The 288,358-nt window shown below is 36.2% G+C and overlaps 1 protein-coding gene and 1 pseudogene across 7 annotated transcripts, besides 7 other annotated features; both read right to left on the minus strand.

Moving 5' to 3' along the window:
* Nucleotides 1–10,242: 10,242 nt before the first annotated feature.
* PDGFC (platelet derived growth factor C) lies at nucleotides 10,243–221,588 on the minus strand. Of its 7 annotated transcripts, XM_047415969.1 has the most exons (8): nucleotides 220,295–220,387; nucleotides 217,360–217,534; nucleotides 111,218–111,278; nucleotides 100,010–100,205; nucleotides 60,626–60,806; nucleotides 22,475–22,682; nucleotides 17,562–17,779; nucleotides 10,243–12,995 (listed from the first exon to the last, which is right to left on the minus strand). In XM_047415969.1, exons 2-8 carry the CDS (start codon nucleotides 217,381–217,383, stop codon nucleotides 12,879–12,881), a joined length of 1,005 nt encoding a protein of 334 aa, XP_047271925.1. In that variant the 5' UTR covers nucleotides 217,384–217,534; nucleotides 220,295–220,387; the 3' UTR covers nucleotides 10,243–12,878. The 7 variants fall into 7 exon arrangements, 6 of the variants coding, with proteins under 6 accessions (XP_047271925.1, XP_047271926.1, XP_047271928.1 ...); NR_036641.2 differs by lacking the exons at nucleotides 217,360–217,534; nucleotides 220,295–220,387 and adding an exon at nucleotides 220,575–221,588; XM_047415970.1 differs by lacking the exon at nucleotides 217,360–217,534.
* Nucleotides 21,027–21,528: an enhancer, noted in NCBI's record as "NANOG hESC enhancer chr4:157692390-157692891 (GRCh37/hg19 assembly coordinates)". NCBI's record gives its function as "activates a minimal SCP1, AML or CMV promoter by ChIP-STARR-seq in primed H9 embryonic stem cells {active_cell/tissue: H9 hESC(primed)}" and the evidence as "EXISTENCE:reporter gene assay evidence [ECO:0000049][PMID:30033119]".
* Nucleotides 21,186–21,480: an enhancer, noted in NCBI's record as "tiled region #10686; HepG2 Activating DNase matched - State 6:EnhF". NCBI's record gives its function as "activates a minimal TATA promoter and a strong SV40 promoter by Sharpr-MPRA in HepG2 cells {active_cell/tissue: HepG2}" and the evidence as "EXISTENCE:reporter gene assay evidence [ECO:0000049][PMID:27701403]".
* Nucleotides 44,681–44,850: an enhancer, noted in NCBI's record as "experimental_75074 CRE fragment used in MPRA reporter constructs". NCBI's record gives its function as "activates a minimal promoter by MPRAs in K562 erythroleukemia cells, with activity observed for the non-introgressed 4:157716129 variant allele {active_cell/tissue: K562}" and the evidence as "EXISTENCE:reporter gene assay evidence [ECO:0000049][PMID:34662402]".
* Nucleotides 47,229–47,729: an enhancer, noted in NCBI's record as "H3K4me1 hESC enhancer chr4:157718592-157719092 (GRCh37/hg19 assembly coordinates)". NCBI's record gives its function as "activates a minimal SCP1, AML or CMV promoter by ChIP-STARR-seq in naive H9 embryonic stem cells {active_cell/tissue: H9 hESC(naive)}" and the evidence as "EXISTENCE:reporter gene assay evidence [ECO:0000049][PMID:30033119]".
* Nucleotides 221,375–221,875: an enhancer, noted in NCBI's record as "H3K4me1 hESC enhancer chr4:157892738-157893238 (GRCh37/hg19 assembly coordinates)". NCBI's record gives its function as "activates a minimal SCP1, AML or CMV promoter by ChIP-STARR-seq in primed H9 embryonic stem cells {active_cell/tissue: H9 hESC(primed)}" and the evidence as "EXISTENCE:reporter gene assay evidence [ECO:0000049][PMID:30033119]".
* RPPH1-3P (ribonuclease P RNA component H1, 3 pseudogene) lies at nucleotides 236,161–236,482 on the minus strand (annotated as a pseudogene).
* Nucleotides 248,296–249,076: an enhancer, noted in NCBI's record as "H3K27ac hESC enhancer chr4:157919659-157920439 (GRCh37/hg19 assembly coordinates)". NCBI's record gives its function as "activates a minimal SCP1, AML or CMV promoter by ChIP-STARR-seq in primed H9 embryonic stem cells {active_cell/tissue: H9 hESC(primed)}" and the evidence as "EXISTENCE:reporter gene assay evidence [ECO:0000049][PMID:30033119]".
* Nucleotides 249,077–249,856: an enhancer, noted in NCBI's record as "H3K27ac hESC enhancer chr4:157920440-157921219 (GRCh37/hg19 assembly coordinates)". NCBI's record gives its function as "activates a minimal SCP1, AML or CMV promoter by ChIP-STARR-seq in primed H9 embryonic stem cells {active_cell/tissue: H9 hESC(primed)}" and the evidence as "EXISTENCE:reporter gene assay evidence [ECO:0000049][PMID:30033119]".

The raw sequence follows: 288,358 nt of genomic DNA on the forward strand, positions 1-288,358 counted from the left end.
TAGATCAGCTAATGTAAGTGTAGGCTGCTTTAACAGGATCACTATGTCTACATCAAAGGAGGTTCTATTTTCAGTGTTCTTTGTAACTTGCAAACCAATTTTAAGATAAGTGGGGAACACATAGAACACAATAATCAAACCACAGTATCTGAATTCTGGTTACAAGCACTAGTAAGCTTTACTTGTGGAAAATAAAACATGGGAAGAATTTGGAAGTTGTTTTTTTATTTGAAGTAGATAGTCTTAATTGTTAAAAAGGTTAGGACCTAGTCTCATAAATGAAAGTTCTAGGGAGGCTGATTTGTTGTTTGTGGGTTGTCCAACAGAATCCCAGCCCAATGAATAATGTCTTCTCTCTCTGCAAAGGGTTTCAAACAAAGCTTTAAATTTAAGTACTGGAAGAAATCTCTGAGATTACCTGGTTCAAACTACTTACAGATCTAACAGATGAAGAGGAGAGTTGGAGGCAGAATGTATGTTGCACTCAGATTATGTTGTGAAACTAGTTACTGCATTGAAGACTTGATGACCTAAAAGGTAATTTTAACTCTATTGCTTACACTCATAAATTGGAGAAATTATGTACATTTCTACAGACAAATTTGATGGTCAACTCATTAAGCAAACAAAAAGGGAAATTTAGTTTTTTGTGGGGAGGGGCATGGGAAGGAGGGTTTCTGAAAAATATCAGGAATTTGCATCTATAATTACATCAAAACACTATGGAGGCATTTAACCACGGTTACACACGATTAAGTCACTGTAAATTATCTCATTGACCAATTGAAAAAATTAAAGGCCTGAGAAAAGTAATTTGGATATTTATTTCTACATGTATCAATTCAAAATTAATTGAGCAGTTACTAGGTGTGAAATCTTAGACTGCTTTTTGAGCATGGTGTGATGAATTTACTTCTATGGGATGACTGATGTCCTAGGGCTGCCCATAAAATTTGAGGAAGAGAAGAGCTGGGCTGAAAGTTTGAAGCCATTCCTTGTCAAAGTATTTAAGTGTCTTTGAACCAAAAGTTGATCAGCTGTAACTACAGGGTGGTGAGGTGGCTCATTCATGACTTTATGCAACCCTCATCATGCCTGATGGAAATAGCAATCGTCTGTGGATAAAGGGTAGAGGGTTTCATGACCTGTTTTGATCCCAGGGTTTGGCTGCACACCTAGGACAGAGGTTTTCCTAAGTAGATATTGGGAAGCACCTTTAATACAGCTCCAAACTAAAAATGAAGCTTGCTTTTACAGAAGGAGGACATAGGCTTTGTTTACTCAGGGAACCTTATAGCTAAATTTAAAAGCAGATGTATGTCTGTGCAAAATAGCTTGCCTTCTCCCATAAATAGAAACCGAATATGAACCTCATACTTTTCTTCAAATGTTTTTAACAGCATTGTGTGTGATGTTGACCAATTATTCAGTCATGTCACATTCCCACTTCCTGAGTGAATCACCAGCTGCAAAAATTAAGATGAAAAACTTTCCACAAAAGAAATCATTATGAAGTATTTAAGCATCTTTGGATAAAAGACAGTTTAAAAAACAAATCACTGTGATTTATGACCATGCCAGTTAAGATTGCAATAAGACTTATGTCTTGCTAACAACAATTTGTGTGCTTTTATTTCACAATGATGACAAAATATATTGTCAAAACAGATAAACTTTATGTAATACAGTAAGACTTTGATTTAACAAATCATTCACAATAAGCCATCAAAATATATAATGATAATCAAAATTCCTTGGTTGAATTATTGTCTCTTCCAGAACATATATAAAGATACTCAAAGTAAAATTGGTAAGCTTAAGCCTTTTCATGTCATACTTTGTGCTTAAGGTCAGTTTCTTACTTATCACAGTGGAAAAGTACAATAGTCCCTCGAGCTCTAGTTCTTTGATGAGCTAGGCCAGAAGAAGCAGACTCAGTCCTCTTCCTCTTCCCCGCCCCACCACTATTATACTTCAATTGCTGGGAAAATCAAGTTTTCAGATTGCTGCTTTAGGACTGAAAACAAAGCAAATCAAACTCATGTCAATGAATTATTCATGTAATTTCTACTTTCCTTGTAATAGATTTTTTCCTTCAATATATATGACATGGTTTCGTTGTTGATCTATGAACACATTTGAAATTAAGTTTATCAATCTGGAAATTTGGAAGACAACCACTAATATAGGTACTATTATTAAAAAAGTTAAAGGTTAGGATACATTAATTTTACTTGTTGTTCAAATTAAACATGAGACAGCAATAATACATCTTATTTTTCAGATTTTAAAGAAGATTACTCCTCAAAAATTGTCTATTGCTTATTATTATTAAATATATAGACATTTTAGTTATGTTAGAAACCAGGTTATTTCATACAAATTATATTTTATATACATCGCTCTGTCTGAGGATGTCGTTGGAACTGGTTGTCTATTGGTAAGTCCAGGCAGCTACTTCTTAGAATAACTATATAAAAACTGATTTTTGCCCCCTACAATCCCTTGGTTAATATGAACTTGAATAGTATTTAGTGGGCTGTCATGAATTAGACTTACATTGAAGCTGTCATTTAAGGGAGTAATACTGAGATCTTTAAACAGAGTTAAAAGTTGAACTTAGTAAAATATTTACTTATAAGTTGGATTGAAGATCATTACAAAATTTATACTAATTTGATTTTTCCTAAACAGATGAAAAACACTTGTAGACAATGTCTTAAATTTAGCTTAGGAAATTATTGTATTTCCTACCTGAGTTCTGTAGAAGAGCCTATGTCACAAATGAGATTAGGATGATATCCCAATGTTCTCCATGATGGGCAGAATATCCATAATCTTCCTAGTATGAAGTAGCGTTAACAACATTTTTAATTGAATCTATAGCAAGATTGCAATATAGACTGCATATGTTTGTATAGGGTCATATACTATTTAGTTTATAACTATAAAATGAAAATAACATATCTCAATAAAAAATAAGCATTCAAGCAAAAATAAAATTATTGGTAAATTATAACAATTTATGATCTTAAAATGTTTTCTAACATCAGGATATTAGTAGTGAAAAGGAGCTGAATCACAGAAACAAAATTCCAACAAAGAGTTAATTTACTAATAGAATTCAATGAAAGAGACACACTTCATGCTATACATTTTAGAGCATGATCATTTAGGAATGAAGGAGTAGCTTATGCTGATGGTGAGACTTAGGATAAATCTCATTCTAACCTCATAGTCCTGAGATAAAATTCTAAGCATCCTCACTAATACGGCCAAGCTTGAAGAGAAGCAGTTTGAGGAGGTAGTATTCTCTTTTCTCTGTTGCAAGTAGAGGGGAAGAAAACATGGTTTTGGGGGAGATTCAGGTGAAACATGGGTATTGAAAAGTTCAGACTGATGCCCTCAGATGAAAGCGTTGCCTCGACGTCTTCACACTGAGTGGTGAATAAGATCCAAAGCCTGTTTCAGCTGTTCCCTTAGTGCACTGCATGAGGAATGGATACAAGCCTCTACCAGAGTTAAGCCCAGCAATAGATATCTTGACAGAGCTGAGCAGAATTCCTTCATCAAAATGTTGCACTTTCCTCCAGTTGTTCTTAAGCTCCTTTTTCCAAATGAAATAGAAGATTAAGTAGACTGTACCTAATCACTCAATTATAGCTCAGTTTGGCAAATCCGTTTTAGAAAAGTGAAAATGGAATCAAGAATTCACTCTTCCCACATCAGAGTAAATAGTAACCAGTACATAAACTATGAACCATGTAAATAATCAGAAAAAAAATAAAGGCATGAGAATTATGCAAATATCTTATGTTAAGAAAAGGAAGAAGAAAGGAAGGGGGAGAGGAAGGGAGGAGGAAGAGAGAGACAGAAATAGAGAAAGAGAGACACACACAGACAGAGGTAATAAACAAGTTTGGAAAGAGAAATAACCTAAAAAACAGAGGAAATTTTCCCCAAATGCTTCACATTATACAAGTGTTTATTAAGACATAAACATAACTTAAATGTTTACTAAATGTTTTTACTTTTTTATATTAAATGTATATTGTTATTCAATGTTTATTAAATAATAAACAATATAATAAACAAAAATGAAGATAGTTGTTGAAGAGGTAGGCTAAGATGTCAGAGGGCTTAATTTTTGCAGCTTTTTAAAAATTTTATAATTAATTTTTGTGGATACATAGTAGGTTTATATATTTATGTGATACATGAGGTGTTTTTTATAGGCAAACAATGTGTAATAATCACATCACAGATAATGGGCTATTCATCCCCTAAAGCATTTATCCTTTGTGTTACAAACAATCCAGTTACTCTCTTTTAGTTATTTTAAAATGTACAATTAAGTTATTCAAAGGGCTTATTTCCTCTTCTTTCTTAATAGCAAATGAACACATACTGACTGAAATAAAAGCAGGTGCTTAGGAAATAATTCCATGCTTTTAATGTTTTCAATAATTTTTGCAGATTTAGTGATTGTTTAGAAAGTTATATCTCACTTTGATAAAACATTTTCCAAAATGCATGTTTTTCCTGCTTCATTTCAATTTTTTGTTTATAAGTTTCAAGTTTCACTAAAAAATACAATGTCACCCCATGTGACCCCATGTTAAATGAAATAATATCTATTAGTCAATCATTGCCAAATAATGCTGCATAACAACACTCTCAACATTTATTAATGACATGGTTTGGCTGTGTCACCACCCAAAAATTTCATCTTGAATTGTAATCCAAACCATAATCCCCATGTGTTGGGTGAGGGACCTCCTGGGAGGTGATTAGATCTTGGGGGCAGTTCCCCCATGCTGTTTTCATGATAGTGAGTTCTCTTGAGATCTGATGGCTTTATAAGTGTTTCTTCCCCCCTTCACTCTGCACTTTTCTCTCCTGCCACCACGTGACAAGAAAGTGTTTACTTCCCCTTCTGCCATGCTTGTAAGTTTCCTGAGGCCTCCCCAGCCATGCAGAACTGTGAGTCAATTAAACTTCTTTTCTTTATAAATTACCCAGTCTCAGGTATTTCTTTATAGCAGAGTGAGAATTAATATAAGTAGCTTCCAACAAGAAGCGTTAATTTCTCACTGAAGGATCTGTGGATTGTCTGGACTCAGTTGGATTTGCCAACACAGCATGGATTGGATTCAAATCTGCTGCATGTTTTCCCCTGGTGATAGCAGAAGTCAAAGAAATCAAACCCATCTGTGCAAGCACATTTGAAGCCTTAATACACATTACAGGCACTTTTTTCACCTTTTGTTCAAGCAAGACATATGACAAAGACTAAATTCAACAAGTGGGAAAATATACTCCCGTCGCCATTAGGCCGTGGCAAAAGTACAGATGTCAAATATTACTGTATGAGGCAGAACTGAGACCAATGATTCTATCACATCATCCATTTTTTTTTACCTATATTCTTCTATTCATAGAGAGTAGCTTGAAATGACGTACACTGAGGTGACAGAATTTGGGGGATTTTTCTTTTACTTTATTCCTCGTTTGGCGGGAGGGGGAGAAAAACTTTATTTCTTAAATACTACATTATATACAACTATAATTTTTTAAAAGAAAACAGCCTTATTGCGATACAATTCACATATTGAAAAATTCACCCTTTTGAAGTGTATAAATCTTTGGTTTTTAGTATATTCACACTTTTACAACTATTACCACTATCTAATTTCAGAATATTTTCATTACTCTGGGAAAACCTGAGCCCATTAGCAGTCTTTCCCCATTTATCCCCTTTCTGTAGCCCTTGGCAGCACTAACCTAGTTTCTGTGTCTATTGATCTGTTGATGCTGACTATTTCATATAAATGGAATCATAGAATATGAATGGCTTCTTTCACCTAGCATAATGTTTTCTGGGTTGATCCATACTGTAGGGTGTATAAGTACTTCATTCCTTTTAATTACCTAATAATATTCCATTGCTTAGATATACCATACTTTGTTCATCCATTTATCAGTTGACTGATGTTTTGGCAATTTCCATTTTTTGGCTATTGTGAAAAATGTGAAGAATATTTCTGTGCAGAATTTTCAGTTCTCTTGGGTATATGCCTAGGAATGAAATTGCTGAGTCATATTTAGTCTATGTTTAACATTTGTAACAACTGCACATTTCCCAAAGTGGCTGGAACATTTTATAATCTCACCAACAATATACCAGTTCCAATTTCTCCACATCCTCAACAACACTTTCATTTTGTTGTGGTGTCTTTGAAGCACAGATACTTTTAATTCTGATGATATCTTGCTCATCCATTTTTTTTTTTTGTAGTTTGTGCTTTTGGTGTCCTGAGAACCATGGCCTAATACAAAGACACACAAATTTTCTTCTAAATGTAAGGTTTTATCTCTTACATTTAGGTCGTTGATTCATTTTGGGTTAATTTTTACATATGGTATGAGGAAAGGTTCCAATCTTATTCCTTTCCATGTGCATATACTGTTGTCTTCACACCATTTGTCAAAAACACTATTCTTTATCCTTTGAATTTTCTTGTAATTCTTGTCAAAAATCAGTTGACTATACATTTAAGGATCTATTTCTGGATTCTCAGTTCTATTCCATTGATCTCCGTGTCTAACTTTATTAACTTTACCACACTATTTCTGTAGCTTTGTAGTAAGTTTTGAAATCGAGTAGTGTTACTTTGCACTTCTTCGAGATTTTGTTTTGGGAGTCTTGCATTTCCATATGAATATTAGGATCAGCTTTGTCAATTTCTGTAAAAAAGCCAGCTGGAATTGCATGTGGAATTTTAAAAAATCATAGTTATTAATCCGAAAATACATACTCTCTATAGAAATGGTTAAATTCTTCTTTAAATTGCATATAAATTTATATTGGATAAGATTTACTGCAACAGGTTAGCAGTTTTGGAAGAAACTGAATCTGGTATAGGTGGTGTGCAAATGCTTTCTGAGGCAGAGAATAAAGAGATATAATTAGTATTTTAGTAAAGTGAGAGGAAATTATTGAGCTAGGTAAGTGCAGGAACAGTGCCCCACAAAGAGAACACAGTATGTGTTAGCATGGAGATATATGGAGACATCAGTATTTTCAGGAAACTGAGTGTTCACTAGAGTTGTATGTTAGGTTTGATGATGCAAAAATCAATCAGCATTTTTTCAATCAGTCAGGATTATTCATAAGGAAATTCTAAGTCATCAATCATGGATATTTTCATATATTCATATTTTAAATATAGTTTTAAATTCTGACAGTATTTAATCATACTATGGAAAAAGTGTCTAAGATACAAATAATACATAAATGTGTTAATCTCTGTAACTTTAAAAAGAGTTATCTGAGATATCTGTCATGGTACCTGAGATAGGGTTGACAGGAAAGTCATTCACTGGAAAACCAAACACATTCTCAAAGCACCGTTAAACAAAAAGTAACTGTATCACCTTGCACCAAAAGGAGGAAGACTTTTGGCTTGCTCCTTTTAGGGTTAGAGTTAGTCCTTTTGGTAGATGCCCCAACAGTACTAGTAGAATGGACTGTTTACCACTAAAAAACACCCAGTTCCAATCTACTAACTTCATTTTATAGATTAGGTAGCTGAAGTTTAGAGATATCTAGGAACTCTAGAGTTGTTTCATATTCAGTGAAAAACACATTGGTTCATTTGTATATTTACTTACTCATCAATGTAAATTGTTTCTGACCCCCTAATTTGATTAAATTCCTAACTAGGCATTGAGGGAAAGAAGAATGAGATAATTCTTGCTAGCAGTGCAATTAGACTGGGGGTCTAATGAGAAATCAAAATGGGAGCAAGTCATTATAATATGATATGACAATATTTGTAATTGAATATCCTTGGAAGCATAATGGAAATGGTGCCAGTGGGACTGAAGGTAGGAAAGAAAGCTTCACTGAGAAGTCCAGTTGAGCTGAGACTTAAGCAGAAGTGACAGAGATAGGTAAGTGTAGGAACAGCACTCCAACAGTGCTCCAAAGAAAACACAGCATGGGCCAGCACAGAAATTTGAGGGATATTGGTATTTTCAGGAAATCACAAGTATTCATAATATTGAATTGTATTATGTTTAATGGTACAAAATGAGCATAAAATAGCTGTATTATGTTTAATGGTACAAAATGAGCAGAAAATAGTAAACAATGGCATTTTGAAGGATTCTGTCCACGATACAAAGATTAAAGTTTAATCATGTGGAGTTGCATCATAAAATTTCCACCCAAGTGACAATCAGATTTGTCTGAAAGACCCCTCTGTTAGTGGAGTAAAGGATGGATCAGAGGAGAGGGAGAACAGAGACAGGGAGAGGGGGAGTCAAAAAATGGAGCTGTTGCAGGATAAAGGCGGTGAGGCGTGATGAGGGTTTGTATTAGGGCAGGAGCTACAGAAATGGAGAGGGAGAGACAAATACAAGACAGATCAAAAAATCAAAGTCAATGAGACTTCCTGATAGATTACATATGGGGCATGTAGGGAAAACAGTATGTAAAGCAAGTGATCTATTGCAATGGATTAAATGTTTGTGTCCCCGCAAAGTCATATTTGACTAACCCCCAATGGGATGGTATTAAAAGGTGGAATCTTTGGGAGGTAATCAGGTCATGAGGGTGGAGGATTGTGAATGAATAGGATTGTGCCCATACAAAAGGGTCCACAGAGAGTTATCTCACCATCTTTTCCATAAAGTGAGGACATCACAGAGATGACAGTCTGCAATTCAGAAGACAGCCTTCACCAGAACCAGACCATACTGGTACCCTGATGGTGGACTTCCAACATCCAACGGTGAGAAGTAAGTTTCTGTTGTTTAAAAGCTCGCCAGCCTGTAGTATTTTGTTACAGCATCTGAACTAAGAGTTCTGCTGTATTTTCAATTTTCCTTCTCCTTCTTGTGAATGTAAAGGATGTCATAATTTTTAACTGTGTTTATAATGCATAATTGGAACAGTCCGACATATCAGAAGGGAGGCTATCACATTATGCTTTTAGAGATAAGGATATTACCTTAAGTGTAAAACTTGCATTTTCTGCCTTTTCTTAAACCAAATCACAAGCAGAAGTCAATGCACCTGGAGACAGGGATGCACCGAGGGTAACCAAACCATAGTCAATGCACCTGGAGACAGGGATACACCGAGGGTAACCAAACCATAGTCAATGCACCTGGAGACAGGGATGCACCGAGGGTAACCAAACCACGTTCAATGCGCCTGGAGACAGGGATGCACCGAGGGTAACCAAACCACGGTCAATGCACCTGGAGACAGGGATACACCGAGGGTAACCAAACCATAGTCAATGCACCTGGAGACAGGGATGCACCGAGGGTAACCAAACCATGGTCAATGCACCTGGAGACAGGGATGCACCGAGGGACCAAACCACGGTCAATGCACCTGGAGACAGGGATGCACCGAGGGTAACCAAACCACGTTCAATGCGCCTGGAGACAGGGATGCACCGAGGGTAACCAAACCACGGTCAATGCACCTGGAGACAGGGATACACCGAGGGTAACCAAACCATAGTCAATGCACCTGGAGACAGGGATGCACCGAGGGTAACCAAACCATGGTCAATGCACCTGGAGACAGGGATGCACCGAGGGACCAAACCACGGTCAATGCACCTAGAGACAGGGATACACCGAGGGTAACCAAACCATAGTCAATGCACCTGGAGACAGGGATACACCGAGGGTAACCAAACCATAGTCAATGCACCTGGAGACAGGGATGCACCGAGGGTAACCAAACCACGTTCAATGCGCCTGGAGACAGGGATGCACCGAGGGTAACCAAACCACGGTCAATGCACCTGGAGACAGGGATACACCGAGGGTAACCAAACCATAGTCAATGCACCTGGAGACAGGGATGCACCGAGGGTAACCAAACGATGGTCAATGCACCTGGAGACAGGGATGCACCGAGGGACCAAACCACGGTCAATGCACCTGGAGACAGGGATGCACCGAGGGTAACCAAACCACGGTCAATGCACCTGGAGACAGGGATGCACCGAGGGTAACCAAACCATGGTCAATGCACCTGGAGACAGGGATGCACCGAGGGTAACCAAGTCATAGCCAGGATGTTTCTCACAGTGTAGCTTCTCATTACTTTGGTCTTTGCACCTTTACCAAGTGCACATGAGAATTATTAGATGAGGGAGGGAATGTAGAAATGGGATGCAGAAATGAAAAATGTAGACATGAACACCTGCCTCATGACATTTAAGGCTTGCTTTTATTTTAGTAAACATCACTGGGCAAAACAGCCCATGTCTCAAGGACAAAGGCTTGAAACAGATATCATACACAAAACGGTGTGTGGTCAATACAGTCAATACTTACTGTACTTCTCAGAAATTAGGGTCATGTGCTATTTATGTGTGTGTGTGTGTGTGTGTGTGTTTAGTAAAATACACAGGACGATCTATGAGTAAGTGATTATAAAGTGGTTAGTCCTCACATGGTAACCACTCACCGACTGGCAACTGAGGACTGCTACCCTTATGATCTCTTCTGGCTGTCAAGATTTTATAAGTAAACAAAAAATAAATATTAAAAAAGGGAAAATATATTTCGTTCAAAGATGGGAAACAATGGATTAAACACAGTTAAACAGGCTATTTACTAAGACTTAGTAGTCTTTACTATACTAATGAAAGTTGTAAACTGCCAACTACTTACTACGTTGCATATTCCATATATCTAGTTGGCCTCTATATGGATAGGACAAAACCAGGAAAAGGTAAGGAAGTAAGACAGAACACATAGGCTCATTTTGTTTCTTTGTTTTCCACATAGTTGGAGGCAGGGCAGAACTGCAGGTGTCAAAGCACAGGAAAAGGGTGCTTGCCTGAAGAGCAGTCTGAAGACAGAAGGCCCTGGACACTAGACATCTCTGCCAAGTTGAAAGGCTGAGGAAAGGATGCTGAAGATACCAGCCCTGAATAGGAATCTATGTCTGGAACTGAGGAACCATATCTTGAAGTGTGCAATGTACAATAATCCATGCACCAAATCAATTTATGCTCACCCCATTTAGTAGTTGCCAGTGACAATGAAGACATGAGTGGAAACCTGCAAGTTTTTTTCCAGTTTCATACTACCATACCACCTATCACCAAGCATTTCATAAACCATACAACTTTCAAGTCAGGTGAAACTTAAATTACCAGAAATCTGTATTAAGACCAGTAAGAAAAATAAAACCATTGCTCAAAGGCATTGGAAACAAGAGGCAGAGAAGGCTCACAGGTATCTTCCCTTTTTTTGTCTTTTGAATTGACATATGCTTTTGCTAAATGAAAATCATAACAGAAAATTTTATCTTTCATTTTCTCAGAGTCCAAGAAATAAATCTTGAGCACACACACACATAATTTTCTCCCCAAAATAGCCACATTCTTTTATTTGATGATTCAATACATTTTTGATTCAAATAGTCACCACATAACCTAGGCACGATATTAAGCATTTTACAAGCAAAATATTTTACTGATTTTCTTTTAAATTGCCAGAGTACAATAAGTGAACTGGTTAAGAGACATACTTCTGTACATAAAAATATCCATGTATTTATACAAGTGTATGGAACAGAGTTTAAGATAATAAAACCACAACATCACAATAAATAGGATGTGTTCCTACTGCACAGCACAGCACGCTTTATCAGGAAGCTGCCAAGTCTTTTTCAAGGTGCTTTATGTTTTTCTGAGCTAGGCTCAGATTTCCCCAAAAAAGGAATAGGTTAGTAATGGCTGGATCTGAATGTCTACTTTCATAAGTTGCTTTTTATTTTCATCTCCAATAACAGGAATGGAAGATATGATAATTTAATTATTTTCAAAAAGTCTTTGCAACTTACCAATTCTATTCCAATTCAGTTTTTTAAAATGCAGATTAATCTAACTCTAGCACCATACGAGAATGAAATACATGTATTTTTGTCAGAGCAACAATATTTTATATCATCTTTGTTCCTCTGGCTATAACAATTGTGTTTAGAAAAATTTACCAAGCTAAAAATAGTTGATCTAAGTTGTCATAAAAAAGAATATTAAATACCTTTGGTAAAAATAGATATATTTAACAAGATTAGAAAAGCCAACAGTTATAATGTCAAAAGGAGAATATAAAAATGTACACAATGAAACAAATAAACTGACTTATCGATAAAGTGAAGATAAGGCCACTCTTCTTTTCAGGTTTATCTCTTCCAAACCATGAATGTAGTTCTCTTCTTCTAAATGGCAGAAATTTTAATAAGAAATATGAAAAATCCAGTCTGTCCTATCAGCACGACACAAGTTTAATTCATAGCAACATAGTTCCTTTTTAAAAACCAGGTTTGTAGTACATAGAATGTTCTGGTTTACATATGTGAATATGAGCAAAAAAAAAAAAAAAAATCCAGATTTTATACGATTTTAGGCCCAGGACATGGAGCTTTAGAGTTAAGCAAGGCAACGGAATCAGGTGCTCACTTGCACAGTTTTTTTCCTGTACTGACATTACCCTAAGCCGTATCGAAAGAACTGAAATACAGAACCCAGCTAGTGGAATACGTACATGGTAACTCTGAAACTAGCTGGTGATCTATTTAATACAACATTTAATTTTCTTTCCACGATTGAAGACCTTTTCTCCTGTCCTTTAGGCCTCCTCTCAAAAGAGCTGTTGCACAACTCCTAATTCTGTTTGATGTCTCCTCTTTCAGAATGCACTGTAAATCCTGAAGATGAAAGGTCCTTGAAGCAAACAACTGAGATTAAGGATGGAGATAACGCATACGTTCTCTAATAGAATCAGCCACTGCACTGCACAGCTCTGGGCAAGAGCTGCTGGTGGTGATGCGGCTATCCTCCTGTGCTCCCTCTGCACACACAGTCACACTCCTCATGGTGCTCCAGGGCCACGTCGGTGAGTGATTTGTGCAATCCCCTGACACCGGTCTTTGGTCTCAACTGAAGGACCTGAAAGGGAATAAGAGTAAGCCACTTTTAAAAATCAACGAATGTCTATGACTGGCTTTTATAAACAAGTAACGTTTTAGAAAAGAATCTTGGGGCCCAAGAAAGACACATATTTTAATTTTTCCTAGAGCACGCATTATGAAAACACTCTCCCACCAAAAAAAAAAAAAAAAAAAAATCATCATTTCATGAAAGCACAGACATTTTAATGCCAACAATTTGGAAGCATTCTGTCTCTGAATAAGGAACAGTACTTAAATGGAAAGACTCACCACGCAATTGTTATTTTATTTATCTGACTATTTTAGAATTTCACCTTAAGTATTTTGGAACTACCAATATAAAATTCGTTTTTCTGTTTGTCGCTTTCTTTCATTCATTCATTTATTCACACATTTAACAAATATTTATACTTGATGCAATACACTCAAGTGCAGAAATACTGTGGAAAGAAACATGATCACTCCACAGCTGAGTCTGCTCAATTATGCCACTCATTAATTTTCTTGGCTACACTTCAAGTCCTCTATAAACTTGATGAGATGGATTAGATGTACTTCATAGACATCAGCCCCAGTCACAGCTAACTTCCTGCAGCTGGATCCTACTGTGCAGTGAGAAGAGGTTTGGCAATAATAACAATGATGCCTCTATTAAATAAAGTTATCTGCAGTTCAGATTGTCAAGGTTTTAATAAAAATACAGCAAGATTGACACTTATGCTACACATATTTCCTCTTAATACTATGACAAAAAGATGCAGTTGTGTATTCTATAAAATATTAATTAAAGTATTTGGTGTTGCTACCTATTTAAGTGTATTACATTTTATTTCTTATGATAGAAACAATAAAGTTTAGGAAATTGTATTTTGTTTGGATTATGAACAAAGGCCAGAGCACAAAATAATATGAAATTTTCTAGCATCTCTACTTTTTGGATACGACATAGATAACCTCATAAAGCCATTTCTAAAAGCTACCAGTCCTAAAAATGTTCATTAATCCAAAAAGGCACAAGTCAAGTCTTATGACTGTTCTATTTAAAGACTTAAAAGAAAAACAGAGAATGCATACCTCACTGGAGTATGTGGTAATATCAGAGGTTAATTAGCTAACATTTTTTGAATGCTTACTGGGTGCCAGGCACAATAATAACGTTTTTACATACTTTAACTCACAAGAATTCTATGAAGTAATTTACAATTATTACCCCTATTTTACACATGAGTGAACAGAGGCTTAGACAGAGTAAGTGACACAGCCTTTATTTGTACCTAGCCCAGAGATGAATTATTAGAGAGATAGATAATAATTTTATAGACTCAGAATATCACTGCTCATACATTCTATTTATTTAGTAACTTTCTTCCTGAAGAGATAAACTTCAAAGTCTTGTAATAACTATTAGAAATTCTAAACTTTTAAAGTAGTTTTCTCATCTATTTCACAATTCTAAAATAAAAATTACTTTGACTTTATTTCTTTAATGTGAAATTTAACTCAATGGCTACTGAATACTATTTTATGTTAGTACTGATTTATTATTTTTGAAAAATTTAGTGTGTCAGACTAACTACATTTCAGATATTGGCACTATTCCTTATCACAGTCTTGCTGCAAATTGTTTCTGGAATGAGATTGGGTGGGTGGGTAAGATAAATTGCAATATTGGCATAGACAACGTCTTCAATTCCTATGTCCACCTGTATGCATTTTCCCATTCAGCAAGGAAAAAAAAATTACTATGTAAGGTAAAGATTAGAGAGGCCACCATACACGGTCCTAACAGTCAGGCCAGGCTGCAATCCTTGCTTCCTCTAGCATGCATATGCCAAGATGCATTTGCTGAATCAAAGTCTCCTGTCTTTGTCTGCTGATGCTCATGGAGATTTACAAATAGCAGAAGAATCTCTTATGTTCTAGAAACTTAAGTCCTGGATAAGAAATTCTAATGGTGGAGGACACAATTAGTGTTCTTGTTTTTAATTCATTTTGAAAGTTTTGACTTTGGTGGAGAAAAATAGACTTGGAAAATGATCAGCAGGTCCCAGACAATATTAAAGAGGAAAAGGACATAGATTATGCCACCAGAAAAGAAACAGGGCTAATGTTCATCTCAGAAAATTTAGACGGAGAGGTTGAAATTAAAATGATAAGTCCATGAAAAGGAATGTCCAGGGAGAAGCTGAGCCAGAGATTGTGGAAGATAGTAGATAAGACACAGAGAGAACCGGCAAGGAACAAATGCTCATGGACCATTGCTCAACACGTTCAAACAAAATGACCTTGAACTTTTGAGAACCACAGAGCACTGGGAACAGGGATTCAGCACTAGAATCAGGCAACTGAATGCTACAGATTTTTAGGTTTGTCTGTGCAAAACAAACAGACATAATGTAAGAATGTAAGACTATTATTTCATAAAAAATTAAATATGTAAAAATATAAACAAGATGAAAATTATTAAGCCAAGTAAGAACAGAGAAAAAGGAACGAATATTTTACTATTGTCAGAGTATCCTGTAGATCTTTTGGCCAGAATACCTTTCCTGCTTCAGGGCAAAATTCATTAAATCTTTATTGATCATTTACCATAACCAAAGAATAAGACTAGGCACAGTGAAAAAGCAAAGATGAGTGAGAGAGCAGCTAATATATATTAATGGCATGAAAATTGCCAGGCTTAATTCTAAGTGTTTTGTAAATATCAACCCACTAAATCCCCACAATAAAGTATGAGGGTTGGAGACTCACCTTATAGATGAGGAATTTAGGCACGAGGGCTAAGCAATTTGCTCAAAGTCACATGCAAACAAATGTTAGGTTCAAAACTGGGATGTCTAGCTTTGGAGTTTGTGTTCTCAAGCATTACACTGCAATGTGACTTTTGTTTTCCTTAGCTCTCAATTCAATAGAAACAAAGAAAAATAGACAATAATTTTGAAATAGTAAAAGTTCTCTAATAGAGTACCTTTGAAGCCCTACAGATGCACTGAGGATGAATTAGTCATGCTAGGACTGGTAGGACACCAGCATTTCAATGAAGATACAACATCTAAGTTTATACATATATAAGGTTCCTGACTTGCTTTTCTGAAAATTCTTATGTGGAACTTAGAAAAATCATTAAGAAAATATATTTATTTGGCTAAAATGTCTTCCCACAAAGAGATCCAGTGATTGACACAAAAAGTAAGAATCTTATTAATAACATTATCATGCTTCAGTATCTTTTAGTTTTCTTCAATTATTATATCCCATCTCCTCCTCCAGCAGCATCAGGTGCCATACATGTATCAGGAAACCATCCTTCTTGAAAAGTCAACTTTAAATTTTACAAAACCTTTAAATTACACCAATGAAAATCTGCCCTTCTGGCTTCATTTAAAAATTACTCCATGACCTTTACTTTTTTCCACTAAATAAAATAACATGAAATAAATACCTACTTAATAAATAAAATGACTTTTCATATGCATAAAGTGTTCAGTGAAACCCTCATCTGTTAGGTAACCTAAACATGCATGGTTTCCTAAACTACACTTCCTATGACATGATTTTCCTGCCCTTCACCAATATTGTGTTGGCAATTGATAAAGTGGGAAAAAAAGCACTGGATTCGCGAAGACAAGGGACCCTGTTTCCATTCTAGAGCTCGGCTTTCACTTCATTAAGGATTTCACTGAAATCTTGATGCATATGAAAAATCATTTTATTTATTAGTTAGATATTTGTTCTGTATTCTTATTTAATGGAAAAATGAAAGGAAAGGCAGTCATATTGAAATGATGTCAGAAGGGCAGATTTTGACTTGGTCTAATGTTAATGTTTTGTAGAAATTCAAGTTGACTCATCAAGAAGGATGGCTTCCTGATAGAATGATGCTGTATGATGCTGCTGGGGGAGGTGTTGGGATTTAATTGGGAGACTCCATCACTAAGAAAAACATTAAGTGTACAAGTTCTAAGGTTTCCAGGGTTCTAAAAAACAATAATTACTAACATGTCATATTATATTTTCTTTTATTCCAAAGAATAAAGAGATGAAAGGTTAAAACATCCACACAAAGTTTAACATGTTATTTGAAGCAACATGAATAATACAAAGTTTATTATAATTATGAATATGTCATCTTAGGAGTCTCTGTTGTCCCAAGTAGAAAAATAAATATCAAAGCTCTCCTTTCTCCAAAGTAGACAATAATTTATCTCTGAGCTTGTCTTTGAAATATTTTTCCTTCATATTTTGAAAAGTTTAAAAGTTGAAAAACTTTACTCATTTTTTTTTCCCTCAGAAAACACTTTATTTTTGGTATGAGAGGCAAAAACTTCACTGACCACTCATGTTATACTACCAGAGAATATACTTTCTAAATCCCTAATATCTGGAATTTTAATTAAAGGTGCTAATTTTAAAAAACAAAAACATAAACTATTTGTAGACCTCTTTTTTTTCCCCATGAATACTACGTCTTTTTTCCAAACATAAACGCATTTCAGATTCACTGTTTTGTTCTAAGACATAAAATACCCGAAGGAAACCAAAAAGAAAATTGTATACCTACCTCGTGGTATTTTTTAGTAACTTTGCTTGGGACACATTGACATTCATTGCAATTGTGGAGACAACAGGCACAGTTCCCACCACAGCGTTTAACCAGGAGACAACCTGGCCAGAAAATGGTATCGGTTCTCTTTAGTTCTTCCCTTATGGACACTGAGAAGTTACGAGGTGTGCAGCTGTATAATCTTACCTCCTCTGTTAGAAGGTTCAGATCCACCACTATATGGTATAAAAGAAAGCAAAGAAAAATAGATGTTGATGCTTTGAGCCTGAATGTATTTCATTAAGCTCTTTTCATAAAGAAATCTTACGTTATTTCATGAACAATATCCATAACAATATCCGCTCTTATTGTAAGTAGATTTTAGAGATATACAACTACAAATTGGACCTTCTAGTTCATAGCAAACAAAGCTTCATTATGACTTAGCGACCAGTAAAGAGATGCCATTGTGTAATATTAAGAACAGAGCCAACAAAACAGTTGAAAGCTATAAATAGGAAACTTTATACAGACAAAAAAGGCCACACGTTTTAACCTTAGTAAAAAAAAAAAAAATAGACATGGAGAACACAGGAGAGAAGAATAAAATGCAAGATGATGAATGCTTTGATTAAAAAACAAGTATAATTCTTAAAAGGATTTTAGGCTCATACAATTAGTGAAGAACAATTTATTGAAATGTGTCAACAGCTCTTTCTATAATCTCTATGGCAATAACCATCATAAAATATAAAAAAAGCATGAAGAGAACGCACATTTGAAGACAGCTGTGTAGACCATGAGTGAAAAAAAATGACATACTTTATAAGAGCAGAAGTTGTTGGAAGGCAATGCTTCAAATGCATTGAATGATTTCCCATCTTGGAAATTCAGACTAACTAAACTAAACTCCTTCAGATACCTATCCTTCCCCTGCTAATGGGTGGAAGAAATGTTTAATTTATCTAATTTATAACCCCAGCCTCTACTCCTTTAGCAAGTTGGTTAACTATGCTGTTTGTGCTTTATTCTATGAAGAATACCTACTTTTGAGGACCTAACAAAATATTCTTTATTGCAGTAAATCCTCAAAGAACCATTGTTTTTAACTACAAAATGATTCTGCCTCAGGAAAATTATATCGAAATAACATGCCATGTTCAATGTGAATTTATACATATCACATGAATAGTAGGTAATTACTATTAGGATAAAGACTTCTAATATAATTTATTTTCTGCCTTACATCTCTGCCTATTTTTTTCCCCTAGAAATATTCAAATAAAGCAATTCCAATGAGATTGAATACTTTCAGATAACATATATGCCTTCAGGGTTTTTTTCTCCTAATAAAGTTTTTTAAAAATTTAGAAATATTATCTAAAATATAATAAACCTACTTAAATACCTTTCCACTAATATGGATAACACAGACATGAATGAAAAAAAAGAAAGCTATTTTCTGGTTAAAGATGGCTTCAAGTAGAAATAATCACGATGTAATCCAATTTTTTAAATTAAAAGCTAAGTTTTATTAATTTTTAAGTGACAAGGTAAGAATCAAATGCTTATTTTCTTGGATTTGTTATACATGTGATCAGGTGTTTTTAATACTTATATTGTCTTAATTGTCTTTGATAATTTAAGTATTTTAAGAAACGTATTATAAAATTATGCATAGGTAATTGTAAATTAGAAATGTATGTAAACTATATGATAGACTAAAACCTGAGTCAAGTATAGGAAAGCACCAAAGAAATCCCAATTCAATGAGTCCATTTCAACACCTTATTCAGCTAAAAAATTATTTTTCTAACTCAAGGGAAAGTCATTGTTTCATTTGGCTACTGAAAGATTTCTTTTTAATCTGAAAATGATCCTGTGAAGGCAAAGCTTTTAAATATTTAAAGCAAATCCTTCTTTCAAATGCTCTGAATAGGCCAACTTATCCCTAATAAAAGTAATGAGCTCATTATGCTAAATGGTATCACATATTTTACCTGGTTTCATTTTGCTGATCTAATAGTATATGCATACATTCCTCTTTAATTGTTAAAACTATATATGAGCTTATTTGAAGCTTTTCTCTAGTATTTAATGCCTGGGCAAGGAGGAAGAAGACTTAAAATATGCACAAACACAAAATCTGGTTGCCAAAGTCTTCAATGCTTATTTAAGAATTATACTTCTTTAGAATGTGAGTGAAGAAGCTCTCAGCTCTCAAAGCATATTCACCTATGTCAAGTAGTTTTAAATATGCTATTTCATGATAATAGAAAATGAGATTGTATACGTTTCCTTTAAAATGTTTACTTAACCACAATAAAAGGTTAGACAGATTTCCCAAGTGAACTTAGTTGTGATACCTGCTACAATGTGAAAATTTAAACACACTTTTAACTTAGCTTCCACTCATTTATCATGTTTGACACAAAAGTCAAAAGCCCTTTTTACGTACTAGTTAAGCTTGACTTAGAAAATACAGTATTTTTTTGTAGCAGTAGCAAGGTATGAATGAAAACCCTGAACTAGAGGAAGAAAGTGAAAGAAAAAAAAGTAAAGCATTTATGCAGTCCACAGTTTTCTAAAAATATAACTAAGGATTTTAAATTTGGCATTTCATTTTGAAATTTATGCTGCCTACTGCTAAGGCTTCAAACGCATATAAGCTTCATTAAGTTAAGTCATATGTCATACATTCTTGAAACATTGTATAGTACTTTTGGGGGGGGAAGGCAAATAAAGAGAAAAAGGAAAAGAAGAAAGAAAGATAATGTACCAAAGGATACTTTTTGAATAGCTTAACTATAATAATATTAAAGAAGTTTCCCTCTGCCAAATATTTGTAAAAGTTGGTCTTCAGATTTTTTTCCTTTTCATAATTATCTCCTAAGAAAACAAATACAGGTATTAGTTTGTTTTTCTAAAGAATGCAGATTTTGAGCACATCACCAACCAAAATCATTATTTTTAAATGCAAATGTCATTAATATTATACGTTTTGCTACAAAAAACAGTAATATTTTTCTTTGTTAGTTGTTCATTCTTTTAAGATATTCAGTCCAAAGATAGTCTATTACTGTAATGTAATCTGAGGGTGGTCTTTCTAAGATGAATGTGGTAACACTGTGATGTTTATTCTGTGGGAAATCTATTTCAATGTCTAATTAGAAGCTTTTAAAAGTTTGACTCCTTATTCCTTTGTAGAGATACTCTCAGGAGGGGAGTTGGTTTTGTCTATATAGATGTTATCCTACACTTGTATTTTAGTTTATGTAAAGTTCCAAAAATGTACACTGCTTTTCTCACACTTTTTGCATGCTTAAAAAGTTAATAAATTTGGAAAACTGCAAAGGGCTTCAATTTTGAAAGTGTTAAATGAATATCTGAAAGATCTGTTCAGCTTCCGATGCTTTTGAATGCAGGCTAGCCTCTGGCCAAATCTTTGAGCACCAGGCGTACATTTTCAGGCATAAAGCCTTGGCTAGAAGGGAGGTTTTTAGGCTCAAATCCAGAAATCAGCTGTCAAAAAACTAGATCTCAGTTTAGAACCTGATTCACTGCCCCTGCTTCTTACAGATCAACATGATAATCAACTTCAAATTTGCTAACAAGGGCTCTATTCATGGATATTTCAGCTAGTCTTGCAGATCTTCATCTTCCTGTTCCTAAGTGGGAGGGAAGGGAAGTGTTGCTCGTAAGTTATTCATCAAGTTATTCATCAAGATCAAATCTTATAAATATGTAACAGCTTTCAGCATCTGGACAGGACTCAACTGCCCAGGCACTTGAACACTGATTTCAAATATTGCCAAAAGGAAACCACGTCTGTTGGCATAGTGAAATACCAGGGCTGGGCAAGTCTGAACATGACCTGCTGAGATTAAAGCTCATGATCCAAAAAAGCTGCAACTCTTAGAGCAGGAAAGGGCAGGAATCGGGTTTCCTTCTGACAAGGTTTAGAAGAGCAAGTCTGGTGCAATCTGCCCTTGTGAATGGCTCAAATTAACCGAACATTATTCCTTTCATATAAATTCTCTAGGCTGTCACTGCATTCTCCAAAGCAGTCGATTTCACTGTTTCTGACAGACTAAAACAGATATTTTGAGTGCATTGTAATTAAACAGTTATTTCTATACGTTTTCATTTGTGTCTGCTATGGATGCTTTCCAATTCCAATGTTACTAAAAAAATTAGGTAATTTTATAGAAAACTCAGTTAAGATTATTTCCAATTTCTTGGCCATGCAGAATTAGGTTTAATTAACATCACTTTCACTCTTAGAGAAAGATACACCCATATGGGCAAAAGTGATTATTTCAACAGCAAATTTATATAGTTAAAAATTATTATGGTGTGGGTTCTTTTAGGTTCTTGTTTTCTTGCTATGAATCCTGCCTTGAAAACTATGAATTCTATTTTATGTTGGGTCGTTGCCATTTTTCATAGTTCTTAGAATTGTCTAGGCTTAGAAAATGCAAAGTCATATAATACTGACCCATGGGAGATACTGTAGACAAACATTTTTGTAGAGGATCCCCTTTTTCTATCCCTAACCTGGTTTTGCAGCTATGATAATTTCTTTTGAGTCCCAAAATCAACATATTCCAAGTATTAGGTTTGAGTAAGCAGTGATTTTTGTAAAATGCAATGAAGGACTTCATCAAAATGATATTTTTGAAGATAATATATAACTGGAATTTTCAGAAGTATCCCCCTTTCAATTTTCCACACCCACTGGGTTATAACTAAGTTCCTCCTTTTGTATATATTATTATTCAATATATAAATATGCTCAAATGATAAGAAAATGTATTGAATATATCACTGATGAATTTTAAACTCTACCCTTTAGAAGCTGTGGCAGAAGAATCTGAAACATTAGCTGTTAAGAAAATTAAATGAGGTTCTAATCTGAAGAGGGAGCTTACCTCTGGATTTTCTTCCAAAAACAAAAGCCTTGCCAAGAAGTTGCCAAGTTGGCCTATATAGATCTTCTAAGTCCAACTGCCATCTCTCTGGTTCAAGATATCGAATAAGGTCTTCCAAGGTACTAAAGGCAGTTATAGCATTATTAAGCAGGTCCAGTGGCAAAGCTGAAGGGGGTAGCACTGAAGGACTCACAGCTTCTGTGAATTGCTGAAAGTAAAATGAATCCTGTGTTAACTGTTTTAAAAACGACAATGTATTCCTTCTGGACATATGCAAGAAATTATAAAGACTGAGGCTGGAAATATGTGTGAAGGGAAATTGTATTGAATCCAATTAGAAATAACTACTCTGCAAAGACTTCATGAAGATGAACTCTGATAGATTTCCTGTAAAATCAATGAGAAAGACATTAATTTTCATTACCACCAACCGTGAGGGATATGGATATCTTTTGGTCATATAAAAGAATTAAAAATATCTTCATGGTTCAATTACAAACTTAGAATGAAAACTATAATACAGTTTACCAAATTTTCCTTTTCTTTTCCACTTTTCATTTTCCTTAATCTGAAAAATTACCTGGTAGTTATGCAAATTAGTGTCACATAAATTAAAAATGGAATAAGAAATAATTAACCCAAAAGATCTAGAACAAAATAGTTAGAAATCATTTGACATTAAAGAACTTATTAATCAAGATAGAAAATATCTAAATCATAAAAGATCAGCTTAATAAATTGCCTACAATATATTTTTAATATAAAATGCCTAATAAACAAGATTAAGAGATCGGAGGGACACTGGAGAACACACTGACAAACTATGTGACTGTCATAAGATTAGTATCCAGAATATACAAAAATAAAGACAAATGCAATGGAAGAAAAATGGGCATATTACAGATAAAAAGCTTGAATGGTCAATAAACATATGAAAATATGCTGAACTTCATTATCAGAGAAATCCAAAGAGAGATATTATTTCACATACGAAAAAAGGATACTTTTTCACACAGATGAGATGGGCAAGAATTTTAAAAAGGATTACTGAGGATGTGATTAAATTGGAACTCCTCTGCTCTGCCTGCAGAAGTTAGTGTACGTAGGCACAACACTTTAGCTGATGTAACTGATAAGCACTGAATATTCTTTCACTTATGCACATGGAAATATGTTCAATGATTAGAAAGACTGGAAGCAATCTAAATGCCCACATATAGGAAAACACTAACACATCGGCTCTTCCTTTTCATTCTCATTACTTCCATCCTGGGCTCCATACTAAAAACATGTACTATAAATAGCAGCTTCTAACCTTATCTCCTTACCTTTAATCATTTTTCTCTCCTTTTGTTCTATGCTGCATAATCCTGGGTTAATCTACTAAATAAGATATTACTGATCCTATGATGAATTTGGACAAATGCCTATGTGATTTCTCATCTGGAGGATAAAATCCAAATTCCTTACACAGCATTCAGAGCCCTCAAAAACTGACCTCTGCTCACCTTCCACTCTAATCTGCTACTCATCAGAGACATGCATATTTTGTTCCAATCAGTCTAGTCTCTTCACTGACTACTGCACATATAATATCATCTCAGACTTTGTAACTTATGCTAAATCTGTCCCCATACCTGACATGCAAAAACTCTCCCCCCGTTGATCCACATCATAAATCTTTACCATTACAATGACCTTTTCAAAAATCCAATTCATCCATGAAACCTGGCACAACAGGGTCATCACTGTCCCACAGCCCTCTGTGGGCTGCTCTGTGAGCACTTGGCTTGAAGAGCAGAAGCTGCCCAGTAAACTAGGAAAAGGAGCACCTTTCCTCTGGACAGGCACAACCCTCGTGGGGCTCCTGGCTTTGTGGGTGTCCCGCTGCCCACAGGGGAACATTCTTACAGGGTATAATCGGCAGAAATGAACGTGGCAGCCTTGGGCCAACAATGATTTCATCCTTTTTTTTTTTTTTTTTTTAACAAAAGTTTATTGAGTAACTACAGTGTTCCAGGGCCTGTGTGTGCATTATGAGAAAAGCACAGTGGAATGACAATGTCTGGCCTCCTTCCTTGCCTGGATTACTCACATGTACTTTCCAAGTCTCCACTCAGCTGTTACTCCTTTCATCTTTTTGTTTTTTAAATAAGTTTTATTTTGTATATCTGAGGTTTATGACATGATGTTACAGAATAAACAAAGATACGCAAAGATACATGGAAAATGTGTAAGTACATATATATACAGTACAATGGTTACTATTAAAGACTTAATTTCAATAATGTCAAGGATCTGGCTAAAATATTAGGACTAAGATATTTTCTAATTATTTTATGATATTTTTGCTCTACCCATTAGTCTGTTAAACTTTGAGAGTTTATTACCCTAATATGTTTTTATTACCCAGTGTTTTCTATAATTGTCCAAGGAACACAAAATTGCTTTGACAGAACTATGACTGAAAACTCTATTATAGATATAAACATTGATCTAAAAACGGTTTTAATTTTAATTTAGCTAATTAAGCTACTATTGATTAAATTTATGGTGTAAAAAGTTAACGCAAATTTTTGCATATTTCAAAAATATAAGCCTATATATGTATACAAATGTTTTATAAAGTAAAAATTAAGGGGTCAATAATAGTCAAAGAATCAGTATTATTACAAATGGAAAGTTTCAAAATCTGTACAGATAAAATAAGTGGTTGCTAGCAAGTTAATACAAAAAGTATACATTATTTATTAAATTGTCAGGGTGCAGATGTATATTTTAAGCATAAAATATAATTGCTATGTAGGGTAATTTCAATTAGACTGTAATCCAAGAATGATTTGGCTTATTTTGCTTCCAGTCTGTTGGAGACTCTCTGAATAAAGCATTTCTTTTGAAGCAATACAAAGTTCTAACTGAAATTAATATTGCTGAGATGCAGTCCAAAATATTAACACAAAAGAAGGCAAAACAAGATAAGCCTGTAATAATGGGCAAACAAAAGATGCACACCTTAGGTCCAGTGAAGTATCTGCAATCTGCATACCCATCCCTTCAAATGTGAAAGGTTGGGAGAAAAGCATCTTCTGTTACTGTATGTATAGATCAGTTGGTGTTACAAATCTCTAAGCTTCTAAATATTTAAATTAAAATTTGATAAATTTAGAAAGACAACTCTTTCCCCACCACACCCCACACACAGTGGTCCCCACCCAGAAAACAGGAAAGAAGAATGAACATAAGTTCCCAGGATTCAAAGAATCAATCCCTGGACAGAACAGGGGAAGTGGTGCTTCTATTTAAGGGCCTTCTCATGACTGTCCCTCCACCCACTGGTTCAAGAAAGAGCCGAGTTGTTCAGTTTCAAAGTTCTGCTTTTCTAAGTTGTTTAAAGGGACTCTCAGAGAGAAAGGGGGGAGCAATGAAAAAAAGAAGTTACAGAAAAAAAAATGTCTTTGAATTTTTAAGTTTTACTTTTCTCTCTAACAAAGTAACACTGTTCATTACAGACTAATAGCATTTTCTCCCATAATTAGTATCTAGAAAATTCTAACAATACTTTTGATATTTAAAAACACTTATGATTGGGCTGTTAAACTGGTTAGAATATGCAAAATACGCCTTGACTTGGATTTTCACATTTCCTGTTTATGTCTTTTATTCTTCATAAAAATATGATGGTGTACTTTTAAGCTATAGGTTGTGCTAAGACAATTTAGTGGATAGCAATGGACACAAACCGGAAGCAGAGTTTCTTGGTGTTCTGCAATGTAGACAACTAAACCAAAACCCTTATTCAGCCAGAGAAAAGCTTCTGTGTTATCACCTGCAGGGCAGTAATGACAAGCTTGGTGAGGGTGTGGCCCTAGCCTAGACCCTTTTAGGCCTATTACTTTGTAAGGACAGGTTGTCAAAGAGCAGAAAAGCATCTACAATCTATGTGATGAAGTGTCCTGCCAAAGAGTACATTTCTAAGATGTCAGCTCCATGAGATAAGGATCCTATGCAAAATCGGGTCTTTAAAATTCTCTGATGAAAGTTACTCTGAATGACAACATGATAATGAGAGAACTACGATCAGGAGTTAAGGAACTGGACTCTAAATCCCAGAGATACTCACATGTAGGGAAGAGAGTTTGACTAAACTGCATAATCAATCTGTGCCTCAGTTTCCTCCACTACAAAATATGGTAGCTATATTCAATGACCTTCAAGTTTCTTGCCAGCTTTTACATGTAAAAATTCTACTTAATTATCAGATACAAGAGGGTCCAATACAGCTTCAGCAAAATTATCTTGAGAGCTTCAAAAATATAATAAACAACTTAGTAAGTCTATAATGGGACTGAACTCTATTTTTTTTTTCTTTTAACTCTCCTTGTTGTTTTAGCAGATGAGTGAGTTTTGGGAAACACTGCCCTGTGGTACAACTGTGGGATAATTCTACATTTACATATATATATAAAATTTTGAGAGTACATGAAGTTTACCCTGCTCTTTAAGACATCAAATATCCTAGAAAGGCATGTCTGGCTTATAAATAGAAGCAGTATGGTCCTAAAAATCTGAAGGAAACAAGTCCGTGCTTAGAAAACTGATACCAAAAATGTTTAAATGAATATAGACACACGTTGTATTATGGGCTGAATTAGAGTTCACTCAAAATTTCTATTCTACTAAAGTCCTACTCACAGTATCTCAGAATGCCTGTATTTGGAGACAGGGTCTTTAAAGAGATCAGTAAAATAAGGTAACTAGGGTGGACCCTAATCTAACATGATTGGTGTTCTTATAGTAAGAGAACATTTTAACATAGACATAGTAGAGAGGGAAGACCATCTGAAGACACAGGAAGAAAATGAACATCTACAAGTATAGGAGAGAGGTGTCAGAAGAAACCAAACCTACTGACACCCTGATCTCAATTTCTAGCAACCAAAATTTTGAGAAAACAAGTTTCCATTGTTTAAGGCACCACTGTTTAAGTCTGTGGTATTTTGTTAAGGCAGCCCTAGAATGCTAATACATGCCATCAACTTCTCCACTTAACTATTATAGGAGCAAACAAAGGATAATATTACACCATGTCTGTTCAATCATTCAACAAGCATTTATTTAAAAACCTGTAAGGGCTCACACAGGTGCAGTGGCTCACACCTGTAATCCCAGCACTTCCCGAAGCCAAGGCGGGTGGATCACTTGAGGTTTAGAAGTTCAAGACCAGCCTGGCCAACATAGTGAAACCCCATCTCTACTAAAAATACAAAAAATTAGCCAGGCATGTTGGCCACGCTTATAATCCCAGCTACTTGGGAGGCTGAGGGACAAGAATCACTTGAACCCAGGAGGCGGAGGTTGCAATGAGCCAAGACTGGGCCATGGCACTCCAGCCTGGGTGATAAAGTGAGACTCTGCCTCAAAAAATAAAAAATAAAAAAATAAAAAATAAGGCAAATGAACAAAAGTAAAAACCTGTGAGGTGAGCACTATTAACAAAACAAGAGAAAATGCTTGCCTTTGTGAGAAGCCAAGTATACTGCATCATAGAAGAGAGTTTTCTCTTGCCAAAACGAGAATCTGCTATTATGAATCACACAAGTAACCAAACAAGTATCACACAAATCCTGGTGAATGTGGACCAGAAAAAAAGTGAACTTAGTATGTAAGAATTACTGAAAAACAAATATATTTCTATTTTTATTAATGAAAAATAACTGGCAGCCCAGGAGTTCAGACAAAATCATAGCCATAGGAACAAGCTCAAGACAGCAAGTTTGGCTGCAAAAGTTAAGTTTTCTTATTGACTTTTCCACTGTTCTTTTCAAAAATCAGTGTTTTACTGTTTTGTATTTTATTATGGCTACCTTAAATATTTTCTGCACTTGTTAACATCTTTCCCCTTTTTTAGAAAAAAGAAAAGCTGACTTCCTGTTTGGAATAGTACTATCTGAACTACTTATAATTTCACAATCAGTCATTACTTACCTCTAAAAAACCATAGCTTGTCATTTTATTAGGATTTTTGTGGCCAGTGCAATTTTAAAAACACACTTAAAATGAATCTTCCTTGGACAAATACACACATATAAATGTTTACCTTGAGTAGCATAGCAACTGTTGCAAAACTATTAGGGCCTACAAAGATTTATGTTGCAACTTTCCCAGTCAACTGCATATAGTACACTTCAAACTGATAAAGTTTTCAATTCATTCATACCTAACAAAAGGTTAGGAATGCAGATTAGGTTTTATTGTCGGAGTTAAAAATAAAACAATATTATAAAATGATCAGGTGTTTAAGAGAAGACAATAAATGTCCAGCCTTGGGTAACATCACTTCTTAAAGGTGTCTCCAATCTCATTTATGTAATGTCAAACTGATATATTGTACAGAGGTCTTACTTTTAAAGAGCCTAAGCAGCAGACAGGGCATGCAGACACAAATGCCTGCCAGGAACAACTCACGGGAGGTTCTGTAAAGACACAAGAATGTCCTGAAACAATTCATTTAAACACGCTTCTTTGCCTTTCCCTATGTTCTTATCCGAATTCATTCAAAAAGTTATCTGGGTCATGTTTTTAAATTATTTTTAAGCCGGCAATGAAAAGCAAATGCTTGCATTCCTACTCAAGAACAGATGTTTTAATATGGTGTGAGTAATGCAGATTATATATTTAAGTGAGAAATCCTAGGGAAGGTGGCCAATTATATTCACATCAAGGCTTAAAATTGAGGGGTTCTTATTCAAAGAGCATGACAATTGAATAAAACTTGACATATCTATATAACCCATCACAGCAACAGTCCAGTATGAAAAGCGTATGAGCCAGCATTTAAAAGCAATACATTTTAAGGCTCAAACCTGCAACTGGCCTTCAAAGGCCATGAGTTTCATGGTTTCAGAAAAACCCCGGAGAGCAGAAGTCTTCCTGAGAAGAATGGATATATGAAAAAAGAGATGGCTAATTTTGCCCAAAGTGTTGTCTTAAATAAAAGTAATGTTTATTTACTAAGTAGACCTTCTTACCAACTTGATAGATGAAACAACTGCTACGGACTCACTTTTCCCGTCATCATGAAACTGGAGAACCATTACTATCTAACCAGATTTACAAACTAAAACACTGTTACTCTCAACACCTTCTCACCTAAAGCACTGGTGGTCTACAAACTAAAGAAAAAAATTCACCCTAGTGCAAGCACTTTAGATTTGAAGGTCTCCACAGAAGTCAACTCCACCACAGAGCAGGCTCATTGTTGGCTGGTGAGTCAGAGTCAATACACAGTTTCCCACTTCCTAGGTCAAACTGCGGGTTATAAGTAATAATCAATGTGGAAAACTAGAATTCCATGGGATGACTAAATAACATAGTACTAAGAATGCTTTCCACAATGGCATCTGTGGGAAGCCAAAATTAAGGTTTTTTTTTTTTTTTTTTTTTACTAAAATTTGAAAAACAATTCCTCTGAATAAACAATGTGACAGGCCTTAAAAGCTAAAATAACGTCTATCAGTGGCAAGTGTTTGACAACAAAGTATCGCAGGAATTTTTTTCCTAATCTTATATTGAATACTTGTGGATTTGCTTTGTTATAATACTCAAGATAACGCCTAACAGTGATGAACTTCCAATGAAAGAAAATGTAAACTAAGAACTATTGGAAGAAAAACACACCTTCACTGCAAAACATGAAAGAATATATACCTCAAACCCAAAATCTTTGAAGACACTTTCTTACAGAAATTTATCCTACAGTACAATATTTATTCAATGTATCACTCAACCACCATTAAGGGAAATCGTGGAATGTTTTGTGGAAATCTAGCTCAGGAATAGTGGCTATATTGGTAGACATTGTCAATTATATGTTCAATAAGTTAAATAGTTGGATAATACACTCAACTTCATTCTAGCTTTGTATGTGCCTTGAGTGGAAGGCCTTACTTTGGAGTAAGAAATAAGGGTACAGAGTTATTTACTTTAAAATGTCTTGACAGTATAAAAAGAGTGTTAAGTAGCTGAAACTGAGAGGGCAACAGAAAAATCCCCCAGTGAACTGCTTTGAGGGGAAAAATGAGCTAATTCAGGGGAAGCCATTAGAATGTATGCAAAGGTCAGCAATGACCCCCCCACATGGCTGAATCCAATGGTCTGTTTTTTCAGTCTTACTAACTGACCAATCAGTGTGTGAAAGTGGCTTTTCACACACTGTGCTCTGCAGATTTTCTTTTACCTAACAAGATGCTTCTCCTTAGCTCTGAGTGCTGGTTCCTCCTTATCACCTTCTTTTTACATGCTGGAGTGTCCCAAGGATCTCTGCTTGGACCTTTTCTAGTTTCTGTCTACATGCTTCCCCTTGGTGATCTTCTATAGTTTCAAAGCATTGCATATCATTTATACGCGGACTACCAGAAAATTCCTATTTCTTATCAACACATTATTACCATTTCAGTAAATGCCAATTCCGTAATTTGCAGTCGTACTTTGCTCCTCTCTTTTCTGTGCTACACTCCATATCCCACATCAAGTTATCTTGGCTCAATCTTCATACTATGTCTGGAATCTGACCATTTTCCCTACTTCCATTGCTGCCACTTTACAATTCAGGCCAACATGTGAAACAGTCTTCTAACTGGTCTCCCTGTTAAACAATGCCTTTGCCATTGTTGTCTGAATTAAATAACAGAAATTTACACATTCTACAACAAATGGTCAATAGAGTATTAGTAAAAATACCAATTACTTTTCTAGAAAAATATCCTGCTTTTAAATTTCAAACTTAAAAAATGGCCTTTATTTTAAACATTCTATAGATTATTCACAGTGGAACTCAATGGAAGGGCTTTGTACAGATTTCACAAGCCTCGGTTAATGCAGTATGCCTCCTGCAACCTGCCATTCATCCCTCCCAGGTACATTTTATCCTGTCAGAAGGCACTCACTAACTCTCCTACTGCTGACAATGCAAACAGTACTCTCTTCTTCAGGGTAGGGGAGGCATACCTACCAGCCATAGAAAATGGGGCGTTTGTCAAAATTACATGGTGAACACCTCATTTATGTGTGTGTCTGTAGGAACAGGTATTCAAAGGAGGGATGATTCCACCTACCTAGGAAAACTGGTATAAGGATTAAGCAAAATAGCATATTTTAAAAATTTAATAAACAATTCAGCACTATACATATTTAGGGATTATCATACACATTTTTATTATATATTTAATTACCCAAGTTGTACCAAGTTTAGCAAAGATAAATAATTATTTTAAAAAATATAGCTCATGATTGATGTTGGTCTGTGTTACATGGAGTGGCATGACCTCATTAGGCAGCGTTCAATGACATCTCCACCCAACATTCTTTCTAGACTGATGTGGCAAATCAGAGCTTGTCCAACCCTACAAGGAAAATTCTGAAACAGACTTCTTTCTCTTCTAAAACAGATTTATATTCAGTAGTTGTTCTGGAGGGAGAAATGGGCATTACACATCAGCAAATTAATCTTTATGGCTACGAATACCTCTGTGCTAAAGAACTTAAAAAATAAGCATAATGATACCCTTGGCTGCTCACTTATCCTATGTCGGTTTTCTGAATTCATATTCTTTGCCTATAAAATCTTTATATGAAATGAAACCAACAAAAAATCCTATGCAAAATGCAGGATTTCAACTCTGAGGCCCACCATGTCACTGGTATCTTAATTACAGTGTACGGTGTTACATTAAAAGAAACTTCTGTAAAGTAACTAGTTAGCATGCCGTTCCTATTTCAACAATGGAGAAAAATATAAATGATAATTATTTTGTGAAGTGTTTGGGCATTTTTTTTACATTTTTAAATCACTCTGTGACATCCCTATTCTGCCATAAAATCTTTAGTACTCATGCACAGATCTGAACACTTTCAAAAAATAAAAGCATAAACAGTTATATGTTCTTTGGTCATGTTTTTACATGTCGGTCACCACACTAAAATGAGATTGTGTCTCACGGTCAGAATTCTGGGCAGGTCAAAACGATCACCAGGGGCAACAGAGAACATAGAATATTTTTGTGAAAAGTTGGTACGGTCACCTCAAACACACCTGAAAAGGCTTCTTCTATTGATACAAGCAAGATATGGCTCTGAAAACAGGGTTAGATAAAAAGTTAAATCATTCAGTAGACTATATTATACTCCTGTCACGTGCTCACAACAAATGAAGAATATGAATAATATAGCCATTGTGAGGTTCGTATCTCTTGATGGAAAAACCTGTGTCCTTTAGGTAATGACTATAACGGAAGTAAAAACCCAAGTGCTGTGAGTGTGATTAATTCTGCCTAGAGAATTAAGGAGGTGATACAAAGAAGAGATCAAAGTTAATCTAGAGCTTAGAGAATTAGAAAGTAATTATTATATAGATTAGAAGGGAGAAGCACTTTAGATATTTACAAAGAAACTGAGTTGGAAAAAAATGGTGTTGGGTGAAGAAAAAGATGAAGACTGTGACAAAGCATTGCTATTAGGGGGAGAGTAGATGGTGGAAGGTGAGGCTGCAGGAATGAATTGGGGTCTGATTGGGAAGGCTTTGTGTGTGCCATGCTATGGAATCTGGATTTAATCACAAAGCAGTACAAGAGTCAAAAGAGATGTTAAGGAAGGTGGGATACATACAAGTTTAATTTTTCTGGCTTTCTACTTCTATTTTAGGTGAGGAGGTGCCTTGGGTTGGGAGAAGGGGGTGTGCAGACTCTGGTGGGAGCCATGAACAAGGCTTTGGCATCTGAACCTTTGCTCCTGATGTTGCCCTTTGTTAATAATAACTGCTTTTATTGCCTTGTCACATGGCTAATCACTACCCACTAATAAAGACTCAGCTTCTCCAGGAGGCTTCCACTAGTGAGACCTCTCTCTATATATACACGACTACCTCTAAGCTGGTCGACCTTTGTGATCCACCATTCTGTTCATATGTCTAGCACTACATCAAATTGAAATTGTTGTACGTGTCCCTCCTACTTGCCTCGAAGTTCTTTCATGGTGGGGCCAAATCTTGATGTCTTTTGGATATTTTGATCTCCAATAGTATTCAGGATCTGACAGAATATTAATGAAGTGCTAAAAAGAGTATGCTTTATGATCTGATTGATTACCACCATTGAGGAAAACAAATGAAAAGAAGGGTGGCAAAGTACATGACCATGGTAGAACCAACAGGATTGGTAGCTGGTGGGATGGGGAATCAGGGAGAGAAGAGATATGCTTAATTTTAAATGATTCTAGCTTCAGGGAATGCATTAACAGTGACATAACTATGTAATACAGGCAAAATTGGTAAGAAAGAAGGAAAAGTTCAGGTTGGGTCAATTTATAATAAGTGGAGGTGTATTGACACGCATATATCCAGCAGACAACTGCAAACATTTTTGTGGCATTAAATATAGAGGACTCACTTGGAATAGAGAAAGATAATCATTAACATATACAAATGTCAAATGTTAAAGCCATGAGCTAAGAGCACACATGAAAAGAAAAGAGGATAGAAGACAGGAAAATGGGATTTCCCCATACTTAGACCAATGGCCAAGGCACTGGATCAACCAGCACTGGTGTCTCAAAATAGATCAATCTAAGGGTCGGGAAGAGAGCCTGGAGGTCTTAGTGATTTTTCCTCCCAAGGAGAAGAGAGTTTTGAGGAGTAGAAGAGGGAGAATAACATCAAAGTAATGGAAAGATCAACAAGAAAGAGGAGTAAAAGTAGGCCACTGTAGCTATTCCACAGGTGGTGTTCTGTGACCTTAGGAATAGAGAAGTTTCATCGAAGTAAGAAAGGAAGAAAGGGGGCCGTTAAAAAGCAGTGAAATGGAGAAAGCAAGTAGAACTTTTTCATTAAGTTTGGCAGGGAGAAAAAAATAAGAAAGAATCATAGATTTATGAGAAGAAAGATTAGAAAAAAGCTTAATATAATAAGTACAGAAATACGTGTATATTTGCAATTAGAAAAGAAGGCCAATGAATAAAAGAAATCAGAAGACAGAGGAGAGTTAATGTCAATTGTAGATCAAGACGGGGCAAAAATATTTTTCTCATGAACTGTAAAGAAGACTAAAATGTCAAAGTATTTCTGTAAGACAATTCAACAATATTTTCCACAAGCAGTCTTAAAAGTGTCCATTTTTTCAGATCCTGTAATTCCATATTCAGAATTTTTATCTTAAGGAAATAATCAGAAGTATAATCCAAGGATAGTCATTGTAGCATTATTAATAGAGAAAATTAAAAATAAAATTTAAAACAAATGTTCATAATTGGAAGGCTGTTAAATAAATGATTACACTTTATGTATGTACAGTGGTCCATTTTATTCTCAATAATTTTTAGTGTACATGAGAACAATGTAGAAACTTTGATCCCTAACAGCTCAGGGATATGATTGCCACTGTGATATAAACTATAAAGCAAACAGGATGATTCACATTCTGCATAGGCAGAGACTAAGGACACCCAGGCTAAGATCTTACTGTTCTGAATTTTTTTTTGAGACGGAGTCTCACTCTGTCATTCAGGCTGGTGTGTGGAGTACAGTGGCGCAATCTTGGCTCACTGCAACCTCTGCCTCCAGGGTTCAAGGGATTCTTCTGCCTCAGGCTGCCAAGTAGCTGTGATTACAGGGGTCCGCCACCACACCTGGCTAATTTTTGCACTTTGTATTTTGTATTTTTTAAAGATGGGGTTTCACCATGTTGGCCAGGCTAGTCTCGAGCTCCTGACCTCAGGTGATCTGCCAGCCTCAGCCTCCCAAAGTGCTGGGATTACGGATGTGAGCCACTGTGCCCGGCCCTAAGTTTAATAAACTTCTAAAAGTAGATCCATCAGTTCTCAATCTGATATGCAAGGAATCTACTGGGTGCACAACAGTCTGGAAAGGGAGCAGCCAGCATCAGATAAAGGGGTGACTGAACAGCATTGTCAGTACAGGTGAGAGATGACCGACTCTTCAAAGTGTAACATTCATGCAGTTACAAAAGGTAAAATTCTATCAACTAGGATCAACTTACGGGACTATTAAAATAATGCACATTTTTTTCCATGTAGAATCTAATGTCTACATTGGGCAGGGCTAGAATACTCAGGAGGTGCAAAGTCACAGTGAGATTTAATAAAGTTCTAGGTCAGTTGATCAATATCTTCCCACAAAGTTCAAGGTCAATTGAAAAAATATCTTCCTACATTCTTTTCTTTGCCTTGTTCTTTACCCTGCCCCTCTATTCTGTATCGCTTTGCCCTAAGTGTACAATGCTCTGAAATCATCTTTATTTCCCTAAAACTTTCATTGCTTCAGCTGATTTCAGATACGGTACTGTGAAACTAATCACCATTACCCTAATCAACATAATATGATCATTCATAACCACACTAATAGGCTCTTGATTATCTATCTTGTCACCATTTATGTAATATATATTCATTTGCAATAAATACATACTGAGCAACTAATACGAGCCAGACACTCTTCTAGGTGCTGAGGATCAAGCAGTGAACAAAAGAAGTAAATATCTCTGCCTTTATGTAATACATATTCTATTGGAGAAAAACAGACCATGCACAACATAAATAATGCACATACAATGTTAGATGGTAAAGTGTATTGCAGGAAAAAAGTAAAAGCAGGAAGAAGTAAAAAGTAAAGCAGGAAGAAGACAAGAATGACAGGCAAGGCCTCTGTGAGAAGCTGACGTGCAAGCAAAACCTTAAGGAGTTGACGCTTGAAGTCGTGGGGCTATGTGAGGAAGATTATCCCATGAATATGGAATATCAGGGCAAATAATCTGTTTGGAAGTATGTTAGGTAAATTCAACTCAAGGAATGACAAGGAGGGGACGCTGTGGCTGGACCAAAGGTTGGAGATAATAGGACTACAAGGGGACACTGTAGGTCACGGTGAGGATTAGCAATTTACTCTGGGTGACTGGGGAGTAGAGCTGCCAGATAAAACAGAGGATGCCCAGTTACATTTGAATTTCAGATAAACAATAAATAATCTTTTAGTATAAGTATGGCCCCAAAATTATAAAATCATTCATTGTTTAGCTGAAATTCACATATAAAACTAGGCAATCCTGTGTTTTCATTTGTTCACTTTGGCAACTGTAGTTGGGAGCTATTGGAGAGTTTCAAGGAAATGAGTTATATCATCTGCCTTATGTTTAAAAGGATCACACTCACTGCTGTGCTGAAAATAGAATGCAGGAAGGCAATGGTAGCAACAGGGAGGCCACTTAGAAGTAGTTTCAATAATCCAAATGGAAAGATTGAGAGGTGTGTGGGTATTCAAGAGAAGATTCTAGGTTACATGGGCTAGATACATAAATTTGAGATCCAGAGGTTTATGGATATTACTAAAAGTCATGAGACTGGACAAGATTGTCAAATGAATGTTATTAGGAAGAGGTGCCATGGTTATAAAGTGATCTCTATTAAAAAGGGGACTGAATCTAGAAACATTGTCATAATTCCAGTTGAGAGAGAGAGAAGGAGGAACCAGTGAAGAGGACTGAGGAGTGGCCAGAGAGATAGGTGGAAAACAGGGAGAGAGTGCTGATCTGGATACCAGTGTCAAAGTGTTCAGTGAAAAGAAGTGAATAATCAGTTGTGTCAACCACTGATGATAGGTCTGATAAGAGGAGGATTGAGGATTTTCCACTGAATTTAGCAATACGTCATCATGGAGTACCAAGTGCGATTCTGACAAATGATGAGGCAAAAAATATGATGAGCATGAGTTTAGAAGAGAATAAAAAGAGGGCAGTGAATGCAACATAACTGTCGTGAGCAGTTGCTGAGAAGAGAGGAGACAACATGCGTGGTAGCTGGATGACGATGTGGGATCAGGAGAAGCACATATTCCTTTAAAGATGGGAGAAGTAATAGCCTTATTGATGTGCTGAGGGTAATGAACCAATAGAATGGCCAATGGAAAAAAGAAGAAGGAGGAGGAGAGAGAGAGAAGAGTGCAGGAGGCACACTTGAGTGGTCAAGAGATGAATGAGATGGAGTAAGGAAGACAAACAATGTTCGCCTAGGGTCACTGGGAGGAAAGTCAGTTGCTGAGGGCCAGTGAGACATGCAGGTAAGTAGCGTGAGGAAAGTGTTCAGAAGTCCTTTTCTGATTGCTTGTAATCTCCTTGTGACAGAGAAAAAAAATTACCATCTAAGAGTGAGGATGGGAGAAATAATGCCAGAGGCTTGAGGAGAGGGAAAATGTAAGGTAACAGTCTAGGAGAGGAGTAGAGAAGATAGACAAAGAAGATGCCGAATGTCTGGACAGTAGCACTACAGAACATATGACTCTAAAACAGGTCTAGAGAATGACAACAGCATTTCATTCATGGACAACATTCATGGTGTGGGGGCATAATTCTGTGGCTGAGTATTTCCAGAGCGTTCTTAAATCAAGTGTGCTGGCCAATAATCTCGGACAAGGAGTCTCACCGATAAGAAGTCAAACTAAGCAAATGCTGCAGTGATAGGAGAAAAAAAAACACACACAGAACACATTGAGAGCAAAGAAAGACAAATACACAGGAAAGCTGAAGGAAGAATGCCTAGGTGTCCACAGAGAATCTCCAGAACCCCGAAAAGCTACCAAGATCAACGGCAACTTTTGTTACTAAGGCCCTTTAAGAACTTGGCTAAGAGAGATTAAATTCATGAGTCGGTATTTTAGAAATTTTTGAAGACAAGTTGATAAAAGTTTATAATAATTAAAAAGTTAAATTTCAGTATCAGAAACTTAGCAGGGCCAAAAATCCTTACTTGAACTGAGCAATTGGCTGTCTTCACAATGAATTCAATGCTGCTTCTTATTCAATGTGGAAAACTGGTGAAATTCAAATCCGAATTTTAATCATCTTCTAACCAATTAGCCTCAAAGAAAGGGTATTTGGTTCAAAGTATTAGCTTCAAGGGACTTGAAACATTCAGTGTAAGCAGTAGAGTTTCTGAGAAATCAGTTTTAAAGAGGACTATTTAAGTTGGTTAATATGAATGCTCATGCAACAAATACAATGCCGTTTTTAAAACCATTTTTCAGAAATGGTTACTTTAAAAGAATTTATCTTGCTAAATGTCTTCCTTATTCACTGATGCAGAAATATTTTCTGACTTCTGATTATTTTGTGCAAAATATTATGAAAATAATTATATACAAGTACTAGGAAAACTGGTTTTATATGCACTGATCAACTGTGGTTTCAGCTTGTGCTACTGCTATTCATAATTTAGGAAGTGGTTAGTTTGTTCTTGGGTTTTGAGTATAGAATTATATAATTGTTGACACAAGGGTAACCTCTTCCTCTGATATTTAGATCCTGGTATAATCCTGTATCTACTGGACAAAGCAGTTTCTAAGTGAACACTGGAAATACTTTTGTTTTATTGAATCCACTGCTACAATCTGAAAACATTTATTTTCTGTGCTAGCCAGAATGAATGAAGTTGGTAAGATGTGAGGTTTTCCCTCTAATCAAATACGGAGTGCAGACAGAAAAACTTATGATTCTTAAACAGCTGCCTAGAAAAAATACATTTTTCTGGTTTGACAAAATAGTAACATAGAAAATAAAGAGTTAGGCCTATAATTCTTCACTTGAAAACTCTTTGCCTCTGAGAAGGCACATGATGTACAAATTTGTTTATGAAAATACATAAAATTTTACTTAAGATGATAGACTCAGCTAAACAAAAAATAAGCTGTGTGTACGGGGGCATTCAAAGACTGGGTGTAACTACAAAATATTTTATAAATACCAGCCAGAAGTCTATGAACTTTTCTCAAGATCTGCACGTGTGCACACACATGCACACACACACCAACTAGCACTCATCATCTAGCTGCTTTTATTGAAAATCAGGTCACTTGAGAAGTGGCTGACAAAATCGAGAAACTAAAGAAGCTGAGGATATATAATCTGAAGAAGTAAAGACTTTATGAGACATCACTAAAAATTAGAAAGAATACTGGCCGGGTGCAGTGGCTCACACCTGCAATCCCAGCACTTCGGGAGGCCGAGGCAGGCGGATCATGAGGTCAGGAGATCGAGACCATCCTGGCTAACACGGTGAAACCACATCTCTAATAAAAATACAAAAAAGTTAGCCAGGCATGGTGACGGGTGCCTGTAGTTCCAGATACTCAGGAGGCTGAGGCAGGAGAATGGCGTGAACCCGGGAGGCGGAGCTTGCAGTGAGCCGAGATCATGCCACGGTACTCCAGCCTGGATGACAGAGTGAGTCTCCATCTCAAAAAAAAAAAAAAAAAAAAAAGAAAGAATACTTTGAGGAAACATAGTATCATGGCAAGAACATGGAATTTTAAATCAGAAGACCTGGGCACAGGCCCTGGATTCACCATTTATCATTTTATGAGTGTGATCACTGGCCAATTATTTATTTTCTCTGTATTTTAGTGTATGTATCTGTAAGACAGATAATAACACATAAGCTATCTAATTTAATGGGTTGTTTTGCAGCTCAAATAAAATAATGCACATAATTGTATCTTAAAACATAATAAGCATGCATTATTAGCAATGGTGAAGGTCATAAAATTATTGCAAGTAGCTTCAAAGGAAAGATAAGGACCTGTGAGAGGAAGTTGAAAGAAGAAAGATTTTTGTTTAATACAGGAAAGAACTTTCTGAAAACAATATTAGTTAAAAATGGAATGGACTTAAGAGCTAAGAGACAATGAATTCTTATATTTTATGCCATGGTCACAAAGTCATTTTGTTTGGGAGGAAAGGAGATTGTGAATCAGATGGAAGATAAGCAAAAACAATTTAAAGGTTTCTCCAAATGTTGAAACTTTATGAATTTGGATAGAATAAACATGTTTAAATATTAACAACACAAGACAATCTTCCCCCTAAATTGATCATCAGCAAACAATGTATGTCTATTGCAAATTCTATCCATCCCAATTTTTCTCAACAAAAATATTAACCTCAAGATGTGAACTCCAAAACTTATACCAATTATTTATTGAGATTTTTTCATCCTAATTATTCACTAAACATGTTTGTGCATGTGAAATATTCTGTAACATGAAAGGCACAATACAAATTAGGTACAGCTATTGTGATGCCATACTGAGAACGGGGCAAGCCAATAAATTAAGTTCCTCTGGCACAGGGTAGGAACTTGGATGTTTTTTATTACTCCACATGATCTGAATCTTTTTTCCTGCCTGGCTTTTGCATTTTACATCCTACATTGGCATCAATTTCACATCTTGAAGGTGCCAATGATTCCTCAGGCAAACCACCAGGGATTTTTCCTAGGATCAACATTCATATGGAGCTTAGGGCTGCGGCTCTCTGGCTTTGGGCTTCAGGAATTTGGTTTACCACAATACAATGCAAAGCCTGGCATTTTCCCAGCCAGTACTACTTAATGACCTTGTGCTGCTTGCTGTCACAGGAACATTTGTCTCTGCCACCAGAACACCAAGGAAAGATGGATCTATCATCCATTCATTCACTTAAAATTTTAAGAGTGCTTACTATGTCCTAGGTACCCCACTATAAAGTGAAAATACAAAGGTTAAGACAGGCTCTGATCTCAAGACATTTGGATGAATTGCCATCATTCCTGTAAAAGAGTACAATTATTATTGTTGATATCCAGCTTATCGTGTATTTATTACTAACGTGGAAACTCAGAAATGATTATGTTGAGTCTGACATGCTTTAAAATATCCAAGCTCAGAGAACCTCAAAAATAAATTTTCTTTTAATCAAGCATATAGTAACAACAGCTTTAGGACAGTTTAAAAAAAAAAAGAGGAAATAATGTAAAGAATGCACTGAAATGACCTAATAAAGAAGAATTATTTAAGATAAAGCTTGAATTTCAAAGAACTGATTCACACATTAACTGGGGGAATATCTGCTAAATACAAAGCAGTGCAAACATAGATTTTACATATTTAAATTTTAAAACAAAATTATATGTATTTATTTTGTTTCCTACATGTTAACTATTTAGCTTTAATTATTTAGCATCCCACGTACCACACTGAAATTTCCCTAAGAGTAATAAAATACATTAGTTGTGGTAACCTTACAAAGATGCATTACAAAGACAAATCTTAAAACATATTAAAAACATGTCTTCACTGAGTAATACATATGAGTGTGGTAACAGCAATGTTAACACCTTGCCTAGGATTGGCCTGAAAACCTAATCTCCATTTGGCCATGAACTTTCAAATATATTTCGGGAAAGCCTGGAAACTTTGATATATCTAATGAAATCCTCCCGTTTATTATTCAAAGAGATCAACAGGGATATTTAAAAAGCAATTTCACCATGGTTAACATCTGTAAAAAATTTCTGTCAATCCCAAGGTCCAAGGAAAACGCCTAGGATCTTTGTCTGCTTAAAACAAATGTGACCAGTGAACTGAAATTCTTAATGTTCTAAATTCAAAAGTAGCACACTGAATCTGGTGGGTGAGTGGTTAGGAAAGTGATTAAATAAATACTAATATCTATATAATATACAATTTGGATAAAAGTGTAAAAAATACAGGTTCCACTGGAGGTACAATCCAAATATATGAAGGAAAAGACAACTGTCAATATAATTTATTCATAATATGAATTAAACAAGTAGTGTATTGGTGGGACACTTGAGCCAATTTGGAATTGAGTTAGAATGTAAAAGTCACATTCCACAAAAAATCACAGAGCACATTTTTAAAAACAAAAACAAACGTGTCAAGATCAGAAAACAGAAAAGCAGGGAAACAGGTGTGCATACATGAGCAGATAAATATTTTGAAACTCCAGCATCTCACAAGCAAAATGTTTCAATTGAATGACAAGTTATTTCTACCAAAAATACACTATCTTCAGGCAGAAATGCCATTATCTTCAGGCAGAAATGCCATTAATACACAAAGCAAATACCACTAAAGGCCAATTCCACGTAGTGTGCATAGTTCAGGAAGTCTACAGACCTATCTAAACAATGAATAACTGTGGTTTCCAAAACCTTTAATCTGCATTTCCAATTATAATGCAGAGAACAAATTTCACACACCTGCATTTTATAAGCACTACAATGAGACAGCCATCCATAAGTCATCACTCTTGCCTCTTCTTTTGTTTCCCTGAAAACTTAAAGATTTCCAGAGGGTATGAAGGAAACCCTCACCTTCACCTCCGCATATTGCCATTGGCACCAAACAGTTACAGGGGACAGATGGACTCTGGAGTGTTGAATCAGAAACTACTAATTGAACCTGAAATTCCTGTACTAGAGATTGATGAGTTCTTCAAATAAGGGGGAAGCAAACTCAACCACAGGGCATAACTTCAACAAGCTGTCTATTTTAATATCATAGAATACAAGTAGACATTCAATAAATAGTTCCTATCTTCATTAAACAGTAAAATTCTGAAAAGCTATCATCAAGCACAAATTCTTAAAAGGAGTCAAATGTTGATAGAAGACTTTAAAATCTAGATTTTCTAAAGTCCATTTTAGATGTAGCAGGTTATAATGGAAACTATTTTTAATATCAATTTTGGGGACTATAAGAATTAATCTTTACATATTTTAGTGTTATTATACAATCTTTTCCCAGAAAGGGACGTAAAATGACCAAAGAGCATACTCTTTCATGTACAAATGATACATCTTTTATAATCTAAGACTTTTCAAACTCACGTTGTGACATGTTTAGTGGAGTTGTGAAATCAATTTAGTGCATTGTGACCAGCATTCTTGAGAAAAAAAAACAATTTCATATAGTAAGGTTAAGTACTATTTTATAATACATATGAATTATGTGCATATATATATATATATATATATATATATAAAACACTTTAAAATGTTATATGTGTGTGTATACATGATCACACTTTAAAATTTGTCCTTATAGTGGGGTCTTGGGCAAAAAAATTTTTTAAATACCAATCAGGGGGGCAGTGGCCTGGAATCAGAACATGTCAATAAACCTGACCTTAAAACAAAGGTAACACATACTTGTTGACTACCACATGCTAAACACTGGGCTAAGCATTTCATAGTAATCCTCATGATAATATATGGCAGAAATTTTTGTCATTCACATTTTTGGATTAAAAAAAAAAACTGCCCAGGTTTATATAGGTAGATTCATGGTAGGATGGGAATTCAAGCCAAATGTGAAGCACTCAAGGTTATAAGAACACAACACCCTTGCAGTGAGATTCAGTAAAGGATCTTGGTTAAGGTCAGTAACTGAGGAGCTACTAATACCTTAGTAGCATCCAAGGTCTTAGAAGAGTAAGTACTACTGTTAACATGGATGATATAATTTGTATCATAAAACATTGTCCTATTCCAGCACCTTTGACTGCGCACTATGTGTGGATTATGGCAGCTTGTAAGGAAAATAAACCTGAGATAACTTTAAACCGTGTTTCTTCAGCTTGATCTTTTCATAGCCCTGGCGTTGCTGACACACTGGGAAAGCTGAAGCAGCTTAGCTGCTTACAGCTTACACATTCAACCATCTTTCTCCTTAAATCAGGACATGCTCTATATTGGAAGAGCATGGTATATATTAGAAAATAGAATGTGTGATTTTAACTAAGGAGTTGTTTTAACTTACAGAAGAATTTAAAAACAAAAAAGTTTGCCTCTTTCCTAAAGAAGCATTAGAGTAGGGAAATCTGGACAAAATTTTGAAATATTAGCTTTCAAAGTAACACAAACCAAGAAGTAGCTTAAGATAGGGAAGCATTTAAGAAGAGAAAGAAAAATAAGAATGAAAGAGAAGAAGGAAGAAAAAAGAAGGGAGGGAGGAAGGAAGACAGGAAGAAAAGGAAACTCTGCTTTTCCTTTACTTTGGTGAGTAATATTTTTTACAAGACCTTTTGCTTTTTATTAATAAGATAAAAATATCTATTTATATACCTTCATCTGGAATTCTATTAAAGGGTATCATTCTAGTAGAACACTCACTCCTTCAAACTCAAAGAAGCCTGCAACTACATAGAAAAATAGCTTGAAAACTAGTGAAGCTAATTATAGAAAAAAATCATGGAAGAGAACAAAAATATATTAAATATCAACATTTTGTCAAGCATATTACTAGCTACTTGGATATATATATACCAAGACACGTTACCAATCACCTCTCTATTGACCGCATGCATTTAATTTACGATTTTCCAATGACATATCATGCAGTATCAAGATGGAAACAGAACAAAGGACAAAGGACAGCAGCTATTGCCATCGCTGACCTGGTTTAACCACTTCTCCTATGCATGTGAAGCATACTGACTGTTGACACTGACAACTCACTGAACACTACTGCTTACTGGCATCCTTTCTGTTTCCAGCAGTTAAATCTTACACTTACCAAGAGACACTTGTATTTGTTCCCAAAAGTATTTATATCACTAGCACCTGTTGTTTTAATTACTAAGTTATTCAAATATTATGTAACCCAATTAAATATGAGTTATTGCTTCTTTGAAAATTTAGACGAATGCCTTGGAAGGACTCCATATAAAATGAGTTACTATAAAAAACTGCTGTTAAGTCAGGTATGAGAGAGATAACTGTGAAATACAGGAAGGAAAGCCTCATAAAATCATGGAGGATTTCTGAGCTTAGATTGCATTAAAAGGTATCTTTAAGTTTTCAATTTAACTCAAAGAAAACCAAACTGAAAGTCATAATTGAGGCATTGTGGCTATAATTTTTGGAAGAAATACAACACAACTCCAGTTGGCAAATCCCTGTTTAAAAAAAAAGTACAGGCCCTAAATGATGAGTGGTAAAATTAAAATTAAATGTTTACCAATATGTACATAATTTTTATGATTCTCCACCTGAACTACTCAAGTTAACTAATGGTCCAGCTACAAACCCCAAATATGTTCATGAGCAGACTTCCAATGAATTCTAAAATTAAGAAATACTTTGAAAATATCATGTGTTAATGTGGACTGCTTTGAAAACAGTTTAACTTTTACATATTGTATAGTTAAATTTAATATGTAAAACTACCATATAAGATACCTGTTGGAACCAAATTACATAAATTTTGCATGGGAGAGATTTAGCTGCACTACAGTCATCAATCTTTTCTAGAAAAATGAAGGGCTTTTAAAGCAATCAGTTCTGAATCTTGACATCAGTTTAAAGCTGTAGATTATATCTTGAGCTCTTAGTATCCTAAAACTTCATTAATCTCTGTCGTGGAGGCAGCAGAGCCTCATTCATGGATTTATTTATAGTGACTATTTATGTTTCACACGTTTACTCTGAATCCCACATCAAGAGGAGTGATTTGTGGTATTATTTTTGACTTTGTAATCTTTAATCTATGATAGATGTTGTGCTCCAAGCTGCAATGATGGTTCTGCACCACACTGCAGAGTTTTAGATAAAGATTATAAAATCACCTACTTCAGAAAAAAAGTTTTCCTCCTTACCCAAGTTAATATTCTAAAGCCATTTAGTGATACAAAATTATACCCTCCTTCTTGATACTCTTGATTGAGCCATTTTTAAAACTATGCACTAATCAAACATTTTTTAACTTATAAATGATATCTTTTTATATAATATTTTTATTTAGTACCCCCATAGTGTTTTATATTTTTATTTATTCATAATTTCCTATTGAGTTTGGTGAATTGTACCAAGTATCAATGTCTGTTTCCAGGTTGTGGTATACTATTATATATTCATGCAAGATGTTATCCTTGGGGAAAATTAGGCGGACAGTATACAGGACCACTTTGTATTTTTTTTTTTTTTTTTTTTTTTTTACAAAAGGTGTCAATTTACAATTATCTCAAAATAAAACTTAAGTAAGTTCTTTTCAAGCAATATTGGTTGGGAGGCATTGTGCTGTAGTTGAAATTATGGATTTCACTATAATTTTTCCCATTTATTTTCTCTGAACCTCAGCCAAGCTGTATTCTCTGAGTGTACTTCCTTTTAGGCAAAATGGTGATGATTTAGCATAGAGTTACTGAAAAGAATAAATGAGATGACTTACAGCAGGAACCCAATATAATAGTAAGTATTCGAGAAATGATGCATACTATCATTATTACTATGGATAGGCTGTTGGTTTTTTAAATCAACTTAATATAAACTTATAGAAAATTACATATAACTCTAAGTCAAATGAATGCTTACTTTAAGCAAAGTCACAATTTGCTACAACCTTGCAAGACAAAGAAGAAAGTATTAAAAGAAAAATGCCAGGTGTGGTGGCTCACGCCTGTAATCCCAGCACTTTGAGAGGCCGAGCAGAGCGGATCATGAGGTGAGGAGATTGAGACCATCTTGGCTAACACGGTGAAACCCCATCTCTACTAAAAATACGAAAAGATTAGCTAGGAGTGGTGGCGGCTGCCTGTAGTCCCAGCTACTTGGGAGGCTGAGGCAGGAGAATGGCATGAACCTGGGAGGCAGAGCTTACAGTGAGCAGAGATCGCGCCACTGCACTCCACCCTGTGCGACAGAGCGACAATCAGTCTAAAAAAAAAAAAGAAAAAAAAAAGAAAAACTTCAGACAATTAAATTTAACAGAGCTTAATTGAGCAAAAAAATACTTGTGAATTAAGGAGCACACTCACCCCTCGCCCACACCCCACTTCAACCAGAATAGGTTCAGAGCAACTCCAGCACTGTCAGGTGATCTGACAGAATTTAAAGACAGAAAAAGGAAAGTGATACGCAAAAAACAGAAGTGAGGTACAGAAACAGCTGGATTGGTCACAGCTCTGCATTTGAACATGGTTTAAAGTTCCAGGGATGTCAAATCTTTTGGCTTCCCTGTCCCACACTGGAAGAAGAAGAACTTTCTTGGGCCACACATTAAATACAATAAACACCAACGATAGCTGATGAGCTACAATAATGAAATAAAGTAAAATCACAAAAATAAAATCTCATAATGTTTTAAGGAAGTTTCCAAGTTTGTGTTAGACGGCATTGAAAGCCGTCCTGGGCCACATGGGGCCCGCGAGCCATGGGTTGGACAAGCTTGGAGTTGGTCACCTGCGAGCGGTTGAAGTACGGCTGCTGTGATTGGCTGAGACTGGGCTACTCCTTACAAGAGTAGATTACAGTCTGTTTACACATCTAGTTAGGTTACAGTTCATTATGTAAGAAGAAACCTTTAGACCGACATTAAAATACTTGAGGAGACCAGGCGCGGTGCCTCACGCCAGTAATTCTAGCATTTAGGGAGGCCCAGGTGGGTGGATCACTTGAGGTCAGGAATTCGAGACCAGCCCGGCCAACATGGTAAAACCCTGTCTCTACCAAAAATACAAAAAAATTAGCCAGGCATGGTGGCGGGCGCCTGTAATCCCGGCTACTCGGGAGGCTGAGGCAGGAGAATCACTTGAACACGGGAGGCGAAGGTTGCAGTGAGCCGAGATTGCAACACTGCACTCCAGCTTGGGCGACAGAGCGAGACTCCGTCACAAAAACAAAACAAAACAAAACAAAAACAAAACAACAACAACAAAAACCTTAAAGAGGCAGCTTTAGGCTAAACCTCATTTAAGAGAAGTAAAAATCAGATGCAAAGGGCATCACAACAGCAAGGTCTAAGATCACACCAAAAGCCTCTATGACCTTTCAGAGAGTTAAAATCTGCAAATTGCTCAGTGACATGAAATTATGCCATTGCTCTTAATGCCAAATAAAGACTGTAGCAAGGTAGAGGAAACAGTGAATGGCAAGTGAACCTCTTTTACGTAATTGGGAATCCTATTAGAATTCCCCTGACTTTAACACAAAACAAAACACTGTAGGCCTGGGTAGAAGTGAGAGTTCTTCATATTACTTTTATCAGTAATAGGATTAGGATACCACAAAACATCACTCATCATATTCCAAAAAGAAAGGAAAATATTGGTGTCAGAAAGCTTGAGATGGCTTCTCAAGAATCTCATCCAAAGGATGTGTCATATATTTTAATACCTCCTCACTCAGGTATTGAAAGTCAAGTTTTGGCATGCAGTGTTTCTCTGTCTCTCTAACAATTCAGTGCTTGCATATTTCTTTCTCTAAAAAAACTAATTACACTTAATGCTATTTCATTAACTTGTACCCAGCAGAAAAGTGCCCTTTTAAAATTCAACTCTATCAGAATGTTATTCCACTGGAAAAAAAGGCACTTCCTCTTTAGCAATGCTACACAAATTTAAAAACCCAATTTCAGAGGAGGTATTGGAAGCTGCCTGGGCTGATTTGGAGCCTCCTACGTTTATGTCCAATGCCTACCTCAGATTTTATGTTAGAGTCTTAGATAATTGCTACCTCAATGTCTTTCCTATTATTTTCCCATAAAACAAAATTTTTAGTATAAACTTTAGCTTTCTTAAGCAATCTGCCTTGGAAGAACCTAAGATAATTCATGTACTCCTTTAAAGCAAGAGATGACAGCCTTGATCTCTTGCCTGAATAATTACTTGTGGTGAAGAAGCACAAGGAAAGGCATCAGCCAGGTATTTCCATAATGGCTTTTATTCACACTTACACAAAACCTGACTTAACTAGAGTGGTAACATCTATGCAGACACAGGACCTTTGCCCTGGGGCCAAGACACAAAGACATCTTGGAAATTCCCCCCTCAGTTTTCTGAGGCCTTTGGTGGCCTACATGTGGTCACATTGCAAAAAGCCGAAAAAAAAATTGTATTAGTCCTTAGATTTGTGTTTTCTCCTCCAAACTTACTGTAGGAGTGCCTATATTTCAAATACTGTGCACAGATTGCATAATTTCAAACTAAAAATGCTCTGAGTCTTTTGCATACCAGAGTGACACATTCTGAGGTGTTTAATAGAAGACAGCCTATTCACTAGAAATACTTGCTTTCCAATTTTATTCTCCTATTTCTTAGCTAAATTTTAGCCTTACAAGGTTCTATAAGAATACAGTTCTGAAAAATTTGGCACTGACAAGATTGCTAAGATACATCATGGAACTGGGTAATTTTGCTAATATTGATGAAATATGACTGATAAGAAAAATATTGACTGCATTCATATTTTTACTTTTTCTTAGACTCCAGGTGACATTTTTTTAAAAAAGCTTCTTGTTTGGATTTGAATTTTATAGATTACCGTGTGGAGACACTACAGTTTAACCCTCAATATTTATCACCATTGTCACTACTAAAAAAAATTGGTAAATTCTAATTAGTTCACCATTTTTTCAAAGTTACCAAAGTATCCATGACATCATAATCAACAGGAATAGCATACAGGTGTTTTAATAGGAAAACAAAAATGGTCAGAAGAGATCTTAAATTTTTGTTTCTTTCTCAATGATCTTTCTCCTATTTTCCAAACCAGTCAAGAGGCAGTCTGATTTTAAAGAGAACTCTCTTCACTCTATATATGTTGAGTTTTAATCTACAAAATGGTAGTAATATTTCAATATGGGGATTAAATAATATATTTTTTAAAACCACCATAAGGCACACTTATTTTAATCTATGTTCATTCTCTTTTGCCTGACTCAAGTATTTTCAAATTGATACAATTAAGCATTTTCTTTCCAAAAGCTTAAAATATATGAGCCTTTCAAAATTAACATCTTTAGAAATATATAACACTAATCATACTTATCTTTTAGCTTTGTTCTAAGATTATCAGAGGACATAAAAATGGAAAGTTATATACAAAATCAGATTCATGTGATTTCAAAGTAATATTAAGTAAATAAAAATACAATTATATCATCTGAATTAGAGAGATATGTAAAATTTTAAAAGCTCTAGTTTTAATGTTCAAAGCATTTAAATATATTAACAGCATTACTAAAATAGGCAAATTGTTGATTATTTATGAGAATACTGATGAGAGTAGCATTTTCTCAAATGTGTGGATCATATGGTAAGTCATTTGGTGACACTTGCCACGTTATTATGAATGAAGCAGGGTTGGCATCCTAGTGGATACAACTAGACATTACATTAATGTTATAACAGAGTTCAAGACATGCTAAATAGCTCATCAATATTGAAACTGTCTACAAAAATTGTAACTGTGAGAAGATTATGACAGTGAAAGGGCTCTGATTTAATCAACCCTCATCTTGCCTTTAACTTCCAAACTGCCCTTAGTCATTCCTAGACAAAGCTAACTTTGGGAGAAATTTAGTTTACAGCTTAAGTTTTAATACACCTTTCCCCAAACTCAACTGTCACTGTAAAATGAATGAAACACTATGAGGTTAGGAGGATGAGAGAAGCCTGAACTTTGTTAAGGTGTAGAAGTAAAGGATTATGAGCCATTATTCCCAAGGTCAAAATATTTGCAACTTCCCCAGTTACTCTTGCAGATAGCATCACTATTGTAGAACTTAAGATTGGTCTTTTGGATGTCCTTCCAGACGTTTGCATTTCTGATGACCAATAGCTCCACTCAGACTCTTAACAGGTCCTGTGGCCCCCACCCAGAAGCAGAGTCAGGGTAAAAGGACCGATTTCCATGCCCCTATGACTGCATCCATAGCCAGTCAGCAGCACCCATTCCCTTGCCTGCCAAACTATCCTTGAAAAACCCTAGCCTCTGAATTTTGGGGAGGCTGATTTGAGTAATAATAAAGCTCCAGCCTCCTGTTTAGCTGGCTCTATGTGCATTAAACTCTATCTCCATTGCAATTCCCCTGTCTTGATAAATCAGCTGTATCTGGGCACTTGACAAAAAGAGCCCCCTGGAGGGTGACAGTACCAACCTCTACATATGCCTTTCTTGCATATAAAAAGTAAACACAATATTAGGATAATCATGCAAAGCGTCTCCTACTAGGGGTTATTTTATCTGGCATGGGAGGGAAATGGAGAGTTCTTCCTTGGAAGCCATTTATAGAGCATGGCACTTGGCACATACTATGTCCTTAATATACTTCTGCAGTGTTTTGAATATTTTATTAATCAAATATAAAGTCAATCTTTAATATGCACATCAATATATGAATTCCACTAATAAAGAAAGAATGCAAAAATGGTAATTGTGGCTCTGTTCTCTCCTGAAATTATTAATTCTAAAGGTGTCTGTAAAATGCATAATCACTTGTGAAAGGAAAATAAAAACTCAGAACCCCAATTCATTATGCTAAAAGCAAAAAATTAAGCTGAAACCTCAGTCATACAAGACACTGCTTTTCCTTTTGTTCCTAAGTAGACAGCGACAGATAAAAGGTTAAATATCTTCACAGGTAGCTAGCTACTCTATGTTCACCTTATGTTACACAAAAAGCCAAATTAGTGAGCCCGAGACAAATACATAATTGTCTATTTTCCTACCTGCCCCTTTTTTCTTGCAACATGTGGTTACTATATACTCCCTCTTTCCCCTCTAGCCCACCTTTCCCCTTTAAATACTGAAGCCCTCAAATTCATCGTTGGAGAAAGGCATGGGCCACAGACTGTTTTGATGATTCTGTGTTGTTTTCTTCTGGGTATATCGTTAACTTTGGCAACATAAACTTCTAAATTGATTGAGATCAGTCTCACATACTTTTTGGCTTACACCCTTAAGGCCAAAGAAAGTCAGAAAGGAGTCAACAGCAATAAAATTCTGAAAACTAAAAAGGAGTTGGATGTGTCGTCATTGGATTGGTGGGCTTTGCAAAATTTGGCAGGGGCATAGACAAGAAGCAATTAAATATACATAAAGGAACAATAAAAGAATGACTAAAAATCTGTTAATGAAATTGCCAGATACCCCAAATCTGCTTTCCTCTTGGCAGAAGACAGTTCAGATTCGTTCTGTGGAAAACCCAAGCAGAGTTGAGGGTATGGAGAAGGTAGAGTAGAAACATACACACACATACACACACACACACACACACACACACACATATACATTTTACATACACAAAACATATATATTAGATATATACAATGCCAAATATCTCAGTGTTAATCAACTCAGCTCCTAGTTCAGAACATTGGTAACCAGTATTTATACTCTTAGAAAAGAGATGAGAGGAATCAGAGTGTTTTGAAGAAACTGACTAAGCCAGCACGCAGTACAGTGAAGACAATAGTGGGCAAGCCCATCCACAGGCACAGAATGTCCAATCAACTTTTAAGTGGCCAGCTTAAATTCTAGACTTAATCAGAATTCATTTAAGTTTGAGGGTTAATACTTAGAGCATTTTAAGTTATGCAAGGCTGCAAAAATTTTATCTCTGATGCTCCATTTTCTCAGTATATTCATGGAAGTTTTACTCTCTTCGCAAACAAGGAAGTAAATTGAGACACAGGAAGACAAAAGATCCAGCAAACAGAGGATCTAATGCAAGAAAACGTCAAAAGGAATACTCAGGATGATGGCAGAAGGAGACTGCAAGGATGACGGTTTGTGCAGCCATTCTAAAGGGCAAGCAGTCCACATTGGAGCAGGCCAGATGATTGCAGCAAAGATTTCTTGAAGAAGATGAAATTATTAGAAAACCAAATGTGTCTGAGTGTACTGAGAGGAGATTTACACAATCTGAGGAACAGTTTCAGGATGAATCAGTGATGAATATAAAAGCTAAACAAGCCAAAAAATAATTCTAAGGGAAACATAAAAAGAACAGAAACGGAAATGTAGTCATGGTATATAGTTCAAGGCTCAGCTGTGAAAAATGACTACAGAGCCACCATAATGTACACAATGAATTTGGATTTGATATAATCAAGATATAATAGAGGATGGGGTGCTGGGAAATATCTGTATGTGTGGTAAAGGCAGGAGGGTGACAGAAAGTGAAAGATGGCTTTATCTTCCAGTGAGAAATCGATAGGTAATTTGTAAAAGAGTGAAGAAGTAGATATAAAAGCATGTTAAATAGAGTCGTAGAGGTAAATTCAAAAGAGTTATTTCAAAAAATTGGAAGTGCCTGCCTACAAAGGGCAGAAAAATCATTTAGGAAGGGGAAAGTGGTATGAACTGCTATTTTTGTAACAAATGTAAGAGAAATATTTGCCATTTAGAAACAGGTGCAAAATTAACTGACAAAATTAAAATTAAATGTAAAAAATGTATATAGAAAATGAAAGAATATTTCTTGACAACTGGAAATGTCTTATTTTACTAACAGTATCTAACATTGTAGAATGAATGAATATCTATTCCAGAACTGTGCTTCAATGCTGGAACTATGTCATCTGTGAATTACCAAACAAGTTTAGTGTTGAACAGAAAAGGCAGCAGAGGACAATCTTTCATAGTTCTGTGGGTAACAGACACTGACCGTTGACAAAATTGATAGTCTTTAATATAATGCTTGGAAGAGTTGGTACAATAAATACAAGTGCTAGAAACTGAAAGATATCTACCTAATTTTATGGGAAAGTCCCACTCTTTTTGTAACCCTGAAAAATACACATGTATTAAACATGTGTGCAGAGTTTCTAATCTATTCATATAAAATTCATTTGTTTGAATATAAAAAAATTCACCAAAATCTTGAAATAAAAGTAATTGTAAAAATAAATAAATAAACAAATAAATAAATAACTGCTAATGTTGGCAAGTTAAAAAAAAGTAATCGTATTCTGATCAAACTATAGTTTAGAGCAACTGAATCTCCAAGCATATCTGATGAAAACACAGATAATTGAGTATCACCCCAGACCAAGAAAATGAGGATCTCTGACTAATCTGGTAACAAGCATTTTTAATATGCTCTTGAGAGATTTTTATAACACATTTGAGAAAAAATTTATACTGAATAGCTCCTGGACTTTTTGTTTGATTGCTTATTGATTTTTTTCTTTAATCTAAGGGTTATGACATCCCTCTGCTCTCCACATTCCCATCTTCCTTCTCAAAATCTTTCCAAACCACTCAACATGACACTCACATACTGCATTTTTATAGGTATTTTTTTCCTCCAAAACGAGATAAGTTATCAGAGACCAAGGGAGATATTATATACATCTTTGAATCTTCTCAACAAATATCTGATAATTAAGGGATTTAGGGTATTGAATGGGTAGGAATATTGAAGAAAAACTATTTAATTTATAATTTTAACTTGCACCATATTTATTTCTAGAAAACAACTCCTTCCATCAGGTTTAGATGGAAAGAGTTGTGAGGTTGCCATTTTAACTCCAAGCTTTTAAATCTTTGTGGCTTTAGCTATAAAATATGAATCAATCAAACCTCAAGGTTTCAATTAATCTACGATTTTATTTACAACACTCTTATAAAATGACTTACAATAATCTGTCTGCCATTTACCATTCCTACATAGTGCTAATTGCGTTTTTCTTTCTAACTACAAATCATAGCATCTGTGAAATTTTTTCTTAGCAAGAAATTAATTGGAACAAAAGGAATCAGTAGAAATGAAACAGAGACACCATGATCGTCATATGAAAGAGAGCATTGTGCCCATGGAGAAGTGGAATTGAAAAATATATTAAGCAATTCTTAGCCAAGTAAGAGTTTAGTCTCTATAGCAATTATATAATTTCCTAGCTGCAATAAAATACTGTCATCTCAAGACTCCTTGCATAAATATACAAGTATATTGTATATTTTAATAAAAATCTAATCATTCAACAAGTGCTTCAGACTACAGTGTAGATAAATAGTACTTGAAATACCTCTTCCAGTCTCTAAATACAAAAAAATTCTAAGCATCAAATTTTCTCTTAATTCTCGAGGTAAATACAAATCTATTTTTAAGTAAGTTTTCAAATAAATGTCGACTTATTAGAATTGGTTTAACAATAGGGGAATGCAATGCAATAAGTTATGAAAATTTAACATTTTAAAAAATCTTGAGTACATCCCACCACTAATGTTTTTCCTGTAGGATTGGTGTTATTATATTGCTCTAAGTATTTTTATTCCAGGCATGCTGCTTTTTTTCCTAGGAAAGAAAGTGAATTAATATATTTGAAGCCTTGTTTGAGAGTTGGTTGGAGTTTTTCTTAACCTGAACATAAAAGCAAATTTGGCTTTCAGTTAAGACTTTTCTTGACATGATATTAACAGTGAAATAACCTACTGGCATATGTCAGAAGGGATGAAAAAAAATATCCTCCCTCCTCTTTTCCCCCTCTCACTTCAATATTCACTGTGCTGCTTTGTTCACCATATCCTGCATAATTAATAACCACTTTGGCAATCAGTCATGCATTCCTTAATAGCACCTCAGGCATCAAGTGTCCTTCTAACCCCTCCCCACAGAAACCCTACACCCTTCCACAGGGCATGCTGGCCAGTACGCCGTCTGAACTCTGGATAAGTCATTTACAAAATCACCATTAAGAAAAACACACAGTGGGGGTTATAATGTGGCTATAATACTTACATACTATACTATATTATTAATCTTTGTATATAATTTAATAACAAGAATAAACAAGATTCACTTGTATATTCAAACAAGTATCACTGATTATACATAGTTTTTTAAAATGTAAAATCATAGAAGTGATAGAACAAATCAGGCGGCAACTTAAAGGAAGATGAAGTTCACTGAAGTGTTGTGAGTTAAAGTACTCTTCAGTTCATCCACCCCCTGCCCAGCTTATCAGGCAAAGAAAAAGAGGGTAAATATACATTGACTCAATTTGTATGGTGGCTATAACTTCTAATTCTCTTAATATAAACTGATATACTCATTAAATGGAAAAAAGTAAATAAATTATTGTAAACATTATCATTACTTTGGATCAGAAACCTTAGACTAAGAGACTGAAAAATATAATATTCATTAAAACCATTTAAGAAAAATCAGTGGTAATCATTTTTCATAATGTTAACCAAATTGGAGGGAGAATAAGAAAATCTTCAAATCTCACAGACATTAAAAAAACAACAAATAGCACTGTACTCAAGAAGAATAGTTCTAAATATAAGACTAAAATAACTTTAAAAATTCAGATTTAGATTTGTATATTTTACTTAAAAATAGGTATGGTTTAATTGAAGCAGTTTTCTGACCAAAAAATATGCAGTACTTTTTACTTTTAGAACTGAGAAATAAAACTTTTAATAAAGTCTTTTGATTCTGGAGCAAAAGTTATTATTTCAGCCTTTTTAGGTTTCTTATCATTTTAAATAATGGTGCTTATGCTACAGTACACAGAGTAAAACATATATAATCTATTATAAATTACTCCAAAATTAAACAAGAAATTTTCCTTTCTTTCTAAAAGATCTGAAATGTGTTCTGGGCTCTCACCGTGTGTGGCCTCCAAACAGAAACAAGCTTGCACTGTTTTATTTCAGTTTTGCTTCATTTCTTCCCAAACAATCTCTCACTGCTAATCTACCAGGTCTTTTTTTTTTTTCTCTTTTAGCAGAAAGGGAAAAAAATCAAAGACATTAACTCCTTAGGCACAATCATAAAAGTTGAACACTGTATGTATCATTTGGCATCAATTTGCAGAAATTTATTTTTTATTAGTTATTAATGGAGCATGACTGGAGAATAATATTTCTATAAATAATTCTCTAAAATATCATTGAAATGCTGTAATTTTAAAATTATGTAGCAATTCTAGTACTACTGTTTTAAAAAGCTATAACTAGCTATAACCTCAAGTAAATAACATATGCTAAAGTTATTTCTAAAACTAGGTTTAGTTTATAACACCAAATGAAAAAATGGAGAGAGAAATTTTAATTATGTCTTATTGTAAGGTACCTGTGAATCAAGAAAATGATATGGAAATCCCAATATTGTAAAGGAAAGTACTGATATTTATAATAAATATGTAAAATCTTTAAATATTAGAACAGCATCACTTTATTCAAATGAACAAGTCATCTCTTATTTAACTATATGCTCTGTTATTCATAAACTGAGGAAAAAAAGAGTGGGTAAATCATCTTACAAGGGAGAACATAATTTTTAATGGCAACTTGTGTGGCAAAAACTGTTTCTGAAAATTTTAACTAATGTATTAAAACTCTGCCTCTAAGACACATGGTAATCAGAACCAAGGAGTCTTAACTGTTGACCAGAACCCGATATCCATTTATAGTCCCAAAGAAGGCTACAGGGTTATCTCTTTACCTGTGAAATATAAAGAATTTTAAAATAAACTTAACCCATAATTTGTCCTAGAAAAAAATGTGATTAAACTCACTTAAAATTTTTTCTGTATAGTAATGCATGCAAAATATTCATTGGGTTGATTATGAAAAGTAGATAATGTTAACTGTATATACTAATGTTTATAAAATCATTAGTATGCACTCAATTCTTTAACTTCAGTGGATGTCCCACTAATTCCCACTCCTCACTGCCTCCCCTAAAAAGAAAACCAGGGCAATTATTTAGCTAATGCAAGAATGTGTCTTTGGTAATATAGCGTAATATATTAGGACAGCAGAATATCTGGTGTCATTCCTGTGAGTCTACTGCGTTCCGGTTTATGAATTATCTCTGTTGTGTGAGAGGAACAAAGGTGACATATAATAAATAGGAAGGTAGTATAGCTCCCTGTGGGTTTTGGACAACTCTAAGATGAAATGGCTGAATTTCTATGAAATCTTAATGAGCAGCTACAATGTGAATGGCATTGTGCTAGGCACTCCTGACAAACCTCAATGCAGAAAGTTAATTGTCTACTATAAACTAGTAGTTAATATTATTTTTACTATTACAAAGAAATCATTGTGGCCAGTGGAATCTAAAGTGGAATTTTGCAGAGGTAGGTTTCTAATCAATGAGACCGTTGCCTCTGGGGAACAGAGTGTGCTGACATGAAGTTCATCCAGAGCAAAAAGAGAAAAATAAAAGCATCAGAGATGATCCAGGGGCTTGGAGGGACCCTTGCCCCTGAGCAAAGGCCTCAAGAACTTTTAAGTCTGCTGTCCAGGAGGCACACTTTCTTGCTTTAGGCTTTCATTAATCTGTTACACAGATAAGATTGATGGATTGCACCCTGTTAGCAAAGTGTGGGGGGTGGAGGGGGTGCATGGAGGGAGGGGTGTAATTTAGGAGTACACAATGATAATTCAAAACATTCTGCAAGGCTTAACAGCATAACCACTTGTCAAATTCTAACTCATCAGATCTCACCCTTCTGCAGACAGTTTATTAAGAGTAGAATGAATGTGGCTGTAAGTAGAGAGATGAATGGATATATGGAACCAAGACAAAGGACGGCTGAAGAAATGGCAGGTTAATTGTCAACGTAAATTTAAACACAGAAAAAACAAAGCTTGTGAGATTGTAAAATTCATATAATTTCTCCAGAAAGCAATCTTAAAAATGAAAATCACCAACTTACACTTATTAGGCAATGTAGGACACTACCTTCATTCTCTCCTGTTTCTTCCAGTCCAAAAGCCTATTGTTTTCCTAAACATAGTTTAATTACAAGAACTCCTATGCCTTTACTCCCCACATGTCTCCATTATCTACAGCCCAGAATAGGTCAATGTAGTTGCCACACAAAGCCTGGCTCAATAGAGTCCAGGAGAGTTGACAATAGCCCATTGAAGTCCATATTGACAATTTACCAATCATTGTTAAATGATTAAACAATCATTTAAAAATGTGGTCAATTTAATTTCAATAATGGAACCAATGACATACATTTGGCCTAAAGTCTCCCAGATGTGGTGTCTGGTCTCAGTCACAGTAAATCTCTGATAATAGGTCAACCCTGGTGACAGGACTTTTCTTAGCCAAGAGGATGGATGGCACTTTCAATCAACCTTTGGGTTCTTACTTCATCACAAGTCTTATGAATCTGACAACTTTCACACATATACAGTGAATCCTGTATTAGTTAAGCTGGGTGACTGAATTGCATGATCAACTCAGCATTCAAGTATTTATTGAGAGACTATTATGTGCTCAGAACTGAGCTAGCTGCTATAAATACCATACATATACTATGTCTACTATGTATATGTGTAATACATACATATAGTATGCTTTTATCATTACATATTTGATTTAATCCATATAACTCCTTGGGTTATACAACCAGATAATCTATGTAGTCACAAAATCAGAAAAAAAAACCTTCAGTAGTGATATTTATACGTTAGCTTTTGTGTTTTATTCTATAGGAGGACAGTAGATTGCTATTTATACACATTTAAATTAATATAATATAGACAGAAGTTCATTTAAAATATAAATAATATCCTTAATTTAAAGTTTATTTTGTCACATGTTTGGGATGAATAAAACCTTTGCTCTCACAAAGACCTGCTAGTATGTTTTTTACTACAATTAATATATCCCATATTTAAATATTTGAGAAATATTTCACTTTGTGAAAGTGTATCCATGGCCCTCAACGCCACCCTAGCCTAAAAAATATTAAACTCACTAAGTTCTGTGAAACAAGATACTGTAAAAGTATACTAAACAGATTCTTAGTGGCTTTAATCAAGCAAATAATCAGTATTAAACTATTGCCTATTAATAAAAATGTACATCTTTGTCTATCATTAACATTTTTCATTTACAGGTAGAATTGTTACATTTTATTAAATAAATTTAAAAATATTAAAGTATTATATTAAACTTTAAAAAGTTTTGGAAAGGAACAAAGAAAATGGAACAGAATATATACTGGCAAAAAGTATTTCAGAATGGAGTAGAGTTTGGGATATCTTAAATAAGCTACATAATAAAACTGATCAAAATTCACAATTTATAACATACACAATTTATAACATTTATAACATACTTCAGAGATTTCTCCTTTAACTTCAATCATACATGATAAATGATTCTATTATTACTAAATGAATAAATTGTCATTTTCAAAATTCAGTTTGCATTGTATTGCTTCTTTTTAGCTATACCCTTAACCAATACTTAAATTTCCTTTATTTAATCAGTTGTCTAGATAATATTTCATAGACTCCTGAGCAATCAAACAGGGAAATTTCTGCTTAACAATACACATGAATATGATATAAAATGGTAAATACTGATTTCATATTTTCTAATTTGCCTAATGAATTGCTGGCTTGGCATGTAAGAGTTTTTATTTACATAAAAATGAAATCCCAGCTAGGTTTGTTTTCTGATTTTTTTTCTGATTCTCATGTGTAAGAGGAGAAAAATAAAAAGAAACAAAAAGCTGATCCAATTAAATAAGGGGATCTGAAAGTGGTACTTACTGGCATGACAATGTTGTAGTGGATGCAGAACCCTGGTTCAGAAGGAAAATATTCATCAGATACAAATCTTATCCTAATTTGATTTCCTTTAGAAATCTGTTTTCCTGGTACAGTACCAGAACCACACCAGCGCCCTAATATAGTTCCATCACTGGGTTCCTCAACTTCTACAAAATCATACCTGCAAAAAGACAAAGGGAAAGAGACATCATTTCATAATCTGTTATTCTGGCAATTACAAGTTTCATGTCTGTGGGTGCTATGACTCTACGGACCACAGCAGTGAGTTAATCCAAAATTTAACCGGGAACATATAATTAAGAATTCTAAAGAAGAGACACAACTGAAAATGAGGGCCCAGTTGAAGAACTATGAGTCTCTTTGGAGTCCTTAGTTTTTCTGTTTACGAATTCCAAATTCATTAAATAACCATCCTAAAACTTAAACATTTTGTAAGGAGCAACCCTATCTGACATTCGATTCATGAATTATTGAATATAATTTTCATTTGGACATGACAGTGTGACTCCACTCTTAATTCCTATTATTACTGCCCTTTATTTTCTGAGAGTAACTCTTTCATCCTGGCCAGGGGCCTTGGCTCTTTCCTCATCTGTGATGCAAGCTTTCCTAGAGTCACTTCATTGTATACGCATCTTTCGCACTTCACTTGGTACTGTTCTTCCTTTCTGTGACCTTCCTGGGTGTTCTCAGCTCACTGTCATCTTTCTCGTTTTGATAAACACATATTTCTAACTAACCATATATGTGTATAAGTGATCCATCTTCTTAGGCTGTTAATCCTTGAAGAAAGGAACCAGTTCGTACATATTTCTATTTTACATTTCACTATACACAGTATCTTAAACAGAGGAATAAATGATTGTTTTAAACACATGTCAACTTTTGGTTTGGAAGGTTTGGATCAGTGGTGTTCACTGAGACCATTATTGCCCCATGACAGACTGTTTCACAAATCTGTGGGAACATTTTAGGTTGTCTCAATAATTGGGGGTGAGAAGGGAGTGATTGAAATGTAGCAGGCAAGGTCCACGAATGCCCAACAATGGAAAGTTCTGAAAATGAGTATTTGCCCCATGTCCTCCATGCCTTTCAAATATTTCACTGGACATTTCATGCAGGTGCAAATTCTACTACAGTTCATCTAACTATAAACATCATCTTACATCATCTCATGTATAAACGCATATATGTTTTGCACTGTTTTAGTTAAGATAAATTTTAAATAACGTCAACTATAGAGTAAATTGAGGGAATTTTCTGTGTTTTGTTTTAAACTTAACCAAGAGTTACTCACTTGGAAAAACATGTCACTAACAGGAATACTAGATATACCATTTTCATCCCAACTAAAACAAACATATTCTTATTAGTCTATATTTATAGCTGTTACATTCGCAATGAGTCGACTTAAAAGATGCTAACATTTTCCCTTTATTTTTCTAGGGTAATTGTTACTGTTCATTTATATATTGAAACAGATTATTTTAATATAAATTACTTTGCTATTTTAATAGATTTATATAACATGCAGACAATATATTTATTTTTAAAACAATTTCACATGTAAACAGATAACTGCTTCTATGAATTGCATTTCAGAATACTAAGCAGGGCATTGCAAAACTTTTGTTAAAACGAAGTCTGACATGGTTGTAAACCACTGATAGATTTTTTTCAAAATTTTAAATTCAGTAGATACCAGACTACCAAAAATACTACATTTTACGTAACATTAAACATATGAAAGAAAAAGTTGCTGAAAAAAGACAAAGTGTATAATGAAACAATTATACTTATAAATCTGAAGTATCCAAAACTCTCTTAAGGCATGGAACTTAAACTACTTCAGCTTCATTTTCCTCACTGGTAAACTGGGAATAATGCTACCTAACTCAGAGACATTTGAAGAAAGGAAAAATGGGACAGCACATGTGCAGCACCTAAAACATTGTTTGCACAGAGCTGCCACTCAAGAAAGTTTGTCTCCCATCTCTGTCCTGCACCCCTCCAACCTCTGCACACCTACTTTTTAACATAACCTTGGAAGCTTAAAAGCAGTAAATAAGAAAACACAAAGACAAAGAGGAGATATGATTTTGCTATATCACATGAGAAGTCCAGGGTTATAAGTTACATATACATAAGCCAGCCAGTATAACCATTCCAGGAGTTTTAGTGTATGTGTGTGCGGGATGTGGAAGGGTTAGGCAGTGTATGTGTGTGGTTCGGGGATGGTGGGTATAGCAGACCTAAGTAGATATTTCAGATCTATTTGGCAGAAACGTTGATAATCATCATTTTTATCGAATGGTAATTTTTACATCAGGGTTGTCTACACATGAAACAAAGTTTCTATTCATAAGGATCTGTTTGTTCTGTGCTTGGGAGGTGAGCCTGTGTGATGCAGGTTACCACCACTCATTCGACAGGGATTTATGAAACACTGATTTGGCGCAAACTGCTCTGCTAGATTCTCAGGATACAAACACATAACTAAAGCTTTTTTTGGGTTCTGGGTCCATAAAACACATTGGTAAGTGCTCTAATTAGAGTATGTAAGAAATACTGTGGAATAGTAGAAGAAAGAGTGTAATTTTATACAGTGAGATGAAGGTCAGCTTACAAAGGACTTGACACTTGGGCTTTCAGAGTATTGACTGACAAGGGGTGAAAGGGGTGGGGGATGAAAATGCATTCTAGCAAGAAGTACAATACATAAGATGTAAAGAAGAAAGAAAGCGCTAAGCATGGTCCATTGTGAACTGAGGGTGGGAAACAAAAATCAGATGGAGATCATGGTGGACAAATAGATGCAGGTGAGGTCTTGGTATTGCATGGTAATAAGACATTGGATTATTTGGTAGGCCAATGTTGAAAACATGTAGGCACATTCCAATGGGCTCGATGTCTCTTTAAAAAATTTGTCAACGTTTTAAAAAATGGAATTTCATAGAAAACCTGGATGTTCGGCTTTTAAAAAATTGAAGATCTGGTAATAATAAATATCATTAGCTTTGGGTGACTCCACGAGGGCTCATCTCCAGAATTCGTGTCAGCTCCAGCAAAGGAGATATCTTTGCTTACTTTACTGTCTTATCCTGAGCACCTACACCCCAGGCACATAGTAAACGCTGTGTCAGTATTTGGTGAGTGAAGGAATGAATACTTGGCCTTCATAGCAACTGAGGCTGGGACTAAATGAAAAATGCTTCACATGAGGCATGCTCTTTCTAGTTTTTAAAAATCTCTATCTACTTTCTATGATTTAAAAAAAAAATCCAGATTATCTTCATTTACTTATATTTGCTCTTTGGCATCTGAGTTGGCCACCCTTGCACTTAAGAGGCAGAGCCGCTGGAGGCTTCATAGAGGGGAGTAACACAGACAGGTAATCACCACATGTTCGAGGAATTCGAGGAAACAGTAACATTTCAAGTGTGGGTCAATAGAAAAGATCCTTTAACAAAAGCATCCTGAGAAGGAGCAGTCAGGGAAATAAGAGGGAAGCCACTGTGAGGGAAGGTGCAGACGTTAAGGTAACAGAGAAGAGAGAATTTCACCTGAAGCAGGAGTGGTCAATAATGCCAAGTGCCAAAGAAAGATCAAAGAGGTGAAAACTAAAAAGTATCATTGGATTTGGCCAGGATGAAGTCATTTCAATACACTGCTTCAGCAGAACACATTGTGTACAAAATTTTCTTGAGACCATTTTTCAAAATAACCATTTTAATCTTCCTAATAAAAAAAGCATCCTAAAGAGAAAAGAATATTCTCTTCAGGAAGTCTAAAATTAACAACTCAAATAGCTACTTTACTATATATTATTTTCTTTTTATTTCTGTTTAAAAATAAACTACCTCATATGTTATATGATCTGTAACTTCTTTAAAAGTATTTTAAAAAGGGCTTTAACGACACAAAAATATCTAGATTAAAATGTTAACACTTTATTAAGAAACAAAAATATCTTAACTTTTGCCTTCTCTGATTTATGTCGATACAAAATCCACTGTCCTGTAAATAGGAGAAGGGTGATGAGCATATTATTACTTATTTCATGAAGATTTCCAACTGAATTTGATGCCATTTGGAAAATAATCCTTATGAAAATTTCTGGATTTGCAGCGAGACAGCTGGCAACTAATTCTTACATGCTCATGCAAGTCTAGTGCATATATTTATGACAGTGCTTTGAAAAATCTATATAGTTTTGTTCTCCATAAAGTTTAAGTGAAACAAACATCTAATAAGGTACTGTGTTGTCTATAAAACAGTAGAACTTAGCATATGCTACTAATAGTTTCATAATAAATTAGGCATTTCAAGATTTTCTCAGAACTCGTGTCATACAAAAATATATAATTCCAAATTCATGCAATTATTCTACCATTAATTTTTATCGTCACACACAATAACTATTAAGACATCTATGGAATTTAAAGTTATTAATGAAATAATTTTTTACACACACACACACACACACACACACACACACACACACACACACCCCGTTGTCACTTCATTCCATATTTCCTTTCAACTGGTTTGGGAATGCATAGTGAGGATAGAAAAAGAATAATGCATTAAATCAGGTCGTCTGCTTTAACAACTTGATATTTTTCTTATTTTCTGACACAACACCATTTGCAGAATATGGGATTCACAGCAAAGGTTGGTTGGCTGATATATGCTAACATAGCCCAAACATCAAGAAGAGAATGAAGAGAGAAAACAATGATGAAAAATGTATCTGTGGGCCATAGCCAAATGAAAAGAGGATGATAAAACTAAGCAATATTGACACATAAAAGTGAAATCACAAAACACAGTCATCCTTAAATTCAGAAATCTACACATGCCCAGGTGACTGCTCTGGAGACATGGTAATCCTTATAATACACTCTCAGGTATTAATTTCCAATGTGCACAATTGGCCACGTCAGTATTTAAAGGATTTACTAAACCTATTTTATGAGCCAATCAAACATCACTTTCTCATGGCAACATGATACAGAGCATACAGGGCTAAGTGGTTTATAATGATCACTCCCTTTCTCTAACACACCCCTGGGGACCTGTGGAGGATTTACGTTCTTTTATGTTTAACAAACAAGTCTGGTGTTGTAGACAAAATTTTCGTTCTCATGTGGGAATTAGAAAACTGTGAGGCCATGAGGACGTCTTTCTTACTCCTGAGAATTTTAAGGAGTATACCAAAGAAATGAATTCATTAGTAAACATAATTGTCAGACACTCAGCTTCTTTCAGCAAAAATAAACCAAGCCTGCAAAACAGGCTGTTTCTAGTTCATGCTAACTAAAACCCTGTCAATTAAATCTACCCTATGAATTATCAAACCTGTCAGTAGTGTGAAAGAAACCCTGCCAACAAATGAATGTGGATTTTAAAAAGGCCTAGCCCTGCAAATGTCAACTGGAGTCTAAGCTTGTTGAGAAAGGTAATAAAATTAAGAAGATGACAAACATTCTACAGTGTGTATTGGCTTATGCTTTAGTTTAGCAGAATGCAACTGGTACACAAAAATAGAAGTATTAGATTACCACTTCAACAGCAAATTGTTTATCTATGCTTTAAATTATAATAAAAATAATTCAAAAAATAATAATAATTACATTTACTAAGTGATTCCTATGTGACAGACACTGTTTTTTCTTAGGTACTTTTTATATAGTAACTCATTTAATCCTCACAACAATCATAAAAATTAACACTTTTCCTCCATCCAGTCTATTAGTTACAAAATATAGAAAAGATAAGTAACTTGAACAAGGTCACACCAGCAACTAACTGCAAAGCGAAGGCTTCATTCTCACGAGTCAAACCTTAGAGCCCATGCTCTTAAGTGCTAAGCCACATTGCTTATTATATTTAAAATATGCCTATATAATTATATCTGCTTTATTTTAAGGCCTAACTGCAGAGAATTTCTGTATCTCTATTCAGATTGGCCAAAAGGTCTTTTTCAGCGACTGGAGAAATATTAGGGCCATACAGATAAAACTGAATAGTCAATGTGGTAATTTAGGCCTATAAATTTTATAGAGATTTATTTTAATTAATTTGGTAATATTTATTAACAGCCACTCTAAATTCTTTATGAAGAGTTTTAACCCTACTTGGAAATGTGTAAGTAAAACCAATAGGCATGCTTCACAGGACTCACAACACATGAATGGGTAATTCTCATGAAACCATGAAGAGTTCTACTTGTGAGAAATGCTTACAAATGTTATGTGGTGAGAAACTACTCATTTAAAATCATGTTATTACTAAAAAAAAACTACAAATATATAAACCATGAGGTCAACTTACAAAGCTAGAAAAATTAAGCAAATCAAAACAAAATATCAGGTGAAAATTAATAAAGACAAAAGCTGTAAGAGATATAATCAAAATTAAAGTTAAAATTCAGAATTAAAACAAAAAGCTGATTCTCAACAAGGGGTTAGAGAGAGAATAAATCGAGAATTTACAAAATTAGCAATGAGGAAGAAGATATAATCACAAGTAAGACTATATTTTAAAAGTATAAGTATATTTTATGTAACTTTATGCTAATTAAACCTGAAAAATTAGATAAAATGGATGACTAAGAAAATGCAAAGTATCAATATTTACTGGAAAAGTAGAAAAAGTTAAGATACTAATAACTCTAGAAGAAATGAAAAGGACTGTCAAGGATTACTTGGGAGGTCAGGAGAGCATGACTAGCTTGGGCAACATGGAAAGACCCTGTCTCCCTCTCTCTTTTAAGAAAAAAGATGCAGTAACATGGAGTTTCATAGGAGAGTTCTATTTAACTCTAAAAGAACATATCATTCCAATTTTATATGAACAATTTTTAATTTGACCAGCGCAGCTATCCTCCCCATTAAATTTTAAAATGCTAGGCTAGGGCTGGGCGTGGTGGCTCATGCCTGTAATCCCGGCACTTTGGGAGGCCAAGGTGGGCAGATCACCTGAGGTCAGGAGTTCAAGACCAGCCTGGCCTACATGGTGAAACCCCATCTCTACTAAAAGTACAAAAATTAGCCTGGCGTGGTGGCGGATGCCTGTAATCCCAGCTACTCAGGAGGCTGAGGCAGGAGAATTGCTTGAACCCAGGAGGTGGAGGTTGCAGTGAGCCAAGATCACGCCAACGCACTTCAGCCTCGGAGACAAGAGCAATACTCCGTCTTAAAAAAAAAAAAAAATTCTAGGCTAAATCTTGTATCAAAGTTCTTTGAAATGGCAATACTAGATACTAAAAATTAAGCTAATTTCACTCTTAAATAGAATAAAATGCAAAAATTCCCAAGTAAATTGTAATCAAATATAATTTGATTAAAAGATATACACTCAATGCATTTTCTTGCTCTTCACAGATACCGCGTTTTTTACAATTGAAAATTTATGGCAACCCTGTGTGAAAAGCAAGTCTATTGGAACCATTTTTTTCTGACAGCATGTGCTCACTTTGTGTTCCTGGGTCACATTTTGTGTTAACTCAGCAATGGAGCTGTTTTGCCTTCATATCATTTAGTGTCTTCACCGGAGTTGTGCTCATCACTTCCTTCAACTACTTTTCTTTTGCAGTCACAACTTGTCTAACTGGTGCAACATGCCTTCCTCACTAAGTGTCATTCTTTCTAGCTGTTTTTTTTTTTTTTTTTTTTTTGAGACGGAGTCTCGCTCTGTCGCCCAGGCTGGAGTGCAGTGGCGCGATCTTGGCTCACTGCAAGCTCCGCCTCCTGGGTTCACGCCATTCTCCTGCCTCAGCCTCCCGAGTAGCTGGGACTACCAGGCTAATTTTTTGTATTTTTAATAGAGACGGGGTTTCACTGTGTTAGCCAGGATGGTCTCGATCTCCTGACCTCGTGATCCGCCCGCCTGGGCCTCCCAAAGTGCTGGGATTACAGGCTTGAGCCACCGCACCTGGCCCACTCTTTCTAGCTTTTGATTTAAAGTGAGAGACAGTGACTCTTTCACTTGAACTCTTAGAGGCCATTTTAGCGTTAATTGGCCTTGTTCCAATATTCTTGTATCTCAGGGAATAAGGAGGCTCAAGGAGAGGGAGAGGACCTTGCCACATAATAATGAAAAAGTTTGAAATAATTGCTCAAATTAAAAAAATGTGCCACAGCATTCCTAAGCCAAAGCCTAGTCCAGAGCAAGGTCCTAACTCTCTTTAATTCTATGAAGGTTAAGAAGGGTAAGGAAGCTACAGAAGAAAAGTTGGAAGCTAACAGAGGTTGCTTCATGAGGTTGAATGAAGGAAGCCATTTTCATAACATAAAAGTGCAAGGTGAAGCAGCAAGTACTGATGGAGAAGCTGCAGCAGGTTATCCAGAAGATCAACTAAGATAATTGATAAAGGTGGATATGCTAAAAAAAACACCAGATTTTCAGTGTAGATCAAACAGTCTTCTATTGGAAGAAGATGACATCTAGTAATTTGATAGCTAGAGAAGAAAAGTCAATGCCTGGCTTCAAAGTTTCAAAGGACAGGCTGACTCCCTTGTTAGGGGCTAATGCATCTGGTGACTTTACGTTGAAGCTAATGCTCATTTACCATTCCAAAAATGCTAGGGCTCTTAAGAATTATGCTCAGTCTACTCTGCCTATGCTGTATCAATGGAACAACAAAGCCTGGATGATGGCACATTTGTTTACAGCATGGTTTACTAAATATTTTAAACGTACTACTGCTCAGAAAAAAAGATTCTTTCAAAATATTACTGCTCATTTGCAATCCACCTGGTCACCCAAGAGCTCTGATGAAGATGTACGTATAAGGAGATTTACATACAAGGAGATTTATGTTTTCATGCCTGCTAACTCAATATCTATTCTGCAGTCCATGGGCCAAGGAGTAATTCTGAGTTTTAAGTCTTATTATGTAAGAAACATATTTCACAAGGTAATAGCTGCCATGGATAGTAATTCCTCTGGTGAATCTGGGCAGAGTAAACTGAAAATCTTCTGGAAAGGATTCACCATTCTTGATGCCATTAACAATATTCATGATTCATGGGAGGAGGTCAACATATCAACATTAACAGGAGTTTGGAAGAAACTGGTTCCAATCTTCACGGATAAATCTGACAGGTTCAAGACTTTGATGGAGGAAGTAACTGCACAGGTGGTGGAAATAGCAAGAGAACTAGAATTGGAAGTGGAACCTGAACAGGTAACTGAATTGCTGCAATTTCATGATAAACATTGAATGAATGAGGAGTTGCTTCTTATGGATGGGCAAACAAAATGGTTTCTCAAGGTTGAAATTTTTCCTGGTGAAGATGCCATGAACACTGTTGAAATGACAACAAGGGATTTATAATATTCCATAAACTTAGTTGATAGAGCAGCAGCAGGGTCTGAGAGAACTGACCTACAATTGCAAAAGAAGTTCTACTGTGGGTAAAAGGCTAGCAAATAGCACTTAATGCTACAGAGAAATATTTCATGGAAGTAAGAATCAATCAACATGTCAAAGTTCATTGTTGTCTTATTTTAATAAACTGCCACAGCCACTCAAACCTTCAATAAGCACCACCATGATCAGTCAGCAGCCACCACATTGAGGCAGGATGTGAGCAAAAAGATGAGAACTCAAATTTCTGATATAATGCTACTGCATACTTAATAGACTACAGTATTGTGTGAACTTCAGTTTTATAAGTACTGAGAAACCAAAATATTCACGTGATTGTATTGTGATATTTGCTTTATTGCAGTGATCTGGTACCTAACCAACAATATCTCCAAGGTACGCCTGTAATACTTTATGACTGAGTATGGCTTTAGTTCATGAATATGAAGATGAACTAAGAATGACCCTTCAGAATAGTAAGAGGAGAAAAAAAATATATGATCATACTCATAAACACTGAAACAATATAATAAAATCAACAACTTAGATAAAAACTGGGTAAACTGTGAATAGCATAAAATTTCAAATCAAGGTAAAACATTATTCAACAGAAACTAGAGGCAGTATATTGGATCAAATTAAAGGTAATTCTCATTAAAGTTAGAACAAGGATAGGGCTGGCCATTCTCACCATTAGTTTCCAATATTTTGGAAAAAGGCTCTAGCTGTTTTAGTAACAGAATAAGATAAAAAGTTGTAATAGATACAGAAGAAACAAACGATCCTTAGTTAATAATAGATTCCCATGAGAACAGATTGTGGTCGGGTAAGCACAGAGGCTAGAAGAGCCTGGCAATAATTCAGGAGTGGGACAAGATGGCTTGGAGTATATATAGTATGAAAGTTGAGACATCCCAAGGAATGTTGCCTGTTGTATGTGTGTGTGTGTGTGTGTGTGTGTATGTGTGTGTGTGTGTGAATGTGTGTGAGAGAGTGTGAGTATACAATTTTTTTTGAAACCGTCTCACTCTGTCATACAGGCTGGAGTACAGTGGTGCAATTACAGCCCACTGCAGCTTTGATCTCCTGGGCTTAAGCAATTCTTCCTACCTCAGCCTCCCAAGCAGCTGGGACTACAGGTGCGAGGCATCACATCTGAATTTTTTTTTCTTTTTTTTTAACTTTTTGTAGAGATAAGGGTCTCACTATATTGCCCAGGCTGGTTTCAAACTCCTGGGCTCAAGTGATACTCCCACCTCGGCCGCCCAACATGCTGGGGTTACAGATGTGAACCACCACTCTCTACGTATATTTATTTTATTTTATCTTTTCGAGACAGGGTCTTGCTCTGTAGCCCAGGCTGGAGTGCAGTGGTATGATCTTGGCTCACTGCAATCTCTGCCTCCTGGCTTCAAGCGATTCCGGTTCCTCAGCCTCTGGCGTAGCCGGGATTACAGGTGTGCACCACCATGGCCTGGCTAATTTTTTGTATTTTTAGTAGAGACGGGGTTTCTCTATGTTGGCCAGGCTGGTCTTGAGCTCCCGGCCTCAACTGATCCCCCTGCCTTGGCTCCCAAAGTGCTGGGATTATAGGCTTGAGCCACCGTGCCTGGCTGCCAATGTGGATATACTTTTAAGGTAGATTTGACAGAACTTAGTGTGGGGTATGAGAGAATGACAGGGGTCAAAAATGATTCCAAAACTGCTGGCTTTTATAATCTATCTGGAACTAATAAGGGAATTCAGTAAAGGGACTGAATTTAGGACCAATATACAAATATCAAAAATTTTTCTTTAAGACAGAGAAAAACAAAACCTGAATATCAGGGATAAAAATGTCTTTCATAGTGAAATTTAAAAAGTGGCCTGTAATCCCAGCAGTTTGGGAGGCCAAGGCGGGTAGATCACGAGTTCAGGAGATCGAGACCATCCTGGCTAACACGGTGAAACCCCATCTCTACTAAAATTACAAAAAATTAGCCGGGCGTGGTGGTGGGCGCCTGTAGTCCCAGCTACCTGGGAGGCTGAGGCAGGAGAATGGCGTGAACCCGGGAGGCGGAGCTTGCAGTGAGCCGAGATTGCGCCACTGCACTCCAGCCTGGGAGACGGAGTGAAACTGTCTCAAAAAAAAAAAAAAAAAAAAAGTGCATAGTAATAAATTTAACCAATAAAGTGTGAATACTGTATGAGGAAGCACATACAATATTACTGTATGAGGAAGCACATACAATATTACTGAATGACAAAAAGGCATGAATTTATTTTTATCAAAATCACAATAAGGCTTGTAAAATATTCATATACAATAATAAACATAAAAATCAACATGTAATGCATATTATGAACCAGAAACTTCATAAATATCAACTCATCCAGTCTTCAAACACAGCCCCATCTGGTTACTGTTATTATACCCACATTAGACATATGCAGAGATTATGTAACAAGGGAAAACTCATATAGGTAAGGGTAATAGACCTGGAGCAGAAACCTTACTCTAAGCTTCAGAGCTCATATTCTCTTTTATTTATTTATTTATTTTTTTGAGATGGAGTTTTGCTCCTGTTACCCAGGCTGGAGTGCCATGGTGCGATCTCGGCTCACTGCAACCTTGCAACCTTCGCCTCCCAGGTTCAAGCGATTCTCCTGCCTCAGCCTCCCGAGTAGCTGGGATTACAGGCATAGAGATGGGGTTTCTCCGTGTTGGTCAGGCTGGTCTCAAACTCCTGACCTCAGGTGATCTGCCCACCTCAGCCTCCCAAAGTGCTGAGGTTACAGGCTTGAGCCACAGCACCCAGCCCAGAGCTCATATTCTTAACCATTACATGATACTTCTCTAGCTAAACAGGACAGAACAAAGAATCATCCAGTTTAAAATGTCACTACTGGCCAGGGACAGGGTGGCTCATGCCTGTAATCCTAGCACTTTGGGAGACGGAGCTGAGCACATCACCTGTGGTCAGGAGTTCAAGACCCATCTGGACAACATAGCAAGACCCTGTCTCTGAGTTTAAAAATAAAAATAAAATAAAATGTGACTATTCATTATCACTTGTGAAAATTCTAATTTAAACTATCCAGACCCTTATCTGTAAAATGGGGAAAATATTTATTAACTCACAAGACTGTTGTGAAGATTAAACAGAGGGAGAATGTATATAAAGTGTTTAGCATAGTGCCTAGCAATAAGTTACTCAGTAAGTGATAGTTTTGTTTTGTTCTCTTCTTATTATTGCTATTATTGCAACAATACATGCAACCTATGGAAGACTTCACCTCTGTGGCAAAGCAGATCACAAAGCTCCTCATGCAAAGATCACTACTTTAAAAAAAATAATTTTAATTGAAAAATACAATAGTGTGAGTTTATGGGGTACAATGTCATGTTGTGAGCATTGCTGGTGGGAATGTAAACTAGTACAGCCATTGTGCAAAATACTGTGAAGGTTCCTCAAAAAGAGAAAAATAGAAATACCATATGACCCAGCAATACCACTACTCAGTATATATCCACTGCAATCAATATGTCGAAGAGATATCTGCACTTCCTTGTTCATTTCAGCAGTATTCACAGTAACTATGATATTAAAGCAACCTAAGTGTCCATCAACGAATAAATGGATAAGGAAAGTGTAGTATATATAAACATTGGAATACTATACAGCCTTCAGAAAGAAGAAAATGTTTCATTCATGACAACATGAACGGAACAGGACATTATGCAAGGTGCAATAAGCCAGCCACAGAAAGACAAGTACTAAATGATCTCATTTATATGTGAAATCTAAAAAAGTTGCTCTCATAGAAACAGAAATTAGAAAGGTGGTTACCAGAGCCTAGAGGGAGTTGGAATGGATGAGGAAAGAGAAGATGTTGATCAAAGGGTACAAAGTTTTCGTTAGACTGTAGGAATAAGTTTTAGTAACCTATTGCACTACACTGTGAGCAAAGATCACTAATTTCAACTAAAGAGGCTCCAAAACTAGGCTTTTTGCCCTTCTTATCTGTGGGAGTAACTGTCCTGAATTTAACCCGTCTAGAACAATGTAAGCATATATATATATATATATATATATATATATATATATATATATACACACACACACACACACACACATATACACACATATATACACACACATACATACATACACACACATATATATACACACATATATACACACACACATATATATACACGTTTACCATAATTAACACTCCCTTCACTGTAGTAGAAGACAGATTCATCAACAACTAGCAAAAATATTGAGTACTTAATTTTTGTTTCTGCATTTTGTAACCCATAGGATTAAATGCATTCATGTATAAAAAGTGCTCACCTACTTGGCTCAGCATTTCTTTCCTATGACTGATCAGTTCCTGACATAAGTGATTACCTATCTTCAGTCAGCTACTACCTATGTGTAGATAAGCACTTTTACGGAAACATCACCTCATACCATTGTACTATTACTGAAATAATGCCAAGATTTAGGCATCTAATACATCTAATGTTAACTGAGAGATGGCTTCCATGACAAAGGACACTATTCATAGTCCTCTCTCTTCTAGGGACCACCTTCTGTACTCTCCATGAGAGACTTTCTTGTAATTAGTTTTATAAAAACCTCATTAATATTTAGGCCTGCTGGGTGTGATGCCCTGTGGTATGTGGCTGTCTGTAGAGCATATATAGAGTGAGTCACTATTAAATCAGTCATAATTAAGTAACAGTTCATAGACATAATGCCTTAATACATGTGCCAACAACTAAATCACCGCATTATTGAAAGAAATTTGAGAAACTAAATTTAAGAAATAAAATTAACATATCTAGATTTAAGTAAAATTTTTACCTCATGGATTATCATTTTGCCATTTCCCCTTCTACTTTGAACACAGTCGAGGTAGGCAGATGCAGGAAAAGGGTAGGCCCTCCTCAAATGCATTCCAACTACTGAGTTTAGGGTATCTAGGAATATAGAGATGGGAATGTCCACATCAAGGCATACTTAAAGGGCATAAAAATTTAAGGCCAGGCGTGGTGACTCACGTCTGTAATCCCAGTACTTTGGGAAGCCAAGGTGGGCAGACTGCTTAAGCTCAGAAGTTCAAGAATAGCCTGGGAAAGATGGTGAAACCCCGTTTCTACCAAAAAAAAAAAAAAAATTCCCAGGCTGGTGATGCCTGCCTGTAGTACCAGCTACTGGGGAGGCTGAGGTGGGAGGATCACTTGAGAATGGGAGGTCAAGGCTGCAGTGAGCCATGATCTCACCACCACACTATAGACTTTCTGACAGAGCAACACCCTGTCTCCAAATAATAATAATAATAATAATAATAATAATAATAATAATAATAAGAAGAAGAAGAAGAAGAAGAAGAAGAAGAAGAAGAAGAAGAAGAAGAAAAGAAAGAAGGGCTATAAATATATTCTCTCACCTACCCAATGGCAAGAGTGTTCCAGGTATAAGAAACTTGTAGTTTACTCTCTGTCGGAAGGGACCCTATAGGCTGCTCCTTCTTTGATACACTGTTTTCCTCTCAACTAAATTATGTTCTTTGTATAGCTGAACAGTGTTGCCTAAACATATCTATAAAAAGTCAGGAACATGTTAGTATGATTATGCAATTTTCTTTTTTTTTTTTTTCTTGAAGACAGTCTCACTCTGTCATCTAGATTAGAGTGCAGTAGCACAATCATAGTTCATTGCAACCTTTAACTCCTAGCCCCAAGGGATCCTCCTGCCTCAGCCTCCCAAGTAGCTGGGACTACAGGTACACACTACCAGGCCAGGTTAATTTTTCAAATTTTTTTAGAGAAGGGGTCTTTATTGCCTAGGCTGCTGCTCAAACCCTGGGCTCAAGCAATCCTCCCACATTGGCCTCCCAAAGGGCTGGGATTACAGTCATGAGCCACCATATCCAGCTTTGAGTTGGATTTTTTTTTTTTTTTTTTTTTTTTTTTTTTTTTTTGAGATGGAGTTTCACTCTCGTTGCCCAGGCTGGAGTGCAGTGGTGTGATCTCGGCTCACTGCAACCTCTGCCTCCCGGGTTCAAGCGATTCTCCTGCCTCAGCCTCCTGAGTAGCTGTGAGTAGCTGGGATGACAGGCACCTGCCACCTCGCCCAACTAATTTTTGTATTTTTAGTAGAGACAGGGTTTCACCCTGTTAGCCAGGTTGGTCTTGAACTCCTGACCTCAGGTGGTCCATCCAGCTTGGCCTCTCAAAGTGTTGGGGTACAGGAATGAGCCACCATGCCATTGTAATTTTTGGTGACTGTAAAGGAAATTATTTTCTGTTTAAGGTGAAGATGAGTCAAATTTTTATCATTTTACAATTAATCAAGGCATCTTTAAAGGATTTACTATAGGTTAGATTCTTTCAACTTTTATCTGCTCTGTATTATTGCTACATTTGCAAAAGGTGATGGACTTTAGATATGGATTTATAAAAAGCTGAGAGAAACATTTAAGTAGCATGATAATAAAATTTGAAAAGGATTAAAGGCCTATCAAAGCAATACCATGACTTCAACCCTGATTTTAAAAGAAAATATTTAAACAGCTGACCAGCAGCATAAGCCATTTTAATTCTTCATTTATATATACAAATTTAGGTCTTGGTGATGTCCATGAAAATGAAAAATGAGTTTGTTTTAGAACAAACCAAAGTGAAATAAAAATATTGTTCCTTTTAGGATATTAGAGAATTTCAGGTACAGTTCCCAAATATGAGCATTTTTGAAGTATTTTAAGCATTTATGTTTAATGAATATCTATTCTATAATGAAATGGTTTCCTATAAATGCATCTGGAAAAATACTCTCTGAAGCTTAAGAAAAATTCTGTTCATCCAAGATAATTCATTATTCAAAATTTGCCTTTAGTAAGAACAGATTGGCTGGGCACAGTGGCACACGCCTGAAATTCCAGCACTTTGGGAGGCCAAGGTGGGCGGAACACGAGGTCAGGAGATTGAGACCATCCTGGCTAACATGGTGAAACCTCGTCTCTACTAAAAATACAAAAAATTAGCCGGGTGTGGTGGCGGGCACCTGTAGTCCCAGCTACTCGGGAGGCTGAGGCAGGAGAATCGCTTGAATGTGGGAGGCAGAGGTTGCAGTGAGGGGAGATCACGCCACTGCACTCCAGCCTGGGTGACAGAGTGAGACTCCATCTCAAAAAAAAAAAAAATAACAGATTGATACACTTGTACTTCGACAAACGCAAGCAAATGAGCAGAGCATTTCAATGCTGACTGATGACTGATGATTCTAAAGAAGTAGGTGTTCAATATAAAAATGGCTTAGACTTCAGGTTCCTCTTCAGCAAAACAAAAAACTAAATCCAATGGTCCTGTGGACCATTTTTTTAAATCTTAGTTTTTTTTTTCTTGTTTAAGAACAAAATCACATTTAGTTAGATGTGTGCTGTTATGTCAAAAAATATGCAGCTTAGACTACATGCTTACGCAATACCCACATACGTACATACATACACACACATACCCATTACTACATTTGCCAGAAAATTTTATTATTTTCCAAGGTCAATACAGCACTGTTATCACCAAAGACAATAATTTTCTACAAGTAATATCCAATCCATGGCAACCAACTATAAACACCAGTATATGATGAGGTCCTCAAAGATTTGCTATTAGGAAATAAGAAAACACACATGTACACATGGGAGTGTTAAGAGGCAAAGCAAATGCGTGAAACAGTGGAGTCCTGGACTTTGCAAGGCCTCTCCTCCGAACATGCAGGCCAAAGATCAGGAGAAGCTCTCGTCCCATTGAGGCAAATGAAGCTACTTCCGCCGGAAATGTTATATAATATAATACCTCTTTCTCACTCTGTCACTTTCACAAAACTCTTCCAAAGTGCTGACGGGTGAGGGAGCACTCTGGCTCTGGAGATCTCTGACTACTGCAGACCACAAGTGCCTTCTAACAGCACAAAATCCTTTTTCTTATACATTTTGCAGCGCAAATCACACTTTAAAAGGTCACCGTTTAGAACACAAAAGCACACTTTGGGATACACCTGACACATGCCCCATCTCACTCTTCTGATACAGATTATGTCCTTTACTTCTTAACAGATACAGAGCCAATCAGAACAGTTTCAAGAAGTAATGACAGATGAGATCCGGCATCAAGACCGTGCTTAATAAGTGGCAGAGGTTTTAATTATCTAATGAAAACTCCATTAGTGTTCCAGATTTCTAGGAAAGAAATTTACCTCTGTTTTCTAATTTAAGGTACAAGAATGACTCAAAGAGCTATCAGAAATTTTGACTGGTTTTTTGCTTTTTCTCCCTTTTCTTCAGTGACCATTATAAAAATAATGTGTGTATACATATGTATATATGTAATTATGTATATGTGTGTGTATATATATGCATGTATATATAATTGTATTCTGGAAATATAATTAGCATGTGTGTGCTCTTATGGTATATTTAACGTACAGATAGAACAGGTAAAATTCTACTTACATCACTTTCATTTATATATTACTTCCTAAGTAAGCTTGTATATACTTTAAGAATATTCATGACCAATCAATAAAATCAATCACTTGGAATACTGTAAACAACATAAAAATATCCAAAAAAATGCAGACTCCAGAGGCAGAATTAGCTAAAGTGGGTATACACATTTTTTAAAATTAAAGTTTACTTAGCAATTTTAAGAAAATCAATCTTCACTAGAGAATGGGATTCTGTGGAAACTAAACTATTTAATGGAAATTTAGTGAAGTACAGACATTAATATTTTCTGAAACTTCAGATATTGAACAAAAGAAAAATAATTTAACTTCTATTATGAGAAATTTAGAATTTGAGAAATTAGAAATAGAAGTAATCTTATTCCTATCACATGTTAAAAGTAGGAAAACAACTTTCTAACTCTTATGATCTACTAAGATCATCACTCTTATTTCCAATGCCAAGGGGTTTATGGAATATACAGGATTATATTTTTCACAGAAATGGATTGTTGAACGAGGAATTAAGAAGAAAGACAGACTGCCATTTCTCAAGAAGCAAAACAAAACAAATATCTTCACATAAAGGGAAGCAGCATTTCAGATTGTTAGGTGATTTCATCATTGTAATAAGTCCTGCTAAGGCTATTACTTCATATTTTGTAGCATGAAAAGGGAAATAAGAAATTCTAGGCCGAGTGCCCACTTGGCTAAATCTACCATCCTGGGCAATATCCCTAGGCAGAGATTTTTTGGCCCTAGGTTTATTTTACTTTCTTTTTCTCACTTTAAAATTTTCCTCTTGCTCTCTATTTATTTATTGCTTTATCCTGTTAAAATTACCCCTTCAAAGTGCTTTAATATCTAGGATTCCTACCATATCCTTTGATAGTCTCTTGTGTCACCAGAAAATTTGGCAGTTTTTGACAGTTTCAATTATATCACTCACTTCATTTCCTCTTTTGTTACAGATGTTATTTCTTAGATTTTTCTCTCCTTGACAGAAGAGGTAGGATAGCTTTTAAATAAAAGCTATTATTATCTCGTGAGTTATATTCATATATTCAGAATTTTTATCTACCCATTTATTTCACTGAGCCTCAATATCCCTCTCTGCAAACACCAAGGATCAATCGTGCATCACTTCTCAATTTTATTAATCTTATAGACAACAAAAATAAAAATTAAGTACAAGAGTCTCAAACCACTTGGTAGTGTGAGAACCTTCCCACTAGTACTACTTCACTAATTTAATAGAACCAAATAGAAACAGGGCCCATTACTTCAAAAATGTATCTGAAAAGCTGTGTTAATTGTTACACATATAAGCAAAACTGAGGTCCAACAATTGGCCATTTGTAGCAATTTACTTACTCTGATTTCAATTACTAAGTTGAAAAATTATAAGTATTTTTATATAAAGTAGAATTAAAATATGAAAAGTACATATTTAAGTGTCTTAAAATATACAGCAAATACAATTCTAAAAATAAGCTCTTTGAAGACAGGAATTGCATTAAAAAAAAAAAAAACTTCATGTCCTCAGACCTTGTCAACTGTGTGACACTATGGCACTAGCATTATACCATTCCATTTGGTTGATATGAGAACTTACGCACCTCAAACTACAAAGGAAAATAAAAGATAAAGCACTGTGCATCCTTTCCCTGCCCCCACCATGACCTTCAGTTCAGAGATCTGATGAAACACAACTTTCCATTCTCCATGTGGACCTACAGGCAACTGAGTAATTGTGGGCTACTTAGGGCTTTAGTCATTTTGGTCATTTAGTCACTTGTGGACCTCAACCTGGGCGAGACAGTATATTTCACCAGATGGCAAATATGATCACATTTTTTGGTACAGCAACTCCAGCAATAATAGTCCTGTCATAGGTCAAGAACGTACTTTATATCACCAAGTTATGACTAATGGGTTCCAAGCACATACGGTGGTACATTTCATTGGATATTCTTAAAAACTATCTAATGGTGGCTTTCAAAATATCGAGCATGCAATTCTTTAAAACAAAAGATTCCATGCTCAATATTGAAAAATGTGATCAATTAAGTTATTTACTACCAATACTATAACTTTCTCCACTTCACTTGGCCCACTTCCACTTCTCCTTCAGATTTCAGCTAAATATTACTCCTCAGAGATGCCTTCTGTGAGTCCTATAGGCAGAGATTGCAATGTCTTTGCAGCATGGTCCCTACCACACCCATGACTATTTAGAATTATATTTTTTGTATGCCTATCCCTTTACTATTCAATGCTTTCCAGAGGCCAGGGGCCCATCTAATAATCTTTGTATCCCCAATATTTAGCATGGTATTTCCTCCATACATAGAGAGGACTATATGACTGTTGAGTGATGGATGGATAGACAGAGGAGTGAATTCGCACATACATAATAGAGTAACATACATGTTCATACACAAATATGCACAGAGTAGGCAATCGACTAGTCAAAATTACACTTGTGCTGTTGAAATATCCCCATATAACCAATATTTGTACTCTTGAACATTTTTTTCTCTAATTGTGGTTATTCACATTAAATATAAGTATACCTAATTTTCTAAAAATTTAGCTGGGTGCAGTGGTACATGCTGGTATTCCTAGCTAGTTGGGTGGCTGAGGCAGGAGGATCCCTTGAGCCCAAGAGTTTGAGGCCAGCCTAGACAACATAATGAGACCCTGTCTTTTTTTTTTTTTTTTTTTTTTGAGATGGAGCCTTGCTCTATCGCGCAGGCTGGAGTGCAGTGCCATGATCTCGACTCACTGCAACCTCCACCTCCCGAGTTACAGCAATTCTCCTGCCTCAGCCTCCTGAATAGCTGGGACCACAGGGATGTGCCACCACGCCCAGCTAATTTTTGTATTTTTAGTAGAGATGGGGTTTCTTCATGTTGGCCAGGCTGGTCTCCAACTCCTGACCAAGTGATCCATCCACCTCGGCCTCCCAAAGTGCTAGGATTACAGGTGTGAGCTACCACACCCGGCCAACCCTGTCTCTTGAAAAAAGAAAAAAAAATGTAACTGGCTTTTTAAAAACAAGGACACTAGACTGTATTTCGAGTAATAAATTAGATACAATTTTTCAAACCTTATTATAATATCAATCATCCTTCATCTTCTCACATGCTCACTATTCCCACAGTGAGCACTTTGATTTGCTATATACATTTGGCACACTAGTTTATACAGTTTATGCAACTTGCTGGGTTTTAATTCCATGGTCTATTTATTACACACACCCCATCCTATAAACTGTTACTTCAAATAGTTTTCTCTTTTAAAATTTTTTTTCTAGTTTCTCTCTTAATATGGAAATGCCATTATTACTGGTCCTCATTAACTTAATATTAGAAATTATTCCAGTTGTCTCCCATAAGGCATCTATAGCCAATACTCTTTCTTCTCCTCCCTCCATGCACTATTTCTCCACACCACTTCAAGGCTTATCTTCCTTAAAAACAGGCCTCATTTTATCATGCCACCTTCTTTCTTTCTTTCTTTTTTTTTTTTTTTTTTTTGAGATGGAGTCTTGCTCTTGTTGCCCAGGCTGGAGTGCAATGGCACGATCTCGGCTCACCACAATCTCCGCCTCTCGGGTTCAAGCGATTCTCCTGCCTCAGCCTCCTGAGTAGCTGGGATTACAGGCACCCGCCACCATGCCTGGCTAATTTTTGTATTTTTAGTAGAGACAGGGTTTCGCCATGTTGGCCAGGCTGGCCTCGAACTCCTGACCTCGTGATCCACCCGCCTCTGCCTCCCAAAGTGCTGGGATTATAGGTGTCAGCCACCATGCCTGGCCCATGCCATTTTCTTAAAACACAAGTGGTATATAAGCCACATATACCACATTCGAAACCATCAATGGCCGTTATTTTCTTTAACTAACCAGGATTTCTAGCAGTATATGGTTGACCCCTGAACAACGGGCGTTTGAACTGCGTGGGTCCAGTATTATGTGGAATTTTTTCAACCAAACTTGCAAAGTACAGTATTTCAGGAATGCAAAACCCATGTATATACAGGGCCGACTTTTCCAATATGTCGGTCTGCAGGGCCTGCTGCTGGACTATAGTATATGCGGATTTGGGTGTATGTGGGCAGTCCTGCAACCAATCCTCTGACTGGCTGGCCCCTGGGGGACTACTTATACTTTTCAGTTAAATGTAATCCATTTAATTCTGGCTTACGGGTTGGTATTTTGAGAGTTTGGTTCATATGGATCTGTCATTGAGAAACTGATCACTGTTTAATGTACTGTTGAAATCAGATTTTGAGTCATCCCAGCAAAAGGCCACATTCAAGTGGTGAATTTCTGAAGGCAAATATCAACTTTTGAAGTTTCTTGGCAGTGGGCCTGCTGATGGCCTCCACAAGGCTGTACATTTCTGTTCAGACTTCTACCTTTTGCAAATATGTTTTATTCTTCACAACACAGCATTTAATTTAATAAGATTTTGTTTCTTTCTTGTTTCACAAGCATAGATATCTCCGGCTAGTTAAAAGGTTCGCTGAGGCAGAGACTATGTTAATGCTTCTACTGTGTAACTCAGGCTTCTTTAGTAGTGGATATTCAATAAGCACGTATTAAGTCTGTGACTATAGGAAAGTAAATGTTCACATAATCTAACTGCTGCACAATGAAACAGAGAGAATAAACTTTAACTTTGCACCAATCTTAAAATATTTGAGGAACATAAATGCCTGTTTGCAAACAGTTTTGGAATGGAGTTATGTGCTGTAAACCACATACTTTATTGTCAAAATCATCAAATAAGAGTAAATTGTTTATGTGATTAAACTTACATTACTTAATAATTTACACTCTTTAACAAGGTGTTATTTTTATTTAGTTTTATGATGAACAGGAAAGACAGTAACTTTTTCGTTTTGCCTAGCAAATAATTTAACAGCTAATAGAAAAAGTGATAATTTTATTCTTATATAATAGCATATCTTAGAGCAAAGGTGTGAATACTATCTCTACAATTTACTTGCTCTTTAAACTTAGATAATTTTTATATCCTCTTTCAGCCTGTAAGTAAGCTTCCTTGTAAAATAGGGAATAATGATACCTACTCCTTGAAGGACTGCTGTAAAGATTAGAGTTGTGGATAACCAACCTAGTTCAAGGCTTGGCAAATAGTAGGAATCAACATATTGTAGCATTTATTACATAACAACTATTTGCTTGGGTTCTCTACCCAGGATCTCAATAACTTGAGAGCATCAGAAAATGAATGCAGTGCAAATGGCCTGAAACATTGAGAGGTATCTTCTTCCCTCCCTTCTTTCTTCCTTCCTTACTCTCTACTTCCCTCCTTTATTTCATACCTTCTCTTTTTCCTTCTTTGTATATTACACAGAAAACTTGGAATAGAATTTTGGACCTTCATTTTTATCTCTTGGGAAAATCCTCATATTACAGATCTTGAGACATGTAAACAAATATCTGAATCTTGCTAAGTTTTAAAGAGGAGTGTCACAATTTGCAGCATGATATCAAACTATTATAATCACTTTTTTGGATGTTCTTAATCCAGATAAACAGTAGGTAAACTGCTGCAATTTGACATTTTTTTCTCAAAGTACACTAAGATAACATACAATGCAGGCCTCATTTCCACTGAGATTAACCCCAATACCTCAGCAAAAACAGTGCCTACCACAATCCCATGAAATAATTTTAGAAGCAATAAATTATGACTGGTTCCATTTACACAAATATTTTGATATCATGAACTAGCTTGCTTATTCAAAGTGACAGACTGAGATGGAGAGCTACAGATAGAAAGGTCAAGAAGTAGACGATGTTTTTGAAGTTAGTGCATGGGGTTTCTGGTGAGATTTCTGGTGAGAAAGGAGTAGGGGGTTAAATCAGCTGCCATATGGGGAGACGATCTATGTCTCTCAGCAGACAGAAAGAAAAGCTTACTTGAGATTTGAAAATTTATTCAAACATTTTCAAAGTTCTTGAAACAGCTAAGAGGAATAACTGTTTTTGGGGAAAAAAATCTCTGGGCACTGAAGTTTCAAAATGCATTATGGGTAATAGAAAGCCCTTTACTACTTCATAACTGTCAGTAGCATGTTGAATCAAAAGAATAGTGGGTTCCACTGCAATGAGCAATTTTTCATGGTCTTGAGTCATATAGTTAGTCTGAAAATGGCAAAAAAAAAACACAACTGAACAGCTTGATAGATTTTTAAGCAGTAAAATTTTTGCCATATTATATTTAATTTTTAAAAAGATTCTCAAAGCTCAAAAATATGAAAGAATGGGACTAGGTAAAATGTTATATTACTCATTTAGATGAGGTGTGGGATAGGGTCGGAGAGGGCTGCTACAGAAGTGACATTTCCAGAAAATTGATTTTCTTAAACTGATTACAAATAGAGTTTATCAGCAGTTTAAGCATTTACCATTTAAAACTAATGTCATCACTAATCATCAGAGAAATGCAAATGAAAATCATGAGATAATGAAAATCACCTCACATCGGTCAGACTGGCAATTATTAAAAAGCACAAAATAATAGACGCTGCGGAGAAAAGGGAACTCCTATTCAATATTGTTGGGAATGTCAATTAGTTCAGCCAAGCTGAAAATGAATTTTAATCCGAAGGATCATACATAAGTCAACATTTTAAGAAATCTGAATCATATTATTTAAACTTTTATATTTTAAAAGAGCTTTTATAAACATTATATGCTTGGATGAAGGCAAAAAAAAATGTTAGTGTCTCTGTATATTTGTGGATAATCCTGGGAACCAGATCTTCTAGTGCTAGAAGGGATTTGAATCTTCATCTGGAAGTCAACCCCTTTCTTTTAACCCAATAACCCAATCTCACTATATTTTAAGAATAACCCAATCCCATTATATTTTAAAAATCCTATTATATTTTAAGCACACAATGACAAAATAGGCAAAGTAATTTAACCAGGGCCATATTCCTAGTAGTAAGTGATAGAACTGAACTGGAAACATCACACGCCAGTGTTTTTACCAGTCAGTTTAACTCCCTCATGTAAATATGCTGCCAATTTGTCCTACCAAAAAATCTAAGCAATCAGTATGGCACCTGGAGAAAATCTCTTCATTTTCCAAACTAGTAATCCCAATACTTTGTGTACTGAAAAATGCATTCAGGATTTTACCTTGATGCATGAAGAACAATCTTCTCTCCTCAGAGTCTCCTGTGGGATTTTAATTACTGGGAACAGGAACATAAACCTCGGTGTACTGATAACCTAAACATGTTATTGATAAAAATTAATGAAGGTATACAGTATTCTAGGCAAGACCGTATTTCTATATCTACATAAAAAGGAGTATGACATAATCTAGTGCTCTGAACTGGAGTTCACAGAGGACAAGTTTACCCCACAGGAGCAGGAACCTCTGGTCTCCTCCTTCATTTCCCACCTTTGCATGAATATTGGTGAATACAAAGAGGTCTCACCAATTGTTCTTAAGCCAGGGGGTGGGTGATATGAGCATCTGCCATGACCAACATTCAAGTTTCAGTGAATCGGTAGGCAACTCACAACTATGTAAATCCTGCTTTAGAGCATTGCACTAAATTAAGGTAAGGTTTTCCCCTTGATTTAACTTAAAAAAGTTACATTTAAATGAGGATCTTTTCATAAATTTTTCTTTACATATTTTAATCTAATAACTTTCTCCTTGATTTCTAAGAAATAGTCTATATACCAACTGAAAACCCTTATTCTTTTTTCTTTCCAAAAGTTTTGGTTAATGATAATACTTGCCTCTGCCTTCAAAGAATCATCCTCCTGAGACTCACAGTTATGCTGCCTTACCTACAGTAAACACTGACTAGGATATAATATTCATATCATTTCTTCTGCTGAAAATGAAGGTGTAAGTATGACCTACATGAAATTGGGAAGGAAGTCCTTACTTCCATTCTGTACCTTCACATGTGAATCAAATGCAATGAAATTGCTTTACATTTAACTTGGAAGGACTTTGTTAAATGTTAATTTAACCTTTCTTTACTGTATAGGAAAACAATAAATTTTTTTTGTAAAAGATTTTTTTTTAGTCATTGTGACAAAATCCTTAGAGGGGAAATAAAATAACAATGAAAAACAATCAATCAGTCAGTTAGGAATAAATTTTAAGTCAGAATCTGCCTGTATTATAAAAGCCTGAAGAGGTAGCCTATTTAAAGATTGGCTTCTTTAGGAGTGAGGCTGTTCCATAAAGACAGCTGGAACCTGAACAGAATCTAGTACTCCAAGGGTCAAGAATTAACAAGGTCAGGTGAATTTCAGAAAATGTTATTTGAAAGCTCATATAGGAATATGATATTAATATTTCAATACTGGAGGTATATCTAAACAAAACATTGATGAGGTTGAGACAAGAAAGGCCAAAACAGAATTATTACAGTGTATTTTTAAATTTATACAGTTAGAAGTACTTTATTTTTAATAATTAGTGTTCTAGGCTAGGCGTGGTGGCACATGCCTGCAATCCCACCTACTTGGGAGGCTGAGGCAGGAGAATCCCTTGAACCAGGGAGTTGGAGGCTGCAGTGAGCCGAGATTGTGCCACTGCACGGCAGCCTGGTGACAGAGTGAGACTCTGTCTCAGTAATAATAACAATAATGCTAATTTGTGTTCTATTGCCATTGCTTTTTTTTTTCCTGGTAAATGCTACAATAGATAACTAGCTAGCTAGCCAGATAGTAACATGAATATTTCTTTGGTTCTAGAAATTGTTCATATTTAAGCCATTGTGCCAACTGGAAGACTCAAATAAAAGACTGCATCATTATTTCAGTGGTATCAAGGCAATTATGGAAAGTAAGGGCATGACACAAAAAATGGCATTCCAAAATCCCCCAAATGCTCATAGAGCATAAACTCTTCTAATTGATGCAAGGAAGTGATCTTTGTGCAATATCAAACAGACAAGCTAGAGAAAGAAAGCTAGAGAAGAGAGGGAGGTGTTGACAATAGAAGAGGAGAGGATAAGAGGCAGGAAAATAGGTAAAGGGTTAGTGAGACAGTGGTTGAGCCAGACAGGAGGTTGGGAGTTACAGGACACTTTCTTTCTCTACTTGGAATGTTGATTTTGAACATTTCAAAATATAAAACCAAAACATCTCATTAGCCAAGAGCAGAATCCCTTGATCTCAGACTTGGTCAGATCCCCACCCTCTATTTTAAGCCCTCTTGGGAATGATTTTTTTTTTTTAAGTTACAAAAGTAATTGCTACAGAGTCAAAGGACAACAAAGCTATAAATTATGCCACTGGGCTAACTACATTCAAAAGAGTTGCTGGAAAGGGCATTGGCAAAATCTTCACTCTAAAGAGAACTTTATTCTGTGTCCAGAAGTGCGCGTAGTAAAAACAGTAACTAAATTTGAAAGCTGCCTGTCAATGCTTATCTGTCCTAAGCACCAATAGCAGAGATGGTTATTTTTGTACCACCAGCACCTCTTCCTCCTCCTAAAGAAAAAGGAATGTTTTGCTTTCAGGGGCCATTTCTCCACCAATCATAGGACAACAGTTGGCTCTCAGGGTGGGCATGTAACCCAAATCTTGCCAATCAGAGGAACACATATTCCTAGTTCCTGCTATGGCAATTGGCTCACATATGGATACTTGGTCCAAACCAGGCCAATCACAATTCTTCCTAGAGCTTTTGCGGAAAACTTTTTGTCTCTTTCAAAGATCATTTAAGTGCTAAATACCTTGACACTTTCATGACTTTCTCTGCTATCTTATGAGGACAGCCTGATAGAGAATGAAGTCAACTAGTAGAATGCAAATCTATACAGGCAGAGAAAAATCAACAGAGAAATCAACAGAGGCAGAGAAAAATACCAAAAGAGATTTGATGGCATCATTTTAGATACTAAATAAAGTCTATGCCTAAAATCTTCAGTATCATAATCTAAACATTTCCTTTTTTACTAGTTACAATCACTTGCTGATATGATTTGGCTGTGTTCCCACCCAAATATCATCCTGAATTTTAGTTCCCATAATCTCCATATGTTGTGAGAGGGAACAGGTGGAAGGTAATTGAATCACTGGGGCTGTTGGGGTGATCAGACCCAACACCAGGCCATGGGGGCTACAAAGTCCGGAGGAGTCAAAGGAATGAGAAAAGACAAGTTAAGAGATAAAGTGGGACCAGGGGGCCAATGCTAGTATGGAAGCTGCGAAGGCCCTGAGCTCTGGAAGCCCATGCTATTTATTGGTGATCAAACAAAGAAACAGATGGTGAGGATGTGGGGGTTGAAAGGAAGCGGTGTATTAAGCGACTGAGCTAAAGCTGTGACGGTTTAACATTTTCTTTGAAACATATGGCTACTTGAGATAATGGCAGTGCTAGAAGCAAGGAGCCAGCAAGTCTAGACACATTCCAAAGGCCACAAGAGGTTTTAGACCCTGGACCCCAGACATGTTCCAAGACTCTTTTACATTATGTCAGATATGCAAGCCCTGCCTCAGCTTCTCTCCCAACACTCAGCTTTTCTCCCAACATGGGGCAGTTACCCTCATGCTGTTCTTGTGATAGTGAGTTCTCACAAGATCTGATGCTTTTATAAGGGGCTTTTTCCCCTTTTGCTAGGCACTTCTTCCTGCCCCCATGTGAAGAAGGATGTGTTTGCTTCCCCTTCCACCATGATTGTAAGTTTCCTGAGTCCTCCCCAGCCCTGCTGAACTGTGAGCCAATTAAACTTCTTTCCTTTATAAATTACCCAGTCTTGGGCAGTTCTTTACAGCCGCGTGAGAATGGACTAATACAGTAAATTGGTACTGGGAGTAGTGGGGTGCTGCTGTAAAGATACCCAAATATGTGGAACCAATTTCGGAACTGGGTAACAGGCAGAAACTGGAACCATTTGGAGGGATCAGAAGAAGACAGGAAAATATGGGAAAGTTTGAAACTTCCTCGAGACTTGGAGGGCTCAGAAGACAGGAAGATTTGGGAAAGTGTGGAAATTCTTAAAGACTTGTTGAACGGCTTTGACCAAAATGTTGATAGTGATATGCACAATGAGGTCGAGGCAGAGGTGGTCTCAGATGGAGATAAGGAACTTGTTGGGAACTGGATTAAAGGTCACTCTTGCTATACTTTAGGAAAGAGACTGGCGGTTTTTTGCTCCTGCCCTAGAGATGTGTGGAACTTTGAACTTGAGAGAGATTATGTAGAGTATCTGGTGGAAAACATTTCTAAGCAGCAAAGCATTCAAGAGGTGACAGAGCATAAGAGTTTGGAAAATTTGCAGCCTGACAATGCAGTAGAAAAGAAAAACCTACTTTCTGAAGAGAAATTCAAGCCAGCTACAGCAATTTGCATAAGTAACAAGGAGCCAAATGCTAATCACCAAGACAATGGGAAAAATGTCTCCAGGGAATGTCACAGACCTTCGCAGCAGCCCTCCCATCACAGGCATGGAGGCCTAGGAGGGAAAAATGGTTTTATGGGTCAGGCCCAGGGTCTCCATGCTGTGTGCAGCCTAGGGACTTAGTGCCCTGAATCCCAGCAGCTCCAGCCATGGCTAAAAGGGGTAAAGGTACAGCTCAGGCTGTTGCTTTAGAGAGTGTAAGCCCCAAGCCTTGGTAGCTTCTATGTAGTGTTGGTCCTGTGGGTGCACAGAAAACAAGAATTGAGGTTTGGGAATCTCCACTTAGACTTTAGAGGATCTATGGAAACACTGGTATCTCCAGGCAGAAGTCTCCTGCAGGGGTGGAGCCCTCATGGAGAACCTTTGCTAGGGCAATGCAGAAGGGAAATGTGGAGTTGAATCCCCTACAGAAAGTCCCCACTGGGGCACTGCCTAGTGGAGCTGTGAGAAGAGGGCCACTGTCCTCCAGACCCCAGAATTGTAGGTCCATCAACAGCTTGCACTGTGCACCTGGAAAAGCCACAGAAACTCAATGCTAGCCTTTGAGAGCAGCTGAGAGTGGGGCTGTACCCTGCAAAGCCACAGGGGCAGAGCTGCCCAAGGCCATGCGAGTTCACGTCTTGCATCAGCATGATCGGAAAGTGAGACATGGACTCAAAGGGGTTCATTTTGGAACTTTACGATTTGACTGCCCCACGGGATTTTGGACTTACATGTTATATTACATGTTACATGCTATAGCCCCTATGTTTAAGCCAATTTCTCCCATTTGGAATGGGTGTATTTAATCAATGCCTGTACCCCCATTGTATCTAGGAAGTAACTAACTTGCTTTTGATTTTACAGGCTCATAGGCAGAAGGGACTTGCCTTGTCTCAAATGAGACTTTGGACTTGGACTTTTGGGTTAATACTTGAAAGAGTTAAGATTTTGGGGGACTGTTGGAAAGTGATGACTGTGTTTTGAAATGTGAGGACATGAGATTTGGGAGGGGGGCTGGGGAGGAATGATATAATTTGGCTGTGTCCTCACCCAAATCACATCTTGAATTGTAGTTCCCATAATCCCCACACGTCATGGGAGTGACCGGATGGGAGGTAATTGGATCATGGGGGTGGTTGCCCTCATGCTGTTCTCATGATAGTGAGTGGGTTATCACAAGATCTGATGGTTTTATAAGGGGCTTCTCCTTCTTTTGCTCAGCACTTCTCCTTCCTGCTGACATGTGAAGAAGGATGTGTTTGCTTCCCCTTCCACCATGATTGTAAGTTTCCTGAAGCCTCTCCAGCCCTGTGGAACTGAGTAAATTAAACCTTTTTCCTTTACAAATTACCCAGTCTCAGGCAGTTTTTTTTTTTTTTTTTAATTTTTGACAGGATCTAACTCTGTCACCCAGGCTGGAGTGCAGTGGCACAATCTTGGCTCACTGCAACCTCCACCTCCCAGGTTCAAGCAATTCTCCCACTTCAGCCTCCCAAGTAACTGAGATTACAAGCACGTGCCACCATGCCCAGCTCATTTTCTTTTTTTGGTAGAGACAGGGTTTTACCAAACTGGCCAAGCTGGTCTCAATCTCCTGACCTCTGGTGAGCCACCTATCTTGGTCTCCCAAAGTGCTAGGATTACAGGCATGAGCCACCACACCTGGCCTCAGGCAGTTCACTATAGCACCATGAGAATGGACTAATACACTAGCTAACTATCTGTGGTCATTTGATAAAAGAGTCTTAAATTAACACTTCCTTGTATGAATCCCTATATGTTTCAATGTAAGCCTTTACCTATTCAGGAAACTTATTTTATTATGGCATATCTCTAGCAGAATGGTATGATTATTTCTAGATCTGATGCAATATTGGTGTCTCCTCTTCTCAGGTCCCATGTAAAATTTCCCTGTTCAACACGAAGAAAAAAGAGAAAGGCCATCTCTTCTATAACAGAATGGACATTTAACACTCTAAGTTATTCTTTGGTTTGTCTTCAGTATAAATGTTTATAATGTCAATAATATTGAAATTGGTCATTTTGTTTCTCCCACAGCTTGTGCTCTGGGGCAAAAGATAATATATCTTTCAAATAAAAAGCACTGGGACGATTTAAAGGTTTTCTTTGCACACAAGTGCACAGGCAACCCTATTCCCATTCCTACCCAGACCGATAACAAAGAAAAAAGTAGTGGTAATAGAGCAACATGCTTTCTATTAATCCATCAAGCAGAAAAAAAAAAATTAGCCAAGCTCTAAGTCTGAGAAAATATATACCTCTAAAGTTTTGTGTTTGAGAAATAACAAAATATCTCCAACTAAAACATAACAAAATCCCTCCAAGGAGGGATTGCCTTCAATCCCTCCTTCAACATACTCTGCATGCTTCTATCAGCATTCTCTTCCTAAAATATAGACCAGTACATGACCCTGTTCTGCAACAAAACCATTTCTTCTGATAGCCTAAAAAGGGAAGTTCAAATCTCTCAGCTTAGTAGTCAAGGTTCTTCACAATTTGATCCTCTCTACCATTACACACCCACCACTTACCACACCTCCAAGGCATCTCAGGCTCCAGAGAAACACATTGTTCTCAAATTATTTTCTCTATCTCCAGTCTAACACTATTTGTAGTTCTCATTTATCTGTAACCCACCTGTTATTTTATTTTCAGTAACTGTTCGTGAGTGTCCATTAGGTACTAGTCAGCTACTGATGTCTTGCCTATTCTTCAAGGCCCAATATACATTACATTCCCATATATCTCCTCATTATGACTAATCTTTCTATGCTTCAATACTTAGATTACTTCTTATTTAAAGCCACAGCACTGTAGCAGACACTATGTTTGCCTACACAACTACAACACACCCTCCTCTTCTTCCTTAAAGCTTTGGTGATTTGTTTAGGTCACTGGTATGGTTCGAATGTTTGTGTCCTTGCAAAACTCATATGTGAAATCCTAACCCCTAAGGTGATGGTATTTGAAGGTAGGGTATTTGGGAGATGATTAGGTCATGAACGGGATCAGCAGTCTTATAGAAGAGGCCCACAAGAGATCCCTCACCCATTTAACAATGGGAAGACACAGAGAGAAGACAGTCATCTTTGAACCAGGAAGCTGGTCCTCCATCGCCAGATACACAATCTGCTGGTGCCTTGATCTTGGCCTTCCCAGCATCCAGAACTGTGAGAAATAAAATTCTGTGCTTTATAAGCCACCCAGTTTATGGTTTGTTACAGCAGTCCAAACAGGATGAGACAGTAACCACCATGCATGTGCTCCAGCACAGATGGGCTCCTAAAGCAAGTCTTGGGGATATGTAACGAACACTTTAAGCTAATCTGCTTCCCCTTCCCCTTGCCAGCGGCTGAGGTAGGCATACCACAGAAAGGAACCATAGCATCTTCCACAACACCGGGCAACTGTTCTTAGCTGACTTTATAGTAGGGTTCCCACAACATATCTTAAAGAGGTACTGAATTTTTTGTTTGTTTGTTTATCCTGTCTTTTTCCTGCCATCATGAACAAGACTGAAATTGTGAATTACAGTCCAAAACCCAGTTACATATTCTCAGGAGTGGTAGTAACTGTGGTGAGAACCAAAACCAGCTTGGACAATAAGGACCAAAACCACCTACCCTCCCCAGTTCACTGTTTACAGTAACTTATCTATTTTATTGTCTTCAGTAGACTCCAGGAGATTCTTGCCAAGGACAATAACTTTACTGTTCATTATAGGAACTTCCCAAAAGAACTGTTAACTCCTTCAACTGAAGCATCAATAGTTTACTACCTAATACTACTGAACTCCTGTCCTCAAAATCCTTGCCTTGCTATTTCTGCTTCTTCTAAACTATTATATCCTGATTCTTGCCCAGTCCTAATCAAGTCCCCACACTGAAAAATTCATCTTAGACCAAACTCCAAATTAACAAAATCTAGTTTAGCTTTTCTTCCTCCAATTCACTATTAAATCTGTCAATGTAAAATTTTCCATCACCACAGAAAGCAAATAAACTCAGCTCTGTTTTCTCAACATAGTGTCATGGTGTCTTAGAAGCTAGCATTTAGTTAGTTAAATTGTTCTCAGTTATATTATTTGGCATAGGGCAAACATTGATTGGCTTTAGATATTTTTAAGTTCAGTGTGCACTTCTAAAGTAGTCATTCAAAATAGAAATTGATGTACAGTCTAAATTAGTAGAAAAGAAAAATGGAATAAGAAAACAAGCTAAATGAATGCAAGACAGGAAACTGAAGCAACAGAAAATGAGTACAAAAGAAGTAATAGAATAGAATCCAAAATATCCATACAAACAATCCACGTACTAGATTAAATTCCACAGTGAAAATATGAAGATTTCTTTGGAATTTTTTTAATGCTACTCATGTTCCTTTCTAGAGAGACAACTATAACATACACAGACACACATACTAACATGACTGGACACATACAAACAAGGACATAAGAAAGTTGAAAGTAAAAGAATGGAAAGAATGCCGGACAAAAATAACCAAAATTACTTGATTTGCTACATTAACATTAGGCGTAATATACTTCTTGAGGCTAAAACAAAAGATTAGTAACAATAAAGAATATTACATTTCTGAAATTGTATGCATCAACTAACATAATTTTAAATGATATAAAGCTTTCAACAGACCAACAAGGTGAAATTTGCAAATATATGTAACCTCTATTAAAATAATTTAATGCAACTGTCTCAGAAATTGATGTATCACAAAGAAAATATCAGAAAAGATACAGATGCTGTGCACAACTGCAAAAATTGATGTAATAGGAACATAAATACACTACTGCAAAAACATGCATTCTTTGAACAAAGAATATTTGAAAAAACTAAATATCTGAAGCAAATGAAGCAATTATTAAATTTCAAACAACTTAATTCTTTATTCAAAACACAACTTAGAAATCTGTAACTGCATTTTAAAAACTCATATATATATGAAAATTTAAAAATTGCTTCTATATAATCTATGCTTTAAAAGAAGAGAACAATAGATATTGTAAAAATCTTGAACTGGACCGAAAATAAAATACCACATTATCAAAATTGGCAGGGCGCCTCTACACAATATCTATAAAGAAATTATTAAGTTTATATGAACAATTTAAAAATAAAACAATTAAAATAACATTCAACTTCAGAAGTTAGAAAGTACTTCATAACAGAAGAGAACAAAGGACATAATGAATGTAAGAAAATAAATTAAAAATATATATATATACAGAGAGAGAAGCTAGCCATGTGGAGAAAGAGTTGTGCTTTGTGGAAAATTATTCATAATTTCTGCTTTGAATAATTCCCTCCTGGCTATCTAATTCCAATTCTGTCGGAGCTCAGCACCTTTTATTGCCTTTGAACTATTTTACAACTCAGTAAGGTATAAATGATTTATATCAAATAAAAATAATTATTGTCTATAGACATATAAATAAACTATGTCCAGTGGAAGTTTAATGGAGTTCTCTCCCTTACTGTGGAAGAGGCCAATTTTGCCTCCATTTGCACATTTATTTCTATATTCCCAATCTATAATTGTGTCTGTTCTTTGAATTGTTATTAAACTGGTTATAACATCTGATTGACCACTTTATTAGTAAGTTAAATAAAACATTTAATATGTGTTTACTTAATATCTACAGAGAAGTCAAATTTTACCTTTTGAAAACATTATTCTTTAACAGTCATAACAGAGCCAAAATTTGTTTCTTTGAAAGAACAATGAATAAACCAAATCATAGGCAAGACTAAGTGAGGAAACAGAAAAGCAAAGCAAAATGAAGAGGAGGGAGCACAAAACAATATTAGTAATAAAACAAAAGACATAAAGATGCAGCAGAAATTAAAATCTAATAAGGACACATTGTGAAAATACTAATGACAATAAAACTGAAAACTTCAAAAAAATGCCTAGAAAACATAAAATGAATAACTGTCTTTAAAAGTGGACTCATAAATGGATGCTAAAAAAATTGGGTGATAGACTGCCACAGAACAAGATTTGCATGTTTTTGAAGTATATCCCCATAAATCACATTAATTACAATGTGGAAAAACAAAGCACATCCACAACAGAGAAATCTGGTGGATAGTCATCAAACTCATGTCACTGATAATGCAAGAAAGTGACATTATAAGCAATCAGAAATACTTACAAAGAGCATTCTGGCCAATATATTTAAGCAGGACCTAATTATGAAGAAATATGCAGATAAATTAATATTGAGAGATCTAATTATGAAGAAATATTCAGATAAATTAATATTGAGAGACAGTCTGTAGAATGGTCAGGAATTGTTCAAAATTCCTGACCAATGTCATGAAAGGTAAGAAAAGACAAGAAGACTCTTCCAGACTAAAGAAGACGAAAGAGTTACAATAACCAAATGCAATTATAATGTTTTATTAGATCAAAAAGATGAAAAAATGATTAAAAAACATTTGGGGATGATGGGAAACACTGGGTAAGAGTTTCATATTAATGTTAAATTTATTTCACTTGATACTGCTACTAATGTTCGATGGGAAATATCCTTGTTCTTAAACAACACACAGTGGGTACAAAGTGTCATAATGTTGGCAGCTTACTTTTAAATCCAAAAGAAAAGAATAATAAAGATATTTTCCCTAAGGGGAAAATGCCTCTTAGCAAAATAAAAACGAAGGAAAGCACTTCAAATGAAAAAGTAAATTGAAGGAAAACAAAACATAAACCTTCATCAACCATCATACTCAATATTGACATGTTAAGAGCAAATCCTTTAGTCCCAACGGCTGCAGACAGAACAATTTCAGCAAGAAAGTTAATAATGATAGATTTTGCTTATAACACAAATAATAAAATAAATATTATTAATTTTTACTAATATAAATGACAGAAGGAAGAAATGAAAAAAGGAAGGACAGACAAACCTTCTTTGCTGAAGAATTCCAAATAATATATGCATATACCCTTTAGGAGGTGGAGTGTAATCAGTATCTCCTTGAGTGTGGGCTAGAATTAGCTACATACATCCAAATAATAGAATATGAAAGAAAAATATATTACCGTAGCAGAGCAGAAGCCCAGCAGATACCACCATACGTAAGTGATCAAAGCTAACATCATCACTAATAAGTAAGGCTGGTTGTATGTACCTCCTGATATGATAAGGGCATATCACCTATTTGGAATTCTTCCCCAAAACTTATAATCTCAGTGTAAGCATGACAAAACATGTGAACAATCTAAACTGGGGGGACATTCTACAAAATACCTGACCGTACTCTTCAAAACTGTCTAGTCATGAGACACAAGGAAAGAGAAACAGTCAGAGATTCTAGGTGACTAACGAGACATTACAACTAAATGCAATGAGTTTAATCTGAAAAAGATCCTGAAACAGAAAAGGTGACAAACTGGAAAAACTGCTGACATCCAAATAAGACCTGTAGTTTAGTTAATAATACTGTATGAATATTGATTTCTTAGTTATGCAAATATGCCAAAGTATGTAGGATGCTAACATTGGAGGAACCTGGGTTAAAAGTATACAAAACTCTCTGTACTATCTTTACAACATTTTTTATACCTATTTTTATACTAAAAAGCAAAACATCCACAATGCTCCAAAATGGGAATAAAATAAGGTGAGATTTGCTTATCACAAAGCTTCTAGAATGCTACAGCAGTTAAGACAGTGTCATTCATTTAAGAAAAACAAAATTGACCAAAGTAACAGAAGAAACAGAGCAGACTACATATAGAAACCCGATCTGCAAGTCAGCTGACTTTGCATTTCACTGGGGAAAACAATGACTATTCAATAAATGATGCTGGCATACTATTGGATACCCTCCTGAAAAACCTCATACCACCAACATAAATAAATTCCAGATAAATAAAGAAAAATTAAAGGCAAAATTTAAATAGCCAAACAGATCAATACAAAAGGAGCAAAAGACATAAGCAGGCATGATAAAAAGGTAATATGAATGGCTGATAATAAATATAAAAATTTCTCAACCTTATTAGTAATCAGAAAAACAAAATAAAACCAATGATAAGGTACAATTTCACACTTACCCATATTACAATTTTTTAAAAGACAGATCAGAAGTTGGTGAGAATGCTGTGCAACAAAAATTTTTGTATATTGTTGGGAAATGTATAAACTGATAATTTTGAAAAAACAATTTAACTCTACCTAGTAAAGCTGAAAATATAAATGTCTTAAAACACTGAAACCATTGTCAGAAAGTCTCAAAGTTTTATTGCTCTTTTGCACAAGGAGAACTGGAAACAAGTCAAACGTTCCTCAAAGCAGAAGACACAAAAAAGGTTGATTATTTCTATGATGAAATATTATACGTCAAAGACAACAAATGATCTAATAAGCTATCTGCCTCAATATGAACTAATTTTTAAAGCATAATTTTTTTAGTTTTGCTTGTTCTGAAACATATGTTAAATCATAAAAGAAAGCACATGGTATTACTCCATTGATACATATTTCAAAACAGCCAAGGAATTAACTATTTTTGTAAGATCACACATAGAGAAATATGTACTTCTTATGAAATTATAGAGAAAATCAGGAGAATGAGTAACAAAATTTAGGACAATGATTATATTTGCAGTGACAAGAAGGTGTAATCAGGAAGGAATATGGGTAGCTGGTGTCACATGGCTCTCTTGGTGTTAACCTGTGGGAACTGGAACTCTAGGAGAAAGCACAAGAAAGTGCTAATAATACTCCAGTGACTGCTACTTTTGTAATGAAGTCCTTTGTCTCTGACCCAGAAGTCTCCTGTCTTCATTAGCATCCACAAAAGGGATAGGATTACTTACTACTTTGCAAGTAGGGCAAAATCTTACACCCCTTGCAATTTTTGACAAGATTATGTTTATATATAAAAAAAGACAAGAGGTGCAGTACAGCATGATGAAAAACTGCCTAAATAGGTGTTAGGAAAAATGGGTTTAGCATTTGTTTAGGTACCAAATCTGAACGAGATCTAGGGCATCTGCTTTACTCCTCTGGTAGTCTTCTAAAGATAATCAGGGTAGCTTCTAGTTCTCAAAGTCTAAAATTATAGATGTAAGGAAAAACAACAACATGAAATGCACAGTCACAGAAAGAACAAATGTGAAGAATATGTAACTATGTAAGTGCTAAAGATAAAAACTGTGATGACAGCAAGTACAAAGTTTATTTCATTTGTACTGAAATATTTATCTGTAATATACCATGAGATGAAAATTCTCTTTTAACTTGTATATCAAAGAGAAAATAAAAAATCCAGTGAAGTTCAAGTAAAATATTTTCATGTTATACAAATGTCATTGAAGTGAAAAATCTTCAGTAAGACCACCCAACCTTGACAAGTGTATTCATATGGGATTTACAGAGTAATATTTGTGTGACATACAGTAGGTGGTCTTTTGCGTGGGTGAAATACTCCAGCTGACTTTGGTTCATGAATGCTTCTAGGATAATTATGACGAATTCCTACCTGGCAAGGCATAACGTTAGCCTAAATATCTAATGCTGCTTTCTGAACTATATTTCTTCTTTGTGATGTAATATTCAAACTTCTTAGTCCTGTGCATGGGTATGTATCCAGGTAATATGTACCTGTGGATAGAACTTTTTCTTTCAGTAGCTTATCATTTATTTTATTGATTTGGCTATGAGGAAGGTCAAATATAAGATTTTTAGCAGTAACCGCAACTTTGGTTTTCTAGCACAACTACAGTCCTTTATACAGCTTTGTATTCTCTAATCCTTATTTTAAATGGTTTTATTCCATGTATGCTTTTTTACCATAAATTATATTAAATAATTTTAGAAGTAGGTAGAAAACAATGACTTTGTATGCACAATGTGTCTTCCGATTTTAAATGAAGACTTCAAATAAAACATAGCTTCAATAAGGCTGGAAATTTCTTAGATCATCAGAAAAATAAAACAAAAGATGTCATTTAAAATCAGATCATCAAAATTAAGCAATTTGAAAGACTTTTAACAGTTGTTACATTGTTGGGATTTCAAGTATGATCACTTACTTGCATATGTCATCTTCTGGGTCTTCAAGCCCAAATCTTTCATCAAACGTAAGTTGTATCCATACATTTTCCTCTACTGCTACTAATCTCCATACCAAGACCGTATTTCTTGGATAAGTATGAGGAAACCTTGGGCTGTGAATACTTCCATTAGTAGACACAGTAATAATTCTCTCATGCTGAGGATCTTGTACTCCTAAAGCAAAAAACATAGACATAGACATACATTTAGATTTCAAAAATTATAGGTATCAAAGCAAGTGTTTATTATTCACACTTTACCTCAGACAAGTGCTGAGTGTGTTTTATATGATATATGCCAAATACCACTCTTTCCAGAACTGATCCAGAAAAAAGATTATTTTATCATTATTGAATAAAAACCTGTTTCATATTTATACTTGAAGGAACATAGCAAATTACTCTTTTAAGGAATTTAATTACTGAAACGTCAACTACAAACTCTTTTGGAGTCCTAAAATCACAATAAAGCTGAGTTAACATTCAAATTTCTGAGAAGTTATCAAATATGAGACATTTTAGAATAAAAATACACTAGATATAATTCTATTTTAAAAAATACAAATAATGATTTTAATTCTCTAACTTAAAGCTGCAGAGCTACAGTCAACTAATTATTCAAAGATTTGCATTAATTTTATATATGGCAAAATAAGAAGGGTATTAAGATATTTGAAGAAAGTGAAATGTGAGGATAAAAGAGGCAGAAGTGGATAGGTAGAAAAGACTGTTTTCAGCTTTTCTCACTGATCTTTGAAATGTCAATTAGCATACCATACGACACACTATTTACAGCTTCTTACCTCTTTTTATTACCATTGCTTTAGGAATTGAGCTGGCAAAATGTTCTTAATAACAGCTCATTATTTGGACCCATAACTTCTGGGAAAAACAAAAAAGGTATGCAATACAAGTTCAGAGCTTCACGTGAACTGGAATTACTAAATAACCTAAATCTTAAATGACTCTGAAAAGTAAAGCAAGATCAAAATAATGGTCTCAATTTCTTGTTATAAGGGATCTATTAGCAGTACATGAAAATATTAAAATATAAAAAATGTTGCAGCACTTCTCAATGCATGAATACACAAATATGAATTCTAAATCTCCAAGGGCAGAGTATAGTACAAAATGGCTTCCAAGTTTATTAGGCAAGGTACCTTTTCACATTTATGAAATGCTAAAATATACTGTTAATAATATCTCTCCTCCTTTTTATTAAAATGTTGGGGAGAGAATTGAGAGAAAGGGCAAGTTGGCACTGCTGAGAAAGGAAGTATTCCTATACCCAACCAGTTGAGAGTTAATAATGAGACGAAACCCACAATTGATAAGTTATAAAATAAGCAGTCATTGAACCACTCCAAAAAATGTAAGAACTAGGCTAGTTATAGGCTCCAGGCCATAAAAATCCATGTAAGGACCATCGCGGTGGCTCACGCCTGTAATCCCAGCACTTTGGGAGGCCGAGGCGGGTGGATCACGAGGTCAGGAGATCGAGACCACGGTGAAATCCCGTCTCTACTAAAAATACAAAAAATTAGCGGGGTGCAGGGGCGGGCGCCTGTAGTCCCTGCTACTCCGGAGGCTGAGGCAGGAGAATGGTGTGAACCCAGAAGGCGGAGCTTGCAGTGAGGGGAGATCCCGCCACTGCACTCCAGCCTGGGCGACAGAATGAGACTCCATCTCAAAAAAAAAAAAAAAAAAAAAAAAAAATCCGTGTAAGGATGCTAACTTCCAATGAGAAAAACAACAACAACAGCAACAACAACAAAAACTTTTAAATATCCCTTATTGAATTTCTAATACTATTTTATTTTAAAAAAAGTAAAAGCCTTAGACTGGACATTGAACACATGAAGTGATATGCATGGTAGGATATCTGACAATTATATAGTGCAACTTTTATATACTCATAATATCACAACAGTCTTTAGCAATGCCTCATTGGTATTCATAATTTGGAGATATGCTGCACAACACTGAACACTGTATTTGCAGTAACATCATGGAGAGATTACTCTCCAAAATAAGGTAAGTATCATTGTATTCACTGCCTTTTGGATATGTGCCATCAAGCTGTGTAACAGAGTTTACTAAGTCCTATGAAATGACGACATTTCAGATTAAACCCTACATGTTTCTTCTTTCTTCCTTTTGTCTTGGTATTATAGCTTTCTGCCATTTCCTCTTCTTCATTTATTTTACTTCCAGAAACCTAAGTCCCTTTCCACCAACCTATTCTCTGTCTCTCTACTCAATATCTTAAAGTCTGTATCTTCTTTTATCTTCGCACTAGTGATCTCACTTCCTTTATGATAGGTAGAATTCTAAAATGATCTCCAATTGTCCCTCATCCTTTCATAATCCTCTCCTTGAGTGTGTGAAATCTAATGGGATATTACTCCCATGATTAGGTTAGTTGACTTTGAGTTAATCATATTTGGGTGGGTCTAACTTTATCAAGTGAGCCCACAAGATAAACTGGGTCCTTCCTAAACCCAGAGAAATTTCAAAGTGTGAGAGATACTTCAACAGGAGGGTGATTCTTTATTTCTGGCTTTGAAAATGCAGGAAGCCATGTGCCAATGGATGTGGGAAGCCTCTAGAAGCTGAGAACAGTCTAAGGATGACAGCCAGCAAGGAAATGAACAACTCAGTTCTGAAAGATTGAGGACCCTGGTCAGCTTGGAAGCAGACTGTTCTCTACAGCCTCCAGAAAGGAGTCTAGTCTGGTGGACACCTTCATCTGAATCTTCTAAGACCCTGAACAAGAATTCAGTCACGTGGTGCCTGGAATCCTAACTGACAGAACTGAAGTTGATAAAGGATATTTTAAACTGCTAAATTTGTAGAAATTTCTTACATAATATTAGAAAACTAATACACCTTCTATCGCACACAAAGCTGTTTGAATTATGGGTATTTCTTTTTGCTCACAATTGTCAGCACTAATTGCAGTAACTGCAGCTACTTTTCATTTAGTATTTATGTTAATCAAAATATGTTAACATTATTTCACATTAATAAAATACAATTTAAGAATGTTGCTCTAGGAAACTTCCTGAAAGACACAATGTGAAGGGTTGTATATTAGTTAGACTATGACTAAGGTTAAAGGACAACCTGTTTAATCCTAAACTACCCCAAATAATTGTAACGTTTTTATTTATGAGATATAATTAAATAACTGAATGCTACCAATCTTCTCAGTGCTAAAATTTTTCCTCAGCAGTAAGCACCCTATACAGAACATGTTTCCTCTTAATAGATGCTAATATTTGATACTGCTATTGGCTGTAATAATATATATAAAATAATTAACGCCTTTTCTACGCATATTATTTAGCACCAGTGTATCTCCTAAGAATACAGAAGGAACTATAAAGTTAGATGAATTCTCCACATAGACAAATTTTATTAAGAAAATAATGCTCGGCCCAGGCACTGTGGCTCCTGTCTGTAATCCCAGCATTTTGGGAGATCAAGGCAGGTGGATCCCTTAAGCTCAAGAGTTTGAGACCAGCTTGGGCAACATGGTGAAACCTTGTCTCTAGAAAAAATAACAAAAATTAGCTGGACATGGTGGCATGTGCCTTCAGTCCCAGCTACTTGGGAGGCTGAAGTGGAAGGATCGCTTAAGCCCAGGAGGTTGAGGCTGCAGTGAGCTGTGATGGCACCACTGCACTCCAGCCTTGGTGACAGAGCAAGACCTTGCCTCAAAAATAAAAAAGCAAAACATTAAAAAGAAAGTAATAATCATAAACTCTTGAAAAGTAAATTCATTAACTATTTTCAAATATTTCTTTCAAAAATGAGTTTCTCCCTATTGTCCAAAGTTTCTTCCGATAATCTACATATTTCAGAGGTACTTATAGTAATTTATAAAAATAATCCTTCTCATTTTGGCAACTAGTATTCTCAATGAATTATTTTTTCCCATCAGATTTATTAAAACCTAGCATCTACCCTATTTTGCTTCAAAACAAATGCCTTTTATCCAAGGCACTCATTACAAATATAGCAGTGTGTGGCATATAATTGAGAAAACTACATAGCTATTAAAAGATCTGAATTCTATTTTTATATCTTCAGTCATAAAGCGCATGGCTAAAATATATATACTTAAGTTTGTGTTTACATTTTTTCCTTTATAATTCACTATTAAATTGGACTATATTTAAACATAATTTAAAGACTGAAAATCTGGGCCTTATTTGTGGTTAAAAAAAAATTGTAAATTTTCTTTTAAGTTAAATTACTGCTCCCAAAAAATTCACCTTGAAATGCAAGGAGGTTTGCCACCAAACACTTATGATTTGCAGATGACTGTCAAAGTTTTATGTAAATCTCAAGCAACTAGGCCTATAATCAGAAGAAGAAAGAAAAAGAAGCAACAAACATTAAGTTTACCAAATTAAGACACTGTGCTTATATTCTGTTGTTTTAACAGTCATTTTTTTGAACATATAACTTTACTAGTATTTTAGGGATGAGAAAAGTACCCACTTGAGAATATTTTATTGAACATTTGCTTTTCCTATATCCAACAGACAGTATACTCAAATTACCAAACAAAAAAAAAGTTTATAGTCAAATCACTAAAATATTTATCACATGATCCTTGCACACTTAACAAGAATCAATCTTGTATATCTTAGATAACGAGCTTGACATGAAAAATGAAAATATGTATAAATACTACATTTTAAAAATTATAGACAATTTCAGATTACCATACCCAACTCCTCTTAAGGTAGAGGTACTGGAAACTAAAATGAATAAAAAATTTAAAAAAGGAAAAGAAGAGAGACTAATAATGTAAATACTGTAAAACTGTTGACTATATGTGTATATATACAATTCAGTTATATAGAATCACTATATATCTGTAAGTAGTCAGTTTAGCACTTAAAATCAAAGCAATTCTATAATGTTTACCATGCATTACATACTCTTGGTTCCTTTAAAAAAATATTTATTATGGGTGAAAGAAGGTGGTAGTAAGAGAATCATAAAATGCAATTCAAATTATAATCCTTCAAAATGCTACATTATTAATAAAGATAACACTAACGAGGAAGTTTCTGGATAATATGCAACTCCTAAAAATCATCCATGTCTTTATGCTAATGTTTTAAGTTGATTTTAGCAGAAAAGAAATGGTAGATTAAAATTAGGTAGAAAGAAGTAGGTCTTGAATCTTGGTTTAGTTTGGCAGTTGTGGATTCTGCTCCTCTGTTTCATGTAGGCACGACTGTAGCAACATGTCACCAGTAAACAGATCGGCCTCACGGATGTCCTGTGACATTTTGGATGTATTTGCTTGCAAATATGTGTTATTTTCAAACTATGTAAAAATGCATTTCTCTTAGAGTGAGATGCATGTATTCCCCATTCTCACTCTATAAATTGATAATACACACATTCACCCATTTAATTTGTGCTTTGCTATGCTCACTGTTTTTTTCACCTGTGATAATTTTTCTACATCCTAATGTTGCTAGTTTGTGGATATAGCTATTTCTGCATCTGCTTTCAATCTCCTTAATTCTCAACTAACAAAATTCACTTTTAACAACTGTTAGTTAAAATCATTGACATATATACACATATAGTTTCACTGGCTCCATGAGCTGGTGTGTTTTTGCCTAGGAAATGCAGAGTAATTTCATCCTAATCTTATTTGATTCTGTAGAGAGAAGGTATACTTGAGGTCCACAGAGCAAACAAATCTCTCTCCATCAATTGCAAACTATATAGAATTACTCCATTTACATGCTTAATATTTTAAATTCTATTAATATAAAAGTATAATGATGGGCTAGAGGGAAAAGAGACTCTAGTTTCTGCTTTATCATCATTTCCCATATCTTTAAGACAAATAGCACAATAAAACAACAAAGCTAGTGTTGGTTACCTCCAACTATTCCAATTACACAAATAAATATTCACTAAGGAAAAGTAAAAAAAGTGATTGCTATATTCAGTAAACCACGGAACTACTACAATTATTTAGAATATGTCCAGTTGTGGCTCCTGAGCTTATCCCAGAAGACAGTTAATCACTTTATTCCTGAAGTTAAGAAATAACCAAAAATTATATAATGAGAACCTATTATGTTTCAAGTACTTCTACAGGTGCTTAAAAATAAAGTCCTGTCCTCTTCATGCGATAACCTCTAGGGTTGTAATTTGGTTTCATTCCTGGACCAGCTATACTAGTAAACGAGCCAGTTTCAGATGTTACCTCTTTTGGAAGGCAATAGCTGATTCCTGGTGTACACTCCCTTTAGGAGTGAATATTTTAATCATAATTATGGATTCACTTTTCTACCACACTACAATTCCTAGAAGGTCAGCTGTATTTACTGAAGCCCATAACCTGTTCCTGGCACATGGCAGCACCTAATACCTATTGATACTCTAAAGAAACTTGAGATTATACAAACGTGGCAGAAAACAATTTTACATATCACTTCAACAATTCATCCTTCACTCCTGAACTTCCAGACGCTGTATATGATAAAGATAATATGATTTACAATTTATAGACCCTAATAAAGTCCCTTAGTTTACATTTGATGTCTTACTCAAAGTTCATCCGTAATAACCTACAAACATATTTCAGCAGAAAGTGATAGGACTTAGAGTATGCATTATTGAGATCTGCCATTTTCTTAATATACCTACTTATTTTGAAAATAGAACACATTTTATAATGTACCACACCTTGGGAATGCCACAGTTGTAGTCATTATTTTATCTAAACTGTAAAATATGATCTATTTGATAATAAAATCTGTTATTTTAGGCAAGCCACTTGATATCTGAGGGTTTTTTTTTTTTGATAAACTGGAGATAATCACAGGTTGATTTAAAGTTCAAATGAAATGATATTTGTATAAAAGAATTACTAATCAGTATATAAGTAAATGGAAGAACACTGGCCATCATATTCTGTTTAACTCAAATAGAATAAGAGAGAAAATTTACCCACACATACTAGGTTTCCTGATGTCATCAAAAAGAAGACATATGTAAGATATAACACATCATTGGTCATCTGTATAAGCCTTCTGATTTTACGAACATCAAATTGATTAAGCAAGAAGCAGTGATTTTTAGATAGTGATTTCAAATTTCTGATTTACTTCTACAGCTTAATTAAAGAAGGAGGAAAAGGAGCAACTTTGTAGAAATTTTACCATTTCTTTGACTTGATGCTGTCTTTAAAAAACACTTTGAAGTTCTCATGAATCTAATAAGAAGTACAGGAACTCAACCACCAGCCTCTTGTCCATGAGCTTTGGTAAGAAATGGGGGCCTGTGTTCAGGAAGTACACAACAAAGCTTCCACATGCAATGAAGGAATGTTAATATAGCGAGCATCTTCTCATCATCCCTCAACACCACAATGAAGTAGCCACTGAATAAAGGTCGAACTGACCCTAGCCAGAAGTATTCCTAGAAAATCAATATAAGCCCATTCAGATAGGCCAATCAGAGTAAATACAATGGCTTTTTCCGAAAAGTTGGGGACAAGACAATTTCGGGTATGGAAGTGAGATTTCGAACTCCTGCACCCATTTAGCCATCATAATGGATTCTAGCCTAATGAAAAAGTTGATGCACAAAAGTGGGCAGATGTACGGTAGTATTGAAAAATGCAGCTAGATCCGATCTCAAATAACACAATAAAATCACTGCAACTCTAGGTTTCTCAGTGTTGTGAATAAATAAACAACTTTTATTATTAAGCCAATAAGAGTTAGAACTTTCTATACTTACAGCCAAAATAATTATACAGTGAATATATGTTTGGGTTTACCTGGAATAGCCTTATTTAAGTCTGTTATCCTGGTGCGATTATTATTATGCGTGCCACTATTTCTGCCCTTGAAAATATCCCAATTTGCATCATAAAAGACTCAGCAGAGAGGATCTATAAAATTTTTCTGGCACTGAAGCATGTGATATAGAAATGTTAATGATTTGACAACATGGCATTTTTGCCTTAAGGTAATGGTAAAAAATAATCTTATTTTTGTTCTATACAATGGGATATGACGTTTTAAAATGAAGGCTCAATTATGGAAGAAAAATAAGCAATAATCTTCTTACCTATTATGAAATAGGATAAATGGCCAAGTATATACACACAGAATCTCCTCAAAGCCTTTATTACATACCAATTAGTAATGAATATAATTGCATACACACACAATTGCACACCCCACTTAGTGAAACATGTTTGGCAATACTATAAGTTTTTTACTCTGTTAAATTGTACATTAAAGAGACCAAAACCAGAATGTGGAAGAAAAAAAATTAGGAGTAATTCATATTACAAAAGAAGCATTCACCTTAAAGGTTCACTATTGATTTTTTAAATATGTAATCAACTCTCTTATTGAATTAAAATTAGAAAGTTCACATAAAATATTAGGCACTCTAAAATATTTGAAGCAGAATAATACATTTACACCTAATAATACTGTTGTGGCAAAAACTGGCTAACGTGGTTAACCACAAATTCACATTATATATCCTTTAAACAAACAACTTTAAGGAAAATATTTTCAATAAAGAATTTCATCTGTTTTGGAGATTAAGCATCTGTTAATTTTCTACCTGTGTTGGACATATAATTTACAACATTCAGAGCAGAATTTACAAGCAATTTAAAATATGGAAAGTAGCTACCTATTACTTTGTGAGCATACAACATCTAGATAAAGTACTGACATTTTGACAGGAAGATGTTTAAAATTTACCAATGAAAGTAACAACAAAAAGATAACCAAAACAAATTTACTATTTCATAGAAAAAATGCAAATAAGCCCATCAGTTTATGCTTTTAATGAATATTTAAAAGATACTTAAAATTCTCTTTTTAAGCTCTGAATTGAGCAAAACAAATGAATTTTAAAAAATAAGAAAATAGAAACATATTCATTTTAGTCTTACTATATTCAGATTAATATATTAATGCTGAAAATGAGTTTACTGCTTCCTGTTCCATTTAGCATTTTAGCTTCAAAAGTGAATGTATATAATGTATACATGATGAACCTATGATTTTCTTAGGAATGCTAATTGAGGGCAAGAAAAATACTAAATTTGGTCACTTCTATACAAATCATGTCCTTCTATCTTATGTGATTAAATAATGTCAATAAGTGCTAAAGTGTTTACAATTGCATACATGATATTTGAAATTTGGAAGTTATATTTGTAGCAAGATGTTTGGTTTCAGCAGTAATTCCACATAACTCTATCAGGTATAAATAAAGGGCAATTATCCTAGGACATGATTGCCCCTCAAAGGCTAAGTTTAAACAAAATATGCTCGTGAACATCCTATCCATTCAGCCCTGCTAGAAAAATTACCTCCCTACCCCACACTCCCAACCTGTAACAATTTTTGTCAATCTTAAAGTGATGTAAAAATACGAAAAATATAAACATTAGGTTTTTAAAGAAATTAAAACCATAAATTAATAAGAAAGCTTGGATAGTTTGTGGGAAGACGGGTTGCTTAAATTTTATTTCTCAAAGCAAAGACATTTTTAATACCAATGAGAATACCCAATTGTGCTGTTATTCCACCTCAGTGCACATTATTTTTATCATCTAGCTGGCCTATAAAAAAAAAGAGTGAAAAGCTTAAACATGAAGATTTTAAGTATCCTTTATTCTAGAATTGGCTTGACTGTAACAACTAGCAAAATTCTTCAGCAACAGCTAGCTTTATGACAACAGCTTTCAAACTGATCTGAAGATCAAGGGACAGTGGTACTAAAAGAGGAGTTGAGACAGAATGGAATAAATTTGAGAAGACATATGCTTTTATTCAAAATAGAGACTGAACTGACTTTATGAGGCTCACCAAAATTCTGTTAGCAAGGTGAGATTATTCTCTAACACCCCATTATCACTAGTTCCTTCAACATTATTGAAAAATACCTACTTCCTTGTCTTCTGATCTCAGGGCCAACTTTGAAGAGTTATCTGTCAGACTGGACATTGTCAGATGCCACAAGAAGATCTGAGTGTCCTCCTTTATGGCATTTGCACTGTTTATGTGAGTGTAATCCCCTACCCAGCAAATGGACCGGCTGCATTCACGACCTTCGAGCAAGTGAACAGACATGTTGGAATACCATTTCCTTGACAATTCTTTTCCATGAAATCTAATTCTGTAGTTGAAAATTCTCCACTATGTTCCTTATAAATCCATCTATCCCTCTAAAAGAAATGTACCACTATCTAAAGAAAGAAAGCAAAGATATGAACAAACACCTGACACGGGGCGCGGAGGAGAAAACTAATTGGGAAAAAAAAATGCACAAATTATACTTATTTAATTGCAGCAATAGTAATAATACTAATTATCTTGACAAATGTCTTTTACTTCTTTTCTCAAGTGTAGATATGGCTTTTTAAAGAAAGATATGCATAATGCATAATGTAAGACTTAAAATATGAAACTATTTAAAATATATGATTTAAACTTAAAGATCTATTACTGCACAACCACATAAACCCTCAAAGCATTTTTTATAGCAGTTATCATACTGCAACTTTTGATCATAGTGAAAAGTAAACCAAGGAAATTTCAAGATTTTTGAGGGAAAAGCAAAGTATCAATTTTAAAAAGAACTGATGTAATTATTACTGGTCAATTAACAGGAAACTTATTTAGTTCTTTCTGCCCAATTAAAATAATTATAAACAGACAATGAAAAAATATAAGAAACAACAGAATAATAAATTCAACTTTGAGAAACATACTTCTACTCTTTCTAAATGATGGTAATAAAAATAATTTGCCAGGTAAAACTATCTCTAACATGTCAGAGAATATACAGAAGTGGGAATGTAGACATTTTTGCGGTTTAAAGATTATTAGGAGTATGAGTGAAAACAGTAAGAGGGCATTGGAATGACTACATGGAAACTTACTAAGTGCAAAGACAGAAAGTACTCCCATTATGAAAGGAAGGCATTCACATTCACACTTGCTCATGTTGAAGAATCAGATAAGAGTATTGTACTACCTAAACAAATTCTCTTGCTCTAATATGGTTCATTGTATCAAGCTTAATTACATGAAAGTACAACAGTTTCTGATAAGAAAAGCTTAAAAACTCAGAGTAAATAAAAATATACGTTTTGCTTACCTTTTAAATGTTCTTTCTCCTCTTTTCTATGCCAGTCCAGATGCTTGGATATAGTTCCTACCTGCCAGTAGATGGAGATAGTAAAATTGAGTCTTTTGGTGACCTCAAATCCTAATCTAGGTGGTTCAGAATCTTCAATTTCAGATTTTGGAAGTTAAAAAAATTTGAAGGATTGGAAAGACACATAAGCTTGTAAAAATGACTATCTGAGTCAGTCAATGAACTTTTATTCATGGACATTTGTACTAATCTTTAAGGGAGCGGGTCTTGGCTGGCATAGAAAAAAATAAAAGAAAGAGCATTATTTGGAATAAAAGAAAGAGCATTATTTATTCCCTTGACTCTTCATTCTTCCCAGATCTTGCTCATTAACTCAACTAATAGCTATTGAGTATCTACTCAAAATTGCAGGTTACTAGCCAGATACTTTCATATACATTATCTTTTAATGCTTTTAGTAACCCTGCAAAGTAGCAATTATTATCCCTTAATATCTTGTCCCAGAAACTACATATTTAAAAGTTCCATATGGTAAGGTGACTCTTGCTTGCCAAGGTTTTGTAGTCCTCCCGATGGTGAGTTAAAGACTTCTCAGATTTAGGCAGAATAAGTTTCTTCTTGCTATTGATAAAGGGACCTTGAAGTTAGAAATTCATTTGCTAGTGTAAAAATTGGTTTTGTTTTCTTTTGTTTCAAATTAATACAAATCCTCCAATAGCTTTCCAGGAAGAAATTTTAAAAGCAAAGGTGCAACCATTTTATAGAAATAAAATAAATCCTCTGAAATAAAACAGGATTCATGAATAGAGCTGCACAGAAGTGTTTGACAATTGCACACTTAAGATCAAATTAATAGGGAAGAACATTAACATCTGTGACTGCTGATAATGACTTACAGAAATAATAAAATTATTTTCATTTTCAAAGCTAATAGAAAGGCATGAGGTACCTCTTGAAGATGATAAAGAGAATAAACTGAAGAACATTCAAAATTGAACACTGATGAAACTACAAAATAATTCTTCCATTTTCTCAGTTTAGTAAACCCATTGAATTTTAATTCAATGAAATATATCTCTTATCAAAGGCAAAGTCAAAGTTTTAATATTGCTTGTTGCCATGGTCTGTGAGTTGATTTCAACACAACACACTTTCAGAGAATGGACATTACACAAATAATCCAAAAAACACCAATGTTAATTGTTTAAGAGTGATATGATAAAAATAAAACTACTCTATTTTATAGTCACCTTAATCACTTTGCCCAAATGAATACAAACATCTTTATCTCTCTCTCTTTTTTTTTTTTTGGTCACCCAGGCTGAGTGTAGTCTCTGCTCACTGCAACCTCTGCTGCCTGGGTTCAAGCAATTCTCCTGCCTCAACCTCTGTAGTAGCTGGGATTACAGGCACCTGCCACCGCGCCTGGCCAATTTTTGTAGTTTTAGTAGAGACGGGGTATCACCATCTTGGCCAGGCTGGTCTTGAACTCCTGACCTCATGATCCATCCACCTCAGCCTCCCAAAGTACTTGGATTATAGGCCTGAGCCACCACAACCGGCCTATGTATCTCTTTATAGTTCTTACAATGATTTTCCGATTACAAAAAACCTTCTCATACATAAGTTTTTACCAGCTAAAACAACAAATAAAAACTAATTGTATCATGCACACTTAATTATTATGAAAACAGAATTAGTTGTCACAATAAATAAGGGTCATCATATAATATCTTGTCTAAACAATACATTTTTGAGAATAAAAGAGAGTGATGTTATTAATTATGTCAGACAAACAGACATAAACTGTGAATATCCCCAGAAAAACTGGACACTATAATTTTCCTAATGACAACATAAACCTTCAATACAAATCTTTTGAGTCTAAATACTATTTTCTTTCCACTATATTACACTACTCCAGGAAAATTTTCAACCTGGATGTTTGTGTGATTAATTCACAAGTGTATATTTTCCTATTGCCTCTTTATTCAACTCAGCCCACTGAGTGTAACTTTTTCTTTGTTTTCGTAAACTTGGCAATAGCTGTTATATTTACAGTACTTTATCTTAAAATAGGTAAAACAACAAAAACAGTAACAATCCTAATAACTTTAATAACTAATATGATCCAATAACAGTTTTACTGCTTTTCAGTGGGTTATTTGTGGGGTGTTTCTAATATTACCAATGAAGTAAGAGACATCTTTACCAATTATTAATGATTTGCTGGATTCTGGCTTCACTCCACTGCTTGAATCAGTAGGGTTAACATTAATTCTACTTCAGATTATAAATACCGTTCCCGAATTTGATACTCTTAAAAAGTGGTAAATTTCATATTAACTTAGAGAAGACAAGAGATCATTCCAAATGTGTTCACTGATGAGGGTTAAAAATATGAAAAACTGAATCTTCATTAAAGTACACATTTCATATCCCTCACAATGAATTCAATTTTCACACATATATTCATTTAATTATTTGATTACTTAGTTTTTAAAGTATCTGCGCATAATTTAATTAATAAAATCACTTTTTTTGCCAAAGCTTCTGTTTGTTTCTTGTTTTTTTTGTTGTTGTTGTTTTGGTTTGGTTTAGTTCATTTGTTTGTTTTAACTACTGTATCTCCTAACACATAGCACAGTGCCTCACACATAATAGACATTCAATAAATATTTGCTGACTGGCTAAACTGCCTAAGAAAAAAGTTTATATTTCACCTGCAAACATATTTACAAATAAAATTTGGTGGATAAAAAGGGTAATGTAAGGGTTGGTTTCTGAACTACCATTGCTTACTGAAGGCCACTGTGTTAAGAACTGACTGAGATCCCCCATATTCTACAAAAAGACACCAGCAACTGATTACCGTGTCATAAAATCTGTTTCTATGGAATAGAGTTATATTAAATTCATACTTGGAATTAATTCACCATGATATATGAGATCCCTGAAATAAAACTAGCAACTTCAAAAAAGTATCATATACATGAAGAAATTATTTTTTCCTTTCTGAAGTCAAAAGTCAAATATTGTTTTAAAAATAAAATGCCATTTTCTTGGCTTGACTTGGGAAAAACGTGTATACTAATCATTAACAAATTTGATATTTTTCTCTTCACAATTCCCCTCCTCACCACAATTCCAAGATGAAAACTTTTTTTAGATGGCCTTTTTCTGTGCTGGATGTGGGGTTTGAAAGGTAATGTTTAGAACTGATATTCTGGTGTGGTACGGCAGTACAATATAGTAGCACCATTATGATAAAGAGCATGCCAGTAAGGATGACCCAGACAGAAGAATATAATGATGAAGAAAGTTTTGAGACAAAAACAAACCTTAACATGATTTGCTAAATAATGTCTATAATCCTCTGTTCCTTTATAATTGCTCCAATTATAAAACTAGCCTTCAAAATTCCTCAAGTATGTTAAACTTCTGAACCAACTACTTAAAAACCAAAGTTACGTTTGATCCTTTTAAACCAATGGCTTGAGAAAGTTTTGAGAATCTGATGAAAGCTATGGATGGTCAAATCAGAAAATTATATATCTGTACAATCTAAAATTATATACACTCTCAGTGTTCACACAATAGAATATAATTTCAAAATATTCACCAGACCCCAAGAAGCCATCTACAAACCACTTTATCTATGAAATGAAGGTTAAGAACCCTTTCTCCAAAAATAACTTTTTCATCATGAAGCAAAACAATGGATAAATTTTTCACTTTAGGATTAGAAGATACATGTGCACACACACACACACACACACACACACGCAGATACAAACACATACACAAAGTGGTCCAGCATGAACACAGGGGTATCATTTCACATACTTCCAACGTAACTCTATAAAATTAGTTGATATACTGTCAGGAAAAACGCATATCCAATGTCTAATTTAGAACAATCTAGGAATTCTTTATATTACATAATTTTAAAAATTATTAACTTTTCTGGAGAAATTTAAAAAGCTTTTTATCAGAAAATGTATATAGAAAAGAATATAGTAGATAACTCAATTGTACATCCTTAAAAGGATGAATTTACTCCAATAGTTTTTAAGGGAAAATGACAAAAGCTGTTAACAATTTGGGGCCATCTAGAATGAGCCAGAAACTGTTAGTCACTCATGTGAATTATCTTAAAGCTATACTGTAAAAGACACTACCATCACCACTCTACCAATTAGAAAACTTCTAACTAGATTAAGACATTATGAACAAAGAGGAGAAAAAAGTAATAAAAATCGTGAACCCCACCAGGGAGGAAGGTCCAAACCACAGGCATAGATTGATGACAAAGCTGCTTCCTTCTCTGGCAACAGTAAACAGTACCCTTGGGGTGAGTTGTAGCAGAAGTTCATATGTTTTAAAATGAGCAGTGGTTTTCTTGAGCGATGTAGGTGGGTCAGGTAGCATAAAATAGATTTAATTTGATCCTCGTTCTTGTTTTGATTAAGTTAATAGTGCTTCGTTTAACAAAACACCATAAAAAGTTTTCCTCTACTTTTTTTTAAATTTTATTATTATTATACTTTAAGTTTTAGGGTACATGTGCACAACGTGCAGGTTTGTTACATATGTATACATGTGCCATGTTGGTGTGCTGCACCCATTAACGTGTCATTTAGCATTAGGTATATCTCCTAAGGCTATCCCTCTCCACTGCCCCCACCCGAGGACAGTCCCCAGTGTGTGATGTCCCCCTTCCTGTGTCCATGTGTTCTCATTGTTCAATTCCCACCCATGAGTGAGAACATGCAGTGTTTGGTTTTTTGTCCTTGCGATAGTTTGCTGAGAATGATGGTTTCCAGTTTCATCCATGTCCCTACAAAGGACATGAACTCATCATTTTTTATGGCTGCATAGTATTCCATTGTGTGTATGTGCCACATTTTTTTTCTTTTTAACAGCAAAAAAAGCTCATTTGGTCAGACTGAAAAGTAGTAACAAACACAAGGATTGCATATGTTGTATTTTTTAGTTCCTAAGGAACTGTTGAAATGACATAATTAAAATCTTTCACCAGACTTACTTTAACATATCTCTCACCTCTACACAGTTACCATGTGCAGTGGGTGGGGGGACGTGTGTGGGTGTGTGCGTGTGTGTGTGTGTTTATTTAAGATCTATCCTCTTAGCCAATTTCATGCATACACTACATTATTGTAACTATTGCCCCAATTGGTACATTAAGTGTCATTTCATCCTGAAACTTTGTACCATTTGACCAATACCATCAGACCTTCTATTTCATAAAGGATATTAAAGAAAGTTTAAAAAAATAACCAGTACTATCTATATTTAAGTATTATATACACAATCTAATTTTTTGCTTAACATTAATTAAAACAGTTTTTCTTGACAATAGTATTGTAAATAGGTTCTCTCCTGTAATCCATTAGTGAGCACAGTACAGTAAATGCATGGTAAAATGGTATACAGTGAATGCATCTCTAATCTTCCTTGGAGTCAGACTCATATAATGCTCTGGAATCATCATCACGTCTGTACCTGCTACTGAGTGTTGTAAGTGGAATGGAGAAGACAGTTAATAACTGGGATCGCCTTATTTTTCACTTACTCCTTTCCATAAAGAAGTGTAACAATGGAGTACGTTATAAAAAAAGTAGAGTATAATAGGCATCCTTATAAAGGGGTTATACTATAATTTTTTTAATATTTCATTTTAAAATCAGTAATTAAATATGTTAGCATGAATATTAAGCTGAAATTTTTAATAAATCATGTATGGATCATATTCTAAGTAGATCTAGATTTTATAATTACATATAAATATGCAGTCAACAATCAACAAATACTCATTGACAGGGCATACAACCTGCAGCCAGCCTGCTGCATTGAAGCCCCGGCCCTTTGCTCTACACATACCAGTGCAATCTACGTGAACGACAGAGCTCTAGGCAATAATGCCAGGTGATACTTCTTTCTCTTAAACTAAGTGACTTTTAAAAGCATGCAATGTCTTCACATTCACAATCTTTAAGATTTGTTTTTGCTTCAGGAGATGGTGGTAATGGGTGATGGTCATGGTAGTGAAAGGGGTGCGCACAGAGCTATGTTAACATCACCAAAGCCAAGTGTACTTATCTGTCAATTCAAGAGTATTCATGTATCAATTCTCCCACACCCTGTTGTTACCTTAAGAAGAGCGGCAGGTCATCTAGAAAAAGATTAGAGAATTGAAAAATAATCAACACAACCTCATGAGCTTCATATTTTAAGTGACTTATCGCTCCTGCTGTTCACGAACTTGTGATACCACTAGGTTTCATACTGTTTTCATATTAAACAAAGCTCACAAAACTGAAAATATGAAACCCCAAACAAAGGAATTGATCGGAGTGCTAAGAATTTATGTAAGTGTAAAAGAAAAAATGTGGAAGTTAGATTCAAATTTAAAAAGACCAAATCAATTTTTTGTTTGTTTTTTTTGAGACAGAGTCTTGCTCTGTCGCCCGGGCTGTAGTACAGGGCCCAATGTTGGCTCACTGCAACCTCCACTTCTTGGGTTCAAGCGATTCTTGTGCCTCAGCCTCCCCAGTAGCTGGGATTAAAGGTGTGCACCACCACACCCAGCTGGCCTCAAGTGAACCACCTACCTTGGCCTCCCAAAGTGCTGGGAATACAAGTGTGAGCCACCGCACCCAGCCAAGACCAAATCACTTGATTCACTGACAAAAGTAATGTGATAAAAGGAGATTAAATACTTTTTGACAAAAAATGCAGTATATTAAATCCTATGAATGTCACAAATCTGAAAGTTTTAGTGACAATCATACCTGTCACCAAAAATAAAGGCGAGCATTTTGAAACTTCAAATGAAATATTTATGTAATGCAAAATTAATTGTTGAGTCGGAAACTAAATCTTTCACAGGTCACTTTAAAGTCAAAGAAGATTTTAGTGCTGGAAAAATAAATTGTTCTGAAAGAGTCCTGTGTGAACACTACCCATTAAGGATTATCTGTCACCAACATTTAAAACAACAAAGAAAGGCTCAGTACATCTGGTAGAAGATCAACCTAGTGATGCTTTACGATGAACAAAAACATCCTAGGAAAACCCAAAGAGGATATGTAAAAGCAACTCTCCCAAAATTCGAAGCATACTATCTTTTAGTATCACTTAAAACAGCAAGCAATACAGACATTTTCAACTGTTTTCTATTTCAACTGTTTCTATTATAAAACTGTTATAACAGTTTTCTATCAGTGAACCACCTGCTAGTTCTTAATTGACCTTTTAATGGCTATATTTTATTGTGTTACTGGCAGCACTTCTTACTTCCTTTACTATCTTAGATATTCTATAGAACTGTATCCTTTTATACCTGCAGTTGGTTCTTCTTCAAGATTCTATCCTCCGTCTTCTTTCTATAATCATAAATCCTTGGTGTTCTCAAGTACTTTCACAAACACATCCTCTTTAAATCTATAGCAATAGCTCAGAACTCTTTTTCAAACCACAAAATCACATTCCAAAATGTTCCAAACTCAATATATCCTACTGCAAACTCACGATCAGTTTAGGAACTCTAGTTTCTCCTCTACATTAGTTTCTAATTTCAATTAATGGAATCACTATTTCACTGCCAGTAAGCCTCAAAATCTGATAATTTTTTTACTTGAACTTCTGTTGATGAAGAGATCTTCAATTTAATATAATTAGGTTTTAAATAAAAATGACCGGCCAGGTGCGGTGGCTCATGCCTGTAATCCCAGCACTTTGGGAGGCAGAGGCGGGCGGATCACAAGGTCAGGAGATCGAGACCATCCTGGCTAACAGGGTGGTCTAACCTCATCTCTACTAAAAATACAAAAAATTAGCCAGGCATGGTGGCGGGTGCCTGTAGTCCCAGCTACTCCGGAGGCTGAGGCAGGAGAATGGCTTGAACCCAGGAGGTAGAGCTTGCAGTGAGCCCAGATTGCGCCACTGCACTCCAGCCTGGGTGACAGAGCAAGACTCCATCTCAAAAAAAAAAATGATCCTAGCATATGAATAATGCTTATCACATAGCTACTGTTGTTTTTGCAATTGTCTTCAATATGGATTATTTAGCTTTCTCATACAGTAATCCTCCTCTTCTCTAAGAAAACCTCAGTTTTCCAGCCCTTCAACGCAAGAGTTTTGTAATTTTTAATCAATACTTCATTTAATCAATACTACATTTGTGTACCACTGGATATTGAACTAAAATTGAAACAAATTTTCTATAATAAAATGAATACTGATAATTTCATACTTTCTTAAAGAATCAGCTGAGGAAATAAAAATATTCCACCAAATATGCCTATTCGTGTCTTTTTAAATTAAACATTTCAGTGAACAAGATTGAGAATAATACTGGTTCTGATTTGACTTTATTCCTTAAGCATTGTTATGGTTTTTGTCACACACACATACACAAATAAATATTTTAATTTTAATACAGTCAAATTCTGAGTCTTTTGTATCTAATTTAAGAAAATATAACTCTCATAATGTCAAATAGATATTATTGTACATTTAACTCCCAAACTTAAAAAAAAAACCCAGCTTTTTTTTATGGTACATGTATTTTCCCATATTGATGGCTAAGATTCTAAATATCACTTACTGTAAGGTTCAGACTTTCCCCATTCTCTGTTTCATGTATCACAATGAAAATTAAGAAAACTAAGATCATGGTTAGTAGCCAGCAATAAATTAAGAATCCACTTAACCGAAGTGATTCATTTACTTCCCCACTTCATCTCTCTAACATGTCTTCTTCCTTTCAACTCTTTCTATATATTTATAACACTTTAACAAGTTTTTTCTCTTATTAGCTTAATAGGATTTTTTTTCCTCTCCTTCCACCTCTTACCCATGTATTGCCTCCAAAGGAATTTCATCAGAAAATAAATCTTAAAGTGTTTCAAAACAGACAATATTTCATAACATTAGAAAACCACAAGGCTGAAGTGAATTTAAGGAGACATTTTTGTCTTAAGTCTTGAATGAAAAGATGAGGACCTGATATATTATTATCTTCTACTTCATAGAGAGTTTCCTTTATTCTGTTTCTATGGAATTAACTCTTCTCTATAATTCCTGAACAAAGTATTATCCCTGTTGTATTTAAATGGATCTTCTCCTCCTCACTTATAAATAAATTAATATTACGAAGACACTTCCACAAGGCTTATTAATCCAAATTTATTTAATACGAAATACAGGATGAGTGCTTCAAAAGAATGTTCAACCCTAAGCCGTTGATGTATAAACACTACAGAAGATTAAAAATCCTTTTAACACACAGTTATTTCCTAAAAGTAACTAAGTGACTTTCTCACTGATACATGTTCACACAGTTTTCCAAAGTTGAAATCAGTTATAGTGTAATGTATTTGTATACTATGTCTTGCTATAGTTAGAGGATCAAAAAAAGCTATTCTCTGTAAAGCGATTGGAAAGTTTCATTAAAGAAGCTGCACAAAGGAAAACTTAAAGTTTAAAAGAGAGTAAAAAACATTGAATGCTGAGTGGTTCAAAACACTAAAAGTTAATGCAGAGAGAAAATCCTATGGGCAAACAAAATGATTCTTCACAAGCAGGAGCTTTTTATATAGAGTCTGGTGCAGGAAAAACAATGTGAAAAGGAAAAGGCTATAATCCTTCGTATTCCTTCCTATTAACTGCTCAGTTTATAGGAGCAGCTGCAACTTCTATTAGTAGATGCCAAGACAGGGGTTTTAATCAGCTTATAATGGGAAGTGCGCAAGAAACTCCTTGAAAATATTAGCACTAAAACAGAAATGAATGGCAGGAACTGGAACAAAACTAGAGAATTTATAGATAAACAGGCCTAAAAGGGATTAGATTTATTTTTCCCCCCCTGGCAAAGACTGCAGATCGAGAAAACTAGCAATTATAAGGACCCAGTGAGTCTAACCAAAAAATTAAAGCATTATTCTGAGATTTTGATTTCCAAATTTGACTGAAGATAAGAAATGATGCACATACAATCAAAAAGTTAAAATGGGTGAAGAAATACGCCAGGCATAAATGGGTCATGTGTAAAAGACCTTATCTATTATCAATCTCGGCTTATTTTAAAGCCTTCAACAATTTTTGCTCAATATGTACATATTTTTATACATAAACTAAATAGAAAATGTGCCTAAAATATTTTATTTCAAATGCAAATTAGTCGAGACACACCTGGGAATATAATTTATTAAGAAGACTATATTGCTTAGAATATACTATATAAGTACTTTATTGTTGAGCTTAATTAAAAACTATTTTAAAAACATTATTCCAGATTAAATTGAGTCTATGGATGACTTATAAGTGTTACAGGACAGTGTATCATATTTAAGTATTCTTGTAAACAAACATTAGAATCCCAGTCATGTTTTGCACACAGAAAGATAAAAGTGAACCTGAAGATGTATTGACAGCATGCTTATACTTCTGTACTACTGCTTACTAGATAACGCTAAAGGCTATTTCTCAAATAGTTTTCCTAATAAATCTATGGTTTTATTGATTCCCAATAAAGCAATGGCAAATTTTAAGGAAAACAAATTAATAAACTAAAGAGCAAACAACAACAACAAAAGAAAACCTCTTAATAAAAGACTATACACAATGGAAGACGACTAAAACTCTTATTTACCATGATGGATTAAAAATATCAGCTTTGCACACTCTGATTAAACCATGACAGTCACAGCTGTTGTCATTTAGTGTGCTTGCCATTTAATATATGCTAATATAATATACTTAAATGTATGTGTGTATGTGTACATAAGCCCAATTTCAAACAATATGGCAAAGATGTGGATTTCTGAGAAATCCAAGCAATGAAGCTATGGCACAGAAGACAGGCAAACAAGACAAAATCTTCAAATCTAAAAAAAAGTGATTAAGAATTTACTTTTTCTAGCACATACATTAGCAAACATTATTGGTGGTATTGCTTTGATGCACTCCAATTGGAACACACCATTGACTCAAGGCTTCAAAGTGCCAGAGTCTGACTTCTTGCCCAAGGGCCCCGGACCCTTAGTACACACTCCTCTCATCCCATCTGAATGCCTGATGCACATCCTTCAGACTCACACACTTTGCAACTTAAGCTTATAGGCCTTCATGGTTCTTTAATTAAAGTATGTTTTTAAGTTTCATCTCTTTAACTAGATTAGAAATTACTTAAGCTCACAAAATATGTCTTATTATATATTCCAACATTCCATGCTAATTCTGCTGAATAATCTCAAATGACTTGACCTTTGATAAGGAATGCTTCTGTACCAAATAAACATTTAAGTACACAACTGTTCTAGGATTGCTAGGAAATTAAAAATTTATTTGTATCCATAGTCTCTTGTTAAAAGTTTTTACATTGTAAGATTGTCAGCCAGGTGCGATGGCTCATGCCTATAATCCCACCCCTTGGGAGGCCAAGGTGGGAGAATCACTTGAGCCCATGAGTTCAAGACCAGTCTGGGCAACACAGTGAGACCTGATTTCTACTGTAAATAAATAAAATATCTAGGTGTAGTGTTGTACACCTGTAGTCCCAGCTACTCAGGAGACTGAGGGCAGAAGGATCGCCTGAGCCCAGAAATTTTAGGCTGCAGTATGCTGTGACTGCACCACTGCCGGGACTACAGAGAAAGACCCTGTCTCAAACTAAAAACATAAGGAAGAAGAATGCTCATATATAATTCTAAATGTATAATGAGATTACAAAAGACACAAAAGATATATTATTTATTACAAACCCCACTTGCAAGACTAGTGTTTTTCAATTCCTTTTTACTCATCAACTGTAGGAGCTCACTAGGGACAGGTTTCAGGAAGAACAGTTTGAGAACAGTGCCCACCCCTTACTCCCAAATTCCTGAAGTGATAGTGATAGACAATCTCCTTCCAGGTATTTGGTTCCAGAATGATTCTGAACCACTGTTTCTGAAGGTGTGGTAGTTGTACCATTAATTGTTCTTAATATGATTTCAAGCACTACATAAAAGGGCATGTTCTTCATCTTAATAGTTGATAATTAATAAATATTCAGTATACATAAATCGCATTTTGTTTCCACAGACATTTCCTATAACTTCTTTTTGAAATCTATTCATTTAAGAAAAAATTCCTTGCCCAATGTAAGAAAAAATATTTACTGAATAATAGCACAAAAGGATATGGTTTGGTAAAAGTTGTGACACTATGTAATGCAATTTCTTAAATGTAATATAATGGCTCGAAGGTCCATGAACATGGCACCAGGGCTAATGTGTTCATTGTTTTAATCCCAAGATCCCTGCCAGAACAGTCCTTGGACTTATTTTGCAATTCACAGCATTTGCTGGAAGAATTGAATTGACAGGTCCTGCCTTTTAAAAGAAATGAAAAATATCAGCTTTGAGTAAATGACAGTCCTCTATACAAAGTAATTCAAAGACGACTTACATCCCAGTCCTCCAAAAGATCGTTCCCTTACTCACTAAATTGTCTGAAGCTATCAAGTCTTTCCTGCTCAAAACACTGAAAGCCCAACCTCATCCATGAATTACAACTATGATCTGGTGTTTATTGTGTCATATGCATATATCATCATGTGCAGCAGTAGTTCTCAGGAGACTTACAATACTGATGGCAGTGTGGCATGGTCAAATACTAGACATAAAGTATTTTCTAGAAAATAAACAGCTTTGAACATTATCTCTGATACGTGACATTAACTTATGGGATGTTCACAAAATGTCACAGATGATAACATATAGCTGTGTATTATACAGTTAATAAATTGTCTTAACCATAATACAAAAGGAAAAAATTAATAGACACCATAAAATTACCTTTTTCATAGAATTAAGAAGGAAAAATATTATAGATCATCAGCTCTGTAATATTTATTTGAATAGTCTAACCATTTATTAAATAGCTAGTTTTGAGCACTCCAACTTAAGCCTCTCCTTTGAGAGGCTTAAGTATAAAGTGATTTCTAAGATAGTCCCTAAAAACGATGAAAACTCAAATATAACTGAAACCTATTACTAGCAAAACAGTCCTTATATGCTTTGCCAAGAATTTCTACAAATAACAAAGTCAATGAAATTGAAATAAAAAATGAATCAGTAGCCTGCCTATGATTTAGCTCAAGAAACAAAAAAGCCAACACACTTGAGAAAAAGGAAAGAAGATGTTTAACATCTTCCCTTGAATTGCCTCTTAGCCAAAAACACTGCATTTATAAAAGACTAAATACATTTTCTCTTTTTTTAATTTTTTTTTTTTAAATACAGGGTCTCAGTATGTTGCCTAGGTTCGTGTGCAGTGGCGCAATCTCAGCTCACTGCAACCTCTACCTATGGGGCTCACACCATCCTCCCACCTCAGCCTCTTGAGTAGCTAGGACTACAGGTTCACCTCATGATGCCCAGCTAATTTTTGTATTTTTTTGTAGAGAAGGGTTTTTGCCATGGTGTCCAGGCTTGTCTCTAACTCCTGAGCTCAAGCAATGTGCCCACTCTGGCCTCCCAAAGTGCTGGGATTACAAGCACAAGCTACCAGATCTGGCCTATTTCCCTATTTTAAACATTATTTTTAAATGGCCAGAGTACTATTCACAACCTCCTATGTGTATGGCCATTCAGATATTGCAATTAACAGGGAAAAAAAGCAAAAATAATTGATGAGTGAAAGAAGAAAGAAACAGAGATGGCAGCTGTTAAGCCTGCAGTGCAGGAGGTACACCCGCAAGTTAACTGTTATCAACAGGGTGTATTCAGGGATGATCCTGGTAACTGCATATGGTGGAATTTGTAGATGTCTATGATGTCACCATATGGAACACAATAACAATCAGAGGCAACAGAGATAAAAGACACCCTGACTTCATTTCATATGATGCTAGCCACTGAGAACTGGGCTGAATCTAAGCTTATCAACCTTCCTTCTAGTTACAGAGATGGAAAGGGAATATGACCATCACTCATGTGGAAGTTGAGCCATTAGAAGAAAGTCCACACATCTTATCTGCCAGTAAAAACCTAGTCTCACCAGATGTCTCTTCATTCAAGCAAGGTAAATAGTAAAATAAATATATGAAGACTATGAAAAAAATGCTGCAGCACAAGAAAAGGTAATTTTGTCCCGACATATCGGAAAGAAAAACATCTACCTCAAAAGTGATTTAAGGCCGGGCGCAGTGGCTCACGCCTGTAATCCCAGCACTTTGGGAGGCTGAGGTGGGCAGATCACTTGAGGTCAGGAGTTTGAGAACAGACTGGCCAACATGGTGAAACCCCATCTCTAATAAAAATACAAAAATTAGTCAGGTGTGGTGCTGCACGCCTGTAATCTGAACCTGGGAGGCAGAGGCTGCAGTGAGCCTAGGTTGTACCACTGCATTCCAGCCTGGGTGACAGAGCAAAACCCTGTTGGGGGGAAAAAAAGTGATTTCGCACAGAAAACTGAAGAAATTATTTCAAAAGCTGTTCCATATCATCAATAAAATGCTGAGGAATCAATTACTCTGAGATGGAAGAGAAGTTAATAGAGTACACAAAGAAAGGAGATTCTACCTAAGAATGACAGCTGCTCCCGAGGAAGAAAACATGAGTTGGAACAGAAAAAGAATCAAAAGCAAATACTTTCTTGTATTGAAAAACCACAAACAAAACAAAACAATGACCTGAGTGTGCATATAAAGTTTCCCTATGTCCTTTATAAACTTAATGGAAAAGTATCTGTTTCTAGTCACTTTCTCACAATATTTTAAATTATAAAATGTTGGGGAAAAGTTCTTCAAGGTTCTCCTTAAAGAAACCAAATTAACCCAAATAAGTATTTGTTTAGTTATGTAAAAACAACTAAAGAACTTGTTTACGAAAGGTTCAAAAAGATGTGTTTCCTTATTGAAAAAAGTTACTTGATCATTTGGACTATTGAGCAAACAACAGCTAATATTAATTGTGTACTCACTGAGTATTAGACATCTTCTAAACTTCAAATTACTTAATCTTCCAATACACTCTGAAACAGGTACTATTTAGTACCCCATTTGACAGATGAGAAAATTAAGTCATAGGGAAATACACATGACTGCAGGGGCAGGGTTTATATATCGCATGAAAATGAAAAAGTTTGAGAAAGCCTATAAAAAGTTCAGTCATTGTGTACACTGTTAAAGGTCTTGGTTACTTGGATTTCTCCTTAATTTCCCTGCTTGATTCTTCTTTATACACAAAATTATAACAGCAGTCTCTTCTTCATAATATAGAGCTTCTGGTGAGAACCTTGGAATCTTAAAACTGTATGTTATTTTTCATATTACCTGGTGAGATAAGTGTTATCTTTATTAAAGCTACGAAATCTAGGAATTTTTATTGTTGTTAATAAGATTATTTTTATTCGTTAAGACACCATCAAAACAAAAAAAAGTCAGTACAATTCTAAAGCACAATAACTTGCTCTCTTTCAAAAGTATAAGAGCTCTACAATTAATAAAATGAATGTATCTGCATTCTGCTTTTCAACAGTCAAAAACAATACAACCTGAAAAAGAGTGGTCCATTTATCTAAACATCTCAAATTAAAACTTTCAACACCACTAAATGATATAGCTTCTACACACCTTTCTGTTTTCCTTTTTCTTTTTTTAATTTTTAATTTTGTGGGTACATAATAAGTGTATATATTTATGAGGTACATGAGATATGTTGATACAGGCATACAATGCTTAATAATCACATTATTATATATAATAGAGAAAATGGGGTTTCCATGACCTGAAGCATTTATCCTTTCTCAGTGTTACGGAAATAATCCAATTTTACTCTTAGTTATTTTAAAATGTACAATAAAATACTGTCAATTGTAATCACCTTTCTAAATACACAAGTAGTTTCATTTTCAACATTGCTCTTCTTTAATCTAAAAATTACTCATGACAAATTTTAAGTAGCACATTCAAATGACCATAACTAAATAATTGTAAGTCAATCGTGAAATTATAATAGGGTAAGTAATGACTATGTAAGTTATTTTTATAAAAAAATTCTTTCTTCTTTACCGACTCCATTCCAAATCAAGCAAAAAATGTTAGTATATTAAATCAAGTACCAGTAGAGAAAATATTATATGCAAAGGATTATTCGAGGCACTGTGGTAGTTAAAATATAAATTCCAATATTCTAGGAATGTGCAATCAGGAAGTGAAGCAAAATATACTACTTTACATTTTTATTTAATAAAATCTAAATGTGCAGACACTATGGTGCTAGAAAATTCAGATGGGAAATAAAATAAAATATACTTCCTCTTCTGAGTTCATCCCTTTGGTGACCCCAGCTGACACCCAACCTCTCCCCGGCAACCTGCATCCCACATTTTTTTGCTTGGTTAACTCTATTCACTCTTTAGGTCTCAGCACAAATGTCATCTCCCTGATCTACCCTGCTAGGATAATTCCCTATTCTCACCCCTTTTCTAATATGCTCTCCTAACATGTTATCCTTGTCTCTCATAGCACATATAATAAAGCAATTAGACTAATTGCTGTTTCTTGTTTGCCTCCTCAATTAGAAGGTAAGTTCCCGAGGTATAGGACTAGGTTTGCCTTACTTACCACCATGCCCCAAGGCATGGCACATGGAAAGCACTTAACGAATATTTGTGCACTCAAGGCCTGGCACATAGAAAGCGCTTAAAAATATTTGGGAAATTAGTAAATAGGTGCATGAGTTGGGGGTAGGCAGATGGCTATCTGTAATTTAGACCTAGGAATTAAAACTGTGAGAGGAGAGGAGGTAAAACTGAAATTTGCTGAGGAGGGTGAGAGCAAGGAGCAGTGAAGTCCAGTCACCAGATCCAATCATTCCGTGCTTAGGAATAAGGAAATGGTTTAGCAAAGTAGAATGTAAGCAAAATATCACAGACTAAATTTTACTAGAGATAAAATTCACCAGAAAATTGTAAATTTTTATTAAAAATTACAATTAACAAAGTCAATCTAAATAACATAATTCCTTTGTTCAAAAACACATATGGCTTCCCAGTACAGAACTGACAGTGATACAGGCTGAGTGGCCCTTATCCAAAATGGTTGTGACCAGAAGTATTTTAGATTTTGAATTTTTTAAGATTTTGTAATATTTGCATTATATATACTTACCGGTTGAGCATTCCTAATCAGAAAATGCAAAATGCAATATACTCCAATGAGAATTTCCTTTGAGCTTCATGTTGACACTCAAAAAGTTTCAGATTTTGGAGCATTTCAGATGTAATACAAATCATTGGTCTAACATTAAAAAAACTTCTCTGCTTCCATGTCCTCTGTTACAGATTCTTCATATAGTCTATAAGCTCCATTTCCAATAGCATTCTGTAATACACTAACAGGGCTAGAGTTTTAGAGAACAATGACTTTTACCTAGAAGTAACTCCTACCAAGTAGCCCTGTGTTGACTTTATGTGTCCAAAGACTACCATGATGCTTGACACTTTATAGGTCCTAAATAATGGAAACATGTTTGACTTTAAATCTTCTCAACCATTTGCTATGGGATCACGACTAATTTATGTAACTTCTCTGTGACTCAGATAATTTGTCTGAAAGGTAGGTACTGTCAGTTGTCTTATGAGGTGTTTTGTACATAGCATATCCTCAAAAATGAGCTGCTTCTTTTCTCATTCTTCCTCCTGGGGGATTCTTTATTGCTCTTTGAAAAACATGACAAAATTTAACAGTTAAATCAATCCTCCTGTAGAAATCACAAAAAGGAGAGGTTTGTCCCTGTTGGTTGATGACAGTAACTAATTAATGTTATCTTCACAAAGTGTATTTTGAAAGACTCGTTTCACACTCATATAAAAATGAGCTTCCAAGATATAAAATCAATCATCCAATCCCAGACTGCAAAGGCAGATGCAGTTGTGCCAAGTTGAGAAAACAAAGCTTTATAGATTTCAATTCCTGTTGCTTCTCTTAAGTTATTTACTTACTTGAATCCCTCTTTAGTAAGAAGCCTAACAGTGAAAAAGATAACAAAAATAAACTCTCCAGGGATACAAAAACCCAAGCAACTGGGTTTTACTAACAAGCACAGGACATTAATAATAAAGAATAAAGCTGATGATCAGTCTTTGTTTAAATCTTTATACAAACAATGGGTCATTTACTCCAAATTCCAGTGCCCTAAAACAGGATTTATGGACATTTTCTGGCTACTAAATAGAAAGTGCAGATTTTTACTGTTTTCATTTCAAATGATAACATACTATTGTTCCTTTCCTGAAATAAACATAGTTCTTTCAAAGCCCCCAGGAACCTACAAAGTAAAATTGTCAATTACTTTTCTGATCATATATTAATTACCAGGGTGACTTTCAAGGATACAACTTTCTGTTGCTGAGCTAAATAAAGTTTTTGTTCTCTGAACAGAAAATCAGACCAACCACAACATTCTCTTAAGCCAAAATCTAATCCACAGAAAGCCCTTTTTTCAATTCTATGAAGGGTGAGAGAGGTGAGTAAGCTGCAGAAAAGCTGGAAGCCAGCAGACGTTGGTTCATGAGGTTCAAGAAAAGAAGCTGTCTCCATAACAAAAAAGGACAAAGTGAAGCTGTGGCAAGCTATCCAGAAGATAAGCTAAGCTGACAGATGAAGGTGGCTACACTAAACAACGGATCGTCGATGTAGGTGAAACAGTCTTCAGTTGGAAGAAGGTGTCATCTAGAACTTTCATAGCTAGTGAGGAAAAGTCAAAGGCTAGCTTCAAAGAACCATTGGACAAGTAGACTCTCTTGTTAGGGACTAACACCATTGGTGAATTGAAGTTAAAATCAATGCTCATTTACCTTTCTGAAAATACTAGATCCTTTAAGAATTATGTTAAATCTCTGCTTGTGTTCTAGAAATAGAACAACAAAGCCTGGGTGACAGTATATCTATTTTTACAGCATGGTTTACTGAAGATTTTAAACCCACTACTCAGAAAGAAAAAAAGATTCCTTTCAAAATATTACTGCTCATTGATAACGCACCTGGTCACCCAAAAGTTCTGATGCAGATGTACAAGGATATTAATGCTGTTTTCATGCCTGCTAACACAACAACCATTCTGAAGCCCATGAATCAAGAAGTAATTTGAAGTTTCAAGTCTTATTATTTAAGGAATCCATTTATTTAGGGTATAGCTGTCCAGAGATAGTGATTCCTCAGATGGATCTCAAAAGTTGTTTCCACTCTCATGGATGACACTGAGGGGTTCAACAGTGCAGTGGAAGATGTGGTGGAAATAAAAAGAGATGTGAAAATAGCAAGAGAAAGAAATTTAGAAGTGGAGCCTGAAGACGTAAGTGAATTGCTGCAAAATTATAATAAAACCTGAATGGATGAGGAGTTGTGAGGAGTTGTTTTTATGGATGAGCAAAGAAAGTGATTTCTGGAGATGGAATCTGCTCCTGATGGAGGTGTTCTGTTATACTGTTAAAATGACAACACAGGATTTGAGTATTACATAAAGTTAGTTGATAAAGCAACAACAGGTATTGAGAGTGTTGATTCCAATTTTGAAAAAAGTTTTACTATAGGTGAAATGTTGTAAAATGGCATGACATGCTACAGAGAAATGTTTTGTGAAAAGAAGAGTCAATTGATGCAGCAAACTTCATTGTTGTCTTCGTTTAGGAAACTGCCACAGCCGCCCCAAATTTCTGCAACCACCACTTTGAACAGTCAGCAGCCATTAACATTGAGGCAAAACCCTCTAACAGCAAAAAGGTTACTACTTGCTAAAGGCTTAGATGATTGTTAAGACTTTTTGCAATAAAGTGTTTTTTTTTACTTAAGGTATGTACATTGTTGTTTAGATATAATGCTACTGTATACTGAATAGCCTATAGGGTGGTACAAATGTAATTTTTATCTGCACTGGAAAATCAAAATATCTGTGTGACTCCCTGATATGGTTTGGCTCTGTGTTCCCACCCAAATCTCATCTTGTGGCTCCCATAATTCCCACGTGTTGTGGGAGGGACCCAGCGGGAGATAACTGAATCATGGAGGCAGGTCTTTCCTGTGGTGTTCTCATGATAAGCAATAACTCTCACAAGATCTGATGGCTTAAAAAATGGGAGTTACTTTGGGAGGCTGAGGCAGTGGATCGCCTGGAGTCAGGAGTCCGAGACCAGCCTGGCCAACATGGTGAAACCCTGTCTCTACTAAAAATACAAAATTAGTGGGGCATGCTGGCATGTGCCTGTAATCTCAGCTACCTGGGAGGCTGAGGAAGGAGAATCGCTTGAACCCAGGAGGCAGAGGTTACAGTGAGCCAAGATCGCACCACTGCACTCCAGCCAGGGACACAGCGAGCCTCAGTCTCAAAAAAAAAAAAAAAAAAGCAAGAGTTTCCTTACATAAGCTCTCTGTCTCTTTGCTTGCTGCCATCCATGTAAGACATGACTTACTCCTGCTTGCCTTCTGCCATGATAGTGAGGCCTCCCCAGACATGTGAAACTGTAAGTCCATTAAACCTCTTTTTACTTCCTAGTTTCAGGTATGTCTTTATCAGCAGCATGAAAATGGACTAATACACTCCCTTTATTGACCACCTGTTTTATTACTGTCTGCATGCAAACACGCAATAAATTTGAAGTATGACTGTATCTATAGTAGTAAGTCTCCCAAGTCCTAAGTATCCTGCTATTTCATTATTCCGCAACTAAAACAATACATTGTTAAGAAAATCAATTCTTTAAGTTGAAAATTGAGTCCACTAAGCTTGGCATTCATTACCTAACTTTGAATTTTGTGTAGTTATTCATAATTCTAATCAAAGAATGCTCTGACCGAAGTATTTTAAGATAAACAAATTTCTCCAAGACTTAAAAATCTTAAGACAATTCTCTCCCTAGTGCCAAAAAGTAAAAATAACAAAAATATAGCTCATCACAGAATCTACCTTATGTGAAGAAAAAGTACAATATTTAGGTAATTATTCTTAAACTTACATTTAATGTTCTAAGTATAAGACAACCTAAGAAAGATTTCAAAAACATATTTTGAAATAGTTAAGATTACTGTCCTTAATATATAAATATCCAGGGTATAGAAGGTTAACATGTATCACCCATAACACTTGTAAAGTAATTATAGACAACTGCATGTTGATAGGGATTGTTGGCCTTTCTTAAAAATGCTTACATTGTATTCTATGTCAATCTTTTGACTAAAAGTGACAGTAAATTCTGAAATATATTTCTCTAAAACAATTTTAAGCACAAGTTTGAGTTGTGACTGTATTATTTGACACCTGCATCTTTCAGATTCAAAAATTTAACTTAGAAAATGTCACTCAGGCTGGGCATGGTGGCTCACGCCTGTAATCCCAGCACTTTGGGAGGCCAAGGCAGGCAGATCATAAGGTCAGGAGATCGAGACCATCCTGGCTAACAAGGTGAAACCCCGTCTCTACTAAAAATACAAAAAATTAGCCGGACATGGTGGCAGACACCTGTAGTCCCAGCTACTTGGGAGGCTGAGGCAGGAGAATGGTGTGAACCTGGGAGGCGGAGCTTGCAGTGAGCCAAAATCACGCCACTGCAATCCAGCCTGAGCGACAGAGCAAGATTCTGTCTCCAAAAAAAAAAAAAAAAGAAAATGCCACTGAGTAACTCTCACTTGAAGTCAACCCTGCCCTAGCTGTAGTACCATTTCTAAGCACTTTTCTGATTCTGTCTTTATATTAGTCTAAACTGAGTGCTTTTCTATAGTGTTATATTTTTCTATTATTTCATAATATTGCACAGTTAAGAATTTTTTAGAAATCACTAGGTCCAACTCTGTTTACATATGAAACATATTTGATTATACTCAATGGAAAGATTGTATTAAAGTCATTGGATTAAAGTCATTGGGTTTTGGGTACTGAAACTAAAAATGAACCCAGGTGATTTTTAGACTCTTAGTGTACAACTCATCACAGCCTGCTACATTGCATTCTCTTTCATACTTACTTTACCCCAAGAATAATACATTTGAGGCAAGGTTTATGTTAGATTATTTTGGAAATACCTAAAAAATACAAATTAAGTTAGTATTGATTGATTGCTTTGATTAATTACACTGCCCACTTAACAATATGCAGAAGAAAACAAATTAACTAGAATACCGCCAGTGACCATTTACTACTATACATCATTGAACTACAGCAGTCTTAGTGTGTTTTCTTAACTTTATTAAGGATATCTTTGATGATCTGAGATTTCTTTCTCTTTCTCTTTCTCTCAGTGTACCTTAAAGAAAACCTGGATAGGAGTTTATCTAAACCATTATTTTCTAAATTGTTATTTCAATTGATTGAAAATGTAATTAACAATATTATTATACCTGAGGGGGGTCACTTAGGGATTCTGTGCTACTTCTCAATTGGCATTGACTTATGTTAAGACTATCTCTCCTGAATCCATGTATATCCTCAAGATAAAGGTCTCTGGTCACAAACAATGCTCACACAAATCTTCAGAAGGAAATTAGGGATCTCTATCAAAATGGGCCACTTAGAATTAATCCACTCTTGATTTTTAGTACAAGAACTAAAAGCAACTATTCTTCTCTGGATCCTCAAGGAACGCATGTCCTACTTAAAGGATGCCTCCAAGAAGGAAAGCTAAACAAGATGCATTTCCTAAAGCTAGGGAAATGCAGACACAGCAAAGAGAGTTGGTGCCTTCTTTTCCTATTTGGGAAGGGCATTTCCTATCTTCTTACCTGACTTCCTTCTTTCTCAGCTAGAATGATAAAAATGTGTAAGGTCAACCCTCAGGGCTGATTCCAAGGTAAAAGAGACAAGAAACAGACCCCATATCCAGCCAGTCGAGGCTTGCATGAAAGACTTTGTTATGGGTTGCAAGGTCATCATTCAGAAATTCAGTGGGCTGGCAATAAAGAAAGTGCCTTTTTGCAGATCACACCGAACCTAGCATGGAAGACAGCTACATTTTACCAGCCTGAAGAAAACTCTGACTCACAGATAGGAGTTTCCAGCCATATATCTAACAGTTTAATATCTTAGACAGTCGAGTATCTAGATCCAAAGAAGTGAAACAACCACTAGATACTGCCTTTTCATACTTCCTATGCAAAAGATGCAGAAGTAAAAGTAATGAAAAATTTCAATATTTGTATTTGTCCACATTATCTTTGAACACATTTTACTGGTATTTGTATACTGATTTGCTAATTGTTTTCAAAAGTAAAAAGAAGAATTTAAATATTTAAAACACATTGTGAAATTCAATTTGTCTATATCCAAATACACTGATACCACATATACATAATAGGAAACTAGTTCAATAGAAAGCATTTCATTGAACATGCAAAAAGATTAATGAATATGTGACTCTACTGCACGATGGATCAAGTTTTCAAACCTGTTTACAAACAAGTTTTAACAAGATACATATACAACATGGCATCCAGTCTATCACAAACTCATTTCTAATTCCATAAAATAAACTCTTAATATAAACTCAATTATTACATAGGTAAATTCCCTACTTTTGCCCTTTAGCTTCTTTTACTTGTTTTTCATATTTGGAGAGATCATAACAATAATGTTTCTGGTGTTAGACATTTCAGAATGAATGTCGTAACCTAGGCAGAAATAGAATATGGGGAGAAAAATATACTTGTGCATGTATGTGCATACATACACACACACACACACACACACACACACTTTACCTAAGCATTTAGTAATATCCAAACACTACACAGTTTAGCCTCAGTTCTACTCCATAACAGAAGATATATGTGTGCTTATTTCATCTTGTCTCTTCCATTTTACTAAGATACAGTGAATTCCATCAATGTAACTGCATTGCATTACATCAATGGCCTAAAATAAATAATTGGCATTACATTTAATACACTGATCAATGAAAATGAAAATTTTAAAATTTTGTAGACTATAATAATTCTTTAAAAGGAGGCTTAGAATATTTGTGCACCCTTTAAAAGCAGCATATATGGCTTTATGCCTTTAATTTCTAACAATTTAAATATCAATGTCTATAACAATATAAACTTCAGCAATAATTTAGAGTATGCTTTTTTTTTGTCAAATTGCTGACATTTCATTTTGTGTAATAAGATTTAGGTCATGGCCAAGCTAAGTGGTTCACACCTGTAACCCCACACCTTTGGGAGGCTGAGGTGAGAGTACTGCTTGGGCCAGGAGCTCAAGGCCAGCCTGGGCAACACAGCGAGACTCCACCTCTACAAAAATCACAAAAAATTAGCCAGGCATGGTGTTATGTGCCTGTATTACTTAGGAGGCTGAGGTGGGAGAACTGTCTATGCCCAGGATTTGGAGGTGGCAGGGAGATATAAATGCCACTGCACTCTAGTCTGCAGACTGGGCAAGATCTTGTCCAAATAAATAAATAAATAAATAAATAAAATTCAGGCCTCTATCCTCCCTATTTACAACTTCCAATATAACAAAATAATTTTGGCACTTCTTAGGTATCCTAGCTCTTAGACTGATATTTAGTCTTGCATTACAGTTCACAGCTCCTGCAGTGAAAATTATCAGCTAAAATGCTTGTTAAATTATTAAAATCTTGCATTTAAAAAGTCAAAATATAAAAGGCTTAGCAGGAAATAACACTTGAGAGAGGGCAGAAATGGAACACAGTGGGGAATAATAAGAAAAGGAGGTATTAGAAGATAAAATGTGAAAGTTGTGGCAAATTCTTATACATAATATCTAAATTATTGGTGTAATAACATTGTGGGAAGGGCAATTTTTTAGAGACTTCAGTTTTCTGTTAGTAAAATGCCAATGTGCTATAACTCTCTTGCAATAAGTGCAGTATTCCTAAAAGACCAAAAGGTTAACTGCTACTTCATCCCAAAAGATTTTACCCATGAGACTTGTACTTCTAGTTTAGATTAATATTTTTTAACTGTGTGCTTAAAACAAAATAAAGTTTTGTTTAGTAGATTCTAGAAAATATTCTGAATTGCTATTTGGCAGACATACTTTTATCACCAACCAAACTATCGTCCTACACTCAGCATACTCTTTAAGCAGAATCTTGATTTTATTCTCTCACCTCAAACTGACCATGACCTTCATGAAGGTCGAACATGCCCCCAGCTCTGAATCACAGTTGAATATAATTAATGGTTGCCTCATTTCCCCTAGGCTAGTGACTGTTCTAAACAGAATCATAAGATCTGACTGTGACCAATAATGGAGAACTTGCACTTGCAAAGAAATGGTTGTGGAGAAGCTTCCCATTTCTATATCTGGACACAACTATGTGAGGAGGTGATGCTGGAACAGGCCTACTGTCTGAAGTTCACAGGCTGAGGATGACAGGAAAAAATAAAAGATTTAACTAACCTGGTGATGATGCCACTGAGCCCTTGAATTAACCCTGAAACTGTGCTAACTATAGACATCTTATTATATGAGACAATAAACAATATTTAAGCTATGATTTGTGTCTTTTCTTACCTGTGGCTAGAAGTATCTTAACTGATGTTAGGATATTTTATTAGAATTTTTGTATGTATTCACACATAATACACATCCTAAAACAAAGCCATATGAGCCACTATTAACAAAGTTATTTCTAAAAATGAAAAAGAAACATTTCTATATTCAAATATTCTAATGAAGATGATACTTCATTAAGATGTAAAAATGAATCAACATCATTCAGGATGTTATATCATAGCATCACAGCTTACTATAGGTCTAAAAACCTGATTTACATTAACAAATAATTTATAATAATTATCTACATAGATTATTTAAATTCTGTTAACTTGATAAGGAGACTTCCTTTATCTCTGCTGTTTAGTAACAAGGCAGAAAATATACAAAGCTGCTCATTTTAATGTCATCATGCCATTTTCATTTGTAATTTTACATATTTTTGGGGAGTAAGAACTGGTTATGCATGTTTTCATTAAATATGAAAATTAAGAGTCTACCTGAGGTCATATATTTTAACTTTTTCTTAGTAATTGTTTAAGTGACAATGTCACAAAAGTAATCGTATCATTCCAAAAAAGAAATCAATCATTAGCAAAGAAAATGTAGGAGTCCAGGTTGATTGATACCAGGAGAAGAATAATGTATACATTTTTATTCAATATTAAACTAGTAGGAAAAAATAGAAAATTGAAACTTATTCCGTGAATAGTTCAAAAAGCTTTCTAATAGATATCTCCCTTACAAATAATCCACTTTTAAAAAATATTTTATTGTCTTCTGGGTGTAGTGCCACAGGCCTATAACCCCTCACTTTGGGAGGCTGAGGTGGGCCGAACACTTGAGCTCAAGAGTGCAACATGGCGAAAATCTGTCTCTGTGAAAATCTGCAAAAAATACTAGCCAGGAGTGGTGGCATGTGCCTGCAGTCCCAGGTACTTGGGAGGCTGAGGTGGGAGAATCGCTTGAGCCCAGGAGGTTGAGGCTGCAGTGAGCTGAGATCCTGCCACTGCACTCCAGCCTGGGCAACAGAGTGAAACCCCGTCTTAAAAAAAAAAAAAAAAAAGATTGATAAATATAATTCAAACATGGTTATAATGGGCTGTGTACTACAGTTCAAACAGGTCTAAAACATTACAATAAATTTAAATTTATGACAATTACGGAGGTACCCATGGAGAGGTGTCTTGTCAACCGTAGTACTTGTTTTTACAACTGGAGAGTTAAGTAATAAAGATGCAGCCTTGCCCTATTGCTCCAGTTATAAGTTCATGTTTTCTTTATGCACTTATCAGAAACATCATACTCACCCTGGTATTTAGAGAACAATATAAATAAAAACAAAACTTCATATTATGGTGTCATTTAGAGTTACAATTAGCCAACTGGCCACTATACAATGTTCAATAATCAACTTTGTGCACATATTTATACCATCTGAGCAATTACAATTTAATTTAGTTTGATGAAACCATAAGGAAACAAGACCTTTTCTGATTATAAATTCAGACATAAAATTAAATTGGAGATCAAAATATTCTGTAAAGAACATCCCCATCACAGGATGTTTCTTTCTTACTCTATTATCAAGAAATCTTTCTTGAGAAATCTCTCAGTTTAAAAAAGTCAACTAACTGTGTTACTGGTTTCTTTTACCTGTTGCTTTGATTTCCTCTCAAAACACTCAACCTTGCTTAATCTTTGTGTTTTTCTAAAATTCACATCACTTTTTTCTTAGTCTTTCATTTTTTCTCCAATGTCCCTGCCCCTACCCAAACAATCTTGTATATTTACTACTGGTAATTTTTGCATTTTTTACCAATTGGTGTGCAAACCTTCAGTAATTCTCTACACTAAACATTCATAATATGGTGGAGCAGGAAAGGGCACACACAACTCTCACATAATTAGAGAGATTGCTCACCCAAGAAAAACATGCCTATTATTTCAAGTTTCTCAAGATCTGTTAAGAGCTTTGAGTTACTCACTCTTTTGAGGTATTCTAATGTTGTGTAATGATTCATGGTTTGTAACAATTTCTTTGTGAATTGCCCTCAGAATTCTGAGACAACAAACACGTCGTGTGTCTACTACCACGTGCTGAAGAATTCAGACACCATTATTCTGGATGATTACAAATCTCTCATTTTTCACTCAAAGCTATTATCTTCAAAAACCTAGTTTTCTTGCCCAGACAGAGGCCTACCTTCTTCTCAGCCATGATTTCTTAACACTATGCACATTATTATTTTTTTCTCATGTTTTCTTCTACTCAAATACCCAGTGGTGATTACAAAATCTCACATACAGGTCTGATATTTTCCCTGAACATTATACCTTTCTATTAATACCAACTTAATTCATATCACATTTTATACTTTCTAGGATACATACAAAAATAAGATGTCACGTAATCTTCATATTAATAATTTCCCAAGGTTAATGAAAAAGAACAGAAATTATTGCCATGACACATGCAGGAAAACTTTGAATTAGTACAGTTAAAATATTTGGCCAAGAATTAAAACTGGGATTCCAATTTGGGTCACCTTCAAGGTTAGTGCTCTTAATTGCCATACTGCGTTTCTTAACATTCTTCATGTCTATGATGACAATACTGTAAGTAGGAGTTCACATACAAAACTTGAACCTTTTTGTCATGGGTATTAAGCTCTTAGATCAACAGAACTCCACTCCACACAATTCTACAAAGTGTAATGGAACAGTTTAATACAGCAAACTCCAAAACTAAAAGGAGATCTGAAGCTAACAGGCATTGTTTTGGTTTTGGTTTTTTTTCTAATCTTGTCGGTTGCCCAATCTCCAACAGCAGCCAACTGGTTTCCTCCATGAATGGAATCTAGTGCATGTTACGTCTAAATGGTAACCCTGCAAGTCTTATTTGTAAAAGTTTAGTCATAGCTAAAGCTGCATGCATAGTGAATAAAAAAATGTTGAATGGTCCAAGTGTTGGTTTATTGGGGGGAAAGCTATGTGGTAACTTATTTGATTGACTCATTGACGATTATTTTTTAACTCTTTTACTTATTTATAAGTAAGCAGCTCCTCTGAGTTAATACATGCTATCATCCAGGTTAATATGTATTAAATATCTACACCTTGTTAGTTCATGAGGTTACAGAAAGGGAGGGCACTGGTCTGGAACCTACATGTGTCAAGTGAGGTGACTGTATCATATGGGAAGGGGGTATAAACTTGAAGCAGTAATCCATGGAGTGGCATAGAAAAGCAGCCAGGGATGTAATCAGAAAGGAAGAGATGCCTGAGCATTCATCCAGAAAGTGGCAAGCAGAATGGCAGGGATTTGTCCACTGCAAAAAAACAGCATGTTCCTTCTTTAGCTTTGAGGTCTTGTGAGTCTGAAAATGAGGATCCGCCCCCTGCACCCATCATTCCAGCTGAGTCAAATTACTGTGTACCTCCTCATGCCAGGCTATGCTGCTTCAGCACTTGGCACGCGCTGCCGTCTCTGTTTCGAATGCCCTTTCCCACCTAACTCATTCCTCCCACCCTTCCATACTTAGACAAGTCTGAGCTTTTCTGACCAGTCTTTCCTGAACAGTCCTCCATCCCATCATCACCTTAACTACTGAGAGTGAAAGCTTCTTCCTACCCAGGCTACCGGGGTTCATGCACCCTCTTTGGTTGGTTTACTTATCTGTCACTAAACTGAGATCTCTTTAAAGCAGGAACAAGATCTCTTTTTACCTAACTCATAACACAGGGTAAACAGACAACAAATGTGCTGACTAAAATGCTAATATAAAAAATCCCTTAGTGAAATGTGCAATGTTACATGTGAATATTGGTAAGGCAACATAATAGCAAATATAAATTTAAAGAATATCTTTTAAAAAGGTAACATTCCCTAAGAGTATTATTTCAAAGTTTAAATTTTTCTGTAGGTAACCATGTATGTATCCATTTGGTAATATGTGTATATGTGTGTGTGTGTATATACATTCACGTGTCCCTTAAGGATGGGATATGTTATAGTAAATGCACCACTAGGCAATTTTGTTGTTGTGTGAACATCATACAGGTCATAAAACCTTTATGTAAAAGCCTTCTACACACCTGCACTATTATGGTATAGCCTATTGCTTTTTGGCTACAAACCTGTACAGCATGTTACTAAACTAAATACTGTAGGCAACTGTAATACAAAGGTAAGTATTTATGTAATTAAACACATCTAAACATAAAAAAAAGGAAAAATGCGTGAACCCGGGAGGCGGAGCTTGCAGTGAGCCGAGATCCCGCCACTGCACTCCAGCCTGGGCGACAGAGCGAGACTCCGTCTCAAAAAAAAAAAAAAAAAAAAAAAAAAAAAAAAAAAAAAAAAAAAAAGGAAAAATACAGTGTTATTATCCTATGGGACCATCTTCATATGTATATGCAGTTTGTTGTTGACCAAAATGTTGTTTTGCAGCATGTGCCTCTACACGCACAAGATTTTTGGTAAAAATGTGAACTAAATTTAATTTACAAAGTGTTTCAGGAGATTATAAGAACAGGGTAAAATTTTTAAGACTAGCATGATTCTCTATTGGAGTTTACATTCAAATCCTTTTCAGTGAGGTTTGGCATCGCTGAGGACATTATCCTGAAAGTCTTAGGAAGTGCTTTGAGAAACAGTGTTTTCCACCTTGCCAGTAAGAAAAGACAAATTGAAATAACCTCAGATTAACCTTTCAGCAAACTTTTACAGTGTTCAGATAAATAACATTAAGTACAGATTCAGCTGAACAATATAAACCTTTCTCCTCGCTTTAATATGTGTCCTAAGACATAGTGGTGACTACAGGTAGCTGGCTTTATAGTAGAATAATTCACCATTCATAATGCCAAAGGTAAAGCTTTGATTACAAGTGATCATTCCCCCTAAAAAGAAACTTGCCATGGGTGTCAATGTACATTAAAGAGTTTTATAACTGAATAACTGGAACATAAACCCAAACTAGTACTCTTATTCAAAATGCCATGATAACAATGAATACAGTATTCTAGACATGAAGTACGTGCTGGTTGTGTATCAAACCAGCATTTACTGAGCCACAGGCTTCAGGTCAAGGAGAAGCCTTGTGTAAGCTCTAAACATAGTCCTGACTGGGTTCAAATGCTAGCTCTACCAGCTATATAATCCGAATCAATTAAAATACCTAATTTTTATAAAATGAGGGAAAATAACACCTACCTCATAAAACAAATAAAAAGTATAAATAAAGCACCAGTAAATGCTGGGAACCAATAGTGGCAGATATTGTTGCAATAATCACAGTGAGTTTTCTTCAGTAGGTTATACATTAATTAAAGCATAATTAACAAAACTGATACATGCTTCTCTACTCAGCTTGGAAATCCTGATAGCAACTAAAACTCAATACATCAAAAGCAAAATTAATGGTTTCTTCCCCAGAAACATTCTTAGTTAAGATTTATTATTTATTTTTGTTGTTGCCACTTTTAATTATTATTTTTTTCATTTCCTGATGGTACCACCATTTCTTTTACCACAACTCTCAAATAGAAATGAAACATAAATCATAACAGAATGCTGTCCTAATCTTTGATGAATGGTGAAATGGAAATCCAAAAAAAGGATATAAAAATCCCAAAGGATTATTATGGTGGGAAAAGTTAGAGAAAACAAAACTATAAACATATAATAAATTTAAAATAAATAGAAACTTAAACATGCCTTACTAGAGGAATTCCATAAAAGAACCATTCAGGCAAAGGATTTTGGTTGGATTTATAATTTCTCTACAGCTGATGACATAAATTGAACTGCATAAGCATGTTGAACCACAGTATCATTTGCTGCAGTTGAAGCACTCAATAGTTATCACTAAAGCTGTTATACTTCTTACGTCAAACGTCCAAGGCAAGATTCTAGGCTTTAACATCTGGGTACTTGCTGGTATTTTAGAGGACTTGACCTTCCTATTAAGTGCACTGGAGTGAAACTATGTAGATAGCTGGCAGATGTCTGACAAGGTCCTCACTATCCACCCCTACCACACAGATTTATTACATACCACCAGACAAGTCTTAACCAGGACCTTATAAAATCCCTTCTCAATGATCTACCCCTTATATTTGACATTGCAATATCCTCTATTTGGAAACAGACTAACAGTATTTGTCATAATTCTTTTTAAATTTTCTGTGAGTCACCAAGAGAATTTTAATGAAAAAAAGGAAGGTTAAGGTATGAAGAAAGCCTAGTTTCATTAATGTAAGAAGAGCTATTCTCTTTATTACATTAAGTAGTAGCAATACATATTTTAACTTCGTTCAGGTGATCTATGGTAAGACAGACCATATAGACGCAACAAGTAAAAAATGCTCTAACTAGATTTTTTTTTTTTTTAAGACAGGGTCTTGGTCTGTCACCTAGGCTGGAATGCAGTGGGCAATCACACACTGCAGCCTCTAACTCCTGGCCTCAAGCAATCTCACCTCAGCTTCTTGAGCAGTTGGGACTATAGGTGCATGATTTTTTAAGTTTTTTATTTTATTTTATTTTATTTTGTTTTGCAGAGACGAGGTCTTACTCTGTTGACCAGGACGGTCATGAACTCCTGGCCTCGAGTGATCCTCCTACCTTGGCCTCCCAAAGTTGCTGGGATTACAGGCAAGAACCACCATACCCAGCCTAAACGTATTTTTGAAATCACTCATTACCATCAAAAAAAAAAAAAATCTTGCTTATGCAAGGACAATTACTGCTCAGATTGGTCTGTTAGTATGCTTCATTGACCAGCAATGACACACACTAAGAAACTGAAGGGGCAATCAAAATAATTATAATTTAGAAATTCAAAACTTTATCTTAGAAAATACGAATTTTATAGACATATTATACATAAACACACATTATATGTTAAAGTCATCCACAAAAAGCATGCCAAAGGTTACATAATTTTTTTCTCTTTATTAGTTTTCTTCTCTCACACAACTAGAATTTGAAGCCTCTCCTTAGACTGTGTGTTTCCTGTAGTTCACAACCATGTATCATTCACCTTTCATCCCTGACATCTTCCAAGGTGACTGATAAGTATCAGGTGCCTCAAAATAATGGTTATACTAATTGATCAGCTATTCACATTCATTATTCCATGGCTAAAAATATATCCATGCCTAAATTTATTACTTCATCACTGTAAGTATATTAGCAACAATTTAAGTGTATTAACCATCCCCCTTTAGAGTTTTGATTAACTATATTTTATCTTAGTAATCTTGACTTTTTACTGGACAGTTCAAAACCTTTTCAGAAACAAATAGCCTAATTATAGTCTAAATACATAATGTAGGATTTTATCATCTAGATTATCATTCTAACTTCCTAACTGGGCAATTTTATTATCCAGTTCTCCCCCAGATTCATGCTATAGACTAGCATTTAAGTCTCTCTCCATAAATATGTCATATACCATTTCAGCATTGCATCATAGTATTGTTCATTATGAATAATCCATTACAGCAAGGTTAATACCATCACTACTATAATGCATACAATAGGAGTTTATAATACAATTTTAAAAATTCAGCAATAATGCAATTAATCCGAGCAAAATATATAGCAATATTTCAAACTCAAAAATTATGTATTCAATACTGATTAATCCTCTAGTTCAGAGGCAGACAGCACAACAGGAAATATGTTAAATAGAAGATAAAATTGACAGCATGAGGCTGCAGAATAATTGGGATTCCACTGCATAGGAAATTGAAAGAACTCTATAGTTAAAAAGTCAGAAGACAGAATTTCTCTAAAAAGGTAACAACAAAATGAACAAAAACCAAAAAAAAGGCTCAGCACTCATTTTAGTCCATTTGATTCAGATTTAGGTTCCATCAATTTTTTGTAGATTTGGATCCATTCCCACATTCTTTGAAGAATCTCTAGTTATTATGACCCTCAGGATTTTCACAGCCCCTGGAAATGTATTTTACTAATTCTGCATGCAAATGAGTATATAATTAAATCCAACTATGAAGTGTCCATTTTATATTTGTTACTCTCAGGTTTGTAAGACAGTAGAAATTATTTGAGTTCAGATAACATATCACACTTCTCCTGTTCCTCTCACAGAAGCTACTACTATATGCATCCTAAAGGGGAGGGCCCACAGGATGACTATGTAAGTTACTGTTCAGACATCCTTTTGACAGTAAATGGGAGCTATACTATTAATAAGGGGCAATGACAGACCAAATCAGCATGGACTGTTCACTTAGTTCTCAAGGTCTTCTATTTCTAAATAAAATCATAATGTTAACACACAAATTCTATATGATATACAAAAATTTAAATACTTTTATATAAAAGTTGGGATAGCAAATCAATAGAAAATGAGTGGGTGTCAGCTGGGAGCAGTGGCTCATACCTGTAATCCCAGCACTTTGGGAGGCTGAGGTGGGCAAATCACTAGGTCAGGAGTTCAAGATCAGCCTGGCCAACATGGTAAACCCCATCTCTACTGAAAATACAAAAATTAGCCGGGTGTTGTGGTGGGTGCCTGTAATCCCAGCTACTCAGGAGGCTGAGGCAGGAGAATTGCTTGAACCCGGGAGGCAGAGGTTGCAGTAAGCTGAGATCGTGCCACTGCACTCCAGCCTGGGCGACAGAGCAAGACTCTGTCTCAGAAAAAAAAAAAAAAGTGGGTGCCATCAGAGTTTCTGAAAGTAATAAATTCTACCTTTAGTCCTCAAAGAGATGAAAAAATCTATGTATATGTGAGTATACCTGTATATAACATATATATAAAATACATAAGTGGTTTTAAACAAAAATATGAGACACGGGTCACACAGGAAAAAGAGAGAGTAAGTGAACAGTTAAGAATGAAATGCCAAAACAGGAAAGTTACAGTGAGAGTAGCTGAGTGTTGATTTACTGGAAAAGCAAACATGATTAACATATTTAACATTAATGGTGCTAAAAAATACTTAAGCCACTTTCATTTGACTGAATCAAAAGAAGGTAATTTAGTTAAATCTCCAAAAAAATTAAGTAAGACTGGAAATGATTATATCATTTTAATTACAGACTACAAAGAAAATGAATAATAAAAATGATATCAGGATTAAAGAATTCTGGTTAATTAAATATTAATTAAAGTGATCAACACATCAAACATAATGTACCTCTTTACCAAATACATAATTCAGAAACATATAGAGTATAATTTAATCCTTATTAGGTTAATTCAAAATAAATTAATAATTATAATGCCTAAGGTTAGATATAAAAATCACTGTTGTTTTGAGGAAGTTTTTGAGGATTAACAACTCTCCACCAATGTTTATGAGTAACTGGCCTATGACTGGAAGAGTGCTAGATGCTTTCATAAGTCCATTCCCATTTATTCTTCAAAACAACCCTGACAGGTGTGTGGTATCTTGACTTTACAGCTGAAAAACCTAGGAATATAGGAGTTTTACATGCTCCTGGTCAAGACACAGCTTTAAAGGTTAGACTGAAAAGAGAAATGCCACCTGACAAGGATTCCTCCAGCCCTGTATCATAGCTATGACTTTCAACATACCCAGAACACCTTTAATCCCAATTTAAACTGGGCAAATTTTACTTAAAGAGTTGACACAATATTTAAGATGGACAATCAAAATTTCAGTTACATATTTAGAAAAGTCATACATAACACATTAAAAGTGCATTAAGAGGTGAAAATAGAGAGGAAACTGTGCAGATACCACTGTGTTATTTGAACAGCAAGTTACTATGGCAACTAAAGGGGATAGAGGGTAGGAAGTTATTCAGCCATTCAGGCACAGGAACCCATGAAAATATAGGCGGCCACTAAAAGACACTTCATGAGAAAACCATGGAAGCTAAATATCACTAAGTACCACATCTGGAAATAGACCCTTTTTGTTTTAGAAGCAAGTATTCTCTCAAGATTTGAAATTGATCCAAAAAGAGACTAACAATGTGTCTATTGACCATCTGTTAAAATGATGGCATCACTTTTGGCAGAAATGATCTCACTCACTTTATGAGAAGAATAATTTAATACGCACATTAAAGGAGCCCAGTCGATACCTCTTTGCAGTAATAAAGAAATCTTAAAATGTACATACTTCTATGTAAAATAGGAAGTAGGAGAGAAAACTTATTTGGGGATGAAGAGGCAGTAAGGTTAATTCTTCAGGTTTTATTAAGGTAAACAGAGAGACATTTGACTAAAAAATAAGTAAGTCTCACTTTTTTAGTAATTTTAAAGTTGGGTTTTCTTTAATAATTCAACAAAAGAATTTGCTTGAATTAACTATATAAATAAATACACACACACACACACAGGCAGACAGAGAGAGAGAATATGAGAGAGTGTGTGAGAGTGTATGTGTGTGTGTGTGTGTGTGTGTGTGTGTGTGTCAAAAGCATTATTTCGAACTCAACACACTTTAGGTTAACCATTTTTAAATTTTCATTCTGCCCTCCCTCTCTCTACACATACACTTTCTGGCCCTGAAATCATGTGATTCTTTGCTCACATTAAACTGACTGGGTGAGCCCACCTTTCCTATCAGGACAGAGGCTGATGCAAAATTATATATATTTTTTTCTACATTAAAAATGAATTGAAGTAGGAGAAAATGAGTCAACTAAATGTTAAACCTACATAGACTTTGAGAAAGTTTGTAATCAATATCTACATTAACAGACATTAGCATTTTTATGTCTACATGTTACTGATAACTGAAATTATTTCAACTTTTAGAGATTCCTATGAGCAACTCAATCGACAAACGGAAGATACTCGCTAATGAATAAAACACATAAAAAGTTACACTCTGAAGAGAGCCCCTTTAACTCTTCATTATAACTAAGAACATAAGTAACTAATGATGGTAGTAGCTTTACAACAAAACAAAATCATGAGCTTCACACCATAAAGCTGTCCGTCTGCATGAGATGGATGATATGAAGCTCTGTGTAATCTCAAAAACCATGTATTTTGCATGTAAGAAGATGAACTGGAGTAGTAGAGGCAGAATTCTATAGACTGAATGTTGTGTCCTCCCAACACGTATATCTTGAGACCTAATCCCCAATGTGATGGCATTTGGAGGTGAGGCCTTTGGGAACAATTAGGTCATGAAGGTGGAGGCCTCATGAAGGCAATTAATGTCTGAATAAAAGAAACCCAGAGAGCTCACTTGCCTCTTCCACTATGTGAGGAAGAAGATGGTCATCAATGAACTGAGAAGTGGGCCCTCACCAGACACCGAATCTGCCAGCACCTCAATCTTGGACTTCCCAGCCTCAAGAACCATGAGAAATAGAAATCTGTTGTGTATAAGCCACCCTTTCTATGGTAGTTTGTTATAGCACCTCGAACAGACTAAGGAAAAAAACAAGTTAAACACACTATTGGAAGTGATAACTAATAACTACTGAAGTGATAGGTATTGACAAATGCCTATAAGTGAGAATAAAATAAATGAGTTTGGTATGGACAAGCCTTCCAGATCTATCCTCCCAGCCCTCTCACTTTCACTTCTTCACAAGTACAATCTGCAACTGCAACTTGTGTTTGCTCTGTCATTTTTGTTCCAGAGGAAGAGGCATTTGTCCTCTTACGCAACTTAAATTTCCTCTTCTTATGCTCAGGATAATAGAAGCTTCCATTTTTTTTTCTTTTTTCTTTTCTTTTGCTCTTTTTTTCAGACAGGGTCTAGCTCTGTCACCCAGCCTGGCGTGCACTGGCACAAACACAGGCCACTGCAGCCTCAACTTCTCTTGGGCCAAAGAAATCCTCCTGCCTCCCCCAGAGTAGCTAGGACTACAGGTGTGCGCTACTACACCTGGCTAATTTTTCTATATTTTGTAGAGATGGGGTTTCACATGTTTTCTAGGCTGGTCTTGATCACCTGAGCTCAAGTGATCCACCTGCCTTGGTCTCCCAGTGTGCTGGGATTACAGGCATGAGTCACTGAGCCCAGCCCCATTCTTCTTAATACCAAAAATGTAGCAAGGTTCTTAAGGAACTTTTCTTTTTCCAGGTTTTCCATCTCTTTGGCATTTACACATGTTCAGGTTACACATATAATTAAAACAAAACAAAACCAGTAAAATATAGTATAATTGGCCCTCCATATCCATGGGTTCCACATTTGTGGATTCAACCAACCACAGATTGAAAATATTCAGAAAAATTAAAAGTTCCAAAATGCAAAACTTGAAATTGTCTCGTACCCAGTACTATACTGAATCCACAAAATGGTGTGTAGGATTGTATCAGGTATTACAAGTAATCATGTGAAGTGTACAGGATAATATGTGTAGGTTATATTAAAATATTAGACCATTTTATAGCAGGGACTTGAGCAACCTTGGATTTTGGTATCCATGGGAGTCACAGATCCTAAGGGATGACGATATTGCCTTACTGTCCTGCTGTTCTTGTTTCAAGCTTCTTAAACACAGAGTTTCTTCTCATTGTGAATATGTCTTCATGGACCATTCACTTACTAACTCCGATGACTTCTATTCTTAACTTTTATTTAATAAATTAAAATTAGCTTGGGTGTGGTGGCTCACACCTGTAATCCCAGCACTTTGGAAGGCCAAGGCAGATGGGTCACTTGAGGTCAGGAGTTTGAGACCAGCCTGGCCAACATGGTGAAACCTCGTCTCTACTAAAAACACAAAAGTTAGCGGAGGTTGGTGGCACACACCTGTAATCCCAGCTACTAGGGAGGCTGAGGCAGGAGGATTGCTTGAGCCCAGCAGGTGGAGGTTACAGTGAGCTGAGATTGTGCCATTGCACTCCAGCCTGGGTGACAGAGTGAGACTCCATCTCAAAAAATTAATTCATTAAAATTATTTTTCTTATGGCATCTACTGACATCCTAATTGCAAAATCCAAAAGATAATTTTCAGTCCTTATTTTAGTAGACCTTTCTGCAGAACCAGGCATAGCTGAGCACTCTCTCCCTCTGAAACCTTCTACTCTTCTGGTAATCTGACTTATCATAATTCATTTATAAACTAAGATCATGACCTGCATCTCTAAATAAATATTATTCATCTATATTAAAGTAATAAACAGAAAACTTGAATCAAAGATATGTGAAACTTAAAGTCTCATCCTCCTCATCTACCCAGTCATCTCTACTTTCAACTAATCCCAATCTCCAATCTTGATCAACTAAATATCTAATTTTATGAATTCTTACTAGAATTCACCATCTCCAGTTTTAATTCTCTCTTTTTCCCGAAATTCCTGAATGTCACACCTAAAATCCAGGCTCAAAATCCTTAGTTGGTTCCCTGTCCTCTAAAGAGCAATGCCATGCATTTAATGAACTTTTTAAAAGGTCCACCACATGCCAGTTACCTTGATACATGTTGTGTAAACAAGAATCTCCTAACCTGGGAATCATGATCATTTAAACGAAGGAATGGGCAGCAAAACTAGGACACGTAGAGTAACAGACATAATGGGTGGAGTCAGAGAAGTAATAGGTAAGCCTGTGAGATTAAATGCTGCTGTATTCAGTCTTAAATGATGAACAAGAACGAACTAGTTAAAGAAGAGGATAGGAAGCGGGTGGGGTGGCTCACACCTGTAATCCCAGCACTTCGGGAGGCTGAGATGGGTGGATTGCTTGAGCCCAGGAGTTCAAAACCAGCAAGGGCAACATGGCAAAACATCATCTCTACAAAAAATATTTTAAAAATTAGCTGGGCATGGTAGCACATGCCAGATACTCAGAAGGCTGAGGTGGGAGGATGGCTTCAGCCTGGGAGGTTGAGGTTGCAGTGAGCAGAGATCCTGCCACTGCACTCCAGCCTGAGTGACAGAGAGAGACCCTGTCTCAAAAAGGAATGAAAGGAAGGAACGAAGCAAGGATGAAGGAAGGAGGGAGGAAAGGAGGGAAGGAGGGAGGAAGGGAGGGAGGGAGAGAGGAAGTGAGGGAGGGAGGGAGGGAGGAAGTGAGGGAGGGAGGAAGAAAAAAAGAGAAGAGGGCAGAGAAGTGAGTGTACAAAAGAGAGAATGCAAAAGATGAAACTGAAAAGTGAAGAGTAAGCTTACCATACTCAGCAAAAGAGCTTGTATTTTCTCTGCTAGATTGATGGTTCTCAAATTGTATCATGCACATAAATCCTTTGGTATGTTTCTTAAAAATACTGATCTGAGACCCACCCATAGAGATTCCATTTCATCAGATCAGTATCCATATGAGGGAATCCACATCTTTTAAATTGACCATGGGTGGCTTTGATATTGAGACACCCACGAATTCTACAAATGCTCCTAGAGATACTGAGGAGTCATGAGAAGTTTCTCAGCAAGGAGCAAGCACATGTAAACGTCAGATTGGCTTTTAACGAAGCTCCCTAGAAAGCATGTGAAGGATTAATATGAAGAGGGTAAGTCCAAGTCAGGGATACCATCAGGGACACAGAGGGAGACCAGGAAAGAATGACTGACTCAAGTAATGCAGGCAAGGATGGTCACAGAGTACATGACATACAGCAATGGGAAATGAAATAAGAAGTTGGAGAACAACGCCTACCTATTTCTTATATATTGGTAGCGAGAGAGAGAGAGCAGGGCAATGGCCGGGTATCTATTTCATTATTATTATTATTATTATTATTATTTTACTTTTTATTTTTCTAAGACAGAGTCCTGCTCTGTTGTCCAGGCTGGAGTGCCAGTGGCACGATCTCAGCTCACTGCAACCTCCGCCTCCTGGGGTCAGGTGATTCTCGTGCCTCGGCCTCCTGAGGAGCTCGGTGTACCACCACCCTGGGCTAATTATCCCATTTTCAGTAGAGACAGGGTTTTGTCATGTTGGCAGGCTGGTCTCAAACTCCTTGCCTCAAGTGATCTGCCCGCCTCGGCCTCCCAAAGTTCTGGAATTATAGGCATGAGCCACGGAGCCTGGCCAGGTATGTAGATTAAGGTATAACATGTCTAGCTTTGAGCATGCTACATTGACAGCGATGCCAGGATAAGGGAAGTAGGACAGAGAAATCTGACATTCAGAGGAGCAGGATGGGTTGGGTTGAGCTGAATGATTTTGGAGTCCTCCACATAAAGATGAGTAATGAAGACCAAAATAGTAAATATGCTTATACAGGAAATCCAAAAACCTAGCAGGCTACACAGAAGATACTTTGCAATCTGACTCCTGACTACTTATTGAGCTTATTTTTAACCGCTGTCTTCTACATATCTTGTTATAAAATATATTTGTGATTTTTGTCATCAAATATTTCAAACAAATAGAAAAGTTCAGAAAAGATTCTAATAAACACTGGTATCTACTACCCAGATTTAATGAGTCTTAATATTCTGTCAAATTTGCTTCAGAATTTTAAAATGAAACTAACATAAAGTCACAGTTGAAGACCCTGTTTCCTTTCACAATCCTGTATCCCTCCTTACCTCCTCAGAGGTAACTTTTGTCTTGAATCTCGTTTTAATCATGTATTGCATGTTTTTATGTTAACTCTAACATGTGTACATTCATAAACAATATACCTTATTGCTTTCCATGTTTCCACATGTTACATAAATTCTATGAAACTATAAGAATCACATGCAATTAACTTTTTAATAACTTTAATATTATGTTTACTTTGTGTAAAAAGTAATTAAAATATTTTTATCATTACTGAATAGTATTTTGTACAAATTTACCACAGTTTACTCATACAATTTCCTATTGATGAACCGGTGGTTAACAACCCATTGCATTCTATACCCCAGCCAAACCAACCACATGTGGAACTTAAATATTCATGTGGCACAGATGTTTAGCTTTGGTTCATTTGATTGCTCTGCCTGAAATATTTTTCCTAGCATTAGCACATTAGCACTCAATATTTCTTTCTTTTTTACGTCCCTGTAAAATTCTTGATCTTCAACTATGCGGAGCAAAAAAACAGGCACTTGATAATTATTTATTGGATAAATAAAATATCTAGCTTCTGAAAATCGATTGATAGAGCCGCTACTAAGTTTCAGTTTTTAGAGTAACATAAAAGTCATGTCAAATAAATTCCACCCTCATGACACTAATAATGAAGAAAAAGAACATCAAAACCAATAAGGACAAAGAGAGAGAGAGAGAGAGAGTGTGTGTGTGTGTGTGTGTGTGTGTGTATAAACTAGATCACATATGTATTACAGTGAAAAGGGCAGTTATTTCAAAGAAACCTTAATTTTGTAGTGACATGAAATATTAAACTTACATACAAATACAGAGAATATGATTATGAAAATAATTTATAGAACAAATTAAACAATAACATTTTCTAATAAAATGAACAAATTAATAAAATATACATGTATACATTTAAGTCCTAGTGGGAAAACATGCACTTAATGAAAACAACAAGTAGAAGACCAAATTAAGCAAAGGTGATGGCACAAAGAGCTGACCACAAGGATTTATAATGTTCCAAGACTGTAAAATTAAGTGCTTCTCCCCATCTAGACATATTACAAATATTACACAGTAACAAATAACACAGCAGATGGTTTCCCCTATGAAAATTAGAAAGAATGATTTAAAATTTAAAACTACAAAATAACACATAGCAAGCTCAGAATAGATACTAAGAATAAAAGAGATCCAATAATTAAAGAATGAATTCTGACTAATGAAACTAAAATAAGATAAACATAGCAATTCAAGACAGCATACCTGCCAGTGAAATAATCAGAAACAAAAATAAATCCAAGTGTGCAATTAGTGTGTCTTCCCAAATACCAGCCAACAATCCATTTCTGTAAAACGAGTAATTCTGTAGAATCTCTTGATTAATTTCAAGCTTAATTTTAAAATATAGCAAAGTGTAGGAAGACAAACCATTACCTATAGTTTGGCAGGAAGAGGAAAGGAAGCAAGACTCTAGACCCAAAGATCATGATAGAGCTGTACTGGCCTTTAGGCCAATTTTAATCTCACTAGTGTGATTTAATGTTCATAGTGATGCCTGCCTTTGAATGCTTGTTAGTATCCAAAACCAGGTTCCCTGTAAATTTAAAACCACCACAAAAAATACAATAATTGATTTTGTAAATGAAAGTGGGCCTAAGTGCCATATTCTTGCAATGATATTACAGCATACAATTTACAGAAAAATTGGATTAAGTTGGGATTGAAATGGGATGAGGGAAATAAGGCAATATCAGTGAATCTTTCATTGGACAGAAAACGGAGTTCCTTATCAACTGACTTGGATTTTCATCCCCTGGTGCCCTAATTTAACGTGAAAAGTCATGGATAAAAGCTGGAAAAAGGAAAGAGATCATAATTAAAAGCCTTTTATGGTCAGTCATTAATACTGACTTCAGGCAAATTACTTAATTTTACTGTGCTTCTAACACTGTTAAAACAGGGCTAATTATACCTAAATACACTCTAAAACCATCTTGAACATTAAATAAAATAACACCTGGGAAGTGTCCTGCACTTATTTCTCTTGTCCATAGAAATTTATCTTTCACATAATAAAAATAGCCTTCATTTCTCTATTGCTCGAAACACTAGTTCCCTCATTTACAAGATCCAAATAAGAATGAATAATCTCTTAAGATTTTTATGTGACATATCTTAGTAGATACAAAGACATATAAGAGAATTTCACCATCAAGTGTATATTTGTGCTTGTGTATTAGTTGTTCCAACTAGCTACTCTCACCTGAAGCTCAAATGTACCTCCTCAGCAAATCCTTCCCAGGCTGGTAAAATAGTACCTGCCAACAGGTGCATTTAGGTTCACTAACCCTTTATTCTTGCTTTATTTTTGTTTTTGGCACTCATTACCAACTGACATATCTACACTTAAATGTTTACTGATTGCCTATCCCCACTGCAAAGTAAGGCTCAGTGACAGCAGAGAATTGATATGTTGTTTGCTGCTGAATTGCTGGCATATAATATTTGCCCAATAAATATTTGCTCAATACAAGCACATGTTAAAAATAAAATTACCTGGAGATCATCTCTTAAAAAGAAAATTATCTTTTGAGCTGATGGAACACTTGCTTAAATTCCTGTATCTTAGCATTACACTGGACACTATGGGATTGGTAAAACCAGATTCTGTGCCTCTTGCACATAAGGGAAATACAAAAATGATCAAGAAGCTGGAGCTGGGATCATCTTGAGATAGGCTTAGATTGAGAAATAAATACTAATTTCAAATATAACCTTCAAGCTCTATTGAATGAATTAATCATAATTCCTTAGCAAATAAAAGTTTGGCAATCTGAGAGCACCTACTGAATAATGACACCATATTTTGAATGTCCCTTATATGACAGACACTGTTTTTGATGTTTTATATTCATGACTTTACTCAATTCTCAAAAAAAGCCTCATAGTGACCATAATATCACTTTTGTATTATATGTGCCAATTTATAATCATTTATGTTTATTTTTTTCTCAAAGATGAGATAGTTGCCCATAATGTGCAATGCGTAAACTGAAATCATGACTCAAGGAGATTAATAAAGTTAACCCAAATAACACAGAGTTTGAAGTGTTAGAGCCAGGATGCATACCCAAGCCTGTGATTTCAAAGCTTCACATTCTGTCTAAAATACATTTCTGATCAACATTTTCCAAACTATCAAGCAGTTCAACCTGGAGTAGAAAATATGTCTCTAGTTCTCTCTCCTGTCAACCATTCAGAATATCTGCATCTAATCACTGCTTCATTCTCAAAGAAACACTATTTGCCCAGATACCAAAGTAAGTCTATCTAGAGTTTGAAGGGCTCAGCTTTATTTTAATTACATTAGAAAGATTATGCTGTGTTACCCAAGGGCTTACATCTACACGCAAGACCTACATTCTAGATCTGAAACAATAAAGCAACATAATTGCCATGTACTATATCACATTTAATATACTGTAGATACATCACCTCAAAAATACATCCTAGCTCTGCTTACAAGCCTGTTATGTAAAGTGTCAGTGACCAAAAGCAACAGATGAAACCCAGTATTAAAAGATGCTTCATCAGATACTTGTGTAAGTATACACAGAGATATACATTTATAATCTATACATATGCATGTTTATGTATATATGTTATAGATGACATATAACACACATTTTACATACTAGCACTTCTGAAGTTATCAGAAATTTTCAAAACAAGTAAGAATATTTTAAAAACAAGAATATTTCAGAAGTTCGGTGTACCCAAACAATTAAATACAAATCACTTAAAAATACTGCTTGCTCAGGTTTCTTAATGTCATAAATTTTGAATACGACAAATTTAAGCTTTCTCTGCCCTTTTTTCCATTTCAATTATATCCATTGTTAAATATAGTAAATTCAATTTCTATTCCATTGTTTAAAATTCTTGAATGTTTATGGCTCATGGTGAGGAGTGGTTTGGCTTATTCTTTTATGTAGTGTAAAGTAGGAATAATCACTTTCACCCTTTGATTTACTATATTTTTATAATCACTTGTAAAACGTGATACAATGGGATGTAAAACTATAATTTTAAGAGTAGACAGATGAGTAATAGGAGTTGACTTCCTGGTTTTTCACTACATTGTAATTAAGAATTCCTGGAAGGTAGCTTAGGGGGACAGTTTTAAAAAAGATTTATGATGTACTTTTAAAAATCTTGAGCACGGACAAAGGTTTATCTTTGAAGTTTTGGGATATAATTACAGCATAAATAGACTTCTGGTTCATATTGCTCTTACAAGAGCATTTCCTCTTTGCAGACTTAGGTTTCTGGCTACTCTAGTCATTGTTCTGAGGGAGTCACAACAAAAATTAATAAAAGTTAATCATACGTTTCCCTTAATTTCTAGAATAATATCTGATATTCTTTAATTTTACACTCACTTCCAAAGAAAGCCTCACTGGTAATAGAAGGCTGGCTTATGCTGGGATCTCAGCTCTGCCCCTTCCATTTCACCTTGCATGGATACACTGATGAACTAACATGGATGCAGCCAAAACATGTTTTATAACAGAAATTAAGTCTTGCAGGAAGAAAATGTACTTTTGTCTAATAAACAAATAACAATCTACTGTTTATGAAATCTGTTTATTTTACTCAGAACATGTAAATACTTGGAGCCCAGTATCTTAGATTAGGAGAATATACCACCACCATGACTTAAAAATAAAAATGGACCAAAAAGAGATTACTGATAGACTTTTAAAGAGATGTTTAAAATGCATGCCTTGTTAAGTGACACCTGTCTTTCACATCTTTGTAATGTAAAAAATAAAACCACTGTTTTTATACATGTTGATTTTTAGCCAGATTTTCTTACATTAGCACCTAATTCTAATCATAAAACACACATTTGCTAACAAATGAGTGAGATTACATAATATAAAATGCATGCCAAAAATGCAAACAAAAGAAAATCCAAGGATACAAAGAGTTTACTTTAGCAATCTACACCTGGAGAAAGGGAACATAAAGGTTTAAGGGTTTCATCTCTTAAGATGAATGAGATAAAGATTGTTTCACCTGAATTTGCATCTTTCAATTCACCTCAATGTCTAGAGACATTGAGGGCCCCCCACTCACTAGTCCTCATGGTTGAAAAGAATCTTCGAGGGAGTTGGGACCTTCAGACTTGTGTGTCAAATCTCAGTCGGTGGGTGGAGCTCTTGCCAGGCCTCTGGGTGTGGGCATCTCAAGATGGATGTGGTGGTTACCTATAAGCAGGCATGTGCTAGGCATTCCTGGCTGTGACTGGGGGTCCTTCACCTGGGATGAAGTGGCCCTAACCTCTTGGATTGAGCCTCCATGCTGGCTAGGGCTTGTGTCCTGAAGCAGATGCCCCCACACTCCAGGTCACCAAACATGTCCAGTCCTTCCTACTGTCTCCTCCAGTGTTATATAAAAGCAGCAGCTTGGCTGGGTACAGTGGCTCACATCTATAATCCCAGCACTTTGGGAGGCCAAGGCAGGAGGATCACAAGATCAGGAGTTAAAGACCAGCCTGGCCAATATGGTGAAACCCCGTCTCTACTAAAAATACAAAAATTAGCTGGGCATGGCGGCATGCACCTTAGTCACAGTTACTTGGGAGGCTGAGGTAGGAGAATCACTTGAACCCAGGAAGCGGAGGTTGCAGTGAGCCGAGATCGTGCCACTGCACTCCAGCCTGGGCGACAGAGTGAGACTCCATTCCAAAAAAGAAAAAAGCAGCAGCTTTCCTTTATATCTCATTTAACAAAACAAAGCTTAGCTTTAAGGCAATAATAAAATATTAATAGATCAATAATAAAATATTAAGAGATTTATGATGCATTATCACATTATTCTAATTACCTAGAGTAGTTGGTGTCAATATATAATACTTTGTGAAAGGCAATTTACTAGATAATTTACCTCCTTTATTTATGCTCATTTGTGTAAATAAATAAATAAATATTTATTTCAATCTAGAAATGCCAAATTAGAATTAGAATATTTATATAAATGATAATAGCTGCCAATTAGTAAAACAGAAGTATGGCATTTTTTCTTATTCTAAGTAATACAAAGAACAAACTTGGCACTAGGAAATTGTCATCACAACATTGGACAAAATAACCTATGTGGCAAAATGTTAGTAGAACTGTGATGATATCTTACCTCTGCTTCTGCAAACACCCAATCCTTTCAATGACCTCTTTCCCATCCAGTAATTCTGTGTTGACTTCTGGCTACCTAAACCTACCATACATTTAATTATTCCCATCCAAGCCAGTTATCTCTTAATATGACTTGTGCTTGAAATTATAGTTCAATAGACTTATGTAACAATCAGACAAGTGCAAGAGTATTATTCATAATACCCAAAAAGTTGGAAATAATCCAATGTCCAACTAATGAATGGTTGAACACAATGTGGCATATGTATACAAGAAACTATTATTCAGCCATAAAAAGGAAGAAAACACAGACATATGCCACAAATGATGAACTTGGAAAACATTATGGTAAGGGAAAGGAGAAGTCACAAAAGACCACACATATACAATTTCATGTTTGTAAAACGTACAGAATAGGTAATTTCTACAAAGTAAATCAGTATTTGCTTAGAGAATAAGGCATATGGGGGAATAAATACCAGCATTTGAGAGAATAAGGAGGTGACAGCTAACGAGTATTACTTTTTGAGATAATGAAAATATTCTGAGTTTGAGAAGAGAAAAATATTCTAAAGTTGCACAACTGTGAGTATTCTAAAAACAATGTAATTGGATACTTTAAATGGGTAATTTTATGGTATGTGAATTATATCTCAATAAAGCTATTATTCAGACAAGAAATTCCTAAAATAAAGTGAAATTTGCTTTTTATAAAAAGCCATTCCACAAGTTCATCTACCTAAACTTCTCTAAAGTTGGGACAAACAGAATTCTCTCTTAGCATTGCAAATATTATGGCCAGAAAATAAACTTCAGAGGAGAAAGTAACCAAACAAGTGAGCCAGAAATACAAACACATTTGGGAGAGTGTAATTTACATCTGTATAATTATAAGTACATGTCACTCAGTGAACTACTACTATATTTTCCTGGAAAACTGTTTATGAAACAAAGGTAAATAGGAAAGATATAAAACATTAGATATAATATGATCTCATGTATACACACATGTATTTCCACAAATATCCACATACAAATACATTCCAATGTTAACAGTGGGTTTTCTCTGAACAATAGAATTATCACTGATTTTCTTTTACTGTGTCCTTGACTACTGTAGTGGGCTGAACAGTATTCCCTCAAAGATATACGTCCAAGTCCTAACCCCTTGAACCTGTGAAAATGAACTTATTTGGAAATAATGTCTTTTCAGATTCTTAAGTTAAATCTTGAGATAAGAGCATCTTGGATTTACATTGTACCCTAAATCCAGTATCTGGTGCCCTTGTAAGAGAAAGGAGAGGGAAATTTGACAACAGAGCCACAGGGGGAAAATCATGAGAAAATAAAGGTAAAAACTAGAATGATCAATCTACAAGCCAAGCAATGTCAAATACTATCACAACCTCCAAAAGCTTAGAGACAGTCATGAACAAATTTTTCCTCAAACTGTGCAGACAGAACCCACCCTGCAGACACCTGGATTTCAGATTTCTGGCATTCTGAACTGTGAATTGTTTTTTGTTGGTTTTAGCCTCCCTGCTTGGGGCAGTTTGTTACCACAGCCCTAGAAAACAATTATATTTTGTGGTTTTTAACTTTTTAAAATTCTGTAATGATTGTAGACTCACAAAGTTGCAAAAATAGTGCACAATGTCCCTTAAACCCTTCACTCTCTTCTGCTAATGTTGACATGTTTCATGACTGTAGTACAATGTCATTACATTACTGTAGTAAATACCATGCTGCATTTATCAATAACTGCTCTTTTTAATCGCTGAGCAGTATTCCACTGCACAAAGGTACCAGTTTATTTAACAGTCCACTTCTTGAAAGCCATTTAGGCTGTTTTCTAGCTTGTAGCTTTTACAAATAAAGCTGCTATGAAAATTCATACGTAGATTTTGTGAGAACATAGCTTTCACTTATCTGAAATAAATGTCCAAGAGTGTAATTTCTGAATCATATGATAAATGCATATTGACTTTTATTAAAAAAAAATTGCCAACTTACTTCTTGAGACGGCTGTAGCATTTACATCCACCAGTGACATATGGGAGATCCATTTTCTCCACATCCTCACCAGTATTTGGCATCACCAGCATTTTTCTTTGTTCTAGCCATTCTAATAGGTGTGTGGTGCTATCTCATTGTGGTTTTTAATTTGCATTTACCTAACGGCAGATGCTCACCATATTTTCATAGGCTCATTCGACATCTGTAGATCCCTTTTCTGTGTAATGTCTGTTCATGTCTTTTATCCATTTTCGAATTAGGATGTTCATGTTTTTACAGTTGAGTTTTGAGAGTCCTTTATATATCATATACACAAATCCTTTGTCAGATATGTAGTTTGTAAATATTTTTTTCTAAATCCATAGCTCGTCCTTTCATCCTCTTAACGCGGTGTTTTACAGAGCAAAAGTTTTATTTTCATGAAGCCAAATTTACCAGTCATTCCTTTTGTGGGGTGTGCTTTTGGGATCATATCTAAGTACTGTTTGCCTAACCCTAGATATTTTCTAAATTTTTATGAGAAGGTTTCATGAGGAAAATTGAACTTGCATGTTAATGAGTGACATTCAATGAAGAATTGCATTTTTAAAGAACCCTAAATGTATTACATCTCACTTAAATACTATGCTTTATTTGAAAATCTCTTACATCCATTTAAACATACATATGTATCACACACATAAAAGTCTCATATAGAGGATATCATATGCTTAGTTTTTTTCTTTTATTGTGAAACGGAAACAAATTCCCCCTATTCCTTGACTACACTGAACTATTTCCCTTCTCTTTCGAGAAGAAATAGAGTCATAAAATTAATACTGTATTTTGAGGTATTATGATGAGTGTTGTAAATAATGATACTAGTATTAACAGTAATAATAGTTAAAGGTTGTGCAGGGCTTATTATATATACTAGACTTTATGCTATATATATTATTTGCTTTCATTTATTAAATCTTAAGTGGAGAAAAAACCTCTAAGTGTTATATTATTATTCTCATTTCATACATGAAAATTCTGAGGAATAGAGAAGTTAAATAACTTGGTCAACTGACAGAGCTAGTAAGTGGTAGAGATAAGACATAAACCCATTTGTTTGATTCCAGAATTAATTCCTGAAGCACAACAAAGCTAATTAATCTGAAAAGACATCTAAATAGTGGAGTGATAAGGCAGATGAAATATTAAAAATAAGTCTACGTAATTAATGCACATGCGTTGGTAAGCAAAAGTTATATGTCCTATGTGGAGACATGTTTATGATTTACATATGATAGTATGATGACTGGAGAGCTGGCCAATTATTGTTAAACAATGAATGTCTAAATTTTTTGGCAGAAGTTAAGTGGCTTTGGTCAAGGTTTCAATATTTAAAAAAGAGAAACTAGAGTATGAATCTGAGAGACTAAGGAAAGTTTTCTTAGGACTTAGACAAAGAATAACAGAAACCGAGAGCAAATTTAGTTTAGAACTTACACGATGATTTTTTTCTGGAGGTCAGGAAAAAATATTCTAGTACAAAAACAGGGTATTCACTTCTTAGAGCACTGTATAGGAAATCAAGATTGAACAAGGGAAACCTTAAAAAATATATTCAAAATTGAGAGCAGCTAGACACCTCATATATTTCATTTGGCTGAGAGGACCAACTAGAAATAAGCTGGTAAACTCATGGACAGAAATCTTGTCTTTTTCAACAAACACTGCATCTACTATATCTAAGAACTCAGTTCCTGGTATATTACATGCTCAAATGCACAAATGCTTATTAATTCTTAACCTTTCATTATGTGGAAGTGGTCAGGGTTCTCGAGGCACATGTCCTTAGAAAACTTCCCTGACTGCTTGCTTCCCTGTCTCCCACTTCCTCCTTCCTTCCTTTCCTATCTTCCTTCCTTTCTTTCTAGTAGACAACAAAATAACATGGAGAAATGTATGTGGAGGGCAAAGCCACAAAAGTATTCCTAAGTTCTGAAACTGACAGTATTCTAGAAGTCCACTATGAATTAAGCGGGTTTCCTATGTCTACTTGAGATTTAAATACAATTTAAATAAAATGAATCATCATAATCTTAAGGGAGAAAATGGGAACACAAGAAATATGTAAGTATACTTTAAATATTATATAAATATGTACATTTTTCTCTACATGGCAAGTAGTCAGATTCTGGATGTCCTTCACGGTGGGATGCAACACAGACTACCCAGAATATCTTTAATTATAGACTATAAAATAAAAGGAATGCTGCTAAAATAGCTGGAGGGATTAAAAAAATCTTTTAAGAGGTATCTTTCCCTTCATTTTTATGATTATAGTCTTTTAAGACATAACCCACACCCATTCTTATATTTTGGACATAAGCTTCCAGTTGAGAGGCTGTCTCTCATGATCCACTAACAGGAAAACCCAGATGTAATGTTTAGATTCAAAATGTTTGGCTCTTAAAAGTTGGTCTCTTGTTACCCCCTTCTTCTTCAAGGAGTGAATGACATCCTGAAAGATATACATACCCTTCGCATCAACTATCACTAATACATAAAAAAACTCTCCAGTACCAGTCCTTACCTCCATCCTTCAGTATAGCAAGCTATTTCTAACAAAATTTTCTATATCTTGTGAAATGTGATATATAAAATGGTGTCATGGTGGTACAGAGCCCTACAACGGAGTTGGGAAGCCCTTCTAACAAGGACTGCCTACATGACCTACAGGCTTGCAAGAAATATTTTAAAAAGAAAAAAAAAATAGGACCTGAACCTTTGTACCAGGCCAAACTGCAATGACTACAATATCCTGAAAAACAGCTGAATTTTGCAAGTGATGCAACTGGAACAGTGACAACCAATGAACTACGGAATCATGTACTAAGCCAGTTGCTTCTACCAGAAATAAGTCTTTCAAAACAACTTGTGCATTCACCTTTAGCTTCCTTTTAAAAGCCCCTATTTCCCTCCCTCTCTTGAGGCTTCGCGCCAAATCTGTCTCCTGAATTAGAATTCCTAAGACCCCAATAAACACCTTATCTTACTACTTTTCAGTCTGGTCTTTTGCTTCTTCTTAGGTGACATTAAGTGGTGTCAGAAGTGGGATATGAAGTGCCTCTCCTCTGCATTACACAGCTACAGCAGATTTAGGAATGGTACCTGCAAGGACCCCTCATGTTCCACCTCTCTAATGGCCCCAGGCCCCGTTGGTGAGTCCTCTCTCCCAAACCTCTCACCTTGGTTGAGGTTCAGGCTTTTATCAGGTGCCCTTTGCTGCTGTCTGCTGACAAAGGGATTTTTCCCTTTTCAGTGAAAACTCATGGGGACTTCTAAGGGTATTAGGTACTGAGTCATCCCCTTCTAGAATCCCTGCTGGTTTTATGCACAAAAATTATGGTAGGTTATCCTGTAAATTTCTTTCTTGATGGAAAAACATCACTAGAATTGATCTGGAATTACAATGATCAATTAATTGGGGATTTTTGATCTTCCAAACATGTTTTCCTCTGCACACAATCAGAAGGACTAAAAAGAAAGATTAAATAGCCTAAGTGAATACTCCAGGAATCTAAGGGATAACAATGCCAAATTAGCTCAAAAACTCTCTCAGTTGTGGGCGGGGAGATCTCAGAAGCTTCTAAAAACAAAACCAGAACCAAGTGTGCTTCTATCTGCTTGTCCTTGTTCTGTGTTGCCTCCTTCTCCTATCCCTACCCCTTCCATCCCACTGCCATACTGGGCACCCTCTTGCTTACTGCCTATATAGCCTTCTGGATCTGAACTTCCATTGTTTGATGAACCCCTTAGTGAATCTCCTCCAGTCATCCAACCCTTATTAAATGTAAACTGAAAAAGGTTCTGGATATTCTGTTACTTATACTCCCTGGACTATAACAAGAACTCACGGCTATTGCCAAAGTTATCACTGATCCCTTAACTGATCCTGTCAGATTCACCAAATAATTCAACCTCCTTACTAAAGCCTATCCACTAGGTTACTCTAATCTTTACCAGTTGATCCATGTGTTGGTAGCCGAAAGCCATGTTCAAACGTGGTTAAGTAAAGCAAGCTGGCATCATCCTTTACATGACCCAGGGGAAGAAATGAAAACAAAACCTGGTGATTTCTAAAAGTCTCAAAATCAGCCAGAGAATTATATGCTCAGATTGCTGAAGTATTTCCAAAACTACAGACTGGAAAGAGATTCAACAAAGCACTAAGAACCTGATAGTATTTAGGAACCAGTCTATAAATACTATGACAGACTGGCTTTACAATACCCAGGATTGGATAAAATTGACTAACAAACTTCCCTTCTGTTTATTTCTAGCTTTGTTAATGGTTTAGAGTAGTAAATTAGCATCTTAATAAAAAACAAGCAATTAAATTGGGTGACTATGGAAACCTCCAACCTACTGAATATGGTGGGACAACTCTCCAAAACCACACACACACAAAAAAATGGCCAAAAAAATGCTGCTAAAGTCCTAGATTTTCAGATCCAAACTGCAAAAGTTATCAACTACCAAATGCAGCAACTAGCATTAAATGAATCCCCAAAACTTTATAAATCTAAACCTTCTTCCAACCATGCTTTCTATTCCTTTTCCTTAGAGTAACAACAAAATACAAAGCGTTAGGGTTTCAAATCAGCCAATGACAGTTTACAATCTCTCCTCATAGCCTTTTAACTCAGGGAACTCTAAGGTGGTCATCAGTTTCTATTAGCTTCTTAGGCTCCCATCCACCTAATTGGCTGAAATTTTCTGGAAGCCCACAAAGCTCATGTGTCTTTCTCTCAAAAGGGGGAAATGCAACTAGCATTGGAAAAAACTACTAAAGAGGGAATCCTCAAGGAACCCACTGAACTCTGTCCCTTTATTTTCAGTTCTTGAAAACAAGGTGCGGGGGGGCAGGGTGCAGTGATCCCAGCACTTTGGGAGGCCAAAACAGGCTGATCACCTGAGATCAGTAGCTTGAGACCAGCCTGGCCAACATTGTGAAAACTCATTTCTACTAAAAATACAAAAATTAGCTGGGAGTGGTGGTGCGTGTTTGTAATCTCAGCTACTCAGGAAGTTGAGGCAGAAGAATCCCGGCAGAGGTTGCAGTGAGTGGAGATCATGCCACTGCACTCCAGCCTGGGCAACAGAGTGAGACTCTGCTTTAATTAAAAAAAGAAAAGAAAATCACAAAGTTTCATAAGAAAAGCTACCAACTCTCTCACAAGTATTTAAGACAGTCTTTTGCTTGATCCCCAAAGAATAGAAGCAACGGCTTTTCCTGCCCCCATGACCAAAAGAAAATTCTGTGGGTTCCTGGGATTAGCAGGATATGTAGAAAATGAATTCCAAGTTTCTCTGTGATAGCTCTAACTCTATATTCCTTTCTAAAAAACTGATCACCCCAAACTTCTACAATGGCCAAAAGAAGCCTACTCCTCTTTTGGGAATATTAAGAAGAACCTTCTTGAGCCCACTGCTCATATAATTAGGATATCCTAATTATAAACCTCCTTTCTCCTATTTCATTCATGAACAAAATTCTAAGATCTTAGGGGTTCTTACCCCAAGGCACAGAGACAATCAGAGGCCTTTACGATATTTACAGTCTAACAGTTAGACCCTGTTGCAAAAGGGCCTCTCACCCTGTATGCAAGCCATCACAGCCACTGCAAATTTCTTAAAGGCAACTGAAGAGTTAATTATGAGCTATCCATTAGTTGTTTATGTCCCTCATCCTATTAAGGTCTTACTCTACTCTCTTCATACTGAGCATCTCTCTGCTAGCAGACTCACTTCTAACAAGACCTTCTAAGGTACTATTGCTTTCCACAACTCTATAAATCCAGACCTTATGTCTTCCTTCTGACAAGATGTCACATACCTTACTAGGCCCTAGATAGGATCTATAGAAAACCCCCACTCCAAATGCTGAGCTTGTCTGTTTCACTGATGGATCCTACCTTCAAAATAACTCAAGGAAATATCAAGCTCTCTATGCTGTTGTCTCGCTGTCTGAAACCAACGAAAGTGGTTCCCTACCCAAGGCCACTTCTGCCCAACAGGCAGAACTTGCTACTCTCTCTGAACACCTATACTGTCAATTAATAGGACTGCACTTAGCTACACTTACAGCTGCTGAGCCTTTGGGGTGGCACATTATTTTGGTTCACTCTGGAAACAAAGTGGTTTTCTAACTGCTACTGGCCAAAAGATAAAAAACAGCTACTATGTCCTAAATTACTAAAAACTATCCAAAACTCTTAAGTCTTTTGCAATAATGAAAATCCCAGGACACTCAAAAACTGATACTAAAGAAGGTAAATTACTTGGCTGATGTAACTGCAAAAGCCACAGGTTCTGTGAACCAGCTGCCCTTAGCTCAATATCCCCTTAAGCCCTCTAATGATCAATTTGATAAAATGAAAAATTGCATCCTCAATGTGCAACAGATAGCCTCCCAAATTAAAAGAAAAAAAGGAAAACTCCAGGAAGTTTTCATGACCATAAAACCAACCTATGGTATGGGCCCAATAAGAGACCACTCTTGACAGATGGCCTTCAAGATCGATTTTTAAATACTATTCATCACTCAACCCATTGGGGAACTGATTGAATGATTCTTTGGGGAAAAATATTACTAGAAACCGTCCCAAAGGTCACACTTCACATTTTATCACACATGGCAAGTCTATCCCAAACACAGCCCTAGAAAAACTATTCATAGTTCTATGGGAAATTTATCCTTTGCCTTTATGAACTTCTGAGATAAGGCAGATGGGCTTTATCCAGCTACCACCATCTCAAGGAAACAAATTTGTCTTGGTTATGATTTGTATGATTTCCCACTGTGTGGAAGCCTTTCCCTGTCACAAGCAACAGCCTTACCAGTAAGTAAAATCTTGTTAAAGAAAAATAATCCCCACGTGGAACTTATCCTTGGAACTGAACAGTGACTGAGGCACTCATTTTATTGGACAGATTATAGAATCAATATGTTAGATTTGGCCTATTATAGATTTCCACTGTGCCTACCATCCATTGTCCTCTGGGTTGGTGAAATATTTATTTTGCAAAATCTTTAACAAATTAACTTAATCCAATTTTAACCTACCTAATGTACATGAGTTACACTCAACCGAATAATTCGCTAATATGCGAAGTTTTTAAGCTTTCAAACTTCCAGGATGCTAAAGGACCACTTCGTATAAACTATAAATAATAATCTTTTATTTTCATTAGATGTTCAAGTAGGTTCATACTCTAAACCACTTATCTGTTTCAACATTCAGGAGACATTTTAATTTTTTCAGATCAAATTAATTAATGAGGAAAAATGCTTTTTTGAATTTTAGATGCATACTTCAGTGCATTTTGTTTTGGATCTTGATCTCTTTAGGTTAGTACAAGAAGTAATTACTTGGTGCAATTACTTTTGCACTAACCTAATACTTTACAAAGCTTACATTGCTTAAATCAAATACTTCTACCACATAATTTTCAAATCATAATTAAATACATGTCATTATATTTTTGTCTCAGGAACACTCTTTAAATTTGGTTGTTCTTATATATCTCTTTAAAAATAACTATTCCTTTTCTCACAAATTTCAAAAAAGTTTTAAATTAAATTCTCACTCAGTATCATTTTCCCCCATACTCCCATAACAAACAAGTAACTACTCTAGGGAGATTTACTGTAAGAAGTCAATTATTTTAGCACTAAAGATATGCAACAAATAGGATGTGAAAAAGCTTACACAATCTCTTTAGAAGAAATAAAGGTGAAACGGGGAATTAGAAAGGTTATAGCCATAGACGATGTCCCTTAAATCAGGGGTCCAACCACTGGCTGCAGACTGGTACCAGTCCTTGGCCTGTTAGGAACTGGGCCACACAGCAGGAGGTGAGCAGCAGGCCAGTGAGCATTACTGCCTGAGCTCCGCCTCCCGTCAGATCAGTGGCAGCATTAGATTCTCACAGGAACACGGACCCTATTGTAAACTGCATATGCGAGGGACATAGGTTGTGTGCTCCTTATGAGACTCTAATGCCTGATGATCTGAGGTGGAACAGTTTCATCCTAAAACCATTCTCCCCACCCCTGGTCTGAAGGACAACTCTCTTCCGTGAAACTGATCCCTGGTGCCAAAAAGGTCAGGGACGGCTTCCTTAAATGTTTATCAATATTTTACACTAATTTATTAGACTGTACATCCTTGAAAGGTAAAATAAGCTCTCAAAAATGGTATCACCCAATTTCCCAAAAAGAACTTGCTTTGAATGTACAGTTCATGACGGTTTTTGGTATTATATTTAATTATATTGTACTATAATAAAGCTAACGCCAAAAAGTCAGTGATTTTACAACACGACTTACCAAGCATGAACATGCTTCCAACAATATTAAATGTCCTCTTTTCAGATCGATAAAAATGTTAACAATGTTTTGTTTACTTCTTTCCGAATACATATTCCATCTGATATAAGCAATACAAGTTGGTAACGTATTGCACTTGATAGTTATTTATAGAAGGATATCTGAATAAAGTGAAGCAAAGCATTATCTTTAAAGTAGGCTGGCCTTAAAAATCATGTTTTCTCACTAATCTTACTATAAATTTAAAAAGAAAAACTGACAACGGAATACAGGAAAATGCATGCGCTTTACATACAGGTGATCCCCAACTTTCCTAAATGACCCTCAAATTCATAATCTTAATCTGAGTAGAGAATTTGGTGATACAGAAATGGGGCAGTACAAATAACTTATCTGAAAGTCTTCTGATACTCCCAACTGAAGAGGGAGAGTTACTCCAGAGAAAGAAAGCAGACAGCCCAAGTGGCAGTCTGGTTCAATTTTCTCACACGCATTTTTTCCTATTTATTTCATCATCCTCTTTATCAGACCTGCTTATCAGATTTTCTATACCCTTCAAGCAATTGCCTAACTGGTTTTTGTCCAGCACAGAGGATACAAGAAGCTGAGGACCAGAGAGATGGCTCACCTAGATGTCCTTAGCATCTCTGGGGATATGGACACCAAGAAGCTGCCTGCCCCTGAAGTAACTCACATCCACTATGACTTCCTGTAGTCATTTGGATAGTGACAAGACAGTAATAATTTGGACAGTTACCTGTATGAAACATAATTGGAATTTCAAAATATTTTAGCTCTCTAGGAACAGAGCTGTCCTTATTAACATACAAGCCTGATACACTTTGTATATTTGTCCCCTCTAAATCTCATGTTGAAATGTGATCCCTAATTTTGGAAGTGTGGTCTAGTGGGAGGGGTTTGGATCATGAGTGTCAGTCCCTCATGAATGGATTGGTGTCCTCCCTCCAGTAATGAGTGAATCCTCACTCTATGAGTTCATGCCAGATCAAAAAGAGCCTGGCGCCTCCTCCCCTCCATCTTGCTCCCCTCTCCCCATGTGACATGCCTGCTCCCCCTTCTCCTTTCTCTGTAATTCATGATTTTAAGCTTCCTGAAGGCCTCACCAGAAGCTGAGCAGATACCAGCACCATGCTTGTGCAGCTTGTACAACTGTGAGCCAAATAAACCCCTTTGCTTTCTGAATTACTCAGTCTCAAGTATTCCTTTATAGCAACACAAAACATACCAACACAAAGCCTAACATCAACCGGTTGTTTTGAATTGTTATTACATCTAAGAAATGCATTACATAGAAAAATGGCCCCTGCCTAAACATTGTCTTATTTTCTCCATTTAACAACTCTGTGAGGTAGCCGTTAATAACACCATTTCTACAGATGAAAGCCATTGACACTACAGACCAAATACTATAAATGGTAAATGGGGATGTGAACAAAGATGAGTCTGCCTCCAAAGTCGATCCTCTCTCCCAACCTCTGCAATGCCTCAATAAAATGTCTTTAGTTTCAAGATAATTTTTTAAATAACTGAAATAGCAGATGTCCCTAATTAAAAGAAAAAAATGATCTAAGAAAGTATACTTTGAGAATATACAAATTCTGGTTTAGAAAAGCTTAACAGGAAAAGAAAACACACACACACACACACACACACACACACACACACACACACACACATATACACACACTGCAGTTTGTCCTGTGGGTTGGGAATAGTTATGCCTAAGAATTTTCTCTGGCCAAGCCTAAATAAAAACTATAATTGCCAACCTTTTTCTACTTTTCTGTTGTTCTAAAAGTGCATGGTTTGGTAGATGGTTCTTTTGTTTGGGAAATATAATCAACAATTTTGAATATGCCAAGGTAGGCTGGAGTGTAGTTGTTACAGACCGAAAGTTAAATTTCACTACATAATCAAGTAACAAAAATTTGTAACTCTGAGGAGACAGGTAGAAGTGGAGATGAAAAATGGATTGTTAACTGAGAATGAACCTCTTGAATGCTATGAATGTGACTAGAAGCTGGACCAAAAGAATAAGACAACCAATAAGACAGTCTCTATAAAGGAGCAGTCAAAAAATTTTAAGATTCCTAAGCAATTTTAAGTTGTTTTCTTCCCATGCTGTGCTAAGCCTTCTCCTTATTTATCCCTAAGACTACAATGAAGGTCTACAATCTATAAATGCTTTGTGCCAGTAGAAAAGAAAGGAACTGCCGCATGCGTGAAATAACGCTACAAAATTAAGGGTGGCAGGGAGATAAGGGGTGGTGATCAGAATCTAATCAAGGTATCATCATGTATTCAGAACAACAGATAATCAGAGAAAAACTACCCACACCCCAGCCTCAAAAATACTGAGAATGGTGCTGAACTTCCCATAACAAATGAGATGGGATGTATTTGGTTATTAAGAGAATGCGATTCCAGACATCCAGAGAACTTGGTGACTGTAAGTTTACTAAAAGGAGGAGGAGAAGGAGAAAGGAAAGGAAACAAAAGAAAAAAAAGAAAATTAGAAAGAGAAGAGAGAGGGTTGATAAGAAAGACAGATGCTGGGTGGGTTTTTTTCCCCTGGGTGATCAAGCCAAGACACAGAAATATGTTTTCAGTATGACACCTTTACAACGAAGCTTTTAGCTGAGTAATATTATCACTCTGAGCAAAAATCATGGTCTATTAGAACTGGAAGAGTCTTTTGAGTTCATCTAGGTAAATCCCCTCCATTGTATAAACGAAGAAAAGTGATGTCCAAACAAACACAGATAACTGTTTCTACTGATGTGCATTTCCTTGGTTGATATTTCCCCCACATATTAGCTGCCTTGTCAATATTCTTCCCTCCTCAGCAGCTATTCCCACACTTCTCATTCACACTGACAACACACACACACACAAACACACACTAGTATTTCCTTACAGTCCCAGTGCAGTGATCGATGCAATAAACTGCTTAATTGTGCAAATATTAGGTAAGGAGAAAATTGTGATGAACATGGTCCAATCCCACCACTAAGGGATCTTTAGCCTAGTGAGAAATCAGAAAATGAAAATCATTACAATGAGGGATATTTATAAATATATTGTAAGGAGCAAAGAAGACAGGGACCTGTAGTGTTGTGCCTATCTCACAAGGATTCATAGTGTGTGTGTGTGTGTGTGTGTGTGTGTGTGTGTGTGCATCTGTGTGTGTGTGTATATCTGGTTCCTAATTCAGTTCCTGCACAAAGTATGCATTCAGCTAAACATTGTTCATGTGTACTGAATTGGGAAGGACAGAATCTTTTGTTTTATAACCTCCTCCACCCAAACATGGAAACATTCATTCATTCAATGGCTAACATATGCTAAGTACTATAGCAGGCATTGAGAATATAATCCTGGACAAAATGTACCCAGCTCCAGCTTACAAGTTTTAATATACTATAAATATTAGAAAGTAGCATACAATTAACATATGGTGTGATAAGTGTTACAATGACATCAAGAGCAAGGGCAGAGTGCCCTCTAGTATGACAAAATGGCACAGACCTCAAAAGACTCATGGTTTTCAGGAAGATAGGAAGTATCTTTGGGCATTTATGACTCTGACTGTAAGTTTACCTACAGAGAGGTGAGAGAATGAACTGCAATAGAAGTGAGCCAATTAATACAAGAAGGTAGAGGCAATATTTACAGAAGATTATGGTGAACACAGCTTAAATCTTCATGAGATGCTGTTGGGTTGGGGGTCGGGGGGTGTTCCACATGAGCCAGTGAAGAGATCGAGGAAGCAGAGGAGTGCTGGGAAGTTGGGTCAAAAAAGAAGAAAAACAAAGAATGGATGAGACAGTGAAAAAGGATACATCGTAGTTACTCTGACAGTAAGAAAAGTGCCAAGCAATTCCATTCACCCTGACCACTACTGCCCTGATACAAGTTATCACCTTCTCTTCCTAAATTACTTAATAACTTCCAAATTGACCCTTTACTCCAGATTTTTATGCTTGCCCACGTTATATAGTCTCTACACAAAAGCCAGATTATATTTTTTAAATAAATCAGATTGCTTTATTTCCATGCAAAATCTTCCAGAGTCTTCTCAGCATATACTCCAAACTGCTTTTCATGATCTGCAAAGCTGTGCTGCGGAATCAGTCCCCTTGCTAGCCTCTCCAGTTGATCCACTCTGCCCCACTAGATCCCCTTACAGCCACCCAGGCCTTCTTGCTGCTCCTTCACCAGGCTGACCTGGTCCTCACTCAGGGCCTTTCCGCTTCCTATCCCCTCTGCCTAGACGCACCTGCCTCCGGTCCTGGCATGGCTGCTTCTTTCTCATCGTTCACATCTCCAGCCTTTGAGCCTTAAGAGAAATAGCTTAAGAGAACTAGCTCAAAAACAATAAAGAGAAAATAGCCCCACTATTCAATTGTATTCAATGAATAGATATAGAAAACTAGGACTGGATGTGGTTACTAATTACTTCAAAACAATTCTAATTACTAAAACTAAAGGAAATGTTGTAGAAGGCGATTAATTTGTAAAGAAAGAAGCAGTTTCAAAGAAAACTCTAAGCCATTTTCATCAAGCCATCTTTTAAAATGAAATATGAAAGCAAATATTCTTTTTCTAAATTCTATTCAGTATCATTAGAGTGACCAACATTTGCTACTAGTTGCTCATAAAAATAACCTATAAAATTCCCAAAACTGGATGATGATGCAACAGGTAAACTCACACACCAAGAGACAAAAGATCATATCAGTGAGAAAATATCTATTCATCATTTACTAATACATGTAACGAACTGGGGACAAAGAGATGGAAAAAAAAAATCCATTCTTGCACTTATGCAGCTCATAGTGCTGAAAAAGAAGACAGAAAAGCAGTAAACAGGGATATTGGGGTTTGGGGGAACAGAGCCACCAGTGGGAAGACAGCTGTGTGTGGTGGGGAAGGAAATAGTAAAAAAGACTGCCACTGGGAATTGCTGATGTCTATTCCTGAGAAGAAATGGCCCCTCTTCTAACAAGCTACATCAGTTAAAATATTATTCTTTATTCATTTAAAGCCCTGCTTAATATGCCACACCAGCCAAGCAGCCTAGCCTAAAATCCACAGAGAAGCCACTCAATATGTTGGCCAAACGAATAGCTAACAATTTTTGCTCTCTGCAAAGCGCTCCATATAAAAGTTAAAATTTCAATAGCACACAGTCAAGTGTTTATTCGTGGGCAGCCGAATAGTTTCAACCTACAATTTGTATTCTTGAAATCAGGTCCTTTTATTCTGTGTAAAATCATTTACCCACTTATTCATCAATCATTTCTTGAACACCTGTAATATAGAAGGCACTCTTTTAGTTATTGGACATACTAAAGTAAGAAAAATACCCTGCTTTCCTAGTTCTCAAAATTCAGTGGGGAAAAAAATGTTTTTAAATAAATTGTACCTAAAGTAACAAGGAAAATGGTGGTGGTAAGAGCCATGCAGAGAATTAAAATGGTGTGATGTGAAAAAGACAAGGTAGCTCCTTTAGGGGTCACAGAAGGTGTCTTAATTTTTATTCCCCCAGAAGTAGATCTTGCAACAAGATTAAAATGCAAAAAGTTTATTAGGGAGGGGGAAGAAATGTCGGTCAGGAAAAATTGGGCAATGAAATGAAGTAACCAGTGAAGGGTCCCTTATCATGAACAACCACCATTGTGAGCAACTTCAGTAAATCCCACTGGGAAGATTCTGGGACACATTTCTGAGCTATGCACCTAAGGGGTGGGGAAGCTTTGGGATAGTTATACACCAAATACTATTGGTCACTAGTTCAGAACTAAAAGGGGAGAAGGATTCCCCAGTTAAGTCTGGGCAATCTTTTTGCTGCCCTCTTTTTGCTGGGCAGCAAAAAAGAGGCTCAAGCCAGGAAGAGACAGGATGCAGGCAAAGAAATACAGGTGCTGGCAGCTGTCCTCACACAGTGAAAGAGTCAGGGCAGCACATAGGGCTGGGCCTTGCAGGAGGCTTCAGGAAGGAGGAGAACTTTATGCTGGAATCTAAATTGAAAGAATAATCAGAGATAAAAGATTCCAGACTGAGGAAATCATGAGAACAGGATGGACTGAAAAACTTGCCAGACAAGCTGGAGCTCCATGTGTTTTCAGGAAGGAAATGTCAGTTGGCCAAAACTGTATGGGCAAAGGCAAAAACTAGTATATAATCTTGTCAGTAAAGCAGGTAAAGGCCAGATCACCAAAGGCTTCAGAAACCAGGGTAAGAAAGGCTGGACAGGCTCTTATGTGCATTTTTTTAAAGACTCTCTGGTCAAAGTGAATAATGGCAATCATGAGTGGAAGCAAACAATTCAGGATGCTCAAGATGCTACTGTGGTGTAGTAGTGGTGGTGGTAGTCAATATGAAGGAAGTTCACTGGCTTGTTGATGAACTGGGATGCAATCAGGGCAGATACAGAACCACTGAGACTTTCTTCATTAGCAACTCTGCACATGGTACTGGCGGGTACCTTTAAGAAGGCAGAAGAATAGGGGAAAAGCACATTTGAGGAAAGAAAATGAAGAGTTTGTTTTGGTCATGTTGAAATTAAGATGCCTATGAGATCTCTGCAGATAGATAATTATACAGGTTTGGAATTAGAGAGAAACATCAGAACTCTAGATATAGATACATGGAGATCATCTACATACATACAGTATTTGAAGGCAAGAGATTGGCTGTAGTGTCCTAGAGGCAGTATTATTCTAAAAAAAAAAAAAAGAGAGAGACGGGGGATGGGCATGAGGGCTCATGCCTGTAACTCCAACGCTTTGGGAGGTCGAGGCGGGTAGACTGCCTGAGCCCAGTAGTTTGAGACCAGCCTGGGCAACAGGGTGAAACCCCGTCTCTACAAAAAAATATAAAAATTAGCCAGATGTGGTAGCACATGCCTGTAATCCCAGCTACTCAGTAGGTTGAGGTGAGAGGATCACCTGAGCCTGGGAAGGTCAAGGCAGCAGAGAGCCATGATCACACCACTGCACTCCAGCCTGGGTGAAAGTAAGATCTGTCTCAAAAAAAAAAAAAAAAAAAAAAAAGACAGAAAGACAGGGATCCACTACACTACACTATTGACTAATGTCAATAATCTTTTCTTGTCTGACAGTAATCACTACTACAGCTAATTCATTCTTTTGTTCATTCAATGAATGCTTATTTAATATCAAATCAATTTACTGCATTACACTGGAAACTGTGGGATAAATGAATTATCATTCCTAAGTGCTTAGGATCTTAATGACCCTTAAAGGTTAAAGACTGACCATGATAGAACCAAGAAAACTCAGGAAAAAAGAGATTATTTTCATGTGACAAAACCATAAAAATGATACAGGAGGGGAGGAGGGAAGTACTGGGTAGATAAAGGCAGGGTCCCTGGCAAGGGCTCCACTCTCTAGCCTCTTCCCTCGGACTTCTTCCCTCAGACTTATGTGAGGACAGGCACTCCTATTTTCATGCCCAAATGTTGCATTCCAGCAACATTTGGAACAAAATCCCAAATGGGGGTAATTGGCCAAAACAAAGGGGCGACCAGCCCCATGCATGTCCAAAATTCACTGGGCAGTCAAATTTTAAAGCTCCAAAATGATCTCCTTTGACTCCATGTCTCACATCCAGGTCACACTGATTCAAGAGGTAGGTTTCCCTGGTCTTGCGCAGCTCCGCCTCTGTGTTTTACAGGGTACAGCCTCCCTCCTGGCTGACTTTGTGGGCTGGCGTTGAGTGTCTGTGGTTTTCCAGGCACCCGGTACAAGCTGTCAGAGGATCTAGCATTCCAGGGTCTGGAGGACAGTGGCCCTCTTCTCACAGCTCCACTAGGTGGTGTCCCAGTAGGGACTCTGTGTGGGGGCTCTGACCCCACATTTCTCTTCCACACTGCCCTAGCAGAGGTTCTCCATGACAGCCCCACCCCTGCAGCAAACTTCTGCCTGGATATCCAGGTGTTTCCATACATCTTCTGAAATCTAGGTGGAGGTTCCCAAACCTCAATTTTTGGCTTCTGCACACATGCAGGCACAAAACCATGTGGAAGCTGCAAGGTTTAGGGACTGCACCTTCTGAAACCATGGGACAAGCTGAACCTTGGCCCCTTTTAGCAGTGGCCCGAGTGGCTGGAGAGCAGGGCACCAAGTCCCTAGGCTGCACACAGCAGAGAGACGCTGGGCCTGGCCCAGGAAACCATTTTTTCCTCCTAGGTTTCCAGGTCTGTGATGGGAGGGGCTGCCATGAAGACCTATGACATGCCCTGGAGACATTTTTCCCATTGTCTTAAGGTTAACATCGGGCTGCTTGTTACTTATGCAAATTTCTGTAGTCAGCTTGAATTCCTCCTCAAAAATGGGTTTTTCTTTTCTATTGCATTGTCTGGCTGCAAATTTTCACAACTTTAATGCTCTGTTTTCCTTTTAAAATTGAATGCTTTTAACAGCAGCCAGGTCACCTCTTGAATGCTTTGCTGCTTAGAAATTTCTTCCACAAGATACCCTGAATCATCTCTCTCAAGTTCAAAGTTGCACGAATCTCTAAGGCAGGGGCAAAATGCTTCAGTCTCTGCCAAAACATAACAAGAGTCACCTTTGCTCCAGTTCCCAACAAGTTCCTCATCTCCATCTGAGACCACCTCAGCCTGGATTTCATTGTCCATATCACTATCAGCATTTTGGCCAAACCATTCAATGAGTCTCTAGGGAGTCCCAAACTTTGCCATATTTTCCTACCTTCTTCTGAGCCCTCCAAACTGTTCCAATCTCTGCCTGTTACCCAGTTCCAAAGTCGCTTCCACATTTTTGGGTATCTTTTCAGCAGTGCCCCACTCTACTGGTACCAATTTACTATATTAGTCCATTTTCATGCTGCTGATAAAGACATACTCAAGACTGGGAAGAAAAAGAGGTTTAATCAGACTTACAGTTCCACATGGCTGAGGAGGCCTCAGAATCATGGTGGGAAGTGAAAGGCAATCCTTACATGGTGGTGGCAAGAGAAAAATTAGGAAGATACAAAAGCGGAAACCCCGATAAAACCATCAGATTTCATGAGACTTATTCACTACCATGAGAACAGTATGGGGGAAACCGCCCCCATGATTTAAATTATTTCCCACCAGGTCCCTCCCACAACACGTAGGAATTATGGGAGCACAATTCAAGATGAGATTTGGGTGGGGACACAGAGCTAAACCATGTCAGTAGGTCATTTAATAGCACCCATTTATCTATCCGTCTATGTGATTTTTTTAAGAGATGGGTCTTGCTATGTTGCCCAGGATGGTCTTGAACTCCTGGGCTCAAGAGATCCTCCCACCCCAGCCTTGCAAGTAGCTGGAACTGCAGCTCTACCTGATTTTAACTTTAAAGATTGAAAATTCACGCATTGCACTTAGATCTGTAACCGTGGGATTACTAGCTACTGCATCAGGATAAAAGAAATGAAAAAGACCTGGCTGGGTAAGGCACAGGTGAAACACAGGCTCAGAACAGCTGGCTGAACAGTAAAATACCCGGGTACTTGCTGCTAGGAAGAATGGCTGAGGCCTGAATGGCAAATGGAGGAGACTGGAAGATGCATAGATTGCAAAGAGATATTGCACCCCAATCCACGCTCTATACTTGTCTCCAGAAATCCCTGAATTTAAATCCATTGCTTCAGTTTCTTTTTACCATTTTTAAGAGACTATGAGAAATATCCTTTTATGGTGTTAAAGACTGTTTAGTATACAACTCCTGAAGAACAGAATTTAGCCATAATAGACTTTTGGAAAACATTGCTTACAAGAGATTCCACTTTTTCTCATATTGGTTATCCTAAGAATAAAGTTTATAGTTACTGAAGGACTGTTTATCTCTATGATGTTGGTTCTTAAGAGAACTGTCTGTTAACAATACACGATTGTACTTACATGGGAGCTAAGCAAAATAATAAAACACAACGGTCAAAGAAATGATAAAGAGTATGCATGAACTCTTCCAAATAGAAGGAATACTTAGAAACAATCTCTATACATGAATCTATAAGGGGCAATGTAGGAGGGTCAGCTGCGAGCAATAGTCAAAGAAGCAGTAACACCCTTGCTATTTAAATACTCTGAAATAGACTGAGACCTCAATTTGGAAATAGTTTTAAAAGAAAAATTGTGCAAAATGGCAACCAGCAAAAAGATACAATATACAAATCAGTCAACTTTTTGGGAAATGACTCAACAATAATAAAAGTCTTAATCAAATACTCAAGTATCTACATATTTGTAAAGAAATTTTATCAGTATCTGTTCAAACCTTAGAAATTACAGAACAAAAATGCATTCTATATCCCAACCTATCTATGTGAGATATTAGTTGGGAAGAAAAGAGAAAGGAAATAAAAGGGAGAAAAGTGGCATATCTTATAATGACCATTTTCATAGTTCATAAAATCAGCATTCGTAGCAAAAAAAAAAAAAGGCCAATAAAAAAAACAGAACTACTCTCCGTTTAAAAAAACAAAACTCATTTTGCTCCATGGAATCTGCACATGAAATCTCTCTTCTTACAGCCTTCCGGAATATACCAAAACACAAAAGAGTTATCCAAAGAGACAAAATCTTTCCTCTTCCCCTCTTCTTCCTTCAGTGAATGATTTACTGTTCAGTAAGGGTTAACTCAGGTCAGCTAATAAGAAAAGAGGGAGCTAGCACTCAATCTTTATGCAGAGTAGAATGGAAAATATTCTCTGGCTATTTATCCTTTAGTGACTTATGGATATTAGAAATAGTTGATAACATTCTTAAATATTTGATTTCACAAGTTACCTCTCCTACTTTCAAATGGTCCTTTCAAGATGCCTGTGTTGACAGGCCAGAACTTGTAGTGTCCTGAGAAGTGTGCAGCCCTGCTCAAAGGCCCACACAAGTAGAAATGTTAAAAAAAAAAATCTTTGGGTCACACATGGTGATATGCCAGATGTTACAACACCAAATGGGTTGCCATTCAATTCTGGATTTAAGCTAAATGAACTGGTTGACTAACTGGATTGATTTGTCATTAGACTTACATGTTTCTAACTTCTTAAAAGCATACTTTAATTTTCATCTCCCTTATATGCCATTGTGTGAATACTGGGTAACTCGCCTACATTGTAAGCAGATTTTAAGAAATCTGCATTTAAGAGATTTTTGTTCAAAAGTAGATTTAATTCACAAAATCCTATATAGTTTGTCGTTATTGCTATATGATTTTTCCAGGCAGACCTGTGTAAAAATAATTTCAGGCAGTGGGAAGAGCATGTGCAAAATCAGGCAAACATCATCAAATCTGAGGAACTGAAAGGATATCCAAAGACTGCAATAAGATTTTTGAGCTTAATCAATCTGTAGGATCTGTAGGCTAGCAAATCCTAATATCACATTTTTTGGCGGGGACCAATGTGGAGAATGAATTGTTTACACTACCTTAAAAGACATTTTATTAAATAAGGCATCTCCACAACAACTATGTAATTGAAAACAGAAATGAAATCCCATTATAAAGTTAAGACTCCTTATACTCAAGACAATTATTAAGAATCTAGGTTTAGGCCGGGCGCAGCGTCTCACGCCTGTAATCCCGGCACTTTGGGAGGCCGAGGTGGGCAGATAACCTGAAGTCAGGAGTTCAAGACCAGCCTGGCCAATATGGTGAAACCCTGTCTCTACTAAAAAAACAAAAATTAGCTGGGAGTGGTGGTGCACGCCTGTAATCCCAGCTACTCGGGAGGCTGAGGCAGGAGGGTCGCTTGAACCAGGAAGGCCGGAGGTTGCAGTGAGCCAAGATCATGCCATTGCACTCCAGCCTGGGTGAGTGAAACTCTGTCTCAAAAAAATAAATAAAAATAAAAATAAAAGAATTTAGGTTTAAAATGTATAAATCTAGGTTTATACATAAAATTCAGCCTCACCTGCTTTCCCTTATCATCTTATTATTGGTTTTAATTTCCCTGCCCAGTAATCCCATAACTGTATTTTAACTTCTTTTTCCTGCTACCTATTGTTGGAGGTAGGGGCTGAGGGGATGGAGGGTAGCCAGCCAAGTGTGGAATGCAGTAAAATCATTCTGAATAGACAAAACTGACAAAAAATTGTGAAAGCAAAAGGCGTGACAGCCTCAGAATCCTGACCTTCCAGAACTTGAAACTGATAAACATGAATTCTTTTGTATTAGGGGTAAAATGGCAGGTATTTCCTGTTATTAAAACTTTTTTGGCTTACCTTCCGAAGGCTAATGTAGAGTTTCTGAAAAGATAACAGTGACAATAAAAAGATTGTTAAGAGTGCCTCCAAGCTACAGGACAAAGAGTATTATATTTCTACTGGGAAGGAAACTTAAATTATAGTCAAAGATCCATGAAGGCTTAAGTCACCCAGGATTGCATTCACGTCTTCGGTTATTGCATGTGCTTTGGAACACTTGACAATCACAGAGCTGGCCTGTGGGGGAGGTGAGTCAACAGTGATTCTCTTTCATAACTATCCAAGAAAAACAACCCACAGTAATCTTCAAGAGCATCACACCTTAACTGTTTATTAGAGCTGGGACAACTAAGGCCAAGACAATAGACAAATGCAAGGCTGTTAATATTAGAAACTAAGTTTACTGGCCCCTACTCCCTAGAATGTTCAAGCTTCATGAAACTTTGGACCACCCAGACATTTGCTATGTTAACTATCCTCTTAAACTGAAGTGGAGATATTTATTCAGAATTATGGTTTATACTTACAGTGGAACATATCTTTGCATGGATTTTAAACACTACATTTATAGGAGTTTTTTTTTTGTTAAACTACATGTGTTGAACAGAAAACTTAGGTAGTGGAATGTACTTTTATCTTTTTTATTTTAAAGACTTCTTTCTTTTGAAAATTGTTCTATACATTACTCATAAGAAATATATTACAGCAACATTTAAAGAGCATCTGCAATACTAACCCTGACATTTATAGTATATGATTTGAGGTAAAAATAGCTCAAAGTTTTAGAAAATATATAAACAAAAGAGGTAAGAGATGGATATTTACTTACTAATGTAATGCTAATTTAATCTATTATTAAGAACATTTAATGTGCTCTGTTTTGATCAGGAGTCTAATTCACCTTCACATTTCCTACAATTTACACTTTTAAGGGATTTTTTTTTAATTTTCTAAGTGAATACACTTGAGTTTACCTTTCAGCAATCAAAGCAAGCATAATATTCACTTTATGTAGTTAAAGGAAGTATAAACTCAGGAACAACACACTCTGTTTGTGTTCAAAGAGTGAAGTAAGGCCATTTTCACGATATTGATTCTTCCTACCCGTGAGCATGGAGAACTAGAAATACCATTTGACCCAGCCATCCCATTACTGGGTATATACCCAAAGGATTATAAATCATGCTGCTATAAAGACACATGCACACATGTGTTTATTGTGGCACTATTCACAATAGCAAAGACTTGGAACCAACCCAAATGTACAACAATGATAGACTGGATTAAGAAAATGTGGCACATATATACCATGGAATACTATGCAGCCATAAAAAATGATGAGTTCATGTCCTTTGTAGGGACATGGATGAAGCTGGAAACCATCATTCTCAGCAAACTATCTCAAGGACAAAAAACCAAACACAGCATGTTCTCACTCACAGGTGGGAATTGAACAATGAGAACACACGGACACAGGAAGGGGAACATCACACACCGGGGCCTGTTGTGGGGTGGGGGGAGGGGGGAGGGATAGCATTAGGAGATATATCTAATGATAAATGACGAGTTAATGGGTGCAGCACACCAACATGGCACATGTATACATATGTAACTAACCTGCACGTTGTGCACATGTACCCTAAAACTTAAGGTATAATTAAAAAAAAAAAGAAGTTTCTAACACACACACACAAACACACACACACAAAGAGTGAAGTAAACAAAAGTATGGGATGAAAGTTAATCATCATCACATGGTAGAGGCAGGCTTGTCTGTTGAGAACCTAGTCTCTGCCGCTCCCTACCTGCCAGACCTTGGGCAAATCCCATGCCTTCTCTGAATCGGGGTTGCCTCACCTGTACAAGAAAGTCAGCTAATTCATAGGGTTCTTTAAAGACCTAAATGAAGGAAATCTAATGAAATGCAGTCCCACAGTAGATATCACTAGCTATTAGCTGTATGTTCTTGTCATAAAGTGAAATGAAATGCTGCTTATATATTTAATAAGATATCCAAACTTAACTACAGTAGATCCTTACTATTTGTAGATTCCATATTGGTGAATTCACCTACTGGCTACAATTAATTTGCAACCCCAAAATCAATACACGGCATCTTTTGTGGTCGTTGGCAGACATGCACAGACACAGAGCAACACAAAACTTTAAGTCACCCAAGATGATGCTGTTCACAGCTGAGGTGGAGCAAAGATATGCTCTGCCTTCTTGTTCCAACTCCCAAACTGTAAACAAGCATCCTTTCTGCAGCATATTTAGTGCTAGGTTGTTCTCAATTTTTTGCTATTATTTGGTAATTTTGCTGTTTAAAATTTCCCAAAGCATAGTGCTGAAGTGCTGTCTAGTGTTCCTTGACACAAGGCTATGATGTGCCTTGATATGGTTTGGCTCTGTGTCCCCACCCAAATCTTATCTCAAATTGTAATCCCCACATATCAAGGGAGGGACCTAGTGGGAGGTGACTGGATCATAAGAGCATTTTCCCTCATGTTGTTCTTGTGATAGAGAATGAGTTCTCCCAAGACCTGATGGTTTAAAAGTGTAGCACTTTCCCCGCCTCTCTCTCTCCTACCACCATGTAAGACGTGCCTTGCTTCCTCTTCACCTTTCACCTTTTGTTTTCTGCCACAATTGTAAGTTTCCCAAGGCCTCCCCAGCCATGTGGAACTGTGAGTCAATTAAATCTCCCTCCTTTATAAATTACCCAGTCTCAGGTAGTTCTTTATATTAACAGCAGTGTGAAAATGAACTAACACATGACTTTACAGAGAAAATATGTGTGTTAGATAAGCTTCCTTCAGGCATGAATTATAGTGCCTTGTGCTTAATGTTAATGAATCACCAATATACAGTCATGAGTCACTTAACAACTGGGATATATTCTGAGAAATGTGTCTTTAGGCGATTTTGTCATTGTGCTAACATCATAGAGCATGCTTAAACAAACCTAAATGGTATGGCCTATTGCACACGTAGGCTACGTAGTACAGCCTACTGCTCCCAGACTACAAACCTGTCAAGCATGTTATTGTACTGAAAACTGTAGACAATTGTAATACAACGGTAAGTATTATATATCTAAACATAGAAAAGGTACAGCAAAAATACAATATAAAAGATTTAAAATGGTACACCTGTATAGAGTTCCTACCATGAACAGAGTTTACAGGACCGGTAGTTGCTCTCAGTGAGTCAGTGAGTGAGTGGTGAGTGATTTTCAGGCCTAGCACATTACTGTACACTTTTGTAGAATTTATAAAGGCTAAATGCTTATGCTACACTAAATATATTTGTTAAATATTTTACTTTCTTACATAATATACTAGCCTTAGCTTACTGTAACTTTTTACTTTATAAACTTTTTAAATTTTTTAACTTGACTCTTTTGCAATAACATTTAGTTTAAAATACACATTGCACAACTACACAAAAGTATTTTCTTTCTTTATATCCATATTCTATGTGCTTGTTTCTAATTTTAAATTTTTTTTATTTTGTTTTACCTTTAAACTTTGTTAATGAAAAACAGAAGAGACAAACACACCCATTAGCCAAGGCCTTCACAGGATCAGGACCATCAATATCACTGTCTTCCACCTCTATATTTTATCCCACTGGAAGGTTTTCAGGGGCAATAATAGGCATGGACATGTCATCTCCTATGATAATAATGCCTTCTTCTGGAATCTGTCCTAAAAACATACCTGAGGCTTTCTTACAGTTAACGTTTTTTTGTTTTGTTTTGTTTGTTTGTTTTTCAGATGGAGTCTCGCTCTGTCCCCAGGATGGAGTGCAGTGGCATGATCTCGGCTCACTGCAACCTCTGCTTCCTGGGTTCAAGCGATTCTCTCCTTCCTCAGCCTCCCGAGTGGCTGGGACTACAGGCGTGCACCACCACGCCCAACTAATTTTTGTATTTTTCATACAGACGGGGTTTCACCATGTTGGCCAGGATGGTCTCGATCTCTTGACCTCATGACCTGCCCGCCTTGGCCTCCCTAAGTGCTGCCATTACAGGCGTGAGCCACCATGTCTGACTTACAGTTAACTTTTTAAATATGAGTAATAGGAATATACTCTAAAATAATAAATAGTATAGCAAATACAAAAATCAGTAACACAGTCATTCATTATCTTTATCAAGTATTATGCACTATACATAATGTTATGTCCTACACTTTTACAGGGCTGGCAGTGCAGGAGGTTTGTTTCCACCAGCATCACCACAAACATGTGAGTAATACACTGCACTACAACATTACAACAGCTACAACCTCACTAAGGGATAGGAATTTTTCAGCTCCATTAAAATCTGATGAGACCACTGTCATATATGTGGTCCATCATTGACCAAAACATGGTTATGCAGCACATGACTATATATTAAATAAGATGTCTTTATACAGAAACACACATAAAATAAGGTTTGTATTGATCAGCTGACGAATATGTTGTGACCAGGAACTCGCAGGAACCTAATCTTGTAAGAGCCATAGCAGCAACAGTTCATTATTCATTAATTTAGTGTTTGCAATGGCTTTACAGACCATCAATACCATGAAAAATGAGACTACACTGTATATGCTAGATCTTGTGTTAAACAACATGAATACAAAATTATACAAGGTCCCTGCCCTCAAGGAAATTAAAATGTCAAGTACACATTTTATAAAATCTATATACTGACTATTTAGGGGTCATAGACAGGGGAGGAAAAAACCTGACAATTGCTAGAACGAAAATACATGTGAAGTTGTAATTACAAATCAGTATCTTTCCTCTTCCTGTTATGGTCATTGGAGATTAATATTAAAATATAAATAAGCACTCTCTTTGGTTGGTGTCAGAAAATACTAAAAACACCTTGCTACTTGCTAGCTCTGTGACTTCCCATCACAGTTGGATCTGTCTTTTAGTGAAATCAGTATCCACCCAACGTCGTAATAGAATGAGTTTCAAAAAGTATCTTTCTTCAGGTACTATGAGGAGGACCTTGTTCCCCTAGAGAGTATTCAAACTTCAAACCTTGACTGCATCTCAAGAATGGATCAAAATTGGGAGAAATGGAAACTCTCAGAGGAGAATTTCTACCACATTTCAGGTCTCTCTCCCCCTTGGCCTCCACCTCTCAACTCATTCCTAACCAAAGGAGAGGGAAGAACTAATACAATTAGTTGGTTTAATAAATGATTACTTTGTCTTAAAAAATACAACAACAACAGTTTTTTACCCTTTCTCTGGAACCTACCAATCCCAGCACTCAGCTTTCTGTTCTTCTCCATGTATTTAGATCATGAGGTAGATGAAGAGTGTAGGATAGAAGAAACACTAGAGAAGAATCAGGAAAAGGCAATTGGAAAAAGAGGAAATATTTGAAAAGTCTTGCAAAGGAACTTGAATTTATCCAAACGCAAAGCAGAGCTGTGAAGAAATTTTAAAAGACTGACATGTCGGACACCATTGTTGATGGATGGGATGGAGTAGACGAATGGAAGAAGAATGACAAATTAGAGATTACTGCAGTAATCAGGAATACTATCGTATTGCCTTGAACTAAGCAGCAGAGGGGACTGAAAGGAATGCCTAAGGTATGTCAACGAAGCAGCAAAAACAGATCTTGGAAAACATTTGAAAATAGGAACGAAGAAGAGGGACTCAGGTTTCTGATGTGAACAATTTGATGAAAAATATTATGCTCTATGCAATGGAATTCATGACCAGAACCAAATTTAAGAGCTGAGAAATAAGATCAGTTTTGAACATGTCAAACTTGAAGCACTAAGGGAACATCCACGTAGACAGCACTGCACGCATATGGACAGATGAGTCTGAGTGAAAAAAGCAAGGTGTGTGCTGAAAAAAGAGATTTGAAATTATCAATAAATACATGGTTATTGAAGCCATAGTGATAGAAGGCATTTCTGAAGAAAAGGATATACTAAGAGAATGGATCAAGGATGCAATCTTGGAAACATCATCATTTAAAGCATTGATTCTTGTTTCTCAATAATTTGAACGCATAAAATTATGTCTAAAGCTGGAAAAAATCTTGTTATCTTTCCACCGCAAACCCAATATGAGGTATTTCTTCTGGAGACCACCACAATGAAACCCTAAGTGAAGATTCAAAGAAATTACTTGAATAATTAAAAATAAGAAAGGTGGTCAGGCACGGTGGCTCACTGGTAACCCCAGCAATTTGGGAGGCTGAGGAAGGCAAATGGCTTGAGCCCAGGAGTTCAAGACCAGCCTGGGCAAAATAGTGAAACCCCATCTCTACAAAGAATACAAAAAATTCATCTGGGCATGGTGGCAGTTTTTAGTCCCAGCTACTCAGGAGGCTTGAGGTGGGAGGATCACATGAGCCCCAGGAGGTTGGCGCTGCAGTGAGCTGTGATCGTGCTACTGCAACCTAACCTGGGCAACAAAACAAAACTTTTCTAAATAAATAAATAAGAAAGGCATATTCACCTATCTGAACATGGTGGAAACATATTTTCTAAAGTGCCTGAAATCTCTAAACTATTTCCTGTGTTTACACAATACAATACAACCCTAATATTGGTTGAAAGGCAAATGTATTTCAGTAGCAACTTGATTCATGGTGGAAAAAAAAATTACCTTAAGATAAAGTTCTTTAGAGAATAATGAAGAAATTACAGAGAAACAAAACCAGGGACTAAAAATTCTTCTCAATTTTAATAATGTGCTTAATATTGATACATTTACAACCTACTAAATTAATATATTAAATTTGTGTAGTATCAGGTTGGCAAAGATTGGGAGAATTATGCCAAATGAGGTGAAACAGTACTTTTACATACAGATTTCTTACGAAAGGACAAATTTTTACAATTTTAAGTTAGTTTGTTATATGAAAATACACACACACACACATACATAACATACTAGGAAAAAAGGTAAAATTTTGATCCAATCATTCAAGTTCTAGGAAGTCACTCTAATGAAAGAAATATAGAGATATGTAAAAGGTATGTAGATACCAAGGTATTCACTGTAGAGCAGATCCTAAGCGCTAAATAAAAAAATCCTAGAATCCAATCATAACGTGCTGATTAAATAAAACTTAAGCTGTGTAAACTTAAGTTAGAATCCATGAAGCAGTTAAGAACTGATGACATGACCAATGGCTCTTGATCAGAGATTCATGGTCCTGGGACCCATAAAACTTTATACATTTTCTTGCAGATACATTTTTTGAGGGAAGGAAATATTCCATAGATTTCTTTATAATATCAAATGATCTAAAACAGTGTAAGAACCATGGCAATAACAAGTCAATATTTATATTTAAAAAACTGACAAAACTCAGATTTTAAAAAGCATGTTTAATAACATACATATAAAATTTCATGTTTGTAAAAAATAAAGATATGAGTAAGTATTCATATGTAAAAAGTTATAAAAAGCTGTGTAAGAAAATATTAAAAGTGGTTATTTGCAAGTGAATTTTAGGCACTTTATTCAAAAGGAAAAATCTAAAAGTTATCTATGATCTGTATATTTAATACTTTAATGAACATACTAATATAATAGCACAACAACATTATAAATAATATAAGTAAACTATTATTAATATAAATACAATTTATTTTATATTGTTCAATCCTTAGAAAAATAATCTAAGTATTAAAATAGGTATAGTAATTTTAAATTTTAAAACCAAATTCACTTGGAGTAAAAACCACAATCCCATCAAATATCATAATTCCTATTAACAAGAGGTCAAAACCAGTACAGAATACAGCCCTCCTTGGGTCTGCAATTTGTGATTCAGTATTGTCCATGAATGCATCCAAACAATATAATGGCTTCTCTCTCAGCCTTAAGATGAATAAAGGCTGGGCCTCTATTATTAATTAACTAAAGAACTTTGGCTATTTAATTTACATATCGTTTTTTAGGCTTAATGGTATGCCAAGCTCTACCCTAAAGCTCTACTGTAGTTACTAGATCACCGCTTTAAAGTTATATCTTTTTCTGATTATCTTACATTGTATTATACAATAATATGTGCATAAACTTGCAATACTGACATCATGAACAATGTGAATTCACTAGAAAAATAACTCGATGAGTCAGATATAGAAACAAGAAATAACAGGCAATTTCAACCTTACATGAAATAAAATCCTATAGTCAGCAAGGCCTTATTCTCAGTTACTGGATTTTCTCACATAAACCTAAAAAACAAAATTAGGCTCATAAAAGTGGGCTTGAAGAGATGAGTCTATACAAATCTTATATGTAAGAAAACACATTTTTCACTTAAATGACAATGTGGAATTCACATCAGACTTGTATTATTAGCCAAATGAAATATATGCACAAAATGTTTTATCGTTTTATATTTAAATTGTGGCTTGTTACATAAAATGCCTTTCAAAATCAAGTTGACATCAATGTGTCCTCAGCAGAAATTAAATGAACACCCCCTTCTAAGAAGTGTTAATTGATTTCTAACTCTGATCATTCCTCTACAAGCCTTATGCCTTAAATATTACCCAGATAATACAAAACTTCTAAAACTGCTACCAGCCTCACGTTGACAGAATGCAACATAAAAATGGAAATATAACTACTTGGGATTACAGTATATAAAGTTAACAGAAGCTTACTGTAAAGGAAGTTACTGAAATTGGTAAACAATTGCAGTTGCTCTGCAACACTAGTTTCTAGAAGCACTGTTCCCTACATAGAATGACATGCAAAGGAAAAAGCTGATTTTCTCATTTCCTCAGAATATCTGAAGCAATCAACAATAATTCAAGTAGATTAGTCACATATGAAAGCGTTTAATTGCTCAACAATGTGAATTACTAAAAATACATATTTAAAGAATCAAACTACTGGTTTGAAGTCAAAGAACCATATTGAAATCTACCTAGTTATTACATCAAATCAATTGTTTTCCAATTTCAAGATCAGCCTTTCCTTCCTGGGTACTTAAATATTTCCAAGTATCCTGAAAAAGTTCAAAAATTACAGTACTTAATCCAGAGAGTTAAGCCAGTCTTTTCTAAAATTTTGGAATCTTGTCTATATTATTAAATAGTAAAGTAAATGCCCTAAATATAGGTTATGAAATATATATTCAACACTCTGGACAATTGATTTTATCTATTTACTCAATAAATGTTTAATAATGGAGATCAGAAAAGTAAAACAATGCGTGAAATTCAAAAACAAGTCCCTGACATTTCTGGAGACTACCTTGCCATGGGAAAATTAAACTATTAAAAAGGGAAATTGCCTGGTACTCTTAGAATAAACAGAGGCCCTCAAAGGAAGAGATCTGTGCCTTTTTGTGCACTGATCGATACCCAATGTCTAAGGTTCTCAAAGTGTGGTCTGGGAATTTCTGGGTGTCTGTCCAGAATATCCTTTTGTGGGTCTGTAACATCTAAAGTATTTTCAGAATAATAATAAGAGGTGTTTTTTTGCCTTTTTCACTCCCATTTTCTTATAAGTGTACAGTCAAGTTTGTCTGGGGCTACCTACTGTGTGATATCACTGAATGCAGAGACAGATATGACAATTCAGTTGTCTTCAAGTAAGCCAGACATAAGCAAATTTCAAAACTATAAAATAATACCACACTCCTCACTAATTGTTTTTACTTTGGAAAATATTTTTTCATAAATATGTTAATGTGTTTATCCTTGCCATTTCTAAATGAATAACAAATAAATATGTTTGAACTTTCTTGGCTCTAACGTCAATGTGGTAACTATCAATAGATATAATGTATGCAAACAAAAGCTCTTTGGCATCTTCAACAGTCTTCACAGGTGTAAGAGACTCTTAAGACCCAAAAGACCAATGGCTTAGCACATAGTTAGTGTTCAATAAGTATTTGTAAACTAAATTGTGAATTAATAATGAAGACCATACTGACGCAGTGATCACTGAGCTGAAATCTGAAGGGATAGATAGAGATCTGTGAGGTAAGTGAAACATAATGAAGGGGTTCTTCAATAACGTATACAGTTTAAAAGTAATGCTATTTAACATTTTTTCCCATGCAATTAAGCAATTTATAGAAAATGATTGAAAATGAAATATCCTCTTACAAATGAGAAACTGCACGGGATGACGGTCAACAACCATGAAAGGTTATTGCCTCTCCACAAACTTTATTCTGTAATTTTAGACAGAACATTTGTTTTAGAGCTGGACATCCAAACAGCTTTCACAGGAATACTGTGCTGAGAGAAACAAGGTGGTTTATCATTAGCTTTATCATTTTCTAGAATGCATCAGTTTTAAAATAATGTTATTGTAATCAATGTTATTATTATTTGCTATTTTTTAAATGCCAAGGCAAAAGAAAATACCAAATAATGTGTTTGCTCAATGCTGTTTCCAAACACTACCCACTCATGATCCTTCTTTCAACTTTTGGGCCGGTTAACGATTTCTTTTTGGTATATGAATACGTGAGACTTCATCAAAGACAAAATTTGAAGTTACTTACATGATAAAATAAGATACCATATATTCGTTGAAGGAATACCAACAATTCTGAGAGTCCTGAGATATGTGATCAAAATAATAAGGTGATATGGTCTATTTTGCAAGAAGAGCCTGTTAATAAAGTAAAAATTGAACAGGAACAGAGGTGGCTTAGAAAAAAAATAAAATAAAAGAACTTTGACGTTTTACATGAAAGTCTTCATAAGTTCCTGGATGATCTATTAGTGAATAAAGGCAAGTATAACAAAGTCATTTCCAAGATTTTATAAAAGGGAGGCAGATTATGAAAGCATTCTGATGGATGGCATCAAAAATACACTCTTGAGCACGTAGCCCTGTGGTCTGCCTAAAGACGAGAGGGAAAACCCCTTGTTGACCATAAAAGGGCCGCCTGCATGTTCTCAGTGGAGAGCATACAGGATCGTATTTACACAAGTATAAATACATGCCATTCCTTTGTGCTCACAGGCGCTCCAGAAGGCTGGCCAGGGGAGGAGGGTCCAAGAGCTCAACGCAAACAGGATTCAAAAAGCCTGTAACATTTTTCCAACATCGAATGTACTTTATTTTTCTAGCTTATCTTCTTTCATGATTAAAAAATATCTACAAAGCATAGAATCACTATAATTTAACAGGTGGCAGCTCTAGAAATACTTGAAAATAAGCCTTTAAGATTCCACAGGAGAAGAGAAAAACACTTCCCATAAATAGATACTTTTTTCTAGTAACACTACAGCTGTATGAAAATTGAGGGGAAAAGAAGAATGTATTTGTGTCAATAACCATGCCCTATCCATTTACATTTCTTAGTAACTTACAGGCTAAATTTTGAAAAATTCTGAGAAACAGTAAGAGCACAAATCACCAAGACCTAAAACAGACAAAAAAAATACTGCTACCAATACACTAAAGGAATAGATGTATATAATATACATGTATATTATATAATTATAATATTATTATATTGTAATTATATATGTATAATTATAATTATATTGTAACAACATGTATAATTACAATATATAATTATGTATAATTGCAATATTGTGATTAGAGAGCAATCAAATGGATATGAATGATTATGAATACAATGAATAATTTCCTCTTAAAACCTTTAAGGAATTCTGAGATTTCTGCTTAGTAATATGTGTTAGACAGATACCATACAGATCTCAGATTATCCCTCTCGGCTAGAGTATGTGTGACTTAACGTCCTATCCCAAGGTTAAAATGAGCATTAGTAGTCATTTAATCTGATTATCTTTTCAGTGAGTGAATTCCCTCGAAAAAATCTGTGCTTGGTGCCCTATAGCCCAGGAACCTATGTAACTAATAATGCTTAAATGCTCTACTCACTTCTATTTAAGGGTAACCCCTACCAATGAGTAACAGAAAATTCAAGTCTGGCTCAACCCCCCGGTGTATCAATATATCAACAGCACAGATCAGAAATGACGCAAATACAGCCTTAGGCAGGGAATTAATACCTATGATGTAGCTCATTTCATCTCTGAGAAGCTCTGTTAAACTGTTTTACTGGTATCAACCTTGATATTATTCGCTCTAAATTCCCATGGTACTTCTTCATAAATCTATTTTCATATGTCCTTGCTAGTAAAAGTGTGGTGCACAGGCCAGCAGGATCAGCATCACATCAAATTATTAGAAATGCAGAATCTCAGGCCCCACCCGCAAGCCTACTGATGTAGAATCTGCATTTTAACAAGATCCGGGAGGATTCAAATGCACTTTCAACTCTGACAAGCACCACTATAAGTGCACAAAACCTCTTGCTTTAAATGTTCTCCTGTGGAGCTACATTGGAGTGTTTTATTGGCCTCCCTGCATCAAACCTTTTTTTTTCACTCGACCCAATTTGTTTTCAGAAACCCCTACATTCATTTTCAGTCTATCTAGCCAAGAAGATGGGCAGAGAAACTAAAATCTATTAAGCAGACCAAGCATGTTGCCAGAAGTCCCTGTGAACTAGTTCTTAATGTTAACATTTTACAAATTAGAGAATTAAGTGCTCAGAAGGGTTAAGTGGTGAAGTCAAGATCATGTAACTAAAAAGTGAATAAACCAGAATTTAAACCTAATTTCACTAAGCCATATTTTCACACTCTGCCTTTTCTTCCACTGTGGATTTTCCTCATCCCAAACGTCCAGGCTTTCCCTTAAAACAAATATGTTGTGTTAGTAAGAATAAACTCCAAGGTATTTAAGAACTCTCGTTGACTTGTCTACATTTAAGAAATGAAACTGTAAATTGAGCAAGTCTGCTTAGCACCTAGCCAAATTAGAGCTTTAGTTCTAACAAATTAAAGTGGCTATTAGAGGCACTGTAACGATTAAAGGCATGTGCCATGGAGCCAGACTGCCCTTGCTGAAAACCACATGACCTTGGCTTGTGGCTTAAATTCTTCTTAGATTGGGATTAATGCTAGTAATTTCACTCAAATGTCTTCTGTGATCATTAAAGGTATCAATATGTGTTAAGAGCTTACATGCATGTCTAGTAGATGGTAAACACTGAGTATGTCTTAGCTATATTTATCACTAAATGGAATTCTTTATTCTGGCACATCTTCCTCTGTAAATAAAAAAAGGGCCTGTCTTCCACTAGGCATTATTTATATGCTTCCAAATCAATGCAATGTTTGCTTCTTTCTCTTCTATTGATCTACTCACATGCACTGACTTCTTATCATGATTAAAAATGAAAAATAAAATCCATCACCAATGTGTGTCTCTTACATACTTTCACCATCACAATCAATTCATGTGTCCACTGTTAGCACGCTAGGGCAATTAACAAGTAGCTTGAAGATTTTCAAGACAAAAACTGCATGTGAAGACAAAAATGCCTGCCAAGTCCCACAGGTGGCACCTTCAGGCTGGCGCCTGACAATCCATCTCAACTCCCAATTTCCAGTCCGCCAGCAAATACCAACAGCTCTCATTTCAGAATAAATCCAAAACCTGACCACTTACCTACTTTGCTCTGGCCTAAGTCACTATCACGGCATTTGCTCCCTTGCTCCCCTACAGTGTATTCTCACTCGGCAGAAATAATCATCTCTATATAAAATTCATCACTCATCTACATGACCCCCTCCAGAACACAATCCCCCTTGCTGATCCTCAATCTTGCTAGGCACATTCTGACCCAGGGCATTTGCCTCTCCCCTTGGCCCTGTCTGTGAAGGCCTTCTCTGCCATCTCTGCAAGATCTGTGCTCAAAGTCACCTTCTCAGTCAGCCCTCGGTGACTTATTTCGAACTGCAACAATGTGCCCTATCCCCACACTCTCTAACCCCCAAAACACAGCACTGACCATTTTCTATCATACCAATAGTTTACTTATTTATATGTTATTTGTCCTTTTTTCTCCCCTCAATAGAAATGTAAACTCCAGGAGACCACAAGTTTTGTACATTCTGCTCATTGCTTTTTAATCTGTGACTAGTATCTTGCTGCATATGTCATAAATGCTAACTAAATAGTTGTTAAATGAATAATAAACAGATTTTATAGACATCTCTTAATATTTTAAATTATATATATGTGTATATATACATATACATACATATATATATATATATATATATATATATATATATATATATATATATATAATCAGTAGGGAAAATTCACAACAGTAATATGCTTTCTTCTAGACAGAAGTCTAAACCAAAAACCAAAGATTTATAAGAAAAAAGGAAAAACAGAAAAAATATAGCTCCTATTTATAGATGCTAAGCAACTACTGTCTCTTTTCCCAAAGCAGGGGGGCAAATGAATTTGTGAATTAAAGAGATCACTCTCTCTCAAAGAGGCTACTCTCCCTTAATGTGACAGTTTAGCTCAGGAAGTGGATGCAATGACCTTGTACAAATGAAATTGCAGGAGCGATTGGCAGAGCAATTACTCATTTGGTCAGGATGCTGGCTAAAAACTCATAATCTTGCAAAAAGCACCTTGGGAATTTTAATGACCAAAGAGACTCAGCAGTTTAGTTTCAATTCTCTCTGAAAAACATCCAACATTGTACCACTCTCTCCCTCTATTATAATATTCACTCATGGGCCCAATCTGACTCCTAAATCACCAGGCTCATTATCAGAAGGATTTCAGCCCTTTGCTGCCAGGAGCTGATCGCGTCTGATCCAAATCAACTACTGGAACTAAGAAATTAGAATTCATATTCTATCCTCTTCCCATATTTGATTTGGCAATAGTTATCATGCCAACAAGAGGCTTTAGCCTTGATATTTCTTCTTGTAAACTATGTAACATTTGTTATATTTATGAAAAACTGAATGAAAGTAGGTTATGTCCTGCCTATTAAAAACAGCCTATGGAATATGCAGACAGAACTGTGAATCCTACAGAAAGTACTAGTTGTTAGTATTACTCACATCTGGCAGAGAAGATAGAGAGGAAACAACTTTAAAAAAACAAGAATTTTAAGGTAAATGCTGAAATATTTCTTTATCTACCACCTAGAATATGGACTATGTTATCAGAATGAGGCAAAAATAATAGCTTTGGTTTCACAGCATATGGTAAACAGAAATATAAAAAGTATAACTTAGGAAAAGCAACCAACCCACTTTAACGTATACTATATATTATTTCATCCAAGATGATTTCATTTATCAATAAAAATTATAAACAAGCATGCTATAGTGAGGTTTCCACCTTTGTGATGAAAAATGGCCTTGGTATTATTTTATTTAATGAGCATGGCATTAGAAATTATACAGGATTTTAAACAACAACCCCTTTTCTGAGGTAATAGTGAGCTCAAATTTGCCTAGGTCCCCGAAGGAAGAGCTACTGTCTTTTCTCCAGAGTTTATCTATTTATCATCAAGACCACAGGAACAGAAAGACACGTCATGATGAGACAGACAGAGCCCGGGACTGAGAGTTGGACTTGTGTTCTAGTCTTGCTGCCAACAACATACATGACTAAGATAATGACTTCACCTCCTAGAAAATGACCTCACTTAGACCAGAAGGAGAGGGCTAGGCAACACAGTATCTCAATCACTCCCAGTTCATGTTTTCATATGTGTTAAGACTTTCTTGCCCTTGAAAATTTCCAGACCAAAAGCAGTAAGAAGACATCACCCAGTTTACTTAGGAATGCTTGAAATAATTTTTAATGTTACTTCAGGGAAAAAGAAGCAGGAGCAGAGAAATCTCAGTTGCAGTGTTAAGAAGGCTGGAAGCAGAAATGGGAATCTCTCTGCTCAGCTAGCCTAGTAAAGCAGTGTTAATGAGTCAACATTACAAACCTCAAATGACATAAAGAAGGGAGGTCAGCAGAATGGACCAAAGAGATCGCCCTCTCATCTGCTGGGATTCTAGCTCCTAAGAAGTAAACAAGATAAAAGACTAAAAGGGGTAAAAGCAGGAACGCACACAAGCCCTCTGCCCAGCCATCTCTTATTCAGGATCTGTGTGTATGAACAGCTGTGGTTCTGTAACCCTCTGCTATGGATGGACTAGCTGCAGGTTACACAGAGGGTTACTTTGGCACTTATTTCCCTACTCAAAAGACTCCACATTTACTTTTCTACTCAAAACTCTCTTTTAATTTAAAGTTCTCCCCTGACATGGCCTAGCTAATGCACTTTCAGGGGTTCTAGACTCTGCAGACAGTAGTTTTCATTTGAAACATGGAATTAAACTAAGTAAACATCAAAATGAAGGATGACAATGAAAGACAGGACAACAAGAAAAACTGAAATTCAGGAAATAAAACTGTGTGGTTTTGTTTCCTTGTTTATTTATTTGTTGCTTAGTTCCTTATTTATGTGTAGATAAATTAATGAGAGGTGGTATCACAAAACAACTGCCTTAGTTGAGGTATAACAGCAAAAAGAGGTCTAAGAAACGAGATTGTCACTATCAGCCTTTTCCCCTCAATCCTTTAAACTGAATCCTTGATTCAGTTTAGTGTCATAAGCACAATCTGCAGTGTTTCTTCCAAAAACTAAATAATATTTCCTAGGACAAAATATTCTACATTGACTATGATGTCCATATACTGTGGAGAGTGTGAATGTGCAGCCTTAGGGTAAAAGCAAAGTAGCAATAAAATCAGAAACTGCCTGACTTCAATAAGAGACAGGTTCTGGTATGGTTGACGGACATTCTATGCCTAGAAAGGGAAATTAATTTACAGTTTCTCGATCTGCTAGTCTCAATAAGTGTGAATAGCAAGTCTCTACGGTCTACACACACACTGTGGATGGTGTGCCATAGAATGCAGCTGCAAAGCAGGGATTTTCTTTCCATGTTTTTTATCTCACACACTTGTCTATAAATGAAGTCCATGGTGTGCAACCTAATGGCATTTTCCAGATGTTTCCAACAAGTGTACTAAAAAAAAAAAAAACCTCCCAGAATATTGTCTTGATCTTCAAGGCTCAAGAGGGGATGTACAGCTAAAAAAAAAAAAAAAAGGAAAAGACGAAAACCCCATATGGTGCCAAATGTTGGCAGCTATCTTCTTTCTTCCCAGACAAAACTCTTAGGTCTTGTGAAAACAACATTTCTTATAAACTGCCAAAAACAACATAGATAATTGTTGTGATGGCTCTCCTGCACCGACTGCTGCGGCCGCTTTGACTATATCCACATCGAGCTCTGGGATAAAATTAAGAGCCAATTTTAAATCTTAAGCCTGAAGGGCCACCTTTAAGAATGCCACCTCCTAGGCTTCTAAAAAAAGTCTTGGCATATTAAGGTGCTTTCCGTTACAATAGGAGAAAATGCTATTTGTATTTGCCTTCCCTGAACCCTCTGTTTAAATTAGGTTTAAGGAATTAGCACAGCATTGTTTCTAATATAGTAGTAATATAAGCTTACTATAGGAAATTTGGAAAATACTATGTATTTTAGAAAGGAAAGTACCAACACCCCCACCGCTGCCCTACAGCCTTTATAGATGAAATACTTACAACATTTTAGTGTATTTCATTCTAGTTCCTCTACATACATAGAAATATTTATGGGGGCATACATAAAAATATTTAAAATCTTATTCTCACCCTGCTTTTTCACTTAACATTAGAGTGTGAGCATTTCTCTGTGGAGGCAGCATTTTGATCATTGCCCCGTATCCCCTGAGTAATGACAGCTCTGTGTAATTCACAGCATTTCTCATGGGAGGTTTATTGCTCTACTGGCTAGCCAAGGGACCAGTGTGAAATTCACCGAGGTCCTGTGCTGCTGAAATATGAGAAAGGTGAGAAAGGATTATAGCGCAGGAGAGTGGAAGCCCAAATGTCCATCTCTGAAAACATCCAGTTCCTTGGTGATTTCTTCAAGAAAAGAGAGACTATCTCTTTTGTTAAGAACCAAAAAGAGATAAATTTACTCACCAACGGTCTCCTACTATTAAGAATTCTTTGAAAGATTCATGATTATTCTTTTAAATACTCAAAGCATTTAAATATGTGTATAATATAGAAATGAGCCATTTATTCTGAATAACAGAGAGAAGTTGAAAAGTATTTATTACCTTCTGCCTAAGGGGGTGATCTCCTTGATTAACGTGCAAAGTAATGGGGAAAAAGTCTAATGTGTACTTTTTTTTTTATTTCTTTCAGAGCATTAACCCCATTCTAGTTGGTCATTAAAAAGTAGTATGTGTGTGTGTCTCTCTCTCTTTCTCTCTCGCTCTTTCTCTCTCTCTCTCTTGCTCACACACTGTCTGTGCTGCAATATTTCTTTATAACAAACTGGCCTCAGGAAATTATTAATGAAGGGTTAAGAGGTTACACAGCAGCTAAGCCCAGAAGAATGTCTGTGCAAAGAGAGAACTACCTATTCAGAAGGGAGGAGAATTGTTTGGGGAGGACTGGTAGTTTGAAAAGGAATTTCTTCCTAGCCAAGAAATTTTCTACACTGTGCAAAGCCAAAATAAAATGAGTCATAGCACTTCACATTTCCTAAGTGTGTATTACTAGAATGACTTTTGACTTTCTATGGAAATCAAAGACTGCACAAATGAGAAAACAGAACTGTTTCCCCTTCCCCTACGTCCCCTTGAGGACATACCTGAGATGATATAGGGTCAGTCCTGGCAGAAGCTGTTAAGAATTGGGTCACATATATTTGTAACTTACAGCTTTACCTTCAGGAAAACAAGCAGTAAGCATAACAGGAAATAAAAATAGCTTCACTCAAAGGTACATAAGCAACAGCATGTCCAACAACCACCAGCACTACCTATGACATTTTTCCTAGGCTATATATGCTATCAGAAACAGTCATATGTTTTAATCAATGATTATGAAGGGGTCTCGAGTATGACACCCTAAAATATGCCTTTCTGGCATAAGGATTATTTTGAGCTGAAGACAAGTAAGAATAAACAGATTTGGGAAAAGTTCTCCGTTCTCCAGTTATCTGCCGAAAAGTAGTACATAAATTTTCCTTTTTGAAGATGACATAAATGCCCCCTTTCCCTCCATTCCAGGATGAGGAAAGTGACCCTTAGCACAGACAAACAGCTGGCGCTGGAATGAGACTGTATATGCAGACTTAACTAAAATAACCTTACTAAAATAACATTATCTGTTATGATTAGATAATAATATTAGTTTCCCCATGTTTTTTGGTCACTTTCCCAAACTTCATTGGCGCTAGAAGCTCAAATCCCCTTTCCATTGTCTAGTCACTCCTCCACAATTTATCACCATTCATTAAAACGGTATAGAAAATCCCAAGTCTAACTGCTTTTTAAGATTTTCACATCCTTACTTTGAAGCCCTTATGCACACAAAATTTAAAATATTAATAAAATTAATATGCCTTTTCTCCTGTTACTCTGTCTTTTGTCAGTTTAATTTGTAGTTTAACTTCTAAACCTAAGAGGTAGAAGAAAAGTTCTTTTTTTTTCCTCTCCACTATAGTTCAATAAGCAATTTGAAAGCAGTGTTAAATCAGAAAAAAAATCTATTTATACCCACAAATACACAGAACTTCCAAATGTTTATAATTGTTGAATTGCTAAATGACTACAAATTTATGAAATAAATAAGAAAAAAATTCTAGAAATTGGCAAAAAGAGCAAAAGTAAAATGACAATTGATATAACAGACAAAATCAGCAGTTCACATTTTTCTTCATGTAAAAATTCACTTATTGAATCTTTCAATTTCAGAGTAACTACCAAGCCCTGATCTAGGCGCTATGGATATGACAGTTTATAACCTAAACAAGGAGAAAGGAAAATATATACTTCTCTTTCACCTCACTGTATTTTTATCTCCAGAGGTAGATGCTTCTTACACCCTTCTCTTCATTCACTAAACAAATAATGTTAAGAGTACCTACTGCCTGCCAGGCAAGGTTCTAGATCCTGAAGATAAAGCAGTAGGAGAAAATAAATAAACCTCCAATAACAACAACTAAAATTTCAGGCTTCATGTATCTTACATTCCAGTGACTTAATAAAACAACGCTCGTGATCACAACAGTGTTTAAATTTATTCAATCAGATTTCATTGTGAGGCTTCATTCTCTCTATAATCAATGCAGGCAAATAGTTTAAAGAAAATTCATAATATACATGTTCCTGTATTTATATATAATTGCTTGTAAATATGCCAGGATCAATTTTTTTAATTTTTGAAACCATTATTGACCATATAAGTTGTGATTGTGGAGTTTTAATATTTTTGTTTCTTACTGAATGGTCTGTTGGCAAAGGCAGGTCTCCCCTTTGAGACTGACGCATGGGGCAGAAATTAACCAGGATTTCTGAGTGGTTTCATTTTCAAGGTCACAATATAAATTTATCAAACACAATTCAAATGGTGTATGACAATGAAAAGAGGGCATCCTCTGTCTCTCTTCCAGAGCCAGTCTTAATTTTGTGATACTATTCTGGACAGAGAAAGGTCCTTCTTAATTTAGCTAAAATCTGAGCCTGAATATCCACTCTACCTTATAGAAAAAAAAAAAAAAACAAAAAACCCTCGTTTTCTTTGAAAGACTTCATTGCACAAGGGATCAAGTTAAGTCTTTCCTAAACTCACAGATACAATCAGCCTCCAATATGCTCCACATACACAAACTCTGAGCCATTTCAAGCATAAATTTTAGAAGTAAAGAAAGTTCCAGTGAATGCCTAAATAGATAGGAAAAAAGAGTATTCTTCTTCCAAGAACACTTTTCTGATTCAAACTTTCTTCCCCAAAATTAGGGCAGTGACAACCATTAGTCATATTAGCTTATTTGGGATATAAACTGTTTTAATATGTACACTAAAACAAAACAAAATGTGTCCTCTTTATAGCATAAGACACAATATATTTAGGCAAAGGAATGCATCTGCTGGATTTTAAAATACTAGTGTTTCAAATAATCAAAACTGTATTTCTAGACCTTTTGCTACATACCTGATTCTACCAATATCCTCTTTGTGCTTAAAGAAGTCATGAAACAGTCAGAAACAAAGAATTTCAAGTCACAAACTAATGATGGAATTAACCTAAATTATAGATTAGCTATTACACACTGGCATTCAATGATACTGCCAAGTTTCTTCAAAATGTAATACTTATTTGTTGTTATTAAACCGCTGGGGTAAATGGCAACATTTATCACTACGTAGAAAATCAAACAGAAATCATTAAGAACATTTTAATGAAAGTGTGGAGTTTTTTTGTTACTCACTGAAATTATTGGCAGCACTGAAACAAAATCTATTAATGTTTTAAGATATGAACTATGCTTTAACCTGGTATCTACTGCAGTACAAAGAGCTAAGTCACACACAAAACGTGAAAATCAATTTTGGCAACTAGACTAAAATGTAAATACCACAGGCCAATTCTCCCCAATGCCTAAGATATTTCCTGATAAATGAGATTCCTAGCACTAAACATTTAACAAATTGATCTACTAATGGACTGCAAAAGCCAGTAACCTTCCTCAACCTTCTAGTAACACCAAGTAAATTTCCTTGGTATTGTTTACTAATCTGTACAGGATTTAAACACCCTAAGTAATCTGTTTTTATTTTTCCAGCACCAAAATTAGACATAAACAGATCAGTGAAAAATTTGTGATCATTTTCAAATTTGGGGCATAAAAAACACTGAATAACTAGTCTGAAAGAATATGATACAGAAAAGTTTGTTTTCTCTTTCATCTAGGTTTAAGACAATTATTTACAAATAAAACATAATGAATTTTGTCTTTTTATGAAAACACCAAGGGAAATCTTAATAAAATGTTTGGAGTACCAACAAAAAGCCTAAGCACAATGTTTAAATAACTGAACTCAAGAAATAAAATGACTTCTTAAATATCTTGGATTCTATCCCTTAAGTAAAAGGATTTACATAGTCAAGCTTCATTTGCTTACTTGGGAGTTACTCTTCCAAAATGTCTTTTATCCTGTAAACGAGAAAGCCTCCCTTCTTGCACAAAACATTCCTCATTTTCCAGTCACCAATTGTTTTGAAAAACTTTCCCTTGACAGAGATATAGGACCACCTCTCAAAGAGCCAAATCAAACAGCCAACTTACTAAAGACACCTAGCAATCTGGTTACTGTCCAAGTTGTTTTCTAGACTAAAGTCAACTAATGGTAAAGGGATCAGAAGGAGTCTGAGATTCTAAAAAGGTTCATTAAGAACGTATTCACATTCAGCAAATGTGATATGCTATTTGGTTTTTCTATTATCTTTCTCATTTATATTGCTGTACAAGTGCATGACGATGTTACTATAATTTAAGTTACTAGATATCTTTGTCTTGAAAAAGTAGAGAAAAAAAGATGTACTCTCAATAGTGGTTCTGAAACTTCATTGTTCTTAAAATTTTACCGGACGATAAATACTTTAGAATGATAATACTTTCAAAGTTTCTATAAAAAGACATAAAACATGACTTCTTACCAACAGTATGTGTGTCTGTTTTTGACCAAAGTGGTGAAACCCAGGTTCTCTAAGAGCATAAGACGTAAGATACGAACATTGAGCTTTACCCATCTAAGAAGCAGTCTATGTTCACTATCAATAATCAATACCCCCAACTCACCCCAGCTCAGAAACTAAGAATACCAGGACACAATGGCCTGGATACATTACATATGAAAGCACAAAACCATTCTCTATCCTCACTAAATGCCATTCCTTCTCATTCTGGCTGACTTCAAATATGAATATAAATTAAGACAATTCACTCTGCCTCATATAGAGAAACAAAATGAACATGAAAATAAATAGTCTGGTCTCTAGGGGTACTGAACATTTCTATTGCCTTAAATTTACTGGGAAACATAGGCATAACCTTGTGCAGTCTGGGCACCATACTTACGTAAATAGCAGAGGGTTATGGTTTCAATTTGGTTGTGACACCATAAATATTGGCATACCGAACATGTGCTTACTGTCATGAATTTTGAACTCTCTCTCCAGGGTCTGCTTCTGTTTTGTCCACATGCCAGAACTAAGGACTATTTAGTTCTGCCCATAATCTCATAGGATCAGAGCTGAGAAAATCAACTTTATTTCCAAGGGAAAAAAAACTATATTCTTTGAGTGACTTTTTAAAAGACTGACTTTTTCAAGATTTTTGCCTTCTCTGGGATAAATCACAGTTGTCAATCTCAAAACCTCAAAGCAAAAGAGAAAAACAAACTAAAAATAAGAAAGCACATGAGTTATATCTTATGTTAACTAGAAAGAGCAAAAGGGGAAATAATTCAAAACAAAAAATACGTCAAAGTTACTGAAAATGAACTTGCGATGGTCATGCTCTTCTCTATAATAAATTGATTGCAATAAAACTTTATCCTAAAGTTCCCTGTTTAAAAATAAGTTTCCTGGAAATGATACATTTTTTTTTCTTATTGAGGAAATAACATTCTAAGCAGTCATCATTATAATTTTGCCAATCATGTTCTTTGTGCATTCATTTTACTCAGTCTAAGCAAAAAGATTGAGGCTCTCCAGTTAGCCCCTTGTAGTTCCTTAAAATGAAGCCAGACGTTAGGCGCATCCCCCAGCTGTGAAATAAGGCATATGACTCGTTTAGAACCCATCAATGATGATTTATGACACCAGATGCCAAGACTGCAGCAGAACAAGCTGTGTTGGGTCTAAGTGGGCTGTTTTCACTTCACTTAAAAGATCTGCCATCCAGTGGGGCATTAGGCTAGAGATTATTCAACATTTTATTCTCTGACACTTGAAAATTATGGGAGATTAAAACACATATATAATTAGAATCCAAGGTAGAAAGTGGTCAATTCTGCACTATTCTGAGAGTTTAGAGAAGAGAGACATATTAGACTGAAGGCAAGAGGGAAGGCTTTATGGGGCGGAGAGGGGACCAGTCAGACAGGGCCTTAAATCCACGTTGGCTTTGAACACGCAGCATGAAGGAGAGATGATGGTTCCCTTCCATTCCACACCCCAGGCACTAACTCACTTGGCTATTTTTCCACTGTCTGGCATCTGAACGGCTGCAAATGCCTTCAAAATGCTGTCCCAGCCTCTAGCTTCTCTGTCCTTTACAATCATCCTGAAGTACCTTTATTTTGGAAAGAAAACAATTATATATTTGAAACTTGTTTAGAGAGTAGGTCTTAAATGTTTTCACCACGAAAAAAAAAGATAACTACGTGAGGTGATGGATAAATTAATTAGCTGGATTGTGGTAATCCTTTTGCAATGTATACATATATCAAAACATTCCATTTTATTTGGTAAACATTCAGTTTTTAATTGTCAGCTATACTCAAAGCTGGGAAAAACCCTATTTGCTGATAAAATAATAATACGAAAAATGTAAAATGCATTTAAAAAACAAAAATCAAACCTGATTAATTTATGAATATTTAATGATCTGTTATAGGTGTAAGAATACAAGCATAAACAAAAAGACACACCCTTATTATTAGGAATTGGCGCAGAAGGCTATAATCATTACCCATCAGCCAAGGTCCTTCAGTGGTGCCCAAGCATCTCATGAGTTTGCATCTAAACATGCTCTTAGTATGTCTGACACAGCCCTCAAAATTAATGAATAATTTTTCAATCTTACTTCTCACCAAAAGTAGTTCATTTTTGAATAGGCTTTGTACTCTCTCACAAGTCCGCACCATCTGCTTAGAACTCTCTCTTCCTTTTCCGGTGAATTATTTGTCCTTCAAGACCCTACTCAGTGATAACCCCATGAGAAGCCCTTCCTGACCCAAAAGTAGAACATCCCTGAGTCCTTGGGCATTCTAAGCATATGTCTAGTGTAATACAAACAACACTGATTATGAACATCAAGCACACAAAGGACATTTTGTTTACCTGTTTTCAGGATGTGACACAGTAATCACCACAACACGCACTTTTGTGTATTGGATTAAATTAATTTATTGTTTGAAAGAGTTGGCAGAGCAATACATGGAGTTAGGAAAGTACAGATCTCTGGGGTGAGCAGAGGTCAGTTTTGTGTAATTTTTGTATTAGAAGACTGGGGTGACAGCACAGTAGCCATGGAGAACAACAATGTAGACTTTCCTTACTCAAAGTTTGGTCCTCAGTCCGATGGCATTAGCATCACCTGTGAGGTGGTTAAAATGCAAACTTTTAGGTCCCACTCAAGACCTACTAAAATAGAATCTGAATTTTAATAAGGTGATTTGTATGTATATTACAGTTTATGAAGCACCAATCCAAGCTTGACTAGAGTAGACACAACCAGAACTCTATTATAAGAAGATTATCTGACATTAACCTCCTGCAAATGATCGATTGTGGGTGACACGGCATTGGAAAAGCCTGAGTCATAGAAGGAAGAATAAGAACACTTTGCCACAGTTTAGGTCATAGGTAACCAGCACCTGGTTTGGGATGACAGTGAGAATGAGGAAATTTAAAAATGTAAAGATAATTATTTTACCTAAAAATAGCAATGTTAATATGTACTTATTAGCTTGACAATAATTCCATGCTTACTTAACATACTATATTATATATTTTGAAATATTGTGAAGGAATAATATTTAAGCAGGACAAAATCTATTAGTTTTAAGTTGCTTTCTCAGACTTGGAGTGCTAAGAGCAGCCCAGATTATGAGACATAGTAAGTCCTCTAAATATACACGTTAATTGGATGTTCCAATGGAACTGAGGTTTCCACAAGATAGGTACCAGGACATCAAAGTGGCAATAAGACAGATTTTCAAGAAAAATGGCGAGAAGCTGTTCTGTGAATGCTGAATCCCTCGCTTGGTCAAAAATTATCTCAAGGATCACTTCCTCCAAAACTTAGTACCTACTTCCCTACCAAATAAGCTCAGTTCTTATTGTGATTATTTGGTATGCGGCTTAATGCTCTACAGTTATTTCACCTGTGTTCCAATATCAACGGTAGGAGAACTTTCTAAAAATAGAAGGCTTATCTCTTGCTACACATTTAATCTTTTCCTCTCCTCTGGCTCTCCCCCAAACCTCCAAAACAAGCAAAGAAACAAAACATGTTTCCTTCCATCCTGGAACCACTATCTCCTTCTCTCTTAAAAACGTGATGTCTCACTTCCTCACTTTACTCCATGTCCATTCTTCTACACCACTTATTACACTGAAGATTTTTTCTTTGTGTCAACCTGGAAAAATCATAGGCTACTCATTGGTCTTCATTTTTTTCAGTCTCTGCTGTATTTTATCATCTGGGCCAATTTCTGTGATTTTTCTCTCTCTCCTTCCTTGGCATCCTTCACTCCCCACCTTGTGATAGCACTGACTTTTTTTCCTTCATGGCTTCCTCTTCAGGGGATTTCTTCCTGTGAGATTTCCTTTTCCTTCTGACTTTATTCTTCACTGTTCAGCAACCTTCATTCTGTTTCTGTCTTGTATGTGCCATCAGGAATCAGATTTAATTCATAATTTGGCTGCCTGCATAGCTGGGATGGGCGGGTGGATAAAGGAGCTCACAATAAAGCATGAAGAATCACTCTTCTATTTACTCAAGCCCAAGTCATACATCAATGTTCCTCCCTTTGTGCCTCCCATTTCCAATGACCTTCCCACTGAACCTGCTTCTGAGGTCTGCCTCAAAACAAACTGCATTTTAGACTGCATGAATTTCCCACACTTCCTTACTGCGCATATCTACTCACCAGGTTTCCAGCTGCCAAAATCCTATCCCACCTTTGATTCTGCACGTGCAAATGATGCTCATCTTTCCTGGCCCCTTTGTTCAAAAAATATATATCTCCCCTAACAACTTTTCTCAGCCTTTTCTAATGGCTCAACTAAATAATCTTGCCTTTCTCTGAATTCCCACCAAACATGATACTATCGCTTTTTATTCTCTAATATACCTAACTGCATGTCTTCTCTCTCCCTTTGGCTATAAACTACTTGAAGGCAGAGACTAAGCCTAATTTCTCTTTGCATTTTCCACAATGCCTCAGCTTCAGACAGGTACCTAAGGCATAGAAGTGTGAGTTGTTTTCAAGATCACAGAAAATCCAGTTTAAATGCAGGTCTTAGGTTTATTCACAGACTTAAGGCCATCAAGTTACTCATTTAAAAAAAAAAAAAGGAACTAGCAAGTCACACATTACACAGAAACTATAATATCCACCATTGTCTGTTGTTTTTTAAGACTGTGAAGCTGAAGCAGTTATTTCTGCTGCCAAACTTCCAGCAGTAACACTTAAAAGTTGCCAGTGTGGTATGATGCCATCAGTTTTCAAAACTTAGAAAGGCTCATTGATTTTTACTAAGGATTTCTTACACAATCACTTCCTTTAAGGCCAAATGAGCCAACCATGTTTGACAGAAGTTACAGAATGAATAAATGTTATGGTATCAACATAAAAATTATTTCGTTTCCTGTGCTTACTTCAATTTCCAAGTTTATTTCTAGCTCCCATTGCCACTAGTCATCACCATTAATGCGCAGCACAACATATTTTTATACATCCACCCACCCAACTCCCCTTTACTGAACCATTTTGGCACAATCATCATACCCAATTTCAGAGAAGGTAAATTAATATCCTAATGCAATAAAGTGGCTCTGCTAAAAGCAAGATAACTTGGATAGGACTTATTGCCCACTTCTCAAGTAAGACAAATGAATCTCACACTAGGGTGGTTATAATAGCAGTTTTATTACAAGACTGGCAGAGTGACAGTAACTATAAATCCTAACTGTTGTTAGATTTTTTACTTTACATAGTTGTAGTTATGAGTCTACTCTTGTAAGCCAGAACAATTATTTTACAATTAGTTTAGACATGTCTGAGCCCAGAAGGAAAATTTCTATTTCAATCATCTTATTTTCCTTGAAAAGAACCTAATGATACCAGAAATCAGATCAATTCAATCTTCATACCTGAGTTTCTAGCCATTTTTCAAAGTTGAAAAGCTTTATAAATGCAATTGCCCAGAATTTTAGGTATGCTTTCCAAGTGCAATACAAAATAGCAATAATGGATTTCCACGCACTAAACGAAAACAAACAAATAAACAAAAAATAAGCTTGCAACCTCATTCTCAAGGTAGAACATGGTCACCATCCTATAAAACATAATACACACCCCTAAATTTGGACTGCAAATCTATCACTTAAACATCTAGTAAATGACCCAATTTGTTTACATGGCCCTGTAGCTTTTTATGGCCTTTCCATAAAGAAGTTATTACATCCATTCCCTTTATTTTGTTTAAGAGTGTTTGAATGAGCCCCAGAACCACAGGCTAGTTAAACAAGCCTTCCTTAGATGGACGTGGTCTCATATAATTCACCACTACCGGGGAAATTTTCAGAACAATGTTTGTAGTTTTGAAACACCACACATTCCTACATACCAAAAGTATTTCCAGTGCTTTATGCAGTTTTAAATGTTCGGCAGATACATTAAATAAGTCCTATTTTTCCATTTTTCCAAGTAAACTTGTGGCATTTACACTTCTTCCAGAAGATTTGCACCTCTGAGTTTTTGCTACGGTAGGTTGGCCACTTAGAAATGACTGCAAACAAAGATTGCAAGGGAAATGTAAAATCCAGACACCCTAATTGATTTCCTAGGATGTAAATGTTAGTTCTAAAAGGAAACCATTTTAAAGCTGTTAGTTTAATGGGGTGCCCAACCGATGCCTATTCAAAGTTATCAGTACAGATTAAAGATAAATTTTTCACCGTGAAGCAAAAACTTCTTTAAAATAAGAATAGAGATGACTTAATCACTAATTTTTTCTTCGTTATCATGGCTTAAAACCTCAAGACTGCTAATATTCTCAAGAAAACACAGATTAAAAACCACTTTTTAAAGGGTTAGTATTTATCAATTAGGTATCTCGACTCAGCATCTCTCAGTAGCCTAGCCAGATTGTGACCTGGGAAATTGCCTGCTATTTTCAGATTGCTGCTTTTGAAATAGACAGTTTTGACCATAGTGACTAACACAATGCAAAGATACAGTTGAAGCCATTTGATATATATATAACTGTTATATATATATATATATATATAAAACTATAAATTTGGAATATCTCTACAACTATGCATTTTGTTACTGACTTTACTTTTATTTCTAAACAAAAGTACATTATTTCTGGAGCTCTACATGAAAATGTATTGCCTCTACAATACAAGAGACTAGACCTCATGGCATACTAGTGTTCTTATAACTTTAGATGCAGACATATATACACACACACGTGTGTGTGTGTATATCTATATATGTGTGTGTTCTTTTTCATTTATAGCTCCAGAAATAGTGAACTTTTGTTTAGAAATAAAAGTAAAGTCAATAATAAAATGCATAGTTGTAGAGATGTCACTGCCTATTGAAAACAAAGAATCCCCTGATGCCTTTTATTATCTACAAAATTAACGCATTTCCAGCAGAGATCTGTCTCTAGGACACCCCATCTCAGGCTATGGATGTACAGATCTATATTTTTCATACCAGCATTATCCAACTTTTTCCCTTGTTTTTAGTGTATTCACAAAACCACCAACTACTATAAGAAATTCATCTAAATTTTATCCATCCTTTTAATGGGTAATCCAAAGGCAAATCACACTCTAGTAAGAGAGAGTCTTTAGCATGCTTCCATAGAGCAATCTGAAAACACTAATCATTACTGTGTTTTTCCTATGTTCTTTACAATTTGCACCCTGCCTGACATAAGATCTCAGGTTTAAAGTACAGTAAATTAGAAACGAACACTGCAGGTTTCCCCCTTTTCCCAGACCCAGCAAGAAATTTCCAGTAGGAGAAATGAATACTTCTGTCTTCTAATTTGTTCACATCTTATATTTTAAGCAAATGTTTCTTCTTAGCACACTGATTTTAAATATCATCTGCTACCAAAGCAAAATAAATTATAAAGCTTTAATGACTCTCAATTTGCATTTCTAATCACCCTAGACTATGAATATATATGGCATTATGGGAAACAAGCTGTGATTTATTCCCCAGCAGAAAAAAAGATAAATAATTATGACTACTTAAAAGACAGATGTCCTTATAAATACGCAGCAAAATAACTGCCAGAAACAACAGGAGATAAGTACCACGTAAATTCAACTTCTGTTGTTAATGGTTTCTGATCTCTGTAGTGACTCAAAGGGCAGGTGCAACGGCCAACTGGGCATATTTAAGCACAGAAGTATATTTCTATCATGCAAACATTGAAATGCTTAAAATAGTATCCACTCATGAACAAGGATTTCCTAGAATGCAAATAGCAGAGCTTCAAAAAATGGCATGGCATCAAGATAGTACATCCACCAAAAGAATTCAGTCATTTCAAATCCTTAAATACCACAAAATCTTTCCAGCATTTATATACACGGGACCCGAATGAATGTCAGTGGAAAAATGATGCAGATACTCAATGAAGTGTAACCTCATAGCAATTAATTTTCCACAAACTTGAGATCTTAAAAGTGTTATAACTGTTTTCTTTGCCTGTGATGTAACAGCTTCATTACTTTAATTCAGTGTCCTGGAAGCTGCCTCCCTTTTATCCCAATTGCGGATCCTTCACCCAGCCTCATTCTGCACGCCATCCGTTTTGTGAATGAAGTGTGAAAATAGCTCTTTGTTTACATAAAGAAGGCAATATAGAGTAGTGTGGACACAGGCTCAGCTCAGGAGAGTGGAACTGAGGCTGCGCAGCCTGCCCTTCTAACCTGTTCACAACTTCCAAACATGCCTGATGACTGAAAAACATTCCAGCAACAAGTAGTTATCTGCACACACCAAAGCAGAAATCTGTCACTGCCTGCCTGCTGAGAAAGGAACTGAATAGAAAGGGTTTTGATGGAATCTTAGACATGAAGACTTTTCTTTTTGTTCTGTTTGTTAACTGTCAACCCTGCAGGAAGTACACACAGCATCAGGGCCTTTGAATGCATAGGTCTAGGACATCTTTCCACTTTTTCTAGCCTCTCCTCACTCTCAACATTCTCGATGCTTCTTGTCTCTCGCCCATGATATATGCCTCTTCATGCCTCTATTCTTTTCTTCAGGCTGTTCCCTCAGCCTAGGATCCTTCCCTCTTTTTCTCCCTCTCAGACCCGCTTCAAAACACATCACCTCCTCTGTGGGAACTTTTCTCCTTCAACTTCCCTTCCAGACAAAACCAACCACTTAGTAAATCAATAGAGGATTTTTGAAGTGAAATAAAGCACTGTGTTCCCATAGCACTTTGAGCACAAAACTAATAGACCATGAAGTAAAAGGAAGGATCTGCCATCCTCTGACCGAGTTTCTCAAAGGCAGGTCTGCATCTTCTTCTCTGCATATGCGGCACCTAGGGCAAAGCTTAGCAAAGAGCAGATGCTCATACATATTTGCTGAATGAAAACAATGTTCTAATAAAACATTAGACCATTTAACTTATGAAGGAAGAGGCACGTGGCTCTGAGTCCTGGCTTGGAGTCAGACCAAGGTCCAAACATCTACCAGCTGTGGGACCTTAGCTAAGCTACTTAGCCAGTGAAGCCCTGGTGTTTTTCCTAATACCTCACGGAGAGTTTATACACTGCATACTATCTGCAAACATTGAGGACACATGTGGCACCTAAGAGTCACTCCTGGAGAGTCATTATTAAGCAATGCAAAACTAGAAGCTTACTCAGAGCCCTTTAGACCCATCCAACTACCCTCTAAAATGCATCTAAATCCTGCTGCTCCCAGGTCCTTCCTGGCAGATCATGCTGGTTTATCAGCACATAGTGTATATAGTAGAAATGTAAATCCACATCCTTGCACTTACCATTAAAATGCCTTGTTCTGTTTGAGAATGTTGATTTCCTTTAAGGAATCAGACCTCTACTTTGCCTCTGCCCCACAAACCCCAGCAACAACCCAATACATACCTCAGTGGACTAAGAAACAACCCAACTACTAGTCTAAAGAAAAAAAGCCGGCTGGGCACAGTGGCTCACCTCTGTAATCCCAGCACATTGGGAGGCCGAGGTGGAAGGATCACTTGAGCCTAGGAGTTCAAGACCAGCCTGGGCAACATAGTAAGACCCCCATCTCTAAAAATAAATACAAATATTAGCAGGGAGTGGTGGCACACACCTGTAATCCCAGCTACTTGGAAGGCTGAAAAGGGAACATCACCTGAGCCTGGGGAAGTTAAGGCTGCAGTGAGCTGTGATCATACCACTGCACTCCAGCCTGGGTGACAGTGAAACCATGTCTCAAAAATAAAACAAAACAAAACAAATACAAAAGGGAAAAAGCTAAGTACAAAAAAAAAATCACAGTCTGAAAATAAAAGAGGAATTAAGTGGAATAGCAAGAGAGCAAATTTAGTGAAGCCAGCCTGGCAAAGATAGTCTGGTGTGGAAACAGGGCAAATAACCGTCCAGGGAGGAGCCTACTCAGTCACTAGGGGATGATAAAAAGTGGCTTGAAGGTGGCACATGAATTCTAACGAGAAATCTGATGACAAATAAAATTAACAAAACTAAATTTAAAATGCATTCCCATGAGGTAAAAGGCAAAATTAGCGAATGCTACCAAAAGTATCACTTATAACAACTTGGCTTTAATTATAAACGTAGTTATTATAGTTCCCCTTTATAATTTTTAGCTCCCTTTGTTTTCAGATTTGGGAACTTTGCAAACCAAAGTTTAAAAAGGTAAATTAATAATATTTTAGGCAAGCCATTCAAGTTTATAGCTATGAATTTATTTTCTGACGGTCTTGACCAAAAAAAAAAAAAAAAACTTGAACTTCTGAATAGAATATCCCATAGAATATAGTGTAAATAAAAGTTAAGGTCACTCACTGAATATATTTCAAAAATAATAGGTTATACTTTCTAGCGTTCACTAAACATGCTTATTTATTCATTTTTATGGTACTTTTATCATTGAGATGTACTGTTAAATGAAATGTTAAAATTATTACCAGAAAGTTTCCTTGTGGAACCAAGCATGCCAATGTCAGCCATATTATTCATCACCATCACTGAATAAGCCAAAATATTAAAATAAACATCCTTCATCTATATACTTGCTTAAAGTACAGTTCTAACATAATGGTAACCATTATAAAGGTAGTATTTCCAGTTATTTGCCAATTTGTCAGATGCCTACAGAAACAGAAGTTATCACTATATATATATATAGTGATATATATATAACAGTATATATATAGTGATACTATATATACTGTATATATAGTACATATATATACAGTATATATATAGTGATATATATATACCATTCCATTTGACTAATGTGATTATTATGAGATTGTTTCCCTTACTGTTCCCGTAAATATTTCCGAAGCAACAGATTCTTACCTCATCTCCCAATCTGAAAACCATGCAATCCACTAACATAATAAAGAAATGCTTTTATAAAAAGTATGTGAATTTTGAAACCAGGATTCCATTTTCCTAATTGGTTCTCACATAAGGAAAAATGTATCACCACATTAGCAGTTTAATAGTGGCTGTCTAGTGGCCTTGACAAAGTCAAGTCAACTTCTGCTCTCTAGGCCTCAATCTGCACATCAGTGAGGATAAGTTCCTGGGGTCTTTCCAACTCTAACATTCCTCATACCACACATGTTGCTGAGTTCTAGCCTGTGCAAGTTATCCTTGAGCCACAGGTAAAATATAGAAAGTACACAGATTTTGGAGGCTTGTCATCTATGCAACATTTTCAAGAGTCCTTGGTCTGCATCACATGACAGTCCCCATCTTCAGAAAATGTAAGGCTATGCACAGCAATGACACTTAAAAGAGTAACCAGTTCTAGGAAACCTATCCATTTGCCTGGTACCTGCTCACTTGGTAACATAATCTTTATCAAGAGTAAAACGTGGTACTCTGATTGGCACAACCATCACTACCAATACATGAACAAGCTATCTTCCTATTTAAGAAGTCAAGTAGTGTGCAAGCTCCAAGACCAAAAAGATATCTTAAAAGATGGCCTGTTGTTAGAGTTAACAGCATAGTCTTTCTTTAATAAGATACTAACTACCTCCAGAACCTTTCAACAGATACTCATCGGGCACACTCTGCCATACCTGTCTCAGGTGCTGGAGTTCCTACAGGAAGCGATTCAAACAAGGTCCACGCTCTCAACAACTTAGATTTTATGGTGGGGGTGAGGGATGTTGGTAGATAATAAATTAATTAATTAATAAACAAGAATATCAAGGAGTATTAAGTACTACATAATTAATTAATTAACCTTGACAAGACAGTGAGGGGTGGTTAATTTAGACTTAGTGGTCAGAAAAAAGACCTCTCTGAGGAAGTGAATCATTTAATCTAGATGAAGGGAAGGTGTTATCCATGCAAGAGCAGCTGGTTAGTGTTAGCCAGAGAGGCAGGGGCAAATGACTGGAAGTTGCAATTGTATGCTGAGTGTGCCATGTCCACCATCTCATCACTCCCCCAGCCATAACCCTTGAGGAGCTAAAGCCAAAAGAGCTGCAGGAAGGGAGCTTGAAAGAAGCCATACCCCTTCTTACTCCAGGTCCTTCAAGTCATGGGTCAGGCCTGAGCTGCCAAGCAGAGAGGAAAAAAGATAGAAATTTTAACCCCAATATGAACTAAAATTGTCCACAGCTAAAAGTGTCAAAATGCTTAACAATCAGTACGGCAGGAACACTGATCGATCAGGACAGAGGCCAGCAGGGTTGCAGAAGTATCTCAGAGGCCTTAAGCAGTACCAGGCATTGGAATTTCTGCTTCATCACGTGTTGGTCCATTTGTCTTAGAGGAGTTGCACTAGTCTCTTCCCAACTCATTGGAAATATTTCAACATTTCAACATTTTGGTAATCAGTATGGAACTAACACTGGTGCATACTAAATGATTATCAAATATTAGATGTCTCCTTAGGAGATTTAAAAAATGGGAGATTTGAAAAATAAAATCATAGTTGGAGGCAGTGGTGGTGAAAAATAATACAACATACAGATTGTTTACAACTGATCTTACCCAAAAGATCAAGAAGCAACAGAGATTGCTTAATAAATGAGTTATATAGAGATTACATAGAGTTACACAGAGTTATATATTCTGATTACGTATAATGCTTCCAAATTAGAAACATGAAAATCAGAGTAAGTAAATGAAGGGACTTTATGACTTCTACCATTTTGGTTGATACAAACAGAAACCTACGGGGAAAATATCATCAGTCTTGGAAACTTTTTTTTTTTACTATGAAATTTATGAATGTCTTAATTTGTTATTACTTATTCAACATATCACTTTATCATTAGAATTTTGTTTCCACAAAGGGTGCAAAAGTTTATAGATAAAACTTAGAACCTTATCAGTCTAAAGCTTGAAAAAAACATGAAGTGGAAGCTAATATACAGAAGATATTTAAGAAATAAGTTTCAGGAAGGGTGAAATACAAGTAGACAAAGCTAAGGCTTCCGTGCCTGAGACAGAACTAGAGGTCGTAGAAGAGATGGCAGCACTGAGGGAAGTTTAATGTCCAATCCCATCCTCTATTTACAACTATTTAACAAACGATATATTAGTCCCTGAGGCTTCCTACAAACCTCTGTACTTTCTAAACACCTTTCAGTGGTAAAAGCAAAGTATATCATCCATCCAATATCTATGATTAAAATTGATATGGAAGAAAAATTACCACATAATAGAGCTTTTTAATCACCTACTGTGAAAAGACAAAATTCATCATTACATAATGGCACTGTACTTGTTCAACTTCCTCAACTATTTCAAACAGCAGAGAACCAGGAGGAAGTTTTTTCTTTTTTTTTTTTTTTGTAAAAAAGCCTTTAAACAACAAAAATAAATGTCAAAAAGGTCACGCAATAAAACTTACAGGGAAACTTACAGGAAAGTCCCTTTAGTCTGCAGTTAGAGCCTATTTACTCTTGGACACTGTTCTAAATATTGTGGTTATCTGTTTTTGATAAAACAGAGATTTGAAGCTGCCACCTAAAAATGATGGCGAGGGGACTGGGCACCTTTTTTAATTTTCCATTTTTAATTTAAATTTTGTTAGATACAGGAGCATTGACAGTAGGAAGAGAAAGCTGGCACTGATAAAAAGAGATGGAAAATCCATAAACACAAGATACCGGCAAAAGGGCACGACCAGCAGACCAAAGTAAATTGCCCCACATGCCACAAAAGCCCTTGAGAAAAAGAACACATACAATAACTGATGTTAATAAGACCAACCGTAGCGAAGAGCGGCATATTCCAAATCAAAATTCAGAATGGCTAAAGAAAATGAGAAAAAAATGATACGCATGCTCTTAATCTATGAGTAAACTAAAAATCACTCACCAACAACACAGGTAGAAGAGGCATTCCTCCACCAACAACTTTGTCATTGACATCTCTTTGTGCTGTATGCAACAGACAAAGTAGGTTTTGTTTTGTTCCTGGGTGTATGATTCTTTCTGCTACAACTCAGAAGCACCGTCCCAGAACTTAATCATTCCACAATAGGCATTCTCATCTAAAACCAGTGTGCACAAAATATGAGTATTTTTCACCATGGTCATACAACAAGTATACAGGCCAGACACCCTCCAAGCAAGTCAATGTTATCTTTTAATCTCTTTCCTCAAGTTAAATCTGAAGACTCTTGTTTTCATAAGTGAGACAGGGTCAGAAGTAAGGTTAAAAATTAAGTATAGTATATGAAGTCAACTTATAATATTAGAGGATAAAACTTTGTACAGTAAAAGTGGCAAGAATTGCAATCCAATGGTAGGTCAAAAACCAGATACCTAACAATAGTGTAAATGACACTAACCCTTCAAAGCTAATTCTGAACCATGTCCACATGATCCAGTCTAAATCCATGTATGCAGCATTGGCTACAGCAATCAATTTCCAATTCTACCTCCTCTTGAAATACCAAGTTAATATTAAAACTGAGCAGCCCGAGGTACCTGATTGAGTAATCACCATTAGGGACTTTAGAATACTCAAGAAAAGAGAGTATCATGAGGAGGGGTCCTTGGAGACAAGAATGAGCTGCTACAGTCATAATATATCAATTTGGACATTTCAGAGTTAGAGAAGACCTGTCACAAAACGATGCAATGCACAAACTGGGCCAATGGGATCTTCTACGTGGTATCCTCAAGGAGGGTTCGTATTTACAGGACTGTACAACTGTCAAAATTGAGACAGCAACAGGGCAATCAAAATTCAATCATAATTCAGTATGTGGGCAAAAGATTACCCACATAATGGAAAATTTGAAAGACAAAAAGAAGAAGAAGTAGAAGTAGTAGTAGTAACGGTAATGGTAGTAGCTCTAACAAATCTGGTTACATTCCAGGGGAATCTTCTTCAGCACCCACCTGTTACCCTCAAATCTTGAAACATTTACGTATAAAAATCAACCTGAGCATGTGCAAGAAAATAGCTCTATATTGCCCCCTAGTGCTGGCCAGTGCCACTTCTCCTTGGGCTAAAAACTACAAGTAGTTCCTCTACTTCTAGTTACTTCCTGCTGCCATCCTTAACATAGACCAACCCCCAAACATAGCCTAATCCTCTACCCACAGATTAGGAAACAAGCAGCAATTTTTAGCATCATGCATCTTAGGAATGGAAATGGCCCAGCCTCAGATGGCAACAGAATGTGTGTGGCCTGGCTTAATGAACTCATCTCTCCTGGAGGTGTGAATCTACTTGGGTAAAGTGGCCTATGACCACATGCTGCATGACAGCTCTGGGACCCTTACAAAGTGATGATAGCATGGGGATCACAAGAGAGAACTAAAAGGAAAGGACAAAGAGAAGCACAGGTCAGCAAAGAGATTCGGGCAGATGCCAAGAGAGGCTTGATAAGACAAGGCAATAGGAGAAATGATATGGGACAGGAACAATAAAAAACAGAAGCCAGGAAGCCAGGAATATTGTGCATTGTTGTCATTATGGAGGAGCTTGGCTAGTAAGAAGCAATATTTTGAACTGGACATTTATTTTACATGAGAAAGAACAAAGGTTGGTCTGATGTGTTTCCTGCACGGGTACAGCTGGTGCTGTGGCTCCTTTGATCACTTTCCCCCAGACCTCTGCAGCTACTGTGATTAGAGATACATCCCTAGGCTGCCCTTTGATCAGCAGCTCAAGGAGCCTGCAGGTGCCATGTGGCATCACATTAGCAAGTTGTAAGAAGCACCACACTAATATTAGCTGATAAATGTGATACTATGTCTTGCTGCGCAACAGCAAATACAAATAACGTTTGCAAAAGTCGGCAGAATCCTTATTTTATCTACTTTTATACCCTAAAACTTTCTGTGCTTTCTTAAACATGAACACTTCATAGAGTTTAAATTCAAAGTTGAAGTCTTGAAACACCCCAATATGAAAAGGAAAAAAAATCACTCTGACTTAAAACTATAGCACATCCTATCTTAATTTTGTAGGTATGCCACTTGTGTTCATTTTGCATGGTTAATCAAGTGACAGAATCCTTGCATTCTGAATAGATGATATACAAAGCAGTAAAAACATGTATATTCCTTTTCAAATTACAGTAAGAGCCACCATTTGTAAACAGGGCGTTAAATATTCCAATTTTAGACAGCCTAACATGAACATTGTGGTTTCATGTGCAGTATAAAATTTCTATTTACAAAGTATTCTCAAAAATGACTTCATAATGGTAGATGAAGAGAAAAAGAGTTTAGAAATTGAATGATGTAAATCATATGGGTTCAGAGGCTAAGCAAATTACACACCCTGAAGCTGCCCTGGCTTTATGAAAGGAGCCTTTCTCCAGCTCTGTGCAATCCCAGCCCAAGGGAACTTGCATCTGAGAGTTTTCTAAACATTTCAGGTACACTTGAAAGCTGAAAGTAATTCTCATTTCCTATGCAGGATTAAGTCGTTTCCAGCACACACAAAATAGCAGTCATTCACCAACACATACAAAAACACACCACCAGAAAGGTAAGGACTTCAGAGTACAAAGGCAAGTTTAAAAAACAAAAACTAGGGAGCAAGAGAAATACACTTTTTAATTCCTCTAAAAACGACCACACAGCCTCTTGACCTCTATATTTCCTATCTACTCATTGATTAATTGATGACTTCGACCTAGAGTGCTTCAATTAATGCGGCTGATATATTTCCTGACCGACCCCCCTCGCCCTCCCCAAATCTGAGTAAAGTCAAACATGCCAAGGCTCATTCATTTTGGATTCGTTTTTAGAGGCAGTTCTTGAACTTCTAACTTTAGCAATGAGCGAACCTGCAATGTGCATTTGAAATGACGTTCACAATCGCTCCCAGAATGTCCTCACTCAGCAGTGGCACTCACGTTGCCCTCTTGGAGCTTTGTGGCAGCTCCCGAAGTTGCAAACTACACTTAACCTTTAACAGTCCATGCCAATGAACGCAGCGCACATTTGCATGTAATGAGAGACCAAAGATACCTTCACAGTCTGGTATATATCACATACCAACGCACAATGCCAACGTTAACACACACAGCGAGAAACAAGCAGGGGGAGAATGGGGGAAAGACTCACCGTTCTGTTCCTTGTTGCTGGAAAACTGGAATTTACTACTCAGGTTGGATTCCGCCTGAGTCCCCTGTCTCTGGCCGGCCAGGGCAGATGTCAGCAGGAGAAGCCCGAAGAGGCTCATTTGGCTGACTGGGGTGAGAGCTCACTCACGGCGGGCACTTTGGAAGCAGCGACTCCCGAGTCTCTTTCACCACCGCCAGGGGAAGGCTGCACTGGGGTGGAAGCGCCGAGCCTGCTCTGGCAGCAGAGAATCGCAGGGTAGTTTCCACATAATCCCATCCAAAACTTTTTCCTAGAGCCCTCTTCTGTGTCTCCAGTTTTTGAAAAGGATCAAAGCAAAACCTGGACCTGAACCAGTTTCCCAAGGTTTAAACAAATCCTGAGCTGTGGCGAAGTGGTGGGGGTGGGGGTGAAGGCGAGGGAGGAATGAGGGGGTGGGGACGCGGGGGAGCGGCGAGAAGTCCCCAGCAAGTTGCTGGGAGCACCTGTCAGTTCGGGGGACAGGACAGAGGCGAAAACTCAAGGGTTGCCCGCAGCCAGACTGGAAGCCAAGTCGGCGGCGAGCAGTTTCTGATCAATAACAAAGCTGCCAATAGATGCGGCTCTCCGGGCGCCCCTCTCCCCCGCCCCACCCCCCACCCCCGAAGGGGGAGGGGGAAGAAACAAGGCGAGGGCGCCGCGGCGGGTCCCACGGGCCGGGGCGCCGGAGCGGGGCCGGGGGGCTCCGGGCCGACGGCGGCCCGGGCGCAGGCGGAGAGAGGCCGCGGGGCTCCCGCTCCTCAGCCCGGAGCGCAGTTGGCCCCGGGTTCGGAGCGCCGCAGCACGGATTCCGGCACCTGGCTTGAGTTTTCCGCGACCAAAGTTCACCTTGTTCGGGCTCGTCCCCCGCTCCTCAAAGCCTGGGGCAATTCGGCCGCTCGGGGTCACCGCGGGGCTCCGGTTGTTCCCCGTCCCCTCCCCCCACGCCTCGGGCTCCGCGCTAACCTCGGGGCTACGCGCGGCGTCTCCGCACGGGGTGAAGAGGGAAGGCCGGGGCGGCCGGGAGGATCCGGCTTGTCCCCTCCCCTTCTCTACCTTCCCCCCGCCGGGCGGCAGACAGGAGGTGGGGGCCGTGGGCCGAGCCCGGGCGGAGCGCGCGCCTGGCGAGCGGGGGCGGCTCAGCGGCTCTCCCGCAGGCGGCCGATGGGGCGGGCGGGGGTCAGCGCCTCTGGGAGGGGCAGCCCTGGGACGCGTCCGCGCGAGCGGGCTTGGCCGCCCACTGGCTGTCAACAGGTGCTGCGCAGACAGGGGGTGCTGCGGGACTCGCTGTGGGCAAGACCCCGGTGGCCCAGGAGAGGAACGCGGCCAAGGCGGCCCCTGCTTTCCCTTCCACGGAACACCTCTAACCCCAAATACAGAGCACGATGGGTGGTGAAGGGTGCTGCAGAAGTAAGTGGGAAAGAACTTCCTGCAGCTCTCCTTCTCCCGCCCCCTGTCGCCTGACTTGTCATTAGTTTCCAGGAGGGCTCCCCACTCCCTAAGGTCTTTGCTAGGACCCTTGGCCAGAGTTTCAGAACAGAAGGAAGAAGGGAAATGAATTCAAAGGCTTTCCTCCAATTTCCAGCTCCGTAAAGCAGGACAAATAAAGCAAAAGTAAAGGCAGCCAAAATAACATCCATTTAACAAGTACTATATTTACTGAATGCCTACTATGTCGGGCACTGTTTAGAGGTTGGAGCCGTAGCAGTGAAAACAGACAAAAGTCCCTGCCCTCGTGAAGCATACGTAGTAGTTGGGCAGCATTAAGCTAATAGCAAGCTCTTCTGAGAATGGTGTCTAAGGGACTCAGAATGATCCTGCAACCTTGGACTTTCCTACAATACAGCCTCTAACAAAACTAGGCTGCCCTGAACCCCTGGTGATAGAATTGTTTACATTTACACCAAAAAGGTCGAGAAAGAACTGAAATCTCTTGTGGCTTGTGTTCAGGCTGACTTGGAGAGAGAGGCCGATGCTTTAAGACCTAAAGTTCTCATGAGGTAGTCTGAAATGAAACACACATGCCAAGCAGGGCTTATGGTGGTTCCATGTCTGCTAAATATGTCTGTGACAGGATCCAACGTGCTTTCTTTGTGGAGAAGCAGAAAATCATTGTCAATGTGTTAAAGGCACAAGCAGAGAGTCAGAAAAGTTGAATTTTAAAATGAAGCTATTTTTGAGTAATAATCAAAATGAAAACAAGGAAGTGCCATGGCAGGCAAATCAGCAATATCACCCAACTTCTTGTGGAAAAAAAGTCAATGCAAACAATTCGACCATCAAGAACACTTGGGCTGGAACAGAAAACCAAAATAGCAATGTCCCTGAAACTAAGGAGTGGCATTTGGGCAAGAACATATTCTTACTGGACCAAACCAGGGGCTGATCCTTCTTCAGTGGTGAGGAAAATGCCAAGCCCTCTTCTTATATGCGAACACCAACTGGGGCCAACCAACCAGACCTTTCTGCTTGGAATATCCTAGTCTTCTTGTTTTTCCCTTTTAGAAACCTTTGAAAACTTCACCCATCTGTCTCATTCTTGAAAATTTCACCCGCCTGTCTCATTCATTCATTCTTATCCCTTTACCACTTCTATCTACAGAGTACTAAATATACACTAAAGGCAAATAAGGCCTGATCTTTGACTTTAAGGCATTTACAGTTTAGTGGACAGAAGGTTTTTTATCAAGTATGGTATTTTATTCGAGTTAGCAGCTCCACAACACCAGTGTGACTCCATATTTGCATAATGTGTTCCAAAAATATTTTGTAAATTTGTGAGGGTGAAGGGTTATTCCCAATTTTAATAACATAATGGGACTTAAATAAAGGGCATGCCTTATGAATCCATTGTAATCTATTTTTCATAAAATTCATTATTCTCCAGTTTTTCTAATTTTGTAAGTTTAGTTTTCTAATCAGCACTTTTCTAAATGAAATTGTTATATGTCCATATAGTTGAGTTTCCTGACCACCCACATAGAGGTGGGGTGTGTGTGTGTGTGTGTGTGTGTGTGTGTGTGTGTGTGTCTGCAAATGTAATCCATTTGCTCTCAGGAGATTGGAAGGGTGATGACTACTCTTTATTTTGTATCATTTCATATTGGCTAGAATATTGCTTGGCACAGGGGGATAATAAATAAACACTCTTGACTGACTGACAGGTTTCTTTATTGGAGTCACTTACATTCTCCCTGGAATTTCAGTGCGATAGTTGTATTTGAAAAGTTACAGATGATCTAGAATAATACTCTACCTCTGCGTTTCACCTCATCCATATTCTACAGATTGATTTGACAATCGCCTTATAAATAAAGTCAGCCAGGTGTTCCTGAATGACCCCTAGACAAAATCACATCCACATTGGCCAATTTCCTTTCAATGTACTTGCATTGTCATTTCTTGAACTGCTCTTGCCCTTGACGTAGTTGATTCTTTTAACACATTATCCTCTGCCTGTCTTCCTGCTCTATTTTGCTTGTTAACCTTTTCTAGAAAAATGAAATCTTTGCATTGAAAGTAAATTTTATATAATCCAGAGTCTGTGCAATTACTAAACAATATATTTTAAATGAATATGGCTTTGTTTTGGCCAAAGGCATTTTCCTTGATGAAAGGCATCTGTTCCGCCAACCAAGAGAAAATAATTTCAGACATTCTTTGTGGTTTTCATGTTTTCTTAAACCTTAAGAAGGAGTGCCCATTGCTGCTGCATGCATGAAGAGTATTACCACAAATTCTTACTAAAGAATACACTTGGTGGTTAACAATGATAATTTGGGGGAGGGGGTGTCACTACTAAATGTTTTTAAGTGAAATAAGATTTTAAAGCAACCTACTCCTTTAGCTAGCCACTTAACACTCAAAGGGGCGGGAACCATGGGGACATATTTTTGCCACCAAAAAAAAAAATCTACGTTTTCTTGCTCTTTATTTTTCTGTTTTGATCCTAACACACACACACACGTGCATGCACACACACACAGAGGCATATGTGCAAAGTTATTTTAAGACTTTTCCTGGAACATTTCAGTATTTTAGTGGCAGATAATTGAGCATGATTTCCTGAAGTTCAGAAAGCTTTCTTCTACCTAAATACTCATTGTGTATTGAGAATGGCTGACAAGTAACAAATATATATATATATATATATATATATATATATATATATATATATATATATATATATGGCAGGACTGGAGATATCATTAGTAGTCAAAGTAAACGTCCACAGACCACAGCAGGAATAAAGACTGTGTTAGGAAAAAAAGAAATAAATAAATAAATGAAGTCAGTAGTCTGTCTTAGAGTCATCCTCTTCTCTTTCCACTTTTCCCACTACCTCATCTTGAGAAATACGACCTTGCTATCTCTAGGTTATGAAGATATATATCAATACTCTGTTTTTCCAACCAAGAAATGAGACACTTTTCATTACATTTTATTCTTCTAGCATCAGGTAACTTTTACCTCCCCAGTGTATCAGCTGCTAATCTGAGAAGGGTTTACCTGCTGAGGCTGAGGGTAGAGGGTTTTGCTAAGGCTCTGCTCTAGAAGAAGACACACTTTGTCAGTCTGACTTTCCTGGGGAATGGATCTGGAGGATGGGGAGTTAAGAGAAGTGTGACCTGCAGAAATGGACTTTAGTTGGCTCTCTGTGGCCTTTTCCTTTGAAGTAAAGCTGCTATTTCCTTATTGAAATCTAAGATTTTCCAAAATCTTAGAAGTGTTTGTCTGACTCTGAACTCAGAGGGAGTAACTAGCCAGAAACAGCCGTAAAGAAAGAGAAGCCCTAGTAACCTTTGAACCACCACAACAAAAGATCATTTCACTGGGAGATGGGAGGTCAGGGGCTTAGTCTGGCTTTACCACTAATAAACAGTACAACCTTGATCTAGAAATCTTCTCTGCCCCTCAGTTTCCTTTTCCTTACATGAGGAATCGCCACTGGCTTCTGTCTTGATCCCCCTACTGCTTTAGAAATTCTCTGAGCTATTATAGATAATGATGGCAAGACTTTTTCATCTTCAGTGTGCTTCTGTGATAAAAAATTACTAGCACAAGTTTCCTAGCCTCATATCAGAGATGTCTTCGTGGCTGGCAAAAGAGATAATGAACAGGTTCTTCTTTCTAAACTTGCTCAACTAGAGCAGTACTATTGTATCTGTTATTGCCATAGTTTGAAAAACCAAGCTCTAATGGTAATCAAAAAGAAGAGGGGACAGAGTTTGGAAATCACTGGCTAGGGCAAGTATACAGGAATATCATGGAATTCAAGGAAACCAAATAAATCCCCAGGCCTTCAATAGGTGCAGGTATTCATATTTTACTTTTCAATATTTGGTTGTTATCATGCTAACAGCCTCGAAAGAGGCAAAGTGCAGTCCTAAGCGGAGTGTCAAGGTAAAAAGAAATAGCTATTGTACATAACTGAGTTGTAAACACTAAGGAAATAATATTGTTGTTAGCCAAGAACAGATGGTCAAACTCATACTGTTCTATTGAGTCACACTGGTGGAATGTGAAACAATCTGGAGAGCAAGGGGTATCCCCTAAGAACATGGACAGCAACACTATCTTTGTCCATATCTTAGAGTCAATAAGGTGTCATTTTTCTCTCTCTTGAAATCATTTGTAGGATATGAAGGCTGTTGTCCCCATTGTGACAAATCATAGTAAAGAGGTCAAGACACAGCTACAGACCCTCCTTTCTCAGATAGTGACCTTCTTATTTCAAAGGTCATGGGAGAAGGAGCCTTTCACTTTGTGATCATTGTTTCAAATGCAGTCCTTTCCTTGGCTACTAGCCTTTGTAAAAGAGGTGGATAGTCTCAGCCCACTACTTAACAGTGAACATCAAAAAGTATTGCTGGCTGGCTAGAAGAAAGGAAAATATGGCTTAACTAATCTAATATTAAAAGTATCCTCAACTGCTTTTGAAGTTCAAGATAGATCAACAGACCCCCCTTTCTATTATGATTATTACTATTTGCTTTCCTTATCATCTTTGCAGTAATAAATCTGCTTGTTTTCTTTTAAAGCAGACTTGCAACACTCTTAAGGGATCATTTTCTTTTCCCAAATTTTGTTTTTATCAGCACAATTTCCCTTTGTGTTTCCCTCATCCTCTGTACCACCTTCTCTTCTTTCTCATCATCTAAATCTTCTTTGAATTGTCCTACAAGAAATTAGGAGGACAAAAAGCCATGTTTTCCTCTTGCAGGCTACTCAAAAAGATTTATAGTTATACCAAGGCAAACCAAGGAAAATTAAAGTGAGGGGAGAATTACTTTTGCTTAAATTTATCTTTAAAAGCACCTACTATGTCCCAGGAACTGTAGATTCATTAAAATATATTAATATTTTCTCATTTAATCTTCCAGCTTCTCCTTTAAGGAAGGTCATAGGTTTCCCATTTTACGGCAGAGAAACTGAACCTTAAAGATGGCATTAATTTTCCCAGAGTGACAATATTAATGACAGGTAGAGTTAATATTTAACTCCAGGTCTTCTCCTTTTACTCCTTTTCAATTTGACACCTTTAAGCCCTGGACTTTGGACAAAAACATCTTACCTGAAGCTTTCTTACATTTCTCTTCTAAGTTTTCTTCACAATGACTGAATGTCTTCCCCTATGTTTAACCTGAGGTGTTCAAGAATACTACTACAACATTACACAGCTATCTGACTGGACAGCCTAAATAAAATGTTTGAGTCAAAATGAATATGGGTTACCCGAGGCAGTGATAGTGACTAAGGCCTCGGGCAGCTAGCCTTGGGGTTGAAGCCCACCCAAGGCGTGGGCTAGCGGGAGTATCCTGTTTATCCTGGCCAACGTTAGTCATCCGGCCAATGTCTAAGCCTAGACCATCTGTGGGCAGTTATTTCAAAGAATCTATCTCCTTGTCTTTGAGGACAAAGGGAGTGAATTATCATTCCTCTTTTTCTACTCATGATTGCTACTGAATTGAAGCATCATGGCTAGGAAGAAATATGCTGTTTTCCCAGTTACTCCCTTTGAAGAATCAATTTGTGATTAGCTATAGATGTCAGAATCTAGACCTTTCTTATATATGTAATTCCTATAGACATCCTTCCACATGTTTCTAATTTAAAATACTTAGTCCAAGAGTTTTTTAAGTGGCATGGTGAGGCAAATTTGCATCCCTATTGATAATTTTACAAAGGTATTTTAGATTAGTTGGAGTTATTCAAAGCACAAAGACTGCTGCATGAAGGGACTAGTGACTTGTTAAGCCCTCAGGCAAGCAAAAGTCTTCAATTGAAATTCTAATTCCATAGATACATTCCATTTGTATTTGAAGGGGTATACCATATGAAAAGACCCTATGGTGCCATTTTTGTCCCACTGGACAGCAAGTGGAAAAAATTCTTTACATTTATTTCCTTCATAAATGGCTTTTAAAACACACGTAAAACTAAATAGAAAAATGTGGACACAGCTAATTGCCATAGCTCCTATTATTTATTTTTATTGAGGTAAATTATTATGTACTATGCGTCAGTAAAAACAGTACTTTAGGAAGTCAATGCACTTCGTAATATTCTTTCTTTCTGTCTATCTGGATTTCCATCAGAAGATTATTATCACTGTATACACCCACATCCAGCATGCCTAACTTGCTAACGGGAAGAAATTTCTCATTTTTCAGAATCTATTTAGTCTGGTATACAAATTAACTATTGCCTGGTCTGGGAATACAGTAGCCTGCCTACTTTCATTTAATATCTTATAGATCCATCACATTTTTAACTCCTTTTACTGAAATGTTCACAATGAACTACTCTAGAAAGGGAATCCTGTACTGCATATTAAACAATTGATAAATTAACTACAAAAACTCTGAGTAGATATTAATAGAATTTCCCATTTTTAACATGAAAAACTGAGCCACAGAGAGGTTTTTGGGCTTACCCAAGGTCACACAGTTCATAAGTATAGAAGCCTGACTTAGAGTTCAGATAACTGGTTTTAGAACTGGCACTTTAAAGTATCATGTTTGCATTGCCTCATGTCATCTAGCAAGTGATAAATATACCGTGTCTTAAAAAACACATTTCAAACTTATTAAGTATACATTTATATTAAGCATTTGGTGTTTATTTTATGACTACACACAATTCCAGTCATAAATATGTAACTTAAAATTCTATGGCCAATCACAAAAAATAAATCATAGTGATTTTGTCTGATATCCAAAGAAGGATGCCTCAAGCATACAGGAAACAGGCATTCGGTCAATGAAAACGTCGCAATACTGTATCTCGATTGAATACTCTCTTTAGTGGGTCTAGAAATGAAAAATTAATCTTCTGAAACCTTGTGAAGGAAAAATGATTATATGGTGCCCTTTGTTAGCAGTAAAACCTTGCCGTAAAATCACCATTAAAGTGTTGCTGGTTCTGACAACTTATGATGAAGGAAACACAAAAGGTGTATTCAAATACGTTTCTGAAGGACAATAACAGGAAAAATCAAAGTTAGTGCGATGACTGGCTATTTTCTTGGTGAAGGTGAGATTGTAAGGGGGAGGCAGTTCTGTTACTACTAACCTTGAGAGTATCTTGAACTTTATCAAAATAGCTATTTGTCAGAAACATTAAAGCAACCTGTTGAGCCCAAGAAGTTACAGTGGAAGTAAAAATGCATTATTGTTGCCCTCACCATTTCTCCCGCTTATTTTTGCACATCCCATCAATCTGCATTTGCTTTTTCCCATGTTAAGTATACACCCTATCTTCTCCCATGATCTATCTATTCCTTGCACAAAGGCCTCCCAACTGCTTTCTACCTAGGCTACTTTTATGCTTCTCCAAACTGTCATCAGATTATCAGCTTGATCTAGTTAAAACAAAAACCTGATCAGGATGCCCTACTCCAAAGTTTTCAGTCTTCCTTTGCCTGCAGAATAAAATCTATACTCCTAGCAATGATCTGCTCTTCCTTAAGTGCCCAAATCTCACACTCTCTGAGTGTCTTGTAGTTTCCTGACATACGGCAACTTACATGTTCCTACTTAGTTTTTGCATCTTTTCTTATGCTCCTTCCACAATGATGCATAACCCAATATATTATATAAGTCTATTCTATTTTGATTTTTTTTTTTTTTTTAGAGTCTCACTCTGATGCCTAAGCTGGAGTGCAGTGGTATGATCTGGCCTTGCTGACTGCAACCTCCGCCTCTGGGTTCAAGTGTTTCTCATGTCTCAGCCACTGGAGTAACTGGGATTACAGGCCTGTGCCACCACACCCGGCTAGCTTTTGTATTTTTAGTAGAGGTGAGGTTTGACCACGTTGGACAGGCTGGTCTCAAACTTCTGGCTTCAAGTGATCTGCCTGCGTTGGCCTCCCTAAGAGCTGGGATTACAGGCGTGATCCACTGCACCTGACCCTATTTTGCTTTTTATTCATCTTCTTTTTTCCCAGCACTTAACATATTGCACTTATCAAATAATAATTGCTAAGTCTCCCCATGTGCCAGGTACTGTCCTAAGGACTTCATGTATATTCACTGCTTTATTCTCACAACAAACATATGAAATAGATATTATAAAATCATAATAGTTTTATAGCGGAGGAAAGTGAGCTACTGAGGGCTAAGCATTTCATTTACAACCACACAAGTGATAAGTGGCAGAGCTGGGTTTTTAGCTTGTATAGTTCATGCACTTGACCATTACATCACTCTGCCTCATGTAACAGAGGGTGTTCAACTAGTATTTGGAGGCAGTGTAGACTCCCAGCCAAGATCCAAGCACTGGAGTCAAACATAGAAGCTAACATCTTAGCCCCTTACCTAAACTGAGGAAACAAATACCAGCAATCATATTCCCCAGCATGAGACCCACCATCACTACAAACTGATAATAACAGAATCTACTTCAGATATAATAAGAATTAAATGAGACAAAGTATGTGAAGCCTTTGACACAATGACCTGTGTGTTTTAAACATGCAGAACATGTAATGGATTGTGTAATTGTATTCTTTTTAATTAGGAGATAAACTTTTTTCTGTTTTAACATTTCTGAAATTCAGATAGCTTACATTCAATGTAAGAAGAAACTTAACAACTATTTTTTTTTCTTCCCAAAAGGCTATTTTAATTAAATGGGGAATTTTATAAGCAATGGTATCTTAAAATCAATATAATACTAAATAATTATTTTTACTAAATAAAGAAGCCTTTTTCTATAGTCCATCCTATTTTTTGCCATCACAATACCAGGATGAGTCTCTCTTAACCTTCTAAAAATTTTGTATGCCAATCCTCAACCTCACTGCCCAATATTATCGTTATATTTTATAGCTTTGCTGATATACCTCCCTGCAATTGATTACAAAATCTTTGACAGCAGAAATTTTCCTTTCCTCTTTTTGTTTTAATCTGCCAACCATCTCTCCTCCTCCTCCTCCTCACTCCAGTGTTGGACATTGTATATGTGGTGCTCCACGTTTAACATGCATTTTAATTATTTTTTGAGTGAAATTAACAAAAATATGAAGTCACCAAAATGCAGATATACCCACGCTAAATCTTCATGGAAGAAAAATAGAAGGAAGAGCAGCAACATCTGACATAATTAGGGTGACTGGAGCCATGTGGAGTTCATTTTCTTGCTTGGCTGTCAGTCAAAGTTGGGGATCTTGTAAAAGGAAGCTCTAAATTATGGAAAACAGCAGTCAAGCTGTACTGAACCTCTAAGCTCACACATAAGTGAAAATTATGCATGTAACTCCATTTTTTCGGTGAATTGGAAAGAGGATCCAGTAGGTACTTTCCAAAATGGAAGCAATGCTGTGTTTGTCTTTTCATAAATACTGTGTTAACATTCTTTCCAATATTACAAGATTATTTCTCAGGACTGGCAAACAGCCCATGCTCATATTGTCTGACTGGTTTAAATAGAGTTAATTCTTTTTGATAGAGAAATCTTACATAGCAGATGGTTCACAAGTCTCTGTCTATTTAGTAACCAATCTGTCATATCCAAGATGTCATCATTTTGGAAAATAACTTCTATGAAAGTATCTTCTTCATGTTTTGAAAATATGACCTCAGATATAATTCTTTTTTATTAGTTTTGAAGTTTTCATGTTACAGTTTAAAATGTATATTTGTGTGTGAATGTGGTCTCTAAATAATTGATGCCTATGGCTGCCTGGACAGAAGAAATTTTAAGAGCCACGAAGCTCACATGGGATATGAAGTGTTGCGGTTTTATGACTATTCATACCTAAAGTAAATTAGTTAAATGACAATTTATTTTACATTTCATGTGCTTTTAGAAATTACTTTTACTATGATATTAGACTTCAGATCTGAGTTAATGTCAAAAAAATAGAAAAACTGCTATGGGATGAACCAAACATGCCACTTTTTTCCCCTATCTGGCAATGATTTATTATTTTGATATATTGATATTTTATTATACTGAATAAATAAATTCATTGCAGAGTAGTAAAAACTACATTAATGAGCTCAGATAAAATATAACTACTTAATGACTTTTCAAGCTCATAAATATTTATTCTATTAAGCATGATATAAAATACTGGTTATGATGATATTTTTCTTATCCCTTAGCAAGTTTCATCTGATACATTTTATATGCAGAAATGACACATTTGCAGCTGACATGGTATGGAGTTTTTACCACTACTCCATTTAAATGTCCCTCATGAAATGATCAGGCAAAAAGCTTCATAGGGAAAAGCTAGCACATATTTTTTAAGTGAGAGTGAGTTTTCATTAGTAATTTAATTTTGAAAGTTCAAAAAACGTTTCAAAACATATCAATTGTTGGTTCAAAACAATGGACACCACGGTACCCTGGAGAGTACTCACAAGCAGAAATTCTGAGTTCTATCCCAATTAGATATGTGACTTTAACAAAAAGAAGAAGAAGACAAAGAAGAACAACAACAAGAACAACAACTTTTCTGGTCCTTGGTTTCTATCACTGCAAACATGTAATTCACCCTGGTTGATTTCAAGATGCCTTCCATTTCCAACATCTTCTAATTCAATTTGTAATTATTTGTTTTCTACCAAAATATTCTCTCATTTTTTTTTGCAGAAAGATAATTGCTAAAGGCAATATTACTTGGGCCTTGAAGACATTTCTGGCCAGACGAAGAGTATAGATAACTCTAAAAATATTAAAAATTATTTAAAACAAGGAAATGAACAAAAGCTTATATAGGAGCAGGGAAAAGAATGTGGAATCTAAGAAAGAAGAATGGAAGGAAGCTCTCAAGGAAGAAGGATAGATTTTCTAGTCAAAATATGCCCTTTTTAAGAAAAATCTGTTATCCCAATTATTCTTTAAGTGTTTAACAATTTAGGATTTTTATGTTGTCTTTAGTCATTATCCTTTCATAAAAATATGAGTTATGTCAGTGGCCAATTTCTGTTTTGGCCTGTGCTGGTGGCCCTGCAGGAACAAGACTATATTGTTTGAACTCCACAGAGTAGTGTAAAAGGATATTGATTGATGGATCTGTCTATTCTTCTATACATATGCAAATTATATTTGCATTAATATTAATATTTTCTAGATACAAAAGAAAATATTTTCTGTATCATTATATGATAATAATAATAAATATTAATCGTTTCTAGATTTAAATGTAAATTAAACACACTACAGTTATTAAAACTGATCTCATGATGTGCTGCTATGAATTTGTTGTTTGCCTTTCTAACACTGTGCTGTTATTCACATTGATAACACCAGGAGGCACATAGAGGAGACTCTGCATCTGTTACTATGGTGACTATTAGGCATATTTTAAAAGAAGTGCAACCATCATGTATGCATAAACTTAAAATATTATTGTCCAGCTTCTTTAGAATTGTTGAGAATTAGACATCATATTAAAAATATTTTTTGAAGTCATATGTTTTCTGTTTTCCTTCTCAAAGAAAACATAGCTAATTTCAACAATACAGACAAATAAACTGAGTTTTTATGGATAGTAAATCACATCCTCTGTTTTTCTCTAAAAATATTCAAATTATTATTTTGTATGTAGGCTTGGGAGATAGCCACATCTGTCTCATATCATTAACTTTGCCACTTATTTGATGTGTATTGTAATCTGTAACATAAAAGGAATCATAGACAGGAATTTGAATAAATAAGAGATATATTTGGTTTGAGTATACTAACCAAAATTATTTTTAGAATGAGGAGACAGATAAAATTTTACTTCGTAGCATCTATTTGAATTAAAGTGTCATTATTAACTTCTTGGATATTTCTTTTCACATCATGAATCATAATAGCATATTGATACTGATGTATTCTGAGCTTGCATTTCTACTATTTTATTTACTCCTTTTCTTCAACAAGTACCAACTATGAATATCAGGCGTTGTGTTAGGTTCTGGGAGACAATGGTGATAGAGTAGATGGAGAAAAGAAAAGGGCCCAGGAATAGCCTCGAGAATATCTAATATGCAGACCTTGGGTCAAGAAGAATGATTAAGTAAAAGGGACTAGGAAAAGCCAACTCTACGGGGTAAAATGAATACAGGAATGTGTTGTAATAATAAAAACAGGACAGTGAAAGGTGAGAAAAAAAAGTGCATTTTCAGTAGCCAGAGATGTGGAGTGTATCTAATAGAGAATAGTGAAAATAGAAAAATTATACAGTAGATTTGGAAACATAGAAGTTATTGGTGACCTTGACAAAAGATGTTTTAGTGGTAACGTAATAATTGGAGCTAAAATGAAATGAGAATGAAGAGTGACTTGCAGATGTTATAAAAATAATTTAAAAAAAGGCCGGGCGGGGTGGCTCACGCCTGTAATCCTAGCACTTTGGGAGGCCAAGGCGGGTGGATCACGAGGTCAGGAGATCAAGACCATCCTGGCTAACACGGTGAAACCCCGCCTCTACTAAAAATACAAAAAAAAATTATCCGGGCGTGGTGGCGGGCACCTGTAGTCCCAGCTACTCGGGAGGCTGAGGCAGGAGAATGGCTGAACCCGGGAGGAGGAGCTTGCAGTGAGCCGAGATCGCGCCACTGCACTCTAGCCTGGGCAACAGAGCGAGACTCCATCTCAACAAACAAAACAAAACAAAAAAACAAAAAACAACACATTAAAAAAAAAAAACCCTTGGCTGGGCACGGTGGCTCACGCCTGTAATCCCAGCAGTTTGGGAGGCCAAAGCTGGTGGATCACCTGAGGTCAGGAGTTCGAGACCAGTCTGACCAACATGGTGAAACCTCATCTCTACTAAAAATACAAAAATTAGCCGGGTGTGGTGGTGTAGGCCTGTAATCCCAGCTACTCGCAAGGCTGAGGAAGGAGAATCGCCTGAACCCAGGAGGCGGAGTTTGCAGTGAGCCGAGATCATGCCATTACACTCCAGCCTGGACAACAAGAGTGAAACTCTGTCTCAAAAAAAAAAAAAAAAAAAAAAAAAAAATATATATATATATATATGTATAATTCAATGAGATTTAAAAAAATTTTTTGTTGTTGTTGCTTGGAGAAAGAGTTTCCCTCTTGTCACCCAGGGTGGAATGTAATGGTGTGATTTCAGCTCACCTCATCCTCTGCCTCCTGGATTCAAGTGAATCTCCTGCCTCAGCCTCCCAAGTAGCTGGAATTACAGGTCTGCGCCACCACGCCTGGCTAATTTTTGTATTTTTAGTAGAGATGTGGATTCTTTATGTTGGCCAGGCTGGTCTCGAACTCCCGACCTCAGGTGATCCGCCCACCTTGGCCTTCCAAAGTGTTGGGATTACAGGCATGAGCCACCATGCCAGAACTGAATTATAATTTATATATAGCTAAATGCATGCATTTTAAGTGTATAATTTTATGAGTTTTGTCAGATGTATACAATGATGACACAGAACATTTCTATCACCCCAACATTTGTTTTTGTCATTTTGTAGTCGTTACCTCCTTTTATCTGATGCCCAGGCAACTACTGATTTGCTTTTTATCAATATAGATTAGTTTGCATTTTCTAGAATTTTGTGTAAGTAGAATCACACCATATGTATTCTTTTGATTATGGCTTTTTTTCACTCTGCATAATGATTCTAAGTTTCATCATTGTTGCTGTGTGTAGCACTTTATTATTTTTCATTACTAGCAGGCATTTGATTTTATCTTTATATTATGTAATTATGTCATGTTTATTCATTTACCTGTTAATGAACATTTTAGTAGTTTTCAGTTTTTTTGCTATTATAAATAAAGTTGCTATGTAAAAATCTTCATAAGGACATATATGTTCATTTCCAATGGGTAAACAGCTTTGAATGGAATTAGTAGGTTCATTGGTAGATGTATATTTAACTTTAAGAAATTGCCAGTTTTTCAAAGTGATTTACCATTTTATAATTATATCAGCAGTATATGAGAACTATATTTGCTCTACAATTGGTATTCTCAATATTTTTAATTTTAGTCATTCATACGAATGTGTAGTGATGTTTTATTGTGGTTTTAATCTGCATCTCTTTAGTGCCTGATGGTGTTGATCATCTTTTCATTTTTCTTTGTTCTTGTCTCTTTCTAAAGAGGATGGAGGACAGCAGTTATGAGGACCCCATGTGGGGTACCTAACCTTAGCTGTTGAGCTCATTTCACTGAATCCGTTCCAAGCTCTCACTTAGGAGACTTCCCCTGAACTCCTCCCCAGGGGTGGGGTCTGCAGCATCCCCTGCCCCGTCTGACCTCAAGCAGCTCTGTTTTCTGGGAATTCACCTCCTTGCAACTCAAAGAGAGCCTTGTTAAGGTTGCTTCTGACCCTAGTCTCTGATCTTCCCAAGGGACATGGGGCTGGAGTGACATGACGCACTCAGCTCATGGCCCCATGACTCTCTAATGAGTTTCACTCTGCCGTATTTTGTTTTTCCTGCTCTTATTAACTATTTATAACTCTTTCCTGAAGTGTCTGTACAAGTATTATGGGCTGAATTGTGTCCCCCCAGAATTCATAAATTGAAGTCCTAACCCCAATCCAATACCTCAGAATATAACTGTATTTGGAGATAAAGTCTTCAAAAGGTAATTAAGTTAACATAAGGTCTTTAGGGTATGCCCTAATCCAGTCTGTCTGGTGTCCTTTATAAGACACTAATACAGACACACTGGAAGATAAGGCTAGAAACATACACAGACAGAGGAATGACCATGGGAAGAGGGTGAGAAGGAAGCCATCTGCAAGCCAAGGATGGAAACTGCAGAAGAAACCAAGTCTGCTGACGCTTTGACCTCGGGCTTCACCTTTCAGACTCTGAGAAAATGCATCTTTGTTGTTTAAGCCACACATTTTGGGTTATTTTGTTATGCCAGCCACGGAAAACTAACACAACAAGTTTTATTTTATTTCTTTATGTTTTCAGTAGTTTTCAGTTTGGGTTCAGCCCTGACTCTTAGGGCTTCATTGTCTTATTAAATTGTGAGAGTTTTCTAAGTATTCTAGATATAAGTTTTTGACAGAAATTTTAATTGAGAATATTTTCTCCCATTCTGTGGTTAGCCTGTTTAGTTGCTTAATGGTATCTTTCAAAATGAAAATGTTTTTCATTTTGACGAAGTTCTATTTATCATGTTTTTATTTCAGAGTTTTTGTTTTTATGTTAAGATTTTCTTCTATGTTTTCTTCTGAATGTTTTATAGATTAGCTTTCATATTTAAGTTAATGATCCATTTCAAGTTGACATTTAAATACGGTCAAAATTTTAAAAATTATTTTTTTCTATATGAATACCTATTTGTTCTGAAACCATGTTGGAAAAGATTTTACTTTTCCCATTGAATTGCCTTGGCATCTTCACTGACAATCAAATGAACCTATATATGTAGGTCTATTTCTGAATTATTTGTTTCCTGGATCTAAACCTATTCTCCTCTGTAAGCCCTCCCTGGACTGATGATGGGGTTATATCCCAAAAAACCTATGATAAGTTGAAAATATAGTAAGTTGAAAATGCATTTAAAGCACCTAACCTACCAAACATTATAGCTTAGTCTAATCTACCTTAAACATGCTCAGAACACTTACACTAACCTACACTTGGGCAAAATAATCTAACACAAAGCTTACTTTATAATAAAGTATTGAATATCTCGTGTAATATTTTAATACTACATATTATGCCAAAATCAGGATGGTTTTGTGCCATCATAAAGTTGAAAAATTTTAAGATGAACTCTCATAAGTGGGGGACCATTTGCATGTCTATTCTTTCCCCAATACCACTCTATTTTTAACTCTTATACCTTTAAAGTGAGTCTTGAAATCAAATAGTGTTAGTCCTCAAGGTTTGTTCTTTTTCTTTTTTAAAGCTTTGATTATCCTAGATAATTTGAATTAGTTTGTCAAATTCTATCCAAAAAGTATGCTGAAGTTTTGATTAGGGTTACTTTAAATCTACAGATCAATTTGGGGAGAATTTACGTCATAATAATGTAAAATCGTCCAATCCATGAGAGCAGTATGTCCTTCATTTATTTTGGTCTTTAGTTACTCTCAGCAATGTTTGACACTTTTCAGTCTGCAGATTTCATACATATTTGTTAAATTTTCCCTGAAATATTTCTTGGTTTTGATTGCTGTAATAAATTGAATTTTATCTTTTAGCTTCTTTTTTTCAATTGTGTTTAGCTAGTAAATTGAAATAATGTCACTATATATTGACCTTTTTTACCCAGCTAAATTTACTTGCTAATGCCAATAGATCTTTCTTAGATTCCTTATGATTTTCTATGTACACAATCATGTCATCTTGTTATGAATTGAATGTGCCACCCAAAAAGATACTTCGAGTTCTAATACACATTCATACCTGTGAATATGACCTTATTTGGTGAGATGGTCTGGCTCTGTGTCCCCACCCAAATCTCATCTTGAATTGTAATCCAAATTGTAATCCGAAGTTGGGGGAGGGACTTCGTGGGAGGTGATTAGATCATCGGGGCAGTTCCTTCATGCTGTTCTCGTGATAGTGTGTGAGTTCTCACAAGATCTCATGATTTCATAAGGGGCATCTTCCTGCTTCACTCTGCACTTCTCTCTCCTGCTGCCTTGTGAAGAAGGACATGTTTGCTTCCCCTTCTGCCATGATTGTAAGTTTCATGAGGCCTACCCCGTCATGCTCATGCGGAACTGTGAGTCAATTAAACCTTTTTCCTTTATAAATTACCCAGTCTCAGGTATTTCTTCATAGCAGTGTGAGAAGGAACTGACACATTTGGAAATAGAATCTTTGCAGATTTAATCAAGTTAAGAGAGGTCATTAGGGTGGATCTTGATTCAATATGACTGATGCCTTTGTAAGAAGGTGGCCATATGAAGACACAGACACACGGAGAGAACATCATGTAAAGCTGGAGGCAAGGATTGGAATTATACAGCTGCAAGACAAGGAATGTCAAAGATTGACAGCCACCACCAGAAGCTGGGAAGAACAAGACCAGACCTTTCCCTGGAAATGTTGGGGGATCATTGTTCTGTCAATACCTTGATTTTGGACTTTTAGCCTGAAAAATACCTTGTTTTGTTTTAAGCCACCCAGTTATTGGTACTTGGTTATAAAACCTCTAGGAAATTAATATTCAAGTGTAAAAAAGATAATTTTTCTTTCTTTCTTCTCAATCTGTATGCCTTTGATTTTCTTATGACATTATAGTGGCTAGAACATCTAGTAGAACATGGAATAGAAGTGAGGTGAATATATGTTCTTGCCTTGATCCTGATCTCAGAGACTATTTATTCAGACTTTGACCATAACATATGATGTTGCCTGTGGGTTTTTTTCTAGGTGACTTCTATCAGTTTGAGAAACGTCCACTGTCTTTTTAATTTGCTAAGAATTTATTGAATTTTATCAAATACATCTATTTAGATAATCGTATACATTAATCCCTTAGTATCCTGGGGAATTGGTTCCAGGATCTCTCAAGGATACCAAAATCTGCAGATGTTCAAGTGCCTGATATAAAATGGTGTAGTATTTGCATATAACCTATGCACATTCTCACATATACTTTTTATCATCTCTAGAATACTTATAATACCTAATATAATATAAACAGTTGTTATACTTTTTTTTGTTTTGTTTTGTTTAAGACAGGGTCTTGCTGTGTCATTTATGTTGGAATGCAGTGATACAATCATAGCTCACTGCAGCCTTAAACTCTTGGGCTCAAGCAATCCTTCCACCTCAGCCTACCAATAAGCTGAGACTACAGATGTGTGCCACCCTGAATGGCTAATGTTTTAGTTTTTGTAGAGATGGGGTCTTGCTATGTTGCCCAGGCTGGTCTTGAGCTCCCAGTCTCAAGTGATCCTTCTTCCCTAGCCTCACAATCATACTGTATTGTTTAGGAAATAATGACAAGAAAAAATATCTGTATATTCTCAGTACTGACCACATTCTTTTTTGAAATATTTTCAATTTATGATTGGTTTAGTCCACAGATGTGGAATCCTCAGACATCCTCGGATGTCTGACTGTGGTTTTTCTCTTCTATCCTTTAAGATGATGATATATTTACAAATGTTAAACCAACTTTGAATTGCAGGAATAAATCTTACTTTGTCAGAGCATATTATTCTTTTTATATATTTTCTTATTGAGTTGGAAAATTCTGAATTTTTAATAGATTTTTGTGTGTATAGTCTGTAGTTTTCTTTGTTAGGAATGTCTTTTTCTGGATTTGGTATTAATTTAATGCCATCCTCATAAGATGGTCTATCTGAGTGAATGTTCAAACTTCAGAAAAATAAACACTTTGCAATTATTATCTAAGATGATTGATAGTGTTGATCAAATCTTCAAGGGCCTTATTGGCTATTTTCTCTAGTTGTTCTACTAAAGGCTCACAGTGTCTAGATTAGAATCATCCTACAAAACATCACCCCAGTCCAAGAGACCCCTTTCAAGGTAAAATAAGTGAGACAATGGACATTTGATAATAGAATCCACTAATCTTGCCATATATGGAAGGATTGGGAAGCTGTTGTTTTGTTAGACTGTCAGAATAGCTTCGTAAAGATGTAGCTAAGGCTTCGGCTTGATGATGACACCTTGTAGAGTTGAGAGTCTAACCTTCAAAAGGCAATATATACTTTAAATCTGTGACCATTATATGGAGCTATGTCATAGCTAGAATATATGGTTTCAGAATCAAGGGTAGAAGGGCTCTTCTGTATTAGAGGCCCTGATTCCTGGGTGTTGGGTCAGGAATTAAGAGACAATATTAAGAGTTCTACTAAATAAGAGACAGGAATTAAAAGGCAATATTAAGAGTTCTGCTAAAGTACGACTGCCTCCTGGTCACTTTGGATTCTTTATGCCCACATAACCAAAATAAAAGAAAGGAGTTTCCTATACTAACTGGAGAAATTGACACTAATTAGCATGAGGAGATAGGATTGATGCTGCATTTTAGAGGAGGAAGGATTACGGAGCTCCAAAGATGCACTCCAGTGCATGTTAGCGCTTTCATGGCTCATGATAGTACTAAGTGGGCAATTACAGTAACTACTGTTTGACAGAGGCACGGTTGCCAGAGGCTCTAACTCCTCAAGAATGAGGCCTGTGTTATGCCACTGAGAAAGCAAACTAGAACACTAGAAGTAATATCTGTGGATGAGGATTACCAGAAAAGAAGGAAATGAAGGAAGTAAGGAAGCAGTTGATAAATGTTAGTTGAATCATTGAGTCCAACAGATGCAGCAGAGACTGCATCCAGTTCCACAAATTCTGCTACTGTAATCCTTTTTATTATAAATTATTATCAGACATCATATTGAAGAAGCAGTAACAGGACAGAATAAACTTATTGGAGGCACAAGTGGATCTGAATGGTCCTCCCATCATCAACCCCGCCTTTCCAGGATTAACATCACACTTTCAGCAGATGCAACTTTTTGACTTGCTTGGTAATCAGAACTGTGTGACAGCCCAGAAGTGCCAGGGAATTGACTCCCCTCAAGAGCAGTTCTTAACCAATTACTAGTGGGAGTTGGCACATAAACATTTAAGCTCCTTTGCCCCTCAAGTGGATCAAGCATCATTGGCTTCTAGAGTTCCCACGGGACAAATTTTCACTTACACACCATGGTAATTTGCTTATAAAATATCTTTATTCAGTTTCCTATTTCTCTACTGGTGCTTTTTGGGGATCACTTTCCAATTGAACTTGTTGCATTTTATGCCTTGTCTCAAGGCTTGCCTCTAGGAAAATATAAATAATGACAACATGTCTTTCAAAATGGAAAATTCATCATAGTGTACCTCAGATAATTGGACCCCTAAAACTTCATGCATGTGCCAGGCCTCTGAACATTTTTAGGTTTTATGTACTGGCACACATGCGTCTTACTATGGTGTCCAAAATACTTTCCAATTCCCACTCACAAAATATGATTAATCAGCCTCATCATCTCATATAAAAAAGCACTCTTTATTACCTACGTCTAATATAAAGTGAAGGCATGCCATGAGTCCCATTTCGGATGAGGGCTATTGAGATATTTAAAAACTTGTACAGACCTTACATATTGGCTATAGTGCTGGAGAAGATTCTTAAGGTCCCATGGCTGGCCACGTGTAAATCTTTGTTTGTGGATCATCAGCAGGCCCAGGGCTCCTGGGGAAGCAGTGAGGTAGGCAGGGCAGCAGCAGAGCACTTGAGGGGAAAGCAAAAGGAGCAAGGAGGCGGTGGAGGCAGAGACACTAAGAGCACTTGAGCCTTTGTGTCCAAAGCAAGAACTACCTCTGGATTTTTAGTCAAATTTCTTCAAAGCCAGTTTGAAATGAGCTTTCTTTCTGTCTCTGTAAAATAAATTATTGTAGCTGATTAGCCACCCAAGCTAGAATCTAAGAACTCACACTCAGTTCTTTCTCTCTCTCTCTCATAGCCCAGATGTTGTCAGTTTTATCTTTTAAATGTTTCTTCAATTCACTCTCTCCCTTCTGGTCCTACTAATATTGCACTCTTTAAGACTTTCATTATCTTTGCCTGTTATTTTAGCTGCCTCTTAATTGATCCTGCTGTTTCTAGTCTTATCTTTCTCAAATTCACACTTCTTCTATCCAAACTTGACCATGTAATTCCCCTTTTTAAAATTATTCAACTGCCCTCCATCACTACAAAATAATGTGGCATGATTTAATAATCTATTTGGCTCTCTCTTTTCCTTCATCTCTCCACATTGCAGCTTTGCCTTTAGGTTCAGTAATATCAAACTGCACGTGTTTCCTGCCATATATCATGTGCTTTCTTGTCTTCATACTTTTATTTATAATTTTCTCCTCCCTGGCTAATGTCCATGTACATATTTCTCCTCCCTGGCTAGTGTCATAGCTTAGCCATCGTCTCTCTCTCTGGAAACTTTCTGGAAATCCCCATGCTGAGTTGGATGACTCTTCCTATGTGATCCCAGAAGAGTTTGTGAACATCTCCATCATTTCATTGACCACACTGTGGTATAAGTATCTATTTACATGTCTTTACCACCCACCCCACTCCCCAGGTACTTGAGAAAGAAGTTGTATCCCAAAGTCAGGCATATGGCAGATATTCATTAAATATTTGCTAAATGAATAAATGCATATACATGTGATCATAAAACACAAGAAAAATATACTTTAAAATACAGAAGCCCCCAAACATATTTTGAGTAATGTCAGCCCTATTGGTATAAGGACTGATATCCAAAAGACCCTTTTGAGTATAACAAAGTACTTTTGAATAGATATTTGTTAAGAACAAAATTAGCTATATTAATTTGTGGACATAGTTGTGGTGAAAGCATAGATTAAAACATAAATTATTGGCCGGGTACAATGGCTCACACCTGTAATCCCAGCACTTTGGGAGGCTGAGGTGGGAGGATCACTTTGGGAGGTCAGGAGTTCAAGACCAGCCTGGCCAACATGTTAAAACTCCATCTCTACTAAAATATAAAAATTAGCCGGGCATGGTGGCTTGCATGCCTATAATCCCAGCTGGTCGGGAGGCCAAGGCAAGAGGATTGCTTGAACCTGAGAGGCAGAGATTGCAGTGAGCCGAGTTATGCCACTGCACTCCAGCCTGGGTGGCAGAGCAAGACGTCTCAAAAAATATAAAACAAACAAAAACAAAACAAGCAAAAAAAACAATAAATTATTGTTATATCTTGAAACTATTAGAAAAGCAATTCTTGAAAGTACAACATGTAACAATTATGCAAATTGAAGTCACTCATGTTTTATTACTCCCTTTGTCCCATGAAGCCAATATAAAAACTGCTAAGAACGTTTTTGATTAAATAACAAGTATTTTTCAACAAGTTAGGCCCTACTCAGATGAATGGAAGAGGATTAATAAATGTTTTCTTGAACGCTCATGGCATTCAGTCAAGTGAGTACATCCAGAATCTAATAAATTTCAAATAAGAAATGTGTATCAGTGAGCCATTATGTTCCCTGTTACCAGTTGCAGGGCATTGTAAGAAAAACAACAATATTATTTAATTTTTGATAAAAACATATGCTAATATACCTACAAAAGCCTGAAAATGCTTTCCTTTTAGGTGTTAATTAAGGAATTATTATTTCTTATAAGTCATACATTAAGAGATCAAAAGTATTAGAATAAAGTGAATTAATATTTTAAAGGTATTAATAATTCATTTTTTACATCTTTCCCTTCTCATCAATATAAAGGCATAAAAAGACAGTGTTTTATTGTTAATATCACATAATAAGGTTAACAAACCAAAATTTAGTTCTCACTTTAAATATTTTGCTGAACTGTGGTTTATAACTTAAGAGTTTTATTAAAAAAAAACAGGTAATGATGTAGGTTAGCCTCTAGAGGAATTATTTTTCTGAAAGGATTTTTTTTGTAAGTGTACTCTTTAAACATGGGCAAGCACTTAATTGAATACCTACTATGTGGGTAACCCAATACAAAAATAAAGAAATATATGTTTAGTTTCTTAACAGTTGAATGTCTAATGAGGGATCAGATTCATAACTAAATATTTATAATAAAATGTAGAAGTTCTGTAAAAAATAAATATGAAAACCGCAGAAACACAGATAAAGGTCCTTGTACTAATTTGATCAAATGGAGATTGAGATCAACTCTAGAATTGTAGAAGAGGTATTAGAAAATCAACACAGGGTTTGTTTCTGTTATCAGAGGTAAGAACCTCAAATTTTATTTTTGTTTCAACGATCTAGTGTTCTCTACTAAACCTAATATTCAACCATTCACTACAGTTTGTTGAGTATATAATGGGTGCCAGGTAAATGCTAGGTACTAAGGATCAACTAGTGAAGAAGAGCTCCCCGAAAGTGCAGAGCCGGCTTCAGGTGGAAGAGGCAGGTGTGTGTGTAAGCTATTCTAGCACAAGTTGCCAAGTACTATGAAAGAAAAAGTATAGGCATCTGAATAATATTAGATAGGAAGCTTAACCCAGATTGGGCAGCAGGGATGGCTTTTCTAGACAGAAGTATTTCTAAGCAGAGATAGCTGGAATTTATAGAATATACATATACTGAGAACATTCTAATAAGAAAAAAATATCATATGTTCAGACCTGAAGGCAAAAAGGAGCATGGCTTACTAAGGGGATTGAAACAAAGATATGCAATTTTATCTGGCTCTTAAGGACTAAGGAACGGGAGAGGTCAACACTAAGGCTAGAGAGGTAAATAGGGTTTGCAAGCCTGGTCTAGAGTTGGGACTTTGACCTAGGGGCAAGGAAAAATAGGAAGAATGACTTGATTCAAACAATGTTTTAGGAAGATACTCCAGTTGCAGGGTGAGGACAGAATTAGAGTCAGGCCAAGAAGGAAAGCAGAGGGATACTTTGTCCCACACAGAGTACAAAGGGAGCTAAAGATTTTTGGGTGGCTCCAATTTCTTTCCATATTGTCGCTACCTCAGTTTCCAGACATGGGGACTTCCTTCTAGGGGTGAAACTTGTAGCAATTCCTTCTCTGACCCTCCCTTTTTCAATCTTTTTTCCCACCCATCCCCACAGTCCTCTGAATCCCTCATAGCGGCTTTCCTGGCCTTTGGCCATCCCTTTCTTGATCCCACTGCCCCATTCTCCCAGAGTGGCAGAGAAGGCCAAGTTAGGACCATGACACTATCATCTGTTTGGCTTCTGGGGTGGCCTCATGGAGCTTTAACTCATGGTGGATGGTGAAGCAGGAACAGGCTCATTACATGCTGAAAGCAGGAGCAAGAGGGTTGGTGGAGGCTGGCTGCGGGGACAGGGAAGTTACCACAAACTTAAACAACCAGATCTTGTGAGAACTCACTCACTATTGCGAGGACAGCACCAAGCCAAGAGGGATCCACCCCCATGACCCAAACACCTCCCACCAGGCCTCTCCTCCAACATTGGAGATTACAATTCAACTAGAGATTTGGCAGGGATATATATTCAAACTATCTTTCTGCCCTTGGCCCACTAAATCTTGTGTCCTCCTTACATTGCACAATATAATCATGCCTTCTCAACAATCCCCCAAAATCTTAGTTCAGCATCAACTCAATCAAAAGCCTGAGGTCCAAAGTCCAAAGTCTCATTTGCAAAGGAGTTCCTTCCACCTGTGCATCTATAAAATCAAATCCCAAGATACAGTGGGTGTACAGGCATCTGGTAAACATTCTCATTCTAAGAGGGAAAAATTGGCTAAAAGAAAGGGGGTACAGGACCCACACAAGTTCAAAACACAATAGGGCAGTCATTAAATCTTAAGGCTCCAAAACAATCTCCTCTGATTCCATGTCCCACACTGAGGGCACACTGAAGCAAGGGGTGCACTCCCAAGGCCTTGGGCAGCTCCACCCTTCTGGCTGTTCCTCACTGAAGTTACAAGCCGCTTGTGGCTCTAACATTCAGGGATCTGGAGGGTGGTGGCCTTTTTCCCACAGCTCTACTAGGCATTGCCCCAGTGGGGACCCTGTGTGGGGGCTCCAATCCCACATTTCCCCTCCACACTTCTCTAGTAAAGGTTTTCTGTGAGTGCTTCTTCTCCTCACAGCAGGCTTCTGCCTGGGCACCCAGGGTTTCTCATACATCCTCTGAAATCTAGGCAGAGGCTGCCAAGCCTCCTTCACTTTGGTACTCTGTGCTCTCACAGGCTTAACACCACATGGAAACAACCAAGGCTTATAGCTTGTGGCCTCCAGCAAACAGTGGCTGAGCTGTACCTGGGTGCCTTTGAGCTAAAGCTGGATCTGGAGCAGCCTGGATGCCAAGAGCAGTGTCCTGAGGCTGTGCAAGGCAGCAGGGCTGTAGGCCTGGCCCACAAAACCATTCAGTCCCCCTAGGCCTCAGGGCCTGTGATGAGAGGGGCTGCCTCAGAGATCTCTGAAATGCCTTTGAGACCTTTTTCCCATTGTCTTGGCTATCAGCACCTGGTTCCTTATTAGTTATGCAAATCTTTCTAGCAAGTGGTTGCTCCACAGCCTGCTTGGATTTCTCTCCCCAAAAAAGCTTTTTCTTTCTCTGCCATATGGCCAGGCTTCAAATTTTCCAAATGTTTACACTCTGCTATCATTTTGAATATAAATTCCAACTTTTAGTCATTTCTTTGCTCCCACATCTGAGTTAGGTTGTTAGAAGCAGCCAGGCCATATCTTGAACACCTTGCTGCTTAGAAATTTCTTCTGCTTGGTACACTAAATCATCACTCTGAAGTTCAAACTTCCACAGATACTTAGGGTATGAACTGAATGCAGCTAAACTCTTTGCTAAGGCATAATATGCATTACTTTTGCTGTAGTTACCAATAAGTTCCTCATTTCCATTTGAGACCTTATCAGCCTGGACTTCACTGTCCTTATCACTATCAGCATTTTGGTCACAACCATTTAACAAGCCTCTAAGAAGTTCCAAACTTTCCCTCATTTTTCTCTCTTTTTCTGAGCCTTTTAAACTCTTCCAAACTCTGTCTTTTATCCAGTTCCAAAGCTGCTTCCCCATTTTCAGTTATCTTTATAGCAACTCTTCTGGAACCAGTTTTCTGTATTAGGCCATTTTTCCATTGCTATAAGTACCTGAAGCTGGGTAGTTTATAAATGCAAGAGGCTTAATTGGCTCATGCTTCTACGGTCTGTACAGTCATGGTGCTGGCATCTACTTGGTTTTTGCGGGGGACTTACTGAGCTTTTACTCATGGTGGAAGGCAAAATGGGAGCAGGCACGTCGCTTGATGAAAGCAGGAGCACGAGAAAGAGTGAGGTGGGGGGTGCTACACACTTAAACAACCAGATCTTGTGAGAACTCACTTAGTATTGTGAGACTAGCACCAAGCTATGAGGGATCTCCATGATCCCCATGATACAAACACTTCCACCAGGCCCCACCTCCAACAATGAGGATTACAATTTAACATAAGTTTTGGTAGGGATGAATATTCAAACTCTATCAACCTCCAATTAACTTTTTAAAAAATAACCCTTTTATGATATGAATATTCCCTTCCACCCCTTTGTATGTCCACACTGAGAGTGGATAGAGAGTGGGATGTCCTATGTGAAGTTGAGGAGAAAAAAAAAATCCTCCAGACACACAACAACATATGAATTAAACTAATGTTCTTAAATAACTAATGTCCAAAATGTACTATTGCATTTTCTATTTCAAAGCCAAAGGCGGAAAACAAAAAAAGCTTCAATATCTTACCAAGTTATGCAAAGAAGAATTTCCCCAACAGTATAAATCTGTGAACTTGTTCACTGAATGATATGAAATAAAAATTCTAAAATTGGGCATTTTATCACCAGATCCATACCTTACTGAGTCACCAGCAAAGGTTAGCTTATGTTTGGACAGGAAAGTTTGCTGTGACAAATGAAGCAGGTTTATCAAATTAGCTGTACTTGGTGGAGTGCCAGCTTAACACAACTTTTTTTTCCCTCACCTCAGCTCTATAAACCCGTGTTTTAGGCTCTTATCCCCTGTGCCTGACCAATATATTAGACAAAGACCACAGCCTTCCAGTGCCTTTCAGATATTGGCACAATCTCATTTTTAGTTATTAAAACATTGCTCCAATTGAATGTCATAATTCCAGTCTCTCAATGCATCCCAGCTCAGATGCAGCCATGAATTCTGCAGTTGAGCCTAGGAGTAAGTAGGTTGCCTCACTGGAGGGACAAGGTTCCCCAACTTGTCCCTCCACAACCCCTTCTTTTCTCATCATGCTGCAGCTGGCTGCCCTAGGATGAGGAAAGGGTGGAGGAATGAGAGTGAAAGGACAAGTTCTTAAGGGACTGGTGCTCTTGCAATATGGAATATGGGCCTTCTGTCATGGCAAATGCCCAAATAAAGTTTCTCTCATGTTGGATTTGAGAATTCCACATTTCCATCTTCACCCTCCCCCTTCTCTAACACAATACTGTTTCCTAACCAAGCAATGCATTTTTTTGGCTAACATTTTCCTTACAATTGTCACTCAACTCTTGCCCCAGTGGTATTCACAGAGGAGCAGGAGTTAGTGTAGCGTTCTTTTCTGATGACTCACACCTGGCTACTTTCCAAGCTATTGCTTCTGGCTTTAGGAAACATTACACTTCTTTTGCCCACAGAATTCTTTAAGGTCTGGCCTCTCCCTTGGCAGCTGCAATCTTTGCTCTGAATTTTGAGCAACTCCAATCCTAGACTCTTCTAGGAAATAATCAATTATGAAGGTCTCGACCAATCACTCTCATATGAACCCAGAGGGTCAGAAACTACTAAGTACTTTGTCCTGTGTTTAAAAATACCTAAATTTCTGCAGCTTACCAAATAACCAGTTGGATGAGAGGATACGTTTTTATGTTTCTGGAAAGCTGAAAAGCATCCCGTTTTCTACAAGTGACTATCTTAAATCAACTACTTCAAAGATTCTTAACATGCCTTGTCATCGGCTTTGTATTCTGGGACAAAACTCCTAGACTATGGGAGAAGTCTCACCTTAACATGTACTTCACAATAGGTGAGTTACAGTAACTTTAGGAGAGCATATTTAGGATGGTGTTGGTGATCCCAGAGCTTAAATGCACATACAAAAACCAAGGTGTACTTTAATCATGAAATTAGTAACTCTGGGTTAAAATTCTCCATAGGGCATCTGGTCCAATTCTACAGGCAATAATTTAATCAATAGTAAAAGAGCTTTAATAAGATTTTTTCCAACTTGGCTTGAATACCCCTTAGAGACAAATAAATCCTTATATCACAAAGCTGACCAAACCATTTCTGTATAGTTCTAAGTGTTGAAAAGTTTGAATTTACATCGAGTCAAAATTTACCTATATGTGAATTTCACACAATTTTTCAAATTTATCATCTAAAAACTCATAAAACTTGACCTGAGCTTGGTTTGACTTTCTGGAAGAGTCAGTGTCTAGGACTGGAGTTACTTGGAAATCAGAGCAAAAATTGCAGTCATAAAGCTCACTTTTCCTGAGTTTGCTAAGCTGCGAAAACTCAGACCTTCTCTCTGAACACAAGGACCAAGTACTTGGGAGTTTGTGTTCCTTAGGGTTTAGGGGTGAGTGAAGTCACTGGTGATTGCCTCTTCCATGGAAGTGTCAGAGTCTAGTATCGGAGTTTCTTGAAAGTCAGATAAAAGATTGAATCGGAAAACTCACTTATCCATATGGTAGCCCTATAGGTTTTTTGAGAACAATGGTCATTTCCCATTTAGACTATTCTTCTTTAAACTAAATTTCCCTCAAATTTTTTCAATTTTTCAATGTATGACAGGTTTTGAAGTTTTCTTACTATTTTGGTGACCCTTCTGTTATTATTTTCCAGTTTTTCCAACATTCTACTTATGGTATGTATGGTAGACAGGATTTCTTTTTTTTTTTTTTTAATATCTAAGAATGTTATTTTCTTTTTTTTTCTTTTTTTTTATTAAAGTTTTAGGGTACATGTGCACATTGTGCAGGTTAGTTACATATGTATACATGTGCCATGCTGGTGCGCTGCACCCACCAACTCGTCATCTAGCATTAGGTATATCTCCCAATGCTATCATGGTAGACAGGATTTCTAATAATGCCAGAAAGAATGAAACAGAAAACCACTTCTGTTAAAAGTTAACTTCAAAACAAGAGTAAAATCATGACTCCTGTAGATATAAAAATGAATACATGTTAAAGATTTCATATAATCAATAAGGACATCAGGCAGGCATTTTTACTGTTTCAAAAAAAATCTAAAGAAGAGATAGATTTATAGAACAGAAATATTGAAAAGAAGGCACAGTTATAGACAAAACTGCTGTCTTGTTTTTGTTTTTCATTGTGGTGGGAGGAGTCAGATAACCAGAAGAGTGGCTGGAGTCTAGATAATGCAAAGTTCTCCACTGAAGCACAGGTATCTTTCCTACATTTCCTTGCTCTAGATACTAGTCTTTAAAATTCACAGGATAATGATAAATATATAACCCAATACTTGATAGTTGTAAAATTGCCATACAGCTTTAAAAAGTTTCTTTGTATTATAAGGTTTAATATAATATGCCAATAAACACTGAGGTTAGTCTTATGTAAAAAAGAGGAGGTGTTGAAAGTTTGCCCTTCTGTGGCATATCTTAAATGATCAATAGTTTGCTAATTGTATCTTCTCTTTCAAGTTTTCAATATTTCATGGTCTCTGGATTTACCAGTTTCAAATTAGTTAACAAATTCAAGTTCACTGAAAAAATACCAACTTAATTCATAAGTCTGCTATATGCATAACATACAAAATAAGTAAAAAATACAGATTTTTGTAGATAAATTATATTTTAGTTGAACAGAACAAGGGGAAGATACATACAAATATATTAAAGACAAAGCATACCTCATTTAAAGGCAAAAAAGCTATTGGATTTTTAAAAATGAGTTAATATGTTAGGTTAGAATAATCAGAAACGACTCAATGAGAAAATTGGATTTTCACAAATTATAACAAGATACAGAGTACTCAAGGAGAAGGAAACAAAAAGTATGGATTCTAGATTAGAATAACTGGAAATATTGCTCAGTCATTCAAGGGTCTTAATTGTCAAGTTAATTAATTTGTATTTAATTCTTAAAACATAACTATTAGAATTTTTAAAAAATGTTATTTACATAATAAGAACAATTCTGTGATTTAATCTAACATAGCTATGAAGGTTAGATTGGAAAGCACAGAGACTTAGATAAGAAGACCACTAGAAAGTAAAATTTATGTGACTTGACAGCAATTTTTTTTTCTTTTGGCTATGGAGCAAGAAGGGATAGGAGTAGAGAAGGGAGAGAAAATAATGAAAGATGATTCCAACTTTTCCAATGTAGGTAAAAATCTCTATTAGCTTCCTAGGGCTGCTATAACCAATTACCATAACTGGTAGCCTAAAACAACATAAATTTATTCTCTAACTGGTCTGAAGTCTAGAAATCCCAAGTCCTGGTGTCAGCAGGGACATGCTTCCTCTGAAAGCTCTAGGGAAGAACCTTTACTAGCCTCTTCCTAGCTGTTGGTGACTCCTGCAATCTTTGGCTCCCTTGGTTTGTAGCAGCATCATCAATCTCTGTCTCTATCTTCACATGGCCTTCTTCTTTGTGTTTCTCTTCTGTATCTCTGCGCATCCACTTCTTATAAGGACACCAGTCATCGGATTTTTAAGACTCACCCTAATCCAGTTTGAGTTCCTCTTGATTCTTCACTATCTGCAAAAACTGTCTCCAAATAATATCACCTTCTGTGGTTCTTGGTATACATCAATTTTTGGTAGACACTAATTCAATCCACTATGGGTAACCTGGAAAAACATGGTTTCATGACTTCGAATAAATGTTCTGCTCTGTTCTCTTAGAAAAGCAGTTATTTGTGAAGGTAAATTCAGATTAAGTTTCGAGGAGCCAGATTTGTGAATGGGAAAGTCTGGAGTAGACCAACTCTTGGCTATTAAATGCAGAGCCAAAGATAATAATAACAATAATAATAATAATAATAAAAGATGGAGTCAGTAGTAAAATTTAAATTATGAAAAAAGAAGACATTCTACACAAAGGTTTGGTCTGAATTAGTGAAGCAAAAAGGCAGAAACCAGGTAAGAAATCAAGTGTCTTGGCTCCCCAGATATTACCAACTCAGTCCATTGCTAAGGCAAAGCTGAGTTTATTGCTTACTCTGTAAGGAGGAATACCACCTCCACAGAGCTTTGGCAGTATCTCAAAGCAGGAGAAGGTGAGGTCATAATTTATTGAAAATGAGAAGTTTGGTTTAAGTTGGATCTTCCAATGCAGGGACTTGATTAGGATCGCATAATGATCACATATAACAGTCAAAGACTGCTGGAAACAGCAACATGAGGATTTTGAAGAGAGGAAATTAAAGAATCTTAGGGCTCAAATTATTGATGCTTTCCATTGAAAAGTTGATAGGTCTTTCAGAAAGTTCTTGGAATTAACAGGCAGATCATTTACCTGTGCAACAGTCTCCAGGGAAAGTAAAATTATGCTAATGAAGACAGTGTAATAGCAAACTCCTGTTAATGTGGACAATAAAGTGTGATTTCTGTTCTCTGTGCCCTTTCTGAGTGTGGAGGTAGACAGTTTCCAGTCTTCACCGGAAACAGAGACACAAAGTCACAGCTAGTATGTATGGAATAAGGAGCTAGAAAAAAAATCTAGGTGAATTCTTTGAGGTGCAGACCACAGAGCCTAAGATAAATTTTTGTTATGCTTTCATTTTATTAAAAAGATGTCTGCAACCTTGGCTAAGGGTTAAAAAGGAGTTGTGAGTGTATACAAATTTTGAAACAGTAATAATAAATCCAAGAAAGAAATGGTAATAAAATTCAGAAATGTAAGGCTTTAGGAAATACTATATTGTTTTATTTAAAAATAAACTGGGTGGTTTCCATGAAGGGTTATGGTAGACATTACTAAAGCTTCCTGATAGCCAATTCTCTTCTTTGTGGATTTGTGAAACACTGTACTTACCAGTCCTCTTTCAAACAGGCAAAGCCATGTGATTAGTTATGACAATAGCTTGTGAGTGGAAATTACTTCCATGTGTCACTTCTGGATGGAGGCAATGAAAATCTGTTGCATGATCCTCCTCATTCTTTTTCAACCACTTAGACTATGGTGGCTATATATGGAGATTCTGGAGCCACAGGATAAATCTAGATCTCTGACTCATTTGGAAGGGAGCTGCCCTGGAGAGCCTTGCAGCTGACTTCCTGTAGGCAAGAAATACACTCCTTCGTGTGTGTGTGTGTGTGTGTGTGTGTGTGTGTGTGTGAATCCAATAGAGTTTTGGAATTTATTTATTCCTGCATTATATCCTATCCTAAATAATACTTGTGGTAATACTATACAGAAAATTTTAAGTGAAATGAAGAAATGATAACAAAGTGGGTGAAAAAAATCATAAATAATTGTTTGAAGGACCTTGATGATAAAGAAAAAAAGGGGAAGGAGAGGTGTTTTCAAGGTTCTAGAAGAAAAAGTACATTTTTCATATTTTATCTAATTTAAAAAAATTGGATGACAGCGTACTAAGACATTCAGAATTAACTTTTCAGATTTTTAGGATCATAAAATTAGCCCTTTCCATCAGATAATGTCACTCTTTACCTTCTGATCCCCAGGACTCATATTAAAATTCATATGTTTGGTGATTTGCCAGGAATTTGACCTTATAGCCAGGAGTTTGATCTCATTGAAACTAAAAGCCTATATTACATCACGTTACTCTTTGAAAAAATGTTCTCTGCCCCTCTATCCTCTAGATTATTGAAATATATTTTGATAGTATTTAACATAAGACATAGTTTAAATTATTTTTAATTTATCATAGACTATTTCCTTGATAAATTGTTTTCATACTTTTTCTATCAATTGCCAGTTAAGTACAATGTGTTCTCATAATTCCAGGAAGTAGTGTTACGGCTGTCAGAAATGATGTGTTGCATAATCAGTAACAGTAAATAGACTAAATCTTTGAAGCCATTCCTGCTGGAAGGTGTATAAGAATATCCACTGGAAAGTGCCAAAGTATACCTGCCAACAACTGAAGCCTAGGAGTTGAAAGAATTAGGGAGATAAATAAGGAAATGTGCTATAACTGTCTTGAAATATTGAAATGTTAGACTGGGAGGGCATTGTGAAAGTACACAGTGATCTCTTGTTTTATGTGGCAAAGTGTTCTGTTGAGGAGAAAAGTTATCTACGATTAACCCACTTTTACTGCTAAGTCCTGAGAATGTGTTTTGTAAAAATGTGTCAATATGAGAGAAAAAGAACGCTCTGCTAATCAAAGCCCAGTGTATGGTAAGTATTCAATACATTTTTGGTAATAAAGGAAGTAAAAATGAAATAATATAGTCACTGAGCAGTTGGTCTAGAAAATGAAAACTTATCTTTTAGTATCATTTAGAAAAGGCTTTCCTCTAGAGTTCTTGTCTTCATTGTAAAAGCTTGGGCTGTTAGTGGATAATCTCTCCTGGAGAAAAACGGAGCCAGAGTGTTAGGTTGAGGCTCACGTTGTAAATAACTGAGCTGGATTTGGGAATGGGAATGTGGGTCACATGAATGGTGACAGTTGGCTTAAGTGGCTGAGCCAAGTTGGGACTATGATTTGAGTGACAGTCTTGGGAAGAAGCCAAAGCAGAAATAAGGCAGATATCCAAAAGAATCACCAGACATTCTCCCTGAAAATGAAAAGAAATTAGGTTAAGGCAATGGAGCAGAAAATAGGAAAAACCTAAGAGAGAGGATGAATACTGGGACCCAGACAAATTCTTGGAAATGAAGAGTAAAAATTGCAATCACTTCTTAGAAGGTAAAGTAAATGTGCTGTGGCAGAGACTGCTAGCACTATCCTTACTTCGTTGGTATTAACAACCTTACTGCTAGATGGACATATTGCAGTCCAGGAAAAATTGAGGACATGCCTCATCCTCTCTTGTAGCTAGTTAAGGCTGAGTGCCTAAATTTTACCCAATAAACTGTAGTAAAAATGGTTGTGTGACACTTAGAGAAAATATACTTAAAAATACGTAATTCAAAGAAAATAGACTTTAAAAACACACACACACGTTGTACACAAAACACACACACACACACGCACACATGCACATACACAAACACACATATTCCCTTACAATACAAAATACAAAATAAAAATAAAATACAAAATAAATAGAAAAAATAAAACATATTTTAAATTTTTATTTATTTAAATTTTATTTTAATTTCATATTTAAATGGTTATTTAAATATTAAAAAAATACAAAAAAAATACAAAATAGAATAGCTATGACAAGCTCCAGCAACCATTTTGGATCATGGGTCTGGAGAAGGCAGAGTAGAAAGTAAAATGAACTTAGGTCTATAAGGACTTCATGAAGTTTCCATTGCTAACTCTGACTTGCTTATCTCTGGATCTGTTTTACTTAAATATATATCTATATCTATATCTATATCTATATCTATATCTATATCTATATCTTATTCAAGCTTCTGTTATTTGATTCTATGTTACTAGAAATACAGAGCCTGATTGACCTGGAGTTACAGCTCCATTTTTGTCTCTAAAAATGGAGTTGCCTTGAATATAATAGAAATTTTATAGAAATTTCTATATATAGAAATATAATAGAAAATTTTCAGAGACACATCTAAGTGGGAGCTTGACAAACACTGATAGTGACTCACAATGCTGAGCACTCACTAAGGCGCTACAATACTTGAAATTTTTAATTGGTTTTGTGTCACAGTGCAAAGCAGAATGTATTTTGTAATGGTAGTTTTTTAATATATTTTGGTGAATTGATGATAATCATCCTATGATTTAGATAGCAAGAAACTTTGACCAACCCTCTAGTTTTTCAGATAAAGAGACTGATTAAGATCTTGACCAAAGGAAGATAAAAATCCAATTTATAGTAGAAATGAAACTAGCAACTAGGTATAGTGATTTTCACTCTATTATCTTTCTATTCTATTGCAATGCCAGTATATCAAAAGGGACAAAATTGTCTTTGCTTTTGTCAAGATGTAACTGTATAAGGGCTCTCACTGACCACAGAGACTGTCTGGTATATATTTTGAAGGCCTAAAAAGTTCTCCTTTGAAAAACACAGAGTAATTAAAATTTTTGAATTTTTATTTTGGGAAGTTTATCTTTTTAACTTATTATTTATTTATTTGTTTATTTTATTTATTTATTTTGTTGGGGGGACAGAGTTTGGCTCCTGTTGCCCAGACTGGAGTGCAATGGTGCAATCTCGGCTCACCTCAACCTTCGCCTCCCAGGTTTAAGCGATTCTCCTGCCTCAGCCTCCTGAGTAGCTGGGATTACAAGCATGTACCATCATGCCCAGCTAATTATTGTATTTTTAGTAGAGATGGGGTTTCTCCATGTTGGTCAGGCTGGTCTTGAACTCCCAACTTCAGGTGATCCGCCTGCCTCAGCCTCCCAAATTGCTGGGATTACAGGCGTGAGCCACCACGCCCAGCTATTTTGGGAAGTTTCTATAATTTACATCCCCACCAGAACTATACTTTCATACTGACCTTAAAACACAAATAGCACCCCATACTAATATGTTTAAAAGTTTTTTGCTAGTGTACAGAGCATCTAGATGATTCTAACATATATGCAGAAATCAGAAGTGGATTCAGATTTTGTGCAGACCTGGACTTATACAATTTGGAGGCATTCTCTTTAAAAGAAAACAAAATTACAAAAATGAAACTGGATAATAAACTCCATTTTTGTATAGAAAGAGAAAAGAAATCACATGAAACATAAACTTTTAAAAAGTGACAAATTCCACAAACATTATACAATTGAGAAAAATAATACACTATTTTAATAAACTGACCATCTGACACATCCTTCTATTAAATTTCTCCTACATTAATTTGATGTATAGCTAAATTCACCTCTTCCTGTGACTCAATTTTGTAATAACACCTGCTAGAATAGAGAAATAATTATACAGAGAAAAGAGAAATTGCTCATTTTTTTCTATAGCATGGTGGGTCAAAGTTTACTTATTATTGGTGGGTTAGAAATGATGTTTCAGTTTTTCAACTTGTTATTGGCAATATGTTGTAAATTTTTAGGATTGTGATAACATTGAAGGAAACCTCCATCTTGTTTATTTCAAATGTGAACTGTATGATTTCAGGACATTTCAACTTTTCTTGTGCCGTGACTCATTTTCACCAGAATGTCAAAGTCATTCATTGACGTGTCAACGCTTTTATTGTAGCTGCATGATGTGAGTTGCATATTACTTTGTACTAATGTTAGTTAGTGTTTCATGTTAAATCAACAAGAAATTAATAAGACCATGAATAGCTATGACATGGGCAAACTTATTTTAGGCCAAAGAAAGAGCATTAACAAAGTCATGGTCTGGCAATTGTAAGGCACCCAGTTAGAAGAGAACATGTGTAGAGTAGGGCGCCACTGGGTGATTCCATCAGAAAAGTGTGTTGAAGCCAAATTGAGAGGTGGAACGTAGTATCAAATGCCGGTAAATAGTTGTGAACAGACTGTATTGCCTGTAAGTTAAGTAACTAAAGGCCTGTTAGTAGATCACAAAGACAACAAAAGGTAATATAATGCACTGTTAAGATCATGAGAAAGTGAAAAACTGGCTCAGCTGGCAGACCATCCATGGTGTTCCTAACTCACATAAACAATGCTCAGACAAGAAAAGTTGACTCTGCAACCATAAAAGGGACTAAACAGCCCCCTGTTCTGATTAACATGAGAGATTGCAGCTTCTTTACAAAGGCAATTGTATCTCTGCTTTAATTCTTCCGGCTTTTAGATAAAAGTATTAAGATACCTGGGATCTATCGCAGTGTTCACACCGAAACCACATTTTCCCTGGGATACCCTCAGTCAGTGACTGAATGTGGCAGAGGCACTGGAGTTGAGATATTTCTGCCTGATGTGAAGCCCTTCTGATAGACAATGCAATTTCCCCACTGGCCTGGCCAAGATTTTCTCAAAGCAGCACTGCAGTCAGAGGTTCTTTCTACCCAATCCTCCTGCCAATCTCCTTTCACAAATGTCAGACCAACAGAGTAGTCTGTAGGCTCTCACTGCCCACTCCTGCTTCCTCTTTTCTTTATTTTTTCATGATGTTTCTTTTAATAAATTTCTTGCACTTCTAATTCCAACTTGGTGTCTGCTTTCTGAAGGACCTAATCTGATGCAGTTAGTGTTGAACATGGACTGAGAGAGCAGGAAGAAGGATGAGGGTCTGTGGACCGATCATTCATTGCCTAATTGGTATAAAGGATACTGCCGCAAGTGGTATGAGGGTTGCAGATAATTATTGGCACAGGTTGGTGGCCCGACATCTGAATATTTCACCAGAGGTTACATGGGACATGTCCTGGCCATTGTGGTGATTCTGACATTTAAAATATTTGGGGGAGTAGTGTATATGTAAACACGGATGTGGAAAATATTCCCAATGTGTGACACTTTGAGTGGTGAAGCTGGGCCTCCACTTTTGTGGAAAGAGAAGTACCCCAGAGAAACAAGGCATGAAAACTTTCACCAGTGGCTAATGTCCTGGCCAGAAAAGTACTGGAAAGAAAAGTATTAAAAAATCAGAGATAGAGAAATGGGTGGTAGAGGCATGTAGGTGGGTATATAGGAATGGGCATGAAGTGTGAAGATATTTTGAAAAGCACACATTTGTGCCCACCAGAAAGCATCCACCATGGAAAAGGCACTGAACAATTATGTGAGCCAAGTGACTTGACCAGACTTTGTCAACAGCCATTCAAGAACTGGCACAATGGACTCACAGATAAGGTGAGCATCATGGCAGAAATGGAAAATATGCATGTGCCCAAACTGTACAGATTCTCACTTACCAAAACTAACCTACTGCTGCCTCTGAATATCTAACTTGCCAGCAATGGAGACTGATGCTGAACCCCCAATATGGCACCGTTTCTCAAGTAGAACATGCAGATGATTTTCCACCATAGGTGGAAGGCCCCATCATCTTTGAAGGGCCAGAATTCATCCTTATGGAAATAGCTACCTATTTTGGGTAGAGGTTTTTTTTCCCGCCTTCAGAGTCTTAGCCAACGTCACTATTTGGAGGCTTACAGAGTACTTGATCCACGGGTAGTAAATCTCACAACACATATCATCCGACCAATGAAGGGAAGTTTGACAGTAGGCCCATTTTTTATGGAATCCACTGATTGTATCACATAGCACACAACCATAAGCAGCTGGCCTCATAAACTCCTGGAATGGCTTTTTGAATGTGTATCTGAAGTGTCAGCTTACAGGCAATAGTCTCCAAGGGAAGTGTTTCACCCTCTGGGATGCAGTATATGTGACAAATTAGAGACTTCTTGCTATGGTGTGAATGGTTGTCCCCTCTGAAACTCATGTTGAAATTTTATCTGCAATGTATCAATATTAAGAAGTGGGGACTTTCGAAGTTAATTGGGTGATAAAGGCCTACCTAGGACCTGGGAAGAGAGAAGCTGAAAGATTGTTTTTAGGAAGCTTTGTTATATGGCGTGTGGCCACCCCTTCAGTAAGATCTATATTATTATTAGAACTTTTGGAATTTGATATGCTTATATTTGTTTGTTTAGTAATGTCACAGCACAGCCAAGGTTGGCCCAGTGACATTCAGTTTTCACATGTATGCATGTATATGAGAAGAGTGGAATAGTGACAAGATAGTGTGTACGCTTACTTTGTGCAGGCATGTTAAAATTGCTTCACATGTATTATCTCATTTCACTCCCACAACAACTGTCAAAATTAAAAAATTACTCTTATTACCACCATTTTAACAAGTAAGAAATTGAGATAAAGAGTTTTCCTAATGTGCCCAGCATCACACAGCTGTTAAACAGTGCAGCAAGTATTCAACTTTAGCTTGACTCTGGAGCCTGTATTACCTATGCATTACTTGCAAGAAGATAGAGAAACACAGCAGGAATACATCCTTAATGCAGAGAAGTTCTGAATTATCACGTGCTCATGATAAGATCTACTCTACTAATCTGCTCTATTACAGGGACATGCATCACAAATTAAATGAAGCAGGGAGGATTATGATATTCTTTATGTGAATTAGTTCTGTCTTTCTCTTCCCTAAATATAAATCTCAGCACTCCGTGTGAATTCAGGAGCTTTGGAGGCAGACAAGGCCTGAGTGTGAATTTTGGCATGTTAGTAGCCGTGAGAACTGCAGTGAGATATTATTTCCTTGTTCTTAAAACTACTGATAATAGTATTTATTTTACAGGTTGTATTTATGTTAAGATAATGTATATGAAAAGGTCTAGTGTATCTATAATAAGGGTTCAATATATTTCACTTTTCTTTCCTTCTTTACCAGGAAATTGGCTAACATCACTTTCCTAAGATAAAATAAAGATGCATATTGGTTTATTTCAAAATTTATATTTCCTTAAATAATATAATATTTTTATTCTGAATATTAATAGATTGGATCTTTTTGATAAATAATTTTTCATATTGAGGTGATGACAAAAGCACTGTATAATAGAAAATAATTTGTTCAAGCATTGGGAGTATCTTAATATAGAACTTTTTCTTGTGATTTCCATAAAAATATGAATAGCTTATTTCTCTTTTAAGAGTTAGTAATTTGATTTGTAGATCTTTTCTACTTCTTAATGCAAGGCTTGTTGCTTTTTTGCGTTCCACCAAAACCAAAAATATGTGACTTTTCAGTGGCCATGATGCCTGTGGAATAATATTATCCTCTAACTTAAAAATACCCAGTAGAAAGATCTTTATTTACTGATTTTTATTAGTTCATTCCATTCCATGAATGAGAATATAAGCTTTTGTATCACTGCTCCAAATAGGCATTTTTACATGAAAAAAATGCATAGTTTTAGTTAGAAGTCTAATTTTAGGGAGCTCTCATCTATAAAACTGTTGTTTTCTTTTTTAAAAAAAAAATAAGTTACTGCGAATCACAGAAAAATAGCTACATAGACAGCAAACTGTTAGTAGATGCCAATAAAAGTATTTACTTATTGCCATTCTATAAAATAAGACATTTTTGCATAAAAATAGTAAATTTCATTGCAACAAATTAGGAATGCAAATTTATTTTTATGAACCATTTATATCAGTATTAAATATTAGTCTCATGTATTTTAATAAATTGGTAAGAAGTCTAGAAAAAATTAGGAATGCAAATTTATTTTTACAAACCATCTAAAGCAATATTAAATAATAGTATCATTTATTTTAATAAATTGCTAGAAGTCTAGCAAAAACCTAGAATAAAAACAAAAATTCATATAATACATTGTTTAGCAGATATTCATCAAAAGAATATTATAAGATTATCCAAATAAAGATTTTGATGCAAATTTGTGTTTTCTATTTATGAAAAAAATATTTGATATCAAGAGAGTCAGCCTATGATTATAATTTATTAACAATTTAAAAATAAAAAAGAGCAAGGCCTGCTATTAACAAAAAAAAAAAAAAGAAAAGTTAATTAAACTTGTCATTTGGTTACACAAATTATGAAGATAAATGATCATTCCTCTTTGGCTATGAAGGAGTAAGCTTCTGATGTAAGAAAATTCTCTCCTGGTTTCTCATGAATATTTCACTAGCAGAGGCTCTGACAGCTTTTATATTGGATTATCTTTTCACAGATGTTTATACAGCAAAAGGCCTTGGAAAATAGAGATAGTGTCTCCCACTGGGATGGAGAGCAGATTTGTTTGTTGTCCACTATAATAATAAAGTTAATGTCTCTCTCCCAAGCAAAGGTTGTGTGCAGGTGTGCTTTCAGTCTTACAAATAATTAGAATGTCTTAAACCAGAGAATCTTTTCTTATAACACCACCCACCCTGTGTGCAGGCACCACTGGCTTTAGTCACACTGACCTGTGGCAACTGGGGCTCATGGAACTGGGGCAGGAAAATGAGGATACTTAGGCTATGGCTATTGCTGTGAGTAATAAACTTTCTTTTCTCTGACCAAGAAGGACTGTGTCTTCTGCACATCCATGAAACTATGGCAACCTAACATAGCTTGCAAGCAGGATAAAATCTCAAATCTTTCACAATTTTTGACTCTACTACATATTGCTTAAGGACCTAGATACTGTCAGCTACATAGCAATGAAGCACTTTTATGCGCCTGAAATAACTGATAACAAATAATTGTGGTAAACAGGTATGTGGGAAGGAATTCCTGACTGCATAAAGAGTTATGAGAAATCATCTTCCCATTGGTTTGGGATAGGCCAAAATTCATGGAATCCTTAGAATGTTTCTAGCAGCAACTCAAAGAAAAACCACTTCGTAGTGGCTGAGAACACAGTCCTGATATGAAAACTTCCTATGCTGTAATCTAGTGTGAAAAGGTAAGCTGGGCCAATCACGGTCTTTCTCTCAAGATTTTGAATGCGAACCAGAATCAGGTAGCAGCAGCTGAAAGGATTAAGAGAGAGATGCCATGAAAATCTCGTCAGAACCATGAAGATCTTAGGCAAGTCAAACTTTTGAGGAAGAAGAATGTGAGTAAATAGGCAGAAAATAAAGCTTCTCTATAATTTTATAAAGTCTAAAAGTTGGCAAGAGGAGAAAAGTGCAAATGGACAGAAAGCAAGAGAGAGGTGATGAAGCCATGTGCTTGAGAGAAACAGGTAGAGAGACAGGAGATGGCCATCTTGGAGCTGCTTGAACTGACTGATTTTCAACTTCAATTTATGCTCTTGTCTGTGTGTATTACCACAGTGAAACCCGTTTCTCGTTGTATGGTCCCAGTGAGTTTCAGTAACAACAAAGCTCTAAAGAGATCATATCTTTTGCCAGTCATGCTAAGGTACTACTCTTTGTTCCCAGCTTAATTCTAAATCCTAAACAGAAAAAAAAAATGGCCATGGCCATGAAGTATCATACATATATACCGTTAAAAGAAAAACTGCAGCCCAGTTAAATGTAAAGGAGTGTAATTGAGCAATGAATGATTCATGAATCAGGCAGCCACCAGAATCACAGCAGATTCACAGAGACTCCAGGGATGCTTTGTGATCAGAACAAATTTATAGACAAAAAAAGGAAAGTGACATACAGAAATTGGCAGTGAGGTACAGAAATAGCTGGATTGGTTTCAGGTTGGCGTTTGCCTTATTTGAACACCGTTTGAACACTTAGCAGTCTATGAGTGGTTGATGTATGGCCGCTGGGATTGGCCAAGACTCAGCTTTTGTTACAGGCTCATACTTCCAAGTTAGGTTTTCAATCTTGTCTACCTATTAAGCTAGGTTACATTTTGTCCACAAGGACTCAAATATAGAAGTACGGAGTCCTTCTCAGGCCATATTTAGTTTGCTTTAACAATACTAATATACGTGACTTACAACTGGTAATTCTCAAATATAAATTATTATGTATTTTTGCTTTTTTTCCAGATGATCATCTTAGACATTTAAAATAAGTGATTAAAAAGAACCTTCTATATACCTAAAATTTCGCAAAACTTTTCCTCCAAATACACAAAAGTTTCCAGAAGTCATCTTTTTGTTCTCATGATACCAAAACAAAAATGACATTTAAAATCTATAATTAAAAGGTATTTTAAGGGCTTGGTTGATTCATTCATTCATTTCTACATACATTCATTCACTAACTCATTTAACAAACACTTCTTAGGGTGCCTTTTGTACACTAGGGCATAGCAGAAAGAAAAGAGAAATATATAAATAAGAATAAGATATAGGCTTTGCTTTCTGAAAGTTCACAGTCTTTCTTTAGGGTCAACGAGAACAAAATATCACAGCACAGTAAATTTGTGGAAGCAGAGAGGAGTCTGACCTACAGCAGGGTTATTATGGTGAATAATTTCAGGGGGCACCATTCACTCAGAACCCAAGACATTCTATATATTCCTTTTATGCAATATCTTCTATGAGAACAGTACTACTAGGAATTGAGCAATGTTGTGATCCTGATTTAAAGCCAGGAAAATCATCACACAGAAGGAAATACTAGAGCTGGATGTTGGAGTTGGTATCGTATAGGGAAGGAAAGCAATCAAGGCATAAGAAACAAACTACGTTCTGGATACGGCTCGGCACTCATTCTTACTTCCATGTGCATTCGGGACCTATGGGGGGCAGAGAGGTCAAAAGCCGTGTTTCCTACACTTTCTGGTAGCCAAAGTCTGGATGCAAAGTAGGCTATGCTAATTAGATGCATTCCTGTGAGATTTGGAATGTGGCTGTGTGGTAGGAACCTTGTATTCGGTGCTTTTTAACTAGCAAATAATGCGACAGAGATTTTTGAGTTTAAAGAGAGTTAGGGTTTAAAGTAGTAGCTAGACTTAATGTTCCAGCGTCTATTGTAGCTAAAGGCAGTCATAGTAATTGCAGGAGACAGAATCAGCATACCTGGCTCTAGCTGTCAGCATCAAGTGTGTCTCTGAGCTCATTGGTCCAGTAGCAGTCCCATGACTCCCTCTGCACCCGCCCTTCTAATCAACTTATAAGAATTTCATTTCCTATGATAGATCCCTTTCTGCTTGCAGTGCCTGTTTCCTACGCTAAACTCTGGCTGATACAGCATGCTCAAAGGCAAGGAGATATAAAAAACATCTTGTGGTCAGGGAATGACTCACTGCTAAGTATGTTAGAGCCAAAGATGGACAGTGGTAGAGAAAACGGATGGAAGAATAAGGTTTGCAAAGATTGTAAAGAGTTTTTCAGTTCTGTTTCTTGCAAACACTTGGCTTCTGGCAGATTGTCATTAGATGTTTGTTATATGGAATTGTATTTAAAATCTTTAGAGTATGGCCTTTTTCCTATAGGTAATCGAGTCGGTGGGGTGAAGAAGTATTGAACATTTTACTTAAAGAAGTAGCATGATGAGATTTGTGCTTCTTCTTTATAATTCTCTATGGGTTACCCACAGAAAATGGGAAGGAGGTAGAAGTGGCTAAAGACAGAATCTATCACAGATTTTTCTGTAGCTTATGATGCTACTGAAAAAGCAGTTTACAAATTTGGTCACATTTTATGCTAAGTTTATTATGTGATTTTACAAAAAGTAACTAAAAACATTAATATCACACTGGGTAATATTGAGAATCTGATAAAATTTTAAAATATTAATCAAGTTTACATAAGTTTAAAACTATGAGGCAGAGGAAATTGTAAACTGTGTTGGCTTTATCGTCACACAGTGGCACCAATTTAGCAGGCAAACAGACATGTCTTCCACCTATGTTTAGTCAGTATTGTGTGAATTTATTTATGGGTTTCTGTCTTTGAGTGATTTTGAGATATTGGGCTGTATTTTACCACACAATGTTATTACAATTCAGGATTTTCAAATATCCTTTAGCACTGTCACCTGGAGGTCATTTGTAGTGGTGGCATTACTGCAGTAACTGAAAAATCTACCTTAAACTTTCAAATGGAGGTTAGAGGTGAGGAAATGCCAGAATGAATTTATTTAGAAAAGCAAACTTTAAGATATTAGACAAAGATTGAGAAAATAAAAAGCAACTTTTAAGCAAAAATGTGTTAAAATTGGTGGAAAGCTATAACATCCTCCAATGTTATATTGTAAATATAACTTATTTACAATATATTATATTATATTATTATATTATATTGTAAATATTATATTATATTGTAAATATTTTCTTATTATATTTTAAATATATATTATAATATATAATTATATATTATATTGTATACATTATATTATAAATTATATACAATTTTATATTGTACATATTTTTATATTTATATAAAATATATATTATTATATTGTAAATATTTTCTTATATGTCTGTGTGACAGGAAAACACTGTGTTCTTTATTAACCCATTTAATATAGCAATATAAAAAGATTCTTCTGGCAATATAGAAAGATTCTATTTCCCACCCTCCTTTCTAGTTAGGTTGGGGCCATGTGATGTACACAGCTACTAGGCTTGTACCTTCAAGTAAAACACCATATACAGTGTTGTACATTTTACCTTCATTTTCTGCCTTCTCCCCCAACTTTTTTTTTTTTTCCCAAAAGACCACATGTTGAAGCTAGAGATACTAGCTAGAAAGACCCTGAATTTCTGAGTCACCGCATGGAGGCAAGCTTCTCTTCAACAAATTTCACCCCCTACCACATATACATCAATCCACATTAGAATGTGATATAAATTGGAAATTGACTTCAATATTGTTCAGTTGCTGAGATTTTGACTGTTACAGAATTAAGCCTACTTTGGATTTAAAGTACCACTCTGTCTCATTAACATCTGTGTGCTCCCTGAGGTCAGAGGTACTGCTATTTAACTCTATCACATTTTCTTCATTAAATCTGGGACAATGCTTAGCATATAGTAAGTACTTCATGTATGAAGAACAAATGAATGAATGAGTATTCTAGGCAAGAGATAATTAGCACCTATAACTAATGCAATGGCAGAAGGCAGTTTAAGGGTAAATAAAGATGTCTTCAACTTAAAAAATATTTTAAAAGAGAATATTTACTTTTTATAATATTTAAAATTATAAAATACTTTTAAAATATATTTAAGATAATATTCTTTAGAAAACAAACCATATATTTTTAAATATAAGACTTTTAAATACATAGTAAATATAGTGTCAGTTTTCACACAACTTCTTTTTAACTTTTTTCCTGAATAAATCCAGAATTGTTTTGAAATAAAAAGTAATGTGTCATGAAATTTATTTTCATGCATAACTTTTGCAATTAGTTGAATTAATTTTAAATCATGATGCCATTTGTTGTAACCTAATCACTTCACAGCTGTATGGTCTTAAATTCTTTTTCTTACATCAATAGACTTTAATTTTTTGAGTTTTAAGTTTGCAGAAAGTAAACTTAAAGCTTTCTGTAAAATTTCTTATGAGATGAGAATCTAACTAATGCCTGATGATCTGAGGTGGAACAGTTTTATCCCAAACCATCTCCCTCCCAACCCCACCCCAGGTCCATGGAAAGATTGTCTTCCACAAAATCAGTCCCTGGTGCCAGCAAGGTTGGGTACTGCTAGTGTGGTACATTTGTCATAATTAATGAACCATTTTTGATCCATTGTTACTAATTAAAGGCCACAGTGTACATTAGGGTTCACTCTTCGTGTTGTAGAGCGTGTTGTGTCATAACTGTATAATGACAAGTTTCCATCATTACAGAATTATGCAGAATAGTTTCATTGCTCTGTTTATCCACTCATTCCTCCTTTTCCCTGAAGCTCTGGTGACCACTGTCTCCATAGTTTTGCATTTTCTATCATGCCATATGTTGGACTTATGCATTATGCAGCCTTTTCAGATTGGCTTCTTTTATTTAGCAATATGCATCTGAGGTTCTTTCAGGCTTTTTCATGGCTTAATAGTTCATTTCTTTTTATTGTTGAATAATAGTCCATTGAATGGGTGTATCACCATTTATTAATCCACTCACATGTTGAAGGACATCTTGGTTGCTTCCATGTTTTAGCATTTATGAATAAAGCTGCTATAAATATTCATTGCAGGATTTTGTATAGACATAGTTATCAATTCATTTGGGTAAATGCCAAAGAGTGCAATTTTTAGATCATACATATAAGTATGTTTACTTTTAGAAGAAACTCGCAAACTGATTTCAAAAGCGGCTGTACCATTTTGCATTTCCAATAGCAACGAATGGGAGTTCCTATTGCTTCACCTCGGCACTCGGTGTTGTCAGTGCTTTCGATTTTAGCCATTTTATTATAGGGGTGTGTGGTGCTCCTTCTTAAGTATTTATCTCATGGTACTATTCTGTCATTTGTTTTTAGGCAAAGGTCTTCCTTCTTACTTATGAAAAGTGGAAGAAAATAGTAGAGAATTGAGGTTTACATTGGAGAATCCGAGACTAATGTATTTGAGTCTTAGATCACCCTTGAATCTTAGACTTGACTTTGATTTATGCACCAAGAGGAGATTTCAGATGAAGATTATATCCCTAAGAATCAGAATTCTGTGCAATTTACTTCATCTTCCCTCTCTAGAATTTTCTGGCTGGCATCCCAGGGCAGGTCCAACTGCTGTGATGAGTGAATGAAATGACATGGTGCCCCTGAAGAAATGAGAGATGGTCCCAACCCTCGTAATGGTCCCTGTCTTTGTCTTCATAGTAGTTATACCCCTCCTTATGAATTTAAGCTTGTTATAAAATGAACAAGCAGACAACTGACATGAGCAGCTGGTATAAAATTCCTTTAGAAGCATTGAATCTTTTACCCTTCTCCCTACAGTTATGAAATCTGACAGACAGATAACATAATAGTCATAGAATGGCTGAATTATAGGACACACGTATAAGGCTAATGGCACTGATACAGTTGCTTATTGCAGACTGCCAAAGATCTGTTAACATTCTGAAATGACTATCAGGTGCTGAGTGATATTTTTAAAGGTGCTGAGACTGGATAAGCCAAATTCTTCATCAGAGAAGCACATTGTGCCTTTGTTCACACTTTCCTTTCAGCAGTAGGCTTTGGGATGACTTCTCTAAGTCTGACTGGTGTATGTAAATATTATCCAAAGGATAAAAGCTAAAAATTTATATAACTCGAAAGAATTCCAAACTTTTCCACTAATGATGCTGGGAAGAAAGAATGCAGGTTTGATGGTTGAAGAGATTTTACTTTATACCTGGTTCATGTTATAGAAAAATGTATTTCTTAAATGGAAAGCCAAGGTAAACCTAGTTGATAGGCAGATTGACAATATTATGGTAGTACTAAAAGGCAACATATTTGCCAAATATACTTCAGTGTAGCACTATACGGACTAGAAAAGGTTGAAGTTTGTCCAAAGATGAGATAGATTCAGTTTTATATGTTTTGATAGTGCAGGTAAAGAAATTATTATCACTTCCCACTGCTATCCTGAGTCACATATAACTCGTGTTATACAGACCTAAATATCTTACTGCATGCTCACTTACTTCAGGATATGTGCTAGCAGTAAGAAAATTGGGACAGTATTTTAATAAAGAAATTTCTGAAGAGCAAGGAGTAGATAGGCTTTAGCTTTATTTCAAAATAATAACTAGTTATTTAAACTATTATTACAAATATTACGTAAATACTGGAAGCATAAAGGCATCTAATCATTAGTCACATAATATGGATACTTCTATATCTTCACTTCTTTTCATTGATTGACATCATAGTTAAACCAAAATGTTTAGCAACTGTGGTAAACTGTATTACCCGTCAACAAATATTCCATCTTCTCTTGCTACTGAGATAAATGTACTTTGCTATCCTATCAGTGTTGAGCTTTATTATATGGCTTGCTTTGGCCAATAGAATGTAGGTAGAACTAGCACGTTGACAATTCTGGACTTTAAAAGACATTACCAGGTCCTACTATCTTGTGGAGCACATCTGAATCCAATTCAATTCACGGCCTGAGCACTGCTGCAGCTCACAGCTAGAGCCAATAATGATCAATATGAAGAAGACATAAGTAATTGTAATATAAGCCACCGAGATTTTGAGATTGTTTATTTTTCTTTGTGTTATGGAGACTAATTTACAACTAGAAATAACAGTACCTAGAAATGAAGTGTTTTTCACAATGACAACAAAGAAATTGAGTGTTCGAGTACTAGATTGGGGCTGGTTTGTGTGGTAAGGAAACTTACAGGAATCTGGAAAAATGACAACCTATGGTAGGCAATCAGGAAATATTTGGCAAAACTTTTAAGTGCTTTTGAATATATGAGAGACTACGCGTGCACTTAATGTGTTTGGTGTTTGGAGTTTGTTGCCATTTGCTCTATTTCTAAAGCTAATACACAAAGGACAAGCTCAGATATGAACTATAATGTTTGTGAGAACGGAGGGTTATATAGAGAGTCTAAGCAATTTTGGAGGACTGGAGAATGAAGTAGTCTCTCATTTCCGTTAGTAAAAGATAAAATTGAGAAATCCCTTGAGCCATAAATATGGATTACTATTCAAGACACAACCTCAGAGCAAAAACAAATCAAGGTGCGTGCCAATCACACATTTCTTTAAAACTTCAGATTGTGGCCTCCAATAATTCCTTTCAGTTGGAAAAAAGTGGCTGAGGAAAAGTGACAAAGGACTTGGTCCCTGAGAGCATTGATAAGCAAGAAGTACTTGTAATTAAGTCTAGTGACAGATACCTGGCTCAAAAAGAATTTTGGTATGACTACAGGCCTAGAATAAAGAACATAAGTCAATAAACTTTCTGAACAAGTTGGATTGCTTAATACTACTGCTAGCCTGGATTTTTTTTTTTTAAAGAGTATCACTATATTAAACACAAACTGACACTTGTGTGCCAATTCCATGGCCAGGAGGCAGGCTGAGAAAGCATCCCAACCACCCTAAATGTCAGAAACCCCAATGGCCTCTTAAGATCTGACCGAAGAACTAAAGAGGAAGGGCTTCCCAGAAGGTGGTTCCAAGAGCCATGGAGAAAATAGACTGAGGAGCCATTCGCAGGAAGACAAACTGGGGCCTAATCACAAAAACAGGTGCTATCTTCAGTACAGAGGATGTCTGCAACATTTGCCCAGCAAGGTTTCAGAATTTCATGAGCCAGTGACTGCTCTGCATCTCCCGCTCTTCCTATTTTCAGATGGAGTGTTTATTGTGATTCACCTGCTTTGTCTTACAATTGTATTTAGGGTATATGTGAGGGTAGATAACTTGTCTTTATATTTCATCGGTCTCAAAATCAAACAGACTCACACTAAGACTTGATGCAGAGACTGTCATGAGATCATGTACTTACATCCTGGTGCCATGATTAGATGAGACTTTCAATGTCTTCTGTATTAGCCCATTCTTGCACTGCTATAAAGAAATATCTGAGGCTGGGCAATTTATAAAGAAAAGAGGTTTAATTGGCTCATGGTTCTGCAGGCTGTATAGGAAGCATGATGCTGGCATCTCCTTGGCTTCTGGGGAGGCCTCAGGAAAACTTACAATTATGCCAGAAGGCGAAGGGGAAGGCAGTTCATGGCCAGAGCAGTAGCAAAAGAGGAGGGGAAGGCGCTACACACTTAAAACAATCAGATCTCAACAGAACTCTATCGTGATAACAGGGCTAGGGGAATGGTGCTAAACCATTTATGAGAACTTGACTGAATGATCCAATCACCTCCCAACAGGCCCCACCTCCAACATTGGGGATTACACTTCAATGTGAGATTTGGGCACAGACATAGACCCAAACCATATCACCTTCCTTTTGAGCAGAAGTAGTGAGTCAATTATGTACATGAAAGGAAGCAAGAGAACATGACAGATGGAGGTTGATTGCATTATTGTTCAACAAGTATTCATTCTCCTCTGTTTTCCCCTGCTTGGGAAAACCCTATTTCCCCATCTCACTGAGGTTGGCCTTCACCACTCACCTGCTTTTGTCAATGGAATATGGATGGAAGTGACATTGCAACAAGTCTGAGATGGGGCTTCATGGAGCATTGAATTCTCAGCAGCTCCCTGTGTTCTTGCCTCTCATCACATGAGCATCACAAAATCTATAAAATATAAATTGAATAGAAGGTAGGGGTGCTGCACACTTGGGCCCTGGAATGATAAGAGCTGTATGGAGCACGTCTGAAGCTCACCCATAGCCTTGGAGCAGATCCACTAGCATACAATATAAGAGAAAAGTAAATATGGTTGTTAGAAGCTCCTGGGATTTTGAGAATGTTTATTCCTCAGGTAACCGTAGTGAAATCTGACTAATAGAGTAATTTTCAAGATAATAGTTTTCTAGAAATAGAGCCAGAACAGAAGATTATTGACTAATGTCCGTGCCAGATTTTAATCAAATATCATGTTCAATAGTCCTGAAAAATAAATAAATACAATATATTTGTAAGATGAAGTATCAGAATCTATTAACGAAACAGGCTAAGAGATAATCTTAACAAATAAAACCGTTCTAGCTTTTCTTTACACATATTGAAGGGAAGATTGTATTATTGCTAAGCGATCTTCACTCTTCCTTCCAATGGTTTGCTAAGGGTAAAGAAAGGTGTTTGAAAAAAAGAGGTGTTTGATATTGATAATAGCCTTTCATATTTTATAGTGGAGGATTTTTATAATCAGTGGGATCATTTTTATGGAAAAAGGAATTGAACCAATATTTTTCCCTTATTTTATGTACTTGCCTTTTATTCCTGAGTGATACTACACTGAAAAGGGAAAACAAATTAAAAAAAAAACAAATTTAAATGCTTCTTTATTACTAAAATCTATAAAATATAAATTGAATAGAAGCAATCTGTAGTTTCTTTTTAAACACTGTGTTTCATTTACATCCTAAGAATTTGACTCTAAGGTGGATTATCTGAAGCAGTGGTGACTGAGTAGATAAATATATTCACAGTTAGTCAAATTCATTATTTAACTATTTTCTTTCTTTATGATAGAAACAATAAAACATATTTTGTTAAATTGAGGAAGAGGGAAAGAAACATTGTATATTGAGGTGTAGAGGATGCTTTGATACTTATGAGAACCTCACCTGGTCTGAGACATTAGTCATGTATGTTGTTGCTGATTTTATAAAACAAGTCCAAGTGGTGGAGGTGAAGAACTGGATGTCTCAAAGATTAGCATACATGTTTCATTTGAAACTTGGCTGATATTAAAAATAGCACAGTGCCTAGACCAAAGCTTTTTAGATTCATGATCTGCCCAACTTTATAACTGTAGTTTTTATACCATATCCTTGAGTACTTTTGCGTAGTTTCTCTTATTTGTCCATGGAAGCAATGTTGAAGTTCTCCCTAAGAATTTGGCAACAAAGTAAATGAAGTTGCCATCTGAGTGTTAAACAGAAGAGAAAGTCTGAGAAGAAGTGTAGTCAATAGTAGAAGTTAAGGACTTCACCCCAGGCCAAAGTATCAGTTAGAATATATTAACATAAATGAAGAAAGAATGGGTCAAATCAAAGGCAGATTGGTCATTCAAGGTAGTATGGACAAATTCTCAGAAACAAATGTTGACTGTGCCTGTCTACACATTGTCTAAGGCCCCCAGGTTCACACTGGAGTGTGGTGTTTTTCAGGAGATTTATAATGAGCCTTCATATGCTCCAAGAGATTCATTCTCTTTGATTAGAAAAGCTGTGAGGGAAATATAACTCTAAAAAGAGGTACTTGTTTACTAATTTATAATGAATGGAACAGCTGCTAAGTAGCCTGAGCAACTGAGTGCTCAAAATTACTGTATTAGTCATTTTCAAAGGAGGCACAGTCATACCCGACATCTATTGGCCACTGCACAGACTACTAGGTCGCTCGTGAAGCTGGAAGTACAAGCTACATAAAACAGTAGATTGGACTACCTTCTTTTCAGTGATATCATATCCTTGAGAATCTAAGTTTTGAAGTCAAGTACCTTGTAAAAATCAACACGGAAGAGGAAATTAGGTGCTGTTGTCTAATCTGACTTCAAAGTTTGAGAACTTGAGTAGTTCCAGTAGGTGTTCATCTACCATTAGTAAATAAATGTGGTTAATAAATAATAATGTATAAATATTAATTTTTAAATGTATGTGTCATTTTTTTCATATGGTTACTGAGTTATAGGACATGAATACTTATTAAATTGTTTGGCCCTCACTACTTAATAAAAGAACTGTTAGGTATTTCTTTTAATAATGTTAGGCAACATTATTTAAAAAAAACTGAGGACACTAAGGTCGCTGTGAACTGAGAAGATTTGAGACTCTGGTGTTGTTGAGTGGGGACGAGTGGTGATGGTCAGTTTGAATACAGACTACACTTGACTCATCTCAGTGGCAAGTATAATTCTTATCATAGAGAGGGGATCATTCTACTCTTTTTAATGCCAGTAAATAATGGAGTCTCATGATTAACTTATTCTGGTTCCACTTCCTCATCACCAGGCATCTTTGAGGTTCAATGTCAACTTCTCTGAGAGCAAGGTTGCTCTAGTCTGAGAACTTGGGTACTCAGTCTACTTAGCAGCTGTACCATTAATTATAAAGTAATAAACAAGTACCTTTGTTAGAGTTATATTTCACTTGCAGCTTTTCTAAACAAAGACACTGAATCTCTTGGAGAATATGAAGCCTCATTGTAAATTAATGTAGTGGCATCTTATCATATATCAGTCTGCAGTCACTCCTGAGAGACCATGATACTTCTGAGTTTAGAAAGCTTAGATTCTGGTCTAAAGCATTTTAATATAATAATGATGCTACTCTGTGATGCTCTTTGGAAAACAAGATGATCCGCTCCAGGTGTTGCTCTCTTTTTTTTTTTTTTTTCAATTTTAGTCAAATCTGGAGTGAGACTGCCTGGGTTCAAATCCTAGTTCCACCATCATCTGGTTTTGTGACCTTGAGCTAATTACTGAACTTCTCTGTATTTCAGTTTTCTCTTCAGTAAAATGATGATGTATTGGCGTATTCTCATGCAGCTATAAGGACATACCTGAGACTGAGTAATTTCTAAAGAAAAAGAGGTTTAATGGACTCACAGTTTCATATGGCTGGGGAGGCCTTACAATCATAGCAGAAGGCGAAGGAGCAAAGGCACGTCTTATGTGGCAGCAGGCAAGGGAGCATGTGCAGAGGTGCAGGGGAACTGCCCTTTATAAAACCATCAGATCTCCTGAGACTAACTCACTGTCATGAGAACAGCATGGAAAAACCTGCCCCCATGATTCAGTTACTTCCCAGCCAGTCCCCGGACAACAGGTGGAAATTATGGGAGTTATAATTCAAGACGAGATTTGGGTGGGGACACAGCCAAACCATATCAGATGATAATAATAATAATTACTTTAGAGGTAGTTGTGATGATTAAATGAAGTATGTATCTTAAGATCTTAGAACATGCCTACACATGTTAAGGTCTTAGAACATACCTAGAGTACCATAAATTTGAAATAAACGTCACTTCTTATTTTCACTCTTCTCCCTCTTAATATTATTATTTCTATTCTTGGTCATGTTCCCCTTATTTCTTTTATTTTTCAAGCTTCTACATTTTCATTGAATTTATCTATGCCCACACTTAACATTAGTATGTAAGTTAGATGTTTCATGAAATATCTGACTGGAATCCAAGTCTGTGAGTGTGGAAGAGTCAGCAATACCAAATATTCCCATTGCTCTTCTATATTTGCATGGTCCCCTACATGTGAGAGCTATCTGACTACTTCTGGCCAATTAAATGTCAGTGTAAGCGAAAGTGAAAGAGTGAGACTGAAATGCCCATATGTGATTCTCCAGTTTTCTAGTTCCCCTGCCTCAGCACACAAGGAGAACTTGCGTTCCAGGAGGTGTAGCCATGAGATAGTTGTGCATCTATTAACCTGGATCCTTTTATAATTGACGAAGTGGAGCCACCTGCCAACTTAAGTTGGATATGTACTGTGATCAAGAAATAAAAACTTGATGTGTTGAGCCACTGTGATTTCCCAGTTTGTTACCATGCTATATTCTTTTTTTTTTTGGAGATGGAGTCTCACTCTGTCGCCCAGGCTGGAGTGCAGTGGGGCGATCTCAGCTCACTGCAAGCTCCGCCTCCCGGGTTCACGCCATTCTGCCTCAGCCTCCGAGTAGCTGGGACTACAGGCACCGGCCAAAAGGCCCGGCTAATTTTTTTTGTATTTTTAGTAGAGAAGGAGTTTCACCATGTTAGCCAGGATGGTCTCGATCTCCTGACCTCGTGATCCACCCACCTCGGCCTCTCAAAATGCTGGGATTACAGGTGTGAGCCACCAACCCCAGCCGTTACCATGCTATATTCTAACATACATTAACACTGAATGTAAATGACCTCCAGGCACCTACTTCGTGATGGTGAGTTAATATTGAGGGAATAAAATCATATTTATAAATGCTTGTTTAGAAAACTTAAAGTACACCATACCCTGGTTGTAACTTGAGGTCTCTACCACAGTTGAAGATAGACATCATCTGGGGCTCTGGTTACCTGTAAGTTCTCCTGGTTTGGGTATCCAAGATGGCTTATTTGCAGGCCAGTGGCTGATGCTGGCTTTCACCTGCAAGCTCAGTTGTGGCTTCTGACCAGGACACAAGCCCTGCAGCCTCTCACTGAATGCCTACTGGGTTCTTAGAGGGAAAAATCTCCCAAGAATGAGCATTTCCAGAGAGCCAGGGATGAAGCTGGACGCCATTTGATGACCTAGCCTTGGAAGTCCCACAATATTACTTCTAATGCACTTTATTATTAATATAAATCACTAAAGACAGTCCAGATTAAATTGAAGTTCACTTCTCAGAGGAAAGATTGGAAAAGAATTTGCATATACAGCGATCTGTAATTTATCACAACCTCCCCCTTTAATGGATTCTTTCTCCTCACACACATTCTTCTTCTTGCAAGAAGCAGGCTGGATGCTGTGGCTCATGCCTGTAATCCCAGCACTTTGGGAGGCCAAGGCGGGCAGATCACTTGAGGTCAGGAGTTTGGGACCAGCCTGGCCAACAAAGTGAAACCCTGTCTCTACAAAATATACAAAAATTAGCCGGGCATGGTGTATTCCTGGGCATGCTGTAATCCCAGCTACTCAGGAGGCTGAGGCAGGAGAATCACTTGAACCCAGGAGGCACAGGTTGCAGCGAACTGAAATTGTACCACTGCACTCCAGCCTGGGCGACAGAGCGAGACTCAATCTCCAAAAAAAAAAAAAAATTATTGCAAAGAAGCAACTATGCCTTAATATAATTCGATATCCATCCTAGTTCTATTTCTGAGATTTAGCCCCTTGTATATACTCAGTAACAACTACTAGAAAAATATGCAAATGACATATATATATATCTTAAAATTTTTCCCAGTATCTTCCACAGTTCCTAAATTTTAGATGTTCAATCAATCTCTTTTGAATAAATGAAGGAGGTGTATCCTGCATTAAAAGTGAATCTTCAAAGCTTACCAAATGAACATGTAAAATGTAAATGTATATTTTCTTCACGTGGGCAAAAGCTTGCAATTGAAACATGGTGAACAAAAACAGGTAGAAGCACAAGGGGTAATACGTCATTTGTATTTATTCATATAAATATAAGAATAATAAATATATTTTTTCCAAAATATATATTGACCTGGAGTCCATTGTGTTTCTGACAAAGGATGACAAGCACCAATATCTCAATACTGAGGAAAACTGCCCTAAAGAAAAGACTGTCCACCAATAATTTTTTTCCAATACAACCAGAAGTAAACAAATCACAAAAGGGGTCTCAAGAATTCTTGAGAAAAATATTATGATTAATGTTGTTGAGAATTGGGACTTTTTTTCCAAGTTTATTTGGTTTGTCAGTATATTGGCTTATTCTTCTGCATTTGCATCAGCTTAAAATTCACGGGATGTGAAATAGAATTGCCATACCATGTCTACATATTGATGCAAATCAACGAAGTCTGAGGTTTGTCATTTGTAACAAGACTAAAAGAGAATTGAACTTGCGTTTCTCAGCTGACCAACGAAATGTCTCCATTTATAAGCAGAAAGAATTTAAGCCTTCTAAAGTTTTGAGTCATTTTAGAAATTCCTTCCCTCTGTATTAATTACATATTTAATTTGATGCTATGTTCTAAATGTGGTCTCATGCAAGATCCTGAAGACCTTAATATCCAAAGTACTATTCTAGAGTGCTATCCAGAAAAGGAAATTCTGTTAGATATGAGCATATATATAGCAAAACAGAAAAAAAGTTTTGAATTTAAAATAGTGGAAAAAGCAAAAATACCGTTTATAAGACTAGAAGTTTAATGCGTGTCTTTTCAACACGTACTTCAACATTTTTTCATTGTTATTCATGAATTTTATTATAAAATTCCTTGGCTTGGGCCCGGCACGGTGGCTCAAGCCTGTAATCCCAGCACTTTGGGAGGCTGAGGCTGGCTGATCACCTGAGGTCAGGAGTTCAAGACAAGCCTGACCAACATGGCAAAACCCCATCTCTACTAAAAATTAATTTTCTACAAAAATTAGCCGGGCATGATGGCAGGTGCCTGTAGTCCCAGCTACTCAGGAGGCTGAGGCAGGAGATTTGCTTGAACCCGGGAGGTGGAGGTTGCAGTGAGCCAAGATTATGCCACTGCACTCTATCCTGGGCAATAGACGAAGAGTCTGTCTCAAAAACTATATATATATATATCTCCCTTGGCTTGACATGTACTAGTTTTACACATTTTTTCCCTGGGCTTGTGTGAAAAATCAAGTATTTCTCTCCAGTGTTTTACTGGTTGTTATTTATTGTTATAGGTTTTATTTTCCTTCTTGGTTATTTGCTTGTATAATTCTATTAAAATTAATTATAGATTGAAATTTCCCCAATTTAAAAGAAAATGAATTGCTTATTATGAAATATTGAAAATATTTAAATTTATCAGAATTAAAGGGAGCTCAACATATCCTTGTGTACTATTCAGTGAAGTACTTTCAAAAGTCAAGTACAACCTGAATTTGAAGTCCCTGTCTTGAGAGAGAGAGAGGGAGGAAAGGGAGATATATATATATATATATAAAATAAACAAGACTTTTATGAAAGCAGTTTAAACAATGATTTAAGATATTTTCATCGGAAACTATCAATTTCTAAAATCATATCTAAGAATAAAATACGAAACTACCTCTGAAACTGTTAACTATAAGTCATATTAAATGTGTATTAAATATCTGACTCTGTGAAGAAATTCAACAGTAGCTTGATGGGGACAGCATTGAATCAATAAATTACTTTGGGCAGTATGGCCATTTTCATGATATTAATTCTTTCTATCCATGAGCATGAATGTTTTTCCATTTGTTTGTGTCCTCTCTTATTTCTTTGAGCAGTGGTTTGTAGTTCTCCTTGAAGAGGTCCTTCACGTCCCTTGTAAGTTGGATTCCGAGGTATTTTATTCTCTTTGTAGCAGTTGTGAAGGGGAGTTCACTCATGATTTGGCTCTCTATTATTGGCGTATAGCAATGCTTGTGATTTTTGCACATTGATTTTTTATCCTGAGACATTGCTGAAGTTGCTTATCAGTTTAAGGAGATTTTGGGCTGAGACGATGGGGTTTTCTAAAAATACAATCATGTCATCTGCAAACAGAGAAAATTTGACTTCCTCTCCTCCTAATTTAATACCATTTATTTCTTTCTCTTGCCTGATTGCCCTGGCTAGAACTTCCAATACTATGTTGAATAGGAGTGGTGAGAGAAGGCATCCTTGTCTTGTGCCGGTTTTCAAAGGGAATGCTTCCAGCTTTTGCCCATTCGGTATGATATTGGCTGAGGGTTTGTCATAAATAGCTCTTAATATTTTGAGATATGTTCCATCAATACCTAGTATATTGAGAGTTTTTAGCATGAAGGGGTGCTGAATTTTATCAAAGGCCTTTTCTGCATCCATTGAGATAATCATGTGGTTTTTGTCATTGGTTCTGTTTATGTGATGGATTATGTTTACTGATTTGCATATGTTGAACCAGTCTTGCATCCCAGGGATGAAGCTGACATTGACTTTCTTCACAGAATTATAAAAAACTACTTTAAATTTCACATGGAATCAAAAAGAGGCCGTATAAACAAGACAATCTTAAGCAAAAAGAAGAAAGCTGGAGACATCATGCTACCTGGCTTCCAACTATACTACAAAGCTACAGTAACCAAAAGAGCATGGTACTGGTACCAAAACAGGTCTATAGACCAATGGAACAGGACAGAGGCCTCAGAAATAATGCCACACATCTACAACCATCTGATCTTTGACAAACCTGACAAAAACAAGCAATGTGGAAACGATTCCCTATTTAATAAATGGTGTTGGGAAAACTGGCTAGTCATATGCAGAAAACTGAAATTGGACCACTTCCTTACACCTTATACAAAAATTAACTCAAGATGGATTAAAGACTTAAATGTAATACCTAAAACCATAAAGACCCTAGAAGAAAACCTGGGCAATACCATTCAGGACATAGTCATAGGCAAAGACTTCATGACTAAAACACTAAAAGCAATCGCAACAAAAGCCAAAATTGACAAGTGGGATCTAATTAAACTAAAGAGCTTCTGCACAGCAAAAGAAACTATCATCAGAGTGAACAGGCAACCTATAGAATGGGAGAAAAATTTTGCAATCTATCCATCTGACAAAGGGCTAATATCCAGAATCTATCTACAAGGAACTTAAACAAATTTACAAGAGAAAACAACCCCATCAAAAAGTGGGTGAAGGATATGAACAGACACTTCTCAAAAGAAGACATTTATGCAGCCAAAAAACATATGAAAAAAAGCTCATCATCACTGGTCATTAGAGAAATGCAAATCAAAACCACAATGAGATACGATCTCATGCCAGCTAGAATGGTGATCATTAAAAAGTCAGGAAACAACAGATGCTGGAAAGGATGTGGAGAAATAGGAACACTTTTACACGTTGGTGGGAGTGTAAATTAGTTCAACCATTGTGGAAGACAGTGTGGCAATTCCTCAAGGATCTAGAACCAGAAATACCATTTGACCCAGCAATCCCATTACTGGGTATATACCCAAAGGATTAAAAATCATTCTACTGTAAAAACACATGCACAAGTATATTTATTGCAGCACTATTCACAGTAGCAAAGACTTGGAACCAACCCAAATGTCCATCAATGATAGACTGGATTAAGAAAATGTGGCACATATATATCATGGAATACTATGCAGCCATAATAAAGGATGAGTTTGTGTCCTTTGCAGGGACATGGATGAAGCTGGAAACCATCATTCACAGCAAACTAACACAGGAACAGAAAACCAAACACTGCATGTTCTTACTCATAAGTAGGAGTTGAGCAATGAGAACACATGGACACAGGGAGTGGAACATCACACACAGGGCCTGTTGGGGGGTGGGGGGCTAGGGGCGTGATAGCATTAGGAGAAATATCTAATGTAGGTGACGGGTTGTTGGGTGCAACAAACCACCATGGCACATGTATACCTGTGTAACAAACCGGCATATGCTACACATGTATCCCAGAACTTAAAGTATAATAATAATAATAATCTAATTATAAAGCTGTTAACTACCCTCAAGTGTTTTTTATTTTAGAAAAGAGTAAATCACATTTGCCAACTAATAAATACATAAAGAAAATAATAAGACTAACTGTTTTCACTATAACTAGAAGGGTTCTGAAAAGGAGGCACAAAGATGGGGCAATCTATAGGATTGCAGAAGGCATTTGGATGCTGTGTGGCATAAGGGCATATGGACATTGAAGATTTACAGTGGTGAGAGGGAAATATGTAGGAACAATTCTTTGGTATTTTCAGGAAGGCCTGTAGGCAAAGTCTTCTGGTGTCTACTTCATTTATATTTTTAAAGTGCTTATTGCAGATGACATTCTTCTATATGTCTGATACAAATTTTATAAAATGATAAATGCAGTGATTTAGGAAAGACTGCCACAATGTGTCTTAGATTTCAAAATTCTAAAAGGAAAGTAAGATAAATTTGACACAAACTAATTCAGAAAGTTATGTAATATATAAAATATTAAAGAGATAACATGTCCATTTTTACATATCATCTAGAGGTTTTATACAATTAATATTATACAATATTAGCTCTTAAAAGCAAGATCTAGGAATTGGCCAATGATAGTGATATTGTCTAAAAGTTTCTGTCTTTTTTATTTTTAGAAAAACATCTAGATTCTCAACACAGTTACCTAAACTTGAATAAGAAATAGAACGAAACAATTCCACCTAGCCATAAACATCTACAAAAGCTAGGAAGTTTTAATAATTACAGAGTTCTTCTCCCTCTAAGTTACCTTGTTAACACCTCTTCTTCCCATCCATGGTGCCTTCTTTAGACACTAAATCTCATAACATCATACTATAATATCAGTATTGTTGCTGAAGAACAACTTGACTAACTCATAAGAGAACTTTAAAGTGGTGGACTACCATCACTAATCTGTAGAGGTTTGTTGTGTAAGAGACACAAGCCACACTTTGTAACAACCAGCATCTGCTGATGGTCTTCCTTTATTTAGGGATGTGGTCCCATGCTACAACTGCATTGTGTTCAGGCATGGTTTCCTGTGTCTTCAGTTGTTCCAACCAAGAATACTCTATCTCTTTGTCTCTTTGTTTTGCTCTTTTTCTGTCTCTCTCTCTCTCTCTCACATACACACACACACACACACACACACACACTTGATTATGACAGGAAAACACTATCGGATGTTAATTTATTAAAATATACAATTTTTAGGGCCAGTGCGGTGGCTCACGCCTGTAATCCCAGCATTTTGGGAGGCCGAGGTGGGTGGATCATGAGGTCGGGAGATCGAGACCATCTTGGCTAACACGGTGAAACCCCGTCTCTACTGAAAATACAAGAAATTAGCCAGGCGTGGTGGCGGGCGCCTATAATCCCAGCTACTCAGGAGGCTGAGTCAGGAGAATGGCGTGAACCCGGGAGTCGGAGCTTGCAGTGAGCCGAGATAGCGCCACTGCAGTCCGGCCTGGGCGAAAGAGCAAGACTCCTTCTCAAAAAAAAAAAAAAAAAAAAAAAAAAATATATATATATATATATATATATTTCATCATTTATCAGACCTCATTTTTTTTTTCACGCAGTAGTCATGGTGCTTGATAGTGGAAATAAAAGCAGTGATTTAAACGATAAGGAGGGTATGCAAAATTTTCTCTCATAATGCTTCATAGACTTATCAAATATTAGACCAGATTAAATTAAATACCCAATTTGATTCGTTTAACACACACATGCTCATTACAGATTAATTCCTGACATTTGGGAGAGCAACAGCTGCTTTGAAAATTATATGCATTCTACAACAGGGCAGTGTGTTCTACAATGTGCAGTGTAGCACATTCTACAATGTGCAGTGTGTTCCAGAGTGCTCTGCAGGCCATTTAAAATGGAAGCACCTAGGATACACGCTGTCAACCTACTAAATCAGAATCTCTAGGGAGTTGAGCACAGGGATTTTCATGTTTTATATTCACTTTCTGTTGATTCTAAGACACGATAGCAAAAATTTAGGGCAAATTCTTTCTCAAGGAAAACTTATCTCCCAAAATGAAAATAGAGGAATTAATAATCTCTTCAAGTGCTTTGTATCATGTTTCACATATTCAAAATTTCAGATTTTAATTATATATAATTAAATTATAATTTAATATATAATTATATTTATATTGTATATAATATAATTATATATAATGTAATTATTATAATTATATATTATTATGCATATATATATATATATATATATATATATATATACTTTTTTCAGACAGCGTCTCGCCCTGTCACCCAGGCTGGAGTGCAGTGGTGCGATGTCAGCTCACTGCAACCTCCACCTCCCGGGTTCAAGCGATTTTCCTGCCTCAGCCTCCTGAGTAGCTGGGACTACAGGCGTGCGCCACCATGCCCAGCTAATTTTTATATTTTCAGCAGAGATGAGGTTTCACCATGTTGGCCAGGCTGGTCTCCAACTCCTGACCTCAAATGATCTGCCCGCCTCGGCCTCCCAAAGTGCTGGGATTACAGGCGTGAGCCACCACACCAGGCCAATTTTTATATTTTTAATGTACAGTTTCAGATGCTGAGCTTAAGGTGTCAGCATTCTCCTCAACCAAAAGCGAAGAAAATTGCATCAAGTGCTTTCAAATAAAGGAAGCCCTAGGGTTTGGATTAAATTTCAATACCGCTAAAATTCTGGTTGTGTACACCATTGAATTCCAAGCTATTAATATTTAGAGTTCTTAAGCTTTCCTTTTCTGCAACATCCCTACTATAGCAAGCTTCCACAGTGAGGTACAGAATTGGGGCAAATATTAATAAGACCAATTTGGGCCATAACCCCAAAATGTCTCAATGTTTTATTTAATTTGACTATGACAACTAACCCAACTATAAAATTTCGAGAAGATATGAATAGCTACCCAGAACCACATTTTGGAGTATCTCAGCTCAACTACAGGCCTAAAGACTCAAGAGTGTACTTTATTATACTTGTTTTGGTAGCTCATGCATGAAGTTCAGTCAATACTTTCTAACAGGTCTACCTTTCGCTGTACTGTCTGCCCCAGCTGGTAAGCCTAGTTTCTTGGTATTGAGTCCTATTTATCTTACTACTTGGAACCTTGGAAAATAGCTATGTCTTTAGCTCCTTACCTTACTGCAGTGTATAATCAGAATCATACTAGAATTATAGCCCAAGCATGTAGACTAATAAAGATTTATAAGTATACATTTTTCAACATTTTCCCTTTGGCTAGTCCCAGTTAAAATGATTGTGTACTTTGTATGCATAATCAAAACAGCTATGAATTAAATAGGTTTTAGAAGTCTCTAAGATTCTATTGGATGGCATTGGGTTTAAAGTGTTACAGCTTAGAGAAAATCCTCTGTTATGCCTTGGTAATATATTCACTGGGATCATGTCCAAATCTATACTCAAAAAGGGAATTGTAGAACCAAATCTTAACCTATTTGTTTATTCAAGAGATTGAGAGGTGACATCCTTTAGAATAGTCATGCAATGAACTAACATCATTGAACACATCCATTCTTTTGCTTACTTTTTCAAACTACATCCAGTCTTTGATGTTGATCATTTTTTTTGGCTCATTAATTCAATTTTCCTTTGTTCAGTAAAATCCCCAAATGCTGATGTTGAATTGCCAGGAATAAGAACACTGATGATAGAAATGGCACCAGAGAAGTCATTGCTATTCTTGGCCACAGACATTTCCAGTCTGAACAATAGCTGTTTTCTTCATAGCTTTCACCAATGTCATATTTTAAGCAGGGATTTTGTGAGCTCAACAAATGAATGGAAAAAGGCTGCAAAATATGTTGCAGGAATCTCTTGCAGGTAAGCAGGAAATTTGGAATAGATTATCAGGACAGAAAGTTTTATACAGAGATGGCTAGGACAAAAGACAAAATAAAACTGCTGAAGTAGGCTTTAAAATGCAGTGTGATTCAATCAGCAGCACAGGCACTATTGTCCCAGCTGACTTGGTATCCATTTTGATATGGGGAATAAAAGGAGTAAGATCAGAAGATTATGCTATTTGAAGACTAAAAAAAAATTAACAATGCAAGTTTTATAAGAATAGAAATAAGATATTTTGTTTTATAACTCAATGTGATAAAATTCTTACCCTTTTTAATGATGATGATTTAAACCAAAATTTTCACAGACTGCAAATATCCAAAGACTCATTCTAGAGTTTGATGGATATGAATGACAGAGAACTGGGGAGAAAAGCAGCAATATGCTTGCACTGTAGCTATCTACCTTACTGTCTTTTCCATCAAAGATTGAGTAGGAGGTGACACACCTAGAAAACCAAATCCAATTTGAAAAAAAAAAAAAAACTTTACAGTAATAAGGAGTTTTACTGAAAAATACCTATTACCTAGGGAAACTTCCTAAACTTATTGAAATCTTTTGATCTCTGCAGAGTCCTCAAAAGTGATGACTACTCCTCCAATACTCCCTTCCAATCTCCAAATTCTAAACTTTCCTTGTGCTGTTTTATGTTGGTATTTTTCTTCTTAATCCAGAGCAATTTCTTTATTGTTTGAATCAAGATAATTCTTCCTAGACTTTTTCCTTTCAATTTCCATTATTGCTTCTAACTATCAAAGGTACAAATAAAAATCCTCAATATTGGATTATAACAGTAGTAGTGGTTGGAGTTAGGGGAACAGAAAAACATGTTATGAACTTATATTCTTTTTTGCTTCAATATGTAGTAAAAACTTCCTAACCTAAAATTTCTAACTCTCAATGCTCCTCAAAAGTGACCAAATTATTATAATAAGTGTCTTGTTTTCCTGTCTGATTAAAATGAAAAATAATTCAGGTTTTTCATATTTAATATAATACAACACATTTCTTTATACATGGTAAATGCTGAATAAATGTGCACTGAAATTGATTTCACTATGACACAGAAACCCTACAACTGGGCATAAAATTTGTGTTGAAGTTAAAATGTATCCGAATGAAGTTTCTATGGTATATCAACCAGTTATACACATTATAAGCTGTAAAATATGATACAAACCTCATGTATTATTATGATTTCATGCCTTCTTTCAATGTAACATGTAAACCAAATCTTCTACTTTAGGAATAATTATTACTAATAATAGATATGATGATACAGAAAACAGTTGGAGACACTTTTCTAGAAAATAATGCTGAGGCCAAAATAAATATAGGATGCAAATAAAGTATACGATAAACAAATATAACATAAAAGCACATTGTTTCCTGCTGGAATAAATAAAATATTAAGGGAACTGGGTCATGTTCACAAAGCCAACCTAATACATGTATTGATCAATGAAGCCACTAACCTATGGGACTCATAAGAGGACTTATCCATGAAGAAAATAAAAAGTCCTGGAGGCACTTAGGTCCTACAGCTATTGCAGTACAAATCTATCCTCAACCCACTATCTCTTGTTGTTGTCACAGGCAGTGGTGTGCTGGAACCTACTGATACCTTCTCACAAGATTTGACTGTTACATCTTGTTAGATATTCTGTGAACCGGTTGTTAAAAAGAATTATTAGCAAAAATTAATTAATATAACTTACAATTAAATGCATTATATTAAAATAACCGGTAATAAATAATTAAAACTCATCACTTTTAATTATTTTACTGCACTTTACTATTATCTATTCTTCTGAGGTGATTTATGCCTATTGTATCTGTATGGTAGAAATACTGTAGAATTCAGTGATACCATACATCTCGTCCAGTTCCATATTCAGCAATGTCTTGTTAGACATACTGGGAGTATTTTACGACAACTGGAAAATTCTATAAATCATGGATTTTGTCTCCCCAAAGAGCTGGTTGTTAAGCATGTACTAGCACACCACTAACTATAAGTCATATTTCTATCAAATATTCCATAGAACATGGGGACAGTCATCAGTGCAGACTAAATCACGCCTCCCCTGATACCAGAAATTGTTATTGCTTAAGCTCACAGTTAGGAAAATGTTATCATTTAATAGGCTAGCCAACAACATTGAGGAAATGGCAATTTCAAAATTCCTCTTCATGATCCTTGAGAGCTTTTGCTCCTTGCCACAGCACTGCAGTAACCTCAAATTCTGGTCCACAGATATTTCACATTTGGGTTTTTGGTGTATACAGATCTTATCATTGAGTGTTTTAGCTTGCACAGGCAGAATATGTGGACTTCCTAAACTAATTGCACAGTTCAAGTCTTAAGCAAGGAGGTGAGCATCTCAACAGTTTGGTAATGATCTTAATGTTTCTCAAGTTGATTTAACTGTCAAAAAATTACAACTGACTTTTAATTTTATCACGAATGTATCTTGTGACATTTTTCATAAGTCCACACTAATTGTATATCTTTCCTTTCCCCCTTAACTTTTTGTTTCTTCAAAGGAAAGTGAGAAATGCCTGGCAAGCTTTCTTAAAAAAAATCAAAGGACGGGCAGTGGCTCTTGCCTGTAATCCCAGCACTTTGGGAAGTAGAGGCAGGTGGATAATTTGAGCCCAGGAGTTCAAGATAAGCCCAGGCAACATGGCGAAACCCATCTCTACAAAGAATACAACAAATTAGCCAGGCGTGGTGGCATGCGCCTGTAGTCCCAGATACTAGAGAGGCTGA

Source organism: Homo sapiens, chromosome 4 (assembly GCF_000001405.40).
Source record: "Homo sapiens chromosome 4, GRCh38.p14 Primary Assembly".
NCBI classification, from domain to species: Eukaryota; Metazoa; Chordata; class Mammalia; order Primates; family Hominidae; genus Homo; species Homo sapiens.

Bases quoted from the DNA above. Each gene is read 5' to 3' on its own strand.
- PDGFC (NM_016205.3), bottom strand. From the start codon at position 220,692: ATGAGCCTCTTCGGGCTTCTCCTGCTGACATCTGCCCTGGCCGGCCAG. The intron at 100,206-220,574 runs GTGAGTCTTTCC...TTTTTGCTTTAG, and splicing joins CAGCAACAAGGAACAGAACG to GAGTACAAGATCCTCAGCAT. The intron at 22,683-60,625 runs GTAAGTACCACT...TTTTACTTTCAG, and splicing joins ACTACAACATTGTCATGCCA to CAATTCACAGAAGCTGTGAG.